At 40.7% G+C, this 288358-nt stretch overlaps 9 protein-coding genes across 16 annotated transcripts in view; 2 read left to right on the top strand and 7 right to left on the bottom strand.

Annotated features, from left to right (window-relative positions):
• plch2a (phospholipase C, eta 2a) overlaps positions 1-57338 on the bottom strand; it is a 236502-nt gene extending 179164 nt beyond the window's left edge. Inside the window, exon 1 of one of the 3 annotated variants that reach the window (XM_042003059.1) lies at positions 57031-57338. In XM_042003059.1, the coding sequence (XP_041858993.1) occupies positions 57031-57184 (154 nt within the window). In that variant the 5' untranslated portion in view covers positions 57185-57338. Of the gene's footprint in view, positions 1-37058; positions 37099-57030 lie in introns of those variants that run through there. The other 2 variants (XM_042003060.1, XM_042003062.1) reach the window with 2 other exon arrangements.
• A 33479-nt stretch (positions 57339-90817) lies between these two features.
• Positions 90818-96773, top strand: pex10 (peroxisomal biogenesis factor 10). 3 transcript variants are annotated; one of them, XM_042003068.1, is made up of 7 exons: positions 90818-90855; positions 91046-91272; positions 91873-91953; positions 92039-92451; positions 94337-94503; positions 94730-94865; positions 96173-96773. In XM_042003068.1, exons 2-7 carry the CDS (start codon positions 91161-91163, stop codon positions 96239-96241), a joined length of 978 nt encoding a protein of 325 aa, XP_041859002.1. In that variant the 5' UTR covers positions 90818-90855; positions 91046-91160; the 3' UTR covers positions 96242-96773. The 3 variants fall into 3 exon arrangements, with proteins under 3 accessions (XP_041859002.1, XP_041859000.1, XP_041859003.1); XM_042003066.1 differs by having other exon boundaries at positions 90843-90903; positions 91023-91272; XM_042003069.1 differs by having other exon boundaries at positions 90846-90903; positions 91049-91272.
• A 9046-nt stretch (positions 96774-105819) lies between these two features.
• On the bottom strand, positions 105820-114923 carry LOC121651005. The gene is made up of 10 exons (XM_042002845.1): positions 114812-114923; positions 114680-114728; positions 114066-114128; positions 113694-113753; positions 113540-113599; positions 113392-113454; positions 112601-113213; positions 112128-112180; positions 107300-107402; positions 105820-106019 (listed from the first exon to the last, which is right to left on the bottom strand). Exons 1-10 carry the CDS (start codon positions 114904-114906, stop codon positions 105820-105822), a joined length of 1359 nt encoding a protein of 452 aa, XP_041858779.1. The 5' UTR covers positions 114907-114923.
• Positions 114924-115217: 294 nt separating this feature from the next.
• On the top strand, positions 115218-117842 carry LOC121651004. Its single transcript, XM_042002844.1, has 5 exons — positions 115218-115254; positions 115565-115786; positions 116739-116902; positions 117328-117505; positions 117622-117842. Exons 1-5 carry the CDS (start codon positions 115218-115220, stop codon positions 117840-117842), a joined length of 822 nt encoding a protein of 273 aa, XP_041858778.1.
• Positions 117843-141354: 23512 nt separating this feature from the next.
• stk38a (serine/threonine kinase 38a) lies at positions 141355-164107 on the bottom strand. 3 transcript variants are annotated; one of them, XM_042002859.1, is made up of 14 exons: positions 164033-164107; positions 161870-162007; positions 158817-158868; positions 158475-158597; positions 156806-156889; positions 156608-156731; positions 155118-155272; positions 151477-151588; positions 150072-150133; positions 147201-147318; positions 146988-147111; positions 146780-146875; positions 143642-143736; positions 141355-143547 (listed from the first exon to the last, which is right to left on the bottom strand). In XM_042002859.1, the coding sequence occupies exons 2-14, from the start codon at positions 161998-162000 to the stop codon at positions 143411-143413; spliced, it is 1413 nt and encodes a 470-aa protein (XP_041858793.1). In that variant the 5' UTR covers positions 162001-162007; positions 164033-164107; the 3' UTR covers positions 141355-143410. The 3 variants fall into 3 exon arrangements, with proteins under 3 accessions (XP_041858793.1, XP_041858795.1, XP_041858794.1); XM_042002861.1 differs by having other exon boundaries at positions 151486-151588; XM_042002860.1 differs by lacking the exon at positions 164033-164107 and adding an exon at positions 163541-163563.
• A 4951-nt stretch (positions 164108-169058) lies between these two features.
• dennd2da (DENN/MADD domain containing 2Da) lies at positions 169059-212167 on the bottom strand. Of its 2 annotated transcripts, XM_042002857.1 has the most exons (17): positions 211941-212167; positions 199889-199955; positions 199706-199792; positions 197481-197558; positions 186761-186808; positions 186328-186420; positions 183026-183201; positions 181099-181211; positions 180943-181012; positions 180763-180840; positions 178408-178548; positions 174662-174810; positions 172576-172747; positions 171434-171484; positions 171277-171358; positions 170959-171204; positions 169059-169388 (listed from the first exon to the last, which is right to left on the bottom strand). In XM_042002857.1, the coding sequence occupies exons 1-17, from the start codon at positions 211965-211967 to the stop codon at positions 169321-169323; spliced, it is 1746 nt and encodes a 581-aa protein (XP_041858791.1). In that variant the 5' UTR covers positions 211968-212167; the 3' UTR covers positions 169059-169320. The 2 variants fall into 2 exon arrangements, with proteins under 2 accessions (XP_041858791.1, XP_041858792.1); XM_042002858.1 differs by lacking the exons at positions 197481-197558; positions 199706-199792; positions 199889-199955; positions 211941-212167 and adding an exon at positions 192309-192477.
• A 32955-nt stretch (positions 212168-245122) lies between these two features.
• Positions 245123-254261, bottom strand: igf3 (insulin-like growth factor 3). Its single transcript, XM_042003743.1, has 4 exons — positions 253252-254261; positions 250125-250269; positions 246054-246241; positions 245123-245966 (listed from the first exon to the last, which is right to left on the bottom strand). Exons 1-4 carry the CDS (start codon positions 253294-253296, stop codon positions 245778-245780), a joined length of 567 nt encoding a protein of 188 aa, XP_041859677.1. The 5' UTR covers positions 253297-254261; the 3' UTR covers positions 245123-245777.
• A 638-nt stretch (positions 254262-254899) lies between these two features.
• si:dkeyp-110g5.4 (uncharacterized protein LOC561637 homolog) lies at positions 254900-267864 on the bottom strand. The gene is made up of 3 exons (XM_042003742.1): positions 267765-267864; positions 261218-261755; positions 254900-255672 (listed from the first exon to the last, which is right to left on the bottom strand). The coding sequence occupies exons 2-3, from the start codon at positions 261740-261742 to the stop codon at positions 255187-255189; spliced, it is 1011 nt and encodes a 336-aa protein (XP_041859676.1). The 5' UTR covers positions 261743-261755; positions 267765-267864; the 3' UTR covers positions 254900-255186.
• Positions 267865-273500: 5636 nt separating this feature from the next.
• Positions 273501-287122, bottom strand: lrif1 (ligand dependent nuclear receptor interacting factor 1). Its single transcript, XM_042003106.1, has 4 exons — positions 286873-287122; positions 286602-286771; positions 282140-283652; positions 273501-275766 (listed from the first exon to the last, which is right to left on the bottom strand). Exons 2-4 carry the CDS (start codon positions 286616-286618, stop codon positions 274876-274878), a joined length of 2421 nt encoding a protein of 806 aa, XP_041859040.1. The 5' UTR covers positions 286619-286771; positions 286873-287122; the 3' UTR covers positions 273501-274875.
• Positions 287123-288358: the final 1236 nt, after the last annotated feature.

Here is a 288358-nt window from a genome sequence, read left to right as displayed (position 1 = left end):
ATGTTCGATGTATGCACACGGACGAGGTACAGTCCGTTGCGACAAAGCAAAGCTGCAAGACAGTGCTGGGGGCTCGCATCAGTCTGCATAAATACATATTTCTCTCTCTCTCTTTTTGGTGTGTTTTTGTTTTAAATATTTTTTTCACGTTAACGTGCTTTATAAATAGACAAACACCAAACGGAAAGGCCTTACTTATCTTAAGAGGGAGAGAAACAGAGGTTTAAGTTACTAACAATTACATTTACAGTTTTTCTCTATTGCCAAAACACAAAACCCAGTACTCTAAACCAAATGACCAGTTGCCTAAACACATTTAGTAAAACTCCCCCCCTTTTGCCACAACCACAAACACAATTCACCTGTAGACACTGTTCACAAAACCCATCCCCTTTTTCTCAAAACTCAAAACAAAATTTGCCGTGCTAAAACACATTTTGCATATAACTCTGCTCCAATATGCATTGTGAAGCTCATGTGATGCAAAATGCTACCCACAATCAGCAAAACTTGAACACAATGAACATACCTGGTGTCAATCAGTAAACACAACGACTCATAATTGAAAACACCTATTGCAAATGATGTGACCACACCTATATAAGTCAGTGCAGTTTGCTGAAAGTTCAAAAACAAAAATGGATGATGAAGACAGAAGAAGAGGAGTTTGTGTCAGAGGAGGGAGAGGAGTTTGTGTCAGAGGAGGCAGAGGAGTTCGTGTCAGAGGAGGCAGAGGAGCGGGCCGAGGAGGGAGAGGAGCAGGTCAAGGAGGGAGAGGAGCGGGCCGAGGAGTGGGCCAAAGAGGGCGAGAAGCAGTCCAAAGAGGAGCAGGCCAAGGAGCGAGAGGAGAAGGAGGGCAAGCAAGACAACGCATTTTCATTACAGATGAAATGAGAGCAACAGTCATTGTCCACGGCATGACAATGACCGAAGCGGGACAACGAGTCCAACCAAAACATCACTCTCTGCGCTGCCATGAGTTCTAGAGGGCTTCTCCACCGGCATGCTGAACTTGGTGCCTACAACACTGAGCGTCTCCTCACCTTCCTAGGAGAGCTCAGAGATGTTTTGCATGACAATGACCACCTGAATGCTCGGCCAGCAGATCACCACGACCAGCAGATTCCTGGACCGGCTGATCTTCCCATATACGTCATCCTCTGGGACAATGTTAGCTCCCATCGCAGCATCCAGGTCAGAGAGTGGTTTAACATCAATCAGCAATTCATTAATGTGTGTCTGCCACCCTACTCTCCGTTCCTAAACCCAATAGAGGAGTTCTTCTCAGCATGGCGGTGGAAGGTCTATGACCGCCAACCTTACACTAGAGAGAACCTTCTCAGGGCTATGGACCTGGCCTGTGATGATGTGGCTGTGGAGGCGTTCCAAGGCTGGGTGCGGCATGCCAGGGCATTCTTCCCACGTTGTTTGGCTATGGACAATATTGCCTGTGACGTTGATGAGGTCCTGTGGCCCGACCCAGCCCGACGACGTGATGCCTCTCCATGATTTCGGTGTCAACATACAACATACTGTGTCAATTTTCAACGTACTGTAATAAAAGAAATCGCACCCTGAACATTGTGTTCTCAATTGTTACTGTACAGTATCTATTGTGTGTAATGGATCCTCCATGGAGTTTAGTACTCATTTTTGCATTGAGTTGTGATATTACTGCATTTTCTGCATTATGTAACTATTCCCATGAAATGCACAAATCTATAGAAAATGCCCAAAACATATTTGAGAATAAATAAGGGTTGCTCAAATGCATCCTGGCAGTTGTGAAACTGTAAAAAGAACAGTCTCACACTGTGAAAATTGTGCTTTCAATTTTTTTGGTAATGTGGTTAATGATGCTCAGTAGTGTTTACATTTTTGCAGGCCTTGAGTGGTATTTTGGTGTCAGAGTTTGCTTTTGAGCATATGAGCAACTGTTTTGGTGTGATGGGTTTGCTTTTGAGCATATGAGCAACTGTTTTGGTGTGATGGGTTTGCTTTTGAGCATATGAGCAACTGTTTTGGTGTGATGGGTTTGCTTTTGAGCATATGAGCAACTGTTTTGGTGTGATGGGTTGGTTTTGAAAAGAAACTGTGAGGTTTAGTGTACGTAGCTTTAGAAAAGTGTTTTGTGTTTAGAGTTTTGTGAAAAGTGAGGGCAGTATCGTGAAATGTGTTTAAGCAATAGAGAAAAACTGTAATAAAGCACTGTCTTGCAGCTTTGCTTTGTCGCAACGGACTGTACCTCGTCCGTGTGCATACATCGAACATGCAATGACTCTTAATCTACACATAAAAAGTTAAAAGCATTCATAAAAGCGCATGCCGAAATTAATAAACGTTATTAACAAACAGTATTTTACTTACTTCTCCGACTGCTTCCTAAAATCTCCAACTTCCCATCTGTTTGGACTGAAACTTGGTGTAGCTAACTTCCGGTGGTAAAATCTTAAAAAAAAAAAAAAAAAAAAAAAAAAGACAACTTCCGTTGTGGTTTATTGTGTTGTGTTGCGGTTTATTTTGTAGTGTTGTGGCTTATTGTGTTGTGTTGCGGTTTATTTTGTAGTGTTGTGGTTTATTGTGTTGTGTTGCGGTTTATTTTGTAGTGTTGTGCCTAATTGTGTTGTGTTGCGGTTTATTTTGTAGTGTTGTGGTTTATTGTGTTGTGTTGCGGTTTATTTTGTAGTGTTGTGCCTAATTGTGTTGTGTTGCGGTTTATTTTGTAGTGTTGTGCCTAATTGTGTTGTGTTGCGGTTTATTTTGTAGTGTTGTGGCTTATTGTGTTGTGTTGCGGTTTATTTTGTAGTGTTGTGGTTTATTGTGTTGTGTTGCGGTTTATTTTGTAGTGTTGTGGTTTATTGTGTTGTGTTGCGGTTTATTTTGTAGTGTTGTGGTTTATTGCGTTGTGTTGCGGTTTATTTTGTAGTGTTGTGCCTAATTGTGTTGTGTTGCGGTTTATTTTGTAGTGTTGTGCCTAATTGTGTTGTGTTGCGGTTTATTTTGTAGTGTTGTGGTTTATTGTGTTGTGTTGCGGTTTATTTTGTAGTGTTGTGCCTAATTGTGTTGTGTTGCGGTTTATTTTGTAGTGTTGTGACTTATTTTGTTGTGTTGCGGCTTTTATTTGTAGTGTTGTGACTTATTTTGTTGTGTTGCGGCTTTTATTTGTAGTGTTGTGACTTATTTTGTTGTGTTGCGGCTTTTATTTGCTGTGACACCTCTGGGCCACCGTAGAAAAGAGGTTAAACATTTTTAATCGCTTGTAAGAAATGAAAGCAGATATAATATTACTCCAAGAGACTCATTTATCAAACTCAACAATAGATCTTCTCTCAACAACCCAGTTTCCACACGTGTATTCAGCTTGTTATAATTCTAGGCAGAGAGGAGCAGCAACTCTTATTAATAGAAGGTTAAATTTTGATATAGATAATACAATCATAGATCCAGAAGGCAGATTTATAATAGTTACATTATCTATTAAAAATGTTAAGTTATGTATTGCAAATATATCTGGTCCAACTGTTGATGATCCCTCCTTCTTTCACTCCCTCTTCACCTCTATGGTCACTCAGATAACACACTAATTATAGGAGGTGATTTTAACATTATACTGGACAAACAAAGTACCACAGGAGCTCATCGAGTCTGGAAACCCTCAGAAACTGTTAAACATGAAGGATTTTGGTCTCTGTGATGCTTGGCGCTCTCACCATCCCACACTAAGAGAATACACCTTCTTCTCTTCAGTTCACCATTCCTATTCTAGATTAGATTATTTCTTAACTAGCAGCTCGCTGATGAATGACATGTCAGAAATCAGAATCCATCCTATTAGCATTAGTGATCACGCACCAGTATCATTCACTCTGAGAAGTAAGAGCAATAAACCAGCAACTAGAAACTGGAGATTTAATACGTTGTTACTTAAAGATCCTGAGTTTATCAGCTACTTTAAAAGAGAATGGTCCTTATATCTAGAAAATAACGACTTGCCAGAAACTTCAGCGTGTGTTCTTTGGGAAGCAGGAAAAGCAGTAATGAGAGGGAAAATAATTTCCTTTTCTTCTCATAAGAAAAAGAAGGAAACTTTGAGAATTTCAGAGTTAGAACTCAGAATTAAATCCTTAGAGGAGCTTACCATGTCTCCCCAGAAGAACACACACTAAATGCTATAAGGAAAGCTAAACTTGAACTTAATGAAATGATAGATAAAAAGACACAATTTTTGGTGCAAAGACTTCACTTGGAGAACTTTGAGCATGGCAATAAATCTGAAAGGTTACTGGCTAATCAGTTAAAAACAAACAAGGAGAAATCAACCATCTCCTCTGTCAGAGATCCAGAAGGAAACATCAGCCACGACCCTGACAAGATAAATAACACTTTCAAAGAATTCTATAAAACATTATACACATCACAACTAACTACAACAGATGACAATATTGATAAATTTCTTAGTAACATCAATCTTCCAAAATTAAAACATGAAAATAAAATGGTCTTGGATTCCCCCCTTTCAGTCGGCAAACTCCAAGAAGCTCTCCAGCATATGCCCAACAATAAAGCTCCAGGTCCAGATGGTTACCCAGCAGAATTCTACAAAGAATTCTGGACAATGCTGGCACCCACTTTCTACAATATGATATTAGAAATAAGGGAAAAACAAAAAATACCTTCAAATATGAACTTAGCCAATATTACTCTACTATCAAAACCAGGTAAAGACCCCACACTTCCATCCAGTTACCGTCCAATTTCATTAATAAATGTAGATCTCAAAATAATTAGCAAAGCTTTGGCCAGAAGAATAGAAAAAATAACCCCTCTAATAATACATCCTGGCCAAACAGGCTTAATTAAAGGTAGACATTCTTTTACTATTATTCTACTCTACATATTCTGGAATCCACAGTCGTTTCTTTAGACGCAGAAAAAGCATTTGACCGAGTAAACTGGAAATTTTTATTTGCAACGTTAAACAAATTTGAGTTTGGGTCATCTTTCATAGATTGGATAAAAATATAATATAACAACCCAAATGCATGTGTGAAGACCAATGATCAAACCTCTCCAAGCTTCTGTTTGCAGAGAGGAACCAGACAGGGCTGCTCGCTTTCTCCATCACTCTTTGCTATTTTTATTGAACCCCTAGCTGCTGCCATAAGACATAATAAAGAGATTAAAGGAATCCATGCCAAAAATATAGAACACAAGATAAGTCTTTATGCTGATGATGTATTACTTTTCCTCCAGAACTCACCAACATCTCTCCCCCAGACAATCATTCTTATTAACACAATCTCGTCAATATCTGACTACCCGAGGGTTTTTGGAGGTGTGGTTTGCCTGAACAGACCTACCCAAATTAAATCAACAATAACTCTGTAATTTTTAGGTCAATATACATAAGCGTGGTCTCAATGGATAGGTAAGACCCTATGGAATATAAATCCAGTGTCAGAAACATTGTGAATGATAATATGCCTGTGCAAATTGTCATAAGCCATAGGTAAAAAAAAAAAATATCCAAAATTTCTTATGTTTTTTTGTACACCGATGAAAACATCATGACAGAAGTCATTCTGTGCATAAAGATACCACTGCATGGATTCAGCAACTCCTTGACTACAACTGTACAAGGTTTCATGAGAACAGAACAAAGCTAATAGCTTTTATGCACGTTTTAGTGTGGATGGTACCAGGCGGACTTTCTATTTGGCCACTTGGATACGCAAACTGTGCCAAATTGTGCTGTGTCTGTATTTCTTCCAGAACTTCCAACACGGTGTATTTGGTTCTTTGTAATTTCTTGGACATGTTTATGGCTTTTATCCTTCGTTCTAAATGGATAAAAAGCTATAATGAAGCAAAGAAATGAATGCTGTTCGATATTCGCTCTTTCCGGTGCACCCACGTGCGTAACTGCAGCAAAATGGCAATGATGCTCCTTTGTTTACGCGCAAGTATTTGTACCTGACAGATAAAGTGTCGTTCAAGTGTAAGATATCGTTGGAAAGCTTGTAAGATGTAGAATTTGACCAAACTTTATTTACACTGCCAAGATCCACAACAAGACAACAAAATGTCTGTGAATGGGAGCATATGACATGTTAGCGCATGACGCAGTTTCACCATAATGGATTACTACGCTGTGAGTTTTGGTCGAAGAACAATGTGGATAGACTGAAAATGACCACAAAAAGGTAAGGAAATAAAATATGTGGCTGCTTGTGAGAATAGCTTTGGGATTTGGTGTATTTGGTGATAAACATGCTATCTGATAAGGCTGCTGTGATATGCGACGGTTAGCTTTGTGTTTGTTTTGAGACTGACGTGAGGTGCTTGGTGAATATCTTTTTATGCTTGGTATCATATGAAAGTGCAGCTTTTCTAGTTTCATTTGATACCCAATATGTTTGGGTGGAGTGAACGGATCAGGCGTTGTGTTGCATTTTGTTTCGGGTGTTACTGGTTATGGTGGCGCTGTTGTTTATGGCATACTTATTTTAAAGTTGTTATTAAACATATTCTTTGTTGACCAAATGCACTTGAAGAGTTGATTTAGTGGCATTAAGTATTCTTCTTTAAGACACATTATAAATAAAACATCCTAACATCACTAAAGTAATTTTTTTTACGCACATGAACTTGTGTTTACACCTGTTGGAACCACTGGTGGGTCTGTCGGGCTATTGTTATGCCCATTAACTGTGACTTACAAAACACACCCAATACTACAATACAGTCTGGAAACATTAGATATCTAGGCATAAACATTTCCCCCAGGTTATCAGAACTAACAAAGCTAAATTATGTCCAGCTACTTAAAGCAATAGAAGATGATCTCTCATGGTGGAGGCCCTTACCCATATCACTCATGGGGAGGGTTGCCACAGTTAAAATGATGGTTCTATCTAAAGTAAACTACCTGTTTTCAATGATACCCACTAAACCATCATCCAGCTGGTTTAAGTCACTGGACTCACATATATCTAAATTTTTATGGAAAAATAAGCCATCACATATCAGTCTAAAAACTTTACAACAGACTAAAGATAGAGGCGGATTGGAGCTACCCAACTTTAATCACTTTTTCTTAGCTAACAAGCTGCAGTATATCTCCAAATGGCTTAAACCTAGCAGTCTGGATGAAACATGGTTAGATGTGGAGCAAGCATTGTGTGAGGATCTGGTTATCTCTGACCTGCAATTCCTCAGCTCAACCATCAAAACACATAAGTGTTTTAAAAGCATTAATATCAGTTCCTCTTTAGTGGCTTGGTGGGAATTTCTAAAAAATAACCAAATCCTCACTTTTTCCATGTAAGTTTACACCCCTCTAGAACAACCCTGACATCCTGCAAAACAAAACGCTGATAAATTTCACTCAATGGAAAAATAAAGGAATAAAACAGTTAGAACATATAATAGAAAATGGAAACTTCTTCTCATTTAATGTATTCTCACTTCACAATATGGAATCAGTAAAAATTTTTAGAATATCACCAGCTTAAATCTATTATATGTAAAAAATATACCATTAATCAATTAAACTTAGAGCTACCTATTAGGGTGGCAGAATTCATGACTCTCAATGCCCCAAAGCTATTATCAAAAACATATAGACTAGAAACTAGAAGACTCAATCTGTCTTCCAACTTCAAAGTGGGAGGCTGACTTATCCAGTAACTTTAATAAAGATGAATTAACACAAATATGTTTAAACACCTTTAAAATGACTAAGAATTCAAATATGCAACTAATACAATTCAAATTCTGCATAGAACTCATTATACAGGACAAAGGATGTTCAGGATGGGTCTGTCACAATCAAACATCTGCACACACTGCAATGAAAACACACCTGACAACTATCGCCATGCCTTGTGGTCCTGCACACCTGTCCGCAGGTTCTGGCTTCAGGTATGTGAAGACATGTCAACATGGTTTAAATGTAATATTCCTGCAAACCCCATGCTGTGCCTACTAGGTGACTTGGGTGACATTAATATGGCAATTAACTCTGCACACATGATACGCACAGCATTATGCATCGCAAAGAAAACTATCCTTGTAAACTGGAAAACCAAAAATAATCTGTGTATTCAGCAGTTTAGGAATCTCTTAGTAGACCACATCAGTAGTGATGTCTGCCTCCTTAAAGAACCATGTAGCTGAATCTCATTCCCTCTGGTCCCCTGTGCTTAGCGCCATCACTTAGTGTAGGTGGAGGACTGCTATGGGGGTTTGGGAAATGGCCGGGAGTGACTGGTGGTTGCAGGTTCTTTGTGGGTTCCCGTGGTGCGGGACCGGGCTGCTCTGCGATGGGGGTGGCTCTGGTGCATGCCCTGGTGTCTGGTTGCTGCCCTGGGACCCAGGGTGTGGCCCGGGGGCAGGAGGGGTGTAGGGGTTTGAAGGGGGGCTGAGTGGGATTGGGGGGATAATAGGGGGAGGTGCTGGGGTGTGAGACAGAGATGTTTGTATGTTGTGTGTGTCTATGCTTTGGATGATGTTTGTGTGGGTGTGGGGGTATGTTTATGTGTGTGCGTATGCATGTGCTAGGATGAGTGGGAGTGTGCAAGATCATAGAGTAGGTGGGGTGGGGAGGGATGGCATGACCCTGTGGGGGGGCCTGGATGGCCCTGGGGGTGGTGCGCCGTAAACCTGGGCTCTCCCGCTATTCTCCTTCCGCACCTCTCCTTCCCCCCTGGGTGTCTGGTGGGTGGGTGTCTTCTGGGGTCGGTGGCGGCTCGTTGGCTGCAGTCACTGCGTGGCATGGTCATGGGGGGGTGGCTCCCTCTGGCCTGTCTTTCCCTGGGGGACCTCCTGGGGAACGGGGGTGCCTAGTGCTGCTAGCAGCTCACCATCCTGAGGGAGGTTCTCTTCCCTTCGGACTTACATTCCCGGACCCCTCTTCTTCCCCGCTCTCTCTATCTCTCTTACACACACACGTAGGGATTTGGGAGGCGTGCACGTCATGCGGGGTGTAGCCGGGGGGGCCACCCAAGTGGCTTCCTTAGCTGCACCCTGTGGCAACTCACCTTTCAGTTTAAATTACACTTAGACATCAAAACACCAACACAACACAAACAACTTCTCGGGGCGTGTCATGTGGTGCATGGAGGGCGGGACTACTAGTATGACTTTGCTCCCATTACAATATGGTCACTGTCCCCGAGTTTTACTTGCAAAAAACACACTCACCACAAATAGTCATGAGTGGGGAGGAGAAGGAGGACAATGGGGACTGCTAACACCCCTCTTCCCCAGGGCGCCGCTGGGGGCGGACAGGGGGAAGTGGTTGCCCTGGGGGCTGGAAAACGGGGCGGCTGCGCTGATGAGGGGCTGCTGATCTTGAGGGATGCCCGGTCGGCCACTTGTGAGTGGGAGGTGGTGGGGGGTGGCTGAGGATGGCGGCTTGGGGCTCACTGTCCTCTGGTCCTCCTGGGGTGTCCCCCAGGTCATGGTGGGTGGGTTATGTGTGATATGACTGTGTGATAGTGAGTGCTTGTGGGTAAGGCACAGGGTGTGAGTGTGGGGTTATATTGGGTGCAGATTGGAGTAGGTGGAGGGTGGGGGGAGGGGGTCAATGGCGCCCTGGTTCCTGGGGTGTGCGGCTGGAACATCGGGGTGTGTGCTGGCCAAGGCCGGGTGGTTTTCTGGGGGGTCGTGGTCCTCCTAGGCATGGTGCGGGCCCTCTGCCTTTGGGGGGTGGGGTGGCCGCCTCTGGGCTCCTGGGGCCCTGGGCCCTTTGCTTGGGCTGCCCTTGGTGGCCTGTTCCTGGTGGGGCCGACGGCTGCCAATCTTGGCCCACTGGGACCTGTGCTATTTTCCATCTTTTTCTGTCCCCTCCGGTCAGGTCCAGCAAGATTACATAGATTCCATGATTCAAAGTAAATAAATGGTTTAGATTGTCAAGAGGAGCCTTACCCATAGGCCTCCCCTTGGCAGAGCAAATTTGTTCAGCACGATACAGCCACCAGATTATCATTTTGCTTGGTATGATGCTGGACAGGACAAGTTAAAAAAAAAAAAAAAAAAAAAAACTTTGAAAGAAGCATTTGCATCTGTTTGCACAGCAGGTTCTTCTACACAGAAGAACACTTTACCAGCATATAAGACAATTAGAGGAAGAGTGCTGCTCAGAGATGCTGTAAATACTCCTTTGGATGTCGTTTTTGATCGATTGATAGTTCTTTATTTAAAAAAAAAAAAAAAAAACACAGATTAAAGAAAAAAATAGCAGTTGCTATAGAATCCGAAGAGGAGAAGGATGAAGTAAAAAACATTTATTCCTTTATAATCAAAATTTTATCTTCCTTACAGTTAATATATAATCCCTTTAATTTTCAGTTTTCAGTTTTTTCTTGTTTAAAGAAATAAGAACATGTATATGTGTACACACTTACACAATGCAAAATAAATACACATATTTAACTGTACCAGTTTACAGACGTTCTTTTTCTTTATACTTTTTGAATAACATTTCTTTGGATTTTTTCTTAAACTGGATAATGTTTGGACATTGCTTGAGTTCTTCCTGAAGATTATTCCATAATTTTACACCATACACTGTAAGGCAGATGCTTTTCATAGTCGTTCTCGCACTTAAAATCTTCTGATTTAATTTTCCTCTCAGATTATCTTTTCCTTCTCGGTTTAAGAACATTTTTTCTATGTGGTCGAGTAATGAATTATTTCTAACTTTATACATTAATATTGCTGTTTGTAACTCCACCAAATCACTGAATTTTAGTGCTTTTAACTTCCAAACTAGTAGATTTGTATGTTCCCTATATCGAGCTTTGCAGACAACCCTTATTGCTTTTTACACTGGTGATTTTAAAGCAGAAAAGAAGAACTGGTGCAGCTTTTCCAGGTGAAAGTCACTTAAGAGCAGGAGCAGACTGGCCATCGAGCATACCGGGGCATTTTCCCGGTGAGCTGACCTGGTTTTTGAGCCGGCAGTTTTTTAATTGGTCTGACTTGTCCATAAGACTCAGTAGATCAGCGGCCCAAATAACATCGAGACGACTCGCTCAAATTTTTAAGCACCACCCATTCTTGCCTGAGTAATTCATACATTTAAGCAGCCACACAGAACTTTCTTTCCTACCCACCGGTCCATGAAACATGCTGATCTGCAACCCATTGGTTGTTCACTTAACTGACACCAGGCTGAACCATTGTCATAGAAAAATTTATTAAAGGAAAAATGAACATGGACAAATTACTTGTAAGTAATGAGAGTGGTTGTTCTGACTCGCATGAAGTCAGGAGAGACTCTGCTGGACCAAAGTCAGACAACAGTTTTATACCTTTCTGTTTATCATTGAAGATCATCCTGAACATTCAGTGGGTGCATTTGGGTGCATAAATCTGTAGACTGGTGTCGCAAACAACCTATGTTATCTTTAAAGAGGTAAGCTATGTCCCAGATCTACGTCTGTACCAGTACCAGCCTGCACCCACTATCATAGTTCTAGGGAGATTGGGGGTCACTTTGTCCCTACAGTGAACTTAAAACAGGGTCAGAACAGAACACAATGCACAATGAATAAGTGTAATATGGGAACAATCAGTGTGAATACAATTAATAAATGAAAGAATAAATGTATACTATAAAGGAAGTGATTATAGGTGTGATTATAACATATAGAGCATAATAAGTAAAAATTCTTCCACAACCAATCAGATACTTTAAAAACCTTCTGGTTCTGTACCAGTGGATGGGCTGCATCTACTGGTACAGAACCAGAAGGGGTTTGAAGTATCTGTCAGAAGTGAGGAAAAGAAATGGAGAGGAGGCGCAGAGATACTGTACAATAAAAAAAAAAGAGATGCTTCTAAACGTCCAAAGATGATTGACAGTTTTACCACAGCAGGACCTTCATGAGCTGCCATGGATGATAATGATGGTAGAAGCTGCACTGCTTTCACATTACTGAGTTTCTGTTCTGACTGAAGAAAAACAACTTTTAAACCAGTAAGTCTGATCACTACAAGCCAGTTAGTGGTGAATGCACTAGCATTTAGCAGTGAACATGGTAACAGTTAGCGGTAACTATGGTAGCAGTTAGTGGTGAACATGGTAAGAATTAGCGGTGAGCATGGTAACAGTTAGCGGTGAACATGTTAGCGGTGAACATGGTAGCAGTTAGCGGTGAACATGGTAGCAGTTAGCTGTAAATATGGTAATAGTTAGCGGTGAACATGGTAGCAGTTAGCGGTGAACATGTTAGCGGTGAACATGGTAGCAGTTAGCGGTGAACATGTTAGCGGTGAACATGGTAGCATTTAGCGGTGAACATGGTAACAGTTAGCGGTGAACATGGTAACAGTTAGCAATAAATATGGTAACAGCGGTAAACATGGTAGCAGTTAGTGGTGAACATGGTAACAGTTAGCGGTGAACATGGTTCCAGCGGTAAATATGGGAGCATCCATCCATCCTGTTTCTGCCGCTTATCCAGAGTCGGGTTGTGGGGGCAGCTGCCTAAGCAAGGAAACCCAGACTTCCCTCTCCCCGGCCACATTCACCAGCTCAGCCGGAGGGATCCCGAGGCGTTCCCAGGCCAGCCGAGAGATGTAGTCTGTCCAGCGTGTCCTGGGTCTTCCCCGGGCCTCTTTCCGGTGGGAACACCTCACCAGGGAGGCGTCCAGGCAGCATCCTAACCAGATGCCCGATACCACTTTATCTGGCTCCTCTCGATGTGGAGGAGCAGCGGCTCTACTCTGAGCCCCTCCCGGATCACCAAGCTTCTCACCCTATCTCTAAGGGAGAGCCCGGCCACCCTGCGGAGAAAACTCATTTCGGCCGCTTGTATTCGCAACCTCGTTCTTTCGGTCACTACCCACAGCTCATGACCATAGGTGAGAATAGGAACGTAGATTGACCTGTAAATCGAGAGCTTTGCCTTTTGGCTCAGCTCCCTCTTCACCACGACAGACCGATGACAGAGTCCGCATCACTGCAGACGCCGCACCGATCCGCCTGTCGATCTCCCGCTCCATCCTTCCCTCACTCGTGAACCAGACCCCTGAGATACGTGAACTCCTCCACTTGGGGCAGGACCCTATTGCAGACCCGGAGAGAGCACTCCACCCTTTTCCGGCTGAGGACCATGGTCTCGGACTTGGAGGTGCTGATTCTCATCCCAGCCGCTTCACACTCGGCTCCAAATCGCTCCAGTGAGAGCTGAAGATCACGGCCCGATGAAGCCAAAAGAACCACATCATCCACAAAGAGCAGAGACCCAATCCTGAGGCCACCAAACCGGATCCCCTTGACACCTCGGCTGTGCCTAGAAATTCTGTCCATAAACGTTATGAACAGAATCGGTGACAGAGGGCAACCTTGGCGGAGTCCAACCCGCACTGGAAACGATTCTGATTTACTGCCGGCAATGTGGACCAAGCTCTGACACTGGTCGTACAGGGACCGGACAGCTCGTACAAGCAAGTACGGCACTCCATACTCCCAGAGTACCCCCCACAGGAGTGTCCGGGGAACACGGTCGAATGCCTTCTCCAAATCCACAAAACACATGTAGATTGGTTGGGCAAACTCCCATGCCCCCTCAAAAACCCCGAAGAGGGTGTAGAGCTGGTCCACTGTTCCACGACAGGGACGAAAACCACACTGCTCCTCCTCAATCCGAGGTTCGACTATCCAACGGACCCTCCTCTCCAGCACCCCTGAATAGACCTTACCGGGGAGGCTGAGGAGTGTGATCCCCCTGTAGTTGGAGCACACCCTCTGGTCCCCCTTTTTGAAGAGGGGGACCACCACCCCAGTCTGCCAGTTCAAGGGAACTGTCCCCAATGTTCATGCGATGCTGCAGAGATGTGTCAACCAAGACAGCATCCAGAGCCTTAAGGAACTCTAGGCGGACCTCATCCACCCCCGGGGCCTTGCCAACGAGGAGCTTTTTAACCACCTCAGCGACCTCAGCCCCAGAGATAGGAGAGCCAGCACCAGCTACCCCAGACTCAGCTTCCTCATCAGAAGACGTGTTGGTCGGATTGAGAAGGTCTTCGAAGTATTCCCTCCACCACCTCACAACGTCCCGAGTCGAGGTCAGCAGCCCCCCATCCCCACTGTACACAGTGCTGACGGAGCACCGCTTTCCCCTCCTGAGCCGCCGGATGGTGCACCAGAATCTCCTCGAAGCCGTCCGAAAGTCATTTTCCATGGCCTCTCCAAACTCCTCCCATGTACGAGTTTTGCCTTAGCGACCTCCGAAGCTGCGCTCCGCTTAGCCTGCCGATACCCATCAGCTACCTCTGGAGTCCCACAGGCCAAAAAGGCCTGATAGGACTCCTTCTTCAGCTTGACGGCATCCCTTACTGCCAGTGTCCACCAACGAGTTCGGGGGTTACCGCCACGGCAGGCACCAACGACCTTACGGCCACAGCTGTGGCTGGCCGCCTCGACACTAGAGGCATGGAACACAGCCCATTCGGACTCAATGCCCCCCGCCTCACCTGGGACACGGTTGAAGCTCTGCCGGAGATGGGAGTTGAAACTCTTTCTGACAGGGGACTCTGCCAGACGTTCCCAGCAGACCCTCACAATACGCTTGGGTCTACCTGGCCTGTCCGGCATCCTCCCCCACCAGCTGAGCCAACTCACCACCAGGTAGTGATCAGTTGACAGCTCCGCCCCTCTCTTCCTCCGAGTGTCCAGGACATGCGGCAGCAAGTCCGACGACACGACTACAAAGTCGATTGTGTGCCTAGAGTGTCCTGGTGCCAAGTGCACATGTGGACACTCTTATGTCTGAACAAGGTGTTCGTTATGGACAGTCCATGACGAGCACAGAAGTCCAACAACAAAGCACCACTCGGATTTAGATTAGGGGGGCCATTCCTCCCAATCACGCCCCTCTAGGTCTCGCTGTCATTGCCCACATGAGCATTGAAGTCCCCCAGCAGAACGAGGGAGTCCCCGGAAGGAGTGCATTTGGTGCATAAGCACAAACAACAGTCAGGACCCGTCCCCCTACCTGAAGGCGGAGGAAGGCTACCCTTTCGTCCACCGGGGTAACCCCAACGTACAGGGGCCAAGTCGGGGGGCAATAAGCATGCCCACACCTGCTCGGCGCCTCTCACTGGGAGCAACTCCAGAATGGAAGAGGGTCCAGCCCCTCTCGAGAACAGTGGTTCCAGAGCCCAAGCCGTGCGTCGAGGTGAGTCCAACTATATCTAGCCGGAACCGCTCAACCTCGCGCACCAGCTCAGGCTCCTTCCCCGCCAGACAGGTGACATTCCATGTCCCTAGAGCTGGCTTTTGCAGCCGGGAATCAGACCGCCGGGGTCCCAGCCTCTGGCAGCCGCCCAGCTCACAATGCACCCAACCCCTATGGCCCCTCCTGCAGGTGGTGAGCAGAAGAGAGGAGAGGCCCATGTCACCCTTTTGGGCTGAGCCCAACCAGGCCCCATGGACAAAGGCCCGGCCACCAGGCGCTCGCCTCCGTGCCCCACCTCCAGGCCTGGCTCCAGAGGGGGGCCCCAGTGACCCACGTCCGGGCAAGGGAAACCTTGGTCCTTGTTTTTTCATCATCATATGGGTGATTTGATTTATATGGATGAATGGATGGTTACAACGGTAAATATGGAAGCAGTTAGTGGTGAACATGGTAAAAGTTAGCGGTGAGCATGGTAACAGTTAGCGGTGAATATGGTAGCAGTTAGTGATGAACATGGTAACAGGTGAGCATGGTAACAGTTAGCGGTGAGCATGGAAACAGTTAGCGGTGAGCATGGTAACAGTTAGCGGTGAGCATGGAAACAGTTAGCGGTGAGCATGGAAACAGTTAGCGGTGAGCATGGAAACAGTTAGCGGTGAACACACTAGCTGTTTACAAAGTTAAGTTCCTTGTTTTCTCCATGACTAATTAAGCTCATGGGTGCAACTTGTTGCTAGTGTCTGCCATGATTTCCATCACCAACTTGAGCACTGCATAATTGTTAAAAATAGTTCATGTGAAAAAACAGGAGTTCAATCTTTTCACTAGATTGCTGTGCTACTTAAATCACATTTTCTTTCTTCCATGCAGCACTGATTGTGGAGTATCATGGAAGTCTGCCCACTAGATTTTCAGATTTCCACAGAATGAGAGCAGATGATTCTGTTCCACATTGGTTTGGTGTTTTGACACCAATTTATAAAGACTAATGACATTAAGTGAAAAAGTGATAAAGAATAATTGACTCCTCGAGGAAGCGACATTTTCACTAAAGGCTTTATTTTTAGCTCTTATTCAACTCTAATGTTAGCTTGAGATAATAAGCATAAAGATTTCACCAGAGAATGCACTGTGGGGAAATTTCAGATAAAGCACTGAGTGAAAATAAAAAAAAAAAAATTGTTTAAATACTCCTCTGTAATGCATACTTTCTACTTTATATAAGATTTATAAAGATATATTAGTTACTAATTGAGGTCTAAATAGACACTTTGAATATCATATCATCATAAAATAATTTCTATGCATTTTTTCCAAGACATCTCGTTTAATGACTTCTCTGGTTTTATTTCAGGCAGCACAATTATCAGTGTTAAAACCGGAAGCCATGAAGCTAAAATCCTTTTCTTAGATCAAAATGCAGCTAAATGAATGACTGAAAGGCAAATAAACCAGAAAAGATGGGAAATAACATATTAAAGTAAAAAAATATCCATCTTCAGAGTATTTTGTACATAAAACTCGGATCCCTCATGTCGCTTGCTCATAAACTGGGTCATTACTGAAATTGTTGACTCACAAAGTTTCATTATGCTCGTTCTGGAACAGTGAGTAGAAGAAATGAGGAATTTATTCACTTCTCTGGTTGCTGCTTTCTTTGTCTGTAAATAAACTATAATGGGTAAGAAATCAGTAAAAAGAGCATGATTCGGTTTGGATTTGTGTGTTTTTAGTAATACTTGTGGAAAAGTTTAAATGAAACTGAAGCACAAGCAGTTTAAAGAGGTTTATGGTTTTCTCATTAATGTGGTAGTTTTGTTGTGTTGTTACTTCTGTAGATTGACGTAATCTTATTCTCACATTAACATATAATAAATAGTATTCACTGATACTGATATTAAAAGGTCTGTTTTGGTACATGACATACATAAATAATTATCTCTGCAACTCTAAATTAGCTGTTACACAGTTAAACACCAACTCTTCTTGTGGGTATCTGTAGCTGAATCCTTTTCCTCGGAGGGGCCATTTGAGACATTATTCAGAATTACTCTCTCACACATGTGAAATTTATGACATTCACATTCACATTATACGAAAACCTAATGTATCGCACTGAAATCCTTCACACACTATAGTAAAATTTCTGAAATCACATTTCACTAATATGCATGAAAGAGTGTGTGAGAGACAAATTTCACACGAAAGGAAGTCCTTTCAGTTGAAGCAGAAGTCACATAGTAGAAAAAACAGGAGCACTTTTTCAAAACAAATGGAAGAAGAAGAAGTTGGTAAACACCGTGACAAATGCTTCACCAATACTTTTGCTGTACTAATATCAGCTCATCCGTCTGGAAGTAATCTCAGTGAAGCAGCTGGCAGCAGTGTAGTGTATGAGAGGAGATTTTAGTATATGAGAGGTTTCACTACAACGTGTGAATGATTTCAGTATGATATACAAGAGGCTTTAGTAAAAAGGGTGAATAACTTAAATTTCACAACTGTGAGAGGGTAACTCTGAATAATGTCTGATTATTTTCCCAGCATATTATGAGGAGTTAATGGCTTCTTAAAGGAAAATCTTGAGAACAAAGTTTGCTTGTGACTCATATCAGTATTTCCACATCAGAGCAAACATGTTCTCTGATGGTTTAGATCTGAGATGTCTGCTAGTTTAGATGTCTGTATATCAAAGGACGCAGGAGGTTTTAATTAATTAATTAATCTTCATACTTCAAATGGTTTCTTTGCTGCAAACACCAGACACATGTGTGTAACACATGCAAATTTTCATACTAAACAAAAGGTCCTAAAATACATTTTAAAAAGCCATGTTTTTACTAGGGGTGGGACTTTAACACATTTAATCGCGGTTTGAATTCCAAACAATGCAGAACATTGTCAGTGCACGAGTTCCTGATACACCAATTAGACTGGTGCACAGGTCAGAGCTTGGCTAACTCGCCACTTTTCAGACCCCGCTAGCAACTATTTTTCAGAAATCGACTAGCGACAAATCTAGCAACTTTTTCTGGTGTTACTGAGGACTTTTGGAGACTGACTTGAAAGTATGTATCGTTTACTTCTTCTCAATGAGCCGCTGCAGGTGGTGCTGCAGGTGGTGCTGCAGGCCCCTCCCCCTCCACCTCTACTAGTATGAAGTGAAAACAGGAACTAAAACACGCAAAGCAGGCACTGACTAGTCCCGCCCTGGCTTACCGTCAGATATTAATGTCTATTGATGAGAAGTGTGGACAGAAACATTTTAAAACTCAAACGTCCTGTAACATGTTCCACACTCTTAATCGGAGAACAGTTAAAGTACTTAAAATGACACTTTAATTTTAGGACTGTTCATTTTGGACCAGGGATATTTTCTATTTCTTTTTCTACTGTTTTGAACTAAATTTTCCAGACATTACTAGAGCTTGAGTTTACAATATTAATGTCTATGTCTATCATTTGATTCAGTCATCCACTAAAATCCATTTAAATTAGAAAATTTTGCTTTTGGGGGCAAATATTTTTAAACAGTTAAACTGCAATTACCAAACCAAAGGCTTCATAAGTTTCTTGACTTGACTGCAAAACTTTAAGAAAAACTAACTATCTAACTATGGCCATATTATCCTTGGTTCAGGTAATGGGTGTTTTCCTCTGTCGCAGTACTGCTGGAAATAACACTTGTGTCGCTGCAACTCTGTAGGTCAGTTAAAATGGCAGAAAAAAGGTAAACACGCATCCAGCTACTTTCCATAGCACCAAAATGGTCGAAGTAGCAGCGTGTGTTGAAGCTTCTGCTCTATTTCCTGAGCCACAACAAAGTTTCTGCAGGCTGTTTCACATACAGAGGTCTTCTTTAGTCCCTTCCTTGTTGTTTTCTATAATGTAACTGTTTAAACTGTGTATTAATTATGTATTAAAGAAAGTTTCTGGAAAAAACATGATCAGATCAGTGTAAGAGATTTATATGGAGTTACACCATATCCACATACTTGTACTCTGCTATTTAACACTTCCAGTCTAACCTTGTGTGGTAGATGCATCACCTTTCCCACTTCCACAGAACATGTCCTGCAAGAATCTGCAGGTTAAAAGATCGATTGCAGGTGGAAATTGGACCCTCTCTGGTCTCAGAAAATTGGGCAAACTGAGGATTCTGTGAGGTAACAGTGACAAAAAGAAAGGAAACATGAGGTTGGAAGTGAAAAGGAGGGTGAAAGTGTTAAATGTGCCGTAGCTCTTGTCAGCATTAACGAACATCATGTCGTGGTCTGTGGGTTTTTAGTTTAGTTCTTGTTTTGTTTCTAGTCTTGTCTTATTTCCTCAGTCTGTCACTTCTGTGTTCTAGTTGGCTTTCATTTCTTCTTTCCCTTACTGTACCATCACCTCCTTGTATAAATACTCCTTGGTTTCTTTGGTTTATTGCCAGATCCTTGGTTCTGATGTCTCTGATAATCCAGCTGGGATGTGCTCTCAGCTGAGTTTTGGCTTTCTGTTAGTTTTCTAGTTTAGTTTCTGGGACATCCAGCTTTGCAGTGCATTTTGTTTTAAGAACAGAGTTCCTGTGTCTGCCTGCTTCTTTTTTGCCATCCCAAATTTGGGTCCTTCCTCCTAGAGATGGTGAAATTAAAGCCTTGTGAAGCACTGAATCACTTTGATACGCCATGAAATCAACTCACTGTTTCAAAGCATTGGATGCAGTCAAAGACTGAGATCTGCTGTATGATTCATTTAAGGAGCCACGTTGACATGGCTTCCTCAGTGTTTCATAAAGAATACAAAAACATACACCTTGTTAATATAAATGCTGAAGGAGGCTGTGAGATTACTTAGATTTAGGAACATAAGATGTTGGTGTAACTTTAAAAAAAAGGGGGAAAAAAAGATACCTTTCTGTGGGAAAAGTAGAAGCAAAGGGTGCTGCAGCTGGGATAGTGGCTGTGTTGCTGTAACTATAAAGTTATATTGTAAGGGATTGAAACCACTTTCAAAGCATGGAGACATTGACAAGACCAGACCCATCAAATCCCCACTAAGCAACTCACATGTCTGGTGTAACGCGGCCTTAGTTTGTGTGGTCACGTGACTTTTGTCATACTGAAGCAATGCATTGAAAACTGCACTTGCAGCATGGGCTCGATCAGAGCATCACCTCCTCATCACCTGCCATCCGCTCCTCCTGATGCATCGTTATACTGATTTATCATTAAATGTTCTTAATGCATGTGGAAAAAAATATCTTTTCCTGTACGCTCCTGTACAGAAAGGAAATAACTTAACAGAATATCAAGTGACACAGTTGCATCTAGTTAGGCAGTTTGATGACTATTCTAGCACAGGAAAACCTTTGCACAACCGGAATTAGTTTAGACTGCTCTCAAAAGTAGCTTTAAACAGTTTTAACATTGAAACCCTAAAGGAATAATTTTTGCATCAGTTGCAACAAATCCTGACAATTCTTGCATGTAAAAGTGTCACAAATTGTGTTTTAAACTGAACTATAGCTTTAATCTTCACATATATCACACAAAGTCTTAAGATTTATTTATTAAAAAAAAAAAAAGCACAAAGCTGTTCTGCATTTAGGGTCAGATCTCTGTATCTTTGTGCTTTTCCTGGATATTTATAACCCGAAGTGCTTTTTAAGTTCAGTCTATATCATAATCAAATCTGGTGCAGTCCTGACCTTTTCTTTTCCTTCGTTTTCCAGCTCTTTTACAAAGGCTAAAGGACTTGGAATGCTAACGCCCCATCAATGTAGTCTTAGCAGATCTTTGTGGATACAAGGGTTGGTGGTGGAGGTGGTTCTGGCTCCACGCCTGACCTCCGCTGCTCAGGTTGGTTAAAGCAATTCAAGAGAAGTTTGTCAACAACGATACAACGTGCTTCAGACTCATTTTGAAGTTTGTAGATATTCCCAGGCCTGAATCTGCCCTGGAGCACTGGAGCACTGGAGCTGGTTTTCCATATAGTTTAACTTTATTGTGCTACGCCACACACACCAACAACTTCATTACACCTGCAAGTATGTGTAACAGGATATGCTGTAATCGGATTGTTTTAGTGGGAAAAAACTGTCGGCTCTCCTCCAGTTTTCCTCCATCCACCTCATGAAGAGGATTGAGGAAACTACAGACTACAACTACAAACACCTGATATAGACTAACTTAAGTCGATCAAACACTGGAACCTAAATGTCACCGCGTTATGTAGCCTGGCAACCAATTTAGGTTTAGGTGGGCTAGATACAGGTGAGCTCATGCTGACATCCTAACATCTTATGAAATTGGCTCAGTTGTATAAATATATTGTTTATTTTGGGAAACGAGGCTATAATGGACCAAATCTCCAACATGTTGATGATTACTTCTACAAAGGAAAGTCTTCGACTTTGGTTCTGGTTAAACTGGTGTGAATGCAGGCTGGCTGACCAGAAAGCACCAGCCAGAACCAGAAGGGTGTCTGTCTGAAAGCAGTAATAGCACAGATCCAGATGAGGCCCTGAGGATCATAGCTCTGACGAGACCTCTCAGGACATTTGATTACATTTCCTGTTTAAATATTGAAAAACTGAAAAGACAAAATTCTTCTATAACACCAAAGTTATATATATATATATATATATATATATATATATATATATATATATATATATATATATATATATATATATATATATATATACATATATACATATATAAAAAAATGCCAATAAAAAGTTGAAGGAACATGCATGATTAAATAAATTCACTTACACTTATAATCCAAATTATTTTGCCAGAAAAAATAAAAAGTGACTTGTGCATATTCTGATTGGCTGAAAATTTCAGGAAACTACCAGAAACATTGGCTGCTGATCAAAACAGTTCATGTAGAGTCCTGCAAACGCATATTGTGTTAATGCACACATGGACAATTTTACATGTAAAAATCAGGGATATGCATGATTATTCGATTAATCAATTAGTTGAAGCGCTGCACAAAGTCGACAGCATTTTTTTAAAAGTTAAGAATGGCCGAGCAAGAGAGAGAGAGACAGATTTACAGTGCAGGTAAGAGCAGGGGAACGTCAGAGCAGAGAAAGTTAGCCGTGAGAAACTTCCTGTTTATATGTGAATGTTTTGCAACCAGCTTTCGCAATAAACACCACACAGCTCTGCTAGTTCCAGCAGTGCTTCACCACTGCTGGGTAACGTGAAGGGAGCAAAGCCTGAAGCTAGCTGTTGCTTCAGGCTTAGGAATCACCTCTCCTCCGCCTACCGAGCTCAGTTTGGAGGTGGAAAGTTTCACAGCTGTTTCTGTCTGAGTTTTAACCGATAGTGGAGGCAACAGACCCGAGCAGCACGGCCACTAAACCATCAAAGAAATGTTGCTTCAGAGCAAAAAGACCAGACAGAAAGATGAGGAAAATAACCGGTTCTGTTGTTGCTGAAGGCCCCGTTGTGTTTCGCTGACGTAGCATAGCAGCCACCTCATAAACACAGCCAGCCTAGGTTCAAACCCAACGTCTCCCAGACCCACTTTCTCATCTACCTGCTGAACAATGAAGGACACAAGAGTCCACACAATGTTAAAACTATAAGAAAGTACAAAAACACTCGTGTATGGAACACACACATTAACATCTGATATACGTGTTACAATTTCCATTTGGAAATAAATAACTTTTTTATTTTATTTGACATCATAATGACATCACAACTAAACGATTTTGAAAGGCCTGATTAGTCGACTTCAAAAATCACCTAAAATGCCCATCCCCAGTGAAAAAACTGTTCCAGTCCAGAGTAACATTACTCTGGTTTACAAGATTACAGGGGCCCATATCTCATCTCCGCCCTTGTGCTACCAAGTTTGTACTCTGCCCTGTAAGCTGCCACTTCACGTGTCTCCATCAATGTTTTGATTTGTGACAACAATCCCAAGCCAAAGTTAATCTTAATGGAAACTTTCTTTGGTTTGTTCAGCGTTGTGTTAATACGTCATGAACACGGCAGCTCCTTCAGTTCAGAAAAGAGAAGTTGCCCTTATATGTGTAGCTTAATTGAGGTCAATCCTGTGCAGGAACTTTTTGTTTGTTGGCACTTATCCGTACGGAATATCCTGAAATTGCAGACAGGCTTTCCAATTAAGTTTTCCTCCTCATCTCTCAGGCAGAGCCTAATTTCTCTGAGTAGCAAACGTTAGCCTGAATTCATCTGAGACTTTAGCGAGTCCAGGTGGTGGGTGCATGAATATAGAGGGGGGCAGATAAGTGGAGGTGTGACGTGGGTGGAGGAGGTAGTGACTCTCCAGCGGCTCACCGTTCGTACAGCTCTAACAGAGAAGTCAGACCAAAGCCCGCCATGAATTCAGTCTTGTCAATTTGCAGAGATGTTTGTGTCAGTGTTCATGCTGCAGGTTACAACTCACAAGCTGGCAATTAGGAGTGGAAAAAGATAACAGACGAGGCTATTCCGGGGATTCTGGTCTCGTATCCAGATTATTACTCTCATCATGTATCGTTTGAGCCAATTAACAGTTTCAGCTAAAGTCACGTTAGCTGAACTTCAGTATGTTTGTGAATTTAGTTTAACTTTATTCACATGTAAATAATTAACCAGCAACATTTGTTTTCTTTAAGGCAGCTCAAAGAACTCATGTTACAGCCCAGCAATTTATTACAAACACGGGCAAATTATCCTCCTGCATCAGAGCTGACAGGTGTTGTCTGAAATGACAGTAATTTAGTCAGACATTTCATTCGGAAATGAGAACACATGATTAATTAATTTTGGCTCCACTTAGCACCGCAGTAGAAAGTGGGAGATAAGAACAGTAAGAGCAGCGACTCAGTCTACAGGTGAATGCTGAGGTGGAAGCAGCGAGCTTCAGGTGAGTGATGTAGAAGCAGACTTACAGCTGAAGACTGAGAAGACTGCTGACAGATGAAGTACTGTCATGACACAAATCATTACAGATCCTGTACTGTGCAAAGGTTGAAACCATCCCTCGTTTCTTTATATATCCCTAGGAAATGGAAAAAGCTGCAGTCAGATTCTAAAACGTGAATGGAAATGGAAATACAGTAAATGGAGCAAAAACAATTAACAAACTTGAAAGCAAATATATAGAATATCATTTTATTTATCATCACAGTCTGAACCCCCCCTGTCCGTCACACTGTGCGATCTCTGCTGGTTTCAGAGAATAAACAAAAGAAATGGGAACAAATGATGTGTTTTTGTGACAGCCTGCTGGTAACAACGAGACTCAAGATCCAAAGATTTAAAGACAGTCCTTTGCTAAGTTGACTGTTGTGTGAGTTAGGAGCCATTTTAACGCTTGAATGATTTATAGGTCGGTGTTAAGTTAAAATAAAAACGTTCAGGTACCAGAACTGGACTGAAAAAGAGTGTAAAAGCTAAAAGTCCTTGGGAGAACTATTGATTAAGACCATTGTGAACGATTACAACGTCTGATTCCTTGGAAGAGAGATATAAAGAAATGAGAGTGGTTTAAAACAGACGATAGTGTATGGATGTGAGTGTTTTGGCACATTGCAGGAATACCACAGAAACAGGAAAAAAGCAGAGAGAAAATCCAAACTTTTAAACAAATTCTCTGTTAGCTTACATTAGTAATAATGTATGAATGTACAGCTCTGGCTCTGGAATTACTTCACATACTGTATGCAGTAGCTTTGTTCCTGATCCAGAAGAATCGGCTGGCAGCTGTCCACGTTGCCGTCCTCATGCGTAATTTATGTCACATGAGAGAGAATCAGAGGGAAAATGTGACACTTTCGGGATTTTTAAATATTTAGTCTAAACATGTAATGCAGATACTGTTACTACAGTTTAATATGAGGAAAACTGGACCAGATGGGTCCAAAATCCTGCCCAGATTTTTACTGTAAATGGCCATACAGATTGAGCTTTACCGTGCAAGATATCTTTATGATTTTAATGACATCATTTTGACATGCCGTGTGGATTTTCAATGAGAAGTGGGTTTGCAGGTGAAACTGGGTTGGTGAGGTGGGAGGACAGTGGGTTTCTGTCAGATTGGCTTATTGGGTACACAAATGAACATGTCCATGACAGAAGTGCTGGATTTATATTTTTGTAATTCATATTACAACATCTTGTTTGTTAATTGCTTATTTTCAGTCACATGACTTTTGCAAGTTAATGATCAAAGTGATGATCAAACCAAACAAAATGATAAACGTGCGATGTTGTCAAAGTTTAGACGTTAGTGTCTGGAACTATCCGCTGCTTCAGACCAGAATCTACGTGACCAAACGCAGGAAAACACGGAAAATCTTGGAAGTCTAGCAGTTGGGATTATGACCCTTCATGACATATTCTGCATTGTTTCTGTTCCTGTAAGTGTGCATTAGGGTGTTTTTATAAAGTCGTTTCTAGGTGTTCTTGGTGTGAACAAATCACATTCTGACTTTATCGTGGTCTAGATCAAGGATCAACAACTCTGGTCCTTGAGTGTTGGTGTCCTACAGGTATTAAATGTTTCCCTACTGCAACACCTGATTCACAAAACAGATCTCCAACAGCTTGTTGTCAAGTTCTGCACAATTCTGTTAATGACCCGTTCATCTGAATCAGGTGCGTTGCTGCAGGGAAACATCTAATACCTGCAGCACACCAACACTCAAGGACCGGCGTTGTGGTCCCTGGTCAAGGAGCCCAGTCTACAATTTAGCGCAGGTCCTTTTGATCATTACGAAGGGTTTTTCAAGCTACTTTACTTTCTGACTCTTTCCTTAGCTTGCTGTCCTCTTTTTTATTCATTTATAAGGAACCCTGAAGTAACCTCATCAGTTTCACGATTCGAACAATTAAAACAGCCAGAAACATCACAAATGCAAACAGGGCTCAAATTACACAGAAGCCTTATTAACACGCATGCACAGACACTTAGAAAGCCATGTGGACGTGCACATATGTGTACAGTAGCGTGATCAACAACAGGGTAACTGCCACAAATGTTCTGCTACATCTGTGTGCAGCTCGATCCACCAGAAATATCTCACACAGAGACGTCGTGGATCAGGTGACTCACAGCACACAACAACCAATGCTGCTGCAGGTCACCTGCATCGTTTGGAAATTTTAATTAGATAAATAAATAATCCCACAAAATAGTTTTCATTTTAAGAAACACCATGAACCTCATGACTAAATTAGTTGTAATCTGAATATCCGAGTATCAGTTGAATGTTTTTGGGGGGGCTCCGCTGAGATCCCACATAATTCCATCCATCCACGTGAGACGTTTTCCAACGATTAGGACCACGTACTGCACACATGCTCCAGCACACAGAGCTCAGTTGATCACCACTTCATGTTATGTGCATCTTATAAACTGGATGTGACATCAAATGAATGCCATTAATAAGAGGTGTTAATCGTGATTTTAAGAAATTTGTCTTTGTATTTTTATGAGGATATTTTAATTAATGTCTCTAAATATTTAGAAGCAATGTTCTAATGATGTGCAATGCGCGAAAGACCTGCTTAGCTGTCAGGGCTCAGCCCCAGCTCTGCCCAATCACATGTGAGCATATATGATCATACCATTATATGAAAACAGAGGAGGGGATAGACGGTGCAACACTGCGGGTGAGTAGATTAACCCGACTCCCAGAGAGGAGAAACCGCATCAGCCCATCCAAGATCAGGCATCTTATTTTTCTGAATGCCAACCTGCACTGAGGACATTAATTCTGTTTTCTTGGGTTTGGTTCTTGTTCTGTTTTGTGGTTTTTTGCTGTTTCTTCTCTGTTTGTGCAATTAAAGTTTTGTTGAAATATTAAAAGTAAGTGGTTTTGTATCAGAATAAATGCACAAAAAGAGGCAAATATAAGGCTTCTTGTAAAAATGCTGAACAGAAAAGGGTTTTCAAAACACAAACCATTAATTTTTGAGAAGTTATGGTAAATTACGGAGCTACAAAAGATGCTAAATTAAGAGCCGTTCGGGAGCCAAAAGAGCCGGCTCTCTGAAAAGGGCCAAACATCCCATCACCACATTGTTCTAAGAACCCTGTAAAGCAGCAGCGATCCGAGGAGACTCCTCGTCTCAGCTTTTGTCGCTGTGACTTCTGGTAATGATCGAAGCCGCCTTCCTCCAGTCCTGATTCCACATCATATCAGCAGAACAAAGGGTACATTGTTGGTGATTGAAAGCATGCCCTCATATTTTCCAGGTGCAGTTGGGTCATTGTTACCATGGTTACAACAGAACATGCAGCTTCACTAATTCCAGGCAGCCATTTTTTCATTTATATTTTTGTCTTTGATAAAAGAGAAGATGCTGGAGGTCATGCAGAGAACAGAGCAGAGGTCGCCTCCCATCAGAAAGAATCCAGATGAATTTTTGTTCTTTATTTCATCACCGCTTTGTCATATTAACCTGCGTTGTATGTGTGTGTGTGTGTGTTTGTGTGTGAGAGAGAGAGAGAGAGAGACACACTGACAAGCCAAAAGAGTTATTTTTCGTGTGTGTGTTGTGATGTGGGAAAGATGTGTTGCTGTTTCCCTCCCTGCTGTGTTTCTGCTCTGACTTTTCTCTCCATCTCCCTCATTTTGTCTGACATGTTGACTACAACAGAGACTCCCTCACTTGTGGAACTTCAGTAATAAGAATAATTTGAAAGAAGCTGGAAGTCGATTGGTTTACAGTGAGACTGCTGGAAACAGCTGCAGGCCAGCCTCCGATGAGAAGCATTAACTCTTCAGATGGTATAAAATCCCATCAGTATAACAATGTTCTGCAGCTGCTGACAAGCAGAGATCCCACAGCTGGTCTTCTAGTGAAGCTGCAGTACGTTTGTTGTCAAATCTAAGAGGTTTTCTAATTTCTCAGCACAGTCGTCTTTTTGCATGTGCAAAGCTGCAGGATTTCTTTCATTGTACCTTATTACAGGTGTATCTGGATCCAGAGCTGCAGGCTTATTTTTGCTTTTTCTTCTAACTTTCAGTTTTAAATTGAGCTGAATAATTCTGAGTTTTCTCAGTTCTGTAAGATATTACAATTTTTAGAATAGTGGTTACTTTATGTCGGTTAGTAGCAAAATGAATAATTCAGGTTTCTAATAGTTTCAAAATAGACACTGACTGGTCACTTTATCAAGTCCACCTTCTAGTACCGGGTTGGACCCCTTTTCCCTCCAGAACTGCTTTAATCCTGGTGTGATAGATGAAGCAGGTGGTGGAAACCTTCCTCAGAGGTTTTCTCCATGTTGACATGACAGCATCACACAGTTGCTGCAGGTTTGTCGGCTGCATCCATGATGAGAATCTCCCGTTCCACCACATCCCAAAGCTGCTCTACTGGACTGAGATCTGGTGGCTGTGGAGGCCGTTGGAGTCCAGTGTACTCATCGTCATGTTCTAGAAAGCAGGTGGAGATGATCTGAGCTTTGTGACATGGTGCATTATCCTGCTGGAAGTAGCATCAGAAGATGCTCCACTGTGGTCATAAAGGGATGGACATGGTCAGCAACAATACTCAGGTAGGCTGTGCTGGTTAAACCAGGACACGTTGGTACTAAGGGGCCCAAAGTGGGCCAAGAAAATCTCCCCCCACCATTACACCAGCAGCGTCTTCTGCTGCTGTAGCCCATCTGCTTCCAGGTTGGACGTGTTGTGTGTTCAGAGATGCTGTTCTGCAGACCTTGGTTATAATAAATGTTATATTGGTATAGCAAATAATAGCAAGATCAATCACCCCTGGGTTTTAGTAATATGTTCCATAGTTCGAGGACCCACATGATTATACAGGCCGGAAACAGCAGGATGAAGAACAAAAAATAGCTTTTATCAACCAAAACCAAAAGGACTGCAGACATAGAAATTGTCACAAAGCATTTTGACAATTGACTGCAAGAAGATGGCGGTAAAACAAAATCTGGTAGGATATATATACTACAAGCAAGTCATGACAATACCAGACAGGCATTTTCTGCTAGATAAAGCAGAAAAAAAACTGAAATCTAAAACTAAACATGCAAAGATTTAATATTTTTCTGCACAGATAAAAAATGACTGTAATGTGCATTTCTTTGTAAAACCTGAGAAGAAGTGTGTTTTCAGAGGGAGCAAAAACTGGAGAGGTGGGGGGGGGGGTTCCTTTTTCCCCATCTTCTTGCCTTGTTTCATGTGTCAGTGTCGATGCTGAGTCTAAAATTAATTATTCAAGCCTGACAAAAACAAGTGATACCACAATCAGCACCTCAAAAAGGAAACGAGTCAGGTTCAACACAGTTCATCCATCCTGCAAACAAGAGATCAGCAGAGCTCTGGTTTATATAACAGAAACAAAGACAAGATACAGATTTTTCTGGCGGAGTACCTTTCTTCTTCATTAGACTCTTACAGCTGAGACAAATTCTGAACGAGAGTCTGAGCTTAACATCTGTTGGCTGTTTTCTTATTTTCTCTCGGAACACATGAAGGAGAGCAGGACAATGACCCACAGCTTCTGCTTTCAGGCAGCAGGACTCAGTTACAGAGCATCTGAGGCAAAAATGTGCTGCTGAGAGGAAACCGCTGAAGCTGGTCTCTGCTTGCTGCATGGCTTTTCCCCTCCACACTGCAGCAGAAATAATTCCCCGATGGATCACAGGTCTACCTCTGCATCTATCCCCCAGACATGAGCCTTTGCAAACATCCCTGCAGACATCCCTCCAGACACAGCTTTCCTCACGCAGGGACTTTAGCTCTTAGCCATTTGTTTTTCAAACATTACAACACATGTGAAGGAATTTATTTCCATTTTAAAGGTTTTAAAATGCTTTAGATGATTGTTTAGCAAACCGTCTGGAGGTGATGCAGGAGACACTTCACCGGTTGCCACCTGTGCAGGATTTTGATGGATGTGAACAGAGCTGCAAATCCCAGACTTTAGTGGAAGCTTATGGTGTCCTCCTATCTCTCAGCCAGTATACAGAACCTTGATCTCTGTTTACCAAATTTTCTTAAGAGATGCTGCTGCAAACTGAGAAGCGTTATATTGAGCCAAATCTAACCAAAATACGTAGCAAAAATGTAAGGCTCAGCAGAGGCCTAGATTAGTGTTTTCCCTGTTGTTACACAAAGTGCAGGTTCACTTTTACTCCAGTGTGAACTCAGCAAAACCCACATTTAAAGAGAGTGCAATCCTTTAAGAGGGAGGGGTAAAGGAGAAAAAAGATCATCATGATCAGACCAATGGATGGCGAACATTTCCATCTCACTGCACAGGAAGACTGCTGATAAATGCACATTTAAAATCTTCTCCCCTGCTGTGAAGTCTCACACAGAAGATGAACAACACAGTGAAGAGAGAAAAGGATTGCAACCCAAGCCCTCAAAAAGCAGCCACGGATGGGAAAAGAAGGAAATGGTGGATGATGTGCAAAAGTTTTCTTGGATTACCGAAATGAAGAACAAACTCAACAGATCTTCACTGCTTTGTAACGTGTTACATGACGTGAAATATCGGAGGAGGCATCTTGGTGAAAAGCATCTTAACGTCATCATAAATATTGACTGCTGTTTTCTGTTAGGCAGTGTTCATATTTTGAATAATCAAATATAATAAATTTTATTTGATAATTTCATGTAATAAAAACTGTTTTTAAAAAGCAAATGAAGATGTAATTTTAGAGCTTTGAGTTTGTAGCCACCTTTAAAACATCTTTAAAACATTAGCTTTGTGGATGTAACAATTAAACATTCTCATGTGAGATTTGATGGATCTGAATATGAATTAGCCCTTTTTAAATTAACATAAACAAATTGCTGTACATTACCATTTTAATGCATGATAGATGCTGGATTACCCGTCGATAGGGGGCAAACGTCTGGGTCATTATGGGTTTTCACAGCCTAACGAGTTTGATGCTGAAATATTAAACTGTGAGAGAGGCCTCCACAGGGCATTGTGGTTATTATGATGGACTAAAAGGAGGAAGTGATGTAGTCACAAAACCTTAAAGTTGGCTTAGAGGGGTTTAGGGTTGATGGAGGAATCCATAAAACATTGATGCCTCAACCATGTTATTTTTAAACATGATTGTTCCTTTTCTTCAATAATTTATAGATTATTGTGTTAATGTTCTGCCTCCAGAAGAGGCAGCACTAGGGAAAGGCTTCTGTGGGTCATAACAGAGGGTAGAGATGATTAATTTAATCAATGTTGTCTTATGGTTGGGACCAGATTGCCAGCAGACAGAGAAGGCAGAGCTGTGTTCACTGTGGTGAAAAGGAGAAGTAAAATCTATCATCCTGACTGGCGACTTGTCTACGAGCCCAGACAGAAAGGTCAAAGAGGCAAGGAGACACTAATAAAGCCTGTATAGCTATACTAAGTGTTTGTATGTTATTGTCTAAGTAGTGTAATTCATGGAGTCTGCATGTATGTATGGTACATATTTCAACTTAAGTAGCCTTTTTTTTAAAAAAAAAAAATCAAATTTAAGTTGTCTTGCATTTTGCCATCGAGGCAAAGGGGGGAAATGAGGAGTTTTACAGAAGCTGAACTCAGCTGAAGTCCATGCAACACAATGGACTCAGGAGCTGTCCACTAACAGGTGCTGAAATCCTAAAGCAGATCTGGAACATACTGCGCTTTCATTTATTTAAAAGGAATCAACCAATCACCATACCTTTCTTTGTTTAAACTGGTTTTCCTCTGTCCTGGTCATCAAGACCCACTGCCCTGCCAGACTGTCACCTGGTTCTTTGGAGGCCTGTTGATGAGTCATTTAAACCATCTAAACCTGAGTGATATTTTTGAGGGTGGTTAAACTGTCGAGTAACTTTTACAAAAAGTAACTGAACCAGAAACACACCAGCACAGTGAACTCATTGTGAGCATTACCCTTCTTCTAACCTCAACCACAACCTTGGCCTAACCTCAGTTCACACTTTAACTCCAACCCTAACCAGGACTCCAAAAACCCTGTTCCGCTTCACCATGACTAGGCTACCAGACCAGATTCTACTAAAAAGATCCTGGTCAAGTAAAGAAAACAAGAACATGGACAAAAAAAAGACAATTTCAGAGGTAAATGAAGAAATTATGTCTAATTAAAAATAAGAAAACTAGCATTATTTGAATATACAAATGAGCAAAAATATAATAAAACACCTCAAATCTGAGCTGTTAGTGTGGAAATTTGACTCATTGTTTTGCTTTTGCCTAATTGTGATTTGACTGTGTTGAAAGGTGCTGTGGTGCAAGCAGGATTAAATGCTTATGTATATGGGGTCCTAACTATACTATATGCCATATGAAACTGACCTTAAACATCTAAAAACAATGAGCCCACTTCCTACCATCATGTGATGAGAGTTCTGGCTGCACTGTTTAACTCAACCTGTCAGCTGCTGATGCATGCTGGGAGATTTTTTGAAGGATTACTCAGGGATACACTGGCCAATTATAGGAAACTGTTCCATATCAGATCTGAGATAACTGCATGTTTCCTGCCTATTCGTGGTTTAGCAAGGAGCCACTGAATGAGTTTTATGATTTTAAATAAATGTAAAGTTTGGTCTTATGCAGTGTTCAGTGTTCTGTCATTTTAATAAATGTAGGGAAATATTAGAGAGATAATTAACTCTTTAAATGAGGAGGAACATGTTAAAGATCATAAAGATCACAAAGAGACATTTATCTGTGACAAAGCTTTCTAATGCTTTCTATGGCTAATCTACCTAACCTTGAGTGAAACAATGAAAATATCCATGAAAGAAAAGGAAAAATTATATTAAAAACTTAACTCAGCAGCTAATTTACTAGTTCCATACACCTTATGTATACACATATTTCATCAGATTCCATTCACAATTGTCTTTCAAGATACTCATGATATACTTTTCTTTGGTACCAACCAGAGGGTAGATTAAGACACAGATGGTACACTTACACAGAAGATTAAACTGATATTGCACCAATAATCATCCATGTAAAGCCATCTGACTGTGAGAAGAATGAAGCTTCAGGGTTTTATTAGGGAGAGTGTAGCCTGTGTACAGGTAAGGGCATGCTTACTAAGTCAGACTTGTTCATTGTGGCTGTCAGATTTCACCACCATGTCTCTGCTTCTTTTGTGTCACTTTCTTTGCAGACGATATTGTCCTTCTGTTAGCTTTGTATAAAGTCCTTCAGGGTTCAGGTGATAGTTAGCTGTTGACTGTAATGCAGGTGGAACATTAATAGGCTACTTCCTGGAACGGAAGAGAGATGCTCCAGTCAGATGAAGAGGGAAGAGGAAGGGTTTGTCTCAGATGAAGTGATTCAAGTATCTACAGATCATTGACACAATTCCTCCAATAACTCAGATAACTTAATTATTTGCTTTGATGCTTAATTTAATTTGCACAAATATGTTTTACTAGGTGACCACAATTATCACTGTCAGACAACATGATGACATGCCCCTCTACAGTTATAACAGGCTTTATTCAGTGGTGCAATGCAGGAAAATGGGGAAGAAAATGAAAGAAAAAGATTAAAACTGTCTAGTTTTATACAAGTTTAAACAAAAGAAAAGTGAAAATACTTAGCCAAACATATAAAGCACAACATCAAAGTTGTCTGAGCAGAAAGCAGTGAGTTTACATGTCTAGAGAGTCCTCCAGACCTCAGAGTTTAGCAAACACAAGCTGATGTTTCATGTTAGCTCAACATAAACCAGTTTCTTGTTACTTGTGATGGATGCTAGTAAACAACATATGTTAGTTGTGACTGGAGGCTCAAGTGTTTTCTTCATTTTTGTCTTGTTTTTATTGTTGTTTTCAAGAGAAGCAGCTTGTGTTCATTGTGTTAGAAAAGTCAAACTCTGTGGAAATGTCTACAGAAGTGCCACGCTACTGCAAACACTGTTGTAGTTTCATTATCTCCATCGGTTCATCAGAGCAGCTTCAGCCTGTCAGCTGTTCACGTGAACTAATATTCTCATCTTACATGAAAGTTCAACCATAATCAAAACACAGACTTTAACAACAATGATTTTATCAGATGACTATATACCTTTAAAGCAACACTACATAAAAATTTAACCTTAAAACTCTTGTTTCTGATTCACTGACCTTCATTATGTACATTCCTGAAGCCATCAGTGTCCTGCAGCAACCTGAGAAAAACCACACTTCACAACTTTTCTGTTCAGCCTGGAGCATCATGCGACAGCTGAATTTTGCTTTACAGCTGGACAATCAACACACCGGCCACTTTGAATCATGGCTGATTCAGCAAAGAAAGGCAGAAAGACAAGAGACAACACCAGACTGACTTTTACTGGCTGGAGAGATCTTAGAAACTAGACAGGATGCAAGATGGATGCTAAATTAGCCGTTGTTAGGGGGCACCAAAGTGAAAAACATCCTGCCATAGTTCAATGGTGCTGCTTTAAGAAATCTTATTTTGAGTAACTGTTTTTTAATAAATCTTTGTATTAAATTGAAAATTCCTAAAAGGTTGCTATTGCTCAATAATTAGACAAGAGTATTTCTTATCCAATTAATTGGTTAATCAATAGAATAATTCATAGAATACTCGATTACCTAAATAACTGCCGACTGCTTGCCTGTTTGGAGAAAAAAATGGAGGGCGATGGTGACTGTGGTCTGTCTGCAGCTTTTTCAGATTCAGCTGCTTTAAAATGGAAGTTGAGTCATAAAGCAAAGTTCAGCCACCTTATGAGGACGGAAATGGATCAGATATCTGAAGCATTAGATACGTTCGAAGACTCACATTTTCTCTTGAAATTGAAGTCCTTGGAGGGGGTGTTGGAGAGTACTCCTTCCAGGGACTCCCTCATTCTGCTGGGGGACTTCAATGCTCACGTGGGCAATGACAGCGAGACCTGGACCTATCTACTGATCTGGAGCTATCTACTGATCTGGAACTATCTGCTGATCTCGAGCTATCTACTGATCTGGAGCTATCTACTGATCTGGAACTATCTACGGATCCGGAACTATTTGCTGATCTGGAGCTATCTGCTGATCTGGAACTATCTACTGAGCTGGAGCTATCTACTGATCTGGAACTATCTGCTGATCTCGAGCTATCTGCTGTTCTGGAGCTATCTACTGATCTGGAACTATCTACGGATCCGGAACTATTTGCTGATCTGGAGCTATCTGCTGATCTGGAACTATCTACTGATCTGGAACTATCTGCTGATCTGGAACTATTTGCTGATCTGGAGCTATTTGCTGATCTGGAACTATCTGCTAATATGGAACTATCTGCTGATCTGGAGCTATCTGCTGATCTGTAGCTATCTGCTGATCTGGAACTATCTACTGATCTAGAGCTATTTGCTGATCTGGAACTATCTGCTGATCTGGAACTATTTGCTGATCTGGAGCTATCTGCTGATCTGGAACTATCTGCTGATCTGGAACTATCTGCTGATCTGGAGCTATCTACTGATCTGGAACTATCTGCAGATCCGGAACTATTTGCTTATAAGGAACTATCTGCTGCTTCAGACCAGCATCTACACAGTCAAGATGACAAAAACATGGAAAATCTTGCCAGTCTGGAACTTCTCCATGTGTAAAAAGGGTAAAAGCAGTTGGGATTAAGACCTGCCATGAGAAATCCTTCATCATTTCAGCTCTTGTAAGTACATATTTCAGATGTTTTATAGCATTGTTGCTCCGTTTTACCCAACCACAACTGGTTGTTTTCCTCTGTCATGGCTCAGATTCAGTCTATGTCGCCTTCATCAGAAGGATTGCTAGGACATCCAGGTGAATGCTGGTATATGTTGGTAGGTCTAAGTAGTGATGGAGGAGGGAAACTGACTCAAACCGGCATCCACTTCCATGTCAGTTTTATGTATAATGAATCAATAATTATGTGATGAACGACACGTTCCAGATGTGCATTTTTAATAGAACATTAGTTCATTTAAGGTTTCTACTAAATTCCTAAGTCTATATCTCAGGAAGAGAATAAGATTGGGACAAAAATACACTTTCTACACAAGCAAGGGGTAAAGGGTTAAAGGAACTGAAAGGTACTTAAAAGTACTAAAATTTTATTGCCTAATTTATTTATTTTTCTTTTTTAATTCTTTATCTATGCATCTATGTTTGGACGTTTTATGAACTGCATTTTTCATGGGTATGTTTCTGTAGCTGTACACAAGTGTATTATTCAGTGCACCAGTTTCTTCACGACAACCACTGGAAAGATGGAAATCTTCTTTGCAGCATTTTATCCCATTTTTTAATCTACATAATAGAATTTCAAAGGTTTCCTGCTCAAAGACATATTGTCTCCATCTTTATATTCAGATGAGTCCTCATTCACAGATGGTGAATACAACTTTCTTTCAACCAGATGAAAATCGTTCACACAAGCTCCTGCCTCAACCTCCTTCTGTACAAATAATGCAGAGAAAGAACATGAAATTAATCAGCAGGGTGACAGATTAAACACATAGTACAATGATTTTCTTTTATTTAATGAACCTGAAATTTTCCTTCCAAAAAGCATCTTTCTTATTAATTTAAAAGAATGAAATCAGATACTGAGATATTGGACCTCTCATCAGACATTATCAATGAGTGAACAAATATTATGTAACAAATATTGATGAATGAATGAAACATGCATCCAGCCAAAAATCACCAAGAAAAATCAGCTCCACAAGTTCCATAAATCAGCCAATTAAACATGGAGATCTTCTATAACGAGACATTGCATCCGTTACACAGACCCAACTTTTAAATATTCCCCACAAATCAGTGAACCTACTGCAACCGTTAAAGTCCAGTTTCTTTGATGAGGCATAAAAAGCAGCAACAGCAAACCAACAGCAGCATGAGTGAAAAAGTGGAAGCTTACGTACTGAATGTCTGAGGCTCCATCTCCATGATGCTTGCTGCGGAGTCGCTAAAGCAACTGACACCAAACAGACGAAGAGCAGAGACTACTATCCTTCCAACCACTCTCTACCTACCTCTCTTACTCTCTCTCTCTCTCCTGTCTGCCTGTAGTGGTGAATGTCTCTCTGCCAGGCTGGGGCTAACCCACTTTCTATCCCTTTCTCTCCTCTCTCTTATTTTCCCTGTCTCTAACAAGTCTTCATCACCTCTCTGCACATCTGTGGTTTGTTGCATTGTCTCTCACATCAGCATCAGCTGACATCAACTGTATGTAAAAACCGAATACTACACGGTAAAGTAATAAGAGAAAGATGGTAAAGATGGAAAGATTGGTCAGCCATTATAGTTATGGACAGGAGACATTTACAGCCCACCCCGAGCTCTAATACCAACACTGTCCATTTAAATTAAGCTCTTGACCTGAGGTGACGTGAGAAAGAGTCTCTAATGGCTATTTCCAAATCCAGTGTGGTAGACTATGCTCTGTTTTGCATATAAGGGTGAAATTGGGGGACCATTAAAAGATGGGGACTCGTACTCAGAGGGGATGGGAGTCAGAAACAACATGGTAACGCTAGTCTGGTTTACTACAGAAGCAAATCTGAAGTGATCATTAGAAGAAGTCGCAAAAGAAATGATGAATGAAATGTGTTTAAATGAGCTGTTTTAAAGAAAATGAGTTGAGTTTCATTACTCTTTCACACTGGCTGGGCACCAGCATGATGCCAGTCACAGAAAAAATTTTTAACTTTAGACCGAAAAATAGGGTAGATGGGGGTAAGTGGGGGTGAGTGTGCAGGGAGGATGGGGGGGCGTAGGAAGAAGATGGGGAGGAGTGGTTGATGGTGCCATGGATACCGGGATGTGCGGCTTGAACATTGGGGTGGAACGCAGGGTGGTTGTCCAAGGGTGGACCTGGTCCTCCTGGGCGAGGTGTTGGCCCTCTGCCTTTTTTTTTTTTTTTTTTGGTGGTGGTGGTGGTGTTGATACAACACAGCAGCCAGACCATCATTCTGCTGATATATATATATATATATATTTATAATATTATATATTATATTTATAATACTAAATGCTTCCTCACCGGTGTTGCTATGTAACATCCAAAACAAAGAAAAACAAAGCAATAAAACTGGTAAAATGAACATCACAAATCCAACACCAGATGCCAACTATCTGCCACTTTTACTCAAAGATAAAATAACACAGTATCCTCCAGAACAGGTGTTGTGGTATGAAATGAGACTGTTTCCATGACAGGATGTCACGCAGGCCTGACAACAGAGCTCATTCTTCTGTTTCACTGTTTTCCTGCGTAATTCATTCCCCCGGTGAAGTCGCCCAGAGGGAGCCGCAGAATCCAGAGCACCGCCTAAATCTGAAACCCCATTCGTGTTTCTCATTTAAAATGTGTTTAATTGCAAACGCTGGTTAACACACAACAAGCAGAGAAAAATTTTATAAGCAAAAGTTTAAAAGCTAATTATAATTAATTCACCAAAGCTCAAGGTTTCATCACATTACAGTAGAAATCCAAACAAAATGTTGGTCTCTGGCACTTAGTCAAAGTCCTTGTATTGTCTGACGAGACAAATGGAAGAGCTGATGAACATGTCAAAGAACTCAGTTACTGAACACCTTACATTACTTTAATCTCGGTCTTTGCTTACCTGACTCAGTTATGCAGAATTATGTGCTAGTGTGTCAGTCTGCAAATCCTTTGCAGGTTTACTTATCTAAATCTAATCAGCCTGCTAAGTGAGACTTTAATAACATATGGATTTAATTAATTTAATTTAACATACTAAGGAACAGGACCTCCAGGAGAATAAAATGCATGGTAATATATATATATATATATATATATATATATAAGGAACTTAAACTACACAGTAGGTATACTAATTGTAACACTTGTAGCACCCTTGTGGACAATATGTATGTAAGGAATATGGTAATGCTAGATGGACCAGTAGGTTTGACTACAGGAGCACAGTGGAGGGTTTAAATAACTCTGAGGCAATGGTGTAGCTTTGAACTGATGCCGGCGTTATATAAAATAAAATAATATAAAAATAAACAGTTACAACAAATGAATATTTGTTGGCATCGTGTGCAATGACATCGGAGGTGGTTTCCAACAATCCAGATTGGGCCTGTTATTTCACAAGAAAATCTTCACAGCCTGCAATCAGGATCCCAGCAGAGTTCAGGCGGGTCAGATATAATTTAGTTCCATTCACAACCAACCTTCGTATAATGGAGCAGTTCCTGTGCACCCAGACGATAAACTATGCACCATTGTATGTTTTGTTGTTGCCTCCAGCCCAGGTGATCGTTGCAAATGAGAACTGGTTCTCGGTTAGCCTTTATTTTACCAGGATGGTAAAATAAAGAAAACAGAACATGGAAATACTGTAAGGAAAATAGCCCCTCAATTTAACTGCACACAACACACACTACATAAACAGTCAGGAGCGGGGAGGGAGAGGGTATTGGGGACCTCTCACACCCCTGTTCCCCCTGAGTGTGGCTGGGGGTGGGCAGGGGGGGGTGGTTGCCCTGGGGCCGGGTCCCGGGGTGGCTGCGCTGGTGGGCTGCTGGCTCTGTGGGTGTTGGGTCAAGGGGGGGTGCTTGGGGCTCGCTGTCCTCTGGTCCGACTGGGGTGTCCCCCACGGGGCATGGTGGGTGGGTTGTGTGTGGCGTGACTGTGTGGTGGTGAGTGATTGTGGGTGCAACGCAGGGGAGGGTGTGAGTGTGGGGTTATATGGGGTGCAGATTGGAGTAGGTGAGGAGTGGGGGGAGGGGGCCGATAGCATCCTGGTTCCCGGGGTGTGCGGCTGGAACATCGGGGTCTGTGCTGGCCTACGCCGGGTGGCTGTCTGGGGGGGCCTGGTCCTCCTAGGCATGTTGCGGGCCCTCTGCCTTTGGGGGGGTGGGGCGGCCGCCTCTGGGCTCCTGGGGCCCTGGGCCCTTCGCTTGGGCTGCTAGTTTTTTTCTGTGTGTGTGTTTCTGCTTTTGTAAAAGTTGTAGGAAATTTTCTGGTGTGTTCATGTACAGGTGTAACAGTTTGTTGTCTGGTGATGGTGTGGATTGAAGGGTCGTTGCTTCTGTCTGTGATCTTTTTGTCTCCTTTCTTCTTTCCCTTTTGCTCTTTTTGCTATTTTCCATCTTTTTCTGTCCCCTCCGGTCAGGTCCAGCAAGATTACATAGATTCTGTGATTCAAAGTAAATAAATAAATAAATTAATCACATTATCAAGAGGAGCCTTACCCATAGGCCTCCCCTTGACAGAGCAAATTTGTTCAGCACGATACAGCAACCAGATTATCATTTTGCTGCTATGATGCTGGACAGTTAAAAAAAAAAAAAAAAAAAAAAGAAATAAGGAAAATACAAACTAATCTGTAAAGGAAAACTAAGCAAACAAAACCAGAAGATCTCAAAGCATCAGCAACCACAGACCATGCCAGTGGCTGTGCATATTCTGAACACGTCACCACTCCATCACAGCATTGATAGAGAAACAATGAAAACTTTATTTAAACCCATGATTCCTCACTGTCTACAGCTTGGTGCCCCTAGTTTTACCAAAATAACAACACATCCCCCATAATCTGCCTCATAAATGGATAAACTCACACAAAGTTCTATCATGAAAAGCTTTTCAGTGGCAGGTGAAAATGGAGGCCATGCTTGTTTTTTCCTGAGTTTACCAGTTTGGGGGAGTTTGAACAGTAATGGAAGAGGATGTCTTTGTGTCCCTGCTGGTCTGCTGGACTGACGTGATTCTCGTCATAATCAACACATGCAAGTAAAAACACTGAAGTTTTTTTAAGGATCTTTTCACAAAAACCCAGATAGGCTGAGTCTCGTTAGATCTTCTGATCCCATTAACATGTAATGCAATAAGAACATTGTTTAGAAAAATCTCAGTCATTAGCCACCGGAGTAATGAGATCAATGAATGTAGAAAGTTTTAGTGCGTAATCAAACAGCATATTCACACTTTACAGCAGCTTTTCCTCATCATCTCCTATTTGTTCACAGTGCAGATGGCTGATAACCCAGGACGCCAGCCTCCTGTTTATCTGAATGAGTTGCAGCTGATAACAAATAAAAGGCTGATTTAGCAACTATGCTAAACAACACATACATAAAGCATGGGCTTATCTGTAACAGCAGATGTAGCCTAATGTGTTTTCTATAAAGGACTTTGTGCGGTGGGTATGAGGCTTTCGTGTCATGTGTGGGTTTGTGAAAGTTACACTGATGCCCCATTAGCAATCAGCGATGAATATTTGATATGTTTCCATATTTAACTGTCTCATATCGTAATGTCTTATTCACTGGAGATTTACTTCCCATCCCATTCTGAGCCATACAACAAACTGTGGTCTCTCTTCTACTCACTTTTGACCATTACTTGACATTTACCTGGTCAAGACCAGGACACAATGTCATATTTTCTTGTCTCGGTTTTGTGGCTCTAGATTCATCATTGTTTGCCCATTTCTACTCTGACTAATCTGTCCATGTTTTATTAAGCCAAATTATTTTGGTCACTGTTATAAGAGAGAAAGGGACTAGTAAACATCAAACTGACTCTTACTGATTGGACAGAGCTCAGAGACGAGGCAGGATGAAGATGGATGTTGAAATCGTTAGGACCTCACTGAGAAAAGGTTCAGTAGTGCGGCCTTTAAAGGTCCCATATTATACATTTTTTCAACTATTCCATACAGGTGTCAGAGGTCCAACAACATTGTTCTCAACGTGTATTACCCCTAATTCAGAATTGGTCCTTAATTTCAGACGTTCTAAAAGTAGCTCTAGTGAGCTCCGATGATTGCAGGCTGTTTCTGTGTCTGAACCTTTAAATGTTCATGAGTGGTGGCGTCTACTCTATGACTTTAGAGGGCAGACTCAGGTAACCGATGGGGGGGTCAATGACAGCATCCACTAACGGGTGAAGTGGTTATTTCCCTTCGTGATGTCACAAAGGGAAAGATCTTAGATTTACCCATCTGAGCACACATTCACTAAAAAAGTGGAGCAAGCAAGTGAGGGAGGAGAGAATTTTCTCATTTTTGGGCCTCATACACAGACCATTAGAAAACCTGTAGAAAGTGTTTTTTGCATAATATGGGACCTTTAAGCTTCATCATAAGTTATTTTGTTTCAGTCACTAGGAGACGGCAGAGCAAGGCGACTTTAGTTCTACAGCACACTTCATGTACAAAACAATTCAAGGTGCTTTACGACAAACAAAAGCATTACAGCGGGACGAAGCATTAAAAAGTACCTTAAAAACTAACTTTAAAAAGAAATAAAATGAATTAAATAAAAACAGAAAAAGCTCAAATACAATAGATAAAATGCAATAAATGAAAGTTCCACTGTGAGGAATTGAGGGGTGTTTTGATAAAAGCATAAAAGCTGAACAAAGAACAAGCTAAAAACACAACACCTCTGCTGTTGTGCTGGGTTGAGATGATAATGATGCTCAGCAAGTGTTAGCAAATACTTGTTTATTTTATTTTTATAATTTTATTTTTATTGTTTTATTTTGAAGTGTTTTATTTTCTACTGTGGAGTGTTCTATTTGTTGTTCTATTGTTCAGCACTGCTGATACAACCTAATAAAAAAAAACTTCTTTACATATGACTGGATTGAATAACTGGAACAATAAACTTAAAGAGCTCCAGTTAACTTTGCAAAACAGTTTAATTTAGTTATTGACTTTGTAAGACATACATACAGATGTGGAAATTAAAGTACCCATATTACATTAATTTAGTTAAGTTTTGCCAAAACTCTCCTCTCCACCACCACCTGAATGGAGTCCAGGGGGCAGCCACAGACTGAGCCAGCTCTTTTTACCAGTCTATTGAGTCTGTTCTTGTCCCGCTCAGAACGCCCCCCTCCCCAACTCACCACAGCATAAAAAACCACGGATGCCACCACGGTCTCGTAAAAAGTTATCAGAAGTTGTCTGCTCACGCCGAAGGATCCCAGCCTCCTCAGCGGGTATAGACGACACTGACCCTTCTTATAAAGAGAGTCTGTGTTATCTGTCCAGTCTAGTTTATTATTTAGGTGGACACCCAGGTACTTGTATGTCCTCACTCTCTCGATGTCAAGTCCCTGGATGTTTAACGATGCAGTGGAGGAGGGTTTTCTCTGGAAATCGACCACCATCTCCTTTGTCTTGCTGGCATTTACTAGAAGATGATTCTGCTCACACCAGTCGACAAAGTCCATGATGACCTTCCTGTACTCACTGTCGTTCCCCTCCGACACACATCCCACTATGGCAGTGTCATCGGAGAACTTCTGGAGGGGACAACCGTCCGTGGAATACCTGAAGTCAGATGTGTACAGGGTGAAGAGGAAAGGTGATAGTACTGTCCCCGGATGACCCCTGTGCTGCAGAAAACCACATCCGACACACAGTCCTGCAGCCTCACATACTGGGGTCTGTCAGTAAGGTAGTCAATGACCCATGGCACTGACTGATTTTGTTTCCTCATTTAGTTTTTTTTCCTGATGGAGTGTAGTTTAAAACCTTTTCATGAGGGGGACAGTCCTCTCAGAAGCAGCATCTACGTTTGACCTTAAATAAGCTTTAATGTCAAAACCAAAAAAAAAATGTGGGGACATCGTGCTGATGAGAAGTATTGTGGGACTCTGCCTCACTGTGTTCAGTTCCTAAAGAACAAATTCTTCAAAATAGGGTCAAGCTGCGAGCTATGTAATGTCATCTACTGCTTGTGCATGATGTGACAGGAACTGTGGGCTCATAAATGTGACGATGCAGCTGAGGACAAATCTCTCTGCTCTAGCTGTGGATGCTGCACATCCCCCCCAGCCCTTTAGGAAACACTGCAGATATTTTCTTTACCTCTTTCTTTCTTTGACTATCTTACTTTCTTTTTTGTTGTTTCTGTTTCATAACTCACATCTGACTTTACTCTGCTTCTTAGTCCCACTGAGTCCTTTGGTAGTCTCTCTTCACCCTAAATTTTTGAGTTTTTCATTGCTGTTCTTCCTGTCCTCTTGAATTCTCCCTTCTTCAGTTATTTTCTTTATAATAACAATGTTCACATGAACATTTTTGTCACTCCTTTATAATGTGGCCTAAATTAGTGGAGGACAGGGATTTCTAATGAGGCTGTATACATTTATGAACTGGCTCACAGGCTGTCCATTTGATGGTTGTGTCAGAAAGTGGTGGCTGTAAGTTACAAAAGCAAATCTGGTTTTTTGGGTATTCTCTGAGTGATATGCTACATTTCAGCTGATTAATTAACATTTATACCAAGGTTTCCACTCTGGAATTAAAACCTTTGCAGTAACTGAATCAGAATTTTGACCAAATTCCTCTAATCACCATATCTTCCTGATTCAGGTTCAGTGTACTGTTTTCCATTAATTACTTGGACTGTGGCAGCCAATTTTATTTGCCCAATCTCAATCTCATAACATTAATGAAGATCTCTAATATTGCTTTAGCAAAGCATCATGCTGTCTCTTTTAAATGAGCACCAAAAGCAAACGTTACTTCAGCAAAGCATCAAATGCTTTTCATCAAACACACAAAGAAAGAAATCATTATGAGTTGATAACAATGAATAATGCCAACATGTTTTACATTGAACACATTAAACAAAAACAAAACTGAGGTGATGGTCTTTGGAGCCAAAGAGAAACGATTAAAGGTCACTACAGAACTTCAGTCTATACACCTAAAAACCACCTACCAGCCCAGAAATCTGGACATGTGGAGCATAGAAGCTGAATGCAGCTTCTATGCTCCACATGTCTGGAACAAACTCCCAGAACTCCTAAGAACGGTTGAAACAAATCCAGATTAAAGACCCACCTGTTCTCTGCTGCATTTAAATAGTTTTTATTTAGAGTCCAGATCTGAATCTGGTTCTGTTAGCTGGAATCTTTAAACTTGGTCATGTTTTAATACTGTTTTTCCCCACAGTGGAACTTTTTTCTTGCATTTTATCTGCTATCTTAGCTTTTTCTGTCTGTTTTTATTTATTTTATTTCTTTTAATTTCTTTGTTTTTTTAATGCACTTGTTATTGCTCCCCTCTGTAATGCTTTTAAGGTTTTATGTAAAGCACTTTGAATTGTCTTGTACATGAAATGTGCTATACAAATAAATTTGCCTTGCCTTCATTGTCTAAAGCACGAATCCAACAACTGTTTCCAGTTCAGAGTCCAAGTCCAAACTTGATGATTTAACTCTCCTGCTTAAACCAGTCCAGCAGGTTAGTGAAAAAGCATCATTTGATATCTGCAGTGGAGGTTATTTATGATATTATTTGTGTCATTGCATGTGTGCAAGGAATACCTGGATTCTCAAAATTCAGCTAAAACTGGTTGCAGATTGTGCAGCTTGCATCACAATATGCACCGTTAACTCCTTTGTTAGTCGAGATCATGCTGTGGGTAATTTTGTTGGCAGGACTTTTTACGTGTCTGCGTATAAATATATAAGTCACCAACTGTACGGAGGAATGAAGGCGTCACAACACATTACAGAGGACACTGCTACATAAAATAATTTTTAGGATATGCCACAAGTGGTAATGTTTTCTGTTAGTTACTATGACTTCAGAGTTGGGGCTAGGTCTCCACCTTTGGGCTCCTGGCATGTTGACAGATATCTTTTGTAAACTGTGCTGTGTGGACATGTGTTATGTTCCCAATTATCAAAACTAATAGGGAGTCCAGTTAAGACGGAACATAATTTTAACCTCCAGCTTCAAAAGATGTGAGTTGAGAACATTGACTATATGCCAGACTGATTTTATACCTTCTGTGGTTGAAAACATGTGAACTCCAAGCAGAGGTGGACCAGGTAAAATCTGCCTAAGCTGTTGATGCTGTATGCAACCTGAATCCTCTGTCACCACAGCTTGAGGTTGTCTGACACAGCTAAAGCAGGAATCACGCTTTGTTCAGTCATTAAAATGTATGTTGGCCTGGTTTGTGTATTTATGTTGTGTGAGCTCAGGTTGCCAGGGGACTTGTGATGCACCTGTAAGGCCTGTCAGGATTTGCACTGAGGTGATACTTTCTGTGTCTGTAAGCAGGCTGCTCAAACACCTACTTTAACCCCCAAGCATTTCTTGGACTGACAACCAAAAGCAGACAAGAAGGTTTCTTTTATCACAAGGTTGGGACTTTCAGAGACTAAGACACAGATACACATAATTATTGTTTTGCTAATATTTGAGGCTGACGTTGATCTTTTAGCAAACTCAAGGCATCTGTCATCCAGCTTTAATATAAGGGAACATTTTATTAATCTTAGTGGCTTCAGGGCTGTGAGTCTTTAACTGCTGCAGATCTGCCTCATTGTGCCTCAAATACATGATAAATCATGAGAATCTCAGCAGAGTAGAGAGACTTGATGTAGTTTCAAAGAAACAGAGGATATTATATATACAACAGACAGAGTGGCTGTGGCTTAGGGTCATCCAGCCATTGAAAGGTTGGTAGTTTGAGCCTCTGCTTCTCCCATCCACATTACAAAGTGTGCTTGTAGGAGAAACAGAAGCCCACCTTGTCCCTTGTGTGCTTATTGGTTTAAGTGAGTGGAGAAAAAAGGCTTTAAATCCCTCTATCATTTATACATACTGGAAAGAGAAAGGCATAACGATGTAGAGCTAAAAGGAAAACCAAAAAACAAAAACAAAATGTCAAGGTCAGGGTAATCCTATCACTGCTAACCCTGAGGATTCCTGCTTTCAGTCTATAGACATCTGATGAGAAGAAAAACAAGGTCAAACAACTCAGTCCTTACTAATGTACTTACTGATGTAGTGGCGCTTTGTGACTATTTTGCATGTAGTGTGAAGCTAGCAAGCAACCAGGAGAAGTTAACTGGGGGCTGGAGGCCAATCCCCAGGCAGAGCAAGCAGGTGCTAGCATCTGCTGGCTAAGCTACAGCAACAACAACTAGCCCCAGCTAGCCTCACGCTAAAGGCTTATTTATGCTCGACGCAGAAAACAGATACGAAGACGGGCAAACAGTTTCGTCCATCTCCTGCGTCGGTTACATGCGTAATTTGGTCCATTTTCAGGGAGCTTAGCTATCCGTTGCTTGATGCAGAAGACGGCACAATATCACCGGAGATTGCGGGGCAGGGCTGACCAGAAAAGCTGACATGCAATCAGCGAAAGAAACAAACCAGAGAAGAAGAAGAGGAATGAAGACGAGGACAACTGTAAAAATTGTGTGAGATTTTGAAGAAAGGATATGCGAATGTTTTAAGGCATGTTGGGTGGTATAAAACACAGGAATGTACTCTGAAATTAGCACTGCCCTCTAGTGGAGGAATGGACTTAACAACCATAGCGACGCAAAACACGCATGGAAGTATGAGGACAGTGACGTATGACAACGTTCGAAAATGTTGTAGCTATTTAAGTACATAAGGGAGCATAAATGGGTCTTAAGTTGTTCTTGTAGCGTACTAGCTTCTCATTTCTAGATGAACAAATGTGAAACGTATAGCAAAAACTTCAAAATTCAAAGTTGTTACAAACATTCATTTATTAGTGGAAAAGGTGGGACTTCAAGTCATGGGTTTCAATGTAAAGATTAGCTACTAGCAAAACGCTAAATAAGGGAATATTTCCTAAAGAATCCATTGCCAATAATAATCTTTTTGCTATTTCTTTAACTTTTTTTTAATAATAAAACAATTATCAATTAGCTTTTAAAAGCATGTTTTTAACTCCATATACCATGTAAAGCTAAAGTTTGTCACATTTGTGTTTTCATTTCTGGCTAACAGACACGTTGCACCACCCTGTTACTACCCTGTTGACAGGAGCTAGCTTTGGAATTAGCAGTTCAAGCTTTTCATGTTTACTGCCGCTGTACTAGGGATGTGAAAAGGGTGAAGTTGGATTTAGTAAAGTAAAGTTAGGTGTATTTTGTAGTTTGTGTCACTAGCTGCCACTTCAACCTTCTCAGTTGTCTTTTAATTGGAAATAACACAATAGCAATGCAGGCTACATCACTGGTAAAGTTCTATCATAAGTGTTTAATGAACCACATCTAGACAACTTATTTTTCATGACACGGCAATGACATGATTATTTCTGTAAAATAAGTGGATAACTCTTGAAATTTAAATAGCTTTTGTTGCTTTGATCCCATTTAGACACCTGTAAATACATTCACGTGTTAATGCAGAATGAAGTTTCTCTAGGTTGGAATCTTATCACACCATGCTTTATTTACCACATTGTTCAATTTTCTATGATATCATCTTCATTATCACCTCAGTAGCACCTCACACCTTCCATATTATACACAGACATTTTGTCATTAGACTGTGCTGTTTATTAGCATAATGTGTGGCAGTTGGTAAAAGGCAGCTGCAGCGTTCAAGCAGTACAGAGGTGAAACTGGGGCTAATTGTTTTGGATACATAATGAGAATTAGTGTGAAGAGAGCCATGTTTTGGTAACATAGGTGCATTTAATTGCATGAAAGGACACAGACATATGTTTGTATGTTTGTATGAGCTGTGCAAACTGACAACAGAAACATTACGTACATGTACTGCATGTACAAAATAAGAGCTAAACCAAAAAGACTGTGGTGAAAGCACGGGTTAACTATAATTTATGGGAATGAAATGTATACATACATAAACATACAGTACCAGTCAAAAGTTTGGACACATTTTCCCTTAAAATCCATTGGGGAAACGTGTCTAAACTTTTGACTGGTGGTGTACATATTTGTGGGGCAGGCCTTTCTGGAAAAAACTACCACTTTGTCTACTTTTATGGCACTTTTCTGTGCCAAAATGGTAACATAGACAAGAAGAACAGAGAAGAAGAGTACTGTTCAGAGGGTGATGAGGACAAACATGGAAGCTGAAACAAAGAACTGCTTTGTGTGTGTGTATACATGTGTGTGTGCGCGACTGTGTGAAAGACTTCAATGAGTGTTTTTTATTAATTGTTATGTAATCTATTTTGATGTGTGTAAAGGATTGTTTTACTTTTATTATGCATGAATTGCCTCTTTTTTTATCATGTAAAGCACTTTGTGTTGCTTTTGGCATGAAAAGCACTTTATAAATAAAGTTTGATTTGATTTGAATACACCAAAAGGGCCTAAGATAAAACCTGCACTACAGTGTACAAGTAGTGGCAAATTAGTCTGTTGTCCTGGATGTGCATTAGCACTGGAATGGCTAACTACAACCAAATCCAAAGTGGTGACCCACTGAATCAGACAGCTGGCCAAAAGTTTGGTTAGGTTAGGTATTTGCAGTGGAAGGCAAGACAAGGCAGTTTATTTATACAACACATTTCATGTACAGGACAATTCAAAGTGCTTTACATAAAACAAAAGCATTACAGATATTAAGAAATAGTAAAAGGCATCAACACATAATCACAATAAAATAATAAATTACATTAAAATGATTAAAAGCAAGATAAGTTAAAAAAGTTAACGTGCAGATTTCATGCATAGACATGAGAAAAGAAATGTTTTTAACCTGGATTTAAAAATGTCTACATTTGGTAAAAGTTTAATCTCCACTGACAGTTTGTTCCACTTGTTTGCAGCATAACAGCTAAATGCTGCTTCTCCATGTTTAGTCTGGACTCTGGTCTGGACTCTAGTCTGGACTCTGGTCTGGACTCTGGTCTGGACTAGTTGACCTTTGAGTCTTTGGATCAAAAAACTAGTTTATATTCTCTGAACATACCACAGATGGATTCTGGGAAGTGATGGTAAACCTCTTTGGTTAGCATGCCAAAGCTAGTTGTGGGCATCATAGTTGCAGATTGAATTCACGTTATGAAAAGACAGAAAACAAAAAAACAAACAAAAAAACCCAAAACATTTGTACATGGAAATACTTGATGAATATTTCCATAATTTGTAATTATTTATTCATTCATTCATTGGGGGCGGGTGCTGTTTTTTTGTTTGTTTGTTTGTTTGTTTATTTGTTTGTTTTGTTTTGTTTTTGTGGTTTTTAAAGAGTTTTAAAAAAATTCAAAGATAGATAGTAAACAGTTTATTCAAATTAAATAGTTTTTATTCAAACTGAAGAGCAGCTCAGCCAAATGTGACACATGAACACATTGATGTCAAAAGGTAATGCTTCTGTTATGATGGGGAAATGTAATTCAGTGGTCCAAAACTAATTAAATTAGCATACAGCAGCTGACAGGCACTGAGCAAACATTCAGAATAAAAACAGTCCTGTGCGTTTGATTCGGTCACCACAGAGCTGAGCTGTCATGCTGTGTTTGAGCCAGGTTCAGCCTTTTAATTTGATCTTTTTTTTATTTCTTTTCATTTTTCCCAGAAATGCATTAGAATACTGCCCTCGTTTTTCAAACCAGCTCATTTAACCAAAGACTATAACTTGAATTATTTCCAGACAGACTCATTATCTGCAGGTCATTAGCTCTTTAATCCTGAACACTTCTCAACACCAAATAGAGGAGATGCATGGAAGCATCCTTTGAGACAAAGATCTTCCATTATGAGTCTAAAGATAAGACAATGATTCGGTTAGATCTCAGTTCGTTTTTGTAGCAAATCATATTGAGAATCTCCTTTAAATAAGAAAGCGTTTGGCTGAGGAACTGGGTGTTAAAGGAAGGAAGCTGCACTGCCCCCATCTGGCTGCTTGTGTTTTCACTGAAAGAGCTTCCCAGTATTTCCGGGACTGCCTCTGTTGGTTTGGGACACTTCGAGACAGCTGGATCCAGTTGCTGTGTAGTTACTGGATGACTGGATGATCGCAGCTAGTATCATGTATGATGAATCAGACTAAATCCACCCTCTAACACCCCTATCTGAGAAAACGGGGTAAAATAAATTCATTACTACTGTAGTTGCTGATTTATCTGGCAGGATTTCTGATCATAGTCCCTGCTGATGGGCGTGAAAGATTACTCTGATCATGCTCGTCTACATTTGTCAGATTAGAGCACATCGATGGATTGTTAAGTTATCAGTGTCAGATGCAGCAGAACATGCGCACATCTTCTTTTAGAGCATGGTTTGTTTCTGACTGTGAACATAGATTTTACCCTGATGCTGAGATTTTCATCAGTAACTACATCTCACTGGCATGTTTACAGCAGAAAAACAGCTTCAGAGCTGTTCTGAGAAGACAGGGATGATTAATACCTCACATCCACTTTCAACTTCTCACAATGAGACAATGTTTCAGGAATGCAAAATATTAGGGAAACGTGATATCATTCTTTAATATTGCAGAGACATGACGTGATATATAAACAAAGACCTGAGCATGTTATGATTTTCTGGTGAATTTAAAGGCTGCATTAAACCTCTATAATGTACATGGACATTATTCTCAGTTTAACCACCAATACTTATAAGGCGGAAGAAGGGAGAGGACAGAAGCATTAGTTCACTGATTTCTAAAGAAGAAACTTCAGTTTGAGTCCCATCCCACCCGGTGAAAGAGCAAGGAGTGCAGTGATATGGAGACTGAATCCTCTGTGCTTCTATTCTTGCAATAGGCAAACTGTTGGGGTCCAAGGTGGAGAGCCAACAGGATTTGAGATGTGTCAGGACCAGCTGTCCCAGACACTTCCAGGGTCAGAGAGTGGGGAAGGATGTGTGACTTTGGTGTTGCATTTAAATAATGTCTCGCTTTTTATTTTAATCCTAGTAAGAACAGGACAGATCAATTGTTTAAACTCTGTGTCATCAGTAAAACTATTATTCCCCTGCAATAAAAATGCCAAAAGCAACAATAATACCCCATTAAGGCAACACATTAGTGAGTGTCCTTCACTGCCTGAGACTGGTGCACTGACTAGTAAAATATTCTCTGCTGCTGTCAGGAGACTCGTTATAATGGTAACCTGGAAAAAACAGGAAAGGTTTGTTGCATTGGGGGAGAAATATGCCCTCGAACATGTGGTCAGCCTCATTTAAGGACTGTTTTATAATACAAACTGTGAAGTTTGAGCACCAGAGACAAGTTTGGAGGCTTTACAGCTGAATCTGAATCACTTCTGCTTTATGTTTACACGTTCAACAGTGGAAACGGAGAAACATGGAAATGAGCATTTCTCATAAGCCTGAATTAGCACAATGAGACAAATGTGAAAAAAATTACCCCAACATGCTACATATTGGTATTCATTTCATTTTCTTTAATACTCTTTGTGCTTTGTCAACATTATCCCCCCCAACACACACAAACAGAAAAGTACTTGGATTGACAGCCGGCTAACCACGCTGGGACGTGGCAGATGGATTTTAATTACATCTGAAGGCAGCATCAGTCTACAGCTGAGGCAGAATTGGAGGCTTTGGGCTCAGGGTAAACTCAGCAAATGCTTTCAATCTTACTTCAAACACCTGCAGATGTCTCCTTTATCCATCATTCACACACATTCATTCCTTCCATCTGCTTATTTCTGGCTTCAGTGTGGATTTTCAGTGCAGGATTTCCATGGAATAAATAAATGTAAAAGTTTTGTCCTGGTGTGCGTGACGGGTGACATGCACAAAATGCATCCTTTTTAATTATGAATGCATGCATGACAGTTTAATCTTTTAAATGCATTGAATATGAGGCCTTCAAGGGGAAAGCGAGCAGCTGATTAAACCAGGGTTTTGTTTCTGGTTTCTACACATGCAGGTCAGATCAAAGGTGGGTTATGAATGTAAAGTAACAAACAATATAGCATATTACTTTTGCTTCTTCATACCCCCTGATGGCGGAATTAATCTAAAAAAGGACATGTAGACAAGTGTCATACGGGCATTTGAAAAGGTAGAAAAATTCAGTGTTTCCTTTAACAGAATGTTTACTGCACATAAAAAAATAACTACGTAAACAGTTAACGTTTAAGCAAACTAAATACAGTATTCATCAGTAAGAGATGTAAAAACATGACCTCACGATTTGATTTGGATCCGCCTGCATGCTGATGATGGATGGATGGATGGATGGATGGATGGATGGATGGATGGATGGATGGATGGGTGGGTGGATGGATGGGTGGATGGATGGGTGGATGGATGGATGGATGGATGGGTGGCTGGGTGGATGGATGGGTGGATGGGTGGATGGATGGGTGGATGGATGGATGGATGGATGGATGGATGGATGGATGGATGGGTGGGTGGATGGATGGATGGATGGATGGATGGATGGGTGGGTGGATGGATGGATGGATGGATGGATGGATGGATGGATGGATGGATGGATGGATGGATGGGTGGGTGGATGGATGGGTGGATGGATGGATGGATGGGTGGCTGGGTGGATGGATGGGTGGATGGGTGGATGGATGGGTGGATGGATGGATGGATGGATGGATGGATGGATGGATGGATGGATGGATGGGTGGGTGGGTGGGTGGATGGATGGATGGATGGATGGATGGATGATGGATGGATGGGTGGGTGGATGGATGGATGGATGGATGGGTGGCTGGGTGGATGGGTGGATGGATGGGTGGATGGATGGATGGCTGGATGGATGGATGGGTGGCTGGGTGGGTGGGTGGATGGATGGATGGATGGATGGATGGATGGATGGATGGATGGATGGATGGATGGGTGGGTGGGTGGGTGGATGGATGGATGGATGGATGGATGGATGGGTGGATGGATGGATGGATGGATGGGTGGGTGGGTGGGTGGATGGATGGATGGATGGATGGATGGATGGATGGATGGATGGATGGATGGATTTCTTTTAGCAAAAGGCTAACTCAGATTTAATTTGTTTATTGCTTAACAAAAAAATCACTTAATAAGTTTTAGATTTAAATTGACTTTGTATTGTTTGCAGGAACAAACCTTTTTATTTTTTCTTGTAAGAAGTTGGGTTATATTAAGTCAAACTGCCGTATTCATGCAGCACAACTCTGACTGCTGCTGAGTGGCATTTGTGTCCTTTTGTAGCCATGCAGACAAACAAAGCTGAGCTGAGACAGAGGAAACCAGAAACCTGCTGATAGCCTCTTAACCTTTGCAGTCATCTTATTGGAGTAGCATCCAACTCTGTGGCATGAATATGCATGTTTTCCTTGATTAAACTTTTCAGATAAGTGTTTTGATTTCTTTGAGCCTCATTAGGACACATCTTCAGTCCAGAAGTTATTTTCATTTAAGGAAGCATGGAAATATTAAAGTATCCAGTCATACTTTTTGGGAAATTTCCCAATTGGATTTAATGGGAAAGTGTTTCCAAACTGATGACCAGTAGGGTAATCAAGTTTTAAGAAGGTTGAAACCATCTTCCATACCATATATTGCTCCAATTACAACTCAGGAATATATTTTATTATAGATCTAATTTTAATACAGTCAAGCAATGAACCACATCAAGATGAACACCATATGAATGAAGAAAGCAATGAACAGTGGAGAGGAAGGCTTAAACGTTAAGGAAACAGCAAGATGAGGTACAACTCATTAAACAGCCTGCTCTTGTAGAACATTTTGTATGCATGAGCTAATTACAGTTTTCTACATAAACTATTCAACTGTAATTCTGGCTTTGTCAGATGAGAATTTTCCCTCTTTCTGGAGCTTGTTGAACAACATGACCCCAAAGGACAGACAGAGATATGCAGAGCACACCACAGATCACCTATTGAGATTACATTTTATGGGGAAAGACAACAAATGAAAGCAATTATAAATCAAGATATTTCGACATTTTAATGATCAGTCTGATTTTCAATGTGTTCTTTATCTTGGAAGTTTGATGTCAGAGCTGGAAATAATCAACTTTAAAGGTACAATGTGTAAAAATTACTGACATCTAGTGGTAAAGATAGGTATAGAAATTACTTCTAATGCCAAGTACAGTGTGAATGTACAGTGGCTGTCAATGGCCAAAAATCTTCCAGACATAAAGATGTTTTCATGCGTGAGTGGCTCCAGTGGCCTCAGGTGCAGCGATGACTGCACTACAGGTAGCCATTTCACCAGTGTGTACATGTGTACTGTATTCCTCTGGTCCTTGTCAACGGTGCTCTAGCACCTATCGAAGCAGGTACTGGAGTTTTAAATCTCAGGTGGTTCTCACATCACACACAGGGCTGTTTGTCCATTCACAGACACCGTAGTAAAAATGGTGGCACAAACATGCCAGTCGCCATGTATGTGGACCCACAGCAAGTAGATATAAATGTTTCGTTCAAAGAAAATAAAACAGTAGTTATTTTAATAAAGTGATTAGATACCAGTAGAAACAGGTTTTTTAATGATGTGTTAAGTTTTTCTGTCATTAAACAGCTGTTTAAAGAGACAAAAAAGCAAGGTAACAGTGATATTCATCAGCTATTACTCATGTTTGTGTTTGCGGCAGCCATGTTGGATTTTGAGTTTAGGGCTGCTGAGTTAACACCAACTTTCCAAACGGAAGTTTTAGCATTCCAGTAGAAATTTCCCCCAAGTAACTCTAAAACAAGCGGTCACTGACTCATTTTGCTGTCCCACATAGTAAGAAGCTGGACTGATCAGGGATTATATGAGCTTTACACAAACATGTTAGGATTTCTTTCAGGGGGGAGGTATTGCCATCTTCAAAACTCAGACTCACTTGTTTGGGGCTGCCTGAATTTAAACACATCTCATTAAGTGACTGGTTCAAATCTTGCTGCATTTGATGAACCTCAGAACTGTGAAATTTAAACTCTTTTTCTTGCTGTAGATAACACTAAATTCCCATCAGCAGTTAGGAAATAAATGAGATTATAATAATCTGCAACAATTTTTTTTAATCCAGGCAGGAAAATATACTTCCTACTGCTTTTCTTTTACCTTTCTCCAAGACTGAATATGGGAGAAATGTGATTGGTCATGTATGCACCATCTGCAGTGCAACAATCCTGCATTACAAAAACAAATGCTGGTCAAATTTAGACTATACAAACAGCAGTTCTTATGATTAGTCTCCAAAAATCCTAAAGAAATTACAAAGGAATGGAATGAGAGGGCGGTCCAGGGCTTATCGAGCCAATATGTGATAGAAGAATTATCAGATGACTTTTGACTTGTCTCTTACCACCACCAGCTGGCGCTTACTTTACTTCACTGCTTCTATCTGCAGTTCTGGGTTTCAAAAACCTGGACCAGTTCAGAGCGTATGACTCAGGGAGAGATTAGTACTGATTACTGCAGGAGCCAAACTGTAGACGAGGGAAATGCAAGTGCCAGTATTTTTCTTTCAGTTTGCTGTGTGGTAGTCTGAGCTTGGCTTGCTGTGTGAGCTAGTGTGAGCCTATTTCTGTGAATTTGTTATCTAGATTGATGTTGGCATAGCTGGAAGCTGTAGGACAGGTCTAAACTACGGTACATCCCAAAGAAGAGGGTGATGGAGGGGTGTCATGTTGCTCACTCAAAGCCCTAAAACCCTGTGCTATAATATCATCACTTCAGGCCATCGTCACAAGAGTAAAGACCCTGATGGAGGTCACTCAGAGTCATAGATCACTCATCCCAGAGTAGAGATTAGGTTCAGGATATAATATGAGGAATAATGCGACTTCAATTCAAATTCAGCAAGATGGAGGCGATCCAGTCACAGATATGTCCACACAGTCAGCACATTCCCTAACCGCTACATCATCCAGCAGCTTAAACACAAACATGTTGTCAGGACTTCCGGCATATTTTTCCTTCATCCTTATCTTCCAGATAATCAACATGCCTTCCTTTAAAAAGAAAAAGAAGCTAATTCTACTTTTTTTTGAGCAAACCAACCTGATGCATGAAGTTAAACAGCACTGCAGAGCATAAACTACACGCTGCTCCTTACTTCACACATGCAGGCAGATTCCCGGCACATTGTCTCCACCAGTTAACAAACAAGCACTCATCATGCTGCGCAGGTTGCAGAAACAAGCACTTACCCACAGCAATGATGCTAGCTGACAGGAAGTGGCTGCAGGGAAGGCTGACGGTGCTCACAAAAGAGTCGTCATCAGTCGTCACCGTGGTCCTCGATCGTAGTGACAGGTTGGGGGAGTCGGTCACCATGGCCATTCTAGCTGCCACAGACTCCATGACTGCTGATGGGTGATTGACAAGGCTCCAGTCCCAGGGGGTCAGATGCCGTTATCAGATTTTTACAGAGTAGTTGCCAAGATGCCCTGGAAATGTTGTATCTTCCTGTCAGAAAATTCCTGTAAGTCTGTGATGAAGGAACGAAAGCGGGTTCCTTACAGAGTTTTGTAGTTAATCTCAAAATGACTTAGGTCACAAAAAATTAAGTCTTCAAACAAACAAACAAACTCCACAAAAGGCGTTTGTAGTCCAAATTCCTCCACTGCATGTTTTATTAGCACTGATGCAATATTGAAGCCAAACTGACTTCTTCTTTGTCTTCTGGGAAGAACAGATTATGATAAATGACATCTGTCATCACTTGGGAGTCTCCTGGTCGACCTCCTACAGCAGAGAAACAGACAAAGATGCATATCAGACACATGAAAGATGCTTCTGAGAGCAAGCAACAGCTAATATTAGACATGTGCTGCATATGCTTAGAATATAATTAGCATAAAGCTGCAGGAACCTGTTGATGTATCACATGCTGCAATCTGATATAAAACTATTTAGGTATTTTTTTCACCCAAAGTTCCAAACAAAACAAATGCTTCCCATTAATAAAAAGTAAGAAACAGGAATTATTGTGTATGGTGATTTCTGCTTTGCCAGAAGCACCAAAATCATTAATAAGATCAAGTTAATCCCTACTGCATAATGAAAGTGTGACCTCTTCCAGCCCCTCCGGATGTTTTTCTCTATGAAAATAAGTGTGCAGCAAAGTCTGAAGTGTGTCACTGGACCATTACTCACAAAACTCATTTAAATATTCCATGCTGAATTTGTTGCTTCCTAAATGTCTTTCAATAAAACATCAAGTTAACATCTTGACCATCACAGTGCTGTTTAGATCTGAATAAGTTCCATGCACAGTTGAGTTGGGCTCAGCTAGGCCAGTATACATGCACAGGAGGGTAACCGAGTCATTGAGCCAAGGATGAATAAATGAATGAAACTTTATTTGTCACTGCAACAGTACAAACCCATCCAAGATTAGACAACAACAACATATAAACAAACAGGATCAGGCAGACTGAGGCAGCAGCCGCCGTGCAGCGTGCCATTTTCACAGATGGAAAAGATAACATGAGGGAGAGTGACGGGATGAGGCTAGAAAAAAAGCCGTCTCTACATTGCACCTTGAAGGGCCCAATGTAGAGATACAAAAAGACACACCTCGGTACATGAAAGCACATAATTCAGACATTCACAACATAAGAAAACACATGGCGAGGAGGAGAGGGGTCTCCCATCGCAGCTGAGTGTGGACGCAGCTGACAGCGTTTGACAGCGTTTACTGTAAGAAACAACAGTTCAAGAGCTGAACAGTCGTGGTACGTTTAAATACAGCGGAATTCACTGCATGGACGTTGTCTTTACGTTACTTAAATAGTGATTTTGTTAAATGATGCTGTGGTTATAAAATCAGGATTTAATGTGGGCAAAGTGACATTCTGGAAATGCTTAAAGCCGCCATGAGTTGACAGACTCACTGGGCTGCATGTCAATCAGTTTCTGACTCATTTAGCCGTCTGACAAAAATAAATAAATAAACATGTAAATGAGCAGCTTTATTGGGATTTTGGCTGTATTAACTTTTACGTTTACCTCTTGTAGCAAACTATGTAAATATATATATAAATATAATTTTTGAGCGTTTTTGTTGTGCGTACTCCCATTTGAGTCTAGGTTAGGCTTAAATACAGGAGTACTATCACTGTGTGATGCTGTCATGTCAATATGGCGCAAAACCTCTGAGGAAGGTTTCCACCACCTGGTTCCCTCCATCACACCAGGATTAAAGCAGTTCTAAAGAAAAAAGTGGTCCAATCCAGTACTAGAAGGTGGACCTGACAAAATGCAAATAGTCAGTCATTTAACTTTTATGATGTGTAACAATTACAAACACACCAAACTTCCAACTCTACAAAAACAGTAAATCTTATTAGTACTTGACAAGCTGATGACAGAACACCACGACGTGGACACACAAGGCGACTCCAAAGCTGCTTTAGGCTCCTCAAACCTGCCTGCTGCTCTCATTAGTTATGCTGTTATATTTGGATGTCACACACAGCTCACACATATTAAATGAATTAGATAGCTGTGTAAAGATGACACATGGAGGCAGCAACACGGTGACATGAAACTAGTGGCAGAAAGAAAAGAGAGAATACACAGAGTAAAAATGAAAAGAGGAGTTTTTAAAATACTACAGTAATTTGGTCTAGCTTGAGACAAAATGCCTGAATGCATGCAGCGTGGTAGCTCCCGGCATGTCACACCTCATCTCAGGCTCATTACCTGTATAACTTCCTTTGTTTGCCTACCTTACAGGCTTCCTCCTCACTCACCTTTTCAGAAATCCACCCACGAAAAGATGAAATAAACCTGAACGCAGCCACTTCTCCGTGTGAAAGACTCCTTCAAAACAACTTTTTAAGTTGAAAGCTCTTCTATTGTCTACGTGATCCACTGCCCCATACAGGACTGAACAACGTGTGCGTGTGTGTGTGTGTGTGTGTGTCGGGGGAGCCAGGCAGGGTTAGCTAGATGAGGTGGGCCGGCTGGAGAACATGTTGGGAACTGTCTGAGAAGGGTTGTCCGTCAACCTCACGTCTGGGCATGTTCCCATTACCATCCCACACACAAACACACACACACACACATGTTCCGCTCCACCTGGACAAAAAAAGGTGAGTGTGTGCGACTACAGCAGGATTGTGAGTAAATCTAATGTCAACACTCAGAAATATCTCACTTACTCAGTCATTTTAAATAAAGAAAATTATTGACTAAAACCAGCAGCACTGTGAAATAAAAACATCATCTCAACTTTAATTTAGAAAACGTTTGAGCTCCGAAAGGGAAATTAATCCTTCTACCTCCAGCTGATGGGTTGAATGTGTAATTAATATTTTGAAGAGGATTCATTTACTGATGAGCTGAGAAGGAAGATGTTTACTACACAGTTTCCACCATTTAGTGAATTTTCTGTGATGCAGATCAAAGACATCACCTACAAACATAAGGCAAGGCAAGATTATTTGTCTAGCACATTTCATGTACAGGACAATTGTAAGGTAGTTTTACATAAAACATTAAAAGTAACACAGCAGGGTGCAGGAAGCATAACAAGTACATTAAAAACAAACTGTAAAAGAAATTAAAGAAATTAAATAAAAACAGGGGAAAAAAGCCTAAATAAAATACATAAAATGCCAGAAATAAAGTTCCAGTGTGGGGAATTAACAGTTGTTCTGATGAAAGGCAGCAAATAGAAATGTTTTTAACCCTGATTTAAAACTGCTGAGTCAGCAGAACTGTAGTTTTCTGGGAGTTTGTTCCACATGTGAGGAGCATAAAAGCTGAACGCTGCCTCTCCACGTTTAGTTCTGACTCTGGGAACAGAAAGTAGACCTGACCCTGATGACCTGAGGGATCTGGTTGCTTCATAACCAACCAGAAGATCCTGAATGTAATTTGGTCCTAAACCATTCAGGTCTTTATAAACCAACAGCAGGAAGACAGTTCTTGTCTTATGTCTCAGTTTGAATCAAATCAACCAAATACAGGAAGTGGACTACAACACAGGGCATTGTGGGTAATCCATCCATCCATCTGCATCCCAATCTGGTGGAGTAAAGTGACGTTCTCATGGGAGTTTCATCCAGATCAATATCATTTCACTTAAAATCCTGCAGCCACAAACCATTTCCACATAAACTCTCAGCCCAGGCAGGCCCATAAACAACCATGCATTAATCTTTGAGCTCCATTAAAAGTGAATATGAATATAAGGATTGAATGGAGTGATGCAGCAATGATGCAATCAGGTCCAGAATTATTGGTTTGAAGAGGAAAAGAATCTGAATCATAACACATGGACAAAAAACTGTTTATTTCTGTATATTATCCATAAACAGCTAAAAGGAGCTGCCTCTAAAACAATTAGAGTATTCGACTATCAGTCCACAACTAATAGGCTAATAATGAAAATCAGAAATCTTCTGACTCACTGTTAATGTTGATGAATGATGGTTTGAAATCATTTTCTCACTCAATTTTTAAATAATGATTTATTTCAGGAAGACATTTTAAAATTGTTTGTGTTGTTTAAACCAGTGAAAACAACCAGTCAACCGGTGATTTCAACCAGTTAACCAGTGAATATATTACACACTAGAGGAATGACACAATGACTCCAGTTTCTTAAAGGGTTTATTTGTTTTGAATCACCGTAATGACAAGAAACAGATTTTATTAAATACTGTTACTAACTGTTAGCATCTTCACTGCCAATTGTTAGCGTGTTCACCACTAACTGTGTTCACCACTAACTATTAGCGTGTTCACTGCTAACTGTTAGCGTGTACACCGCTAACTGTTACTGTGTTCACCACTAACTGTTAGCATGTTCACTGCTAACTGTTAGCGTGTTCACTACTAACTGTTAGAGTGTACACCGCTAACTGTTACTGTGTTCACCACTAACTGTTAGCATGTTCACTGCTAACTGTTAGCGTGTTCACTACTAACTGTTAGCGTGTTCACTGCTAACTGTTACTGTGTTCACCACTAACTATTAGCGTGTTCACTGCTAACTGTTAGCGTGTACACCGCTAACTGTTACTGTGTTCACCGCTAACTGTTAGCATGTTCACTGCTAACTGTTAGCGTGTACACCGCTAACTGTTACTGTGTTCACCACTAACTGTTAGCATGTTCACTGCTAACTGTTACTGTGTTCACCGCTAACTGTTACTGTGTTCACTGCTAACTGTTACTGTGTTCACCACTAACTATTAGCGTGTTCACTGCTAACTGTTAGCGTGTACACCGCTAACTGTTACTGTGTTCACCACTAACTGTTAGCATGTTCACTGCTAACTGTTACTGTGTTCACCGCTAACTGTTACTGTGTTCACTGCTAACTGTTACTGTGTTCACCGCTAACTGTTACTGTGTTCACTGCTAACTGTTACTGTGTTCACCGCTAACTGTTACTGTGTTCACCGCTAACTGTTACTGTGTTCACCGCTAACTGGCCTGTATGGATTAAACTTACTGGGTTTAATGGGTCTTTACTCAGAACAGAATCTATGTGAAAGCATTGCAGCTTCTACCATCATCATCATCCATGATGAAAGTCATCATGGATGCTGGTATGCCAGATGAAGGATTCGTCTAGCTGACACTTTGTAAAGCAGGCATCTTTACTTCCGCTCACACAAAGCCCAAACTGGCATTTATGTGCTAGCCACAGTCAGCCAGAAACACATCACCTGGAAACGTTTCTTCTCTGTGGGATATGTTTATCACAACACCGGCTCCATTGCGCTTCCACTGAAATGTTAAAAATATTAAATACTCCTCAGAAATTGTGGAGAAATGCCACGCTGGTAAGAGCTGAAAAACCAGAATGTGGAAAAGCTGAACGCAGGCGGCAGAAAACAAAGCTGCAGGTTCAGTATGAGATCTATAAAGAGAGACTGAGGATGTATAATCTGGAGCTGAAGCAGACCAGCTTTCTTTCTGACATCATTGCTAAGAACAGCAATAAAGCTCGAGCCTTGTTTGTTACTGTTGACAGGCTAACTAATCCGCTTGGGTCAGTAACCCCAGAACTTCTATCCAACCGGACCTGGAATGAGTTTGCTTCTTTCTTTACTGACAAAATTCAGAAAACCAGGCAGTCAGTGCTTCCATGCCAGGGGCAGGACATATGTCCCTGTGTCCACTCAGAGACATGAACACCATGATGCACTTTTCTCCAATCAGTCCTACAAACCTGGATGAGATCATCTGCCATCTGAAAACCTCCACTTGCTGTCTTGACGCCCTGCCAACCGGGTTTTTAAGAATGTTTCAGGATGCATGGCCTTAGATATCTTCCAGATTGTAAACACACCTCTGCATTTAGGCGTCTTCCCTCAGACCCTAAAAACAGCCGTCATCAAGCCACTACTGAAAAAGAAAAACCTGGACTCGTCCCTCATGAGCAGCTACAGGCCGATATCAAACCTCCCCTTTCTTAGTCAGATTCTGACGGTGAAGTCTCATTCAAGTGTAACATATTGCTGGAAAGTTCACGGGATGAAGAATTTGATAAAACTTAATTTACATTTCCAAGACCCACAACAAATCAACAAGATGGCCGTGAATGGTAGCATATGAAACTATTATGGACTAATGCGCGGGGAATTTTGGTCGAAGAACAGTGTGGATGGTCTGAAAATGACCACGAAAAGGTAAGAAAATAAAATATATTGCTTATGGTAAGAATAGTTTTGGGGTTTGGTGACGTGCTTTGTGATAAACATGCAATCTGATGCGCTGGCTGTGAAATCCAAAGGTTGGCTTTGTGTTTTTTTGTTTTTTTTTTGAGACTGACGTGAGGTGGTCGGCTAAGATAAGATTATGCTTGGTATCATATGAAAGTGCAGCTTTTTTAGTTTCATTTGATACCCAATATGTTGGGGTGAAGTGAACAGATCACGCATTGTGTTGCATTTTGTTTCGTATTGATGGCGTTATTTGTTGCATACGCATTTTGACATTGTTATAAAACAAATACTTCGTTGACAAAATGCACTTGAAGGCGTTAGGGATTATTCTTTGAGACACATTAGAAATAAAATATCCTTACATCACTAAAGTAACCTTTTTACACATGAACTTGTGCTTACAGCTGCTGGACCCGGTACCAGGTCCGTTGAGTTTAAAGAGTTAAAGAACTGATGACTCAGCAGGATTTAGAAAAACTGGTCCATGCATTTATCTTTAGTAGACTGGACTACTGTAATGCTGTCCTCACGGGTCGCCCTAAAAAGTTCATCAGACAGCTGCAGTTAGTCCAGAACGCTGATGCTCCAGTCCTCACTAAGACCAGGAAAGTAGATCCTAGAATTCCAGTCCTCACTAAGACCAGGAAAGTAGATCCTAGAACTCCGGTCCTCACTAAGACCAGGAAAGTAGATCCTAGAACTCCGGTCCTCACTAAGACCAGGAAAGTAGATCCTAGAACTCCGGTCCTCACTAAGACCAGGAAAGTAGATACTAGAACTCCGGTCCTCACTAAGACCAGGAAAGTAGATCCTGGAACTCCAGTCCTCACTAAGACCAGGAAAGTAGATCCTAGAACTCCGGTCCTCACTAAGACCAGGAAAGTAGATCCTAGAACTCCAGTCCTCACTAAGACCAGGAAAGTAGATCCTAGAACTCCGGTCCTCACTAAGACCAGGAAAGTAGATCCTGGAACTCTGGTCCTCACTAAGACCAGGAACGTAGATCCTAGAACTCCAGTCCTCACTAAGACCAGGAAAGTAGATCCTAGAACTCCAGTCCTCACTAAGACCAGGAAAGTAGATCCTAGAACTCCGGTCCTAACTAAAAACAGGAAAGTAGATCCTAGAACTCCAGTCCTCACTAAGACCAGGAAAGTAGATCCTAGAACTCCAGTCCTCAGATGTTTACACTGGCTTTCTGTCTGGCAAAGAAGTGACTTCAAAATCCTGCCGTTGATTTACAAAGACCTGAATGGTTTGGGACCAGAATCCAGTCAGGATCTTCTGGTTGGTTATGAAGCAACCAGATCCCTAAGGTCATCAGGGTCAGGTCTACTTTCTGTTCCCAGAGTCAGAACTAAGCGTGGAGAGGCAGCGTTCAGCTTTTATTCTCCTCACGTGTGGCACAAACTCCCAGAAAACTGCAGGTCTGCTGACTCAGCAGTTTTACATCAGAGTTAAAAACTTTTCTATTTGCTGCCTTTTATCAGAACAACTGTTTAATTCCCCACACTGAAACTTTTTGTGCTTTTTATGTTTTTATTTTAGCTTTTTTTTCTTTTTGGGTTGATTTAATTTCTTTTATTTCTTTTAGAGTCTGTTTTTAATGCACTTGTTATTGCTTCCTGCACCTTGCTGTAATGCCTTTAATGTTTTATGTAAAGCACTATGAATTGTCTTGTACATGAAATGTGCTGTTCAAATAAACTTGCCCTGCTTTGCATGATGGTGTGGTGGTTAGCATCGCGGCCTCACAGCAAGGTCACTGGTTCGAGCCTGGCTTGGGGAAGGTCTGAACAGCAGCCTTGCTGTGTGGAGTTTGTATGTTCTCCCCGTGTATGCGTGGGTTCTCTCTGGGTACTCTGGATTCTTCCCACCATCCAAAGACATGTGTGTTAGGTTAATTGGTCCCTCTAGATCCTCCCTATGAGTGAGTCTGAATGGTTGTTTGTTTCTGTGTTGCCCTGCGATGGACTGTTGACCTGTCCAGGTGCACCTGCCTCTTGCCTGCTAATTGCTGGAATAGATTCCAGCTTCCCCTGACCATGAATCAGAATAAGCAATATAAAAAATAATGATGATGATGATAAGGTGTCCCTATAAAGTCTCTGTTGAGTATATAATAGGGCTGTGCATCTTTACTGGTCTCCCGACTCGATTCAATTAGATTCGATTCAGCGATGCATCACTACGTGTTGCATCCTCAGTTTTCTTTATTACTGCACATTTGCTACTTTCTTCATCAATTGATACAAGCAGTCAGATAATTATGAACTCTTTTTATTAGGGTCCGAGCCATACAAAGTATGGCAAGGCCCTATTGTTCCTGAAATGTTTATTATTGTTCTCCTTCTCCTTCTAAGCATTTTGAGCCTAAATATCACCCCCTAAACACCCATGAAAAGTTGTGAAATTTGGCACACACATCAAGCCCGGTGAAAAATTTCATATTCTAAAGTCCGCATTGACTTCAATGCAAAATCGGCTCAACAGCGCCACCTAGAAGTCAACAAAATACCTCATAGAATGGGGTCCGGGAACGTCTATTTTAACGTAGGATGACGAAACTTGGCACACACGTGTAACACCCCGAGTCGAGCAAAAAAGTCAATGAAACACCTGTTGCCATGGAAACGGGGTGCCCGCCATCTTGGCGTGTACGGTCATTTTTTTGCCATTTTTTCCACTTTACACACATCGTATTTGAACGAACTAGTCTGAGGGGATTCGTGCGATTGACTCCAAACTTGGTGGGAAGCTTCCTGACAAGTTGGGGACCAAACGCTCCTCAAATCTCTCTAATAGCAGAAAGCATGTTACCGTGGCAACCTACAGAAAAAGGCCTTCTCGCCATGAAACACGGTTTGCTAATATCTCCATAGAAATACACGGGATCTGCACCAAACTTGACAGGATTCATACCTGTGACACCCCAAGTCCAGCAAAAAAGTCAATCGAACACCTGTTGCCATGGCAACGGGGTGGCCGCCATCTTGGATTTCATTGTCATTTGAACGAACTAGTCTGAGGGGATTCGTGCGACCGACTCCAAACTTGGTGGGGACCTTCCTGACATGTTGGGGACCAAACGCTCCTCAAATCTTTCTAATAGGAAAAAGCCTGTAACCGTGGCAACCGACGGAAAAGCCTTCTCGCCATGAAACACGGTTTGCTCATATCTCCATAGCAATACTTGGGATCTGCACCAAAGTTCACAGTATTCATACCTGTCACACCCCAAGTCCAGCACAGACGTCAATCGAACACCTGTTGCCATGGCAACGGGGTGGCCGCCATCTTGGATTTCATTGCCATTTGAACGATCTAGTCTGAGGGGATTCGTGCGACTGACTCCAAACTTGGTGGGGACCTTCCTGACAAGTTGGGGACCAAACGCTCCTCAAATCTTTCTAATAGGAGGAAGCGTGTTACCGTGGCAACGCACGGAAAAACGCCTTCTCGCCATGAAACACGGTTTGCTTATATCTCCACAGGAATAAATGGGAACTGCACCAAACTTGACAGGATTCATTCACGTTGGGTCCTTAAAGCATTACACCACCTGTTGTCATGGCGACATCGGGTGGCGGGGTCCAGGCAGCTCGGACCCGATGGATGCCGCTTGCGGCTTTAATTTATAATTATTTCAGAAATCAATCTGAATGTCCTGATATCGACAAACATCATAAACTTTAAAAATAAATATTTTCAACTTCATCATTGATCTTTATTGTTCCATTGTCAGAAAATCAAGAAACATCATTACTATACTGTGATATTCTGTTATCAAAAATGGTTAAGCAGCCCTTTAGTGGCGAGATTTCTTACAGGAAAGCAGTGTGTTTTGTCCTTGCAGTCTTTCCGTAGTCAGTTCAGACAGAATGTGGAAGTTAAGATGTTTTTCATGTTCTCCTTTATGGCCACAAAACACTTGCCTGTAAGTATTCTATTCAATTTGTAACTGAACACAGAAAATATTGTTGAGATAAACATTTGTTGATGGACAAAGTTATTTTAATTCCTTTAGCCCATTCACATGATAACTTCTAGCTTGCCAGTGGTATTTTTTATAAACATTAGCCTTAAGCTAACATATGGGTTTTTATACATTTTGATGTGCAATGTTGCGTGAATTCAGTAAAACAATAAATGTATGTCCAGTGAGAAGTAAAGGTTTCCCAACATACTCAGCTTCAGCTCTGCCGAGCTGTTGCAGCAGGCTACAACAGCCAGATACACGCTAGCGGCAGCAGAATATACACACACATTACTTATAATCAGTTATCTTTTCCTGATGCATTGATACAGAATCGTCCACGCTCGCACCATGATGCATCGTAGAAAAAATTTTAACACCCCTAGTATATAAATAAATAATTGCACATTTTAGTACGTGTTAAACTGCCCATATTTTTCAGTCAAATGATGCTGGTGCGAATTATACACAAATCATTAAATGTTCAAGATCCTCCAACTGCAGTGAAATTGACCTTGTTGTGGAATTTATTGTTTTTAACATTTGTTGATTCAAGTTCTGTGTCAGCATTAAGGATGTCGTCTGTGTTCGTTGTCATTGTCAGCTAGTTTAACAGCTTTGTTGTGGTGTGGTACAGACAGCCACACCAGCACATGTTCAGTAAGCTAATATGAAGAGTACTGGCTGTCAGCAGGAACAAAGAGCTCCTGAAGGCAGTAACGTTAAACTGTGGGTTAACACCCTTTTGTTGCTCAATAAGTTTGAGACAAGCTTAAGCATGGTCATGCTCCTAACCTCAGTTTCCCAACAACAGCTCCAAGTAAACGGACTAAATGAGAGAAGTATTTTACATCCATTTTACATGAGAGGAAATGCAGCCTGAGCCGCCTGCAGAAGAAAGATGAGTCCAGCCATAGAAGCTGTTAAGTGTCAGAACATGAGAAGACTCTGGGGAAAATATGACAGCATGAAGGACGTACTGACAGTGTTCCCAGCCAGCTGCAGTGCTCTCCAGACTGTTTCAGCTTGTGGTTTGGATGGTGGAGTTTGGACAGCTTGTTACCCGCTGCTTATGAAAGCAGTGAGTAAGACACACAATGAATGAATCATGCTGGGATTTCTCCATTCAGAAATCTGTAGTCAGAACAAGTGAGTTCATAAAGCTTATTTCTAAAAAATAAAAAAAAACACTGAAGTTTTTCTAAAAAAAAAAAAAAAAAAAAACTAAATCGGTAACGTGTTCAACAGAAAATTGTTTTCCAGATGTTTGGTGATGGAGAAATTTCATTGGATGCGAATTTCATTGGAGGAACGCCATTTTAGTGGAGGATTCCGAAAATTTTTCACCTGTCTCAAATGTGTGACAAACTGCCCCAGGTCTCTTCAAAAAATGTATTTATTTTTATATGTTTACTTTTATTAATGTATTTATTTATTATTTTATTTTATTAATTTAGTTGATATTTAATTGTATTTTAATTCATTCCAGTCTTCTGGGGCTTTTCTTTTAAATTTTTAGGAGCGCAAACAGAAAATTTAGGGGCGCACACTGAAACCGCCTTGCAAAGCAAATATTCACATTTCCTCTCATTTTCACTGTATTAGTGATAAATACTTGAACAATAAATTCAGAAATTACAATGTTTAAAATTCAAATGTTTTGCAGTTGACATAACATTAAAAAAACCATCTTACTGGCTGCACGCATACAAAACAAGTAGAACTTGTCAAATCAAATCAGATCAGATTTGATTTTCACTTTGTAGTCGAAGCAGAGCGGCATCTTTGTCCCCACCATCCCCCATAGGACATGGTATGACTGGTCCATGTAGTTCCTGGCAATAAACAGCTTCAGGGACTGATGCTCCTCTCCAGCCACCGTTTACCCTCCTCAGTAAGAACAGCAGCTATTGGCTGTCCTACAAGTTGCTAATTAGCATCATCAGCCTGGTACATGTAGTTGTAATGGATGCTGCCATAAAGAGGGATGTAGTGGGAAAGGCAAAAATTGATAAAAAGACAACCTAAAAATGTTTAGAACAGCAAAAAATAAATAAATACACAAATAAAACTGTCAATATTTTCTTTCTTTTTTAGTTTAAGTATATTTTGTTTGCATTCACACCACAGCCGAGAAACGCGATTTTAGTGGATGGTTCCAAAAAATTTTTTTACCTGTCGCAAATGGGTGACAAACTGCTCCAGGCCTCTTTAAAAAATGTATTTATTTTTCCATATTTACTTTCATTAATGTTTTATTAATTATTTTATTTTATTACTTTTTGTGTTAATTTAGTTGATATTTAATTGTATTTTAATTCATTTCAGTCTTTTGGGGCTTTTTTTTTCTTAATTGTTTCCTATGTTTATTTAGTTATATATATTTGGAAATAAATTCAGGCGTTAAATGAAAAGATTTGTCCAGACTCCATGAATTATTTCACAATTTACTGCTCTGTAGAGGCTAAAAGACCAGAGTTCTTTACAACCTGTCATTGAGAAATATTTTGTCTCTTTGACGATTCTCTGATGGAGTTTGGGAGAAAGGGATGAGCTATGACTCATCCTGACTTGGAAAGACAAAACCTTTTGTTGATGCTCCTTTTATACCCAGTCTTGACACCCTAACCTGTTACCATTTCATCTGTATAACAACTCTTTTTGAATGTGTTGCTGCATCATATTTTGGATTTATTTACATTTTCTAAACAGGATTAATTTGTTCATTGAAGACTTTCTCTTTTATATCTTTTTGGGGTTTTGGACAAGCTAAGGACACTTAATTAATTTGTATACAGTATTACTAAGAGTAAAGCCAGATTTTGAAGGTCAGTAACAAAAGGCAAACTAACACAAAGATTTTTTTTTCCATATTCCCCACCTACAACCACACAACACATGCACACACAATCAATGCACATCATTTAGAGTCTGCTCAAAGGAGTGATGCTGCTTCATCGTCACATTATCAAAGACCGTAATTGAGGTCAAATGTGTCAAAGTGTTCAGACATTAAACCACTTTAGATGTAAATGTAATTATATGACAGTATGAGCATGATGAGCGCAAAACTAGCTGATTAACCCCTTATCAAGCGGGGTCATTTTGGCAAAAACACCTGTAATATGACCTCCAAATTAGAATTACTGCTGTTATTGAACCCTCTGGATTGTAAGTACAGGCTTGGGCTCTTTGTAAAGGTAACACTCTCTAGCAATCAGAATCCCTGTAAGTATTACTGATAGCTTGTGCTGTGGACCGAATTATTTTACTGGATTATATTCCCTAGGCCTGTACGGACAGAATGAGACCAATCTTGATGGGAAATATTGATGTTTGACCTATAGAGAGCCCTCAAAGGTATGGAAAGTCAACATTTAAACTTTCTGCTTTTCTGTAAAAAAGGCTTTAGTGTTAGCTCTGTGGTTGTTGTGTGTCAAGATGGTTTATATCATCGGAAAGACGAGACTTTGAGCTTTCATTTGATGTGTATATTGTGGGCATTCATGACGGAGGGGCTTGCACACATGGCTGCAGTGTTGTTGATTAGTAGTCATGTACCGGGACCGATACGTCTGCATCGTAAGAGGTTAATAATAAATGTGCTCAGATGGTTAATCTTCCATGATTAGAATCTGGTGACCACCCTGACTCCTAAAACCTTCATGAATTCAGTTCGTTCAGCACACTTTTTGTTCTTATTATTAGAGGAACAAAATTCCTCGTCTTTAACATGGCAAAGATTCAGAAGAATATTCCTCCAGTTTTATGTTGTTTACTCTTCCAAATCTATTTCACAGAAACTCGATACTTTTACTTTTATATCTGGTATCCAAAGAAGTATTTTCTTTCCTTCAGCATTTCGTTCTGCTGAGTAAATCCACACAGATCACCAGCTGCTGCCAGGAAGCAGCTTATATTCCAGGTAAGGTGCTCGGTTTCAGTGCCGTTAAATCTGCACCGACTGAGCTGAAAGCAGCTGAAAACCAACACCATGCTGACCTCCACAAAAGGCCAGAGAATCGGCTTTTCCCATCAAACCACACTGACGATCATCACTGCCAAGGCAGGTTAATACAGTTGGCCAGCGGCATGTCACAGAGAGCACACACACAGCCAGTTACTGATAAAGTTTATCTCAAACAGGTCAAACAGGATAAAGGAAACAGATCAGCATCTTTCAACTTTAATGTTTCACAAATGAAGACATAATAAAATCAGCTGGTGCAGATGTTTCGTTATTTAACAAAAACTAAACATACAGAACGTTGCTGTTGGGCGCAAACCTCTAATGTCCTAAACTGTTATTTTTCAAGAAATGAATAAAACTGTATGGTTTTATAATAATGGACATAATGTCATCAAACTTGGTATTGTGTTTTCCATCATATGTCTTTGGTTACATATTTGTACCAATAGTACTGATTTATGAAGGAAAAAAAATCACAAATTGGACATAGGAGGTTTGTGTTCGACAGCAGCGACCGTGTGTAAAAAAACTAAATCCGCCTCATGATCCAGCAGCTTGTAAAATCAGAAGTAATGGTTTTCTGTACGATGTTATCAGTCACATGGTTGTGGAGGAATTCTGGTCCACTCTCCCATTTGGACCTAAGACCTGTAGACACTAAAAACCTTTCAAAATAAACTCAAGATCCTTTTGTTTAAAAGGTTTTTGATTAATTATGTTTGGTTTTACTTTTTAAAACTTGGGGATGTTTAGAACAGATGGCGCCAAACTGGTCCATTTTGGAGACCTTTCCTAAAATGTTTGTACTAAAACCTTCAGAAATTTCTGTTTTACATATAGTACAAGGACTAGATGGAAGTTTAAAGTTACAACTCAACACGATTAGATAATCATGGAGTGTGTGGAGTTTGCATATTCTCCATATATATATATATATATATATACATATATATATGGGTATATATTTATATATAAACTGCTTTGTTGCAGCAGTATAGGTGCAGTAGCAGAAGCACGCCGGTAATAATAATACGAACACACAATAATAAGTAATAGTAAGTACAGTATATGGTCTGACAGGTATTCAAAAGAAATAAAATTACCAAGTAAAATGTCTTTACACTTGAACAAATATATAAATAAGGCAGCTTAGCCTCCTCCTTTCCTCCCACAGATAACATGGTGACCAAAATAAGATATTTCTATTATATTCCTGCAGTTTTAAAAGGATTCCCTTTATTAAGCAGTAAAGCCTAATTAGCCTGGTTGTAGTTACATGCATCCATAAGTACATCTATTTTATCATGATGTAGTTAAAATGTCACAGAATGTAGTTTTTATAGTATTTTGAAAGATTATACTCTTAAAAACTAACAAGCACTAATTAAAAGTTTTTAAGGAATGCACCGTTGAAAACCATCAACAGTAAATATTATAGTAAACCCTGTAATACTGAAAACGTTCCAGGATCATTCAGATGCTGTCAGATTATGTCTGAAGTGGAACTGAAGGACCGGCCCTCAGCTATGTACCAATAGGTGTCATACCTTTTATAATTAGTACCAGAGCCTTCAATGTACTGGGAGTTGCGACCTCTGTTGACTTTGTTGTAAGAGCGGCCACACGGGTCATGGAGCCTCCAGTAGTTCCAAACAAACCCGAGACGCTAGACTCAACTACGGAACAGACAGCAGCGATCAGGTTACTGAGGGTGGAAACTAAATAAACATATTATTACTGCACAGACACGCTTGTCACTGAATACATTATTATGTTAATGTTGATGTGATGATCAAGTCATGTTTGACAATAGACTAAATAAGTATAACCAGCACAACAATTTCAAACATTTTTGGAGAGAAATATTCATCTCAACCAACAAGCTAGCATTTATTAAAGACCAGACATGATGGACCTCATTAGCCTCTATATTTCTTACTGCTAACCGTCCTTTAGTAAGGTTAAATGATCAGCTTGTTACGGCTTACTTTCATCTAATTATTAAAGCCAGCGTGTGGTAGCATGTAATGTCCCAGCAGTATGGACTTAAAGTCAAAGACACAATGAAGACAACACCAAAGATCCTCTTCAGACAGAACTCTGTCTCTCAGCTGCTTTTCAATGGTTTGTCCAAAGTCCAAAATCTGCACAGTCTCGCTTAAGCTCGAGAAAAAAAAAAACTTGATCATGCTTAGCTTATGTTCTTCCTTTTTGTCTTTTTATTTTAAATTATGCTTCATATATTCTTATGTTTTTAATGTCTTTGTAAAAACCTTTGAATCACCATGTTGTTGAATTGTGCTGTAAAAATAAAGTTGCTTTACTTTGAATGTAAAAGGAAAAGTCTCACTGAGCAACACCTTGGTGTAATTAAAAACTCACCTGACCTACTGGTGGAACCGGGGTGGGACTGACAACAACAGGACAAGAAAACAAGAGAAACCTTTCAAAAAACTAACTTTTTAATGACATAAGACAACAGAACAAGACAATAAAGTAAATAAATCAGTTTCAGTAGCATAATGAAATGAGAAAAATAAACCTTGGGGAAGGAAAAATGAAAAAGTGATGGATGTTCCTACCTGCTGCTCCTGAATAAAGATTTTTTTTTTTAAATTTGACAGTAATGGCTAAATTAGCAACAGAACATAAATGTAGAACATGAGCTAATATCAATGAGTGTTACTAAATCAGGAACAATGCAGTTTTAATAAATATTTAAACAGTTTAAATAAAATTTAATGGAGAAAAGTCAGTAGGCTCTGGATAATTACCTAACAACCACTCAGTGATTTTCTATTATATGTACTGGTCATATATAACATTTTACAGACAAGAAAACAGTCAGTCATGGTGAACTGTGCAGCATTTGGATGCTCCAACCAGACTAAGAGGCTTCCCAATGTATGGATTCCCAAGGGACCCAGAACGGAGGAAGAGGTGGCTTGTAACGGCCGGCAGGAAGGATTTTAATACAGCTGCACGAAGAAGCAACAATAAGAAACTGTGTGAGGTTCGTTATGTTTACTGAGTGACAGAACAATACCTTTTTTATTAATTTTTAATATGTTTCCACTAACCTAAGTCATATTGAACATTGAAACTATATGAATCTATGAATAAGACTTGATCAGTACACTAAAATAAAATAAAAAAGTCTGTGACCACACTTATTCGAACTAAACAAAAAAGCTGGGAGGCCATGAGGTAAAAGGACAATATCTATAACATACAAAAACAAAATATATTTAAACAAAAACTTATCGTATTGAACAGACATAATTATTTTATTGCAGGACGTCTAACAAAATGTACATGCATTTCCGTGACTTATAAGACTGATATTGCATCGACTTCCATCCGAAAATGAATGGAAAGCATTGGTGATGAACGCAGTCTGATCCGGTGTTTGAACTATTGAACGTCTACAGTAACCCGGAAGTACGCCGCAACTTTTTGTACACGGGAGTCGATGAGAGTGTCGCACCTCTGAGTATATCGAAGGCTCTGATTAGTACCATTAGGAACCTAAAAAAAATAAATAAAAAGCTTGGCCTAAGATCACCATTGGCCCACCGGGCCCGATGGCCAGTCCAGCACTGAACCCATGATGTAAAACTTTTACAGTAACAAAACAATCATCTACAATAAGAAACAATAAAATAAACAATAACAGAAAAAATCTGTGAAATAAAAACAGAAAAATTGAGCAGAGGTGAGTCTGCTCAGCAAAGGGCCAGGGTGATTAAGGGGTCTGAAGATGCCTTTTAAAAATGAAGAGGTTTCTCACAGACCACACAGAGAGGGCAAAGGGTTCCACAGCGTGGAAGCCACAACCGCAAAGGCTCCATCTCCTCTGGATTTCATGAGGGATTGAGGAACGTCCCGGACCATCTGGTCAGCTGACCTAAGTGCTCTGGAGGGTTGATGCACCTTAACAAGGTCAGATGAATGAAGCCAGTGAAGTGAGGAAAGTGGTGACGGATCTCACATACAACAAAGCCAAATGGAGATTAAAGAGATCTGCAGTGTCAGATGGTGAAGCATGCTTCAGTATGCAGGGGTTCCGACGGTCCACGCCGCATCTCCTGGTCTGAACACGCCAGCTGGTCAGAGGCAGCAACAGCTGAACGGAGTCCACCGAACAGCTGGCGCTGTCAGAACGCTATCCATCCATCTCTTATCCTCCTCGAGTTCAGGGCTGGGGAAATGTGCCGATTACAGCGACCCACGAACATATCTCAGGAGAGCCTCGAGCCTGACTCGGAGACCCCCGCGTTTACCCCGCCTTCTCCGGCGTCTCTGACGGGCAAGATGGAATGGGGGACACCTAAGGAACGTCTTTCCACGCATTCCCTCGATGATGGAGAAAAGTTCCCCAATGGATCATATTTGAAGTGATTGAAGAGGCTCCAATCTCAAGCAGAGTCTGACAGTCATAGGTGAGGAGAGACAACACCTCATGACAGAACAGGTACATTACTGAAAACAGCAAGCGCAGAGCAGAGCTACAAACTGCCAGCCAAGCACCCTGGCGCCATCTTGGATGCCCACATGTCAGCACTACTGTGATTGGTCAACAGGGATCCAATCACAAAGAGCTTTCATTGTACATGAGAATAGTCTAGAGCAGGGATCTCCAACTCCGATCCTCATGAGCTAATGTCCTACAGGTTTTGGATTCTACCCTGATGCAACACACCTGACTCAAATCACTGGGTGCAGAGGTGTGTTGTAGTAGGAGACATCTAAAACCTGCAGGACAGTAGCTCACGAGGACCACAGTTGGAGACCCCTGGACTAGAGGAGGTACATGGGAAATCTACTTCCTCCATCTCCCCCATCCTCGATCTCATAAAACTTTTCTTCTTCTAATCTAACAAAGATGGCGATTTTCTAAAAATATCTATAAACAATATGATACCAGATGTAAGTAGATGATGTGGGTGGTTTAAGGCATTTTCTTGTTTTTGCCTATCAAGTAGAAATGTTCTTGATTCCAAACAGATTTTAAAGTTTACTGTCTCTAATTTAACCAACCTAAAAAGAAGTTCAATTAAAACTGATTACCGTGCTGAATATTGTCAATAGTTATACAAGTTTCTTTTTTTTTAAAAAAAGGTGATATTGTTGGACAAGTCCACAGCAGGTGGAAATGATCATCTTCTTGAGATCCACAGTATTTCTAACAGCCTGATGAACCAGTAATGGTGAGGTGATAGGATTTCTGATTTCTGGGCAAGCACTTCCAGCCCACAGTGGAGCATCTTCTGATGCTACTTCCAGCAGGATAATGCACCATGTCACAAAGATCAGATCATCTCCACCTGCTTTCTAGAACATGACGCTGAGTTCACTGGACTCCAACGGCCTCCACAGCCACCAGGGGCCTCATTAATAAAACTGTGTGTAACAAAGCAGACTACAGGTGGTGTATGTAGGGAAATAAAGAAATGCGGTGCACAAAAACTTTAGATTTATAAAAGAGTGCGCATGCACATCCCACGCCTGTTTTTGTTTATAAATCAGAATCAATTCTAAAGTTGGAACACGTGAGAGAGCACTTTGCCTCACCCACATGGTGGCTATAAAAGGTCCGGTGAACGCCTATAATAAATATTCATCATATCATTTCCATGATGGCTCAGGAGGGGAAAAGAGAGAAGAAGCTGATTTTTTCTGAATGTGAGACAGAGATCCTGATGGACCACGTTGAAAAACGTAAAAAGGTTTTATTTGGTAGGCACGGCGTGGGCATTACCAGGGTCAGAAAGGCAGAGGTGGCAGATGCTGTCAACGCCGTGTCAGAGAGAAGACACACCAGAGGCATCAGATGGTGTGGCTGGAAATCTCAGTCGGGAGAACATCCGTCTCCTTTGCAGGAGATTGAAGTTCAAATCCCACAGGGGTGAATCAGAACATGTTTTAGTGGTTGAGGTTCTTTATTAATGTCATCTCCCTTTTTCTTGTAAATCCTGTTTTTTGTTGTTTTTTTTTCTGAGAGTGCACTCTTAGGAGAATTAATATTGAATGTGCCTCTTTATTAATTTCTGCAAACAGCTTTAAACATGTGGTGTGAAAGGTAATAGAGGATTGTACACAAATGTTGCGCATTTCCTTGATTTTATTCTGTACCGTTGGTGTTGCAGTTTCCTGTTTATCCAGATTTTGTGCGTATGGGAAGATCAGAGTGGCCGTGGAGGTAGGAACATTTTCTCTCCATGTTTGGTTTTAATAAATCCCAAAAGCTGACTATAATTGGCTTAGGCCGGTTTTTGTACCTATGCCAGCTTTATAAATGAGACCCCAGATCTCCGTCCAGTAGAGCAGCTTTGGGATGTGGTGGAACGGGAGATTCTCATCATGGATGCAGCCGACAAACCTGCAGCAACTGTGTGATGCTGTCATGTCAATATGGAGAAAACCTCTGAGGAAGGTTTCCACCACCTGCTTCCATCTATCACACCAGGAATTAAGGCAGTTCTGAAGGAAAAAGGGGTCCAACTAGCAAGGTGGACCTGATAAAGTGGCTGGTGAGAGTAAAAAGTCATGCCATGTATTGCATGGAGAAGCATGCATTGTGAAGATATTTCAGCACTTTAAAATTCCTTTCACCTTTCCTGTTTACACCAGCAGAGATTTAACTGTCCAAGCTGAAGTCATCGCAGCATCATTTACAATGCAGACAGTTTTTTTTATAGGGTAAACCTGAAAATGTCATGGTTACTCTCACCCAGATGGACTTAATAAAAACAGGGAAACGATTTTGAAGAAAAAAAATGAATCATCTGCATTTCTGAAAAGGTCAGACGTGCGTCTCAAACTTGAGCTGACGTGGTTTATTCTGAGACAGGTTGATTTTCCTGCAATCGCATTTTCAGAAAGAAAATGACCTTGTTCCCGAGTTTAGATGGAATTTTCTCGTGTTAGAACCTGCAGTTACTTTCATCTCCAGCCGCTGCAGTGGTAATTCCACACCTCAGACATGTTAATGGCTGCTGCTCGCGCTTTGTTTAAACTGAGATTGATCGTTTCATGTAATAACTGCTGGGTGGTGTCGCTACATTTTGCCAATGAGCTTGCAGAACTAGTGCTGATGACAGCCAACATCATTAAAAACAGAGCCCTCTAGAAGCATTTCTGTGTGTTGTGGATGAAGCAGAATTTGTGTCATGGCATGTTGAATATGAACCCTCCACACCTAAGTTCTCATAAAGTCCTGTAACCAGACCTCCGGTGAGGAAACAGAACTTATTAGAAATGAGCTTGTGAAAGTTTGATGACACAGTTTCATTTAGGAACATATAGGGTAATATCAGTACAAACCACAGCCAACAGCTGGCCAATATGATTGGCTGGTAATCCAGACTTGAGCCATATCACAGCTGAACCAGTCATGGATTGAGTCATTGAACACTAACAGGTTTTACTTTGCTCCAAACATTAAATAAGTGAATTCTCTGGTCTCCCCTGAGAGCGTGGTCTCGTTTCCACTACATACATGTAACTACGATGTGTTTGAACATACAGGGATGGCTGCAGCCCACACTGACCCCTGGAAAAACCACTGAGAGGGTCACACTGGTGCAATGCACCAAAAGACGAAGATAAACTCGAGAAAGCACGGGAACGAATACGTTCAAGTTGATAGACAAATCTCAGTATGGAAAGTGTTTCTAGCGGAGGGACGAGAGTTTTAGGATTTACTGAAGAATGGAGATGTTCCCAAAGACTGTCGCCAAGATTAAACTCATGGTCCATGAGGACGCGAATCAGCCCGATGGGCTTCTGAAACAATTCTTGGCAAAGATAATGGAATCTTTACACTTTTGCTCATTTTTTTCCCGCTCAAGAACAAATTTCCATTTTATTAAACAAATACCTGCATAAGCCTAAATATCAGCTGTTAAAGAGAGTTAATACAGAGTTTAATGACCTGCTGTAGCTGCTGATTCACAGGAAACATGACCCGAACTGAGAGCCAGTAGTGCAAACAACAAAAGAAGGATTATCAAACTCCTTCAAGAAGGTAATTCAGCTGAGAGTGTGGCAAAAATGTTGGTGGTTCCCAGTCCTTTGGAGCAATACAAACAAACGTGGGAAGGTTGTAAAAAGGAAACATAAAGGTTGACCAAAAAAGAAGTCAAAAGATCTGGACAGAAAACTTAAAGCAATGTGTCTGGAAATAGAAAATGTATTATGTATTATAGCACTTCTATAAAAAGGTTTGTTTTTTTCTGAGGAAAGTATCTTACAGTAACATCTGTGGTGCACAGTCCTCTCAGCACCACACCACTCTGTTTTGCCTCATAAAAATCATGTGATGCAATACCTGCTGTGTGACTTCACCCCGTCTGTGTGCCAAACATGGGAACAAGCCTCGTCTCGCCTTCAGGTAGACTAGTTACATCAAGCCAAGGGCTAAAAGAGATTTACTGTGAGTACAGGTCCTGTCTGCGTGCTGTGATGTATTACTTTCCTGCCTGGAGGTGTTGCACATCAGCAAATCAGGGGTCAAACAGAAAATCACTCAGAATGATTCACATGTTTACTTGAGCACTGGACCACACACCGTTCTAGGATTGTTATCAAATCTGCGCGCTTCAGGTTCACTTCAACAACGTTCAAATCTGTGTGAGAGCAAAGCAGGTTTGATCATTTTAAAGGCCTGGCTGTGGCCTGGCTTATATTAGGACCTTATATGTCAGTTTTATGTTGTGTTGGCCAGATGTTTCTGAACAGATTTTAGTGCAAACACAGAGGCTACGCTAAATGAAAAGGCGGCTAAGAATCTAACAGTACTTTGTGTTGACATATTTGCTCACTGCACAACTGAAAGTCTCCATTTTTTAGCTTCTCCAATTGCTCAGAAACATGGAGTTACTCACAGAAGCAGCCATAGTTTGATTTACCTCCTCCCCCTGCACTTTACTTATTGTGTACGAAACAAAAGAAAAGAAAATATTAGCAACTTGGTGTTAGCCAACAGTGGGGGAGCATTAAGCCCCATCACAAGACATCACATCACTTGAAAGCAGATGTTTTTGTGCCTCAGCTGGCTTGTTAGCACACTTCCAACATCAACAACTAGCACCAGGAATGTACAGAAAAATATAGATAAGATAGATAGATATGGTAAGAGACTGAAAGATATGAAATACTCCACAGTGGAAGGTAATGAGCACATTTACCAAACAGAGATGTACCGCTTTAAACTTGGTCACTATTTGTGGAGCCTGAAACACAAACCACTGGGGTTGAGCTGACGTATGCTGGTAAACATGGCGCATTTGTCAAGTTTTTCCAATATTTAAGTCCTTTTCCCCCATAAATCAGCAAGTCTAAAAGAAATTCCACCAATCAAAGGACACTTGTTTTTGTCAGGAAGATAATTCTCCAAGAAGAACGCTCTCTCTCTTTCTGAAATAATTAAAAATTATTTTGAGTTCTGATGGGCGTAAAGCCAGTCTCAAAGGTACCAGAGATAAAGAACTGAATGAAGAAAAATGATCATGTCAGATCAGCTTCAGAATCTTCAGAGTTCTATTCTATTCTACTCTATTCTACAGTCTTTTAGCAGACGCTTTTATCCAAAGCGACTTACATCTGAGAGTAAGAACAACACAAGCATGAATTTAAACAAGATGGAACATAATTAACATCATAATTAAGTGGTAGTCAGACTGCTGTGAGTCCAGTTGGACCCAGGTGCTGTCATGTAGTGCTAGAGGCAGTGCCTTTCTTTTAATTTATTTTTTCTATTTCCCTCTCTATAATAGTCCTTTGTTTAATTACGAGATCACGATTTCATCACACAACATCATCTTGGGTGTAAGTGCAGCAGCTTGTTCAGCGCTGAGTTGAGCCAAAGAGCTGGACAAATCTTTCTAACTCATTCATTGAGTAGAAGAGTTAAGCTACGTGTGGAAATGCTCCTTAAACAGGTGAGTCTTTAGTTTGCTCTTAAAAGGACTCTGAAATTTAAATTCTCAACAAGTGAAGACAAAAGCTCCGGCTTGGATTCCAGGCATGACCTTCCTCTTACGCTACATGTAAAGCAGATGTTATTTGAGGTCATTCAGGAAGCTTTTTTTCCTTCTGTCTCCTGATCCAGGTGTAACCTCAGTTCCCCTGCTTCCTCCCGGCTATCTTTGTAGGTGAGTGAGTTGTTATCTGTGAGTGTATGACTGTGGGGTTCTTCCAGGATGTCCTTGTAAAAACAACCGACCACCTACGCAGTCTACAAGAGCTCCTGTACTCTCCATTGTTGTTTTGCACAGTGAAGAGTGATGCTGGTTTCTTAAGAGTGGCCAGTGTGAGCTGCAGTACCAGTCAAAACACCATTAAACCCAATGGGAAAGTGTGTCCAAACATTTGACTGGTAGTGTATATGCAAAGTCTTCATGTGATGGGAAAAATTCATATCACAATATTCACACCATCTCTCCAGTACTGTCTGAATTCCTAAAACAAGAACTCTATGATACACCAGAAGGTGAGCTGTTGTAAGACAGTAGCAACAGATACTTTAATGTTCCAGTTTATCATATTTCAGGAGATATGGTGGCTGGAAAAAAAATTAAGTATATTAAAGTAAGTTTATTAAATAATATACAATCTAGGTTTAACTAGGTTTTCTTTTATTCAGAATAATCAATTCCTGCTTCCACAGGAATTAAGGTCAGCAGCAGCCAGGTTCAGGTGTTAAGCCACATTAAAGTCTGCTCATCTATAGAAAGTAGTAGTTTTATCAATTTGCTGGTCATAAGTATTCAGATGTGTTAACACAATGTCAAGGAGGAAAGACATCAACAGTGATCTTAGACAAGCAAATACTGCTGCCCATCAGTCTGGGAAGGGTTAGAAAGTCATTCCCAAACTATCCTGAGTCCGTCATTCTACAGAGAGAAAGATTATTTACAACTGAAAAACTTTTAATAGAGCGGCCTGTTTTTCCAGGAGTAGATGTCCCAGCAAGTTCTGCCCAAAATCAGACTGTGCAAGGCTCACAGAAGCTGAAACGAAAAACCAAAAGGCTACATCTCAGACTCTGAAGGCCTCCTGCTAAATGCTGAAGTTCATCACAGTCCAGTAAGGAAAAGACTGAACCAGTATGCCTTGTTTGGAGAAGGTTGCAGGAGAAAGCCTCTTCTATCTAAAAAGAACATGGCAGCACGGCTTAGGTTGGCAAAGCTGAATCTGAAAAAAACACAAAACGTCTGGAACAAAGTCCTCTGGACAGACCAGACCAGAGTGGCCATGTTTGGTCAGAATGCACAAGGAAACCAAACACCTCATACCAGCTACCAACACAGTAGTGGAGGGATGATGATCTGGGCTTGTTCTGCAGCTACAGGACCTGGACACCTTGCTGTCATTGAGAGGACCATGAACTCCGTCTGCCTGACAGCTAAAGCTTGGCTGAAATGGGGTCCTGCTCCCCAAACACAGCAGCAAATTTTGATCTGAGGTTTCTTTAGCTTGTCTGTAGATCTGCTTTTTTTCTTTTTTTTTTAATCGAAGTGCATAAAACCTTAGAACTGAAAGAGGGTATTACTGTGGATCCAAATACAAAGCAGGTCCTCTTTATATCCCACCATGCTGCACTTTTACGTTATCCTAGAAGGGACAGCACAAACGCGGGCTTCAGACATGGCTTCACAAGATTTTTCCAGCTGTAGTTTTGGGAACATACGTGGTAAAAGGAGGCTGAGTGGTTGCTGGAGCCACTAGCTGATGCTAAACCCTGCACCTGAACCTTTAAGTCTTGAGAGTTATGACTTAAACGTATTCACTTCATTGTTTGAGCTATAATATAAAGTGAAAACATTAAACTGTTGGCTTCAGCACAAGAACACAATACGATCAACAGATTTAACTTCCTACAACATGTTGCTTGACAAATTGAGAGTATATAGAACTGAGAAAAGTTCATTTTAGACAGAAAAAACAACTCCGCTGAAATACAAAGGCTGAGGACTGGAAGCAATGACTGGGATTTTATATAACCGAAACAACTTTGCAGAGTTTGCCTCTGTGATGTTTATCTGTTCCGCCTGCTCCTCTCAGGCATCCAACTCAAACACTGTGACTGCAGCCACACTTCTCCATCAACCTTTATATCTACAAGGAAAACCTCTACCTGATCTGATTTATCTGAGCATCAGCAAAAAGATTTACCTTTCCTTGTCAGATCACAATCCGGTTCTGAAATTTGAGCTCCATATCACAGCAGAAGAACCTTCTAAGTCCTGACACGTTTAAGCTTCAGCCTATTTGCAGTAAACTTTGATGTGAAATGTCTCAAACACACAGCACAGGTAGATGAACAGAAGGAGCCGGCCATGTTTTTGTCTTACCTGTAAAATTCCAGACTCTCCCCGTGCTCTCGTTGGTGGTTTAGTCCAAGCAGCGAAGCACTTCCCACACCTTCCACCTTCTTTCTGCAACAACCCACAAGTAGCTGCCAAGTTAAACGGAGGGAAAGGAAGACCCTTAGCTCCTCCCCTTTCTCTGAGAGCAAAGTTCAGCTTCCTGGTGTGTAGGGTGGCGGGGCAGACTGTCCAAGGGTTGATACAAGTGCAGAGGAAAGTCTCAGTACTGGATAGGAGGGCTTATAATGGGATGATCAGCATGGAGGTTATGATACACCTCGCTGGCTCAGGGAGCAGCACTGAGGAGACAAAGAAACTGGTTCTGCAACTTTCCCGGCAGATCAGAGCCGAGCTGTCTCGGTTGTGAATGAATACATGAATGAATGAACTTAGCCCACTTACACAGGCTGGAGAGTGCTTTTCTGTAACAGGATGTCACTTTAGAGATGCTGCATTCACACGCTGAGTTTGTGGCAGCAGCTCAGGTTTCATTGATTCTTTATTTTTATGTTTCCCTCCTGATCTAAACATGTTAAATCAATACATTGCTTAATACACGGCATGAACAGAACATTCATGACACACCAGATCCACCAAACAGGAATGAACTCATTTCCTAATGATTCAAAACCACAAACGTGTCAGATTATCAGTCTGCTCAGAAACAGATTCAGTGATAGAAAATAATCCCAAACTTCCCAGAGCTGGAAAACAGTGGGCAGCAACAGATTAGACTTGGAGAAGGACATGAAACATGTTTATGCTGGAATAAACAGACACATGTATTAAAGGCTGTCTTCTCTGTTTCTGCAGTTTGCTTGTTGTTGTCATTGTTCATGCTTTGTTTTTATTTGTGTGAAAGAATTTTAACAATTAGAAAAAAAGCAACAGAATAACTGAGACACATTGAAGTTAGTTCATATGCCATGGGTAGGCGGGTTTGGTCCTGGAGAGCTGCAGTCCTGCAGTTTTACATGTTTCCCTGTTTCAACACACCTGATTCTACTGAATAAGTCACTGAGCAGAACTTCATAAACTGTTGGATCCATTTAATTTAAACCAGGTGTATTAGAGCAGGGAAACATGTAAAGCCTGCAGGACTGCAGCTCTTGAAGACCTACCTTGATCTATGCTATGCTATTTACCTTATGGTCCAAATCAGGGTTGTCCAAAGGATTGTCCAGCCCTCAGGTCGTAGAACATTCAAACTGAATAAATCTCTTCAAAAGCAGGTCGATCTGAGGGTTCAGTGGCTGTGACAGGAGGAGTGGCTTGTTTACATCCTGGTAGAAGGACATCCCAGTAGAAGGACATCCCGATAGAAGGACATCCCGATAGTAGGACATTCCAGTAGAAGGACATCCCGATAGAAGGACATTCCAGTAGAAGGACATCCCGATAGAAGGACATCCCAGTAGAAGGACATCCCAGTAGAGGGTAATCCCGATAGTAGGACATTCCAGTAGAAGGACATCCCAGTAGAAGGACATCCCAGTAGAGGGTAATCCCGATAGTAGGACATTCCAGTAGAAGGACATCCCGATAGAAGGACATCCCGATAGTAGGACATTCCAGTAGAAGGACATCCCGATAGAAGGACATTCCAGTAGAAGGACATCCCGATAGAAGGACATCCCAGTAGAAGGACATCCCGATAGAAGGACATTCCAGTAGAGGGACATCCCAATAGAAGGACATCCCAGTAGAGGGACATCCCGATAGTAGGTCATTCCAGTAGAAGGACATCCCAATAGAAGGACATCCCAGTAGAGGGACATCCCGATAGTAGGACATTCCAGTAGAAGGACATCCCAGTAGAAGGACATCCCGATAGAAGGACATTCCAGTAGAAGGACATCCCAATAGAAGGACATCCCAGTAGAGGGACATCCCGATAGTAGGACATTCCAGTAGAAGGACATCCGGATAGAAGGACATCCCAGTAGAGGGACATCCCGATAGAAGGACATTCCGATAGAAGGACATCCCAGTAGAAGGACATCCCGATAGAAGGACATTCCAGTAGAAGGACATCCCGATAGAAGGACATCCCAGTAGAAGGACATCCTGATAGAAGGACATCCCAGTAGAGGGAAATCCCGATAGAAGGACATCCCAGTAAAAGGACATCCCGATAGAAGGACATTCCAGTAGAAGGACATCCCGATAGAAGGACATTCCAGTAGAAGGACATCCCGATAGAAGGACATCCCAGTAGAGGGAAATCCCGATAGAAGGACATCCCAGTAGAGGGACATCCCGATAGAAGGACATCCCAGTAGAAGGACATCCTGATAGAAGGACATCCCAGTAGAAGGACATCCATATAGAAGGACATCCCAGTAGAAGGACATCCAGATAGAAGGACATCCCAGCAGAAGGACATCCAGATAGAAGGACATCCCAGTAGAAGGACATCCCGATAGAAGGACATCCCAGTAGAAGGACATCCCGATAGAAGGACATCCCAGTAGAAGGACATCCAGATAGAAGGACATCCCAGTAGAAGGACATCCAGATAGAAGGACATCCCAGCAGAAGGACATCCCAGTAGAAGGACATCCAGCATCTCTAGTCTGACTGTTTCTCTTTTTGTTTTTCTCCTCACCAGCCTGAAGTCCGGTCTGTTGCAGTCATAAAACCTGCAGCTCCGTCAGCTGTGGTTGACAGAAGGATTTAGAGAGACGTGTCAAGAACATAAACGTGGGTCCTCAGGGAGCTGTGTCCATCCACAGACTGTCCCACCGGGCTGTTCCCCTTACCACTCGTAAAGCAGTGAAGACTCACTTTGTTTTTGTTTCCTTTTGACTGGAAACTGCAGCCAAAGCAGCTCATTGCAGCAGGATTTCTGTAGGAAAAGAAAATCGAGCCACATTGGCCTTCCCTTCTTCGTCTCCTTGTCTTGACAGCAACCGTGACACGTCATCATCCCAGAATAATAATAATAATAATAATAATAATAATAATTATAATAATAATAATAATTATAATAATAATAATAATAATACATTTTATTTAAAGCGCCTTTCAGGGCACCCAAGGACGCTGTACAAACAAATAATAAAACATTAAAAGTACAGGGGAGGCACACATATACAACACAATCTAAAAACCTAAACATAAAGGGCAGAGTGGTGAGGATGTGATTGAAAATAATGTTACAGACAGTATGCTGTTCTGAAAAGATGAGTTTTGAGTTTGGAGATGAAGGTGAGGAGAGAGTCGGTATTGCGGAGGTCAGGAGGAAGTGCGTTCCAGAGCTGGGGAGCAGAGCGACTGAAAGCTCTGCTCCCCATGGTGCTGAGACGGGCAGGAGGGACAGAGAGATGGATAGAAGAGGAGGAGCGAAGACATCTGGAAGGGGTCACTATGTGGAGAAGATCTGAGAGGTAAGGGGGTGAGAGTTTATGTATGGATTTGTATGTATGGAGGAGGATTTTGTATTCTGTCCTGTACTTGATGGGAAGCCAGTGGAGTTCTTGCAGGATGGGGGTGATGTGATGAAAGGAAGGAGTTCGGGTGATGATGCGGGCAGCAGAATTCTGAACCATTTGGAGTTTCTGAAGGGATTTTTGTGAGAGGCCAAAGAGGAGAGAGTTGCAGTAATCCAGACAAGGCTGTGCACTAGGATAGAGGTGGTGTGGGGGGTGAGGGAGGGGTGAAGACGGTTGATATTGCGCAGATGGAAATAGGCTGAGCGGGTGATGTTATTGATGTGTGAGGTGAATGATAAGGTGCTGTCGAGGATGACACCCAGACTCTTGACCTGAGGGGAGGGGGAAACTGAGGCGCTGTTGATGGTGAGGGAGAAACTATTAACTTTGGAAAGGGTGGATTTGGTGCCAATGAGGAGAATGTACATGGTGGCCTCCACGGGTGAACAATTTAGTAAACATTAGATTTTTAAAGCTGCTAGGAGATTGGTTTCAGAAGAAAGGACAATAACAACATAGTAGGACAATGTGCTGATAGTTGGGGTTCTTTTTAAGAATTTAGTTAATGAGCAATAATTTGCAGCAGGTGAGTGTTAGCAGGGAAACATCTAAAACCTGCAGGGTAACAGTCCTCCAGGACTAGTTCTGCACAGCCCTGGTCTAAGAAAAAAAATCCCAAAAGCCTTTTGTTGATGTAACTGAACTTTTTGAGGTTTTAAGATGTTTTGTATCTTTGTTAACTATTTTTCCTGTTTAATTATAAATTTGGGTTCTTTTAGTAACCTAAATATTTTTGCTGCCTGTTGTCTCTGCACATCACTCCTTTTTTTATTTTCCAGTCTAAACATCTTCTATTCCCCTCTCAACTCATGCCTTAGGACCCATTCATGCTTGCTCTGAGATATCTGCTCTGCGCTCACACCCCATGCAGACTGAAGGATTTGGGGTATTTAATGAGACACGGCCATGCATGCAGTACTAGTAACGCGTTACTGTAACGCTGTTGCTTTTGTCAGTAACTAATACTCTAATACAATACTTTTAAAATAAAGCAACTCAGTTACCCTACGGTGCGTTACTCCGTTACCAGCTAAACTACTACATGCTGGCCAGCAGCTGTGAGCTGCAGGACATTGGCGGTGTTACAAAGTCTTGTTTTTCTGTGAAGTCGCTTGTAAAAGTCGTCAGTCGCAGGTTGAGGTCTCCTCTGCTCCCCTTGTGTTTCTCTCACAGCTGTCCACAAAGCAATGACCCCTGGATGCAGAACGGAAACATGAACACAACAGACCTTTTTTCAGGAACTAGTCAAGGATCAAGGATCAAGGATTCTTTATTGTTGTCATTCCACTCACGTACAAAGACGTACAAAGCAGCCCCCCAATAATACACCTAAATCAATGAGGTTGGCCTCAGGACCAACTAAAAGTGTACTAGCGGGCAGCCTCATCCCAGGAGCTCGAGAAGCCGCTGCACTGCTGCGCGCCTCCATCATCCCCGTGTGTCCACAGCTCCGTTACCTGGGTTACCGAGAGCATCCGAACCGGGCACACCCTTACACACACACACATGCACACACACTTCACGTGACAGAGAGACTGAGACAATGCCTCCGGATGACTAAGGAAAGATGTAAATAAAAATATATAATTAAGAGTAGGAGAAAGACGGAGGCTCAACATGCAGCATGGATTTAATGTTCCAGCAGCTGCTTTATTTCTTTTTATTTATTTATTCTTTCAAATAATCTGCTGGCCTGACTTAGTGTGGAAAAATGACTTTGTGTTAGAGTGGGGTTTTTTGTTTGTTAGTTTGTTTGGTTTTTTTTGTTTGTTTGTTTTTTTTTTTTTTGTATTTTGTACAAAACTGTAATTAAGTTGTTAGGATATTAATGGGTGAATTTTTAAGAATGTTCTTATACAAAAGTAACTGAAAGGTTTTAACAGTAACGCATTACTTTTTGGTTTAAGTAATCAACAAAGTAACTTTTTAAATGAAGTAACTAGTAACTGTAACTAGTTTATTTTTCCAGGTGGTGATCAAATGCTGATTGGTTACAAAGAAGCCATTGATTTCATCACAAGACGACAAACCACCAGAGATTATGAAGAGCGATTGAATGTGTGTGCAGCCTGAACAATCTTCATTCTTGTAACACAGAGTTTTACTCCACCGAAAAGCAACTTATGAAGCAGAGCATCATCATACCAACACAACAGCAGCCCTCAAACATCGTTCTACATATGACTGCCCCCACGTGGCAGGAAAATACCACAACATGTAGATGTGTGATCATGAACTCCTGATACAGAAAGGTCCCTCCATCCTGAGATGTGAAGAGAGGACGTGAGAACAGAGTAGAGTGGAGGCAAGGTGCAAGCATGCACATTTCACACTGCAGCTAGATGTAGGCATTAAATCAACCAAAATAGTGCAAAGTGCCATAAAACTCAAGAAGAAGACATTGTCTGCCACATTTGTTGTCATAAGAAGTTAAATATCTTGTTAGATTAACAATGTTTTATCTGCATCAGATATTTTGTCAGCAATTACAGATGTCAAGTCAGGAAAATCCGGTTTACAAGATATTGTAATAGACATATAATACAGAATAAAGCTATTAGACTGTTTACCACAGGTTTTGATTGTATACTGTACTTGGATTCCAGGTCACACGTGTGTAGAAAGCAACAACAAAGATAGGACTACCTGAGAAGCCATCACTAAAATCACAAGTTGCTAACTTGGAAATTGTATTAATAAAATCAGAAGTTAAAACCATCATAAAGGAGCAAATAAAAAACAAACAAAAATGGCAGGAAATAATATTATAAAAACATCTGGATCGTATTAAAGAGAATGTTTCTGTTGGAAGAAAGGAGGGAAATAGTCCCAGAAATAATCATCACCTGTCTTAGACTAAGGCATACATGACCAAACACCCACATGAGAAGATAAGAGCCAACAGGATTGTGTGCACGTTGTAAACCACCTGAGTCTGTCAAGCACGTTGATGAAATGAAGATGAAGATAAATTAAATTAAACATTAAAATTAAACATTACATTTTCATTAGAAAACTTCATTTGAAAAGTACTAAGTTGTGTGGCATAAAAAATGTTTCATGTTTTTTTTATTTGATTCTATCTATCTATCTATCTATCTATCTATCTATCTATCTATCTATCTATCTATCTATCTATCTATCTATCTATCTATCTATCTATCTATCTATCTATCTATCTAGTTTGGGGGGAATGCACATTTAAGCTACTTGCATTTAAACTAACTCCAATTAAATGTGGAGCATGTCAATCAAATGTGATGGAGGAAATTATAAAGATCGGTGAGGACATGAGGAAGTTGCATAAGGCTCTCCTTACTTTATTTAGAGATATGAGTGGGGAAAAAGGAAATGAAGATAACAGTATATATAGTGTTTTTGTTTTTTCTGTAGTACTAAAGCTGAAGTGCTAAAGTAAGTATGAAGTACATACACGCTCCGGTACAGCAGGTGGCGGTATTCCTTTTGTTTGCGATCATATTATTATATCAGAAGAAGAAGAAGACGAAGAAGGAGCAGAAGAAGAAGAAGAAGAAGAAGAAGAAGAAGAAGAAGAAGAAGAAGAAGAAGAAGAAGGTAGTTTATGTTTATCTTAAAGCTTCTGTTTCCGCGCTTTCACTGTGTAGAAGTGTGGAGGCCACACAGCTGATGGGTCAGCTGGTTCTTACTGGCGGACTGTTTCATGTTTCTGACAGGCTCTTGTCGTGTTCCTGGTACTAAGACAACAGGTGCAGGGACCGAAACATCTGCACGGATCTTCTCTAACAGCGTCCACGGGTGGACTTGAGCTGCTCGCTATGAACTGGTGTGGACGTGTCGGATGTTAGCTTACAATGCCTCTGGCTCCGGCTAACCAGGCCCAGCTGATTCGCTCCAGTCAGAAGGACGAGTATTACCGATCCGTCCTGAGAAACAACGCTAACGAAGCTTTTCACACACTTGCTGGTAAGCTTGAGTTCGTCTTCATGTTCTCCGATTTCAGCTTCGATGCTGCTTTTCATTCAGGTGGGAAGGAAAGTGATCAGGTGAGAAATTATTCCAATGTCTGTTGTATAAAAAGAAGCATACCAGAAGAATTTAGTTTTAAATCTGTAAGTGTATGGCTCTCTCAACTCTTTGTCCTCATATTTGTGACTCTTTCTGGCGGCTGCTGCACAGAATTGTGGGACTACATTACCTCATTTCTTTACATAAAGGATGCTGAAGTTTGTCTCTGCGAAACGAGATGAAAAAGAAGCCACGAAGTCTCATTCTCTTTGCCTTTAGAAAATTATCGCATCGCTTATCACAGCTCCCACTTAGAAACTTAGGGCCATTTCACTCAGTCCTGGCTGAGACCCCCTCCCCTTATCATTGATCACCGACTGCTAAACAGTCAGGAACCGAAACATCATCCAGCTCAGCAGCACTTCTCAGATGTTAACCACACTGAGAAGCATCAAATCCTGGGATGATTCATCTTTCCAGGGAATTAAATCTTCAGAAAAAGGGATGGTGTATAGCAGCTGCCAAAGCATGAAATAACAAGAGCCTGTTTTTCTAAAGGATCCAAACGATGGCTGGACTGGAGGAGAGAGATAGAGCTGCTGTCAGATCTGGCATACTACAGTTTAACAACGTTCTCGGGTAATTATCATCCAGTCCCAGATGAACAGTCTTACCTAACTGTACTGCTGATAGAAAGCTACATTTTTCTCATTACACTCTGCAGGTTATCAAACTCTTGGTGAGGAATATGTCAACATCATCCAGGTGGACCCCACTAAACGTCAGATCCCCTCTCGGGCCAGACGTGGCCTCTTTATCCTGTGTCATGCTTACTTTCCATACCTCCTGGAGAAGGTCCTGGTGTGCTTGGAGAACGAGCTGGAAGGCGAACAGGAGAGCCGTGGCGGCGTGAGCCGGCGTCAGGCGGCGACTGGGTGCTGGAGCCTGGAGTGTTGGCTTAGAAGATGGGTGCAGAGGGGGGTGGCGCTGCTCACAGAGCCCCAGAGGAGAGCATGTCTGCCGGCTGTGTTGGTCGTCCAGCAGGGTGTGACGCTCCTGCACCGACTCCACGTGGCTCTGTTCTACATCAGCAGCTCATTCTATCATCTGTCCAAGAGAGCGGCTGGCATCGGCTACGTGAGTCCTCCATAGGCCTCATATGGTAGAACAAACACTGTATGTATGTATGAGAGAGAGGAGGCAGACTTCAGGATTTTTATTTTAAAATAAGTATTTTATTTTATAAATGTATGCGTGTGTCTGTTAATCCAAGCCGTCCTGATAAATGATTGTAAAACTGCCAAGTTGTCATGGTGATCCCCAGCTCCTCAAACCTAATGGGTGCTGTGTTGGCTTTCTGTGACAAATCTAGAAGAATTAACGTGCTAGTCTGCAAACATACAACTAGATTGGGAAGGGAGGGTTTGTTTAATTCAGAGATCCACCAAGTTATGAAGCGCTGATTTTTAGGTGCTCCCTGAACAGATATCAATAGAAATAATAAAAAAAAATGTTGACAATCTTTTAGTTTGCAGTCTTAACATGTTTAAAGCATGTAGCGTGTTTCCATGCAGATGTCTGAATTTACTCAGACTTTAAAGGCAAAATAAGTAGCACTGACACCTAGTGTTTCAAATCAGAACTGCAGTCGAAAGACAAAAACACGGAGAGCGTCCTCCCCCCCCTACCTTGAAGAGTTTCACGTAGGTTGCCGGTTTGTATGAGGACGGTTCTTTTATACAATCTATGAAGGACGGAGAACATAGCGCCAGCAAACATCATGATGAGGAGCGAAGATGATTCACACACATAGTAAGTTACTATGCTTTGCAATGCTAGCGCTAATTTCACTCACTAATTTACGTTAGCATAAAATAGAGTGTAAACAAACGCTACATTAATCAACAAATGCCACGCAGCGATTTCCCTTAGCCTCAGTTAATAAATTAATTTGATAGTAATTTCATGAGTTTATAAGACAAAACACACATTCACTCGGCCCAAAGATCATTACATTTGTTGTAAACTAACAGGCCACCGATTTACTCCACTAATACATCCATACAGTCACACACATTCATTTAAAAAGAGCAGAGAAATAAATTAGACTAAAATCTTAGTAACTCAAGATAAACTTTTCGGTTAATTTAAGCAAAATTCCGGTGCTTACCTGTCGAGGAGAAACTTTCCCAGCTCAGACTTCTCCACCTTTCAAAAGATTCTCCAACACTAATCCTTGTTTTATCCTTTCTTTGGTGGTTTGCTTTTTTAGCAGGATGTTGAGGCTTTTTAGGTTTTTCTGAAACTATTTCTGGTCCGCTTCTTTTTCTAGCTTCCATACCTGCATGCTGCTGCTCTTTTGCCGACATAAAATACCAAACGCTGCCTTGTTGTTGTTTGGCAGCCGTGGAGATTATGATTGGTTAAGAAACCAGGAAGTTGGAAAGAGCTACACGGTGCACCCAAGTTATTCCGGCACGGAACTCTTATTTTGAAGGAGAAAAACTTGGAGGAGGCAGATTGTTAATAGGGAAGCTAGCATCAAGTATCACTCGCAACAAATGAGAACATTTTAAATTATTTTTAAGGAAAAAATCCTAATTATTCAGCCTTTAAAGTCCCGTTTCCATCAACAGGTCTGGCTCTTTATGGCACGAGTCGGTATGCTTTTTCTTTTTTTAAAAAGTGGGCTGGTTCGGGTCAAATATTCTGGTTCCCATCCCAGTTTTTGCCTGTGGAAACACAATAAAATGTAAACCGTACCGGACTTGTTGGAGGAAACGGGGCTCTAAGTTTTAATGGACAGTATTGCTGTGACTACATCAAACATATTACAGTGGAACACAATAGAAACCAGCTGCAGACGGAGTGAAAGAAGCGGTGCATACCCACCACAAAACACACTCTGTAGATGCATCCATCTTACTGGCTGATAGACTGTGTTTGTTTTAAAATGAAACCTATGTCTTCATTGTATCTGAGCGGAGCACTTTTAACATGTAGTGATGTCGTATGTGTGTAGTTGCGTGTGATGGGGCTGGGAGGTGACGACGCCACCATCAGGACCAGCTACAGGCTGCTGGGTGTTGTCTCCCTCCTCCAGCTGCTCGTCACCGTCAGTCTGCAGCTCAACAACTTCAGGCAACGGCAAAGAGCCCGGCAGGAGTGGAAGCTCTACAGGAAGCTCAGGTAGAGAAGCAGAACGTTAAACACGGCTGTCTGGACGCAGCACCGTCTGATCCTTCTGTCAGGACCCACATCAGAACTCCTGATTCTTCTTCCACACGTTCAGATTTCAGGATTGAAGTGGGATTGTTGGTTCTGAATGTTTTCCTTTGACAGTCTGAAGCCTGAAGAAAATTTGTATTTTGAAACTGCTCCAGAAGTCCCACATGAAACACGAGTGTGTTTTCAGTCCTCAGCACAACCTGAGCTCCAACCACAAAGCAGCCCGCTGCATCCTCTGCCTGGAGGCGAGGAGGCACTCCACCTCCACCCCCTGCGGACATCTCTTCTGCTGGGAGTGCATCACGGAGTGGTGCAACACCAAGGTCAGGCCACATCAGAGCAGCCTGTCAAATTTATCATTTGACCATTTTTTTCATGGAAATGGAATAAATTCAATGATGAATATTTAATTTGAATAGTTTTGATAAATTTAAATTATTTTGAATAAATGATTGGAAATTTAATAAATCTAATTATTGAAAAATAGTTGGAATAATTTTAAGAAATTATTCATTTTCCAGATTATTAGAAATATTTAAGTTAATGGATACATTTGTTCCTAAATATATTTAAAACAATCAAAAATTAAATCATTTTAAATGATCCTGAATTTGAATGAAATTATTTAAAATTAATTTGATAAAATTGTATGTAACAAATAATTTAAACAATTTAGAATTTATTGTGACAATGGATAAATACATTCTTAAATAAATATATTTAATATATTAATGTAACATAAATTAATGACAATGATCTTTTTCAAAGAAATTCAATAAACTTAATTATTGAAAATGAGTTTGAATATTTTAGGTCATTTATTAAATTATTCAAATGACTTAAAATTAATTTTAAAGCTAATTAATTGATGAATATATTTAATAAATTAATTTAGAATAAATGAATTAAAAATCTGTTTTAACAGAAATCATGTGTAGTAAAATGCGGCAGCCGCGAGCAGCTTTATTTAGAAACAGCCGTGGAAGTCGCTCACTCAGCATCTCTCAAGATTTCATCTGTTAAAGTACGAAAAGCCAAACGGATAGAAATCTGTGAAACTGTCCAGGTGGCGGTCACACCTGCGTCTGCAGCCGTTTTTATCAGTCATGTCCAGGAAACGTCGTTTATAAAAAAACTCCAAAACTATGTTGGTTAAGTGTGAACATACTGGAAGTGGATCATGTTTTTCCGGATTATTATTACATTATAAAGGAAAAGAGATGTTCAGTTTAGGCTTGTTTTGTGGCCATTCTGTCAGTATAACTGCATCATGGGGGAGGAATCCTGACAGGAAGCTGATTTTAACTAACATGTCCGGCTAACTGCTGACGGTTAGCAGCTGTCTGAGGTGTTAAAAACCCTCTCAACTGTTTGGAGTCACTCTAATTTTCAAGGTTTCGGTTGTTTTTAGATGCTGAAAACGTCTCTGGCTGTTGGCTTCGTGTCACGTTTCCTCCCTGATTCTCCCACTGAGATCTTTCTTCTACAACACTGACTGCACATACACATCAGCGCTACACACACCTGAACGTTCCCACAGAGCTGCATCGATCAGTGTTTTTATATCGGAGCCTCGGATCAGACCAGCTGCTCTCATTTCACACCAGATCCTGTTTGTCCATCTTTTCAGCCGGAGTGTCCTTTGTGTCGGGAGAAGTTCCTGCCTCATCGACTGGTGTACCTGAGGAACTACAGCTAGAACTACACAACCAGATGTTGGACACACAGCAGCTGAACCGGTCTGGAAGCAAACAGCGTTTTCCAGTTTTCCAGATTGCTCCCATATAAACCCAGTTTTCCTTGTGCTTTACATTTCATAAAGAAATCATGTAAATATGAGTAAATCTATTTAATTTAATATTGTAATAGATGATTACAAAATGTTTAAAATGTCTAAATACATGATCTGTACTAAGTTTGTTAAAATTATTAACTGTAAAGACGTGAAGGTCTGTTTTTACCAACCGTCTGCTCTGATTGCTGCACCATAAAAGAGATTACAAGATTTTTCCTAAGAACAGTATTAAGACTCCAGTATTCCCAACACATGGCTCGACTGGGGCAGAACCCAGTTTTGTTTTTTTTTAATAATGAAAATTAATCAGTTTGAGGATGTGTGCGTTGCACAAGAATGGTTTGAAAAGCGTATTTTAATGGGAAAATAACAGAACTATCTTTTGTGAAAACTGATTTTCTGGTTCAGTTGGATCTAATATATTCATTATCTGTCATTTACGTGCTTGTCCTTTATTATTTCTAAACAACACAAGGCTAAATTTGCAAGTGAAAACTACAGGGTCTGATATTAGCTAAGATATAGTGAAGGTTAACGTGTGAGGAACTTAACTGTCTGGTCGCTGTTGTAAACATCAGCTGTTTGAAAAGCCTCGTCTCCTGACTGAGTGTAAAAGTACCGTAACATTCAGAGTTATGACTGACAGGTTGTTGCTTGGCAGCATCAGCCTTGAACTGTGAACAGCAGCAGCACAGGAAAAAATAAAAAAGATGAGACGAAGCTCATTATGAAAGACTGGCGGCCTCAGGCAGCTTGTTCTTCATCTCCAAAAGCTGATGAAAATTCAACATTCATTTCCTTTTTTATCAGCAGGTGATGATGCAAAATGATTGTTGCACCGTTTCAAGTAATCATGATTTTACATCTTTATAACTTTAATCTTTGATCTTCTAAACATGTTTCCTTCATGTTGTGGAGGAAAATTATCTGGTGGGCTGGATTAGAAATACTCAAGCAAACTATAAAAAGCTGTGTATTATTTTATAGTACAGTAATCCACCAGCCACTTTATTAGGTTCATGGTTCAAGTACTTGTCAACACAAATATCCAACCAGCCAATCACATGGCAGCATGTAGTCATGTAGACATGATGGAGACGACTTGCTGAAGTTCAAACTGAGCATCAGAATGAGGAAGAAAGAGGATTTAAGAGACTTTGAACATGGCATGGTTGTTGGTCTGAGTATTTACTGTGATACTCCCCAGGACAAACCCACCACCTTGCCGTGGAGGAGGGGTTTGCGTGTCCTGAAGATCTTAAGAGCAAATGGAAGAAAACATGATGCCCCTGGTAGGGTTAGGGTTTTTCTCAGGGACACCTTGACATGAGCTTGACAGGCCGAGGATCAAACCGCCAACCCTCAGGCTACAAGACGACCGCTCTACCCACTGAGCCACGCTTAGTAAAGTTTTCCTTGCCCGGACGTGGATCACCGAGACCCCCTCTGGAGCCAAGCTTGAAGGTCGGGCACAGAGGTGAGCGCCTGGCCTTTGCCCATGGGGCCCAGTTGGGCTCAGCCTGAAACAGTAGCACAGGCTCCCCTCTGTGGGGACCTTGGCAGTCTGATCCTCGGCTGCAGAAGCTAGCTCAGAGACATAAATGTCACCTCTCTGTCCGACCCTTTAACGGTTAACGGTAACACTTGTCATTATATTATGTACACATCAGCACTTTTCATGATTCACATGAACACACAGAACAGCACAAGCACACATACATCCCTGTCACAACCAGCTGGCCGATACACATGCACGTGGAGAAGCAGTGGGATGCACGCACACACGCTTCAGTAATATGCATATAGCCTCATCTCTGTGGTTGGTTCATGAACGAACTCACATTTGTCACTTGGAATGTGCGTGGAGCTGGCACAAGGGAAAAGAGGTTAAAATTTTTAATTGTTTGTAAGAAATGAAAGCAGATATAATATTACTCCAAGAGACTCATTTATCAAACTCAACAATAGATCTTCTCTCAACAACCCAGTTTCCACACGTGTATTCAGCTTGTTATAATTCTAGGCAGAGAGGAGCAGCAACTCTTATTAATAGAAGGTTAAATTTTGATATAGATAATACAATCATAGATCCAGAAGGCAGATTTATAATAGTTACATTATCTATTAAAAATGTTAAGTTATGTATCGCAAACATATATGGTCCAAGTGTTGATGATCCCTCCTTCTTTCACTCCCTCTTCACCTCTATGGTCACTCAGATAACACACTAATTATAGGAGGTGATTTTAACATTATACTGGAGAAAAAAAGTACCACAGGAGCTCATCGAGTCTGGAAATCCTCATAAACTGTTAAACATGAAGGATTTTGGTCTTTGTGATGCTTGGCGCTCCCACCATCCCACACTAAGAGAATACACCTTCTTCTCTTCAGTTCACCATTCCTATTCTAGATTAGATTATTTCTTAACTAGCAGCTCGCTGATGAATGACATGTCAGAAATCAGAATCCATCCTATTAGCATTAGTGATCACGCACCAGTATCATTCACTCTGAGAAGTAAGAGCAATAAACCAGCAACTAGAAACTGGAGATTTAATACGTTGTTACTTAAAGATCCTGAGTTTATCAGCTACTTTAAAAGAGAATGGTCCTTATATCTAGAAAATAACGACTTGCCAGAAACTTCAGCGTGTGTTCTTTGGGAAGCAGGAAAAGCAGTAATGAGAGGGAAAATAATTTCCTTTTCTTCTCATAAGAAAAAGAAAGAAACTTTGAGAATTTCAGAGTTAGAACTCAGAATTAAATCCTTAGAGGACGCTTACCATGTCTCCCCAGAAGAACACACACTAAATGCTATAAGGAAAGCTAAACTTGGACTTAATGAAATAATAGATAAAAAAAACGCAATTTTTGGTGCAAAGACTTCGCTTGGAGAACTTTGAGCATGGCAACAAATCCGGAAGGTTCCTGGCTAATCAGTTAAAAACAAACAAGGAGAAATCAACCATCTCCTCTGTCAGAGATCCAGAAGGAAACATCAACCATGACCCTGACAAGATAAATAACACTTTCAAAGAATTCTATAAAACATTATATACATCACAACTAACTACAACAGATGACAATATTGATAAATTTCTTAGTAACATCAATCTTCCAAAATTAAAACATGAAAATAAAATGGTCTTGGATTCACCTCTTTCAGTCGGCGAACTCCATTAAGCTCTCCAGCATATGCCCAACAATAAAGCTCCAGGTCCAGATGGTTACCCAGCAGAATTCTACAAAGAATTCTGGACAATGCTGGCACCCACTTTCTACAATATGATATTAGAAATAAAGGAAAAACAAAAAATACCTTCAAATATGAACCTAGCCAATATTACTCTACTAATAAAACCAGGTAAAGACCCGACACTTCCATCCAGTTACCGTCCAATTTCATTAATAAATGTAGATCTCAAAATAATTAGCAAAGCTTTGGCCAGAAGAATAGAAAAAATAACCCCTCTAATAATACATCCTGACCAAACAGGCTTTATTAAAGGTAGACATTCCTCTACTAACATGCGTAGATTAATTAACATCATAGATTATTCTACTCTACATAATCTGGAATCCACAGTCATTTCTTTAGACGCAGAAAAAGCATTTGACCGAGTAAACTGGAAATTTTTATTTGCAACGTTAAACAAATTTGGGTTTGGGTCATCTTACATAGACTGGATAAAAATTTTATATAACAACCCAAATGCATGTGTGAAGACCAAGCTTCTGTTTGCAGAGAGGCACCAGACAGGGCTGCCCGCTTTCTCCATCACTCTTTGCTATTTTTATTGAACCCCTAGCTGCTGCCATAAGACAAAATAAAGAGTTTAAAGGAATCCATGCCAAAAATATAGAACACAAGATATGTCTTTATGCTGATGACGTATTACTTTTCCTCCAGAACTCACCAACATCTCTCCCCCAGACAATCACTCTTATTAACACATTCTCATCAATATCTGACTACTCTATTAACTGGTCTAAGACTATTATTATGCCCATCAACTGTGACTTACAAAACACACCCAATACTACAATACAGTCTGGAAACATTAGATATCTAGGCATAAACATTTCCCCCAGGTTATCAGAACTAACAAAGCTAAATTATGTCCAGCTACTTAAAGCAATAGAGGATGATCTCTCACGGTGGAGGCGCTTACCCATATCACTCATGGGGAGGGTTGCCACAGTTAAAATGATGGTTCTATCTAAAGTAAACTACCTGTTTTCAATGATACCCACTAAACCATCCTCCAGCTGGTTTAAGTCACTGGACTCACATATATCTAAATTTTTATGGAAAAACAAGCCATCACGTATCAGTCTAAAAACTTTACAACAGACTAAAGATAGAGGCGGATTGGAGCTACCCAACTTTAATCATGTTTTCTTAGCTAACAAGCTGCAGTATATCTCCAAATGGCTTAAAGCTAGCAGTCTGGATGAACCATGGTTAGATGTAGAGCAAGCATTGTGTGAGGATCTGGTTATCTCTGACCTGCCATTCATCAGCTCAACCATCAAAACACATAAGTGTTTTAAAAGCATTAATGTCAGTTCCTCTTTAGTGGCTTGGTGGGATTTTCTAAAAAGAACCAAATCCTCACTTTTTCCATGTACGTTTACACCCCTCTAGAACAACCCTGACATCCTGCAAAAACAAAAAGATGAGGCCCCACCTACCCCCTCGACTTCAAGCGGTCGTGGCGGCGAAGGAGAAGAAGGAGAGCACCCTTGGCCTTACTTAGCGTGCATGTTTTCTTATGTTGGAGTGAAGGATAATTCCTATCGAATGAAGTGTTTACTCTGCCTTCCGAAAGAATGTGAAATAATGGCCTTTAAAAATTCCCTGTCTAACTTGAAAAAGCATATCAAGGTAAGCTACAATATATTAAATAAAACGTACCTCTTATACGTACCGCTAATTATTTGTAGCTAGCTTTAGCTGTCAGCAATTCTGGCTACAACGTGGTATGCATGCCCAGACATGCCGCGATGAATGTTACCTTAACATAATTTTATCATAAAGGCTGTGTCTATCTGTGAATACTAGTTTGTTTAGACTTATTATCCCCAATTTTAACTCTATTTTTGTATATGTGTAGCCTAAGCCAGTTTGTAGACCATATTTCTTATCTGAGCTATAAAATGTGGCAAGGAAATGTGCTGATAAAACATAGTATTTCAAGTAGCATAATCTCACTCCCATTTTTCACGATGCAGGGTTGATATTGATTTAACTAATCAACTAACTAATCAATTAATCATCTACTGAGTTTGACAGGCTTATGACAGAAAGGTTAAAGGCGGAGCAGTAATGAAGGATATTTATTTATGGGTTGCTTGCTAAACTCTTTTGATATACAGTGGAATTTTTTACTTAGGTACAATTATGTGGCCATGTCTGATTAAACCCTTGTGCCACTAGTAATTGTTCCACAGTGTCAACCCTGGATCAGAACAGTTATTACACGTAACAATAATGTTGCTTTTTGTAAAATTCTAGTAAAACAAAGTATCTAAGTAAAACTTTTAATTCGCTTTTTTGTTTGTTTCAGAGCAAACATGACTGCCACCTTCAAAGATATGAGGAACTCACCTCAGCCAAGAGAAGAAGGCAGACTGGGGTTCCCTCCACCTCCATCAAGCAGGCCACATTAGTTAGTACTTGGACTATGCCTCAGAGATCCATTGATAAGGCCATTGTTAAGTTTGTGGTCGAAGGACTTCAGCCATTCAACATTGTTGAACAAGAAGCATTCAGAGAATTTGTGGGAGAACTTGTACCAAATTGTAGTTTTAGTGAAGAATAAACAGAAAATTTCTGCATTCTGAAAAATGACTGTGCTTTATGCATACAAGTTGCATACAGAAGGAAGTAAGCTGTGGTGGAAGACGCACAAGATATTTGTTCTGTTTTGTTTACAAAGCTTTAATCTCAGTGTTTAAGGTTCTCTGATCACTTGCTTTGTTGGGTGCCCTTCAGATTTATGAAGATATTCATAAAATAAATGAAGTGATATTCAATTTTTTGAGTGCTTTCTTTAATACCAACATTACATATTAAAACTTCATACCTGTACTTTTACTTTCAATACTTGAGTACGTTTTAAAGACGACAGACTACTTTTAATACTTAAGTACAAAAAATCTTGAATACTTTAATACTTTTACTTGAGTACGGTGCTTAAAGAAGACTTCTACTTCTACTCAAGTCATTTTTTGATAGAGTATCTGTACTTTTACTCAAGTATGGGTCTCTGCTACTTTTTACATCTCTGCTTGGGTGACATTAATATGGCAGTTAACTCTGCACACATGATACGCACAGCATTATGCATCACAAAGAAAACTATCCTTGTGAACTGGAAAAACAAAAATAATCTGTGTATTCAGCAGTTTAGAAATCTCTTAGTTGACCACACAGTAGTGAGACAATGTCTGCCTCCTCAAAGAACTATTTAGCTGAATCTCATTTCCTCTGGTCCCCTGTGCTTAGTTCCATCACTTAGTGTAGGTGGAGGACTCTGACCTCATTGCTGTGGGGGTTTGGGAAATGGCCGGGAGTGACTGGTGGTTGCGGGTTCTTTGTGGTTGCCCGTGGTGCGGGACCTGGCTGCTCTGCGATGGGGGTGGCTCTGGGTCTGGCCCCGTCGGGGGCTGTGGGGGCGGTGGGAGCGCTTGGAGTCGCCTCGTAGCTGGGGGTGAGGCCACTGGTGGGCCTGGGGGTGGTGGGCCGTGGGTCTGCCGCTGTCCCCATCCTCTCATTCCCCGTTAGGGATGTGGGAGGGTGGGTACTTTCTAGGGTTGGTGACGGCTCACTGGCTGTGGTCCCTGAATATCCCGGGCATGGGGGGGCGGCCTCTCCTGGCCTGTCTTGCCCTGGGGGGTCTCCTGGGGAGCGGGGGTGCCTAATGTCACTAGAGGCTCATCATCCAGAGGGAAGTTTGCTGGACGTACATCCCCGGACCCCTCTTACTTCCCGCTCTCTCTGTCTCACACACACACGTAGGGAGTTGGGAGGCGTGGAGTGGAGGAGACCATTCAGTGGTCTCCTTGGATGCACCCCGTGGCGACTGGCCTCTCAGTTTTAATTGCACCGAGACACCAAAACACAAGAATCACAACACACAAACAACACCTGGGGGGCATGGCATGCGATGCATGTCGGGCGGGGCCACTTAGATGGCCCTGCTCCCGGCTCATCGCGGTCACTGCCCCTCAGTTTTAATTGCACACAACACACACTTCATAAACAGTCAGGAGCGGGGAGGGAGAGGGTATTGGGGACCTCTCACACCCCTGTTCCCCCTGAGTGTGGCTGGGGGCGGGCGGGGGGGGTGGTTGCCCTGGGGCCGGGTCCTGGGGTGGCTGCGCTGGTGGGCTGCTGGCTGCTGTGGGTGTTGGGTCAAGGGGGGGTGCTTGGGGCTCGCTGTCCTCTGGTCCGCCTGGGGTGTCCCCCACGGGGAATGGTGGGTGGGTTGTGTGTGGCGTGACTGTGTGGTGGTGAGTGCTTGTGGGTGCGGCGCGGGGGAGGGTGTGAGTGTGGGGTTATATGGGGTGCGGATTGGAGTAGGTGGGGAGTGTGGGGAGGGGGCCGATGGCACCCTGGTTCCCGGGGTGTGCAGCTGGAGTATGGAGTGCCGGACCCGCTTGTACAGGCTGTCCGGTCCCTGTAGAACCGGACGGCAGTAATCGGATTCTTTTCCAGTGAGGACTGGACTCCACCAAGGCTGCCCTTTGTCACCGATTCTGTTCATAACTTTTATGGACAGAATTTGTGGGTGCAGCCGAGGCATTGAGGGGATCCGGTGTGATGACCTTAGGATTGGGTCTCTGCTTTTTGCAGATGATGTGGTGCTGTTGGCTCCATCGGGCCTTGATCTTCAGGTCTCACTGGAGTGATATGCAGTCAAGTATGAAGCAGATGGGATGAGAATCAGCACCTACAAATCTAAAGGTGTACCTTCTGGTCCTTAGCTAGAAAACGGTGGAGTGTTCTCTGCAGGTCGGGAATGAGGTCCTGCCCCTAGTGGAGGAATTCAAGTATCTTGGTGTCTTGTTTACAAGTGAGAGAAGGATGGAGTGGGAGATCCACAGGCGGAACGGTGCGCCGTCTTCCGTGATGCAGACTCAGCATCTGTCTGTTGCAGTGAAAAAAGGAGCAGAGCCAAAACGCATTGCTATCGATTTACCAGTTGATAAATGTTCCTATGGTCACGAGCTGTGGGTAGTGACTAAAAGAACGAGATTGCAAATACAAGCGGCTGAAATGAGTTTTCTCCGCAGGGTGGCCCGGCTCTCACTTAGAGATAGGAAGAGAAGCTTGGTTACCCGGGAGGGGCTCAGAGTAGATTCGCTGCTCTTCTGCATCAAGAGGAGCCAGATGAGGTGGCTCGGGCATCAGACAAGGATGCCCCCTGGACACTTCCCTAATAAGGTGTTCCAGACATGACCCACAGGGAGTAGGCCCCAGGACACACTGGAGGGACTACATCTCTCGGCTGGCCTGGGAACGCTTCGGGATCTCCCCAGAAGAGCTGGCGAATGTGGTCGGGGAGAGGGAAGTCTGGGCTTCCCTGCTTAGGCAGCTACCCCCGCAACCTGACCCGAGATAACTAAAAAAAAAAAAAAACTTCCATCAGGAGTGCTTTCTAGAACATGACAAGTTCACTGGACTCCACAGCCACCAGATCTCAGTCCAGTAGAGCAGTTTTAGGATGTGGTGGAACGGGAGATTCTCATCATGGATGCAGCCAACAAACCTGCAGCAACTGTGTGATGTTGTCATGTTGATATGGAGCAAAACCTCTGAGTGGTTTCCACCATTTTGTTGGATCTATCTCACCCAGAATTAATGCCGTTCTGGAGGGAAAATATGGTTGGTAAATATATTTTCCTTATTTACGTAAACAATCTGGAATTTATGCGATAAATATGAATTAAATAAACCTAATGTGATACCTTAAATTGGCTAATTCAACATTTATAGTCCAGTTCTTCTAGTTTCCATGCCTTACAGCTACATGAAGGAAGTTAAAAATACTGAGAGTAAAAGGGAATATCTCTCTAATTTCAGCAACACACAGCCCATTCTGCACAGATTATAGCAACTGCCCTGAAGTTAAAGCTACACTGAGCTTCCTGCAGTTCAGACCTGCCACCCACTGAATTTTATGAACCAGAAAACACTAAAAAGCTACAAGTTTCTTCTCTGCCTGCATAGTGCAATCCTTCTGCACATCACACAGGAGTGGACAAACATTTGCTGTCACATCTGCAGCTGCACTCTGCAATCAGAAAGAAGCAGAAGATAAGTGATTGCAGGTTAGACCAAAGGGAACATGTGAACAACTCTCAGAACAGATGCTCTTTAATGGAGCATCAGAACCAAACAACAGATTAATGACTTTCTGGAGCTTTCTCTTGGCCCAGACCAACTGCCACCACTCAGAACTGCTTATATCTCAACGTTCACTCCACATTTCCTCATAGTGACGGCCAGCCAACTCGCTCACTCTGCTGTCATTTCGGATAATCCGATTTTTCCTCCGCGGAGGAAACTGCTGACAGAGGAAGCAGATGCAGACTGATGAGCATTGATCCCTAAGCTCACTGAGGATGGATGTGATGATGTGCGCTGCCTCATTAGCAGTCAGGTAGTTCGCTGGAAAAGATGTTTATTTCAACCGTGAAAAGAGGATTCATTTGAAAACATGAAAATGTTTTTGTTACTATGGGGGTAAAACAGAAAACATAGTTTGTCTCTAGGTTAGATCTGATGGACTGATGTTTCCAAACTGCCAGAATCCTGCTAGTTGATCTTTCCCAGCTTTGATGCAATAAATCAGACGAGATATAAAAACAGTGAAATCAGGTTACATAGATTATATAAAATGAGAATAAGGATGTCTCTTCTCTTCAAACCATCCAAATCACTGCAAGGACTGCACTGGAGGTCAGAGAAGATGAGGAGTTTGTTCCCTAAGACCCACCTTCCTTACATGCACATACAGCCACGACTTATTGTCCTTTTCATCCACAGGCTTGTACAGCTTTTATATTGTTGCTTATTTTCTTTTTCCTAATTTTCTGTAAAACTTGATGGTACAAAAACATTTCACAGCCTGCTGTAACTGTGGGACCAATAAAACATTAGAGACCATTTTAACCATGTTCAAACTGTCTTAAAATACTGTTGTGTATAGTTTGACATGTGCCTTCTGCCCCCTACTGGATTTGTTGATGTCCTGCAGTTAAAAACTGTCCTGATTTTCTGGGTCATTTAGATTCACTAATACCTACATAAATACAAACTACCTTTCCCGAGAGCAGCCAATCATTTTTGCAAGACATGGGTTATGTCATAAATTATTTAAGCTGCTCATGTTCATAGAAGGTCAGCAGGGACAGGCCATCTTTAAGTCCAATGATTTTCCAGGCAGTGTGAGTTAAATGCAGCAGAAACTTTGCCAAACCAAGCTGTGGTGCCGCTTCTTACACAACTGTCAGACACCCTGAGAGAATAATAACATGACCTTTTTATTCACATTATGAATTCTGAATATAGATTCTGAATATGTATATATATATATATATATATATATATTTATGTATATATATAATGTGTAAATACTGCACTGTAAACTGGTTCATTTCATCCTCGGTGTGAAGGTGCTGCAGGAATAATGAAATAAAATATATCTATGTAAATAAAGTCACATGAGACTCACACAATGCACTGACCAGGCTTGAAATGTCTACATAAACCACCACATCATGGAATCGTTGCTTCATTATTTCATATAAAAGCAGTTGTACAAGGATTAGTTACAATCGCACACAAAACACACAAAATGACAAGCAGGCATGCTCGGACGCGAGTGTTTGAGGCTGCATGCAAACCACATTTAGAATAAATGGAAGGTGTTGCCTGACTTTGCTTACTGAGGTCACTGGGCAGGCTGTGGTTCAGGTTTTTGTAGAACTCCGTACGATGGGCCCTCTTCAGCCCCGTGCACAAACCGAAGTCAGAAAGCTTCACGTGACCCTGCAAACACAAAAACACGCCATTACAGCTGCTAGAATCACAGCAAATAAGATGGTTTAACACCTCCAATAGTTCATTAAATACAAGAAAGTGGCCATTTGAAATTAAAATATTCTCCTTGGTGTTTACATGGAAATAGTAATTCCGAAATTAGGTGTACATAGAAAACACGTTTAATCGGCTTTAGATCTGGGGGGTGGGAAGGGTTCTGATTGGACAGGGGGCAGACGTTTTTAATAAATTATCTGTTTTTAAGAGAGGAAAAAAAAATCAAATATCGGACTGTGAGATTTTTCCTGAGACAGCAAACACGACGGGCAGCACTCTGAGGGAAGGACGGTCAACTTGGACTCTGGAAAACTTCAATCTCTGGAACGAACACCTATTCCTCTTAGATGTTTCACAACAGGCCCAAGAAAGAGAAGTTCAGACCTTTTTTACAGGTGAAAAACAGAGATGTTCGGGAGTATTCGTCAAACAGTTTGGTCCCATCATTTTCTACAACTGATGATCACATGTGTACTTTACATGTGAGGGAGGGGCTGCAGGTGACCTACGGTGACCTGTGGTCACGGGCTGTGGGTAGTGATGAAAGAACGAGATCGTTAATACAAGCGGCTGAAGTTTCCTCCGCAGGGGAGTTGGGGTTAAATCTGGAAGAAAATTTAGTGTGTCCTGTCCTCCTGTCATGCTCAGACGTTAAGGATTTCAAAAATCCTTATCATAAAACAAACACACTGTGCTGTGTGTCCAAAACTGTCCAACAACGCTGAAAACTGTGTGGTCTGGACTTTCAGGACTTACTGCTTCTTTCATTCAGACACGTTTGATTCTAGCAGATCACATCACAAGCACCAAGAGAAGCCATTTTCTTTCCAGAGATTGTCCTGTAGTACTGTCAGGGCTTAGTGACATGATGAGCAGCTGTTACACAAACTTATTACCAAGTTCTACTTCAAGAAAGCCACATTTGTGAGGTACAACATGGAAGGGAGCTTAAAACAATATCATTTTCAACATGTCTGCAGCTGAACGCAACACCTGAGCTTGTCGCCGCTGCACTTCAAGCACCATGAAAACGGGAAAAAAACACAAGGTGTAGGAAATGTTCAACAGTGTTAATATTTACAAAACACAGTTTCATTAGCAGGGTCATCATGTCTCCTGCACCACAACAGCAGTCATGTTAGTGCCGAGCATGATGGACCAAGTAGACTCTTTTCCACAATAAAAGAAGAAAATCTCCCCCCACCACTACACCAACAGCAGCCTGAAGATGGCTGTGTGGTAAAAATCCCGGCAGATCAGCAGCGTCTCAAATACTCAGACCAACAACCATGCCCGGTTCAGAATCACTTGAGGAGTTAAATACATTTCTTCAGCATGTCTACATGACTAAATTCATTAAGTTGCTAAATGTGATTGGCTGATCAGACGTCTGTTCCCAGGCAGCTGAACAGGTGGAGCTGATAAAATGGTCAGTGAGCTCATAAACAACAATATGAGGTGTACATGTTTTCATTTTGTAGTAGATTTTAATGGAGCCGTACAAATAACTTCCAACCATTGTGAAAATGATTTATCAGACCTACGAAACACGTTAAAACCAATGAAAGAGGTCACACTACTTATTACATGTAAATATTGTTACTCCCTTATTTAGTCCAACTTTTCCCTCCTATGTTTTATTTAACTAAATTTATGCTACGTTTTGGGTCCACTGCTTCTTTAGGTGAAAGTAAAATGTTTTTTACACTCCCCACATTTCTGAATGACTGTCCTAGTACAGACAACACTGTGCAAATTCCAATAATCCAAAAAGTTAAATAGCACCATTCTCAACATTGTAAAAATCTATTTTTATCAACATATACCCCCAACTATGCTGTTTGCATTAAGTGACAGCAGTGTTTCAGTTAACAGACAGGTGCTCGTCATAAAATTAGAATATCATGAAAAAGTTGATTTATTTCGGTAATTCTATTCAAAAAGTGAAACTTGTATAATGTAGACATTCATTCCTCACAGACTGACATATTTCAAATGTTAATTTCTCTTAATTTTGATGATTATAATTGACAACTAATGAAAACCCAAAATTGAGTATCTCAGAAAATTTGAATATTGTGGAAAAATTCAATATTGAAGACACCTGGTGCCACACTCTAATCAGCTAATTAACTCAAAACACCTGCAAAGGCCTTTAAATGGTCTCTCAGTCTAGTTCTGTTGGCTACACAATCATGGGGAAGACTGCTGACCTGACAGTTGTCCAAACCCATATGGAAAAGATATATAAAAATAATGTAAAGTTTGTATCTGTCTTGTGTGAAACTTGTATGTAATGCATACGAGAAAGAAACCATATATAAGATTCATAGAAAAAATGTATAAAATGAAACTTGTATGATTTGTGTTCTTCTAAAAACAATATATGACAATAATTCCACATACAATACCCTTAGAAAAAAATGTAATATCAAACTCATATGAATCATCAGTATCCTAGAAAACACAGGATTTGCTTGTTTTGCCACAAATGAGACATACAACTAAAACACATTACGACAATAAAATTGAAGGGAAAAGTGTGAATTCAGTAAAAGTAGGGTTTTAAAATGTAATAATAAAATTTGGCTAAATTTAGCTTTTTTATTTTTTTCGTAATGCCAGGCATCATATTCCTAACTATTAAATAAGGCTTTTCCTGTTATTGCATTGGTAATAATAATAATGGATTAGATTTATATAGTTCTTTTCAAGGCACCCAAAGCGCTTTACATTGTGAATCCATTATTCATCCACTCCTCACTCATACCTGGTGATGGTAAGCTACGTGCGTAGCCACAGCTGCCCTGGGGCAAGCTGACGGAAACGTGGCTGCCAGTCTGCGCCTACGGCCTCTCCGACCATCACCAAACATTCATCCACACATTCATACACCAGCGATGCCAACACTGGAGGCAAGGAGGGTTAAGTGTCTTGCCCAAGAACACAACGACAGATGACTGCGGGAGCGGGAATCGAACCGCCGACCTTCCGATCATTGGACGACCTGCTCTACCTGAGCCACTGCCGCCCCAATGATACTGGCTGACATTTAAAGAACAAATACAGTACCAGTCAAAAGTTTGGACACACTTTCCCCTTAGATTTGATGAGACGTGTCCAAAATTTTGACTGGTACTTATCCAATAAGTTTGACAAATAATTAAATAAATATAGCAAATATTCAAAATATCTTTCTAATGTATTCAATATTGATTGAAAAGATAGAAAAGACCACTGATTTCATTCTTGTTAACTATTTTTATTTCTGCACAAAATCTGCAATTACACAAATTCCACATAACTAGAGATGTCGAAAAAAAATTTAGATAAATAAAATTCATTATGACAGTGCTTTAAAACTGTTTTGCCACCAATTTCTTGTTCTTTTGAATTAGCATAAAAATACATACATCCTAATAACATGCATTGCAAAATGGTTAATTTGTTGCATCGGTAAGAGTTTAGACTGAAATATTTTCTTTTTCTAGCTCAGAAACCCAAAATCATTTACTCCACCTTCATATTCAGATTTAATCATTTACAATAATGTGTATTCAGTAGCTGACATACAATCGAGCTGGACTGTGGACATTGTATATACATACATGGTCTAACTATCTGAGAAGCATTTATGGCTTTGTGAAAGCCTGTGGGAAAGTGAACAGTTGACATGTAGCTCAGTTGAGTTCTGATAAGAGAACCTCTGGCTAACTTCTGCATTGTGCAATTACCATATTTTCCTATGGCATATAAACACTGATCACCAATGTCAACAAAGTGTGAGACAGCAAAAATACTTCCATCCTTTAAAAGCACAACAGAGTTGTTTCTTTGTTTTGTTTTGCTGTAGGTATGACCATGAACAACGTCTCCATTCACAGCTATTCTCTTGTAGTAACTCACTACAGAGTTTATGGGAACCTCTCTGACTGTGTGGAAAGCAGCTTGGTCACTCAGAGATATTATTCTTACATTTGGTGGACCAAGGGCAGTCACCTCAGTAAACTTTTTATACTTCTTGACATGCTCGTTTCCATGTCTCATTTCACTGCAGAAATCTTTAACTTCTGCAGGCGCATTCATTAAGAACTGCTTTGCTAAACTGGGGAAAGCACGGGATAACGCCACTCGTTTGCATATTTGTTGTGGTACAGCTTGAGTACTTTTTATTTGTTTCAAAAGGTACCCATTGAAATTTTCAAACATAAAGGCTGAGTGAGCCCATAAAGGACCCCACTGCACAACACTTTTACTCAAATGTACCAGTGAATGAACATTGAATGTCATGTGCTCTTTCCCATACAGTGACTGTACACCTCCAACAAAGTACACTAATGCCTCATGTGCATGGTCTATCAGTTCAGTAGTTAATTCAGAACCCAAGAGAATGCTTATGCCCTCTGCCAGTAATGCCCAATGAGAGTGATACTTCTGTGGAAGTATGCCTTTCAGAACTGGCAAGCTATAGTACAAAAGCCAATGCTGCCACTCGTGAGCTTTCCAGAATTTACGTTCTGTTAAAGATCTTGGAACACGAGCAATAATACCTGGAGGTTTAATAGACAAGAGGTGTTTGTCTATGCTTGCCATTTGTGAACCAATATACCATGGCTCAGAAGTGTTTTTAGAGTCTATCCATAAAGCTGCCATGTATCTGCACACACCAAGCAGTACACAGTGCATGTAGTCAGGGACCATCCCATTGATAAGATCAAACACTGGTAAATCTGCAAGAGGAGATGTGCCCTTTATGCCTAATATAGCCTTCCCTTCTCTTGCAGCTATTTGTCCTATTTCTACTGTGGTTTTATGATTTCTGTCACTTGGCTTTTCATCAGGACACGAGTAAACCCTTGTGTTTCCTTTTCCTTTTCTTGTTTGCATTCCCGGGTGAAGGCAAATTCCGCAGCCATACTCACCATTAAACTGCTTAAAATTCTGCAGCAATGGCCTTGCTACTGCATCACACACACAGCACAATGCGTGCACTTTTACATGTCTCAATGACAGATCACTAGGATCTTGCCACTCAAAACCAGCTTGAGAAAGATTTGCACACTCCTCAACAAATGGTTTAAAGAAGCAGGACATGTCTGGCTTTTTGGATCCAAACCATAAAGAACATAAAAGTATATGTTTATCTCTACTCTCAGGTGGTATCTCGTTAACACAGCACAATATTGGCCAAATACTAAATCTGGAGGACTGAAAAACTGGTACACCATCACAGTTGAATGTGAGTGATAGAAAATCCTCTTCACTGTTAGCCTTTATGGTCTGGTACAAGCTGCCATCACACATGTCATTTATTACATGCCTCCCACTGGCATCAGCACAAAAACATAGATCATGCATACCGTGGTTTTCAAGAATATCTTTCAGCTGATCTTTTAATGGTATACTAATAAAAAAACTACCTTCCTCCAAACTGGCTTTCGCAGTTGTGAATAAGGAACATGAGACACATTTAAGTGTTTCTTCTAAAGATTGTGAGGAACCAATGTACTTAGTACAAACTCTACAGTAGTGATGTCGTCCAAACTGCTCTGTAATATCAGCTAATGGTTTTTCCAGAAAATACTTGCTTGTTGGAACTGCAGTAGTCCCACCAGAATGTAACTTGAGCAGTTTCAGCAGGTCCTCCAATAATACACCTGTAGTGTTGTGTCTCAATGCAAATGAGAGAATTGAGATGATGCTTTGCTCTTCTGTTAGTCCATGGGAGGAGTGGACATCACCTCCTTCTTGAGGGAAATTCTCCTAAATGGTTGAAATAGTACTCGGTTATAATTGAGCAGGTTTCACTTGTTTTCAATTGTAACCTTTTTCTCAGACTACGCCTGACAGAGAGCATAAACAGAAGTCATAGCTAAGCTTGTTAGGTTTGTCAATTGATGAATGAATCAATGTTAACATTGTAATCAACTTTAAGTCTCACCTGTACCACTGTGAAAGGTTCAGTTCTTTGCTCCTGCCTTTGGGTGGCAACTTCAATGTAATCCTGAGGAAACAAACGATCCACTTATTAAAAAGAAGTAGAAAAACGGAGGGGGAGCAGATTATGTGATGCTGCAGTTTGGTCTTACCTGTGGAACTCTGAAAGGTTGTGCTCTCTGTTCTATCTGACTATTATCTTCCACGCTTTCCTAAGAATGACATAAAAGAACAACAGATAGTTAATCCAATTTCCCTGTAAGAGTGACGAACAGAAGTAGAGTTTTGTCTGTACTTTTGTCTTACCCATGGCACTGTGCGAGAATCTGCTATCTGCTCGTCTCTCTGGGTGGTATCTTCACTTTCCTGAGAGAGACAAGTCAATATCTGAATAGATAAAAAAATTTAAAGATGGGACTGATATGATCCTATATAGTATTGGGTCAGACGCTAACATAATTCACATTTCTGAATGGTCAACTGTGCTTCTCATTTCTAGATGTGATGGAGTTGTGTAGAAGAGACTTGGTATGCACAGAATAACATGAGAATAAAAGTAAGACGCAAAATTATGGCCTGGTTGTCTGTTTTTTAAAGCCAGTAGTAGGACACAGAAAGAGAAAGAGAATGAGAGACAGAAATGGGTGTGGCTTTTAAAATAATGTAGTTTTGGCTTACCTGTGGAACTCTAAGAGTTTCTGCTCTCAGTTCTTCTCTCTTGCCATCATCTACATCACTTCCCTTAAAAAGATTAAAATGAACTTGTTATTAGACAGATTTCACACAGCTCCCCCGAAAACAATTAAAATGCAGTTTTACTTTTAAAAGTTGTTTTTTTCTCAACTAAATAGAAAGGTAGAGCTTAGCTTATATGTTTAAAAAAAATTACATTTTCTCCTTCTATTCGTCATTTTACAGTTACATAAGTAATGTTTCAGATCACTTTCACTGCAGAAACATTATGAAGTCCAGTCTTGGATCTCAAATAGTTGAGATTTCCTCCATAACTAACGTACACAGAATGCACCATTCAAGTGGCAAACATAATACAATATGTTGCATGCAATACCATGTTAATATGGTAATATGCGCCAATTCACAATTCAAAATACACAATGATAAATGTGTATGGAATTTCATTCACTTAACATTTTAGCCCACATTTGGTACACATATCACACAATAACTGAAGCCAAAGTCAAGGTTATGTGTACCAAATTAGTGATTTCATGTTCCATTTTTAACATCATTGTGCAATTCCATACACTTAATATTAAATAAATTACACTTACGTGTTGCGTGGTGTGCTTCCCGATGTCAGTCAAAGCTCTGTTGATTTTTCTAATAAAGCAATAGAGAGGAACTGCTAGTAACTTTAAAAACAATGACATAACTTATGAGTTGCACAGCATGAGCGGGCATACCTTTTTTTCCATCTGGTCAAAGTACGTGTGGGAACGTTTTTCCGCAGCCAGTCTCTTTCAGTTGTGTCAGATGTAACGAGTTTTCTTTTCGGCATTTCTGTCTCTAAAATTACATTCGTCAGTTCAACCGTCGGATTACTCAATAATCTCTGGAAAAGTTATGCTAGCGCTAAAAACAGAAACAGTACTGGCGTAGCCTATGAAGCTAAACGTTTGATTTAAGCTCTAAGGGCGATGATTGGTTAAGCGCTGGGTCAAATATCGGTATACGCCAATCAAAGATAAAGTGGGGCGGGCTACCTAGCAGCTATCAACGCGAGGGTAACGGATGAATTGCGAGATTTAACTAAGAGCGGCAAGTTGGTCGGTTAATCTCGTCTTTACCATGGATCTGCGACTCCCAAGGATGGAAACTATGCAGACGAAAGCACCTAACGTTCGAGGTAAGTACATTTAGGTTTACCAATTTTGAGGATTTAGTTACAGGTTCGGCATAGATGGTTTGCTAAAACTGGTTAGCTGAATGCTTAAAGGAGTAAAAAATAAATAAATAAATAAAATCAGAAAATTCTCACTTGACAGAATTACGCAAATAAAGTTGCACTAGCTGGAATTTTTTCTAATGTCCTGCATGTAAAATAGAATAGATTTGTGTGAGAAAAGCAATGATTAGCATAAATAGCACGACAGGTGTCATATATCAGTAAAGTTTTCTTTTTTTTTTTTTCAAAAAAAATTTCTCACTCTCTTCAGAACACAAGGAGAGGAAATTTGCAGTGGTGCGGTGGAGTGAAGGCGAGGATTCTGGAAAGTTAAGTGAAGTTAAAACAGATAATATAAGGGGTTATGATGACTTCAAGATGGACCAGCATGGCAATCCCATTTCCACCTATTCAGCCGTTATCGAATGGCGCCATGGGAAGAGACAAAGAGGAGGGTGGCCTCATTACAGGGGCACTGTTGTTTTTGTCTGCGGTAAGTTGTTACTATGGTTTTAATTGACAATTGTGCTCTCTTTACTTGAAAATAGTTCTTTAAGAATAAGTTTAATTTAGCCTGTTTAAACTCATGTGCTTACTTGCCTTGCCAGGTGGTTGAAGACTTTATTACATGATTATTGCTTAATTTGAAATGTTGAAACAGTTTTCCCACCATTTTTTTTATCATAAATAAGCGACTGCTATAGAAAAATCAAATCACACTTTATTTATAAAGCAACTTTCCTGCCACAGGCAACACAAAGTGTTTTACATGGTTAAAAACATGTATGCATATTAAAAACAAAACAAAGTGAAAATACATAATAATAGAAACACTCACCAAAATATTTCACACAGCTGTCTCGAACTGAATGTTATTATAAAATACTAAAAGTGATGAGCATCTGGCCTGATGTTGCTGTGAGGAAACAATATCAGTGTCATGGGGATCCATCCACACCAGGGGCCAGTCCACCTGTGTCTAACAGCGGCGACCACCCCCATCTGGACAGACCGGGGCCCACACCACAGCCAAAAGGCCACAGTGCAGGGCCCAAGCCACCCCGATAAGTGTAATCACCACGACAGCAGCCCCCAGACTGAGCAGGCAAAACCCCCGGCGTGGAGGATCCTCAAGAGGAAAATACTGGAGTTAAAATTAAAATTAAACAGCCTTAAGAAACAATAACAGCTAAGAATTAATGAGTGAATAAGTAAATGAATAAATAAATAAGAAGTAGTACAGTTGAGTAAAATAAGAATAAAGTAACGTGAAATAAAATTATGTAAAATAAATTAAGATCAAATAAAATTTAGTTTGAAGCTAAGCTAAAAAGGTAGACCTTAAGCCTCTTTTTAAAAAACATTGTTATTGTTATGATGTAATTTTTATGTAATTGTAAGATTGTAATTATGTCTCTTTGTTTGTATTCCTCTTTTTTCTCTAGCTACTCGTTTTGAGGCAGCTTGTAAACTTAATGCACTGCTGAAGGAAAATGAACTATCAGATCTGACCAAGAGGGAATCAGTCTACTCTAAAAACAGTCAGGATGAGTCGGATGACTCAGATCCAAATGAGACTCAGATTCTGTCGCAACCGTTGCGAGTCAAGGTGACATTGGTTTACCATGTTTTTCTGTTGTTATCATGTTTAAGTGGTTGACACTACTGTATTATAGCTTTTACTTTTTAGAATTGAAGAAAATACATGAAGATTGTTTATACTAGCTGTGTCCCAAAGCATTGGCTGAAGCCCTCAAAGGATCCAGCCAACAAAGTTTGCAGAAAAATAAACTGATTTTTATTTATTTTTTTTATTTTTTTAATTAATTTTTTTTACTGCATTCAAGGAAGTCTAACATCAGGAACAGGCTTAGTTGCACCTCTTTATTGTATGTGGCTGACAAATCAGCTCTTCAAACTAGACTACACTTTGGGGCAAAGCTTTACACTTTAGATTCTAAACTCCACTTACAGCTTTGTCTTTGTTTTTCATATTGGTTTTTCTTATTTCTCCCTCTCTTTCCATATGTCCAGAAATCAAAGGCTCACACAGGGAAAGACCCTGCAGAGAAATTTCTTGCCATGTACAGTCATTCACCACCTTCAGTCCCTCAGTGTGATAAAAGTCCAAGAAAGACAGTAGTTGATCTAAAGCGAGAGATCCAAGACCTGAAAGAAGAGAATGCTAAACTGAGGGATCTGCTTGTCCAAGGTAGCACTTGCTACCACTCTTAACAATTAAACAGCCAATACACTTTAAAAAGTCACCTTTGCCTGTGTTTAAACAATTAGGGTAACAATTTTTCATTTCTGATTTACCCTGTATAGATGTGCCAGAACTCATGAAGACGATGAAAAATGTGATTCATTTGGCTGAACCTAAGAGATCCAGTTTGCAGCTCTGCCAAAGTTCTCCGCAGTCCAGGCCAGGTTCATCATCTGATGATTCACTCCTGCCCTTTCCCAAAGCTACTCCATCCTTCTTCACATCAGAGTCTGTCATTGCATCATCAAAGGAGTCCCAGTCGTCCAAGGTAAATAATTTTTAAAGAATAAATAAATAAACTGCATACATTGGATTTACTGTTTATCAGGACAAATTCTAATACAGTACCAGTCAAAGGTTTGGACACATTTTCCCATTTGATTTAATGAGAAAATGTGTCTAAACTTTTGACTGGTTCTGTATTTATTAATGTGGCAGATCTAATTTGTTTCTATGCACTGAAGCCCAACTACTGAACTTTGACAGATGTTATTAGAACCCCCCAAAGGTTTGCTTATCCAGCATCATCTTCATCCTGTCTCTTTTCTGAGATCAATCCAGCCAGGATATGTCAGTTTGATGTTGACTTATATTATCTTTTTCCCCTTCTTTTTCTGACAATGTCCTCTTGGGTGTCTTAGCTGAATTATCCATGGTGTGTGTTCAAAACTGTGTTGATATCAGCTTGTGCAGTGCGAGATAGTGATGTCACATTTTAGCACAGGTCACAAGCAATGCACCAGGATGTTGCTTCAGGGCAACATTGGCTTCAGGAATATACATAAATGTCACTGTGCTGTCAAAAATTAGTCAGAAACTGAGTTTTAGGTTTGTTAAAGTTATTTAGTGTTGCTTTATGTCTCTGATGCTGATCAAATTGTACATATCAGTGTCCTAAATGTTTACCATGTCTTTGAACAGGTGGAGATCCATCCTGGGACTGGAGTCATGATAGAGAAATTGGCATGGGCCTATGCTTGTAATGCAAGTTCAGCTACAGTATTTGTGAGGCATCTGCTCACAGCAGTCTTCCCTACGAAGATACTGCTTGTGAGCAATCTTCGGGGGGGAAAACGAGGCAGAGGAGATGCACGTTTACCTCTGGATAAGAATAAACTGGATGCCATCTACAGTAAGTTTTTAACCTAATATGGCATGTGTTTAGGCAATAGTCCATACTTTTTTGTATTTACTGATTACAGACAAAAGACAAATAAAAAATTTCTCATATATTATACCAGTATCTCATGGTGCCAGACTTTAGTGTTAACTTGTGTTGAATTCTCTGAAAAATGTATGGCGAACATATCTACTTGATGTTTCTACATTGTATTATTGTTAGTGAAAAAATGCCTCTGCCAAATGCAGGAACCTAATTTAGAGATCAAATAAAATTTAATTTTATAGTACATTTAAAAAACAACCAAAGTTGGGCTTAACAATTATCAGAAGCAAAAGAAAAACAATAAAATTGGAGTACTGTCTAATCTTTTTATTATATACTGTATTATGTCCTGGTATATTATTGGTCTTCTCATAATATGCTATCATTGGCTACAGATTTCTTTGTTGTTTCAGTACCTCTGGGATGTATTTTGTTTGTTCAGCAGCAAATGAACAAATTTAGGGTAATATGTATATTGTAGTATGAAGTATATTTTTGCGTTTGATACAGTCATTTCTTCATCAAAGGTTGCACTATTATTGTTATATTTAGAATACTTATACTCTGATCCCCCACCTTATTTTTGTACATATATAGGTGCAACTCTTGAGAGGTGGCCTGGGACCCAACCCTCCAGCATTGGTACCACAATCAATGCCAAGATCACAGAGCTCCGAGCCAAAAGTAAAAATGTTTCTGTTACAGAGTCCCCTTAAACTGAGCTTTAATGTCTTGTGTGGCACATATTGTATTATTGTTATGATATGTCATGCCAGGTTTATTCTACTCTAGAGGAACTGTTGTAAGTGGGTAGGTTTTATCCCACCCTGTTTTTGCCTAAGTTCAAACCTAAGCAGAAAAAACTATCCATGTTTAGATTGCTCTTTTACTAAAAGAGCTGGGGTAAGGTTAAATATTTTGATCTAATATCAGTGTTTCATGTTAATATTAGTTCATTCTAAATAAAAATTAATTAAATTTAAAATTTGCCCAGTATTCATGTCTTTTTATCAGTATTACAGATTTGGAAAGACAGCATTTATAAACTGCAGCCCTGTAAATGTCATGTTAGACAGTAATTGTTCTGTTAGCTGACCAGACAGTCTGTGCATTGTTAGTTTATAACTCACATTGATCCAGTTTTAGTAGTACAGGGACAAATGGAAGTTTTGTCACGTTCATTAATTTGTTTAAGATATTAACTTGGGCCTGTATAAAAATGATTAATTAAATGCATGTTTTTTATAATCTGAGATTTAGGAATTCTTACAGGACAAATATAAAAAACATAGTTTACCATTATATTGTTTTGCCTTCACCTGCAGATAAAAAGCATATGTAATGGTACATATTCCTATACATTTTTATTAGATGACATATAATATACCTATAAAAAGCATATAAAAAGGGATAATGGCCCTGCAAACTACATTTACAATTTATACAAAAAAAACTATATTTAAAAACATTTGTTGATATATGTAAAGCATATGTCTTTATGACAGACATATATTAAAAAATTGCAGAAATTATATGGAACAACTATGAAATTTATACTTTGACATATATGTTCCTTATATACCACATACATAGTTTGCACATGATCCTTATGTGATCCTTTTTATTATTATGTATGAAAGAAATGCAAAAGTGGCCACTTTCAGGAATAAATCATATAAGACTTGTATGATCCACAATACATGAAGCCAACTACATGTGACATAAATTTTTTATGAGTTTTTTATATTTCTTTTCCATATGGGAAAGACGACCATTGACATCTTGAACAAGGAGGGAAAACACAAAAGGTCGTTGCTAAAGAGGCTGGCTGTTCACAGAGCTCTGTGTCCAAGCACATTAATAGAGGCGAAGGGAAGGAAAAGATGTGTAGAAAAAAGTGTATAAGCAATAGGGAGAACCGCACCCTGGAGAGGATTGTGGAACGAAACCCATTCAAAAATGTGGGGGAGATTCACAAAGAGTAGACTGCTGCTGGAGTCAGAGCTTCAGGAACCACCAGCACAGATATATCAAGGCATGGTTCCAGCTGTCGCATTCCTGGTGTCAAGCCACTCTGGAACAAGAGACGGATCAGAAGCGTCTCGCCTGGACGACAAAAAGGACTGGACAGCTGCCGAGTGGTCCAGAGTTATGTTCTCTGATGAAAGGAAATGTTGGTGTCCTTTGGAAATCAAGTCTGGAGGAAGAGAGGAGAGGCTCAGAATCCACGTTGCTTGAGGTGGAGAGTAAAGTTTCCAGTCAGTGATGGTTTGGGTGCCATGTCATCTGCTGGTGTTGGTCCACTGTGTTTTCTTAAGTCCACGGTCAACTCACCATCTACCAGGAAGTTTTAGAACACTTCATGCTTCCTGCTGCTGACCAACTTTATGGAGATGCAGATTTCATTTTCCAACAGGACTTGGCACCTGCACACAGAGCCAAAGCTACCAGGACCTGGTTTAAGGACCATGGTATCCCTGTTCTTAACTGGCCAGCAAACTGGCCTGACCTTAACCCCGTAGAACATCTATGGGGTATTGTGAAGAGGAAGATGTGATATGCCAGACCCAACAATGCAGAAGAGCTCCAAGCCACTATCAGAGCAACCTGAGCAGTGCCACAGACTGATGGACCCCATGCCACGACACATGCTGCAGGAATTCAGGCAAAAGTACAGAGTGCTGTACATGCTCATACTTTTCATGTTTATACTTTTCAGTTGGCCAGCATTTCTAGAAATCCTTGTTTTTCATTGTCTTCAGTAACATTCTAATTTTCTGGGATATTGAATTTGGGGTTTTCACTAGTTGTCAGTTACAATCATCAAAATGAAAAGAAATAAACATTTGAAATATGTCAGTCTGTGAGGAATGAATGTCTACATTATAAAGTTTCACTTTTTGAATGGAATTACTGAAATAAATCAACTTTTTCATGATATATAAATTTTATGAGGAGCACCTGTATTTATAGTTTGACAGGGCTTCATTTCTTTTTTTTACCCTGTCCTGTCCAGCATCCTAACATACAGAACGGTGGTCTGTGTGCCATATTTTGCTTGACAGATCTGCTCTACCAAGGGAGACATGTTATATACATGGCTGCCCTTGATATTTTTATTATTTTTATTGTAATCTTATTTTCTTTAGTCTTTATATGTCAGTGCTGAACCTGACAGGGAGATAGAGGAAGATGGGAAAAAAGGGAGAAAAGACAGGATTAAAATGTGTAAATAACAGTTGTCTAGGCTGCCTAAAACACACCACAAAAAAACAATATAAACTACCACAGTACTACATGATACATAAAGAAAAATAGGATAGTGATGTTATGAAAAGTTACAGTAGTCATCAAACGTACCTGCAGAGAAACGTACCAACACACAAACATCAGCTACATCTAATCAGAAGCAGATGGAGAGACGAGCACGTTTGTGAGCGTGCACATGTGAAGGTGCGTGTGTGGCCATGCAACAAGGAAGAAATGTGTGCTTGCATGGGGGGGGGGGGGGGGGGGGGGGGGGGGGGGGGGGGCGTGATCACACCGCACCCCGAAGCATCAGCGGGGGACGGGGGGAGCCCGAGGCCCCAAAGGCCCAGCAGGTCCACAGAGCACCAAGCCCAGGACAGCCGAAGCAGACAGAGCAGTGGCTCACTCAGACCAGAGCAGAGGGGCCCCCAGACTTGAGCCCCCCGGAGCGACAGGGCAGGGGCACCGGGCAGCACAGGGCGGCGGTTAGCAGGCCCAGCGGGCGCCCCAGCGCCATCAAACCTGACAACATAATGCTTGTGAATCACCAGTTACAGCCTTTTAAAGTAAAACTGATCGATTTTGGTTTAGCTGCAAAGAAATCCAAATTGCCAGTGGGAGAGGAGCTTCAGCCTTTTGGTTTCAGGTCTCCAGAGGTCATTTTAGGCCTTCCAGTCGATGAAGGAATTGATATGTGGTCTCTTGCTTGTGTTTTGGCTGAATTGTTTACATGTCAGAATCTGTATTCTACCACTTCTGAATATGAAATTATGAGAACCATTGTGCAGTTGCAAGGAATGCCCCAGAATGAGTTTATTGAGAATGGATTATATGCAGGGAAATATTTTACTCCCTCCCAAGACTCTACTGGTTTTGCTTGGCGGCTAAAGACACCAGAGGAATATTATGCCAACATGGAAAGGGAAGAAAATGATTACAACATTTGCAATTTGATAAGTTCTCTAGATGAGCTGCCAAACTTGCACAAGATATCTGATGACCCTGAGGACACTTTGGCTTTTATTGATCTTCTCAAGAAGATGCTGGAAATAGATCCAAAGAAACGTATCACACCAAGTGATGCCCTTAAGCATAGTTTTATCACAAGGGATCACTTACGTCCTGAATCTAATGACTCATGTGTCCCACCACCACAATCAGACACAAGGAATTCCCAAGTTAATACTGAACAGAGAGAAACAGTAAGTCCATCAGCAGATGTAATTTCATCTCAGCCAAAGGCTGTTTGCTTCCAGACAGAAACTGAATCAAACAGACAAAATGACTCAGTTGCTGCTCTCTGTCAGGAATCGAGTCCTACACAGAACTCAGAGAATTTCTCTTTTGTGAACATAGATCCATGGTGTTGTGCTGAATTGAATTGCAAAGAAATGTTTTTCAAGCCGATTGGCAATTTTTTTTCAAACATTATATCTACAGCATGGGAGTGCTTCCCATGTTGTAGAGCAAACACATGAAAGACACGATGCTTTCTCCCAGCAGACAGCTGACTCACCACTGAAACTTTGCATGGCATTGCAGGCAACTCTGCAGTTGCAAAGACAATAAATATTTTTATATAGAAAGATCCCTCAGAATCCCCGATCCCTAATTAATCAGCAAAGCCTAATATTCAATACAGACAGATATCCACACACAGCTAGAAGCTACCAGACCAGGATTTCTCTCTCCAACTCTCATCAAAAGACTGGATGCAACCATCACAGCAGGACTCCATCATTCATCTCATCATCTCATGGTAATCTGAAACACCACTGTGTCATTTTGTCAGCAAATAATCTAGATGTCACTTTACCATAAATATCATTTGTTAACAGCAATATCTGCTGCAACAGTAAAAACTGTTTTTATTTTTGGGCTGATAAGAGATGAAACATCAAGGCAAGTTTATTTGTTCAGCAACGACAGGACGAGTCAAGGTGCTTTACAGAATACAAGAAGCATAATTTAACAATAAAAGCAAAAGAAAAGGATGAAGAAAGAACATTTGATAAAAAACATCATTAAAACACAAACAAGTTTCAAAATTCAAGCTTAAAAGAAACATTCAGATCTGGACTTAAAGCAAATCAACAAACCACAGCAACATTAACAAGATCATACAACAACTATGACCAGTAGAGCTATGGTACTAAAAGGCCCATTTAGAATTTTTGTATTCCAAGACTGGGTTAGTTCTTTATCGTTTTCCATGAAACACAACATTTAATGCTCACAAAAGCAATATATGATGGAACAATAAGCCTTTATGCTCTGCTGCTCCAGAATCAGCAGTGGCTGCTTGGTCTGAGTCTGACCCAGCAGCAGAGCTTCATCTCCAGCCGTCCAGTGATGTCTTTGAGGGTGAGATGGACACTGGTTGGCTGTTTTGGTTTATTAGTGAACTGCTGTACCATTGATAATTACTAAGACACTGATCAACGCATTAGCTATTTCAATTATATAATCAATAGCAAAATATAGGCTAAATTTATCTATAACACAACTTAAATCGATGTCCTTGTTGTTGACAGAACCAGGCCCATGTCCCCAAACCAAGGCTGCTTCAGATAGGGTCATGGTTTGCTCTGATTGTGTGTTGACTGAGTTTCCAGGTAGGGCTGAGCAGGTTGCCATGGAGACTCAGGGCGGAGTCTGGAGCTACAATTGGAACCACCTGCAGTTCATTGCCCTGCTCGTCACCTTGCTGCTTACAGACAGGCAGGAGCTCCAGTATTCACCAGATTGTCTCTCTTTACTGCGTGATAATCAGGCCAGCTCCAGTCATTTTCTTTTGGCTCTTTGCTAGTAAACTTATCTTGTTATCTCTCCCTCTCAGCACTTTCATTTCCATCCCTTGGAGACTTACAAGCAACTCTGGATCTGGACTTCTCTCTCTGCCAGCCTACCACCTGCTGTTAGTGCCCACCTGCTGTTAGTGCCTGCCTGCTCGCCTTGCCTTCCACCTGAACTCAATCGCTACAATCAGAGTTCTTTCCTCAGCTACCTCCTCCGCCATCGGACTTCCTCTAGGAAGAAGTAGACCACTGATCTTGTGTTCACTACTCAACTTCATCATCTGAAGTTTAAGCTTAAGTTGGATTTCTTACATGTAGTGCCATATTATTTGAATTAATTGATTGTTGTTTATTATGCTTACATTACCAAATAAACAAGTATGGGAAGATTTTATGGAATCAAATCAAATCAAACTTTATTTGTAAAGCACTTTTCATGCTTGGGCAACACAAAGTGCTTTACATGAAAAATCAATTCTTCCATATTAAAACAAAAAGAAACTGCATAACAGGGGAGAAAGAAGAAAGGGGGGGGGGGGGGGGAGCGAAATTACAGTTGCACGCAGGAACATGCATTTATACACACAGCACATACACCCGAACAACCCCAACCCATATTCGGCACACGACTCTTTGATTTCTTTCTCTGTACTAAAAGTAGTATTAAACACTTGAAATGATAACCATCTGGCTTGATGTTGCTGCTGTGAGGAAACAATATCATGGGGATCCATCCACACCAGGAGCCAGTCAACCCATGTCCCACAGAGGCTGCCATCACAACAACCACCTGATCAGGACAGACCGGGGCCCACACCACAGCCATAAGGCTGTAGTATTGGGCCCCAGCCACCCAGACAAGGGCGATCACCGCAGCAACAACCCCAGACTGAGCAGACAGAGCCCCCGGCATGGAGGATCCCCATGAGGAAAACACTGGAGTAAAAATAAATATTAAATAACCTTAAGAAACAATAAGCTAAGAGTAAGTTAATAAATAAACAGATAACTAAAATAAATACAACTGAGTGAAATGACATGAAAATAAAATAAGATAAACAAATTTAAAAGGTTAAGATAAAATAAAAATGAGTTAAAAGCTAAGCTAAAAAGGTAGGTGTTAAGCCTCTTTTAAAAAACATCAACAGTCTCTGCAGCCCTGTGGCTCTTCGGCAGGCCGTTCCACAGACGAGGGCCGTAACAATGGAAAGAGGCCTCACCATATGTCTTGGTCCTCACCCTTGGAACAACTAATAGACCACTAGCAGAGGACCTCAGGGTCCGCGAGGGTTCATAATTTAAAAGCACGTCGGATAAGTAAGAGGGCCCAAGACCATTAAGACATTTATAAACTACTAAGAGAACCTTAAAATCAATCCTGAAACGCACGGGGAGCCAATGCAGCGATTTTAAAACTGGTGTAATGTGTTCCCGCCCTCTGGTCCTCGTTAGCATTCGTGCCGCCGAGTTCTGAAGTAGCTGTAGGTCCAAAAGGGACTTTTTGGGAAGACCAGAGAGCAGGGCATTACAGTAATCTAATCTACTGAAAATAAAAGCATGCATCAGCACCTCCGGGCTGGCAAAAGAGAGAAATGGGAGGACTCTGGCAATGTTTTTAAGATGATAAAATCCTGTCTTTGTGACATTTCTGATGTGTGGAATAAAATCAAGCTCAGTGTCGAAAAGAACACCCAGATTTCTCACACACTGAGAGGGATTAAAATTATGTAATTTTGGTGAAATGATCTCTCTCTTGTCTTCAGGACCGATAATTAAAACTTCAGTTTTGTCCTGATTGAGCTGTAAGAAGTTCTCTGCCATCCATGACTTCATATCTAAAATACAGTTTAAAAGGATGTTAACTGGCTCCAGGTCATCAGGAGACACGGCGATGTAAAGCTGTGTGTCATCAGCATAGCTGTGAAAATCAATGCCGTGTCTCCTGATGATATCCCCAAGAGGTAACATGTACAAATTAAAAAGTATTAGGCCTAAAATTGACCCCTGGGGAACCCTACACTTGACTTCATGGATTTTTGAGGAGCATGTATCCAGTGGCGTCGCCTGGCCTGGGCATTCCCTGCTCTAGCCCCGAACATTTCACATCAAGACCCGAATGTTTTTTCATACCAGAAGGAATAAGTTTACATTCTCTCAGCCGCCTTATGACATTAAAGAAGATGTTTTGTAATTTCCTGGCGTTTGTGAATGCAACACAGGTACGATATGACCAATCACAGAGGAATTTTATGGAAGCGGGAATCCTCCGTGTTGGCTGACAGCCTCTGAACTCTGGTGTTATTTCGAGCGGTCATCATTAGCGGTCAAAAATGGTAATCTGATGATTTTTTATTTAGAGAAGAGAAACAACTCTTCAGTTGTGGTCGCTGCCGATGGGCAGCAAGATTCTGACCAACACACGAAACAGGTAAACCACAAATAATTTAAACCCTGTATGTCTTAAAATTAAATGAACATTAGGCAGATCATTCGTGACAGTACTTAATACTTCGAAGGTTAAGCTAGCTGTACTAAACCGTTAGCTCTGCCCTTTTCTGTTCTACATATTTACATTAAATCCAGTGGTGAAGTCCACGTTTTTCGCTGGTTTACCCACTGCTGTGAGTGTGTGTGTGCGTGCAATCGTACATGCGTTTGTGTTTGTTGGAGCCGGAGTCACACACACAAATGAAGAACGCAACCAAGGTAAGCGCACCTGAGGATGTGTATTTTTGTCGATGAATGGAAAGGATGTGGATTGTGTATTGCAGCCTTATGATCATCGGTACCTTCTGACTGTTTGATTGCCGTTGTGAGTTGGATTACCCAGTGAGCTGATACCGTATGGCTTTTCAAGTGTGGAACATTCTTGAGAGCTATGAACTGTGTGTGTGTGTGTCTCGAAGTTACCGCTGCTGTGGACGTGTGACGTTTTATTTGGATGAATTGTGAGTTGTGGACATTGCGAAAAATGTGCTAAAATGTAAATTAAATGAAAGCTGAAAAATGACTCAAACAAATGCTGGTGTCCAAAGTTCTGAAATGAATAACGGAAAACGAGAAATTAAGCTTACAGCCAAGGCCCTGGCAAATAAAACCGAGAGACTGCATGAAGAACGCAAAATGGTTGTTAATAAAATCAAAACCCTTATTCCAGAAATGAAAAGTCTGATGAAAACAAGAGACAATGTATCTGATGTGCAACACCAGATGGAAAGTTTGATTAATCTTTGGGAAACTGCAACTCTGTCACATAACACACCGATTCCTTTACTTCCTGAAGACGAACAAAATAGGCAAAATGAGTGGTTTGCAAGCATTATGGAATACAGTAATACATTTAAAGAAGCTGTGAAACAGTGGCTAAGTGGACCAGAGGAGTTATTCCAGAATGATAGCCTTGATCCTGCTGCTATAAATGAACAAGCTACTCTTCCTTCATCTTCAGAGACAGTTGAACCTCTAGTGGAAATGCAGGCTCTGTCTTCCATCAAGAAGGATGAGATACAAAATTATGTAAAACCAAGTGACAGTGTCTCAAATATTGGAAGTCAAGTAACCGGAGCACAAACTTCTGCCACTGGGAGAAAGTCTGCTGTTTCATCTACCACTTCTACTCGTCTTAAAGCTGGGGCTGATTTGGCAGCTTTAATAACAAGGCAACGATTATTAAAGGAAAAACATCAACTGCAAGAAGAGGAGGAACAGTTGAGGAAAAGAAAGGAACAGTTTCAACTTGAAGAAGAAATAGCTGCTCATACAGCAAAACTAACTGTATTGCGATCACACAGCTCCATAAGTGGGAGAAATTCCACAACAAGGATCTCTGATGGTATGAACTCTTATTTTGAAAGGGGAAAATCCAAAGCATACATTCTGTCTCCAAATGCAGCTACATTTGTTCCACAAATAACAACACAAAAGGAACAAGGAAAAAGTCATGGAGATCCAACAATAAGGTCTAAAGAAAAGCTTTATAAATGTGTGTGTTCTGAATCTGTGTCTTTAAAGCACCACATGCCTTCACCAAGTTCACCTCAACACAATGTTCAACAGAGAACTCAAGCACAATGTGGAGATACCTTGAATTTCAATTCTGGGCAAAACTATGATGATGGAAGCATGTTTGGTATCATGACAAAACAACACGAAATAACTACACTTCTGTTAAAACAACAATGTCTCTCGTCTTTGCCAAAAAAAGAGATTCCTGTTTTCAATGGTAATCCATTACAGTATCATACATTTTTGAAAGCTTTTGAGAATGGGGTTGAAAGAAATACAGAGAGCTACAGTGACCGACTTTATTTTCTGGAACAGTACACAAGTGGTCATTCAAGAGAGAGCTTGTTCGCAGTTGCCAGCATCTCGATCCTGCAAAAGGATATGTTAAAGCAAAAATGTTGTTAAAAGAACAATTTGGAAATGAGCATAAAATAACACATGCTTATATGGAAAAGGCACTTTCATGGCCCCTTATTGAAAATGGAGGACATAAAAACTCTGCAAGATTATAGTCTTTTTCTCAGAGGGTGTTCTAATGTAAGGGAAGGAGTGCAAGTTATGAAGGAATTAGACCTGCCTTCAAATATGCAGACAGTAATCAAGAAATTACCATACAGACTGAGGGATAAGTGGAGGACTGCAGCATGTGAGCTGCAGGAGAGGCGCTGCCAGAGAGCTACATTTGATGATATTTTTAATTTTATTGAAAAGCAAGTGAAAATTCTGAGTGACCCTGTGTTTGGAAATATTCAAGATGCACCAATATTAACAGCAACTAAAGGTGTAAATAAACGCAGATCACAATCGCATTCCAGATATGGAGGAGCTGCCTTTGCCACTACTGTGGCCCCCTGTGGAAGAGAAAAACAAGCATGTGAATAAAGAAAAGGAATATGTTCACAGTGCAAGGAGGATGTGTCTTTATTGTGGAGGACATACATTGGAGTTGTGTCGGCAGTTGGGAAAAAGGTCTCATAAAGAGAAGATTGGCTTCTTGAAGGACAATGGAGTCTGTTTTGGCTGTTTGTGTATTGGGCACATCAGTAAAAATTGCAAAAGACGGATTTCCGGTGGAAAATGTGGCCTCAAGCATTTAACGTTATTACACATTTCCCCAAAAGAAAAGGACAAACCCTCGGAGCAGATGCAGCAGACACCAGAGGTGATGGTTGATAGCACTCTGATGTCAAGTGGTCTAACAGGGGCTGGCGATCATGACTGTAAACTTCCCATAGTTCCAGTGCAAGTTAAAGCAAAGAAAGGTGTCAAGATCATTTCTACTTATGCTTTCTTGGATCAAGGAAGTACGGCTGTGTTTTGCACTGAGAGCTTGATGCAGAAGCTCGGCCTGACAGGTAAAAGGGCCAACATACTTTTAAGAACTATGGGCCAGGAGAAGGTTATAAGTAGCCATATTGTTTCGGGACTGGAAGTGGCTGGATTAAAAGAGAATAACTTTTGTGAACTTCCCAAAGTTTATACGCAGGAACGTATGCCTGTAAATAAACAAAATATTCCAAGACAAAAGGATCTACAGGGTTGGCCACATTTAAGGGATGTCAAGTTGCCAGAAATTGATGCTGGAATTGAGTTGCTGATTGGGACTAATGTTCCTAGGGCCCTGGAGCCACTGCAGGTCATAAGTAGTGTTGATGGTGGGCCCTGTGCAATCAGGACTATGCTTGGCTGGACTGTGAATGAACCACAAACAGGAGATGGTCAGAATGCAGCAGATTGTGGACAGTCAGCATTAACAGTCAACAGAGTTTCAGTTGTGAATTTGGATGAACTTTGGCAGCAGCAATTCAAGACAGACTTCCCTGAATGTACAGCAGAAGAACAACCTGGACTATCCAGAGAAGATCAGAAATTTATGGATCTAGTCACCAATTCAGTACAAGTGGATGGTCATTATCAGATCAGCTTGCCCTTAAGGGAAAAGGAACTCAGCATGCCAAATAATAGAAAAGTCATTGAGCTGCGTGCTTTACATCTGAAAAGAAAGCTTCAGAGGGACTTGTCTTTTTATACAGATTATGTCACATTCATGAATGATCTTGTCGCCAAAGGTTATGCTGAACAGATTCCCGAAGGTCAGTTGGAGCGTGCTGATGGTAGGATCTGGTACATCCCGCATCATGGTGTTTACCATCCTACAAAACACAAATTAAGAGTCGTGTTTGACTGTGGAGCTAGTTTCCAGGGGATGTCACTGAATGCCCAGGTCCTACAGGGTCCTGATCTTACCAGTTCACTGATCGGAGTGGTGACTAGGTTCAGGAAAGAACCTATGGTTATCATGGCAGATGTTGAATCCATGTTTCATCAAGTCAAAGTGCCAGCTGAGGATGTTGACTTGTTGAGGTTTCTCTGGTGGCCTAATGGAGATTTGAATAAAAACCTTACTGATTTCAGGATGACCGTGCACCTTTTTGGAGCAACATCATCCCCTAGTTGTGCCAACTTTGCCCTTTGGAATTGTGCAGAGGACAATAAAGATCAGTTCAGCCAAGAAGCTGTGGATAAAGTTCTGCATAATTTCTATGTGGATGATTGCTTAGTGTCTACAGCTACAGAAGAGGATGCAATGTCTCTTCAGCATGAACTTGTCTCCATCTGTGCAAATGGTGGTTTTCAGCTGACTAAGTGGATAGGTACTAGACCAAGAGTGTTGCCTGTCATACCGGAAATCCACAGAGCCAAGAATGTGAAGAGGCTAGACATGGACACAGGACATCTATCAGTGGAGAGAGTACTTGGAGTGGAATGGTATATTCAGTCTGATACCTTTAAATTTAAGATAACAATAAAAGACAGGCCACTCACTAGAAGAGGAATTCTCTCAACTGTAAGTTCCATCTATGATCCTCTGGGAATACTGAGTCCTGTTGTGTTGTCTGCAAAGAAAATCTTAAGGGATCTCAGCAGGAGATCATGTGGCTAGGATGACATTGTTCCTGAGTTGGTAGCCAACGAATGGAACAGCTGGTTGCAGCAACTTCACCTGGTGGAAGACTTTAGTACTAAAAGGTGTCCGAAACGCTTGGATTCTTGGAAGAGTTTTTCAAACCTTTCCAGACAGAAGAGGATTTGTGCGTCAGGTACGCATTAAGACAAAGAGCAGCCTTCTGGATCAACCAATTACCAAAGTTTGTCTGATGCAAGAAGCTGAAGCTGAATGAGGAGCAATTCTTGTGCATCATGGGACTTTGACACTAACCTTGATTCAAATTTGACTTTTGATTTACCTGGGTGTGATTTGTTCTGGAATATTGATTTCTAACTCATAGGCTTAGGACTTGATGGAAGAAGATAAGATATTGCTCATAATACATTAAATTGATATTGACTTTTAATTGATTTTAATTTTTATGTCTCCTACTTGTATGAATAAAGTAATTATTATGTAATAACCTAATAATTAGGGGCTGGTGTGTGGGAACCATAAATATTAAGAATGTTAAATGTTGTATTTTCTGTTTATTGGGTTGTTTTGTATTAGTTTATTACAGTGATTATGGTTTAGGTTGGTCACATGGTTATGGGCGGTGGTTCTCTAGTTTAATTAAGACACCTGTGATGTGTGTGTTTTTGGTCTGGTAGAGAGGGGGTGTGTGGGTCGCCTTATTCTTTGTTGACCGCCACCTTAGTTAATCGCTGTGATTTATTTCTTTGCCTTTGGATTAAGTTAGTACACGTTGTATTTAGATAAATTTATTCTTTTGCAATAAAGTTATAAAACGTATAATTTTGGATCTCAGCAGATTTTTTATGTGCGCGTCGGACAAAGAGGAAAGGCCCAACTTCAGCCTCTCGGTGACTTTTTTTTGGTGGTTTTTGAAGTCATCACAGTGTTGTGGTAGATAGAAACTGCTTTCCCAGTGTTGGATGTTTGGTTTCTAGATGCTGCTTTAGTTCAAATATAGATAAATAAAGAACAGCTTTATTATAAATTTATTTACTGATGTTTTTGTTTACCTCCAGGTCACTGGCTGGTCAGTAGTTAAAGAGTTTTAAAGCGTATTTTACGTTGCTCACAATACATTTGGAATACAAAACCAGTCTTTTCATGGTCTCACCTTTGTGTGGGTGTATACTTTATGTATTTATGTATTAATGAGGTTGGTGGTTCTTGTTGCTCCAGGACAGGGATGTTTGAGACTGGGAGGAAAAATCAGAGTATACCACTAGTTTAAACTCAGCTATACTACTGAAAAAGTAGTAATGGTAAAGATGGAAAACAGAAAGTGAAAGAAGGAAAGAAGGGAAATGATGGAAGGAAAACAAATGAACCCTTTAGTTAATCTAACATAAAAACAAGCATGGTAAATAAAGTATAAAATTAGCATGTTTTATGCTAGCAGCTGTATAACACTTGCTAACGTTTATGCTCTAGCTAAACTAGCTTAAAGTAGCAACTTTCCTTTAACTAAACATAGATTTCGAATAAAAAGCTTCCATTTTAAAAATAGTTGGCTTTGTCTTAGAAGCTCTCATTAAATTTGTTAGATTAACCTGTTATTAGTAAGCACAAAATTAAAAATACAATAAGCATGTGTTATGCTAGCAGCTGTTTAGCTAACTGTTCATATACATTTGAAAAAAAAACACTTAAGCTTAAGTTGGATTTCTTACATGTAGTGTCATTCCACGTGAGTTAATGGATTGAGGTTGTTTATTATGCTGAAATTACTAAATAAACAGGTATGGGAAGATTATATACAAGTTCTTATTAAGTTTGTTCACTTAACCTGCTATTAGTAAGCAAAAAAGTATGAACACAATGAGCATGTTTTATGCTAGCAGCTGTTTAGCTAACTGTTCATGTACATTTGTAAGAAAACACTTAAACATGTCGTGCCATTTAAAGTATGTCAATGGATCATGCATGTTTAGTTAATCTAACATAAAAACAAGCATGGTAAATAAAGTATAAAATTAGCATGTTTTATGCTAGCAGCTGTTTAGCTAACTGTTCATGTACATTTGAAAGAAAACACTTAAGCTTAAGTTGGATTTCTTACATGTAGTGTCATTCTACGTGAGTTAATGGATTAAGGTTGTTTATTATGCTGAAATTACTAAATAAACAGGTATGGGAAGATTTTATAGAAGTTCTTATTAAGTTTGTTCACTTAACCTGCTATTAGTGAGCAAAAAAGTATGAACACAATAAGCATGTTTTATGCTAGCAGCTGTTTAGCTAACTGTTCATGTACATTTGTAAGAAAACACTTAAACATGTGGTGCCATTTCAAGTAGGTTAATGGATTATGCATGTTTAGTTATCCATCCATCCATCCATTTTCTTCCGCTTATCCGGAGTCGGGTTGCAGGGGCAGCTGCCTAAGCAGGGTAACCCAGACTTCCCTCTCCCCAGCCACATTCACCAGCTCATCCGAAGGGATCCCGAGGCGTTCCCAGGCCAGCCGAGAGATGTAGTCCGCCCAGCGTGTCCTGGGTCTGGCCTCTTTCCGGTGGGACGTGCCCGGAACACCTCACCAGGGAGGCGTCCAGGAGGCATCCTAACCAGATGCCCGAGCCACCTCATCTGGCTCCTCTCGATGTGGAGGAGGAGCGGCTCTAATCTGAGCCCCTCCCGGATCACCGAGCTTCTCACCCTATCTCTAAGGGAGAGCCCGGCCACCCTGCGGAGGAAACTCATTTAGGCCGCTTGTATTCGAGATCTCGTTCTAGCGGTCATTACCCAGAGCTCATGACCATAGGTGAGGGTAGGAACGTAGATCGACCGGTAAATCGAGAGCTTTGCCTTTTGGCTCAGATCCCTCTTCACCACGACTTGGACTTGGAGGTGCTGATTCTCATCCCAGCCACTTCACACTCGGCTGCGAATCGCTCCAGTGAGAGCTGAAGATTATGTCTTCAGAAGACGTGCTGGTGGGATTGAGGAGGTCTTCGAAGTATTCCCTCCACCGCCTCACAACTTCTCGAGTCGAGGTCAGCAGCCCCCTATCCCCACTGTACACAGAGTTGATGGAGCACTGCTTTCCCCTCCCGAGCCACCGGATGGTGGACCAGAATCTCCTTGAAGCCATCCGGAAGTCATTCTCCATGGCCTCTCCAAACTCCTCCCATGCCCGAGCTTTTCCTTAGCGACCGCCAAAGCTGCGCTCTGCTTAGCCCGCCGATACCCATCAGCTGCCTCTGGAGTCCCACAGGCCAAAAAGGCCCAATAGGACTCCTTCTTCAGCTTGAAGGCATCCCTTACTGCCGGTGTCCACCAACGAGTTCGGGGGTTACCGCCACGACAGGCACCGACGACCTTGCGGCCACAGCTGCAGCTGGCCGCCTCGAAAATAGAGGCACGGAACACAGCCCACTCGGACTCAATGTCCCCCACCTCACCCGGGACATGGTTGAAGCTCTGCCGGCAATTCGCCTGTCTTGACACAGTCTGGACAATGCAGTAAATGTTGGTGTACTCTTATTATAAAAAAAAAAAAAAAAAAAAAAAAAAAAAAAGAATTCTGTACAAGCTGACGAAGATAATGGAAGATCCTTCACACCCTCTACACAACGCCGTGACGAAACAACAGAGTGTGTTCAGTGGGAGGCTTGTTCAAGTCCGATGCAAGACAGAGAGATACAGAAGATCCTTCCTTCCAGCAGCTATCAGGCTGAAGAACAAAGCCCTTAATTAATTAATGTGATTGTTTTACTAAAAAATTACTACTACTACAATATTGAATTTCCCTTTGGGATTAATAAAGTATTTTTCATTCATTCATTCATTCATTGTCGACTCTGTGAAGGAGCTCTCTAAAAGAAAATTGGAACTTCACATTGAATACAAGAAAATCAAGATTAAAATAGCAAAGCTGGAGAAACTGGAGCATGAGAAAAAGGTAACTGGGTGATAAGTTTATATATTTACATTTATTTCTAACCCTTTTCTGACTTGAAACACAGGGCTGGAATTCAAGCCTTGCAGAGATTTCAAGGACCTGAATGAACCAAAATGTGTGCTCCTTTTCAGGAACGGGAGAAAAAGAACAAATGATAAAAAATAAAATAAAATAAAACTAGCACAGCCAAACACACAATATAATAACATCTCTTTTTAACTAAAGAATTGCTGTGTAATGGCTTCTCTTATGACCATCCCTGCAGGATATTCGAGGGTGATGGGGTCCACCACATCAGGGGGGAGGGAGGTCAGTGGGAGGGCTCCTCTCCTTCGTCAGGGCAGCCATGTTGTGTAACACAACACATCAGATATTATCCTGCATGCCCTGTCAGGGGCCACCCTGAGTCCTTTGAGGCTGTGGAACTGGGCATTCAGAAGTCCAAATGTCATCTCTATCCTGACCCTGGTTTTTGCAGGAGCCACATTGAATCTTGTTTGTGGCCCTGCACCAGGGTCAGGATAGGGAGTCATTAAAAAGGGCTGGCAGGCATATCCCCTGTCGCCTACCAATATTCCACTGAACACCCCTGAAGGATGGGGAAAAAAAAGAATTGGTGAGAACCGCAAAATACAGTTTGAGCATGATTTAAAATATAACACGTACAATTGTCATACCCTGCTCCAGTTTATGGGAGAGTGCAGACTTCCTGAAGATCCGAGAGTCGTGTACAGACCCGGGCCACTTTGCCACAAGGTTGGTGACCATCACCTGATGGTCACATGTCATCTGCAGGAGCATCTTATTTCTGGGAGTTTGTTCCAGACATGTGGTGCATAGAAGCTGAATGCAGCTTCTCCATGTCTGGTTCTGACTCTGGGGACTGATAAGAAACTGGATCCAGATGACCTGAGGGTTCTGGTAGGTTCATACTGGGTGAAGAGGTCACTGATGTATGTTGGTCCTAAACCATTCAAGACCTCAGAGCTGGACTGATGTGGTCTACTTTCTTGGTTTTAGTGAGGACTCGAGCAGCAGAGTTCTGGATCAGCTGCAGGTGTCTGATTGATGTTTTAGGTAGAACCTGTAAAAACACGGTTACAATAATCAAGCCGACCATGTAGCCCGCCTTAATCCACAGCCTCCCGAGACTGAAGTCCACGCTACCCACCAGAAGAAATAAGGGCTACAACAGCAAAAAATCTTGAAATAAAATTAAATTCTTCAGTCAATATTTTCTTTGTTTTTTGGTTTAATTTATTAATCTATTCATGGTAATCTATTACCAAGAAATATCCCGAAATTATTCACTGTTCATGATGGAAATTATAATTTAAGGGGGAAGATTAACTTTAATATTCCCTTAATCCGGACAATCAGGAAAGGTCTTTGTGTTCCCGTCATTGGGGTGAGACTATGGAACAGGGTCACTATGGATTAGAAGCAGAGTCCAAACATGAAACAATTTAAGCTGAAATACAAACACACTATTTTCCAGAGAGATGTGTTGAGTAGCACTAAATGTTATGAGGATATTGAGCTTGTGTATATTTTTCTTTATTGGTCACTTCTTCTGGGTACGGGTACGACTATCTATGACTGTGTATGTGAGTGTGTATGTATGTGTATGTTTACACTGAACATGGCTGTAGTATGTGTATATGAAATTTATGTCTTTAAGTCGTTATCTAACTAATACTATCAGGTTAGTTCTAGACAAGCCTAAATCAGGAGGTTATCATGTTTATTATTTAAGGAGAAGGGGTGGGAGTTCATAAGTTATACTTCTTCTCACTCCCTTTCGAACATGTATTTGTATTTTTTTTATATTTGTATGCTTGATTTTTGTTTTATTTTGCTTTTCATGCTTACTCAAAATAAATCATAAAAAAAAAAATAAAAATAAAGTGCAACTCCACCCACTGCCGAATGTGAAAAATGCCTGAAGCTGCAAGGGTTGGGCTGGGAGGTTTGTATGGGCTCAATATTAAGTCATAAAGATTTTGCTGTTGTAAATGAACGTTTGCACATCATGTCAGAGTTTGCATCTGGAAATCCAGCTTGTCACTCTGTAAAACAATCTGCCTAAAAAATTCAAGTTTGCAAATGTGCAGAAAAGGGTTTGCATGGTTGTAAAAAGATTTGTATTTGTGAACATAAAAGTAAAGTTCTTTTGCAAGAACCCTGTTCACAGATGCAAAGCACAAGACTCTGAAGTTGTGGTTAACTGTTAACTCTTAACTGTGTTTGTTGGTGATAGAAATGGTTTTGCTGAGATTCTGGACTTTCTGTGGATACCACACATGTTTATAGTTACATCTACAGACCTGACGCTACACCCGGAAACGAGATGTTAACCCTTAACTCCCGGTAGCGGAGGCTGCAGGTGCAGAGGTGAAGCTAAACAGTCAAGCTAAGAATGAAAGTTTAGAGAATTTATATCCAGAAATGTGGATAATGAAGCAGTGAAGGTGCATGGATGGAAGTTATTGTGCATATTGTGAATATTTCTCTCTCCTCACCATCTAGAAGCTGTGAGATTCTCATCCTGCTTTCTGTCTGTTCACCTGATGCTGATATTCATCACATGTTGTTCCTTCTGTGTTTAGAAGGAAGCAGCTTCACAGCTTTAAACTCATCCTGCTGACTTTTTACCTTTTAGTTAGTAAATCCTGAACATTTCATCCTTTCAGATAAATATTTGATTTTATAAATATATATGAAGAAATATTTTAACTGTTGCTGTTTAAAAAGAAAACTGCTGTTAAACCTGTTTATGTGTTTAGTGCAGGGGTCTGCAGCCTTTCCAATCCAAAGAGACATTTTTCCCTCAGTCAGCTAAATAAAACTCCTTTAGACGCAGATGTTACTAGACTTTTAGAAAAAAGAATTTTTGATAAATATCTGCTATAGGACTGTTTGTCATTTTTGAAGAACCATATTTTTATTTCTACGGGATGTAGATATTTGTGGAAAATTATGTAAAAAATAAATAAATATTACAGGTACTTTTAGTGTCATTATGTTGTAGAAATTAAATGTAATTATTCCATGAAAAACCTGAAAAATTGTTAAAAAACCTGCATGTTATTATATCTAAATTTAAAAACAAAGCTAGCTCTTTAGCATTTTAGCCGTGTATTAAACATCTGCAGCTCATCCAAAACGCTGCTGCTGGAGTTTTAACAAGGACGAAGAGATCTGAACACATCACACCAGTTTTAACATCTTTACACTGGTTTCCAGTTTATACTGGTTTCCTGTCAGTCACAGAATAGATTTTAAACCCTTCTGATTGTTTACATCCCAGAACGGTTTAGGCCCAGAATCCATCTGTTATATGTTCAGAGAATATAAACCTAGCAGAGCTCTTAGATCCAAAGACTCTGGTCAACTAGTCCAAACCAGAGTCCAGACCAGAGTCCAGACTAGAGTCCAGACTAAACATGGAGAAGCAGCATTTAGCTGTCATGCTGCAAACAAATGGAACAAACTGCCAGTGGAGATTAAACTTTCACCAAATGTAGACATTTTTAAATCCAGGTTAAAAACATTTCTTTTCACATGTGCCTATGTATGAAATCTGCATGTTAACTTTAACTTATCTTGCTTTTAATCATTTTAAAGTAATTTATTATTTTATTGTGATTATGTGCTGCTGCCTTTTACTATTCTGAATATCTGTAATGCATTTGTCTTATGTAAAGCACTTTGAATTGTCCTGTACATGAAATGTGCTGAACAAATAAACTGCCTTGTCTATTAAGAGTCACTGTGGAAGGTCCAGAGAGACACTTGCTGCTCCTGGACGTAGCAGATCCTGATTTAGTGCCTGTAAACCAAAATTTACTGCATTTTCTGCATATAGCAGTGCTTCTTCTTTACAAAGAAAAGGACATTTTGCACATATAAAAAATGTAATCGTTGCCCAGCACTAATATATATATTTAGCCATGTAAGCACTTTAAGGACACTTATTACTAAGACTTTAAGGAAGGTGTAAACCAAACTAACGCCGTCCGTTTCATTGTAACTGTTTTATTGTCACTTCTTTCGTTTTGTGTGTAATGTTGAAATTTTGTTAGTGTGATTTTTAATGTGCCGTTTCTTCTGGGGCTGCGGATAGAAGTTAGCATCTTGCTAAATCTGACATATTTATGACAGTACATTCTACGCTCAGTAATATAATTCAATAATATACAACGTCCCTTAAAGCCCCTCAGTGGCTTTAAGTGGAGACTTAACCGCTTCAGTCCAAAACAAATAAAACAGCAGGTATTCATGGGACAGAAACCAGAATAGAAATCATTTTCTTTTCAGTTTATCTGAATTAACAAATTTCCAAGTTCTGTGAGCCGTGGTCTCACCTGCAGGAAGTAGAGACAGTAAAGTAATGTAGTAGTGTACAGTACAAGGCTTTCGCTGTACTGATCCTTTCACCTGCTCCAGGTAAGAAACCTCCGCCCGCCGAGTTTCTGCAGGCTGCAGTTTGAGGACGTGGTCTCAGGAGCCTCATCTTTACCCATGTTTCTGGCCCTTCCAGGTGTCATTTATACACTCTGACAACTGTAGTAACATTTCAATTTATCATGGAAAAATAATGTGGGTTAGGATAAAAGTACTCGGCAGGTCTCAGTACATGGCATAAAGTTTTCATCACGTTCTTCTAATTCGTACTCCTACAAAGTAGTTGTGAAAAAAAAACTGCAGATGAAGACACCTGCTGCTCATCATGGTGGACGTCTGGTTAAAATAGTCTTAAAAAACATGTAGATGAATGAATACGTTCCTATAAGAACCCTGTAGGCGGAGCTTCCTGCACCTCCCCGCTAATAGACTGCAACATGCTGCAAATGAGGACGCGACACTTTAAGTGCAGAACAATTCATGTCAAATAGCAGAAAATACATCAGGCATACGCTACAGAGAACAGTGGTTTAAATAACACACACCCACCTTCCCAAAGCCCCTCCCCTCCCATCAGAGCACACACGTGCTACAAACAGCATGCACACACACCATCGCATCCTCTCACTCACACATGGCATCAGCAAGTTTAAGCCTGCCGTCTGCTGTTTGGTTTAAGAGTGAAACCAGAGCTCATCATTAACAGCAGAGTTTAAAATAAAAATGACTTGTGCCACAGAAGGAAGAAATAAAAGTGGTATAATGTGCTTCATCTACACACTACCTGCACACACTCTATTACACACAAGACATCCCTCAGACGCCGCTGTCAGGGAAGACGTTTCTGCAGGACAGGGATGGAAATTAGAGATAAAAACCAAAGACATCAAAGATAAAACTGAAGCTGTTGCTCACAATTATTATTATAGAGCTGTGAGGACATCAGATTGTCATCGTGAGAGTTTTGTCAATTCTGGGCGTCACTTTGATTCTAAAAGAAAGCTGAAAAAGCAACTTTCCATATTATAAAAAGTAATGATAAAAGCTCCTCATGTCGTCCTGGCAGAAACAGGCTTCCACAGTTACATCCCACCTCATGTGACAGGACAAACATGCATGGTCCAGGCTTCATTTACAGCAACAGCATTTTGAAACTACTGTGGTTAAACAATAAAACACCTTCTCCACACCTGCATAAACTTCATTTACATTCATGTTAAATTACAGCATTTTTGATATTGTGTTCACTGGAAATGGTGGAGCTTTGTGCCTCTAAGTGAAAAAACACACACTGGATCTTGTTTGCTGCTTTGTGAAACTTTAAAAAAAAAAAAAAAAAAAAAAAACACAACCACACATTAACATATTCGGAGCCGACAGCGTGGTGGTAAAAGACGGCTGCACACACTCGGGGATTAAACGCTGTGATGAACCTCGGTGATGCAGCGCTGCGAGCAGGAGGCTGACGCTGCAGCCAGGCCTCCAGGTACATTTCCACGTCTACAATCATGTGCAGGTGGTAAAAAAATTTTTCCCCAAACAGTGTCTGATGATCCTCAATTTATTTCTTTATTCCACCCAGCAGCACCGTTCCTGCTGATCTGAACGATTCAGGGTTAATGTCCGATTCCGGCTGGTTTAAGGTGGGTGCTTTGTTAGGAGACACTAACTGGTCCAGTCTGGTTCCTGTTTGATAGATGGAGAGAAAAAAACTGCAAAAAACAAACCAACAAACTGTTCTGATTGTTATCTAATTAAACTTGCAGGTCAGGACATCATAAAAATGCTCCTAAAGTCAAAACCAAACAGAAGAACAAAAGGTATTTTAATCCTAACTGTAATTTTAAAATAAGAATGTTATCTTTATAGAACTTAGAAATATTTGTTGGTTCAAAGCTTGCAAATTATATATTTTATGTAAAGACTTCATTTAAAGGGATGCTTCCTTTTTTAGTGGGCTTGTGTGAAGTACTTAAAATTAATTAGTAGCCAGATTTCCACTCGTTAGCGAAAGAAACCTGAAGCAGGAAAATAAAGTCAATACCGCTAGCCACCAGAGGGGGCGGTAGAGGTGGCGCTGTTACTGGATTTATTCAGCAGAATAGTTGTTCCACTATTAAATAAAGCTAAATGAATATAAAGCATCAATGGTGGACGTCCACAGCAGGAAAATGGAGAAACTTCATCCTCAGGAATATCTGGGATATTTCATATCCAGTCGGATCAGAAACAGCTGGTGATTCACATCTTTGCCGACGCACCATAAGCCAAAAAGAAACCTTGAACCATTTTCCCCCTCATTCTAAAAACCTGTTTACAGTTTCCGTTCACCTTTTCTTACATCTTCTACAACCTGGCTGCTGTTTTACGTCCAACAGCTGAAGGCCGAAGCAAAATAAAACTGCTGTTCTGAGACCAAGCCCTCAGGAAAGACAGGAACTGGTCATTTTTACTACATAAAAACCCACTTCAAGAAAATAAAAGATCTCTTTAACATGCTGTAGGTTTAAACTGATGCTTGGACAAAAGAAAAAGTAATTTGGGGAATTCACTTTGGACACAGACTCATTTTTCTGGTAAAACTCAGATGAAACGATCATTTAAAAAGCCGTCCGATCAACCCTGAACTCAACAATCTAACCAGCTGGAAGCCTCATCCACATCAGTTAAGGTGCTGAAGCCACTTCAACAAACACGTGTCCTCATGGAAATGTAACAAGACTTGTGTTTGTTCCACAAAATGCTGAATTCTCCTATTTTCACACTCGTAAAGAGCAAATCGTGCAAATTTTAAATGTATAAAAAGTACAAACTCCACGTTAGAAAAAGTTGCGTGATGGAGATGAAGCAGAAACATCTTTCAGTCTTTGGTTCGGTCACCTTAGGAAGCCAGCAGCACTTCAGAGAAGCCTCAGAGGAAACAACAGGAAACATTTGGACAAAGTCCCTGAAGAGCACCTGATTCACGTCAAGTGAAAAACTTAATGCAACGTTTGATCTGAGAAGTCAAAACAAGTCCGAACAGGACAAAGAAAAGCTGTTGTGTTTTGGAAGAAGAGCCCTTGGTAGATCCAACAGACCGGTGCTGGTTTACTGAAAGGGAATGTACATGATGCTGGTTATCAGGAGAGAAGACGTCCGCCTGCATCCACTGGTGAAAAAACCAGCGGAGAGAATCACTGTAGTCCCAGTTCAGTGTCACTGTGTGAGCAGAAAGTGGAGAAGTACCCTCAGAAGAAGTACAGTGAAGGCAGCAGAAACAAAGTTCCTACAGAAAGCAACGGATGAAGATGAACCCCGGGTCAAACGGAGCGCCTCATCGCTCACAGCAGGGACCGGACGCCTCGCTCGGGGTTGCTGCTCATCTCTTCCCTGACTTCATGTAGGACGGTATGGCTCCTCGAGCAGTCAGGCCCTCGAAGCGTTTGTAGGTGTAGTTGATGAAGACCCAGTCCTTGTTCTTCAGATCAGCCTCGGTGTGGTTGGACACCTGGGTGGCTGCAGAAGGAAGCAAAAAGAGGAGCACAATCATTTCAGACGTAACGGAGGAGGAGGAGCAACATAAAGCGACAACCAGAGAGGGGAGATGTACCTGTTGGTGTGAGAATATCAGAATCCGGGAATTCATCAAAGTTGGAGGTGTCGTCGATGCTTTTGATGTTGATGGGAATGGCTGCAGGTCTCTCTCTGCAGAACATATCAGCAAACTAATCAGCATACTAAGCAAGTATGAGTGTAATTCAGACAGGATTTAAGCCCCGTTTACACCACACTGAGACAGTAAAAACACAAAAGTTTTGTTGAGTTTGAGCCTCTTGTTTCCACGGTAACAGATTTACGCCTGTTTAGGAAGTATTATCAGCTCCAGTTGTAGTCTGCTTTTTTCTTTTTCTCTTTTTTATAAAACTGATGCAGTAAATTAAACGTAGATTATAATCTGAGTATCTTGGTGCTACTTGTGGTGGATTCATCTATTATTAGGAAAACAGGACCTTTAGCTCAGCTAAATCTTTCACAGGTGAACCTGTAATAGCTCGGTGTGTTTCTGGCAGACCTTTTCATTCATGTAGCTACCATATCCTGGTGTTTCTAGAAGGATACCCCATCATCAATTTAAAAATATGCATTAGCCACTTCATTTAGTACTGAAACCGTTTGGTGGCATCCATAGAAAACATTAAACTCAGGGCTACGCATTCTTAAACCTCAGTAACTATTCTATAATTACTCTCAACATTAAAATACAACCAAATTAAATGATAACTGCACATAAATGTGTGTTTAACTAACGGCGGCCACAACTTAATGATCTCGTTCCACGACTTAACGTATGACCACGACATAACTGTTCTTCCTATTTTATTTTTCCTGGCTCTGTAGTTTTGTCCTATAAAGCCATAAAGTTTTAAGAAACCTCATTTCTTCTTCAAACTGCAGGTGCGCCTCTGTTTTTCTTACAGCTGCTGAAACGGCATCATGCCGGACGTTAAATCATGCGTTATGTTCAAGTCATGGATATTTTCTGAGCCTGTTAGCCTAAAACTTTTATTTGGGCAGCTTGGTAACGGTACCGGCGCTACGACATCCCTGACACCAGCACCGCTACTAGCGCTCATCTTTTCTTCTGATGTTTTTCCCCTTTTTTTTCCTGTGAGGTTAGATTTGTATTTAAAGGGGTAGTGCACCAAAAAAAACCAAAAATGTGTTTTCTGAGCCGTAAATAACATTGTATTACTTAATTGTGATGAAAACCATCTATACTTTAAAAACTTGGTGCTTCTCTACATCACGACAAAATGTAAAAACCCCAACAGCCCCTCCCTCCAGATGCAGACAGACAGGTCTTCACCTTGCAGGAATAGAAAACCACGCCCACCAATGCATATGAGGGGATGTGAACTTATCTGGTGTAGATCTGCTAGTTTCAGACTTCTACTCTTTCAGAGTTTCTGATGAAATACTCCTGCAATGGGACGGTGTTTTTGAGGGGTGTAAAAGTAACACCGGGCTTTATTCTTTACCTGCTGATCCTCATCTGGTGACAGACGGCAGCTCAAATCGTAGCAGCAGCAACTTCCAGCAGCTGCCACAACCTGCCGCGAGTCTCCACAGCTTTCCAGAGCTGCTGACAGGCAGCTAACAGCGCTAACGGATACGTTCAGGACCACTACGGAAAGTATGAAGCCCTTTCTTCCCCTAACGCGTTTAGTTTCTATTTTAAAGAACCATAAAAAAGGATGTAGGAGCCATATGTCGGGTTATTTATTTCCCCCATATAATGCATGTGTGCACATGCATGGTGGCGTCACCGGTGATTGTGGGTGGCACCGTGGGTGTGTTATCTTCATTAATGGTTACGCTCACCTGTGTCGGTTTTGGGCCTGCAGCATGGAAGCAGGGTGAGCTAGAGGAGAAATTTTCTATTAACCGTCACCGTCATTGTCTATACCATTAAAGTCTAAAAGCACTGTTTTATACATCCTTGCACATCTGGAACAACATCAATGGAAGTAAGTGCCTGCTTCTTAAGATGATGATATGGATAAAGAAAAATAAAACATCGTGACAAGGACGCTGGTTTAGTGTGACGTGTCTTTGATACAAAGCCTCAAGTCTTAGCCTGCAACGGTGTTTGGTTTAAATAAAGTTTGTACGCCGCAAGAAAGGACTTCCTTATGTTTATATGTTCTGACAACTTTTATCTTGACCGATAAATACTGTAAGGTAAATAAAACATGTAAAATGGTTGAAGGGTTTTTAATTTGAAACAGACTATATGGAAATGCGTGCTCATTTGAACTCACTGGGGTGGGCGGTCTTCATGCCAAATCTTTATTTATTTAAGAATCTTTTAATAGAGAATTTACTGCAGTTTTCTTTTGTCTTTGGTTTCATTTTTAATGTCTTTAAAAATGGTCCGTTTACACTAAAGTTAAACAGGAACATGTTTTGCATTTGTTCCCTTACTGCAAAAAGATCCGAACCGTCACCTTCAAACGAAGGTCCTTACTGAGCTGTGATTTCGGCGTATCGTTACACCCCTACCGTGTAGGGTGTGTAGCACAATTCTGCAGTGGTAAAACTGGAGCATGTGAGGCAGAGCAGAACCTTGAAATAAACTCATCAAATCAAACAGAAATTGTTCTGTACTGGTTCCTGAACGCAGCATCTTGTGGTGAGACGACCCTGAACAGAGCACAGCTCCACTACTCGTATCATCTCCCACTGATTCAGTGATCGATGAGTTGCAGCCGTTTTATAAATATGAGAAAAAATAAGTGCTGTGTGTTATCAGCGCCCGTTTACATGCACACCCGTTAGCTGCTTTCTGGTTTTATCAGATCATTCAAGTGGTCATGTACACAGCAAAATCTGATATCAGATTACTGTCAGTGGATTATGAGAAGTTGGAATAACACGCAGATTTCTCAACAATACTCTGACGTCTTCATGCATGTAGCTGCGTATATCTGATTTATTTTGTCTTCACAACATGAGCGGAAACCAAAAGGAAAACACGATGGGGTACAGCAGCGGCGAGAAGTCAAAGTCTGACTTAAACTGTTACACCAACAGTCTGATGTGCTAACAACAAAGACTAAAGACATGCTGGGAGAAAACTACGACCAAACAAATCTTTAAACGCCACATGCTCCTCTTCCTGCCAAAGATAGTAAATAAAACTAAACTAAACTGAAAGTATCCGTTACCCGAGACAAACCGTCCTCACCTGATGTGGTCGTAGTCCACCCCTTCAAAGAAAGGATTGGACTTGATGTCCTCCACCCCTACGGCACCGATCCGGTGTTCCTCCTCACAGCAAAACCTTAAAACAGACAAAATTAAAACCTAAAATTTAATGTTATTCTGGACTGAAAACTTACTTTCAGTCAGTTATGATGACTGCGAGGGATAAATGTGAACAGAGCTGTTCCTGCCTGAGGATGAGTTCTTTGGCCTTCTCTGATATTGGCACTTCTGGAGGAAAAATAAGCGTCTCTCGCCAGTTCATCACTTTCCTGTACGTCTCCTGAGGCGTCTCTGAGCAGAACGGAGGGTAACCTGCAGACCGTGAGGACAGCCAGGGGTTTAGAAAAACCTCTGAAGGTAAATGAGCTGGATGCTGTTTCACCACATCTGCCTGTTATTACCTATCAGCATCTCATACATGATGACACCCAGACTCCACCAATCACAGAGCTTGTTGTATCCAGTTTGCATAAAGACCTCTGGAGCGATGTAGTCTGGTGTTCCCACTGTGGAAAAAGCCTGACAGATGGGGGAAGGGGAGGAGAGGAACAATGGAAAGACAATGAGAAAACACACTTGTCAAACAGAAAGCAGAGGGGAAGTAAATCATAAAGAGAAGTGGCCCCAGGACTGAACCCTGGGGGACACCACTGGCGAGTAGAGATGGTTGTGCTCAACAACTGAGTATAAAAGCTGACAGTCACTGTTTGTAAAAGCCTTTTACAACTTTTACCACTTTCTAAGATGTTTGTTTAATCTCCTGGATTCAGTAGGCTAGTTGCTAAAAGCCCTGTTTCCACACACGAAAACTGGGAAGGGTACCCTAATATCCGACCCAAACCGTCCTACTTTATTCGGAGTCTTCCGTCGGGCACCAATATAACCGACCCGAAAGGATGGAGTTTGACAATCGTCTCAAGTAAGGTTACAGTTGGCTGTGGAAACGCAACAAGATTCCAGCCTACAAACCATATCCACACCCTAACTGTCCCGTCCCACGCCCTTCATGGATTGAGAAAATGCCAAATTCGGATTTTTAAAATGGCACTCATAATAACTTTGTTTCTAGACACCTGGTGATAATCTAAATGTAAGGCTGGAAAACAATCAGAAGCTTCATAAATAAGGAGGATAAATGGCTGGACACATGGGAGGCGACGTGGCTCCTTCTCCATCATTTTATATGAAACTTCCACGATGAGGTGAAAATCGCTGCCCTCCTCCAGCCAAGCGACAGGCGACATTCATGCATGTGAAATGTCGCAGACGGAAAACAGAAAAATGTTCAATTTTTGTGAGTTGGGACTAAATAATCCACCAGCTTCCAGAGACACAGAGAGACAAACGTTATAAACAGAACTTTTTTCTCAATTAACACAGTGAACAACCCGGACTTAAGAAACTCATCAAGACAAGTTGGACAAACGGCATCACGACCATCTCATCTCCATGTTAGTGGAGAGTCTCTTCTGCCTTGGTGAGGGTGGTGTGAAGGACGTGGCTACAGTCCAATGTTTCGCCACCGCTACGGACCTGTGGTCAAGCCGCATCATAGAGCCGGTTATAAATGTCGTGCTACATTTTATTGACGCGGATTTCAACCTGAAAACAAAATGTCTCCAGATTCGTTTTTTCCAGATCACACCGAGCAGAATATAACTGCTGGTCTGAGACAAACAATAGCTACGTGGGACCTGGTGGAACGAAACGGTATTACCACAGATAACACTTCAAATGTCACACTGACACCACCCCCGCCGCACTCTATCTCTGATCATGTTGAATAATCAAGATCTCAATTTCAATCAAAATAATTGTTAATATAATTTTTCCCATAATCAAGCAGCCCTAGAAAAGTGGACCAGTTTGTCTGCTCATTTAAAGCAGGGGTGTGATGCTCACTTCTTACAGTTAATTGTTCCTGGACAAATTTGTGTTATTCATATGATCTTCATAAATTCATGAACCAAAGTCATGGACTAACGTATTTTCCAGAATATAAGTCGCACTGGACTATAAGTCACATTTATTTAGAAATTTACTTAATACAATCCAAGACCAAGAACAAACATTTGATCTAGAAAGGCAAGTTATTCAACTACACAACAGCACACGGAACAACAGGCTAAACAGGAACTAGTCTCCTTCTTAACTTAATGAACAGCTGATTGAGGTGCTAAGAAAGTGGGAAAATGTTTAAATTGAAATAACCAGGTCAGTTGTTCATTGTACATAAAAACACAGACCCCCCCCCCCCCCAAAAACCAGGTGTCATGACTATCAAAATGACACCAACTACATCAACATGGCCATTGTACAATGTTGACGTAGATGGTGTCTACATCAGCAGTATCACACTTCCTGAGTACAGTTTCACTCTGATTTTATTTTGCCGTGACGATGATCATTTATGTAGCAGAAACCCAGAACTTCAGCTTCATGTTAGCATAAAGAACATACCTGGGAGGCTGAACAGGCTAACTTAAGGTAACGAAGTTAAACCAGTGACTCCAACAAGAAGGTTACCCAAGCTCCTGATCTCATTTCACATCACTGATTCCATTGAATTCTTCATCCTCTGCGTCGTTTCTGAACAACTGCACCAACTGCTGCTCCATCATCGTTTTCAGCTGCGTATTTTACTACCTGCAGTTTGGAATCTGCTGTATAAGATTTTCTTTTTGAGGGCATATTGTTTGTGTTCAGTCTTTCTCAGTTGTCTTTAAGTACATTTTTTTTTCAGTAGTACAGGAGCAGCAAGCCTAGAGCGCCCTCTAGTGGCTGTAGACGCTAACGTTTACTCCGTGGTTCATGTCAGCCAGTATGAAATAACATTTAACATGTTAAATTACATATAAGTCACACCTGACTATAAGTCACAGGACCAGCCAAACTATGGGAAAAAAAGTGTGACTTATGATCTGGAAAATACAGCAATCTCCAACCACCACAGCTAATCACTCATGTCCAGGAATGATTTGAACAGTATCTTAAAGAACTGGAGGAGGACATGTCCCGGCTTCTACTGAAAAGTTTACAGCTGTCTTTTGATTTATGCTCATTTCTGTTGTGTGTTTTATACAGTTGATTATTTCATACAGTTGATTTTGTACGGCTTCTGTCTTGGTCAGGTCTCTGTTATAAAAGACATTTTTCATCTAAATGGGACTTCTGGCTTAAATAAAAGTAGAATAAATAAAAATAATAATAATGTAGATTACCAACACAAAAAGACCCTTCCAGAAAAACACAATGTAAATGTTCAGACGTACCAGCTGCCTCCGGTTCCTCTTCCAGGTCTCTGCTTTCCTCTTAGAGTTCATGTTCTGAAAGGCTGTGCAAAAAATAAAGCTTTGTATTAGAGGATGATCTAAAAAGGTTTGAGGCTCAAAGTAAACTTTATATATTTTTATAAAAGCAGCAGGTCACAACAGAAAACACTAAACCAGTCAACATGTCAAAAGATAGAGAAGAAAATTACATTCTTAAATACTATACAATAAACATCATTTTTAAAAACAGACTCATTTTGGAGCATCATTTAGCAAAGCTTCCACAGTAACCGTTCAGCATCCCGTTAACTCTTGTAATCTAAATGGTCTGCATCTCCTCTCTGCTCCGTCTTCAGGATCTGCAAACCTCAAACCTGCTTTAGGAGCCTGGCCAATCACAGGTCTTTTAAGAAGCCGGTCATTCAAATGAAGAAACAAATGAAGATGTGCACCCTGCTTCAGAGGGAGGACTCCCTGATTCAATCCGGTCAAATATCACATTCCTGTCCTTAGACCTGCTCCTCCACTCTGCAGGGATAATGTGTCCAAACAGCCGTGTTGAAGGGCCGTAGTAAAAACAAACTGATCCTCTAACAAAAAAAGGCTAAAAGAAAACTTGTGATTCCATCACAGGCAAGAGCAGCAAACCCTGCAAAGCACTAAAAACAAAAATATGTCCTCTATCAGCCTCCGTAGATCCACTGTCAAGGTTTGTTTGGAGTTTTAGACATAAACTGCAGCTACATTGGTCTAAGTTGGTGTTGAGCTTGCTGTTCTTCTCCTGGACAAGTGACAAACTATTTATTCCAGAAACAACCAAAGAAAGAAAGAAAGAAAAGCTTTGCTGATGTATCTGCCGGCCGTACAGAAACGGCTGCTATACAGACGCCATAACTGTCACCTCGTGAGGATGAATGAATTATTTAGAAAATGATGACAGATTGAAATGAACCTGCAGTAACACTTGAAATGTTTTAAACTACCATTAATGTTTCACTGCAAGCAACACTATCCACACAAAAGAATCTAAATGAATAAATGAATAATCAAAACAAGCTTAAAATGCAATTCAGCAATGAAGCATGAAATGCATGTGTGTAAATACTGCACTGTAAACTGGTTCATTTCATCCTCGGTGTGAAGGTGCTGCAGGAATAATGAAATAAAATATATCTATGTAAATAAAGTCACATGAGACTCACACAATGCACTGACCAGGCTTGAAATGTCAACATAAAACACCACATCATGGAATCGTTGCTTCATTATTTCATATAAAAGCAGTTGTACAAGGATTAGTTACAATCGCACACAAAACACAAAATGACAAGCAGGCATGCTCGGACGCGAGTGTTTGAGGCTGCATGCAAACCACATTTAGAATAAATGGAAGGTGTTGCCTGACTTTGCTTACTGAGGTCACTGGGCAGGCTGTGGTTCAGGTTTTTGTAGAACTCCGTACGATGGGCCCTCTTCAGCCCCGTGCACAAACCGAAGTCAGAAAGCTTCACGTGACCCTGCAAACACAAAAACACGCCATTACAGCTGCTAGAATCACAGCAAATAAGATGGTTTAACACCTCCAATAGTTCATTTTGCGTTTACATGGAAATAGTAATTCTGAATTTAAGTTTACATGGAAAACTTGTTTAATCGGCTTTATATCTGAGGGGTGGGAAGGGATCTGATTGGACAGGGGCAGACGTGACGTATTTACCGTAAGAAAACAAACTCCACTTCCTGCTTCTTTTCGTTCCGTCTACAACATGGAAGACCACATAAAAAGAACCCTTTTCACTCTGATGGTGATTCTAGTTTTGAAGCAGCAGCTCGACACCAGCAGACTGCTTCACGTTGGTCAGCTGAGGAGAAGAAGGGAGGTAGAGGACCATATCGTCATGGCGACAGGACGAGGGAACGAGCATGCTCAGAACGACCGGAGTTCATTTAAAGCAGAACAAACGTTTACATGATCGAGGAATTCTTCAACTCACATTTATAATCAGAATAAACCAACCACTCCATTCAGATTTAAGTTTAACTCAGAATGGCCATTTTCATTCAGAATCAGATGTTAAAGTTATTTTAACGAGGATTTCATTTTTATTCTGGATTAAGGGGAATTAAAACTCATGTAAACGTGGCCAGTGTGATGTAACCACACAGGAGAGGCTGAGTAGTTACAGGTGATGTTTACACAGCTATTCTAGGTGTTTTCAGACATGCATGAGTTCCAGCCCTCAGACATCAGTCACATTTACTAAATTATCTTCATGTCTTCATTCAGACAAACCCAAACCAGTAACAGAGACAGCCACAGCACATCAGGAGTAAAAGTCTGGATAAAATCTACCGTCTGAACTTTCTCACAATAAACTTCTCATACTGTCGTAACATCAGCTGATACCTGCCGTTAAGAAGAACCTGGTAACCTTCAGATGGTGGATTTTAGTTAAAAAATGTCCCAAATACCGACGTCTGGCTTTAGCAGGGGGACCCGTGTGGTCCTGCAGGGTCTGAGTCCCTGGCAGCGTAGTGTGTTACTGATGGTAGCCTTTGGTACTTTGGTCCCAGCTTCTGCAGGTCATTCACTAGGTCCTCCCGTGTGGGAGTTTTGCTCACCGTTTCGTGATCATTCTGACCCCACGGGGTGAGGTCTTGCGTGGAGCCCGAGATGGAGGGAGATTATCAGTGGTCTTGTATGTCTTCCATTTTCTAATAATTGCTCCCACAGTTGATTTCTTCACACCAAGCTGCTCATCTACTGCAGATTCAGTCTTCCCAGCCTGGTGCAGGTCTACCATCTTGTTTCTGGTGTCTTTTAAAAGCTCTTTGGTCTTGGCCATAGTGGAGTTTGGAGTCTGACCGTTTGAGGTTGTGGACAGGTGTCTTTTATACTGGTAACGAGTTCAAACGGGGGCCATTAATACAGGTAACGAGTGGAGGAGAGAGGAGCCTCTGTAAGAAGAAGTTACAGGTCTGTGAGAGCCAGAAATCTTACTTGTTTGTAGGTGACCAAATATTTATTTTACCGAGGAATTTATCAATAAATTCTTTAAAAAAAAAAAATCAGATAATGTGATTTTCTGGATTTTTTTCTCATTTTGTCTCTCATAGTGGAGGGTTACCTATGATGAAAATTACAGGCCTCTCTCATCTTTTTAAGTGGGAGAACTTGCACAATTGGTGGCTGACTAAATACTTTGTTGCCCCACTGTACATCCCAGCCTCTGACCAAAATCTAACATGTTAGATAGTTTAGAGGAGGATTTGTTGTAAGACACCAGCAATGAGAGTGCATTAGACCCGTGAAGGAAAAACACCAGGGCTGGGTGATTAATCCATACAATCAATGAATTGAATTTTCTGCTTGACAATTTATTTTTATGAAAGTCTGGATGTTTTTTTCTCTTTTATAAGCACCACAAACGCTCTCCTTGGGCTTCCATAGTTAGCAGCAGGCTCAGCCCTCCCTCCGCACCAGAACGGTGTTTTTCTGGAGGCTCCAACAGATTTACAGTGAAGTGAGCCGACACTCACGCCTGGAATTTAGCTGCACATGACCGCAGTGAGAAATGCTGCTCGCTACGAGATCCATAAGACAACTTCAGCCCATAAACTCTGGCTAAGAGACGACCAACATCAGGGAATTACTTCCGCAGTGGATCCCGTATGATAAGGATCCAGATGGAAAGAGATCTCGGATGCAGTGATGTTGCATCTCTCTATGCAAGAAGCCGTTCATACGGTGGAAAAGTTATGATGCTTTTTACTTTTCTTGCTGTCATTCATACATAATAAATAAATAAACACATTTTCCTTGCAAAAGCTTTAAGTTTAATATTGTTTTTAATAAGTTTAATATGCTTTTAAGAGAGGAAAAAAATCTATTAAAATCAAATATCGGACTGTGACATTTTTCTGAGACAGCAAACATGACGGGCAGCACTCTGAGGGAAGGACGGTCAACTTGGACTCTGGAAAACTTCAATCTCTGGAACGAACACCTATTCCTCTTAGATGTTTCACAACAGGCCCAAGAAAGAGAAGTTCAGACCTTTTTTACAGGTGAAAAACAGAGATGTTCGGGAGTATTCGTCAAACAGTTTGGTCCCATCATTTTCTACAACTGATGATCACATGTGTACTTTACATGTGAGGGAGGGGCTGCAGGTGACCTACGGTAACCTGTGGTCAGGAGCTGTGGGTAGTGATGAAAGAACGAGATCGTTAATACAAGCGGCTGAAGTTTCCTCCGCAGGGGAGTTGGGGTTAAATCTGGAAGAAAATTTAGTGTGTCCTGTCCTCCTGTCATGCTCAGACGTTAAGGATTTCAAAAATCCCTATCATCAAACAGACACACTGGTGTGGTGGTTAGCACCACACCCTCACAGCAAGAAGGTCGCCGGTTCGAGCCTCGGCTGGGGGGAGGTTAGAACCTGGGGGGCGGTGGCCTTTCTGTGTGGAGTTTGCATGTTCTCCCTGTGTATGCGTGGGTTCTCTCCGGGTACTCCGGCTTCCTCCCACCGTCCAAAGACATGCTGCTTCTTTCATTCAGACACGTTTGATTCTAGCAGATCACATCACAAGCACCAAGAGAAGCCATTTTCTTTCCAGAGATTGTCCTGTAGTACTGTCAGGGCTTAGTGACATGATGTGCAGCTGTTACACAAACTTATTACCAAGTTCTACTTCAAGAAAGCCGCATTTGTGAGGTACAACATGGAAGGGAGCTTAAAACAATATCATTTTCAACATGTCTGCACCTGAACACAACACCTGAGCTTGTCGCCGCTGCACTTCAAGCACCATGAAAACGGGAAAAAAACACAAGGTGTAGGAAATGTTCAACAGTGTTAATATTTACAAAACAGTTTAGACTTTCACCATGTTAAAGGTGACAAAGTCCAACAAAGCAAGACTGCTGTGTGTTACAGAAGAGCTCCAGCGAGCTCATGCAGACACGACACAGACACGACGACTTGCTCTGAAAAACATGCAGGTCAAATAAAAAGCTGATGGAGAAGGTTTAGAGCCATGACCCACCCTGGAGTCCAGCAGCAGGTTGTCCGGTTTGATGTCTCTGTGGATGAAACCCAGCTGGTGGATGGAGTCGATGGCCAGCACCGTCTCTGCTATGTAGAACTGAGTGGCCTCCTCTGTCAAAGTGTCCTTCTTCATTAGCAGGGTCATCATGTCTCCTGCACCACAACAGCAGTCATGTTAGCGCCGAGCATGATGGACCAAGTAGACTCTTTTTCACAATAAAACACTGGAAGTGGTAATAAAACCAAACATTAAAAGTTAGAAGCAAATTCAAGAAAGTAAAACGCAACAAACCCTCTATGGTGACGATAACGGACCTGCAGCTGTTTCTACGTGTTCCACAAAAACAAGACAGACCAGCAAAATCAGGAAATTAACAGCAAAGAATATTTGTGTTAAAAGAAAGGGAGAAAGAAAAAATAAGAGTAAATGTCTAATACGAAATGTTGCTTTGATCACTGAAACTCATCTTCATTTCTATTTAATCCAATAAAAAACCCCTATATTAAAACTTTACTTACACATTTAAAAACAACAAAAAATCACAGTGTTCTTTCCTCTTTTGAAAAAGCTGCATCATTTTTTCTTTACTAAAGAAACCCACATTAAGATGCCTTGAATAAGTTATTATGTAAACACTGGTAATTTCTATATCAGCCACTTTATCAGGTGTGGGTTGGACCTCCTTTTCCCTCCAGAACTGCCTCAATTCCTGGTGGTGGAAACCTTCCTCTGAGGTTTTCTCCATATTAACATGACAGCATCACACAGCTGCTGCAGGTTTGTCGGCTGCATCCATGATGAGAATCTCCCGTTCCACCACATCCCAAAGCTGCTCTACTGGACTGAGATCTGGTGGCTGTGGAGGACGTTGGAGTCCAGTGGACTCATTGAAGCGCTAATCCAAGGCAGGGTGGATCCATGTTTTCATGATGTTTCCATTCAATTCTGATCCTACCATCTGAATTGTAGCCTCAGTTTGGACTTTATCAAGTCGTCTTCACCATCTCTACATGACTAAACGTACTGAGTTGCTGCCATGTGATTGGCTGATCAGATATTTGTGTTAAAAAGTAGTTGAAGAGGTGTAGCTAATGAAGCGAGCAGTGTTGTTATATTCAAAAGACTCACAATGTCTTTTGTTTTCATAATATTAGAAAATAAGAAAAAAAAAACCATCATTAAACTCGGAGCCACTGTTGTTAAAGTCACAGGGCATTATGCGTAACAGTAAAGGACCCTATAGTGGGGATTATATTTCAGCTTTACCTTGTTCAGACAAAGAAGTATAGAAGATGTTACTAGAAATTTACACCAGGACGAAAAAATAAATAAAAATGGGACAGAGCTAGTGGAGCAAAGTGTTTGTGCCCTGTGGTGCTAACAGAGGATCTCCACCGTCTGTCACGAGTGACTAGAGATAAAAAATAGCAAGAAGAGGTGAGCAGTGAAGGACAGTTTCAAGATGTACCTCCCTTAGAAGGTCTTACCTCCTGGAAGAAACTCCATAATGAGGTAGAGGTTCATCTTATCCTGGAAGCTGTAGAACATTTTGACGACCCACAGGCTGTCAGCTTCAACCAGGATGTCCCGCTCAGCTCTGATATGGCCGACCTGCAGGGACAGACAGGCTTAAAGATGTCCACCAACTGAAAGTGTGTCTGAAGACGTGCTTTTTGTTGCTTCACCTGCTCCTTCTCCAGCATGTCAGCTTTACGGAGGATTTTCATGGCGTAGACATGACCAGTGTCTTTCTTCTGCACCAGACGAACCTACAAAAAAAAAAAAAAAACAGCTTTCATATTAACTCCAACAAAGGCTGCCAAAGGACAATGATCAAATCATTCATCTCAACATTCTGCCTTTCAAGACGTCACATTGTGATGAGTCGATCATGACTTTACGTTATGCTACGTGCAGGGCGCAGCGACAACATAAACACATGGTGGCACCAAGAAGTGGCGAGCCAGTAGGAGCAGCAGTGATTATCAGAGTGGTTGAGGAATGAAGAAAATACTTTATTCTGTAGTTTATAGTGTGTTTTAGATAGTTTTACCAGGGTTTTCAGTAGAAAGTTCAGCAGCTTAGCATAGTTTGTTTTAGCACATCAGTAGTTTTTAGCTTAGTTTACATTAGTGTAGGTTAGATGAGTCACAGCATCGTTCCCTGTTTTTTCCTGCACATCTGGAGTCGATGGCACTGAGGAAATACTCGGCGGAGGAGATGAGGGAGTGGTTGTCAACTTACTGTACATACAGTATTTACACAATAAACCCGTGCGTAAAACATAGCTTCAAGAATAAAAAATCTATTTCAAACAACTATTATTATTTTTATTATTATTATTATCATCATCTGCATTTATAATTGTTTAATATTTTTGTATATTAAGTAACACTAACCCCAACTAGTTTCATGAAAAAGGAAAACATCTGAATGTAAGTTTATATTTCAATGCTCCGTAACTTTTTTGTTTCCATTATACATATTATATGGATATAAAGCATTACAAATACTCCATCAAATGACACCACAGTGGAGAAAAAATGCTGATGTATATATTTCAGTTGCTTTGTAGCTGAAATTAATGAATCAATAAAAACACTGTTTTACTTCTAAAAGTCTCAAAAACAAAAAAGAGAAACTGTTGCAGTAACTCGTACAGAGTAAAAAAATCTGTTTCTTTGTTTTGTACATGTAGAAAGTTTTGTGTATTTATTTTGCAAAATGTGATTTAAAAAAAAAAGGTCAGATTTGTGTATTTTTTATATTTATGGCATAATTTCAACACTTTTATAAGTTATTATTTCTTACTGACTTTCATAATCTTTTAGCTGGAGTTTCACAGATCAAGAAATATGAAAAACTTGAGTATATTCCGGAAAATGACTCCACTAAGGAATAAAAATAACAGCGTAGCCACAGGAGGCCCATTTCTATGACAGATTTTAAAGGGTTAATAGTGCCTGTGTATTCAGATATCACAGAGTATGCAAATGTTTAGGCTCCCCCTGGGAAACGGTATTTTACTCTGAAGAGAAACAAAGTGAAAAATCCCAGATTTTACATGTTGGTACAGCACTAAATAAAATGTCTGAAACAGAAGAATACTGAATGGAAAATGAAGCGTTTGTCAAAGCATGTGAAAGGAATCTCAGATATTTGCTTTTTCCATCTGAATCACTTTAAGTTCTGAGATATTTTCAGGCAGACTCATGCACTTTTTCATTTCCTGCACCCGGGATTATCCTTCCTTAAATGGTGTACAATAATGTTTCCGTTAAATAAAAGATTAGTGTCTTTGAATGAATGACTAAAGAAAACTACATTCCCAGGAATGATGTGACGGGTTTTTACCTCTCCAAAGGCTCCTCGGCCAATCACCTTCAGCGACTCGAAGTCCTCCAGCCCCAGTCGAGTGCGTTTTAAACGCAGAAACTCTGTCTCTTTCCTCGCATGCTCGGAACGCCGGATACGTTTCTGTAGGGTACAGACGGCATTTACTTAATGTTCAAACAGCAGCTGTCTTCTACTCTTAAAAATACCAACTCAAAAGAGCTGCACCACAATACATTCATCTGCAGAATCTCTCAAAGAAAATCCTGAATTAGATGAAGATATGATGACGATTTGTCTATTTTCTGCACGTCCTGTGAGATCTAAGATTCCATCAGAGACAGGATTCTCCCGGTCGCTCACCTCTTCGTCTGCCAGTCCCTCCTGATCCATCACTTTCTCCAACTTTTGCTGTCTGTAAACATAATATGATCATTAGTGTTGCTATATAGCTCCAGCAAAGCCAAATACATCCCATAAAGCTCATTATGTGTTCAGAAAGTGTGATTCAACTGTTCAGCCTATTAACTGCTGCAAATAGGACATTTTATGCTGGAGGTTTGTGTGAGTTTTAGCTGAATCTGTAGCTTATCAGCCTCCATCTTCTCAGCCAGGATACGTACCACAGTTAAGCATGAAGTCAAATTAACACCAGTGTGTGTGAAGTATGTCTAATCTTCAACAATACAGCTTTCACCAGATTATCATCATCATCATCAACAACATTGATGATTATTGTTTGTTTATTTTATTGTCGTTTGAGGTTTTATTTTGTATTATTTTACCTGTGCAGCACTTTGGGTACCTCTTGGTATGTGACCGCATTTATTATTGTTATTACTACCACCATTACAGTAGTTGTTGTTATTGTTGTGATTATTATTATCATACTTTTTTTTTTTTTATTAACGACATGATAGTAAATGTGATGGCTGCGATAGTAGCTGCAGTCAAAGTGGAAACACTTGTGGTTATTATTAACATTATGGTTATTATTAATCTCCCCCTTTTCTTGCTTCATTTACACTTTCTTATATGAAATATCCCCCATATGAGCTGAGCTACTCATGTAAAAAAAATTATTTCTATGCCCTTGTACAAAACAGTTATGTCTTATTTGTGTTGTCCTCTATATGCTGTAAATCAAAACAAAATTCATCATCCTTACCAGACATAAAAGGCTCAGGCAAAAGTCCCATTTTCTCATAAAGACAACCAAGCATAGACTAATTAGCATATAAATAAATATGCTTTTTCTCAATTTACATGTGCACTAACAAAAAAATGTGCTCATGAATGAATTCACAGACAGTGCGGTTACATGTACGGGTTAGTCAAGCTACGGTTACCACTCGATCAACTCACTGGAGCAACACCAGTATACATGTACAAGAGTATTTCCGACACGCTGATGGTGTTGACCGTGTGAGGAAATGTTCGACATTCTGCTGCTTCTTCCTTACCGTGCAGTAAATGCGTGAAAATTCAAGGCACGGATCAGAAACGATGTGTTTGTCAGATAATATTGTGATGATAAAAATCCATATTTCCTGAGAACAAAGTTTTAACGGACTAAGTTTTACTCAGTTTATAACGTGTTTAGTCATCTGATAAAACAAAGAGATAATGTGAATAAGAGCAGCTGTGTTAACAATTCAGCTGCATTAAAATCCATTTCACAGATTTAATAAAAGATACAAAATGATGGAACAGTGGTGCATGAGTGGAGCGCCAAGACCCGTGTCTAGTATGGTGCATTCAAATTTAATCAAACTCTAAACTGCAGTATTCAAGTGTTTTCATCTGGTTTGAGGACTTTAATTTCATTCAGACTAGTACAGTATCTCACAGAAGTGAGTACACCCCTCGCATTTTTGCAAATATTTAATTATATCTTTTCATGGGACAACATGATAGAAATGAAACTTTGGCATACAGGACACCAAACTATAAAAACTAAACTTTGATATTCTGTATGTCAGAGTTTAATTTCTCTAGTTTTGTCCCATGAAAAGATATAATAAATATTAGCAAAAGTGTGAGGATGAGATACTGTATATATGAAAAAAAAAAGTCTGCTTGGTACAGCCTTTTTTTCTCCTAATGTCATGAAAATGTGCTCACTGAACCAGAGATTGAGCCCAAAGCAATCTGTGTCACACGGCCAGCATAAGCAAAGATCATTTTCCTAACCGATAATCTATGAACCACAAACTACAAACCTTTATTATTAACCTCTACTCATGTAGCACACACTTTTAAGTCCCAGGTGAGGCTCTTTACACAGAAACTCTGTTTCAAGCTGCCAGAGTTTCAAAGACATAAACACCTTTCTTTAAATGTTGATGTCATTAACAACATAACTGTATCCTGGTGCCTTTTTTTAATCCTCAAAACAAACACGCACAGATTTAGTGCACCCTAATCGTTTTATCAACATCATCTGGAATTTGCAGTTAAAAAGAGGGGAAATGAACTTATATGAACATTGAACCATTAAAAATGCACTATTGAACTTGGGCAGATTTTCTCAGTGAAATGCCCCTTAAGAACTGCTAATTTGGCATCCATCTTGCATCCTACTTGTACTCTGGGATCTGTCAAGGCGGTAAAAGTCAGTCTGATGTTGACTCTTGGCTTATCTTTTGCTCTGTCCCTTTCTTTCTTTTCCTTTCTTCCTCTGATAATATCTTCTTGTGTTTCTTTGCTGAATCAGCCAGGGAGCACGTTCAAAATGGCCCATTTGTTTATATCCGGTTGCTGCTGTGGTGCATAAAGCTGGAAAGGACGTTTTCTCAGAACCGGGATGCTGCTAGACAGCAACAGCTCCAGAAATGTGCATAATAGATGTCACTCTGCCATTAAACGAGCCAGGAAAGACAGGCCAGTTTTAAGGTGGGAAAGTTGCATAGTGTGTCTTTAAGGATAGTGACGAGTATACTGTGATGCAACTTGTCAAAACAGGAAGTGGCCTGGCCTTAACTTAATGATGACATAAGCCACATCCTGATGAAAAGCATACTCATGGGTGTGTCCGTTTCTGTGGTGGCTTGTTTTAGCTCATGTGAAATCTTTGTTTCATGTCCTGTATTCTTGTTTTATTTCCCCCATTTGTTCCCTTGTTCTCAGTTAATTCTGCTTTCTGCTCAAGCTGCACACCTGCATTCGGTTAGCCAAATACCACAAACTGCTCTGTGTTAATGATTAGCTTCTTCACTATAAATTCTCAATGGTTTTCTTTGTTTAGTGCCAGAACCTGCCGACCTCCCACCTGTTTGTCCTACGTTTTGGTCCGTGTCTTGCCTTCATGAACTGTGACATTAGCAGCTTATAGAAAAAAGCAACAATAATTTTCCAGATCCAGCTCTGTTAATACAATATATAACAAAACTAGTGCTGAAACTTGTGGATTTTACCTCATCTCTCTCTCCTCATGCTGGGCAATGAGGTTACTGTAGAAGTTCTCCAGGGTCACTTTGGCCATGGTGACCCGCTCCTTGGTATGGTTACTCATAGAGGAGCATGAGCTCTGGCCAGTCATCGCCATACTTTGCCTGGAAAGATGCAAAGACTGAAGTAAGCAGAGGAATCTTTGGAACCTACACATTAAAGTAATACCTAAATACATTTAAGTATGAGGTTACATGCAGTGGGCAGAATTTATTTGAACATAGTGCTTAGTGCCGCTAACACTGCAGGACAAAATGAGCCATCTTAAATGGCACCGACTCTGATTATATAGCTGCAGAAGCTGCTGAGGTTAATTTCCTCAGCTACATAACCTGCGTGATCTAAAGCAACAAACATTTTGTGTCAGACTTGTTTCCATTACTAAAATACTTTGTTGCAGAGGTAGCTTTATTTTGTCTGGTGTTTACTTTCAGCCACACAGGAGAACACTGGAAATGTACAACAGCAAGCAGCTAATCCAGTTCATTTCCTACATTAAATAAGCAAGTGATCATCTGTTCATCTATGAGATGTTAAATTAATCTTTAAAATCAATCTTAAGGATGATAACAGATAAGAAAAAAAGGACCAGTTTAATTTCCAGGAAAGTCTGGGAGGATGGTGCAAAAAAAGTTAAAAATCATGATAATTGGTTTGAGTCAAAAATGAAAACACTGAACAGTGTCTTAAAAATTAGAACTGTGAAATGAGGTGACTGCTACCCAACAAAAAAGGAAGGAAAACGGCTGTCTGAACACAGCATTGTTGCAAACAATATGAACACCATTACAGAGGCATTAAGAAATATGACTTACACAAGCACTGACACCAAAATCCTCTTTGAGAGATAAATTGGGTTCAGATGCAACCTGGCCTTCCAAATATTTCTAGACTTCAATCAGAAACATGCTTATGAAACACAGTCTTACAAATTAATTGCAGCGTCTGCTAATATTATATTTGTTATTTGCACAAAGTGAACAGGCAATGCCCTTCATACCTGTGAAGTAAATTTGACATTTGGAGGGCTGGTTAGTGGAATAATAGTTGACCAGTTACAGCTATTTCACTGCTCAGACACTATGAAGGCTAAAATGCAGAATATGGCAACATAAAGTACTATAAACACAGCTGATCCTGCAAACCTTTCAGTAGTTCTCCTGTAAATTTTAACAATACTATAGTTGAAAGTTATATATGGAAAACATAACATACTTGGGCAATAGTTCCCATCAGTTAAATGTCAGATAAGCCACAAAAAAAAAATAAAAAAATAAAAAATCTTGAACTGGCCTAAAACTTTAGTAAAGTAATTTTTCTAATACGAAGGCCGGAACATTAACGTAATACGAAACTTGGAACTTGTTAAAATGACGCATGGTTATGTACAAAGTGTTATGTATAAAGTTCAATTAACTTGGGAAGAGACCTGTTTAGTTTTTTTTATTTTTATTTTTTTTTATTCAGCCAGTTTTACTCATCGCTAAAACTGAACCAGCTAGTCCGAAAAACACGTAGCTAGTTTCTGTCTCAACGTAATCATACGTGCCCCAAACACTTTTCTAAAAAGTACATCAGTTTACACAAATATCGATTTTAGCAACCATTTGTGGCATTTTAGCATGATCCCATCTTACTTATAGATGAAATTTTTAGATTTCCGCAGTTTCCACTGACTTTACAACATCGTAAACAAATACCTTAACCTGCTAACATCAGTTAGCTAGCTAGTTAGCTATTAAAGTTCCTGGCTGCGTCAAGTAGGATAATGGAAGATTATATAAGTACCGGAAAGTGTCTCCAAAATAAAATAAACTTGATTAGGAAAGGTCCTCTCTCTTATCGTATTCGGAAGTAACACATTATTTTCATAGCACATACCGGAAGTTTTCGGTTTTCATCACCGCTACCTCCACAACTTGAAGTTCTTCAAGCAAATAGCTAAGCGAAAGTTAGCTAGTAACCGTTAGCTACTTGTTTGTAGCTTAAGCCGTTTGTTTAAAAATAGCACTATGAAGTGGAGAGCAGTCCCATCTCACCACATTCAACACTTAACAAGCGAAGAGGTTTGACATATTAATTTTTAGTTCTTAGTTTGGTCTTGTTTTAGTTAGTCTTTGTTCGCTTACCTTGATCGAAGGTGCGGTGTCTGTCCGTCTCTTGCTCTACTTTACTGTGGGCGTTGCATCACCATGGTTATGACCTCAGCAGACACCTAGTGGCTCAGATCGGCCCCATCATGAATTTAAAAGGACAAAGTCTTATTTATTTATTTACGTAACCGAACATTTTGCTGTGGAAAATATGGCTAAAAATAAGCGAAATTGTTGTTCAGTTAAAAAAATCACATCAAGCTATTTAAGGAAAGTAGATTCCGAAATCAGTGCGTGAATGTGATGTATGATGTAAAGCGCTTTGGGTACAATAAAAACGCTGTAAATACAGACCATTTACCATAGACAGACAAATGATTGTGGCAAAAGATGTTGTTGCTCCCAGGCAGCTGTGTCTAAAAACAAAAATCGGAAGGTTTTGGGGTGTCGGTGCAGGGTCGACCAAGTAAGACCGACAAAAACTCAAAAAGTCTGATATAACAGAAAATGATCAACAAAAGTAGTTAAAGCAAACTAAAAGAAACTGGAGTCAAAAATTTGAGTTAACTAGAAGAATGGACTGTAGACGATAGTTATTCAGTGATGAATCATCAATCAGGATTGGACAAGGAGATGATGCTGGATCTTTGGCTTGATTCTGGCGCAGTGGAGCATAAAATGTCAGAAGAAAACAAACACATGACATGGGGTTAATGTCAGGTTATGGATAAGAGGAGGCACCCAGATGGACATTGATTCCCCCTCCCCTCCCTATTTCTAACTCCATCAATCAAAAGGAGGTTCGGTGATGCTGAGCTAGTTTTTCAGGATGATGCATCACAGAACAAAGAGCATTCAAAGACAGATCAACTCCTAGACAAGGCTCAGGCTCTCAATACATGTCTGTCAGTCTGAGTTTAGATTTATGGAGAGAACTATTTATGAAGAACATTTTTTTCTTTTTTATTAGTTACGTTTCATAAACACCAAAGCAGCTACAACAAAGAAGAAAGTTAATGCAATTCTTTTTTTTTATTCCACAGTGTTTCCTCTAAAAAAAGGGGAATGTTAACTAAAAGTTATTTACAGTAGATTTTATTTATTTATTTATTTATTACAAAGTAAGAAAGTTCAGCTTTTTAATGAAATGACTTTTTGTTACATCTGATTTTTTTTAAATTAAAAATAAAACCACTGAAAAATCATTCTCAATAAACTGTGTTTGTGGCGCTGTGGCTAGTTCCATTTAATTAACTATTAGCAAGTTAACCATTTTATTTGACTGCAACAGAGTAGTTCAGAAATATAAAGAATGTAGCATTAATACAAATATTTAAAGTAGATTAAGTCAGCTAAAATGCATGGTTAATATCTTATAAGGTAATTAAACAGGCTGCTTGTGAGAGCCAATGATATTGATAGTTGTGGTACTCAAATATTTATCTGTGAACATTTAAAAAATGAAATGTGCTTTTCGTTTGTAGTTTTTAAGCACCCATGCCTGTTTCTTTGAGGAATGAGAAATGTTCAGGTAAAATGAGCCAGGTTATTCTTACCGTCTCCCACCCACTGTTGATTTCTCTGATGAACTTCTGGTTATGCTCAAATCAAAGCTCAGGTAATATGATGGTATGATATGATTCAATAATATCTGTCACATTTTAGCTGTTGGTCCACGTCACCTGACATCGTCCCAACCACAGGGCTGATGATGTGTTACGCTGCTCTGTGACTCTGTTTATACAGCCACATAAATAAATTAAAAGGGAAAGTAAAAGAGAAATATTTTATTTATCCCGTGAGGGAGATTATAATGTGGACAGTGGTCCGCGAGGGACGCAGTCCTGCAAGTTTTAGATTTTTTCCTGATCCAGCACATCTGATTCAAATGAAATGAATCCAACAACTTGTTAAGTTCTACACAATGAAACATTAATTTGAGTCAGTTGTGTTGAAGCAGGGAAACATCTAAAACTCGTAAAACAATGGCCCTCAAGAACCGGCATTGAATAGCTCTGTAGTAGGGCTTTCCTTTATTCATTTATTTGTATTAGTACTAATTAATCCAAACTCAGATCTTGTTCCGGAGGATGATGGCAGGAACTATCTCCTGTATCTTTCTGTCTTGTAACATATTTGTAGAGCCTCTAACTGAACACACTGTTATTTCCTCACTTTGTTATGTAGGGCAGGAATCTTCAATCCTGGTCTTTCAGAACCAGTGTTCTCCAGGTTTTAGAAGTTTCCCTGCTGCAACACACCTGATTCAGACTCACACTTGTGCAGAGCTTGACATTGCAGCCTGCAAAAGTCTGTTAGTTACCCACTGATTTGAGTCGTGTGTGTTGCAGCAGAGAAACTTCTAAAACCTGCAGGTCACCAGATGTCAAGGACAAAGATTGAAGATTCCTGGTATAGAGGATGTGAAGAATAATCCATTATGCTCAGCAGCATGTGCAGATTTCTTTTCTGGACAATCGGCTTCAGCAGCTCCAGTTATCCCCAGCACAGAACCAGAACCAGAGTTATTCCCAGCACAGAATCAGAACCAGAGCTATCCCCAGGACAGAACCAGATCCAGAGTTATCCCCAGCACAGAACCAGAACCAGAGTTATTCCCAGCACAGAATCAGAACCAGAGCTATCCCCAGGACAGAACCAGATCCAGAGTTATCTCCAGCACAGAATCAGAACCAGAGTTATCCCCAGCACAGAACCAGATCCAGAGTTATCTCCAGCACAGAATCAGAACCAGAGTTATCCCCAGCACAGAACCAGAACCAGAGTTATCCCCAGCACAGAACCAGAACCAGAGTTATTCCCAGCACAGAATCAGAACCAGAGCTATCCCCAGGACAGAACCAGATCCAGAGTTATCCCCAGCACAGAACCAGAACCAGAGTTATCCCCAGCACAGAACCAGAACCAGAGCTATCCCCTGCACAGAACCAGAACCAGAGCTTTCCCCAGCGCAGAACCAGATCCAGATCCAGAGTTTTCTCCAGCAGAGAAATAGGATCAGAGTTATCCCCAGCACAGAACCAGAACCAGAGTTATCCCCAGCGGAGAACCAGAGTTATCCCCAGCGCAGAACCAGATCCAGAGTTTTCTCCAGCAGAGAAATAGGATCAGAGTTATCCCCAGCACAGAACCAGAACCAGAGCTTTCCGCAGCGCAGAACCAGATCCAGTTATCCTCAGCACAGAACCAGAACTGGAGCTATCCCCAGCACAGAACCAGAACCAGAGTTATCCCCAGCACAGAACCAGAACCAGAGCTATCCCCAGCACAGAACCAGATTCAGAGTTATCCGCAGCGCAGAACCAGAAACAGATCCAGTTATCCTCAACACAGAACCAGAACTGGAGCTATCCCCAGCGCCGAACCAGCCTTCTTGATCAGTTTGTTTAGTCGTTTTTAGTCTCTGCAGAGGCTGCAAAGCTGATTCTACTTTCCACAACAGACTTAAAGAAGACATGAAACATATTGCTGAAGACATTGAAGGATCTCAGCTTTCTTAAGAAGTAGAGTCTGCTCTTCTTCAAGATGCTTCTGTGTTGGATTTCCGGTCCAGTCTGTTGTCTAGCTGAACTCTGAGGTACACGTATTCCTTCCCTAATTCCACTTCTTCTCCCAGGATGTAAACAGGGTTTTATTTACTCCTGTTCTTCCTGACGTTAACAGCCTTTTCTTTTGTTTGTGTTCAAGATGAGCTGATTGTCTCTGCTTCATCTCACAAACTGACTGACCAGTTCTCTATACTCAGCTTCTTATCCATCACTGATATTCCCCACAAATGTAGAGTAAGCAGAGTATTTCTGTCTGACAGGACTCAAAGTTGTCCAGATTCAAGATTCAAACAACTTTATTTATCCCAAAGGGCAAGTCCCTGAGGTTGTCCCCTCTTAGCAATTGCCTTGTGTTTTTATTGAACCTGAGGGTGGAGTCAAATAATGTTCACAAGTACTTATAAGTATTTCCATGATTTCCACATTATCTCCACTGGCATCTGGGTCAGTACTGGATGTCTGAGATTTTCAGCGTGATCAGAAATGGTGAGAGTACAGTACCTTTGGCGCTCCAGTCCATTAGACAAACACAAATTAACAACTTTGACAGAAATCTGCATTAAAATAGATTTAGGGTTTGATCGCACAACACACTGCAGTCCATACATCATGTCAGCAGAGGCCGCTGTGCTCACACCTCAGAGTGTCAAAGGAACACTGCAAAGAAAAAGACCTGGTAGATTTTTTATTACCAACTATTTTTTAGTCCCAACTAGGACTGCATCAATAAAATTGGAAAGACACAAAGTCCAATTGTTTTCCAACATCTGGAGTCCTCATATTAGGATTCATATTTGTTTCAGGGAAAATCAACAAGACAACCCATTAAAACTGTAGTATCAAGACCTTGGTTAAGTCTAAACATTCATTGACAGAGCTGAGACACAAACTGTTGTCATTATTCTCCTTCCCTGGTACAAATGTTTAGTGTCTAAACTGTGAGACAGTTGTAAAAAATGAGTTTATTATCATAAAAAACTTCTGAAATTGGCAAACGTGCATTTAATTAGCTGGGACCAGGCGGGGTTCGAAACCTTTTGTTAAAAGATATAAATGATTAAATTTACTGCTGATTATCTGACAAATGAGGATTTATGTAAGTTGAGGAGCTGGAAAAAAACTGACTGAACCGGATTAAGCAGGTTCTGAAAATGGATGGATGGATGGATGGACGGATAACAAGAGTCAGCATGGCCCTGAAACTACTTTTCACCCTGCCTGTAGAAGGTGCAACCTACACAGATGCAGACAATTGCATTTGTATTCTATCTGTTTGCATTTAGCCGTGTTTAGTAATAAATCACACATGACATAGTCATGTGACTATAGACTATGACATGACATAGTCATGTCAGATTTTACATGAACAACTCTGCTACGATCCATGTTTCTGTTCATGTTTAAATAAAAAGGTTTCAGGTCTTAAACAAAGAATGAAACCAAAGTACACACGTCCCACAGTAGAGGCCTAAAAACCACAACCTGAAGCCACATTAACTTAAAAAACTAGTCTTTATTAGAACAGATTTTCCTGCTCCTCAGCAGCTCGACTGTGGCCGCAGGCTGAGAACCAACACAGAGGTCGCTCAGGAAGACAGTGTCTCACACCGAGCAGCAGCGACACAACCGTACAGTAATTCACACATCGTACATAATTATTTAAAACTAGACTGACAGGACACAAAACACACAGAGCAACATTCACATCCATTCCTATGTACTCATATATGTACACCCAGAGTCCCACACCGACAGCTAGTGCTTCTTCGGCTTGTCCTTTTTCTTCTTCTCCTGATATTCAAGGATCTTTTTGTGAAAAATTCCTGCAAGAAAAAAAGAAAACATCTGATTAATGGGGTTTTCCCACCTTGATATTTTATAGTAAGCATAGAAACACATTTCTCAATAGCAAAATATATTTTTAAAACTAAACAATTTGGTTGGTTCAATGCTTCTCTGGCACAGCCTCAAAACTTTTGTGTTGCATTCATTGTCCTTTAGACCAGTGATCCCCAGCCCTGGTCCTCAAGGCCCACTATCCTGCAGGTGTTGACATGTTGACCTGCTGCAACACATCTGATTCAAATTAAATGGATCTCTGACAAGCTCTGCACAAGTTTGCTGTTTTTCTTTCTTTTTTTTTTTGGTATGATTATTGTCAAAGAAATAATCCTGATTATACTGCATTTATTAACTTCATGACACTATAAATCTGTAACACCATATCAACACTCTTTATAAGTCTTTAAGTTTTATTTATTTCTATAATTTGATGCAAACATAAACTAATATAGAAACAATGTAAAGTAACCAAGAAGTCTCATTCCAGCTAAATCTCCTCTCCTGTGTGCAGAATAAATAAATCCTACACATTAACTCTGGATTTCTCTCAGAGAAAACAGATGCTACAGGACCTCCACCTTCTTTCTGGAAACTACATTCTCAAAAAGCTTGTGAACATTTTTTTTGATCTGCCAATATTATGCAAACATAATCGTTGATATAACACAACGGTATTGAGGAATCTTTACAGTTAACTAATTGTGGTGTTTAATACTACAATTGATTGTAAAGTAACCATGATAACAGCCTGCCTGAGGCTGCCATGACTGCAGAGACTACTGGTGTTTTTAAAAAGAGGCTCAAGATCTACCTTTGTAGCTTATTTAATTTATTCACTTTTTAATTAATCAATTTTACCTCTAACTTAGTTACCAAAGATTGTATTTTATTAATTTACTTATTTATTTAATTCTGCTTCACTTTTCCCACTCCAGTGTTTTCCTTATAGGGGTTCTCTGCATTGGCAGCTATGCCTTCTCCGGCCGCGTGGTCGTTGCCATGGGGACACAGGATTTGTCGGGGTAGACTGGGCCCTGCACTGCAGCCTTATGGTCGTGGTGTGGATCCTCTGATAATTTCTTCTAGCGTTTCTTTGCTGAATTAGCCACGGTGCGCATTCAAAAAGGTTGGAGTTTGCTATGTGGAAAAACTGCGTTACTTTGTCATTTCCGGCAAAAGTTCCTCAGAATTCCGAGTTCTGAGGACAGCCGGAACGCACGATCAGCCTCGGGACGCTGCTGGACAGTGATGACTCCTGATGTCACTGTGTCATCAAACCGGAACGCAGTTTTAAGGTCAGAAAGTTACGTAATGTGGCTCCATACATAAATACGTATTCAAAGCCTGACTAGAGCTGCTGTTAAACATGGATTTCATTATGTTTCAATCTTCACCAGAGAGGCGACAATTTCATCTAAATGTGATTAATGATTTGATGAATTAATTATTTAACTGAATCCTAGATTCATATTTCCACCATTGGATTTCTAAACTCCGTGCAGCTTAGGAGGCCAGTTTTCCTGCAGGGATCTAGGACCCGGATCAGCTCACCTTGCTGTGGTCCAGGATGCTGCTGCTCCACCTCCTGAATAAACAGATCGAACATCTGCGTCTGGATGAAATTCTTGACGAAGTGTCGAGTCGTCTTGGACTCGATGGCCTTGTAGAAACTCCTCTTCTCAAACACACCGCGCTCTCCTGAGCGATCATATTTGATATGCGAGGCATAATGGCCGACTGTTTTCACAAAGAAATGCAGGAAGGCTTGTGACACCACCCGGTTCAGCTCCTCCACCCCTGAAAGAGAGAAGCAGAAAGGTAGGTGCTACTCTGAGCCAATACATCTGTGTTTCAGTTCACTTTGCTGACCTGATGCTTTTTGTCTGCTACTTAGTTCTTCCAGTATTTCTGCTTGGAGCTTTGGGGGCAGAATGGAGTCTTCGTCACCAATCTGGAGTGGAAGATTTTACACTTTAAACAAATGTTCCCTGTATAGATTTTAAACGAAAACCAGTACAGCCCTTACTGAAACAATGAAGGTCTTCTTTTTACCCTCAGACAGATCGACCACCAGCAGCTGTAACATGAAGAAAAGAGCAGAGTTAAAGTGTTACAGAAGTCTCTGTAAAATACTGCAGCGCAGCACTAAACAACCTGCAAAAACTTCAAGCTATTCAGAAAAACCTCATGTTTCAACCCCAGGAAAAAAAAATTAAATAAAAATCATATGAGAGCTTAAATTGGTTGTTTTAATTACAAACCATTATTACTTGTTTCTTATTACCTCTGCCAAGGTGGAGGTCATGTATTCGAGGGCGTTGGTTTGTCTGTCTGTCTTTAAGCAACATAACTCAAAAAGTTACAGATGGATGTTAATGAAATCCCAGAAATGGAATAACGAACAACTGATTAGATTCTGGGGGTGATCTGGATCATCGCCTTGATACAGGAATTTTTTTAAAAGTATTCTTTACTATGGGGATAATTTTACCATTAAAAGCTTCTAACTCAAAAATAATGCCCATGATCACTGGGTAAAGAAAAAAAAAAAATATATATATATACATATATATATATACATATATATATATATACATATATATATATATATATATATATATATATATATATATATATATATATATATATATATATATATATATATAAGTATATATAAACACACATGAACCACTGCTCTATATTACTGTTCTTGTTATGTATATTAATGTTTTATTCTATTTTTTAGCCTAAGGCTCCTCTTCTGATTTGTATCTGAGGTGGCTTTTATGTTCTTATTTATTTTGTAGAGTATAAATTATTAGCAGGCAGTTTTGTGGAATATATATATATTTTTGTGATAAGTGTTTTATTCACATCTTTAAGTCTGCATCCAGTTATTTATTTAGATCTTAAATTACAGCCTACGGATTCTTTGGAATTATTCTGATGCTGCATCCTCTCATATGAAAACTATATTTTTCAGTTATATTTCCATCCTTGTGTGTATATTTGTGCTCTTATTAACAGGTGTAACATATCAGATCCTAATGGATTGTGGGTATTTCAGATGGTAGAACAGTTGATCCTCTGCAGGTGTTTTTCTCCTGTCTGTAATTTATCTGAACCAACTCTGAGTCCCTGGACTGTTGGATGTGTGTGATAACTCACATCTCCCTGGTCGGTGACCTGGTCCAGCAGTCGCTTCTGGACCCCCAGCAGGTAGGGGGTGGGTGCCATCACTACATCGATCAGGATTTCTGGAACAATGGAGATGAAGGTGTGCTGCCAGGTGAAAGGATAAAGGAGGGCTGCGACTGCATGTAGGACCTGAGATAAGGTGCTGCAGAAAGACAAGAAAGAAACCATTAATATTAAATCTGGACATCAGTTTCAACCTGTCTCAACATTAATTTACTACTTCTTCCCCTGTAAAGAAAACAGCACCTTATTCCTGCAAACAGAGGGGTCCAGCCCCACAAGAGGGCTACAGAGGGGAAAGCAAAACTGGGTCATCTAAAACTCCACTACAGTTTGGCCATTTTCTGCCCTCTGGCTCCCTCTGCTGTTGTAGGATGGACCACCACAGCTGTAAAATCTGCTCATGGAGGCCAAACTAATTTATGAACTTGGTGAAGAAGCAGTGAACACATCAACAGCAAGCACCAAACATATGGGGTAACAAGGTCAAATGTCTTCTCCTAAAAGCTGTTTGCTTTTTCTTAATTCTGTATCTGAAACATTTAAATGAGACATTTCTACAAAATCAGTAAATAAATACAAAAGATCCCTCAGGACGGCTCTAAATGTCCAAACAGATCAAACCTGTGAAGCAGAGACCAGAACCATAAGATTATATCCTACATGAGGCTAAATCACAAGCTGGGTCATAATATAGCAATTCAGCAGATTATGAAACAACAAATTATGATTTCTATCTGATTCAGGACCCAGTGATGTAACACAATCCTTTCCATTCATATCAAATCACAAAACAAGTAAAACCTAATGCAGTTTGAATGTAATTTAATCTTAACGTAATTTTCTTCCTGAACTCAATCAGACATTTAACACTCTGATGCATAAACTGCTAATAAAAGCACAACCTCTTTTTGCACATTTAACTGGTATAGACATGTGCAGTGATGCTTTTCTTTATTTATATTATTTGACTTTTTGGTTCATTTATTTTGATCTTTCCTAAAGATCATACATGATCCACTGCAGGAATAATTCCCCTGATGAAGGTTGTCTCTTAACTAGTGTTTGTGGGTTAAGCTGACTTCTGCATCTCGTAGAGAGCAGCATTTCTAACTGCTGTTATACACACAGCTAAATCCCAGGCATGAGTGAAGGCCCACTTCACTGAAAATCTGTCAGACAAACACCGTTCTGGTGTGGAGGGAGGGCGAAGTCTGCTGCTAACTAACTATGGAAAAAAATCCAGATTTTTCATGAAAATAAATCTCCAGAAATGGAAAATTCGATTTATCGATTTTACCGATTAATCGCCCAGCCCTAATATATATATATATATATATATATATGTGTGTGTGTGTGTGTGTGTGTGTGTGTATCCTTGCAGATTAATGAACTGTTACCCACCTAATATCTTATGTTTAATTTTCTAACAGATAAAAAAACAGGGATGAACTCACTGTTGTTTTTAGCTGTGATACAGAGCACTAAAGATAAAAGTCAGTTTGTCTGAATTCACAAGATTTTTTTTCCAAGTTCTGCGATTATGATCAAGGACGTCCATCATGATGATTAGGAGGCATCTGCAGTGCCTGAGACTGTAGCATCAGGACCCCAATAATCATCCTCTAAGACGTCAAATAGACCTTTTTTCTTATTATTCTGTCTGTATTTAGATGGTCACAGAACATTGAAGTATCTCATGAATTCAGAAAAACTAAACAGATTTTATTTTTAAGTTTTTAATCATCTTTTTATTCAGAAATAAACAGCTTTTTATTTTTATTTTCAGTGGTTTTAATACAAAAATCCTCCCAGCTTCAGTCCTGACTGGATCGTAACCTGAGCAGACACAGAAAATCATGATCGTATTCTTTTCATGATTATAAACATGAACATTCAGGAATGTTCATAACAAAGGCTGGAGTTCTTCAAAACGAGTCAGAAATACGTACATGCTCACACACTTTTCTAGTGTTGCTTGAAAATAATAAAAACTGTAACATTCCTCCTTTTGCAGCAGTTTTAGCATGAATGAGTGCGTGAGGGTGCAGCATACCCCAGTTCTTCTGCAATGAAAACGATCCGTCTCTCCAGCACGGCGGCTGCAAACACCAGCAACACCTCCCTGTCTGTCAGGCAGCCGAACAGAGTGGCGAAGTTGACGTGCTCCAGCCAAGAATCCAGCGGCCGGGTCAGACTGATGATCTGGTGGAGCGTCACAAATAATATATTAAAATAAAATAAAATAAAATAAAATAAAATAAAATAAAATTAGGGCTGTCAAAAATGACACGTTAACAGCGTTAATTTATGTAATTTATTGCGTTAAAATTTGCTTTTAGGACAGAAATTATCACCATGGAGACGGTTGGTGAGGTGATGGTGTATGAATTCTGAATTATGATCTAGAACATGGTAGAGATGGTTTAGAACAACATTTAGAAGTACATTACATGCTGCATTCACTGACCATTGGACATAGGATGTTTACCCAAGGGAAAGTCAGTTAACAGTAAATATTTGCAGCATCGGCTCGTTCTGTTGATACAATACAGTAAAAACAGGCAGATTTCAGGCAGCGTCGCGAATGATGATTAATATAATGATTTTCCTATTTGTTGTTGCCATTTACAACTTTTTAATGTATTCTTTGTACCATCTGTGATGCTTTTAATATTTTATATAAAGCACTGTAAATTGTCTTGTATGTGCTGTTCAAATACACTGGCCTTTCCATTAAATGTAAGTTTTTTTACTGGTCTGGTGTACTTACGTATGTGGCTCCTGGACTAAAATGAGTTTGACACCTCTGGTTTAGGGGGTCCTGGGCTGAAAAATGATTCCACGGGGGGTGAAATGTTTGAGAACTACTACTCTAAAGTGATGCAGGTTAGTTTTAGTCATGATTTATTTCCTCCACTCTGTTAAATATTTAGAGCAGCGTCTACACAGCCGACATGAATCCAAGTGTTTTTGAAGCCACAGAAGCGTGTCGTCGTCCTCTTGTCATGCTGAGGCTGCTCACGGTAACCAGCAGAAAACAAGGACCAGCCTGAGCGAACGCTTCGGATGACTGCGAGCTGTTCAAACATGGTCAGAGGCATGATGGGAGTGTTAAGTTTCTGCTCAGAGGGGAAGGTTGGATAAGTAAGGACAGGTTCAGACAACTCCACACAAACACGCCCAGGAGGAACTGATCGTGTAAAGTCCGTTTGTACTCCAGCTGTTCTGCTGTCCCAGAGTAAGAAGTGGCACATCTGCATTTATGTGCTGTAGTTGTAAAAAAGACCAAAAAACACCACTTCCTCAGAGCTGAACAATGATCCTGTTAAACGTTTCCTCTTGTGTCACTGACTGAATGTTGGGACATTTCCCTCCTGCATCCTCATCTCAGGCCTTTGAGTAGGCCTACTTATCTACTCAGTAGATGAGTAGAAAGATGAATTCTATTTGTTTACTGCCCTTAAACCATTTATGATGGTTCATCTCTGAGAGAAATCCCAGATAGCAGACACGTTCGGGCTACTTTTGGTAGCTATGGGTCAGTTACAGCACTAGCAGGTGTTGTGTGGACCAGATGTCGGTTCTTGGCTTGGACGTGGGATACGGGAAGTGTCTTGTGGGCCAGACATGGTCAAAGCATGAGGAGCCGATCTGGACAGAAAGTTTCCATGTGGATCACATCTGGGTGGCTCAGTTTTGGCTGCCAGACCCTCATGGGGTCAGCACCGTAATCAAGGCTAAATATAGGCCTAACTGCAGAAGTGGGCCATATCCGGGCCAAACCTTTTCTGCTATCTGGGATTTGTGTTATGAAATAATTTACTCTGATTCAAAGGCGACGTATTTTGGATGTTTCTGGAGCTCAAAAACCACACAAGTGATACAAGCACAATGTGTATTTTACAGCCTCCTAATCTTCTTCTTCACCCAACTTCAGCTTCACATCATCCTGAAATGACTGTGTCAGGAGTGGGAAGATGAAACTCTTTTAATTTAGTTTTACTATCAGCAGAAAATCCTCATCAGCAGCTGCACTGTTGACTTTACTCAAGAAAGAAATGGGACATTCCTCTTCACCAATCCTGTTTAACGTTCTGCATTCAGTCTGGGAATCCAGCCTGAAGTTCCTTTCAGGAAATTCCAAGAAATTCTGATTTAACAGTAGCTACTAAAACGTGTTTGTGTGACACTTTGACCAAAACACGTAATTTCATTAAGACTTTAAACAATGTTGTTACCATGTGAAAACAAAGCTTTTCCTATTAGCTTTTGTGGAACTGGTCATTAGTGGAAATATTTCACCTCCAGAAATGATGTTGATTATTAACAAATGCTTTGATTAAACCAAATTTCAGTAAAATTAAACACAAATCTGTGTATGAGTGCAAATCTGACTGACATCAAAAGAAAAAAAAATCTATAAAAAAATATAATAAACACACCAGCGGCCGCTTTATTAGGCCCACCTGTTCACCTTAATACAAATATCTAATAAGCCAATCACGTGGCAGCAACTCGGTGCATTTACAGTATCCCACGAAAGTGAGTACACCCCTCACATTTCTGCAGATATTTACTCATTTCATGGGACAGCACTGAAGAGATGACACAGAGCTTTGTTCTTGTTCTTGAGGACATCTTGCTGCTTGTTCTCGAGCAGAACTTTCTTCTCGTGGGGCTCTGAGAAGTGACTGGTCGGACATTTGAGGTGGGTGTGGTTAACACGGAAAAGTGTGAAGCAGAAAGTTGTCACTTCTACATTTCGGTTGATGTGAGGGATCGTTTTAATGAACAGCTGATCGAAGTGGTGAGAAAGTACAAAAATAAAGACGCGGACACCGCTGCGTGTTTAACGCCGCCCTTGACCTTTTTAACATGGGAGTCTGTGGAGATTTGCTCTGTTTTGGAGCCCCTGGTGGATGAGGGGTGAACTGCAATTTTTTGCACTTCTGCATAGGCCTCACATTTTACCGCCGGAGGTTGCCGCTTGGTTCCTACCAAGGTCTGCAGAACATCATCTCTGAACACACAACACGTCCAGCCTTGAAGCAGATGGGCTCCAGCAGCAGAAGACACACCAGGTGCCTCCTGCCAGCTAAGAACAGGAAACTGAGGCTACAATTCACACAGACTGTGTCTAAAACCTTCAATTACACAGAGAATTAAGGTGGTCCTGAAAGTAAAAGAGGGTCTGACCCGGTTCTAGAAGGTGGACCTGATAAAATGGTTGATGAGTAGCATTTCTGAACCACCTTGATGCAAATTTAGCCACATTTTGCTCATTTTGCTCCTCTGTGTTAGAGATTCCAGGAAAATATCAGGGTAAAATGTAAAAAGTCCCACAGCTTCCAGAGAGGATGATTTGTACTTTAACCACTCGGCACAAACTTTTGTTTTCCATCTGTCTGAAATGAAGTGAAAGTAGAAATGAAAGAATAAGAGCAGAGAGTGGCTCTGTCATGATGGATGTTTTCTGGGTTCAGTTTCATTTTCTCTTCCAGATATGTGGACCTGTTTGTTTCTGACCTGCCTGATTATCTGAACTTCTTTTGTGTGACGGATGTTTCTGCTTATCTCAGAAATGACTTTTACAGAACAATGTTATCTGGATAAATAATAATGAAACTTCAGTTGAACCTGTAATCAGCAAAAACTGAGATAAGCTTCCTTGAGTATTATGTTGAGATGTCCCATAAAAACTGAAAGTTGTGTGACTGGTTCTTTAGAAATCTGAATAACCCAATTCTAAGTGGTGTGTTAGAGCAGGGGGCAGCGTTGGGGGAGGGGTTCTGCTCTGACCTCAGTGCCCGACTCAGGAATGAAGCTCTTAATCTCCACTGTGTGTCCGGGAGCTGGGAATGAAGCCTCTCTCAGCTTCTGCATGAATGGGTAGATCATGGCCATGGAGATCTGCCGCCGCTTCTCCACCTCATCAAATATCTGCACACATGGAAGAACACACTCACAATACAGCTGCATGACTACATTTACAGAGCCAAAACTGGCATTTCAGATACGTAGATGGAGCCATGTTCAAGATTTCTAGCTGGTACATGTGTTTTCTGACTTATGTCAACATACCTGAATGTGTGAAAACACGAAAAAATGGATAAAACCTGCAAGAACAAGTCAAGTCTAACAGTTTTTATCCATTTTACAACTTACAACGGATTAAATTTCTAACAACAAATAAAACCTGTAAGTACAGGTCATCTTCACAAGAACTAATCAAATCTTCAAGTGCAGATAAAATTTACAAGCCCAAATAAAATCCTTCCGTAAGGACAGAATTTACGTGACAAACAGGGTTGGAAGAAAGACTTCCTTTCCTATAAAAACAAATGCACCAACACATCTAAACTGGTGGCCAGGTCCAAAAGAAGAATCTTCCCAAATGGACAAAAATGTTAATGATGCGCAATGTTTAATCCTGAACCCCCTAAAGCCTGAATTTATTTACAATTTAAAAAGAGAAAATCTAAATAAATACAGGGGAAAAAAACAAAACGGAAAAAAGACTGGAACAAAATAAAGTGCAATTCAATATTAAATAAAAAAATAAAGATTAAATAATAAATGAATAATACAGAAATAAATGGTAAATGGATGTACTTATACAACACTTTTCTTCTCACATGTTGACCAGTCAAAGCATTTCATGTCATATCCACCCATTTATTGTTATAAACCAGTGTTTCCCAAACTATTTCTGCAGGTCCCCCTTTTCATCGGCAACAATAATGTCAATATTTCATTTAGCCTTGCTAAATGCTGCCCCTAGTGGTGACCTTCAGTATTGAACGTTGTACTTGTTTGTTTGCTGCAAGTATTCAGAAACGTAGCCAAACTTTGACGTGTACGCTTGCCTTCACAGCAAGTATATCCCAACCCTAACTAGAAAGAAACTAAAACTGAGTTTTTAATATTATTAAATAAAATCATCTTGTATCAAGCAAAACCCGTGAATGAGAAAAGACATTCAACTTGACAAGTGATTGTACAATAGCTTAAAATTGTAGCCATAATAAAAATAAACCAACCTTTAAAACTAGGCATCTAAAAGAAATTTATAATGCAGCAGTTTATCACATTAAAAGCAATGAAAACACACATATTCAAGATAAACTCACTCAAAGTTGGAATGTTGGTCTCTTCATTGAGCTCATTTTAGGAAATGACATCTTAATCTGGGATTAATAATTAGTAAACAAGACATTAAAATAAATTTCTCGCTTTCAGGATTTTAATTTTTTTTCTTTAACCAGCTTTATTAAAACTGGTTACTGGACCATTTTTAAGGTTCACTTTCTCTGGTCCTAAAGACCAAAAGCTGGAAGTGTTATTGATGCAGAACGAACCTGAGACGTCGGGCTGGGTCTCACCACGAACAGACTGATTACATTAAATCCCACACATCGATTTTTGTGTAACAAAATTTTCTAGAATATAAGACATTCTCAAATAACCCTTTTTTATAAAACATGTGGATTTATTGACTTTTTTGTAATTAAATAGATTTTAAACCCAGTTCTACACGGATGTGGCAGATTTCTCTATGAAACATATATTTGGACCACGTGAAGCCTCATCCCATGAACCCGTCTTGTTTATTGGTTATTTTATTGTGATTTTCTCTGGTGTATCAAAATTATTTTAATCTGAAAAAAGCCTAAATGTGCTGATCTAGAAGATATTTTATGGAGGGCCGCAGGCAGGGGGGCAGCGTGTTACTGGCTCATTTCTGCTTAAAATTAGTTGGCATACACTACCGTTCAAAAGTTTGTGGTCACTTCCCTATTGAATCCCATGGCAAAGCGACCCCAAACTTTTGAACGGTAGTGTATCTCATTAAGACAAAGTTAGAAGCATTTTCTTAAAATTGGATCATTTTTAATGCACATACTTTATAATATTTATCTTCTTTATGGACAAAAATAAGATTTAAAACAAGAATTGGTTAAAACTTCTCTTTTGCTTGTATAAATGACCTGAAACAAAGTTTTCCACTTCCACATGTTCAGATGGAGATCAGCAGCAAAGTCAGGAAGTGGTACGACGTTACCGGTTTTCAAGCTGAAATGCTAAAACACGGCTTGGTCGGCATTTAGAGTCAAACCGTATCAGGAAATGTGTTAAAAGAAACTTGTTCCTCACCTTAGAGAAGAGGCCGAAACAAGCCAGGCTGCTGATGATGCAGTACGCCTCCGGTGGTCGAGCTCCTTTCCCGCCTGGCTGAGGGTTGCAAATTCAAAGGAAATGTTGTTTTCTTTTTTCTTTTTTAATGAAAATTAAAGATTTTCTTCTCATGATGGAGATTTTATTCCACACACTGACCAGCAACCTCCTGCAGTATCCGTTTCTTCTGCTGCCATCGATTTCAGTCAGAACGAAAGAGAAAGTCTCGCTGGAAATGAGCAGAATGAAACTCAGAAAAATAAAAGTGAAGCAGAACGACTGGTCTAAGACGGCCAGGTTGGTGGCTCCCGGTACCTGTGGTATTCTGTCAAAGGAGCCCAGTTGATGCCCTCTGGAAAACAAAAGAGAGTGATCGCCTTGAGGGTCTTCTCCTCCTCCTCCTTTTGAAATTTCGCCATCCCATCTCTCTGAAAGTAAACACACACAGATCTGTTATCAAAAGCACTTTTTTTATTTCAGACGCACCCACGAGCACTTATTTAGTTTTACAGTAACCAGCTCTTCCAATTCCCTGCAGTTTGAGTGCATTAAATTTAACTTAAACTCAGATGATCGACTTGTTTTTAGACTGAATTGTGCATGTTTACATCAGGAAATCAGTGATACTTTGGTACATGATCACCAGTAAATCACAAGTCTGACTGTGATACAATATTATGTTGATTCAGTGGATAATAATATCACACATTCAGCCAAAATATTGTGACATTAAAAATAAAAATAGTGATCAGTAAGAGCCAATATTACATCCTGATAAATAGTGAAAAATCACTGATTTTAGACTTTTGTAAACAGAACCTAAGATGAACAACATATGAAAGAAAACACTGTCATTATTTATTTTATCAAAATGCCGACGCAGCATGTAAAAGAAAATTTTTACTGCTTCCACTGGAATTAAAAGGGTCTGCAGCAGCCAGGTGTTGCTCATCAAAACACTTAATTAATTAATCATCAGCAGTGTGATCACCTTTGTGAAAGCAGTTTGTCGCTCTGCTGCTTTCAGGTGTGTGTTAACATAATCTGGGAAGGATTGTTAGGTAATTTCCAAACTCTCAGGAGTCCATGATTCAAGTGAAAGACATTCAGAAAGCTGGCAACCTTCCCAGGAGTGGATGGCCCAGCAAGTTCAGCCCAAGATCTGCCCGTGTAACGTTCAGAGAACTATAAAACCCAAGCTCTCCATCTCAGACTCTCCAGGCCTCAGTTAGCATGTTAAATGCTAAAGTTCATGACAGCCCAGTTAGAAAAAGACTGAACCAGTACGGCATGCTTGGAAGGGTTGCAGGAGAAAGCCTCTTCTCTTTAAGGGTGCATTCACACCAGGAGAGTCGGGGGGACTCAGGTCGACTGGATGGGTACTTCCCAAAAATTTAAAAAAAAATTGTGTTTGCTTTCACTCTGCTTTTACTCCAGCAGATTAAACCGCTTGAAACTGCTCGTTAGGGGGCGATATTCCCCCAAAACAATCACTGACCAACAAGACACAAGAAGAAAACCTGGCAAACCGATTGACCAGCGTGGAAAACGGATTGTTCGCGTCAAGTAAACGATGAAGCAGCGATATATTAATGCAGTCTGGTTTCTGCTTTTACTTTGGTGTTCAAACCTAATCTGTCAGGAGAAGCAGCGATCTATCCAGCATGCAGCGCTACGACGCGTCCTACATCACTTCCTACATCACTTCCTCACTGTGGCTCACTGGATGCCCAGTTGGCTTTCACACTGTAAGCAAACTGAGACCACCAGTTTTTAAGTGGATCAGGGTTCGCTTTTTTGGTTGGTACCAGTGTGTAACACTGCTCCAAACGAACAGTAGTATCCATGGAAACGCACCAGGGTTTCTTTAACACGGACCAAACAGGGCTAGTGTACATGTGCCCTTAAAAGAACATGGGTTAGGTTTGCTGCATCAGGACAAACCACCAGACTTCTGGAACCATGTCCTTTAGACAAACAAGACCAAAATGGACATGTTTGGTCAGAATGCAGCAAACCAAACACAGCATATCAGCACGGTGGTGGAGGGATGGTGATCTGGGCTTGTTCTAAGTGGCTCATGAACTCCTCTGGTCAACAAAGTATTCTAGAGTCAGATGTGGTCCATCTGTCCCACAGCTAACGCTTGGCTGAAACTGTCTCATGCAGCAGGACAAAGATCCCAAACACAGCAGCAGATCTACAATAGAATAACAAACCTGATGGTGTTTTACAGACTGACCTTAGGAAACTGGTAGGAGATCTGAGGTTCGTAGCTTTTGCAGTCTTTGGTCTTCTTGAGGCTCACCACCACCAGATACTCGAAGAAGTACTGCCCACTGGCGTAGCGCTGCTGCCTGGACGTGTTGTCTGCTGCTGATGAGCTCAGCGGTGCTTCAGGTTCAGCATCTTTAGCTTCTACATAAAAACACACAATGACACGGTGCTTCAGTGTGCATATGGCTCATATTAATGCTCATTATGAAATGCACAAGGCCTGATGTGCAGACTGGAAATATTATCAACATTAAAATACTGAGACTGTAAGACACTGATTTGCCTGACTTTGATTCTTCTTTGAAATAAACTTGTTCAATTTCTTTTTACATTTCTATTCAGCAGAGATGTGCAGCCAAGGCTGGCTGAACCCTGCAGGAGGCCGACGGTCTCGCTTCGACCAAAGTTCAAACATACACCTTCCAAAACCACTTAAGAATATTGGAATATTGGAATATTCACAGCATTAGTGCCAAAGCCACTCTAGTTCAAATTTGATAAAAACAACAATAACAAAAAAAAAGTGTTTTTTTCTTTTTAGTTGTCAGAAATATCGCCCTCTTTGCCAGTTTCCTCCTCAGACTTGACGGCTTCATGCCTCCACTGCGCTTTGAAGAGCAGATTTACTTTTGATATCAGTGTGACACTTTTTACCCACTGAAACTAAAAAAAAATATCCAGGACGAAGTTTCTGTGTCTGATACACAAGTAAACAGGAAACAGGCTGCAGCCTTTTTCTTTGTGTAGGGTTTTCTAGTCGGGGATTTAAAGTTTTAAGGACGCCATCTTCAGATTTTCTTTTCTTTTTTATTGCATCAGTCGTCATGCAGCTCATTTCCAGCAGGCTCAGCGTGCACTGAAGAGCTTCTCCTGAAGAGAGACGGCCATTTGAAGCTAAGAAGGCTAGCTGTACTGAAACCAAACTGATAAGAGAGAATATGTGAGATATCAGACACAGATGTTATCTCTGTAGAAACAAACTGAAGGAACTATTTTTATGCTAAAAGTTGCACAGAAAAAGATCAGTCAATGGATGACCGGGAGGTTCTGTAGCGTTGATATTTGCTGTGATCGAATCCTTCAGAAACATCTACTGAATGAAAAACACTGAAGCACTGCTGTGAGCATGCACCTTAAACAAAGAGCTGCTGGACACACATGTAGGGATGCTTGAAGAATGGTAAATTCCAGCAGCAGCAGACTTCAGCTCCTGCATCAGACAAACTGTCACAACTGTCTACATTTCATGATCTTCGGACATCTTTTCACGTCAAGTTAGCTTGATGCTGCAGGGCACTTCTCCACCACAGCATCTGCATGTTAACCCACTTCTGACAGCAGTCCTACTTTATCCTCAGTTCACAGCCTGTTTGCAAATAAAAGCTCTGAAATGATTTTGCCTTGCAGGTTTTTCAGCTTCTGATTCGTGTATAAAAACAATTTTCATTTTAGTCGTTCAGCTTTTTGGTTTGTGAGTTTTCACTGTGTTTGCCAAGACTTTTAAACATGCTTACACAGGAAAACTATTCTTCCTGAAGCTTCCACAGTTTAAATGTTAAAGCATCGTGGACAACATACTGAACTGAGAGCTCTACATCTTTCTCTCAGATACAAACAAGGCCATTGGTGTTGTTTATGTCTTCTTCTTCCAAGTCTTGTTTCTTGTGAACAACTTTTACCCTGTTTATAGCAGCTATGTGGGACAGAAAGTTTACTTTAAAATTGCTTCCCAAATGGATGTAAACACAGCTACTGTGGATCAGAACTTTAACTTTCTGTTGTTTGATGTCTGCAGGAAACACTTGCAGGATGACTTTGATGGTGAAGAGAACAGATCAGGTGTTCTGTAGGTAAACAGGGTGCTAATTTCTGTGTGTTAACTTCTGTTTTTGGACCATTTCCATGTACAGAAGTCCTGATCTAGCCCACGTTTCTTTACATTTCTCTTCCAAACAGCTAGACTTTGTTGTAATATTCTAAAGTGGTCTTGAGCAAAAGATTTCCAAACTTTCTGAAAGTATTTCACAGTTTTTCTGTAGACATTGGCTTCATATTCACTCAAGGAGGAAAGTTTTTTGTTCAACCACCTCACACATAAAAAAGGCTCCAACAGATTAACCAGTGTTGTGTCAATATGTAACAGACAACCGCAAAGAACCAGTTTTAAACTGGATTTTTAGGCTCTTCCAATGAAAAATACAAAAGATCAGACAGAAAACAGGATTCCAGCAGCAACGAGGTGATTCATAAACAGCTGGTAGCTGGAAACTCAGCTTATCTCAGCATGGAGGCAGAAACTGGACACGTGGAGGACAAAAGAAGAAGAATTAGGAGCCCTGAGCCATCTATCTTTCTATCTTTCTATCTTTCTATCCATCCAAACGTGGCTGGCAAGAAGCTGTTCTTAAGGAAGGGAAACAGGGAGAAAAGGCTGAGGTAGGTCACATGACACAAGAAGTGGGCTGAAAATCAGTGGGAACAGGTCTGATGGATCCTCCCTGGAACCCAGACCTCAACATAACTCAAGCAGTGTTGGATCATCTGGACAGAGAACGGAACAAAAGGCAGAAACAAGAGCTTTGAAAAGACCTTCAAGGACCCTGGAGAACTATCCCAGAAGAAAACTTAACGAAATTAACCTTTTTGCCTCAAATCCCATTTTCATATTTATATTTGCACATTTTAATATCTGGCTCATAACTTTCTGTTTTCCTGGCAACACATAGAAGCGCAGCTCAACGCTCTCACAGCACTGTGCCTGTAGCTTTTACCCCTCCCCACCCGTCCTCAACCCCCTGGGATGATGCACATCACATTTAAACCCGTTAACATCTGAATATATTTACAATGACATAAAAGTAAAATAAATGCATAAAAAAATAAAGGAAATAAAGGAATAAAACATAACAAAATTAGGTATGAATAAATAAACAATAAAAAATAAATGTATAAAAAAGTAAATAAATATAAACAGATGAATAAAATTAATTAATTAGATAAAAAAACAAAAAAAACAAACAAACAAAAAAAAAAACAGAAGCATTTTGTTGTGAATGTGCATTACTAGGCATCCATGGGTTAAAACTTGGACCAATCAGACGTAAAGTTGCTCCTTCTCACTGAGCTGTGAGGAGGAAACGGCAACTCGTCCCAGTCGTGCACCAGTCGTGTGCAGCTAATCACTGGTTATGTAATCCATGATCACAACATGACCCAACACCCAGCTCCACCTTCCTCAACAGCTATTTTTCATCAGAGAGCACTCACTGTCTTTTCTCCCTCTGCGGAAGGAGGACCACATGACAGTGAACCTCTTGAGGGCCCCTTGATGTCCGTCATCTTCACCTGATGGAGCTGCACCTGCCAGAGGAAAAAAAACAAAACAGCTTCTCAGTACTGAAACCACGAAGCAGCGTCGGCTTCCCCACACTTCCTCTGCTAGCTTAAAAACCAGCGTATGCAAGTGTCTGCAACTAACTGCCTGATGAAACCTCTGCTCAGGCTGGAGTCACATGACACAAAACACTCAGATTTCCAACATTGCAACAGATTTCCGACCCTGAATGGATCATTTTCTTGTTCTACCATAATTCATTGATACTGCTGTAATTTATCTCCAATCACTCATATTAAGATTTTAATGGTGTATTTATTTGAAGCTGTCTGGACAGCATGACTGAGGATATCCACGTGTACTTACTGCGTTTCCCAGAAACATCAGGTAACAGGCTGTGTTTGGGCTGCTCACCTGGAACAAACAAAGATTGAAGCACTTAGTGTCCACTTTTCTTACCTAGTTCCAGTTATAGTTTACATTACAGCTCAGCTAAATGACACACTTCATTATCATCTTTAATTTTAGAAGATAAATTGGCTGGTTGGTTAATAAATCAGTTGATTGGTTGCCATTGGTGATAACCGAATGTCACATGTGCTCTCACAGGGTGCTGCAGAGGAACTTTTTCTATAATCTGACTGATTAATTTGTTCAAACTGACATGAAGCTACGTCTGAAAACTAACCTGACCAGGATCAGGCTTTTCTGATGGATTTTGTTTCCATGGTAACTGTATAAATGAATGAAGTCGGGCCTCTGAAGCATCTGTCAGGTTAAAAAATAATAACATGTACTGACCACTTCATCACCAAATGCACCAGGAACAGCAGTGAAAGCAGGTTTCTGCAGGAAAAAACATGAACTCTGCTGAACTCTTGCACACTGATAACGCCTGAACTGCATGATGATGCATATCAGCATCTCTTCCAAGCTGCCTGTGTGCGCAAACAAGCATCGTAATCAACATTTCCCTGTTGCCCAGCAACAAAGCTACGCAGCTCCTTACAACTAATCATCTGTGTGTACTGGAGTGCTAGCAGTCTGCTGAGTCATCTGTTTACTTCTGACTCAGAAGAAAGAATTTTCATACTTGTGTTGCATTAAGGTGACATGAGAGATAAAACAGCTTTTATTTGAAACTGCAGCTTGTCCTCGTGCTGTGTGAGCCAAGGTAAAAAGCAGCTAACAGACGGTCTTCCAAAGCTGGCTTTGTAGCTTCTCACAGACTAGCACTGGCATGCAGCGATGCCGTGAAGGCTGCCAGACGTGTGTTACCTTCAGGGACCATCTGCAGGAGCTGCACCTGTGTTTTGTAAAGTAGTATAAACAGATCAACCTAACTAAGACACAGCTTTCAGTGTCCTTTAGATTCCAGTCATATTCTCTACACCAGTGCTGGTTTTATACTAAAAATAACCTATCTGAACAGATTTTTAAAATAACCCTAAAATAAGCTGTTGAAATCCTTTTCCTTTGACACAGGAAGCATGTTTACTTTATTTTCTATGCATTCAGAACTAGTTCAGAATTGTCACTACCTCTAATAAAACACAGAAAAACAAAAGTTATAAATGAGGTTATTTCACAAAACAAAGGTGCAGCTGCTCTTACAGAGTAGAGGGTTGCATGGATTTATGGGCGTATCTTCAACCCCACACTGAAATTATGTTTTCATGTTGTGTACATGTGCAGCGTAGGCGGGACGTCTCGACAGGTAGGATGAAATGTTAGAAGTCCGGCTCCAGTCAGCATTAACACAACACCCAGAGTGCACTCGCCAATTTGAAGAGGCTGCTTGGCAAAAGTGGGTGAAGCTTTTATTTTTTCTTTACGGAAACACATGACTTCCAACCGTAACTTCTCACATGGATGTTCTGAAACGAACCAAAGCAACACAAGAACAAAAGACGGATTCTTTACCCATCGAGAAGAATCTTTAAGTTCTCTGAAAAAATAATTACCATCTCAGAAAGAGATGATACTGTAGGGTGTAAATCTCTCGATTGTCAACTACAGGCTTTTGTCCTCTTGGAGGTGTTGGTAGTTCTTGAACATAAAGGTCCCGTCCACACATGCACAGCATTGTGACATTTATAGTGTCTTGCAAAAGAATCCCCCCCAGCTGTATTTTTCATCCAGGTTGCCTCACAACCTGGAATCAAAACAGATTATTTGAGGTTTAGAGTCATTTAATCTACCAAAGATTCCTACAACTTTAAAGATGGGATATTTTTTTTATTGTGAAACAAACAACAAATAGGACAAAATAACAGAAAACATCAACTATTCACCCCCATTAAGTTTTGCTGCGATCACACCTGTAAGTTGTTTTTGATGAGTCTCTATAAGTTAGCAACATCTTGCCACTGGGATTTTTTCTTATTCCTCAAGGGAAAGCTGCTCTGGCTCCTGCAGGTTTGATGCCTTGAGCTTGTGAACAGCAATCTTTAAGTCTGACCACAGATCCTTAGCTGGACTGAGGTCTGGGCTTTGACCCGGCCATTCCAACATACATGTTTCTCCTTAAACCACGCAAGTGTTGCTTTAGCAGTATGCTCATTTTCCTGGTGAAAGGTGAACCTCCGTCCAAGTCTCAAATCAGCTACAGACTGGTTTTGAATTTCCCTGTATTTAGAATCATCCATCTTTCCCTCGTCTTAGACCAGTTTCCCAGTCCCCGCTGCTGAAAACATCCCCACGGCATGATGCTGCCACCACCCTGTTTCACCGTGGGGAAGTTGTCCTGTGCGTTTCGTTGATGACCGAAGATCAACTTTAGTCTCATCTGACCAGAACACCTTCCTCCAGACATTCTGGGAGTCTCCTACATGGCTTTCTGCAAACTCAAAGTGTGCCTACTTATTTTTAGCTGAACGTTATGTTTTTCTTCTGGCCACTGATCCCTAATGCCCAGATCTGTGAGGACAGATATTCCAGCTTCTGCTGCTGAGCTCTGCAGCCCCTCTAGGGTTACCTTTGCTCTCTGATTTACTCTCTGATCCTGGCTCTGCTCCATGAGGTTTTGGTGGCCGGCCCCCTCTTGGCAGGTTTGCTGTGGTGCCATGTTCTTTCGGTTTCATTATGATGGATGTGAAGGTGCTCCCGAGAGTCATGAAAGATGTGGATATTATAACCCAACCCTGACTTGTTTGGAGGCTTTCTTGTTTAGGTGTTGCAGTTTCTGGGGTCTTTCAGAAAAGGTGTGTTTACAGATCATGTGACACTGAGATTGCACACAGGTGGACTTCATGTCACTAATTATGTGACTTCTGAACTAGTTGCACCAAAGTGTTTTAGGGGCTTCATAAAAGGGGATGGATACATATGGACATGCCAATTTTCAGTTTTTTATTTTTAAAAATTATTGTTAACTATTATTATTAATTATTAATATTAGGGGAGGACATGAATAAAAAATTAATCTGATTAATTAGAGGCCTTGATAATAATTAATCTCAATTAATCGCATAACAATATTTGCCCCAAAAAGCATAATTATTTTATTTAAATGTATGTTAGTGGACAACTGAATCAAATAACAGACAGACATTAATACCGTAAACTCAAGCTCGAGTAATGTCAATTCAAAACAGTAAAAAAAACAAAAAAACATCACTGACACCAAATGAACAGACATAAAGTTAAAGTGTCATTTTAAGTCCTTTAACCAGGAGTTCCACTTGTTCTCTGATCTGATTCTCTGACCTGTGCATCGGTGTAACTGGTGTATCAGAAACCGTGCACTGACAAACGCGTTGTTTGGACGATTAAATATGTTAATTTCTTTAACGCATTATAGTATTTTGTAAATATTAATCATAATTAACTACCTACAGTCACACTCCTAATTATTAGATATTTCTCATTTCACTTCAACTTAAGACTATTTTCTTCAGTTCAATCAAATAATATTCAAATAAAAAATGTATTAAATTAGAGGTGGTCATGTAGCTAAACAGATAAGGGGGTGAATTCTTTTTCAAGGCACGGTAAATGCCTTGCAGGGCGAAGCGTTTTGGATAATCAGCCTTCTGTGTGGACATAATAACCAAGATTCTGCCAAGACTACAGATGTTAATCTTTGATCACAGGACTGTTTGCATATGAAGATATACTTTCTCAGCTGCAGTGGTTTTTCAATTCGCTGGAAGCTTTTATGTTCAGCCTTCTCATGGGCCATCATGGTTTCAGAAGCGGGTTGGAACACATCTCAGAGTTGTGAGGCAGTGGGAAAGGATTTGATGGGCTTCTTTTTGCAGGTGCAACCAGGTTTAACAAAGGCATCCTTTCGGACCTCTATCAGACTACAGCTCTTTCCACAGTGAGAGTAATTTAGCATTTGAGCCCTTCCCCGTCATTTTCTAACCAGGTGGATGCCAACATGAGCAGGGAAATTAATACATGTTCCAAATAATGTTCATATAAGAGCAAATTTGTTAGTGCAAGTAATATTTTTTTTTTATATGAAATAAACCACAGTATGCATCGACCACTATATTTAGAGCTGGTTCTCAGAACAGCGCAAAAGATCACTGAGAGCAAATATGAGTTGAGCATGCTGGTAGAAAAAGTTGGTGGTAGTTTGAGCTGAACGCTGCTGGTAAAGCAAAACTCTTCACCACAAACTGCATGCTTGCTGGTTTGTGGTCGTTACTGCAACCTGTGATAAATCACATCGATCACACACTTAGATATTCCAAGTTTATTATGACAAAGCTGAGCGAGCTCAAGCAAGAGTGATTGTGTCCTGGGGAAATTACAGCTGGAGCATGAAGGGAAGAAAAAAATCCTCCTGGATGGTTTCCAGGTTTTACTTTCAGCCTGACTAACCCCTCTGGTTCCTGACAACAGCCGTCTCTGAATCTACACAATCCCTGGCAGAACAAGGTGTTTGCTCTCTGTCAACAGCGATCGCAGTTCTTCTCCCCACCCAGCCAGTTCCTTTTAGTTGCACAACTGTGCATTAACAACAGGAAAACAAGAAACAACTTCTCTTAAATTTGGTTATAGGTGTTCTTTCTCTCTTTAACACCACAGCAGGGCTCTGTTGGCCCTCATGCTGTTGCAGACTTCTGCTACTACTTGCAGCATTGATGCAGGAGGGTGTTAATAACAGTCCTGGGTAGCAGCTTCACGGCCTGAGGCTGCTGTGCATGTTAGAACAACATGCTGTCAGGTCACCAAGCAGAGCAGGGAGTCAACACAGCTTTATGAAATGGCTTAAATCCACTCTTCTTCCTCATCTTACAACATATAGTCTGGAGGTTAAATCCAAATCTCTGCATAAAACTGTTTAGAAATATGTGTAGGTATAAAAAAATTAATAATAATAAAACTTTTAAGGCTCACTGATTCTGTGTCAACCGCCACCTTTCAGATTTAATGCTCACCAAACACCACACATGGTTAAAGCTTTTAAACAAGAGCAAAACAGACTTTTCTCCCTGTTAATAGTATTTTGAACGTTGATTTAAAAGGAAGTCCATAAAAACAGCTATTAAAATAGCTCAGATATGATGGACTCATTGTTTAAACTTATAGGGAAGTTCAATTACAGCCCGAAAATCTGAATTTGTTTAATGCAGTAAACCACGACCTCCTTTGTCCTGGGAGGGAAAAGTAAATATCGTGATGGAAGAAAGGGGCAAAGTTTAACTGATTAATGTCGTAGTGATAAAACTATTGAGCGACGCTCGTATCCGGATAAACGACCTGTTATTTACCTGTTCCAGGTAAATAAGACGGCACTGCCAGGTACACCGGAGGGTGAATCGGAAAAGAGCCATAAAACGGTCGGCAGCCGTTTTAATGTCATTTTGCGGGAGTTGCTGGTTAAACTGGTTCCGTTCATGTAAAGTCAGATAGTGGCAGAGAGCGCGCTCATGTAGTCCCGTCTGGGAAAAGTACTCACTCCATCTGTTCCTCAACTTCTTCAGTCTTCCTCCGCCTCCTCTCCTCGTTACCGCTTCACTCATTGCTGCTGAACGCCACCGACACTCCGCGACTCTCTCAGCGGCACTTCATCGTCCCCATCCCCGAACAAACACCCAGCCCCGCGGACTGAAGGCGCTCCGGCACACCGCGCATGTCCCGTGCTGCGTTCACAGTGTGCGGGAAAAAGTTAACAGAGCTTCAGGGACTTCCGTGTAAATCCACTGCTTTGGTTAACTTTATATAAAGTTTATATATTTATAAATTCACCAGAACCAACTTGAATGATGATGATGTCGGAATGAAGATGCACTTTATTTATTTATTTATTTATTTATTTATTTATTTATTTATTTATATTGCCCTGCGACAGACTGGTGACCTGTCCAGGGTGTACCCTGCCTCTCACCTGTTAAAATGCTGGGATAGGCTCCAGCTCACCCGCGACCCGAAATGGAATAAGCGGTCAAGATGATGGATGGATGGATGGATTTATTTATATTAAATATTATTTATTATTAGAAAGAAAAATTGTGCCCTTGCATTTCTGATGCGTGGCCACAAGATATTATTCCGACATATGTGGCCACGGATTAGTAATGCATTGGAACAAAATAACTAAGTTTTGGGCACAAATTACTAATCCAGGGGAATAAGATAATTAAGTAAGCTTGATTACAATATTATAATTCATCCCAACATTAAAACAGAATTCAATTAAATCATATTTGACCATAAATATGTGTATAACTAGTGAGGACTGGTATGTAAACAAAATTTCCCATTAGGGACGATAAAAAATACTTGACCATATACTGAAAAGATCTTGTTCCCTTGCGTTAGTAATCCATGGCCACAACTTATCTAGTTCCCACAATTTAGTTTTAATAATTTACATGGCTACAATTTAATTTCTTTTATTTTAATGTCACCAGAGGGCTCCATAATTTTGTGATTGGTATGGTTGTAATTTTATGGAGGAAACACGAGTACTGCATTATAGCAATGAGAGAGAAAGGATGCAAAGGAGGGGATAAATTTACATTTTTCTGAAATGTAAGAGGACAATGTCAGAACATATTGCTCGCCCAGCCATGTAATTTTTAACAGTAGTAGTCAGACACTAGCTGCTCCACCATTTTTTTTCACATCATCATTTCTGTTTATTGTATACTTTTGTTTTCAGTGATGCACTATATCCTGTTATACCTGAGATAATAATACACCAATCCTTATTTATAGAGCACTTTTTCAAAGAAATGTGCTTTACAGATCATTAAAATAACACATTAAAATAAATCAATGGCAATAAAGTTACATATGAAAGTATTAACCACCAACTGTATGTCAATAAAAAGCTCTGATAAAAAATAGTTTTCAAATAACTCTTAAAAGATGACACTGAGTCCACTGACCTGATTTCCTCTGGCAAGTTATTTCAGAGTTTTGGGGCCGGATCAAAAAAGCTTGGTCACCCTTTGTTTTCTGCTGAGTAATCAGAACACATAAAATATCTCTGCCCACTTGCAGGTACACCCAGTGTAAGTCCAAAAGGTAGGTAGGTAAATAAAAATATATATAAACAAAAGTGTGTCTGAATTCTGACATCACCCAAGTTAGTTCTGGCAAATAATTATTCAGACTCATTTCTGCCAATATGCTTTTAAATTAAGTTAATGAAAAATGACTTGCTTTTTGTCAGGCATGCAGCTTATTTACTGTGGCCCTTCAGTGATATTTTAGCACTTAAAAGGTTTGAATCTTAAAGTTAAATTTTAGAGTCAAGATTTCAAATTAAACTAGATAAATATGTATTTTTGATGTGAGCTAAAACTCTTAAATATTAAAAATAAAGGTCCATCCGTGCATGTCCTGTATGATACACCACAGATACACCTGTGTAGCTGGTACATCACAGGTTTCCTCTGTGCAACAGTTTACACCAGGTGCGTGTGCACCAACGTCCCACTGCGCCAGGCTTCGTTCAGACCTCCGTGGCGCGTCAATCCACGCAGGGAGGGTGGATCTCTGAGAAACTCTGTACAAGTCTGCCAATATGATGCCATTAATATGAGTCTGGTGTGTTGCAGCAGGGAAACATGGAAAGTCTGCAGGACAATGGGCCATGAGGACTGGAGATGGGATCCCTCTATACTGTAAACAACTACATCTAAAATAATACAAATCTAAAAAATCGGCCCCCCTGTAGTTTTAACAGAGTGGTGAGCTCTTCTTCATATTAACTCCTAAGACCCTCGGTCTGTGATGCTCCTTTTATATCCAGGTGTGTTACTGACTCATTGGCATTACACCAGCAGGTGTTCCTTTTAACATTTCACAACTTTTACAGTCTCTTTGCCTTTTCCCCAAGATTTTGCAGCCTGTTGGCAACATTTTTGCTTTAGTTTATATTTTATATGACTTCCCCACATTATTTGGAGGCAGGTCTACATAAACATGTTAACAGAGGTTAAACTGGAGGAGGTCCTTCTCTGTAACACTCAAGCATAACACAGGCGATGACTCAGACTCTGAGTAAGTGCAGACTGGAATACTGGAATACCTCTCGTGGGGAAGCTGTTCAATCTCCGACCTATTTACTCAAACATTTCGGCTCATGTATCTAGAATTTTCCACCAAAATGTTGGTTCTTGGTTAGACTTGTGGAAAGATAAGTAAGTTACTCAGAGTTATATCACAACTCCTAAGCAAAAGCAGAGAAAACTGAAACTAACTGTGTTTTACTGTTTAAAGCCTCTTGTCTCTGACAGCCACACAGCAGTCAGCAGAAAAACAGTGGAGACAGTAAACATCTGACAAGAAAGATGTTTTTAGTCACACTTATTAATGTAAATCCATTGTATTGTTGTTGTTTTTAAACATATTTAAACATATTTCTATCATATTTCTATCCCTGAGCCCAAATTTCCCTGAGGGCTCTCTGAAGGGATTAATGAAGTATTTCTATTCTATTCTATTCTATACTGAGTCCTGCAGACTGATTTTAGTTGAGACTCAGATGCACTCTGTTATGTGAACAATGATGACACAGGAAATACCTGAGGCAATAAGTTTTACTTTCCTCATGTCTGACAGCTGGAACAGGCAACACTTATTGTAATGAAAGCTGATCATAAACTCACACACTGGCCCTAGTCTGACAACAAAATGAGCATGACAGGTCTTTAATGATAAATTGTAGATTATCATCAGGGGAAGTATAACTAATGGATTTGGTCCAACAAATTAGCAAAACTCAGAACCAGCACTAAATGATTTACTGGTTCTTACTGAAAACCGGTTTTATATTCTTGTGAAATGAATTTGCCTTACACTTTTGTTTAAGTAACCATGACATCACTGGGAACGTGGCACAGCAGGAAATTGTTTCAGGGGGACCCTTTTCACTGCTGCACCACTAAACATGCAGCAGAGCAGCTGTGTTCCTGGAAATGCCAAAAAGTGATGCTGTAGCAGATGATGGTATAGAAAAATAGAGCCGTATCTGTTGCCTGGTGATAGTTTTAAAAGTTTGGACATAGGCCAAACAACTAGAGGCTGAAGATACTGTTTTTAAAGATACTGTGATTAAAGAGACATTGTGTAAGAATTCCTGCCATCTAGCTTTGGAATTGTGTATCATGCTAATGTAAAGCGCATTCTAGCGTCTCACTTTCTCAAACACATATTGCAACAGCGGCCACCGTGTCTCAAAAAGCCTCGACAACACCGATAAAAAAACACGCCATCCATCATGGAGTGTTCACTCAGGTGAAGAAATTCATGATTTCATAAATATTGCAAACCGCATCCCACCAAGCTGTCAGATATGGTTCCTCTGTGTTTAGAAGGAAAAATGGTTCTCACAGGGGACTGAAACCATGGAAACATACACTTCTGTACCAACCAGGCTGGTGTATTTTAGAAGGATCCATTGTCATGCTGCTCGTGGTAACCATGGTAACGAGCAACAATCCCTGCGTTGGCTCACATTGAAAACTTGTGGTTATTCTACATTTAAAATATGCAAATCCAAATCTAATGGTGTATACCAACATGTTTAATGCTGATAACAAAGTCTCCTGGTATATGTGAAAACCTTTTTTCTTTTCTTGTTTGCACGTCAATAAAAACATGAAACAGAGTTATTCTGAACTGGTGCTATATGTCCCTTGCTGGCGGCTGTAATTTCAGGATGGCAGACTGTCATGGTGCTGCGCCACTGGCTTACCCATCATATGTATGAACAAATCTAAAATTCTTTGTTTACAGTCAGCTCATTGGCGGAGGTCATAATCCACCCCTGATAACCCATACATATGTGCAGACATGCGCTGATCCTGGAGGCTGCAGCATGAGCGATCTGCTGCACCACCTAAACCCAAAGATTCTTAAAAGAACAAAGAATGTATGAAACAAAGACCAGAGCCATCCACACCAGCTTTTATAAAACTGAAAAAGCTCATTCATCATCATCAAGACCATGACCAAAAATTAATTAATTAAAGAAAGCAAGCAGTGGATGGATCCCTACAGCCAAAGACCTGGTTCTGATAAGTTCTGAAAAGATTTGACGGCTTCAGGGATGTTATCAAGACATTGTGGACATTAAAATTTTTATTATTTGCAATAATAAATTCTCATGAAATATTAAAGATGTAATAATTTGCCCATCTACTGCAGCAATTCTTCAATAGTGAAATATGGCTTTCAAAGCCATTCTGTTTCTAGTTGGCACAGTTCAGTCTCCTAGATGGTCCTTCAGGCTCCAGTGATTAAAGAAAGATGCTGACATTCATGTCTGAATAACCTGTTTCCCCAAAGTCAAATTCTTGTACTACAAAATAATTCTGAGACAGGAAACATCTGATATTTACCAGCATTCTTTTTTTCAGACATGTAAGTGTTCACCACTGAAGTTGGAAGTTGGATGGAGGGAGTCAGTGCTCCATACAGCACTCATCACACTTAAATGAAATTAAATAAAATGAAAATACTTAAAAAAAATCATGTCAAAAAACCTTAAAAGAATAAATAAATAATACTTTACTGATCAGTAGAAATAAAAAAAATCTATATAATAAAAATCGTGCAGGTTAGAAATATCAGTTCTGGTAAAGTTCTGATGAGTAAAGAAATGTTTTCATGTTACCTTCAGGCAGCTCTAATTTCTTCAGCTGGTCTCGAACACGATGGAGCTCTGAAGCGAAATCTTCATCTGCGATCGACACTGAGGGAGGAAGAACATCAGGTGTAGAGGTCACACATCATTTCCATGTAAACTGCTCTTTACGCCACCTAATGGGCATGAAACCACATAAGTTTCCAGAGTGGCCTCAACAAGAAAGAAGACCTTTTCATTGTGGAGGAGCTCAAATGCTTCCTTTATGATCTCTTTTAGCAAAGGACACATCCTTTCTTTCTTAACAATGATCCCTGACAATATGGTAGCATTTTATACTTCAGTATATCAACATGATTCAGAGTCATCAGCCACTTTATCAGGTCCGCCTTCTAGTTCCGGGTTTGACCCCCTTTTCCTTGAGAACTGCTTTAACTCTTGGTGTGTTAGATAGAACAAGGTGGTGGAAACCTTCCTCAGAGGTTTTCTCCATATTGACATGACAGCATCACACAGTTGCTGCAGGTTTGTCGACTGCATCCATGATGAGAATCTCCCGTTCCACCACATCCCAAAGCTGCTCTGTTGGATAGAAACCTGGGGCCTCATTTATAAAGCTGCTGTAGGAACAAAATCCAAACTTGACGGTAAAATGTTCCTACCTCCACACAACTCTGACCATGGCTTACGCACATAACCTGGGAAAACGGGAAACGGCGACATCAACGGCAAAGAATAAAATCAAGGAAATGATGTGAAATGTGAGACATTTGCGCACGATCCACTATTACCTTTCACACCTCATGTTAGATATTAAAGCTGTTTGTAGAAATGAATAAAGACGTACATTCAATATAAATTCTTTTTAAGAGAGCACGCTCGGAAAAAAAACAGGATTTCCAGGAAAAAGGGAGGTCTAGAAGTAATGCTACGCTAATGAAACACACAAGAGGAGGATTTCTTTTTATTTATTCATTCTTACACAATGCTTTTTTTTTTATTGTTGTCCTAATTTCTGTGACTAAATTACCAGCAGACGCTCCAAAGCGATTCACCCCTGTGGGATTTGAACTTCGATCTTCTGCATGACAGACGGATGCTCTACAGACTGAGATATCCAATCGCACCACCTCTGGTGTGTCTTGACTTCTGACACTGCGTTGACAGGATCTGCCACCTTTTATTTAATCTGAAGTTGAAGTGTGCCACATTTCCTTTTTTGTGCCGCAGATGCCAACTATAGTTAGCTTAGCTATGCACAGTTTGATATATGAGGCCCCTGGTGGCTGTGGAGGACAGCAGCCTGAAGCGTTGATCCAAGGCAGGATGGATCCATGTTTTCATGATGTTTCCAGCAGATTCTGAGCCGAGCATCTGAATGTGGAGCTGAAATGGAGACTCATCAGACCAGCAACGTTTCTCCATCTTCTATTGTCCAGTGTTGGTGAGTGTGTGTGAATTGTAGACTCAGTTTCCTGTTCTTAGCTGGCAGGAGGACCCGGTGTGCCTTCTGCTGCATCCTGGTCCAGACAACTGCTGCTCGCTGGATATTTTCTCTTCTTCAGACCATTCTCTGGAAACCCTGGAGATGCTTGTGTGTGAAAATCCCAGTAAACACTCAGACTAACAACCATGCCACGTTCAAAGTCACCTAAATCCCCTTTCTTCCTCATTCTGATGCTCAGTTTGAAGTTCAGCAAGTCGTCTTCACCACGTCTACGTGACTACATGCTGCCGTGTGATTGGTTGATCGGATATTTGTATTAAACAGGTGGAGCTGATGAAGTGGCTGCTGAGTCTGAGTCATTGTGATTTGACTCTACTGAATTAACATGAACTTCTTTCTCTAAAATGTCTTTAACATGCTGCAGAACTACGTCACAGCTTTGTGTTTGAGTTCTTGTTGCAGCACAGTCGTCTTTTCCTGAGTCCTTCTAAACTCCACCTTTCCTTCACACTGGTGTTTTTCAACAAGTCAAGGAAAAGGACTTAGAAAGTGTTTTTGATTATTCAGCTGTACATTTTGTCATCGCTTCATCTGTTAAAGTTTTCTCTTTTACTTAAAGATTTTGGTTTGAATCCGTCTTACTTAGGTCTGCACCACAATCTACCAGTTTCTTCCTGTTCTGAAATTCAGCCTAAAGCTAAAATAATTTTCCCCAACAAGCAAACATGTGAATATTTGTCTAAATTACTAAGATGTTATTAAGATCAGAGAAGTTGACTGACTGGAAAAAAAATAAAATCTGAAAGACCTTTTCTTGGTGCCTCTCGGGTCGATGAAAAAGACCGTAACACTCTCCTCCGTTCAAATGCATTCTCTTCTGCACTGTGGTTTCTTTCTGTGGAAATTCACATTCAGATAATGAAAAAAACAAAAAAACAGAATCACATTGATTAAATTAATAAATGGGAATTTGCATGATTGACTGTTTTACTTTTGATACGAAGAGATGAGAAGGCAAAACTCTTCCGTGTCTTTGGAGACAGCTGGTGGTCCACATCCTGAAAGGGAAAAGATAAATGTTCAACCAAAGCTGCAAATATGAATCAGTAAATGAAGAGTAAAGTAAAAGTAAATATTACATAGTATGTTCACACGTCAGCTAATTTGATGACTTTACAACATACATGAGAAAAAATTTAACATTTAAATAATTATGTAGATAGTTAATCAACAAAAACCACGTCCCACCCTGATAAGCTTGCGATCAGCTGGCTTTTAGAAGGACTCCTGCTGTCTACCGAGAGTCTCACATGCACTGCTTTGAACAAACCTGTTCCTGTATCTTAGGCCTACATGCTGACACATGCATGTTCAACTCAAAGAAATGAGCAACTGACGGGAAACTTGTTTTTAATTCACAAAAATCCACAAACAAGCTCCACAAACAGTGATCCAACAAGTCATGACTAGCAAGATGGCTGCTAAACCCATTTTTAAAAGAATTTCCTGCTTCACATAATTTAAAAGTAAGTTTTATCTGAAAAACATCATTTAAAGTCATAACTTTACTTAAGTTCTTCAGGGTCAACAACAAGTTAATCTTACAGTTTTTTATAAATCTTTGAGTCAAACTATATTAGCATACTGAAATGTTCCTGTTATGGTTTTATTTTGCTCTTTTGCTGCTGTTTTTAGTGTCAGGGCTGTTTTCTGGATTGTAATCTAACTCACATTAGTTCTGTTTCATTGTGGATCTCCATGTTTACCAGTGCATTTGTCTATATTTCCAAAGGTCCCCAGCCAGCATGTCCATGTGGGGTCCATCAGGGTTAAATTTGGGCTGCAGAAAAGGATCCCAAGTGGGTTTGTCCCCAGTTTCCCCAGTAGCCTCACCTGTGTTTGCCCATGTGGGTTTCAAGTTGGTTCTGATTTGGTTTCAGCTGGGGCCCAACTTGGTGAGTGCCCATGTGGGGCCCATATATCTACCTATTTATGCACATGCCCACTTAGCCCACCTACATCCCTTATGGCAGTGGTTCCCAATCTATTTTCCTTCATGCAACAACTAAAAAGCCTTGGACCACCTGCCTCACCCCGGGCTGAGACCATGGTTGGTTTTGTGCTTTCAAAAGTGAGTATTCTGGCTGAATCCTACCCTTCCATTGTGAGTCGGGTGTTAGGCTGGGGGTCCATTTTTACACCTAAATTTGTGATGCTGGACTTTTCGTGTGTTGCCAGAGAGTAAAATCAAAACTAGGGGTACAGCTGGAGCCGGTGAATTTAAACAGCATGACTTCTGCTGCTTTTTTTCATTAAAACTGAGGAAATTCAGAGCCATTTCCCTTTAAAGAGAAATAGACTTGACAGTCATCAGCGTACTAGTGAAATGGTATGCCATGCTTCCTAAATATAGCACCACACGGCAGCAAATAAAGAGAGAACAAGAGAGGACTGAGAATGGAGCCCTGTGGCACCCCCCAGTGGAGGGCAGCAGAAGCAGAGGTAAAACTACCCATCATGACACACAAACTCCGATCAGAGAGGCAGGACTTGAACCATTGCAGAGCTGAGCAAGTGATGTCCACCCACTGCTCCAGCCTGAAGAGGAGAATGTCATGGTCCACTATGTCGAAAGCACAAGTAAAACACAGCCCCAAGAATCCATCATTAAAATTAAAAACCCTTAAAAGCTGATTCAGTGCTGTGGTACATTTTAAACCCAGAATGGAAAATTTCCTAAATGTTGTATTCATCCAGGAAGGTCTTCGGCTGGGTATAGACAATTGTTTCCAAGATTTTGGACAAAAACGGTAACTTGGAGATTGGCCTAAAATTAGTCAAAGCAGAAGGGTTGAGACCGGATTTCTTCAGCAGAGGTTGCACCACAGCATGTATAAAATTACACTAGAGGTCAAACTACTGTTAATAATATTAAGAATAGAGGGACCAACGGTAGGAAAAAGAAGATGTGGAGGAACAACCTCACAAGGAGATCCAGATGGCTTCATACTGGTAACCAGCTTCTCTAACATGGAAAGGAAAATAGGATGAAAGTGATCCAGGACAGCAGGGCAGGGGACGGACATGGGACGGAGGAGAAATACAGACCCTATTCCAAAAGGAAATTAAGAAGTTTATCACAGACGTCTCTGGAAGCTTCCAGATGGACAGGTTCATGAGAAAGTTTGATTGATTGATTGATAATAATACACAAGGTGTAATGTTCTCAGAGTTCCACATTCAGATCAGTATCAGCACCTGTATCCCCCAAATCACTGCAAAATGAGAAAGTACCTGTCCTGTTTACTTGTCCTGTCCAGTATCATAGCAGCAGAATGATAATCTGGTTGCTGTATTGTGCTCAACAAATTTGCTCTGCCAAGGGGAGGCCTAAGAGTATAAGGCTCCTCTTGATAATCCAATTCATTTATTTAATTTTTTATTTTGAATCATGGAATCTATGTAATCTTGCTGGACCTGACCAGAGGGGACAGAAATAGAAGGAAGACAGCAAAAAGAAGCAAAAGGGAAAGAAGAAAGAAGAAAGAGGAGACAAAAACACCACAGACAGAAGCAACAACCCTTCAATCCACACCATCACCAGACAACAAACTGTTTCTACATACACACTCCAGAAAGTTTCCTACAACCTTTATTTAAAAACAGAGCTGCTAGTCATTAAGAGTTCTTAAATAATAACCAAATCAAAAAGACATAACACAAAAGTAGCACAACAACAACCAGATACTAACTCACAGGAAAAAAAAAGAAGAAGAGAAGTGATCTCTTAGTATATAAACCCACTGGACAACTCAATGACTGTCAGCATGCAGAGGAAGAGGAATGAAGAGTGATCAGTGATGAAGAGTGGTGAGTGAGATCGTGCAACTGTGACCACGCCTCTACAGAGGCTAGAGGCAGACCGGGCCAGCCCAGAGACCCGGGCCCTCAGCAGCAGCCCAACAGCAATAACCCAAGCTACACCACCCTGAAGACAACTCCAGCCCCACCTGAAGGGCGGCAGAGGAGAGCCCCAGCAAGAAACCCCCGCGGTCTTGGGGCACAGGTCCCAGTGGGCCAAGATCGGAGGCTGCCGGCCCCGCCAGGGACCGGCCATCCAGGGCAGCCTGAGCAAAGGGTCCAGGGTAACAATGTTACCAACGATTAAATAAATATATAAGATAAATAAAATTTGTATACCATCATAATAAATCATAACCCTTCTGACTTTTATTGTGTCATTGAACATGTCAGAACCTCAGAAAACCCAGACTTGTCAATCAAAGTGAACGATGACGCGTCACATTTAAGATCTGTGGTTCGCTGGCAGTTAAGGGGGCGGTTAGGTAAATGTTTTTCTATTTGTGTGTGGAAAGATGATGGAGAAGGCTGTACAGAGCTGATGTTACAGCTGTTAGAGGGGCGGGTCGTTTTTAGCATGGTTAGAGCCAACAACAGCCTACACACTTCCCTATACAGAAGGCTACAATATTCACAACTTTAAATAGCCTATGCCATTATTATAACTGTGATCAATCATTAGCCTTGTTTTTTTGGTGCCCCCCCTGGTACTTTGTGCCCTACATGCAGTGTGATGCGAGTGGTGGGAGGTGGTAGGAGCTTTATTAGGAGTGGTTTCCCTTGTGTATTATGTTTAGCTTTACCTCATGTTGTTGTTTCACACCAGGTTTCAGTTGCTGATTCCCACACCTGTGTTACATTAAGGCTCTAAATCAGGGCTACGCAATTCAGTCCAATGAGGGCCGCAGCCCTGCAGACTTTCAGTGTGTCCTCGCTCCAACACACCTGACTCAGATTAAATGGATCCATCAGCCCTAGAAGTTCTGCACAATGACTCACTGATTTGAGTCAGGTGTGTTGGAGCAGGGACACGTTTAAAACCTGCAGGCCCTGCTCTACATAAACACCCACCAGCCTACCAAATGTGGGTTAAAATCATTTAGGCACGTAATAGTGATAATTTACTGTACAGTCTTTACAGGTGATGAATGAAGCAAATCATTTCAGCTGTGTTTCCTGGCAGTGACATCACAGTGCAAGTGTGATTTATGAGCAAACTGCAGCTAAATGAAGAGTGAAAATGAAGTGAGTGACGTGTAGAGGGAAAACAAAAATGTGGCGGTGGTTGGACGGTGTTAGCAACGAGGCTGGTTACAAGAAAAGAAAAGAGGTAGTAGAGGATGTTGACATTAAAAGAGGAGGTGAAAGCAGAGATGCTGCATGCCAACAGACAAGGTAGGTAAGTAAATGTTTAGAGCCATGAGCCAGAAGGGATGACCATCTTCACCACAAAGCTGTGACAGTGTGAAGAGTTCGTCATGACAGTGGTCAGCTGGAGCAGAACTCGCTGATGAGGCCCGCCTACGTCTCTGGCTCATAAAGAAAGTGACAATGCATCTAATGCAAACCAACAAATGAGAGTGGGTGTACATCAGATTAAGAGAAGTTATCTGTGTGATGGTGAGAAAAGAAAAAAAAAAAAGAAACATGAAAAACACCCCGTTGTAATACAGAAGCCAAATAAGCTCAGAGCATCGCAGTCTGTCCTCATGTTGAGTTCTGGGTGTCATGAGGCTGAAAATAAACACAAAACTTGGACAATGCTCTTTCTTTAGTTATAACATGAAGGTTGTGTCCCCCCCAGCTAAACTGCTAAGCTAACAATGACAGTTTATTAAATTTATAGGCAATAAATTTGGATAATGGTACTAAAGTGCATGGAAGGAAGTTATAGTCTAGTGTAAGTGGTGTTACTCCATCCATCCATTTTCTTTTCTGCTTAGTCCCATTCAGAGTTGTGGGAAAGCTGGAGCCTATCCCAGCAATTAGCAGGCGAGAGGCAGGTACATCCTGGACCGATTGCCAGAGTGGTGTTAATATTTAGTCTTATTTTCCATATGTGTAGGCTTCATGCTTCTGAAAACTGTATATATTTATCTACCTGTTGTATTATGCTGTAAATGTCACCCTAAAGCAGGGGTAGCCAACGTCGGTCCTCGAGGGCACCAATCCGGCAGGTTTTCCAGATTTCCCTGCTCCAGCACACCTGACTCAAATTGATTAGATCCAACAGCCTATAAGGATCTTCACAATGACTCGTTAGTTTAAGTCAGGTGTGTTGGAGCACGGAAATCTGGAAAACCTGCTGGATTGGTGCCCTCGAGGACCAACGTTGGCTACCCCTGCCCTAAAGAGTCATAATGTTTCAGAACATAGTTTAACTTTCTCTACTGGAACCGTTAAATTATATTGTCCCTGTAAAATTAAATTAAAATTGTAAATAATAAAGTAGAAATAAGTTCAGTTGGGTAAAAGTTTTGACTAATAACATTCAAAAGATGCATTTAAGGAATTTAATAAGATAACAGCAAAGCCCTTCAGGATGAAGTTACTAATATGTTAGTAAATGAAGGTGATGAACGCTGATTGCTGGGGCCTCCTGGACTCTAGAAATGCCTCTGAGTGAAAGATCTGCCATGCAGATAGTTTGTGGGTTATGTCCAGAGTTTGTGTGCAAACCCAAACATCGAACTAAGGAAAGTAAGAATATCCAGAGTCACAGATTCAGATGCATCACTGAAGACATTTCATCATGTTTCAGTTCAATAAAGAGTTCACTTTTTATTTATGATGAATGTTTTTTATTCACTTCTGTTTAAACAGAAAAAATTCTTCTTGTTTTTTAAGTAATTTTGTTTAGGGTTAAATTTTATCCCTTTAATGTTGTATCATATTTAATTCATATAGTTTCTGAGACATATTGCATCATTCTCTGGTATAAACAGCTTAAAACCCTGTTGTTTACATCCTTATACTCCTTTTTATTAAAAGACTAAAGTCTCATATTATTTATCTTATTTACACGACAGCATGTCATTTCTGCTCTGTTTCCTATGGTCAGTGTTACGTCCTGATGTTCACACACTGCAGCCAGCAAACATCGGGAAATATTAAAAAAGGTCTGTGTTTTTGTATTCAGGTTTTTTTTTGTACAACTTGTTTTTCAGTCCTGTACAAACAGCCAGTTGTGAAGGTCTTGTGCAAATTTTCATGCACAGAAATGCCGCAGATGCAATGGCAGAGGGTCTCCTTCCCGTATTTAGCCAGATTAATTTTTACCATACTTATATGCAAATCATTTATTTATTTTACATTTGGTAAAACGTATAACTTTGATGTATATTTAAGCTCTTAAAAGAATGATTAAAAAAAAACTATTTTCCTAAACTTGTAATACTTGTTGCAATAACTGAGATTTTGAACATGTTTCTGTCAGGTCACATTACAATTTCCACAGTTTTTATTATCTTGATAATGACATGACTGTATTACATGATCCTGTTCTGTCGGGTTGTTTTGTGATCTTTTCTGGCGAGTCTCCAGAATAAAGGTAAAACACTTTATATTTCATCTCAAATAGCTAATGGTTATTCAGATTTTTATAGCTTTGTGCTATTTGAAGAAACGGCGTATTAGCCTGAGCCCATCAGTCTCAGTCTAAGGAACCACTCTTTTGTTACCAGATTGTTAAAGCTTTAGTTTACTGCAGCAGCTTTCATACTTAGCTGAACTCAGAAAACCATGTTTAACTAACTGGAGGCTCATGCTACATGTATTGTGTATGAGCATTATTGGGCCTGGATGGGAAGATGCAACTCTATTTATAGCAGAGCAAAATGACAGGCCATGTCATTGTCCTATGGGAAAACTCCCCTGCAAATAAACCACATGTGTGCAAGTGGAATGCACAAGGCAGGGTTAGTGGAACAAAGCAAACAGAAAAGTATCTGCAACATTAGTCCGTTATTATAAAAACATGGTTGTTTTCCTGCATTCAGGCATATTTTCCTGTAAGACCTTGAAGATTTGCTGTTTAGTCAGCCATTGATTGTTCCTGGGAAAAATCCTCTCAGACAGGAAGTGATGAGTTTAATGTTACTTGGGAGGGTGGGGGGTGGCAGTGAGCATGAGCAGTGAAGGAAGTCCGTTGCAGTGCACCACCTTCATCAAGTCAAAGGTCTTAAGAGGAAATAGGAAGGCAAAGTAAACCAGCTGAAACATTAAATACAAAGAGCTTCAGGACGGTTACCACTTAAAGATAGAAAGCAACACGTTTTTGAATGAAACCATAAACCCAGGCGGCTCAGATCTCACTGATCCACCCAGTTGAGATAGTTGTTACTGTATTTAGCTATCTTTATTTAAGGTGATTTATTGTTTTATGTTATGGTTTTATCCAAAGTCCAATAATACACCTACAAACAGCTCTAAGGGTCTGTTCACATCCATCTAGAGCAACCTTGTAAGGCTCAGAATGAGAAAGCTGGTTGATGTAAAATTACCAGCACAGAGTAGATTCCCCCCCTTAAATGTCCTAAAATATGCTCTTCTTCAGGTTAACATGTGATCCTACAGAGATAAGATGCATAAAACTAAAACGCAGAGTGTGTGTGCACATTCCTCTCTCCACATTTATAAAACAGTGCATATGTATGGATTTATAAAATGTGAAACTCCGCACAGATGCATAAATCTGCTTTCCAGTACTATTGATAGCATGAATGGAGGATTTTCCTCTTAATCCAGAGTCTGCATAGAAAAAATATTGTTTTTTGCCAACTAAATATCTTGGGAATGACAATGAAGCAACAAATGAGAAGAAGCACATGTTTTTCTTTAATGTAAAACACTCTCAGCTCTGGGATCACAAACAGAACAAAAACTGATGAATGGAAATAAGTGCATCATGTATTAAACACTGATTTAGTTTGTCTCGATTTAAGGATTTTGTAATGAAGACTGTATTGTTAGTATTGTAGATAAGCAGCATCTTGTCCTAAAAAACATCAAAGAATCTCTAAAACAAAGAAAGAAATCCAGGTGGATACCTCCACCACCTGGATTTATGACTACCTAACAAACAGACCACAGTCTGAGACGGTGGTCAGCAGCATTGGAGCACCACTGTACTCTCACCATTTCTCTTCACACTGTACGCCTCAGGCGTCATCTGCAGAAGTACTTTTTACATAAAAAGAGAAATAGAAAATAAAGGACAAAGGTTCTTCAGAGGTAGTCTAAACTTCAACCAGACAATAAATCCCACCCCTAATTTACAGGTTAGCTGTAGGACAATAGTTTTTCTTTTTTAGGTTTTCATCTAACATGTATAGAAAAAGAAATTAGTTACTAAAATTAACTGTCCTTTTAAAACTACCCCAGAATTAGTGTCTCTGGATGTATATATGTGAAAACACTGTGGTGGTATCAGACACCCTTTGGTTATATAAAATGTTGAGGATTTGAATTAAATCATATTATTTTTTTAGCTTCAACTGAGAACAAAGAACAAGTCTGCAGACATTGCCCTGCTTATCATTCATGTCTAAAAACAGACGGCTTCGTGAAGCCACAGTGACCACGCTAGTGAGCTCACAATACACAGTGTGGTTGTTCAGAGTTTCACACAAGCATTTTATAAAAACTGCAACATCTCTGCTGAGCTTCAGTGAAGTAGTCACACATTCCTCACTGAACTCCCTCTTCATATGTTGGATAAATTAGACCATCATGCATTGCATCCTGCAGCTAGCATGAAGCCGACAGCATGCTAGTACTAACACAGCTGATGTTAGCTCCATTACCGCATTACCTTCTGAGAATTCAAGAAATAAAGAAGCTTTTTTTTTTTTTTAGCAAACCCCCAAAACACAATAGTAGTGCAATAGTAGAACATCTAAAAAGGGAATCAGCAGAGGTGGAGGGCCGTTAGGCAACTAAAGACGGGTTTAAACTGAAGGCAGGAGGGAAACTAAGTGATGTTCACAAGAAAGAATTTTACAATTAAACAAGAGCTAATAAAATATAAACCATGCAAATACAAAGGACAAGGTTGAAACCCAAGAACCAATATACGGTGATCATGACAAGGCCCACAGACCATGACCAAACCTGTAAACCGTGACACAATCCAGAAGGCATGACATAATCAATCAGAAACTCAAAGACCATGAAGCCATGACCAGTTCTACATTCTACAGAATGTGAAGGACACTTCGGTGGAATTACTTTCATAATCGACTGAACAAAGAACTAGGACAATGTTCTTCCTCTTTTCTAATCTGTTTGTAAATTGTTAACTTCTTTCATCCAATCAGACGGCGAGCAGTTTGTAGGCCCCCATTTTACTGGGTTCTGTTGCACTTTTCAGACAATAACATGTCAAGTAATATCAACCTGTTTGCTTCTGGAGTCTCAACTGTGTGTGATGATAAATGACTAAAATGATCCTAATCGCATCTGAAATTGTATTTTGATATTTAACGTTTTAAGTTTCTACTAACTATACTTATGGTGGCTGCAGCACTGGACACTTCTGGGTCACTTCATCCAGTCTGGAACCTTCCTGAGCAAAAATAGACGATTTGGCCCCATTTCACAGAACCACCTGTGGTCATGTATTTTGTTAGAGGAAATATTGGTTCTAATCCCTGCTTTAAAAATGGCTGCTGTATTCTGTAGGACTACCATAGAAAACGTAGCTTGCTAATTACAAAGTAACCAAATGCAAACTGTGGCCACAGGATAATGGGCAGCCTCCTTCAGAGCTACAGCACATGTCACATGAATAATTTAGATTTTGTTTTAATCTTGGGTTCACCTAACTGAACATTTTAGTTCTTGAAAGAATTCCTTTGACCAGACAAAGAGTTTTTTGAGGAGTTTTAATTTCACCTTGACATGTTTCCACAGAAACCTCAGTCCTCTTTAGAAACATCATCCAACGTGTGTCATGATGTGTCTTTATCAGCTGATGGTATCCTGGAGGAGTGACAGCCTGGCAATCTGACAGATTTTTGCCCGTCAGGTCCCTCCCTCCTGCCGCCCGGTGGTCTTTGCAGGACACAAGCCCATGTGTGGGACAGAATGAAAGCCCCTCGTCGTGGTTGATGGTCTTCTTGGCTCGCCTCCTGATTTCTATGGCCTCCTTGATCAAGCGTTTGAATTTGTTGGTCTCCGATCCGATGATTTTTGCATTGTCCCAGTCCATGATATGTTTTTTTATTTTTTTGCATGTGTTTGATATGGCTGATTTTACGTTTACCTGTTCGGGTTGGGGGAACGGGTCCTGACTGTTTACCTGAAGAAGACTGAAGTTCCAGTCGAAACATGTCAAGGTAAAATTACAACTCCTTAGAAAACTTTTTGTCTGATCAAAAGAATTCTTACAACTACAGTTGAAATCGACTAAATGAAACTAGTCACTCATCTGAACCTTCTTCTTCACAACAAGTGGAGATGGGACACCTGGGCTCTGTTCCAGAAAGCAAGTTCAACAAGGTCCAGCATCCAATTCAACAGTATCCGGTTCCAGAACAGCTGCTTTGAGTTGGTTCAATCAACTCTGGGTGTCTTAGGAACCACAATAAAAAAACCATCATCAGCAGGGCTCTGATACCTGTAGTCACCATGACAAGGCTGAGGAGCTGGTCCTGAGTCAAAACTGTGGCCTCATTTTATGAGGAATGGTTAAATTTGCAAAAGAAAAAACAAACATCACAGACCAACACACAAAACTTGCTTGATGTATGACCTGAAAATGGCACCAAGATATTTGAGTGTCTGTAATGCAAACGGCATCATTCGATGACATCGTCAGGAGATTATATTGCATCTATTTGAGGCCTAAAAGTCCTGTTTTAACGTAAAGCATTGTATATCAATTAAGGCTATTAATCAATGGGAGGACATAAGCTTGGACAACCCATGTCTCACAGCTGCTTCAGGTCAGTCACAGAGTTAGTTACCATGGTAACAGACTCAGGGTTTAACTTTCTCTTTCTGGAATATAAAACCCTGAATTTCTCTCAACCCAGAGTATACTCAGAGTTTTCACTTAACCAGTTTCTGGAATGCTCTCCAGGTCCATCATTCACCTGCAGCTCTGTAAAGTTGCATCCTACTCAAAAACCCAGAATATGTAAGAACTCAGCTGTAACAATGATATCCTGAGGTCCTTTTTTGTGACCAAACACCGTGTCTTAATTAGTAGGAGATGCTTGATTCAGGTGCTGAAGGCACATGGTTTGAAACTGAAACGATATCCGGACATTGGGCAAGTCATGGATGTTTTGCTAACGTTGGCCATGACTTAATTATCTCATTCTGACACATTAGTGATCCGTGACCATAACCTATACAAAAATGTTGCCAAGAAATATCATCTTATTGTAATGCATTGCTTAGCCATGGAACAAAATATGTTGTCTTCTAGTGGCTCCACAGGGGCTCCGCGTCGTAATTTTAATATAAAACATGATGTTAAAATGGTGAAGAATGGACTTTTCATTCAGGTATTGTCTCTCAGTCTTTTGTTACAGGAAATATATCAAGATGTGATCAGATAAATATCATGAAGTATTCAAGCAGTGTAGAAAACTCAAACATACATCTGTGGCATGCTGATAACAGTTGAGTAAAGTCTGTTTACCTAACATTGATGCACCACATAATGGGCATTTCCAGTTTCCAGCTTAAACTTTATTTTGGAGGACGTTAAGATAAAAAAGTTTAATTATCATTGACGCTGTGGTGATGCAGGTGTGCAGGATCCCATAAAGCTTTCATGGCAAGTGATATTAATAAACTATAGTGTTATTTAATGTCTTTCCACGTCTCAGATAAAAACTCCCTGTGCTTTGGTAATTTTTACCACAGGAAGTTAAAGTTAAGATCAATGTTCTGTATTCTGCCAGTCATGTGATAGTGGCAGGAAATGTAAGCATTTCAGATGTTTTCCTAATACCAACTTTGAATTTTTTTTTTTTTTTTTTTTTTTTGTTATGTTTAACAAATAGAACCAACCTGGACTGGAACATTTCACCATAAATCCCCAATGTTGTAATATTTATCCAATCTTTTGTAAACTCAGTAAAACCATGAGTTACAGATCAGAATAATGATGCAAGAGAAGCCACTTCGAGCTGAAAACACAGACATAATGGCAGGAGAACACTCATTACCTGAGCATTTGGTGATGTCTTGTCCATTTGCCTTGGCTGTGCAGAGGAGACAAATACGTCCACTGGATCCGGTGCTGCTACTATGCCTCTGGCATCAGTTTAAGTTTGACTTTTCATTAACAAGCAGGAGTGCGAGCATGCAGCTGTGTGTCTTACGGTAATGAAACGGCAAGTGCACATGTATGAGGAAGTGCTGTCGTTGAAATGTGTGGTTGATGGACTTCAGTCTCAGGCTAAGATTTCCTCTTTTGAGCTCAAACCAAAGTACACTGACAAACGGCACAACGTGGGTGTGTTGTGTTGAGCTCTCCGTTGGGTGAATCCTGCTCAGCAGGTTTTGAAACAAGTTAGTCCAAAGATTTGTTTAACGAATAATATTATGTATTCACACGCCTGAGGCTGCTTTTGTTAGTAGGCGAGTAGACGGGATTAGGATCTATGATTTATTACTGCACAGTCATTTTAAGGCTGCTTGGTTTAACCTGCAGAGACACAGTTGAGGTGTTTTAAGGTTGTGACAACCTTTAGTTCTTGTATCTGTTGGAGGCAGTTCCCTTTCTTTTTTGCGTCCAAGATTTCAAAGTATGAGCAGGCAATGTTCTATGTATAACAACTCCACAGTTCATGCAGTCAATAATAACATAAAAGGACATTTAAAGAATATGTAATCTCTAGTGCTTATGTAACTGGTGAACGTCTGCATTGTGCTGGTTGTGGTTGCCATGATAGCGTGATCTCCTGGAGAAACAAACTCCATATTAAAAAAAAAAAAAAAAAAAAACACAGCATAAAGCTAAAATACCTCTTCTGCAGGAGAAATATACAAAAATAGAGGCAATAAGATTTTAAAAGGGAGATCCTGAAAAACAGAAGCCAAAAAAGAGGAGGGGGTGGGAGTTTCACATAAAGCGAAACTCTCACACGGTGGTTTTAGAAATGCTGACATATTTGATAATCAAGTTGTCTTGGTTACACATGTGAGTAACTACTTGCAAAGTAAAAAGAATGTCATACATCACGGTGGCTGGGCCACAAAAACAGAGAATGATTTTCTGTCTGGATCAGGGTCTTATTCCTAACATTGTTTAGACCCTTTTGTCTTGTTGACTCAGAGTAACCCAGGAAGGAAAAAAAAAGCAAAACAAAACAAAACAAACAAACAAAAAAAAAGCAGATGTTATTTCTTATTTTTTTTTTTTTTTTTTTTTTTTTGCATCCTATATTTCTGTTGCAAGATTTCAAAACAAAAGTCATCTTAATTTACTTTAAAGAGAAAGTAAGGAAGTCTTGGGAAAGACAGTTACCTGGATTAACTGTTTCCTACCGGATACTCTTTGGTTTAATGTTTGACTTTTATTTTTCCCTTTTGACCCACATTTAGGGCCAAATGTTCCTTGCTATCTGGGCTGAGGGAGTATGAGGGGACAGGACCTGACACAAAACACAATGCTTCACGGTTTTACATTTGTAAACCTAATTTTACAGCCAAAGTGATGCCATTAAGATGTATTAATGCAGTAGCAGAGCTAGACGTTCATGCTGCAGGGACTACATCTCTTGGCTGGTCTGAAAACACCTTGAGATCCTGCTGGACGAGCTGGCAAATGTGACCAGTGAGAGGGAAGCCTGGGCGTCCCTGCTCAGGCAGCTGCCCCAGCAACCCGACCTGGATAAGTGGCAAGAAAAAGGATGGATGGATGGTTGGGTGGGTGGATGGATGGATATTTTTCCAGTTGACATCCCTTGCATTTCTTGTTATTAGTCTGCTTCTTGGTTTTGGTTGCTGGCCTTGGTATTTAGTTATCCTGCCTGTGCAGTACTTTGTTAAACATCATCTCCTATGCCCACTTGCCTCCTGCATTTCGATCCTGTCCCACACACCATGACAAAAAGTCTTAAATATCTCCCTTTCTCTTTATTTTTATATCTTACACAAACTCAGTCTGGTTACAGGATATATTCACATTTTCATGACAGCTAACAGCCTTGCTAGCCTCCTGTTTAAATAAAACTGGATCATGTAGCGCTTAGTCAGCGCTAACATGGACTCTCTTCAGGCATTTTTATAATTTACTTTCAGCTCTGTGAAAATCTTGATTAACTGAGTTGGTACGTAGCCCCTAAATACACTCACTGAAAATCAAATATGACATGGTTTTCCCACATTATCTTAAAAAAAATCTAGTGCTAGCATATAGCTATATTAGCACTGCTATGTAGCTTCATGCTAACATCAGGTTAACAGCACATTTGTAGCTGTACTTGCATAGGGAAATAATCTCTACTATAAACATGCAGCCTAATGTCAATATTTATCAAGGATTATTGATTCAGTCCAGTCAGGTTTCAGAGATGGCCAGGACCACCTAAGACCCCTCTAGGTCAGCTCAGACTCAACAGTGTCTTCCTATTCGAGGATCAACTTTGGATAACAAAACATTTAATAAAAATCTGTCTATATATTATATTATTTGCTGTTTCTTTATCACTTATTTAAAGTTTTATTTAATTTTTATTTTTATGTGTCATAGCTGCATCCTTTCTATTAGTACAATGTGCTGCATCAAGGAAGATTGGCTGTATTTTAATTTATAAAAGACAGATTTCACTAGCTTCCAATCCTGAGCTTGAATGCTCTGTTTTCACTTTGTAACCCAGAGCCAGCAGGAGTGTTTTGCATCATTTGTATATTATAAAACTGTTTTGCTGAATATTTTCAGTCAGGTTTGTGGTCTTTAGATTAGATCTGTTGGTAGAGCAAAGGACCTTATGCAAAAAAGTGATGAACAGGGTGTGTTTGTCAAGGTGCCCATCTTCAGTGACAACAAGTAGCTTAAACTGGACAGAAAACATGTTGAGCATGGACAGCAGGCAGAACGGAGCAGCAGGTTTGGCTGTGGTGTAGATTGGTAAACCGAAGCGGAAGCTGTGAGCTACTGGTGGGCAATGGACCAGCAGACAGCAGGCCACGGGAGAGAAAAGCTATGGAGGTCTGGCCTCCACAGGAGAGGTGGCAATGGAGAAGAAAGAACAAGGGAAACCTTTTGTTTAAATCATCAAGTTTTTTGTCTCCAGGTTGAAGAAGTTTCTCTGCATTTCACTCAGGGCTCAAAGGTTCTCAGGGTTGAAAGTTGTTACAGGAACATTCCTAACTTCCAGTTTTAACCGCACAAGAAGAGCAAATGTGGATTTTCTGCAAGAGCTTGAACCTGCTGATCAAAAACCTCGGCTGAGGTGAGTTTCTCATGTGAGACTTTTTATTGTGTGAAGCTGACAAACCATGTTTTTCAAGCACATCACATCATCACAGAGTCTGTTACCAACCATGACTTGGAAGCCCCCATGCAAGAAGGCTGATGAAAAATGGGGCCCCCTGCTGGCTTAATCTGGAACTGTCCCTTCATCCTTGTTAGGCCAGAGAAAAGTGCATGGAATGTGATGAACAAAGTAAGAATATAGATGACTTTACTTTGTGGAAAACATTCTGTAAAATAAAATTCTGTTTTTCCTTTCCTAATTATACTGAGATCCTATCCTATTCTATCCTAGCAGTTACTAAGCGAGAGGCAGGTAACACCCTGGACAGGTCGCCAGTCTATCGCAGAGCCAACGTAGAGAGAGAAACGAGTCACACTCACTCCTAGGGAGTAACCTGTTAACCTAACATGCATGTCTTTGAACTGCGGCAGGAAGCCAGACCACCTGGAAAGAACCCACGCATTTGTGGGGAGATTATGCACACTCCATAGAGAAATGTAGCTGTTTTAACCCCTCGCGTTGTTACTTTACCCTCATGCACGCCGGCAGCTTAAAAAGTTTCCTGCAGGTCCTGTGATGAAAGTTTGGGATTTCCTCAGGCTGAACAGGGTCAGCTCTGGGTAAACATTTGCAAAATTTTGAACTCTGCTACCTGTAAATGATTTTCCTTATAGTGGAACGACTCATTTCACATATTAAGGAGTCTTGTAGGCATCCACTACATTTTTACTTTTACACCTCAGCACTAAAATACCACAAACACAAGACCCAAGATGTTTTACCTACTTGAGAGTTCAGGAACAATGACTTTCCACATGGTGGAGTCCAACTGTCTGGTTGATGTCCAGATTGGCAGAAAAGTCATTGAATTAGACCGCAAATATATATATATATATATATATATATATATATATATATATATATATATATATACACGTTTTCATGTTTACCTCCACAAAGCAACCAAAAAAACTCCTTCTTCCCCCTTTTCTTTTCTTTCTATGTCTCGATGGTTCTGTGAAAACAAATACTTTCTTCTTACTTTTTAATCTTCATTATTTTCTTTGCTTACACTTCTGTCCTTTCTGCCTCTTTTATCTTGATTTTAACCAGGAATATTTCACAGAAGAACAAGGTGGAGGGTTGAACAACACTCACAGGCCTTTTTGAACTCATCGTCATGTTCTAGAAAGCAGCTGGAGATGATCTGAGCTTTGTGACATGGTGCATTATCCTGCTGGAAGTAGCATCAGAAGATGCTCCACTGTGGTCATAAAGGGATGGACATGGTCAGCAACAATACTCAGGTAGGCTGTGCTGGTTAAACCAGGTCACGTTGGTACTAAGGGGCCCAAAGTGGACCAAGAAAATCTCCCCCCACCATTACACCAGCAGCAGCCTGAAGCGTTGATCCAAGGCAGGATGGATCCATGTTTTCATGATGTTTCCAGCAGATTCTGAGCCGAGCATCTGAATGTGGAGCTGAAATGGAGACTCATCAGACCAGCAACGTTTCTCCATCTTCTATTGTCCAGTGTTGGTGAGTGTGTGTGAGTTTGTAGCCTCAGTTTCCTGTTCTTAGCTGGCAGGAGGCACCTGGTGTATCTTCTGCTGCTGGAGCCCATCTGCTTCAAGGCTGGACGTGTTGTGTGATCAGACATGCTGTTCTGCAGACCTTGGTTAACCAGTGCAGGTTGGACTTCCTGTTGTCTTTCTATCATCTCCAACCAGTCTGTCCATTCTCCTCTGACCTCTGACATCAACAAGATTTCTTCATTCTGATGCTCAGTTTGTCTTCAGCAAGTCTTCACTGTTACTCTACAAGTAATTGAACAGGTAAATCTGATAAAGAGGATGGTGAGTGTGTGTGTTTATGCCAACTGTTGCTCTTATTTGTTTTGATTCTGTTTTTTTTTTTCTTTTTTTCCCCCCCTGTTCTTTAGCTTTAATCTGCTGTGGAAAATACTTTTCCAGTGATAAAATAATCACTTGTACTTTCAGCATTCAACCTGCATTATAATCCCTGAGGACTGTGTCCAGGTGCGCATGCATCCGTCCACTTTAGGAAATAAATACACACATAATTCGCTTTTTAAATCTACATTAAATCAAGACTTTCAATTTTTTCACCTTCTGATACAGAAAAAACTTTTCAGCCCTCTGAAGGAGCAGATGATGTTAGTAAGTTGTGTAATGTTGGTGATAATGATGCGTTATCCCTCCTTAGACTGATGAGTTTCCGTCCATCAGATGTGATAAGGGACCGACTGCATGGAGATGTCAGTCAGAGCCACACAGTCTGTATGTCTCAGAGAAACGGGTCACAGACAAGAACTAATCACAGAGTCCTTGTTCCACATGTTAGAGCTTCATTATGTCTCCATCTCCAAGCAGTAAGATAAATCTTTTACATAATGCGTGTCCAAGTTAAAAGATGAGATCATATCAGACAGAAGAGGCCTTTGTTATCCTTTTACATCACTGCTGTTTGTTTTTCTGACAAGCTAAGAAATGTTTGTTTTCAGTCTCCAGTATCTCAGATTTGCTGTAGAACCTTCTGTAAGAAGTCCCAAACATATCCTGATTGGCAGTATGCATTTTTTTAATACACAGTGTAAATACACAAACACATAAGTATACAAACATACACGTGTACATACATATTTCCCATATTTCACTATACCGGTGAATAAAGGCTAAAAACTCTCATTTAATCATTTTTAACAGCAGTGATGCTGTTTTAGACAATGATAAAGGGGTTTTTATGAGTGAAAACTGGGACAGCAATGGCTTAGGCGGTAGAGCGGGTCGTCCAATAAAGGTCGGTGGTCGGAAGGTCAGAAGGTCGGCGGTTTGATTCCCACTCCCCCAGTCATCTGCCGTTGTGTCCTTGAGCAAGACACTTCACCCTCCTTGCCTCCAGTGGTGAATGGGTGTATGTTTAATGGTGGTCGGAGAGGCCGTAGGCCGCCAAGTTTCCGTCAGTCTGTCTGAGGGCAGCTGTTTACCATCACCAGGTATGAGTGAGGAGTGAATGAATAATGGATGACGGCTATTTGGGTGCCCTGAAAAAGCGCTATGTAAATCTAAGCCATTATTAGTGTTTGTCACAGCAGCTGTCATACAGAAACTGGAAGGCAGCATGATGGCCCATGAAAACATTGTCATGAAATGGTACTGCTAATATTGATGGTTATTATTAACCTGCTAATATTGATGGTTATTATTAACCTGCTAATATTGATGGTTATTATTAACCTGCTAATTTGAAGTTATTTTAGTTGTTTATAAATGTCTTCTTTTTTTTTTCCTAACCTGCTTTTAAAACGTGAGCCCTCATGGACCCTGAGATCCTCTGATACTGGCCTTTTAGTTGTTCTAAAAGTGAGAAGTAAAACATATGGCGAGGCCTTGTTCCACCACCACCTTCCCCATCTGTGGAACATCCTGCCAGAGAACCTCAGGGCTTAAGACCTGTTTAGCTTTGCTTTTCATTGAACTGTTATTTTGTTTTATTATTTTTTTATCTATTTAATTTACTTAATTATATAATCATGTATTTATTCATTCAATGCCATTATAACAGTAGCCTCACTAAAAAAACAGCAGGGTTGGAGGAAGGAAAACCTACCAGGGCCTCTCGCTAGCTGCCTGACACCAGTTTCCTTTTGCCCTCTTTTCCTCCAGTGTTACTTGGCCAGCAATCATCGACACCTGTTACCACTCATCAGATAAGTTTAGCACAGGAGGAAAAAGATGGAGGTTGTCCCAAAAGTTCAAACACAGCCTCAGAAAGCCTTTGGTACTAATATTTATGTTGTGATGGGCTCCTTTTCCTCAACACTGTCAAACGTAAAATTACTGCTGGGCAACAACTACGTTTTTAAATTTAGTTGCATGTCATTTTTGCAATTAAAATAATCTTGATTAATCACATTGTTACTTGAAAAATGTCCTTTTCCTTTAAAAGTACTGTTATATGAGGAAATGAACAGCTTTTAGCATCAGTTTTCTCTTCACGCAGTAACAGCTCAAATATTTTGTGTAAATCTCATAAATATTAGAGTAATTAAATCATATATTTATGAGAAAGAAGGATGAAATGTTCAGGATTTACTAACTAAAAGGTAAAAAGTCAGCAGGAGGAATTTAAAGCTGTGAAGCTGCTTCCTTCTAAACACAGAAGGAACAATATGTGATGAATATCAGCATCAGGTGAGCAGACAGAAAGCAGGATGAGAATCTCACAGCTTCTAGATGGTGAGGAGAGAGAAATATTCACAATATGCACAAAAACTTCCATCCATGCACCTTCACTGCTTCATTATCCAGATTTCTGGCCTATAAATTCTCTAAACTTTGCATTCTTAGCTTGACTGTCTTGAGCCCATGAGTCCCGATGACCGTCAGCTTTGGTTTCTTGCAGGTGGTTTTCTATTAACTACAAATTAGAGGTAATTCGTTGAATGAAACTTTTACTGTGGCAGATTTGTAATAGCTGAAATTACCCAGCACTTTTTGAAAGTAACTTTTTGTCTTTTTTTTATTTATTTGGTTGATCAAATTTTCAAATGACACAGTGGGTAAAAATGAGAAATAAACTGTCTCCATTTTCTATAAGTACACTCTTAGTAGTAAGGGTTCCAAAAGGGTTCTCCGTGAAGGGCAGAGGTTTTTAGGGGTTTGCCTCTGGCAGTTAGCCTGCAATTTAGCTGCACTCTTAGCCCAGATTTTAGCCTACCTACCTACCTACCTAACTACCTAACTACCTAACTACCTACCTAGCTGTGAGGCTCCCAGGAAGCGTTAAGAGTTTCTAAACCCTTCATGCACTAGTAAACTGATCTGTGTGAAATGCAGTTTTGTCCATGTGTACCAGGTGATTTGTGAACATGTATTAACCGTGTTTAATTTGACTGTGTAGGATCCTTTTTGAACATGTAACATTTTAAAAATTGTGTAGGATTTTAATCTTTGCACGTTTTCATAATTTGTGCATGTATACATTTTTTTGTGTGTAATTTCTAGATATTTGTGTGTGCATTTTAACCCTTTGATGCATAGTGTCCACTACAGAGGACATATATTTAAAGGCTGTTTTTAAATGTATGCATGGGTGTAGATCGTTCATTAGCAACTTCATTGGACATTAGTGAGTCACCAATACTCTGCCACGTATGAAGAATAACTACATTTGATATAGTATATATACATACATTATAATTACCAAGTTTTGCCTCAGTGATAAACAGGACAAGAAAATGATCCAGGTGTTTTTGTAGAAAATTTATATTATATTAATATGACAAGATATTAGTTTATAAATATTTTCATAGATCAAATAGAAAAATCAACACACTGAGTGAAAGTTAAAATAAGATTAAAATACAGAAAAGCATCAATGTGCATGTTTGTAGAAGTAATATATTTATTTTAAAAATATGTGGTACTGTTTTGTAATAATTAATGCACCAGAGGGTTTAACATACCCAATGTACCCAAAGTCACACACAAAAGTTTGAGTCGATTTTCTCTCCATCTCATCCATTCTGCATGTTAGACCATGCATGCACACATATGTAACCGCTTTTATTGACATGAACCTTTTGAACACAAAATATTACTTCTGTGAAATTGAGGGTGAAAATATGTGAATCTGAAGTTTACACGTTGAGATGAAAATGACAAAATTATAAATCATGTAGTACGTGTTAGTAACTGATGAGACAAATTTTTATGGAAACACACACACACACACACACACAGGAACTGGTGTTTACACTACTGCAGGCTTCATGTGACGACAGCAAAGCTGAGCAGTTGGTTGGAGGCCGGTTTTCTCCCACTGCCGAATCAGACACTACAGAGGGAGTCAGGTGATGATTGCTCCTTACTGAGGAAGCTTATTTATTTTCTTGAACAATAAATGAATGGAATAAAACCATAAAAATGGTTATTTCAATCTTAGAATGTATTTGCATTATTAAAAGCTTTTTAAATTACCTCTTGAAGATTTAAAGTAAAGTCCTACCAATGTTTCTCTGTTTTAAGGGCCAGTCTGTGGCAGCACACGGGGCGACCTATGCGCAGGTGGCTGATTTGCCTGCTTAGTGTGATCAGCCGAAGATTTGCATGTGCAAAATGTCCCAACATCACATCCAGACTAGCTATGTGTCTTTCAATGTGGTTTCATAGAAACACTTGAAAATGCAACTTCTGTGACATCATTATGACAGTGGAACTGTTTGTAAAGGTGAAACAGGTCAGAATGAGGTGAAATCCAAACCCAGGAGGTCCACAGGGAGACAAAAACACAGAGCACAGGTGTGGAGTAGTCAGCTTAACCTGAAACTGGAGTAAAACCAAAAGATCAGACCCAAAACAAACAAAGTTACAAGTAAATAGAAAACCAGCATGTTTACTCTGAGCAAAATGCTAAATAAATGGTTTTTAATTAATTGCAAACAAAGTGCATGTAAATTCTGGAATCACTGAAGTTTTATTTATATTCAGTTGATTTTCCTTCCAGTTTTGTGTGACTTTGCAAAGTTCAGAGCTGGTAAACTGGTAAACTCTTTGTTTGTAACCAGAGCCTCTGTTGGGATAAGTAACGCCTTAAAAGCACCATAGAAGAAGAGACAATGTTAAAGTAGTTACCTGTAGTGCAGTCACTGCTGCACCTGAGCCCACTGGATCCACTCACACATGAAAACATCTTTATTTCAGGAAGAAACCCAGTCCACCAAACAGGACCCCCCTTAATGCCTCGGCTGCACCTACAAATTCTGTTCATAAAAGTTATAAACAGAATCAGAGACAAAGGGTGGCCTTGGTGGAGTCCAACCCTCACTGGAAACGATTCTGAATTACTGCCGGCAATGCCGACCCGAGACCGGACAGCTTGTACAAGAGGGTCTGGCACTCCATACTCCCTGTTGAACGCCTTATCCAAGTCCACAAAGCACATAGACTGGTTGAGCAAACGCCAATGCTCCCTCCAAGACCCTGAAGAGAGTATAGAGCTGGTCCAGTTGGGTTTTTGTCTCATGACCGGGACAAAAACCACACTGCTCCTCCTCAATCCAAGGCTCGACTATCAAATGGACCCTCCTCTCTTGCACCTCTGAATAGACCTTAACAAGGGAGGCTGAGGAGTGTAATCCCTCCTGTAGTTTGAGCACACCTTCTGGTCCCCCTTTTTGAAGAAGGGGACCACCACCTCAGTCTGCCAGTCCAGGGGAACTGTCCCCGATGTCCACGCGATGCTGCAGAGGCGTGTCACCCAGGACATGGTTAAAGCTCTGCCGGTGATGGGAGTTGAAACTCTTTCTGACAGGGGACTCCGCCAGACGTTCCCAGCAGACCCTTACAATGCGCTTGGGTCTGCCTCCCCCACCACCTGAGCCAACTCACGAGGTGGTGATCAGTCCACAGCTCCACTCAACCAGCTCTAGAGCTAGCTTCTGCAGCCGAGGAACAGTCCGCCAGGGTCCCCGCCTTTAGCCACTGCCCAGCTCACACTGCACATGACCCCTATGCCTCCTGCTGCAGGTGTTGACCCCACTGTACCCAGTGACAAATGTCACCCTTTTGAGCTGAGCCCGACCAAGCCCCATGGGTAAAGGCCCAGTCACCATGCCCCACCTCCAGGCCTGGCTCCAGAGGGGGGCAAGAGAAACCTGGGTCCATAGTTTTTCGTTATCATTGGGTGCTTAGAGCAGCACTTCGTCTGGTCCCTCCCCTAGACACCTGGTTGCCATGGGTGACCCTACCAGGGGCATAAAGTCCCCAGCAACATCGCTACTAGGATGGCGGTTCAGGGAAGAGATTTTAAACAACTTTTAAGAAGATATAAACTGCATTTATATGTGATAAAATAAATGTGGGGGTTAATTAATGTGTTAAAGGGCTAATAATGTGTCAACATGCCCAGCTACATTTTAAATAATCTGCAGTGTTACAATAAAAGAATCTTTACGGCTAATAGGGCAGACAGCCAGGGGCAGCTTTGCATATGCGCATTTAATTTGTAGTCTGGATGCGGCTCGGAGGTAAACATCTCTTGCTCTGACCTTGAAGGATGTCGTCAAATTTCTCATTAGTTGCTTAAAAAAAGGTCGCTAGAGGGGTCTGATTACTTCCAAACTATAGCGACAGAATCACAAAGTCGGCAAGATTGTAAGCTACCATCTTTTTCCAAACTTGCACAGATGCACGTGCAATAAAAAAGTGCACTGCTCCAATTTTATGTGCACAAACTTGCACATGCACGTGGTATTTCAAGCCCTGATGGGTACATCTACGTCAAACTTTGTCAAACGACACTCCCTACATGCTCACACACAGTGCTCGAATAACACAGGGGTTTTCTTCTTTGGGCGTGCACTGTGTCACATGCACACTCATGTATATTAGTGCACGCCGCGCGGTGACGAGTAGGGTTACTGCAAAAAGAAAAAAAAACTTTATGCTTCCTCTGTATGCTTCATTCTTCATTTCAGATGCATTGGTCCATATCAACAATAATAAAACAACAACATTAAAATACACACTTCATAAAAATTTATAACAATCTTTGTACAGACACCTGTTCCAGTGCCTCCAAAAACAGGAGGCAAACACAGTCAAAACCATTATAATTATGTATAATGAGTCCATTAATTAACACATGAATTTATACATAAGATTCCCCGGTTCGACATGAAAGGTAGGAACCTTACCTGATACAAGCAGGTGGCTGCACGTGTCCATCTTGGAAGTAAAACTGTTCTCTGATGCATAATGAAACGTCCCCTGAAGCTTTTTCATATCAGCCTAACAATAATTGCACCACAAATAAGCAGAATATAAAGGAATGCAGTAAAAGGACTATTTTCACATCATCTGTACACATATAAAACCTGTGTGCTAGCATATTTGCTTGTGCACTGACGGTGGACATCATCATCATCATCATCACATAAATCACTTCTGATCATATGACCTAAATATTTTACTTTGTTCACAACATTGAACACCTGGTCCACGAAACAAAATGAAGGAAGTTTTAACTTCCGGTCCTCCTTCGCTCTAGCAGTCATGACAGGATTATATATGATGTCATACTGCACAACATAACTTGCACAGCAACATAACTTAAACCAGCTCTAGACCATCCCCCACGTTACATCCAATTTTACGTTCATTTAACTTCATAGAGAGATCATGTATGTATCATGAGATACCTGCATGTTGTAGAGGTAAACCTGCTTGACACATCTGAATGAAACAAATGGCTCAAATGGCTGGAAAGGCTCATCTCTGATTTAAAAACTGTGTAATGCTGTGTGTACATGCCAGCAGAGGGTCTGTTTGTACTGCTTCTGGTCTGATGGGAGACGCTGAACTCTTGTGCTTTAAAAAAAAACTAAAACAGGTATTGTTGAGGAATATTTCATGGCCAGACATTACAGCTGATAATGAGGTCATATTTGAGGCTAAAGGCAGAGATGACTTCAACTTTTTGGATTTGAAAAATTTAAATAAACATTATAAAATCTTATTATCGTTAGGTTGATTCACCCCAGTGTGGAATAAGCTCAGCCAGGAACTAAAGCAATGTTCAAGTATGAGTCTGTTTATAAAAACATAGACTGTTGATTTGCAGCAAGTATATGGGGGACAACGCGAGGTGAACTGAAGTAATTTAGATGGTATATATTGACAGATAAACAGGAGTAATTAGGGACATGATTGTAAAAATTTGGATGGGTGTGTATAAAAGGATAGTCACAGCAACATGGGTGTATTAGAATTATTAGGTTCGAGTCTTGATGTGGCATTCTGGGTAATTGTGGTTGGGGCTGGAATGACTACAATAAGACTTCAATTTTCTTGACATGATGCAGTGTGGATGTAGGTTTTGTGTGGAAGTATGGATGTACTTGTGTGTATGTATGTATATATATTTATAAATATGATTGATGTAACTGTGTAGGCATGTATGTGCATGTAGGTGTATGTATGTTAAGGGATGTTTGGGTATGTATGGGGGCATGTATGAATGTATGTGGATATAGATATGTGTATATATGTGGATAGAGGAATGACTATGTACATCTGGTAGGGAGGGATATCTGAATGTGAACTTATGAATATGTACATGTATGCATGGGTTTGGGGTATGTATATGTATGTAGGTGTGGGTACATATGGGTGTATAGGTATGTATTTATGGATATATGTACATATGCAAAATTTCTCCTTCTAAAAAAACACGTTTTTAGGACAAGTTTTCAGGATGATTGTATAAGGTAACAATTAATTTTTTGGGTGAGGGGTAGGAGTAAATAAGTTTTACTTCTTCCTACCCCTTTTCGGACATGTCGATTGGTATAAATATACTGCTAGATGGCTTTGTATGTTGTTGGTAAAGAAGTGACCGGTCTGAAATAAACTGAACTGAACTGAACAGACATTAAAAGAGATGGTTTTTCTACATCCTTGGAGCGCTTTGCCTCTTTAATTGTCAGCCACGGGTTTCTGAGTATGTAGACTCAGAAATTTATTCTCAAATCATAAAAATATTTACTTACTTTTTTTTTATTATACTAGTCTTCACTAGTTTACTGATAGAAAACAGAGGTAAAAATGGTCAAATTTCCATTCAACCTCTCTGATTTTCTGCTGAAATCAATCATTTGCTTCCAGGTTGCTCTGCACTCAATCCTTAAGTGAATTATGAAACTTCTTTGCCTCATAGTTGTGCTATTCAGGGAGATAAAAAGGAAAAAAAATCACATTTTCCCACATGTCTGCACAATTCCACAGCTGGCCGGACCACAGAGGAACAGATCACTTGGTTTGCTGGCCTAAACAGGAGAAAAGATGGTGGGCCAATGAGTTTAAATCATTTCCCAACTGTCTGCAGCAGTGGTGTAACCCTGCTGAGACCTGAGCAGGCGGACCCGGTCACAGCAGCTGTAAATGTGTTAAAATCAAATAAAAAACAAATTCTTTTATACTAAAACCACTCTAAATGCTGAGATAGTAAGAATATCTCACTGTACCAGCCTCATAAAGGCTTCCAGCTGAACTGCAGGGGTTTTATTCTTAGATTTCCAGACTAACTCCATCTAATGTCAGGCTGTGGGGGTCTGGAGCCTCTTCTAGGTGCCATTGGACGAAATAAGGGTAAAACACCTTGGACAGGTCTCCAGTCCATCATGGGGTCAAACAAAACAAAGAACCATGCATGTTAACACTTAGTTTAGAATCATTAGTTATCAACTTGCATGTTTTTGGACTAAGTGAACACGGAGAAGGATTTACATCCTTACAGAAAAGCTCCAGCAACGATTCGGACTGCCTGACTTCTTGCTATGAGGCAGCCATGGTAACCACAACACCACCAGGTGGTGGCCTGCAGAGGTTTCAACTTTAAAATATTAAAAGAGATTTTTATTATGTTAGTTATGAACTCAGAGTTCCTGAGATATCCCCCTCCTCTTGTTGTCTGTCTGCCCAGCTGTTTGACTGCTTCCAGATGAAGTGTTGTGGTCCAGGCTGAGTGCCGTCTTGTGTTTGCAGCTGCTCTGCTGCAGATGCGACCCTGCTGATATGGCAAGGGGGAAGGGAGGGCATCCAGATCCTACAGCAGCCTTGGCAGATAGATACGGAACCCAGTGGGGGTGGAGTGTGAGTTAGATGCAGGTGGACCTACTGACACAAAACAAATCTGCAGCAAAAATGTCTGTGGGACTGTAAAGCCAACACTGTTTCAGACGGCTGATGATAAAGTAGGTGAGATAGTGATACTTGAAGTGGACAGTAGTCAGGAGAGGTTAGTGCTCTGCAGCTTCAGGAAACACATTTCTACAAATTAGGGAAATATCTACAAGGATTTTCCAACATTTTCAACTCCGTTACACAAGCAAACTCGCTTGGCTAACGCCCACTTTTTCCATTTCACAACATAAGCAAGAAATATTGTTCAAATACTGCTGTTGTCCATCTGCAGATATCATATTTTTTCAAACTTACTGTTTCACATACTGTTTTTTTTTTTTTTTAGTTAACCCAAGGGGAAATATTTTTTCTTATGAGGGAAATAATCACTGGTATATATATATATACTTTTAGTGAGAATTATTGTGAAAAATTGGTCATAATTTTAATTTGGCTTGAGTTTTCATTGAAGTAATTCTATAAGGTAGCTCCATATCCCCATGCTTTGACACTGATATCACTATTTTACAAAAAATACTTTGTGGCACAACAAAAACTAAGCAGGCTACAATTAACTTTCATGCAAAATTACTTTACTCACTTTGCACTTTGCTCACTGGCTGTGGTCCCTGAGTGGCCCGGTCATGGGGGGCGGCCTCTCCTGGCCTGTCTTGCCCTGGGGGGCCTCCTGGGGAGCAGGGGTGCTTAAGGCCACTAGAAGCTCATCGTACATCCCCGGACCCCTCTTACTTCCCACTCTCTCTGTCTCACACACACACACGTAGGGAGTTGGGAGGCGTGGAGCCATGAGGGGTGGAATGGAGGAGACCATTCAGTGGTCTCCTTGGATGCACCCCGTGGCGACTCGCCTCTCAGTTTTAATTGCACCAAGACACCAAAACACAAAAAACACAACACACAAACAATAGCTGGGGGGCATGGCATGCGGTGCATGTCGGGCGGGGCCACTTAGGTGGCGGGGGGAGGTGGCTGCCCCGGGGCCGGGTCCCAGGGTGGCTGCGCTGGTGGGCTGCTGGCTCTGTGGGTGTTGGGTCAAGGGGGGGTGCTTGGGGCTCGCTGTCCTCTGGTCCGCCTGGGGTGTCCCGCACGGGGCATGGTGGGTGGGTTGTGTGTGGCGTGACTGTGTGGTGGTGAGTGATTGTGGGTACGGCATGGGGGATGGTGTGAGTGTGGGGTTATATGGGGTGCAGATTGAAGTAGGTGGGGAGTGGGGGGAGGGGGCTGACAGCACCCTGGTTCCCGGGGTGTGCGGCTGGAACATCGGGGTGTGTGCTGGCCTGCACCGTTGGCTGTCTGGGAGGGCCTGGTCCTCCTTGGCATGTTGAGGGCCGTCTGTCTTTGGGGGGTGGGGCGGCCGCCTCTGGGCTCCTGGGGCCCTGGGCCCTTCGCTTGGACTGCCCTGGGTAGCCGGTCCCTGGCGGGGCCGGTGGCTGCTGATCTTGGCCCACTGGGACCTGTGTCCCCGGACCGTGGGGGGCTCTTGCTGGGGCTCTCCTCTGCCGCCCTTCGGGTGGGGCTTGAGTCATCTTCGTGGTGGGGTGGCTTGGGTTGGTGCTCCGGGTCTGCTGCTGAGGGCCCGGGCCTCTGGCCCTGGTCTGCCTCTGGCCTCCATGGAGGCGTGGTCGCATTTGCATGATCTCACTCACCACTTTTCATCACTGATCACTCCTTGTTTCTCATGCTCTGCATGCTGACACAGTCACTGAGTTGTCCAGTAGGTTTTAATACTAAGCGATAATTATTATTTTTTTATTTTTCCTGTGAGTTAGTATCTGGTCGCTGTTATGTCTTTTTGATTTGGTTATTATTTAAAAACTCTTAATGACTAGTTTTTTTCTGTGTGTATGTTTCTGAAATGTTCTGGTGTGTTCATGTACAGGTGTAACAGTTTGTTGTCTGGTGATGGTGTGGATTGAAGGGTCGTTGCCTTCTGTCTGTGATCTTTTTGTCTCCTTTCTTCTTTCCCTTTTGCTCTTTTTGCTATTTTCCATCTTTTTCTGTCCCCTCCGGTCAGGTCCAGCAAGATTACATAGATTCAGTGATTCAAAGTAAATAAATAAATAAATGAATCACATTACTAAGAGGAGCCTTACCCATAGGCCTCCCCTTGGCAGAGCAAATTTGTTCAGCACGATACAGCAACCAGATTATCATTTTGCTTGCTATGATGCTGGACAGGACAAGTTAAAAAAAAACAACAACAAAAAAAAAAACATAACTTTACTCCAGCATTTTCCACACGAAAAAAATTTGTTATGCAAAAACTTATAATATATGTACAGTACCAGTCAAAAGTTTGGACATATTTTCCATTAAATTCAGAGATTCAGAGAGATACTAGATTAAAAAAATACAGGACAAATACAAATACAGTAAAATGATTAAATAAAATAAACCTGAGTAACATGGATACAAATTTTAGTAAATGTTTAGGATAAATCTCACAGTATTTGTTTCTTATCAATACTTTTCACCTATAGATGCATTCACATGAATGGAGCGTGTTGGACATCAGACCCCCAAGATGGCACACAGATGTCATGTGATGGCAGCGTGGATAGTTTGTGTATAAAAAGAATGGCTTGCAAACAAATGGCTCAAAACTGTGACCCGCTTCTCATTGTTCATTTAAAGAGCCATTCAAAAGAATCCATTCATTTATGAACGTCTCATCTCTACTAAGTATCGTTGTTGTCTTAACTCTTTAAAGCCTGATGCAAGAAAAAATGAGGAGAAAATTCAAATTTTTTAAATCTGAAGTTATTTGGCCAAAAAAAAAAAAAAAAAAAATTACTGTTTCTTACCAAATGATATGTCAAAATTATTGTATTATTGTTATATCCACCAGTAGACAGAAGACAACTATCAGACTGTGTTCAACGGGGTTTTGAGCAAAGTTTTTATTATAAAATGATGCTAAAAGTTTCAGAAACTGTATCTATAAAATACGGTACACATGGCATCAAAGGGTTAAAGCAGATGTAGACACATTAGAGGCCAGAATATGTTCCTGCAGCCTTGGCTCATTGAAACACATAATACTGCTTTCTCTGCATTCCTTCTGTGTCCTTGTTAGCACTTCTAGTTAATCCATTTTGTTAGCAAGCCTCCCATTTCCCATTTTAATTTCCTCCTCTTTTTTCCCATTTTGTTCCTGTCCAACACCCTCTTCATCTCTGCTTCACCTCATGTGGGATTTGGAGTGTTATTTAGCTCATTAATTGGTTTTGGTGAGCTTAATCAGTTGATCTCACTGGTAAACTATTTTTATTTTCCCCTGTAGATCCATTATAGCAAGTCTTCAAAGAGTCCAACATACGAGGAGAACTCGTGAGCGGCTCAGCCTCTGAACCAGCGTACAAAAGTCTCTTTAGAAAAATGATGATGCTGGCTTCTCTTTAAAAAAGTCAACTGCAAACAATAAAATTAAAAATTAATAGGTTAATCAGACCTAGTACAACTGCTGCTACCTGGTGCCACATTCTAGATTGTAAATATTTTAATTTAGCTGTATAGTTATTGTAGTTTATATGTATGTTTATTGGACTTGTTCTGGCTAATTCCTATTGTTCTTTTTGCCTTTTTTTAAAAAAGTTTTTACTAATATGATAATCGCTGTGTGATGAGTCATCATCAAAGTCACTGCATAATGCCAATATCATTTAAACGGAGCATAAATAAAATCATGAGATGCTCCTTCAAACCAAGAGCAATAAAACAATGTAGACTGAGGGAAATAAAAAAATAATAAAAGAAACTAAAAGTAGTCAAACAAAATGGTTACCGCACATGAAAGTGTCATAAAAATCTCAAACTTAAATATTTTTTTGCACTTTTCTCACATCAGATCTTCTCAACAACTTTAGATCTAAGCATATATATAGTTTATTTTAATATGTTTTTATATATTTTGGGTTTCTTGCCCTTTATGTCATAAGAAAACCTTCATTTTTTTCAATGGAAAAAACCCAAAAATGCATTTTTTTTCCAAAAATAAGGTGCAAACTGGAATTTTAGATATCAGATCAGATCTTTCCAATAACGTCAGATCTAAGCATATACATAGTTTTTGTATTATATTTTTAGAATTTATTATGTTTTTATGCCCATTTGTCATAATAACCCCTGATTATTTCAATGAGAAAAATATGCATTTTCCCTAAAATATAATGCAAACTGGAATATTTGATATGAGGTTAGTACAGCCTTGACTAGATCCATAACTGATGAGAACACTGATTTTTAGGCATTATAACCTTTGAAGGTAAGAGCATTTTTTTTTAAAAAAGCTGGCCTTTTTGCATTTAGGTGCCAAAACAGTAACCGTCATAAAAGTGTTAAAAAAATGTCAAATATAATTTGTTTTTCACATCAGATCTCTTGAACAACTTTGGACCTAATAATGAGTATTACAGAAGAAACAACACACTGGTCGTGGGTGAAAGCAAACAGAGGAAAGCACCTCTCTGTATTTGAGGTTTAGGATCTGTTGGGGCAGTTCAGCTTTGTTTGACCTGACTGTCCCCACATGGGCCATCCTCCTCTTCTGTAACTCCTCAGCAAGGGGAAAGGAGGTGAAGAAAATATTAGTGGTGACAGTGTGGCCCTCTAGCAAGGCCAGGTTCATCTCAGAAAACCACCTTTGTGACATGGTCGCAGGAACAAATGCTTGCCCCATCTCATTGTCCCACACGCCCTTGGTCGACTCATGCCTCCCAGAGTTAGCAGCCCCTTGTAGCCCTGCAGCTCCTTCTGACTCACATCCTTCCAATCCTTCACTGACCTCTTTCCCTCCAGGTTTGTAAAATACAACATTAGCGGCAGGATGTCCTCATTCAGAAACAGGTCAAAGGCAGTCTCAGGACTGTTGTTCCTGGCAAGCGTATGGTCCAGAGGTCAAGACAGGTAGAGGGAAAAATGGTAGGGTTCCTCTTAATCACTCTCAGAAGAGTCCTCCACATCAAGACCATTTTCATGATTTTCAGTTTTATACTGCCATGCATTTTGTAAGGTAGAAAAAAAAAAACAGGCCTCCATTGAAACACTATGTAATTGACCTGGAGGCTTGGGGGAGGGGGCATCTGACCTAAAACATGTTTTCCCTGTATTTTGAAGTTAAAAGTGTAGATTTATTAGTTATTTTTGAGAAAAGCATCATCACATGTCAAGGTAACTGTATATCCAAAATATGTGTTTATAATGGGAGTCTATGGGACCAAATCAGTACTGAACGCGAAGAACGTTTGTCTTGTATATATCTCCTGCTATACATTTAGAAAGAAAAGTAACCATGGGATTATAAACATAAGAATATAAGAAATATTCTTGCCAAGTTTGATACAATTAGCATTTAACTTGAATGAGATATTTAACTGAATATTCTAAAAGTACACGTTTGATCCCCAAAGGTGTCCTGAGGGTTAAACAATCCAAATAAAAAATAAAAACAAATGCACCAAAGTGGCATTACAGTTCATACACAATCAAAACACGATGGAGAAAAGCTTCACCTAAATTGAAAGTGAAAGAGGATTTATAATTCCTAATTACTTCTAACATAAAAAAATTCATATGTGTTAAATAAAATTTACACGTAGATGAAAGAGAGATTGGCCGGCTTCTGGTGTGTCTGCAGTTTACACCATTCCTTTTCGTAGCTCAGTTAGTATCACTTAAACACTACAATATAAACTTTAGTGTTGGCAAGAGTATAAGTGCCCAGTGAAAGTTCAACAGATATCAGGCATGTTGGAAGACAGCCACCGTGGCCTGGTTTAACCACCACAGCCTACCTGAGTATTGTTGCTGACCATGTCCATCCCTTTATGAGCACAGTGGAGCATCTTCTGATGCTACTTCCAGCAGGATAATGCACCATGTCACAAAGCTCAGATCATCTCCACCTGGACTCTAATGGCATGTCATGTCAATATGGAGCAAAACTGCTGAAGAAACTTTCCAACACCTGGTTCCATCTATCACACCAAGAATTAAGACAATTCTGGAGGACAAAAAGGTTTAGCCTGATACCAGAAGGTGGACCCTTTTTCAACTTACTACCTTGTTCTTCCATGAAATGTTCCTGGTTAAAATTGAAATAAAGAGGCAGTGAGGTGATCCTCTTTCTTTTATAGACCTATGCAATGCTGAGGATCAGACACAGCAGAAAGGACAAAGATGTAAGCAAAAAAGTAGTGAACAAGTAAGAAGAGAAAAGGAAAGTGTTTTTCGTTTAAAGAGTCATCAAAACATTGAAAGAAAAGATAGAAAAACAAAGTTGGAGTTTTTTTGTTTTTTTTTCTGGCACTCTGGACATCAACGAGACAGGTGGACTCACTGCAGTGCTAGCTACCACACTACCGCGCAGCCGCAGGTGGACTCCACCATGTGGAAAGTCATTGTTCCCAGAGGGACTGAACTCTCGTGTAGGTAAAACATCTTGTGTCTGGTGTTTGTGGTATTTCAGTGCTGAGGTGTAAAAGTAAAAATGTAGTGGATGCCTACAAGACTCCTTAATGTTTAAATGAGTCGTTCCACTATAAGGAAAATCATTTACAAGTAGTTCAGAATTTTGCAAATGTTTACCCAGAACTGATTCTGTTCAGAAATCCCAAACTTTCATCACAGGACCTGCAGGAAACTCTTTAAGCTGCCGGCATGCATGAGGGTAAAGTAACAACACGGGAGGGAGATGGAGGTACATGGTGGAAATCTGATTTCTGACTGCTGCAAACTAACAACTCCACAGATTAAAGTTACTTTTCCATCACAGGTTTGCTGATATTGTCAAAATAATTTGTGTTCAAAATGTTACCAGTGAATGCCTCTGGACAGACAACCATGGCGAATTCATGGCCATGAGAATCAAACGTAAGTGTGGGCTTTTTTAGAAAAGCTGCATGGGAAGAGTTGGGAGTAAATATCGCTATCTGGAGTGATGCAAGCTGACGCAAGCAGAAAGCTCTCCCTCTGCACCTTATCAAGCCGGCTGTGAGCTGTGAACAGTTCTCTCTGTCCTCACAGAATTTCAAATGGATCACTGCTTTTATTCAGCTTGATTTCCTAAAGAAATACATCTCAGAGTTTTTACTTCAACAGAGCAGAGGAAGAAAAAAATATATCCAGCAAACCAGAGAGCAAAAACTGTCAGAAATGAGCCTCAACAGACATGTTTGACCAATGTCTGTTTGTGCTTTAAAGTCATAAATTCTGCACACAAGTGAAAAGCTTTGTGGTTTTTACAGCTCTGGATCAGTTTCTGAGTGCGCCCAGAGTAACTAAATCATGATCAACAGAAAGAAAAGGCAGATGGAAACTCTGGTTATCACGTAGCCTTCACCTGTTGAAGACAACATGCAGCTGTGTGCATTCGTTTAACTGAGGTGGAATGGAAACTCAGCTCATCCTCTGGTATTAAAATATTACTTTTGGAATTGAAGCTGCGGCTCCAGGAAAGCAGTTAAATAAATCACTCGTGATCGTCTAAAGTTTCTGGTTTACAGTTATTTAAAACAGAAGAAAAACTTTGGAGTTTGGATTTTGTTTCATGTTGAAATTGTCTGGGTCTCGTGTTTAATGTTTGGATTATTCTCACCATTCTTCGTCTTGCAAATTACAGCTTGCCTCAAAATAACTGGTGCTCAGGGAGCTACGCTAATGATGGTGATGATGATGATGATGACCTGGATGAAATGCTCTGAGAGGTGCCTGATCTATGGAATCTCTATCAACTGCATGCAGACTGTTCCTGTCTTTGAACACATCCACCCTTTTGTCATATCACCTCTTTAATATCACCACCCGACCCCTGAAGAACTTGTGAAAATGTCTATAGTATATGTTGAAAAGAATTTTGTGAACCTCCCGATATTTACTGTTACTGTTACTGCCCAAGTTTCCATTTAAAAAACAGGAAGAGCATCAAGGCCAAGTATGGTACAACTATCGTAAATGCTACAGAAACTACTTTGAAATAAAACAGAGAGCACTGCTTTGTTCTTCTTCTTCCAGGCTTAGAGCTCATTTATGCTCCCTTACGTACATGAATCGGTACTTCCGTTTTAAACGTCATACATTGCTGTCCTCATACTTCCATGTGTCTTTTACATTGCCATAGTTGTTCAGTCATTCATCCGAGCAGTGCTGAGTTCAGAGTTCACTCCTGCGTTCTGACGTCGGTTTCAAACGCAGGTTGGTGGCGGTAATGCTCTGCTATTACGCACTCAGCCTTTCTTCAAAAGCTCTTGCCATCTGTACAGTTGCTATCCTCATCGTCCTCTTCTTCTTCTTCCTCCTGTTCCTTTTCTTCTCTGGTTTGTTCCTTTCGCTGATTCATGTCAGCTAATCTGCTCAGCACTGCCCCTGCGTTTTTCGGTGGTATTGTTCCGTTTGCTGTGTCAAGCGACGGATCCTCAAGGCCCCCGAAAACAGACAAAATTACCTGCATAAACAGGAAATGGATGAAAGTGTCCGGCTGTGTATCCATCTTTTGTGTCAAGCATAAATGGGCCTTTAAAGGTAGAGTAGGAGATGGTTTTCAGGAGCATTTTTTACAATACTGCCTAAAATCCCCTTCACACCCCAGTTAGAGCCAATTAATTAAATGCTCTAACACTAAAATATTTTTTTTAAAAAATGTCACCTGTGAAACGGACAGGACTGAAACGACACCATCCAATCATTATTACCGGCCTCTTCTAAACCATTTGTTGGTGATATGTCTGTTAAACTCAACTGCCATTTGTCCCACAGAGGGGTTGAGGGAGCATGAATCACATGCACTCAGAGACCTGGAGCACTTGTAGAGACAACGAAGTGAAAGCCAGAGCTTTGCTCATTTACTACATCAAATAAACGTGAGAGACATTTTGGCAGAAAAGGTGTCTATATCGAGTCTGAAAAGCAAAATGTTTTAGAGAAGGCCACTTCCAAGAAAAAAACTAAAGCAGAGCGAAGCAAAAGCTCTACTACTTGATAGGTAAGATAACATTATGTCTTTATGATTTCAGGAGAATAATTATTGATTTCTGGCATTATGTTGTCATTTCAACAAGTATCCAGTCAGAGGATAAAAGGAACTGGACGAGCTGCAATGTTAGTAATACTGTACCGTTTGTTTTTACTGGGGTAAGTTTGCTGAGTGAAAACAGCTGGGGACACACTGCAAGGCTTTTTGCCAAATTTTCCCCTCGATTTTACAGTTGTGCGTAGTCGGCAGTAGTTGGCGCTAGTTGCAGGCTGTTGGGATGACAAGTTGGCTCAGATATCTGTTAGAGTGTGATGGGGTTCGGACTCAAACTGGTGAATGTGTGAGGCGAACAGACCCCGCCCGACTGCAGTCGCAGTATTTCAAACGTGTTTGAATTTTTCAGGATGAATCTGGTAGTGCGTGTGGGTTACCGACTAGCCTAAAATACACATATCACCCTCCGCGGGCATGCGCAGTACTGAAAACTTTAGTCCAAGCCCACCTGCTGTGTGGGCCCCAGCTTGGCCTCAAGTATAAATTAGGACAAGCCCAGACAATCGACTACCAAAAAACAGCTTTTTCATCAGCTGTTCAGAGGCTCTGCATCAGGGCGAGACTGGAAAGTGAAACAGCTGCTGCTGTGAAAAACCCCACAATGTCCAAAAGGTCCAAACATGAGTTAAGTGGAGAGAGGGTACCATCTCCAAATGCCAGCAGGCAGATGGAGATGCCTGTATTCACTCCAGTAAAACACCCAGGACAGAATGGCTCAGAGAGAAGCCGGAGACATCCCGCAGATAAAAAAAAATTAAAGAACATGATGAGAACCATGACGCTGCATTACAAATTTCCTCCACTGACATTCCCCCATGCAGGGCTGTGGAGGATCCACAGTCATGGATCCCCCTGGTGGAATGAGCTCTGAGACTCTCTGGAGGATCCGATCCAGAGGAGACATAAGCCTGGGAGATGGCTTCACGTAGCCAGTGTGACAACCGCTGAGCAGACGGGCTGACCCTAAGAACCCCCTCCATAGTCAGCAAACAGATGTTGAGAGCAACGGAATGCAGCTGTGCAAGTAGCAAGACAGCATGCGCACAGATTTCGCTTCCTCCTCTGACCCGTGAGGAGAAGGATAAAAGCCATTCAGTGTGATCACTCTGGATCTGAAAGAACTGGTGATGTTTTTAGGAGTGAACGCTGGGTTAGGACGCAGTACAGCTGAACTGCCATCATCCTGGACCCTGAGGCAGGAAGGAGCCACAGTGAGGGCCGATAAATCACTGACTCTCTTAGCAGACGTCAGAGCCAGCAGCAGGGCTGTTTTCATGAACAGAAATTTCAGTGGGACTTTTGTTAAAGGCTCAAATGGAGCTTTAATAAGCGCGCCTAAAACCAGCGGTAAATTCCACTGAGGCGTTAGAGCGCATGCCACAGGTCTGTGTCTGCGCACTCCTTTCAGGAAGCATTTGATCAGAGGATGACTGAAAAGGTATCTGTTCCCAAACCCTTCATGACAGGATGAGATGGCTGCAGCATACATTGTAATGGTGCTGAAAGCCAAATTCCTTTCCAACAGCAATTGGAGGAAGGAGAGCACACAGGGCAGCGTGCATGCTGTGGGATTAAATCCTCTCTCCAGACACCAGCGCTGAAAAGCTGATCACTTGGCTGAGTAAGACTCTCATAGAAGTGGCTCTCACATTTTGGATTGTGCTCACCACTTCTGAGGAGAGCCCAAGCCTTTCTACATGCTCCCGCTGAGCAGCCAGGCCCAGAGACGCTGGCCTATCACCGGGTAACTTCTGATTGTTGCCCCTGCCTGAGAGAGCGCGCCAGTGCCCCACAGAAGTTGCCACGGACAGCCAGACAGTAGTTGTTGTAGGCACGGGAAGCACGGAGTGCCTGAGCGCTCCGGAGTGATCAGAGTGACCGATAGCCACTCCTCTCGAATCCAGTCTAGGAGAGGAGAGATCAGCAGGATAGGAGGGAAGATGTACAGCAGCATCTGGGGCCACAGACGGTGCACGAATGCATCCACCCCAGAGGGGGTGAATCCAGGTGGCTCAGCGAGAACCAGACAACAGGTCCACCTAAATCTGCCCCAAATCTGAGAAACCAGATTGGGGTGAAAATTCTAGTCGCCTTGACGTGATGTCTGCTCCTCTGTTTGTACACCGCTCTGATGGAGAGCAGGTGTGTGTGAGCCCAGTGCAGCAGCTGTCTGTTTCTTGGGCCTCCTCTGCACCTGAAGAGGGTCGGTCCAGGAACAGGCCAGCTGTTGGTCCCTGTGTTGCCGTGGAGCACCTCTGTTTCTGCCTGTGGTCCAGGCTGCCACGCCAGTGACCAGAAGGGCGACTGGGATGTGTATCAGGTGGTGGATGTGCTACATGTCTTCTGAACTTTTCAGGTTCCCTGAAGTTCTTTGCATATGTTCTAGGAGGAACTTAAAATGAGGTTCAAACAGTCCATCTGAGCTGATAGGACCTCCAGAAGCTCTTTTTTGACTTCCTCCGGGACAGAGGATGACAGGTGTAGCCAGATGTTTCACAACAAACATGGTGATAGTGGAGGAGATCGTGGTCACGATGGTGGTGTGTCTGGCCATGGTTACACATGAGCTATGTTAGACAACATTACCCCCACGATATCTGGGGGTTCTCATCCGTTTGCTTTCTGAAAATGTGCTGAAATTTGTTATGTGTGATACTACTGATTTTCTTTCCAATACCAGATTTGGTAATTATTTGGAAAATAATTGTCAAAGCAAGCAACACTGAGGAGAAAGGAACTAATAATTACATGTTTATAGAATATTTTATGACTCCAACTGAAATTACCAGTAAAATGCAGAAAGAAATACATAAATGACACAATAATCACATATGTTTGTTATAAAAAAACTATCAATCTCTCTACCCTCTCTATTAAATATGTTTAGGATGTTTTTTCTTTTATTTTTTAAAACCCTACAACGGCTGTTTTACTGAATATTTAATGACATGCAGCCTCTGCATCATCCTTACAGGCTGAATCTAGGCCTGATGAACTGATGTGAGTTGATCTCAGAGATAGAAATAACTCCAAGCTGAACTCATACAGATAGTTATTGTAACATTTACTTATTTCACAACAATTGTTAATACTGTACATAACAAAGCAGGATGTGTTCGTCTTAAGAACGAGGGGAACTCCTGTTGTCAACACAAAAACCTAAACCTAGCAGACAAATCAAATCAAATCAAATCAAATTTTTATAGAACTTTTCAGACAAAAGTAATTCAGATTGCCTAAAACAAAGCAATCAGTTGCAAACATACATACAATGAGCCATTTAAAAATAATGATAAAAGCACAACACGATGCATAAATAGCAGCTTCTCCAAGCAGGACGATGAATAATGGAAGGTGCATAAAAACCACAAGCAGCTTCTCCATGTTTCTCTGGGAATGGATGAAAATCACTTTCCCAAAATTCAGCATCACTGGTAGACAGCTCCACATTTTCAAACTGCTCCATTTGTTGTGTCAGGTTACACATCCATTACAACTGTGGAAATGGGCCAAATTACGCACCTAAAGGATGCACATAATGGACACAAGGCTCCGTATCCGTCTTTAGCATAGAGCATAAAAGGGCCTTTAGCGTTATGGTGCTTGTTGACCCTCCTTTCCTGTCCTCTCCACCCACAACCTGTCCAGTCAGATGGCTGAGCTTCTGTAGGAGGTTTTCCTCTCCACTGTCACCTGTCCAGCTCAGACTGATTGAACTGAAGAGATTTGATCTGATGGTTTTCTTTACTAGTTAATTATTTTTTATGAATTTGCCTGTATGTATTTGTTGATAAATTGTATTAATGTGCAGGGTTACTTTACCTGCAACCTGTATAAAAACAAAGCAGGAATGGTTTCTTGTTTAGAGCAACATATTTTCTTTTTGTTGATTAAATCTCCATTTAAAATGGCATCAAGAAACACAGCCAGGTACCGAGAGACAAAAGTGGCTTTCTCATTCTCTGTTTCCATAAGTTTCTGCCATGACACCAGATTTATTTCCATCCAGTGTTGCATTAATTGTTTTTTTTACCAAGATCTTGTATTGATGGTGGAGAGTCCATCCACTGCACAAAGCCTTCTCCCTCACATCCCAAAGATTCTCAGTGGGGTTCAGGTCTTGACTCTGGTGGCCAATCCATGTGTGGAAATGATGTCTCCTGTTCCCTGAACCACTGTTTCACAATCTGAGCCCCTCACTCAGTCCCTTGAGTTCCTTCACATTGTTCATGTGAAAATGTTCTAACTTTCACTATTAAACATGGTCCTGAGTTCTACTGCTGTTTTTCTTCCATCTGGTTCCACCAAACATTTAAGTAATCACCGATCACCAACATTTAGGATGTTTTTCTGAACACATTTCTTCCTGTAAGATGATGGTTCCCCACCATCTTTCCAGTTTTTAATAATGTATTGGACAGTAACCCAGTTTTAGTAGTTTCGCCTTCTCTTTAGATGTTTTCTTTGCCTGATCTGACCCTTCTGAAACAGACTAACATCATGCTTGTTTTAGAAATGAGAAGCTGCTCATTTTATCTGTTGGTGTTAAATAACTATTTGCAGGTGAAAGATGATCACCCTGCAAGAATCATTCAATAGGAAGCCCCTACCTATTTGAAATCCAGGTAGTGACTTTTACTTTGGCCAGGCAGTGAATGTGCACATGCTCAACCGAAACAAGCCTGTCACAAGCATATCCTTCTCCATAGGAGTTCACAATTTAAACCTGATTCTATTATTGAACTTTATCATCATTTGACACTCTTAAATTAAAATGGATCTAAGAAGAATTTGTGACTAATTAACAGGTCAGTGCAGACTCATAAAACACACCCAGGTCCACTAATATCCATATTGTTTTATCTCATCAATTTCATATCTATGGGTATTTATCAGAAATGTCACCTGCTCTGTGTAAAAGAACGGGGATTTGAAACCACTCATCATCTTTGGCCTTTTATGGAACTGACTGAAGAATGTACTGTGCCATCACTCTCCTGCTGTGTCTCCTTAAGTCCAACCAATATCCTGTCCTAAATCTGCCCTGCACCAACACAACTCTCCCTGGCTTTGGACTGCTGGCTGGAAGTGCTGCAACATTCCAGCTGGGAGTTAACAGCTCAAATCAGATAACAGCAAAAATACCTCTGAAATCAGGTTCCCTCTAAAAATTCAATAAGTTTGTGCTGAGAATGAGGTTCAAAATTATTTCTGATTCAGCGCCTCACCTCGAAATCAGTGAGTGCTTTTGGTCACAGAAGATATCGGCTGCTATGTTTGCTGAGACGACATTTTCACCAGATTTTATGTTTATGTTATGCTGTTCTGTCACAAGCTGAAATATAGGAATAACTGCCAGGGGCAGTGTCGGGACAGATTTGACCAGATGTAACACATGAGGATTGACAGCGGTAGAAATGATGGGACAGGACACGCCATGCTTGGTTAAGGTCCATACTATCTACAATACCTGCCATGATTTCAAAGTTAAATAGTTTATCAGATGCTAACCTCTATAATCACCACATTTATTGCTTTGTTTACTCCGTTTAAATCTGTCACCCCTGTCCATTACTGAGCCGCCCTGGAATCTTTTGGTAACAAGCGTAGTACCTGTATGTGCATAATTATGCTACGACGAAAGGGTACATGAATGTGAGGCCTTATACTGGTTCTGTCTAAGCTAACAGTGCTACCACCAGTTACAGCTGTGATAGTCCCCAAAGATTCCAAAAAAGGTGTGCTCAGTACTGTTCAGCTCTACGATATGTATTCAAATCCGGTTTGCTCACTAACGAGAAACACAAAATTACCCAGCTGTTAGACCCTACAGTCGTTTTTCTTCACTTCCTTTAAGCATTTTAATGAGAGTTTAGTTCTAAATGCCTTATTAAAAAGGGAAGTTACATGATGTCATGGATCCTACCACGTTATCCTGTAAAGATTTAATCTCTGAATCAAAGAAACACCCATCAGTTCAGTTCCCAACATCTGGAGCTATCTGCTGCCTCAGAGCTTCTACACAACCAAGCAGATAAAAACATGGAGAATCTTGGAAGTCTAGAACTTATTGTTGTGCGGATGAATGAAAGCAGTTGGGATTAAGACGCTCCAGGAGACGTCCTGCATTGTTTCTGCTGTAAGTCTGACTTTTGCTATTTTTATAGCGGAGCTGTAACAAACCGTGACCAGCATGGCCTAGATTCCTCATAGGAGCATCGTCTATAGCTGCGTTTACATGGAGCACTTCTGATCCGATCAAACGTCCGATCAGAATAAAAATGCATCATGTAAACACTTCGCGAGAGGTGGTTTAAAACTTTTCACGATCAGATCAGCAGGAAAAAATAAGCATGTCTACCCTCATTCTGATGGTTTCTTTGGTGGGTGTTGCCTCTGCTCATGCTTGAACCATGTAGAGGTTACATGACGTACGAAGTTTCAGGGGAAGACTTGAAAAATGGCGGCAGCAACTCAGAAAGGACTGTAGTGGATCCGTTTTTGATAGAAACTGAACGAGTTAAGGATTTCTGAGCATCGAGATGGTTAAAAGGTTCAAAATGAAATAAAATGAAAATTTTCTTTATTTTCTTCTAAATCATTCAACAGTGCGCATGTCAAAAGCGTTCCAATCACAGTAAATCTTTCCGTCATGTAAACACAAACGGATCGGATCACTTTATCCAGCATCCATGTAAACATGTCAACTGGAATCTTTGATCAGACTGAATTTAGTCGGATAGAGGATAACCATTTAATGTAGCTCGTCAACTTTATCAGAAAGATTGCTAGTACATCCCAGAGGATGAAGCTAAAACATTTGCTCAAGTTAGAATTAGCTCACCTCATGTGTTATTGTCTTTCTGCTTCTAATTTAGCCACAACATATCAGAAGCTAACAGGACTCTAACCAACTGAAGTGGTTTACAGACCTTTAGCGACGTTGACTCAGCTCATTTTTCCAATCAAAGCTTTTCTTAATGCTACTTTTCTTAATATCTTTTTATAAAATTTCATGAGGAGCCCTGAAGCAACTCGATAAGTTTCATGATTTGAACAATAGAAACATGAGGCCTTGTTCATCAATCAAAGACTAATTTGCTCCACACACACTGGTCTGCCATGCGCTAGGTTCACCACCACTTCATGGTACGCTCAGCTAATTAGGCCGGGACGTCACGTGAATACCAACAATAAGATGTCTCTACGGTGGCTGAGAGGTGCAAAACACATTTACATTTCAAACAACACATAAAACAAATTTGAAAACAAATTCACATTTTAGGACACAAATTTACAAAATATTGAAGTCTTGTACACAAGCCGAGACAAATCTGTAAAAGACAAAACAGTGTTGGAAAAGAACGTCCCACAAACTGGAAGTGAAGCGGCAATGACTTCATCTTGTAGTTCAAACAAATGATTTGTAGTTTAGCGGCGTGTTTGATAAAGTTTTTGATAGTTGTTTGACCTTTTTGCAGTTGGTTTACTGGCCAAGTTCACTCCTAAACTCATCTGAACCACATTCATCATCGTCTGTATTAATAAGGTTTTTTTCTTTCTCTCTTTTAGTTTTTCTGTTAAGTTTAATCTTACAGTTTTGTGCTTTTGTCCAAGGCAGATATTTCTTGGAGGCCATCCACAGAGGTTGACATCAGACAGCGTCCTTCACACCGAGCAGTGGGAGATTTCAGTTTCTGAATCAAGTCTGAAGCATTTAGTTTAGTTTCTTAATGCCAGAATATATTAGTAGCACGTTTTCTAAAGACAGTCAGCGGATGTAATTGGTGATGTTATAGCTCCTTTTACATGCAATAATTAAAGCTTTCTATTAATCTTTAGTTGGGCACTGATATCCTGCATGCCTTCTTATCTTTGCAAAGACTTTGATAAAATTCTAAACTGATAAGGTTGTAATGTGCACAAAACCAGGATTATAAAATCACAGGTGTCAGATAACCACTTCTAAGGCTTGAATTTTCAGTCTTTCTGAGATTCAGCATCTGTTTGTTGTTGTTTATAAGAGGAAGCACTGCACATGCTTAGAGGTAATTAGTGATATTTTTAATTATATGGGGAGAACCGGCCCCCTTCCTTGAGTTTGAGACCTTAGTTTTACATCAAGTTGCTGTTATCTCTCCATAAAGGCAATATAATTACAAAAAGTCAGAAATTAAATTAGATCTATTTTCCTGTCAAAGAGAAACTAGTTTAATTTTACCCACTAATCTCTGCATAATGCCGGTCAAGCACCAATCTGCTGCTGCTGTCAGGCTGCTCCACACAGACGGTGAGATGGCCTTCAGAGCTCTTCGGTAGATACAAGAAGTTCAGCCGTGTCAAAGTACAACGAAGCAGCTGTTTATGATCGCGCTCAATGTCATGTCAAGTTGTGTTCAATGTGTTATGACATTTAAACAAGTCTGATAGCTCAAACATCACATGACAATTACAAATATAAATTTAACTGTATTTATTTTAGTTGCAAGGTGACATTGTGAAATAAATAAACATGTGGATGAAACATTTCTAACATAAAACATGTCCACATATGAAACCTCCCTCACACGCCTCATTCAATCAGTATAAAAACATCTGTGCGTTAGCGAAACGCAAAACTACATACTGTCATTTAGTCAAAAGTGCGAAAATACATAAGGAAAGATGTGTTGTAGTCCACAAACGTTTAAGATGAGTCAGAAACTTTATATATATGTACGTTTAAAACAGAAATAAACTCAATAGAAATATTAAGTGAAATGGGTTACACAACATGGTAGAGACATTATCTGCAGAAATCTAACTAAACTCTCAATTTATTATCCTTTCAGGTCATTCCAGGACAAAGAAGTCCTCTCCTAAAAACTGCTATAAAACATTACAGAATAATATGTTTGCTCAACTCATTCAATCAACTTCAGTCCAAATCAAAACTACCAAATATGTAATTATCAAAATTATTGTAACCCTTTAAATACCAGTTTAATTAATGTCACTGATATCCAGAAAAAAAAGATCCAAAAAATGAGTTATTTTCCTACAATGCATGGGAGGTTTTTTCTTCTTTCATCAGTCTTAAATGTACTCTTTATGTACTTATTTCCATCTTTAAATAAGACCCTCAACCACCTGACAAATTATATGGAAAACAACAGATTTTATGTTGTTTTTTTTCCCATAAAAACAGTGACATTATATAATCAAACCTGACCTTTGAGAGAAATTTAAATATGAGTTTCAAAGACCTTAAGAGAAACACTTACAAAAAAAATGTTGGCCAAAAACTGAGGGAAAAATGACCTTAAAGGACAATAAAAGTCTATAATTACTCACAACGTGCAAACACGCTGTGCTCAGCAGCAAACAGCAGCCAGACATGCAGCTGGAGACAGAATACCGACACCAAACTACACAAACAGAAATCCACAGAAATGCCAACGTTGCTGTACAGCTGCTAAATATGTAAATGGGTTTAAAATGCATTGAACTGGAAACCAAAACCTCATCACGGGGTGTCTCTGGTTACCATGGTACTGCACAGAAGAGCCAACAGAGCGGAAGAGGAACCAGAACTACCAGTTTGTGCTGCATGATGTAAACACTGGTCTGACAGCTACTCAGTGGTCAGTTTGTTTCTGGAACTGAGGACCTCAAATATGGCTGCCAATCCAGGCGTCAGACCAGATCAGCTGGACTTTTTGTTGACCGTGGTAATTACGGACCACTGGGATCCCTACTTGTTTTGGTCGGCATCATCTTTCAGACTTAGTGGGTCTAGTGCAAGAACAATAAATATTAAGCGTTTCATGAAGTTCAGATCTTGTACTTCTTTAAAGGGGACTCGTGGACACCGAAGGAGCCCTGCTGGTTGTGCTCTGAGTGCTCATCCTTCTACGTGACGATGAGGCTTTGCTTTTCCATTGCGGTGACGGCTGCGCTTTCTTTCTGTAAGCTTCCCTCTTTGGACTGTTTGGAGCCCCCATGTGCTCTAAGAGCCTCTTCTGAATAACTGCTTGGAACTGAAAGACAGAGAAGGCGAAGAGGAGTTTAGACACGGATGTAAAGATGAAGATAAAGCAAGACATTTGAAAGGATCTCAGTCCTACCATGTCGAGCTTCGTGGTGGTGTGCGGTGCTGTGACGGTGGTTGTGGTTGGGGAAGTTGTGGTTTGCTCCTTGCTCTTTGGTTTGGCACAGTACATCTCCAGTTGCTGAAGGTCACATCCAGATGATTTACAACACTGGTCCACTATCCCCTTCCCTCTGGGCCGTGCTCCATATCGAGATGGTCTTCCTTAATTTAAAAAAGACAAAACCGACCAGTTTAACTTTGCTTGCAAGCTCACTTGAGGTAATTTTGAGTCCAGTCTCTGTATGAATATTCATCACACTATTTGCAGAACCAGTGGCTAACTTAGAATCACTTCTTTCTACTGGACTGCCAAAGTACTGACTCCAATACGGGTTTCCTATCAAAGCAGTACCAGTGCTAGAGCCAGTTCCACGTTGGTTCTAGCTAAGAACTGGTTTGGGTCTGACCAGCCAGAAAAACACAACAAAACCATACACTATGCCACTTTAAAAGTCTCTTTCTGTAAAGTGAACCTCTGTGGCGGACCTTGGTGCAGGGAAACGGTTTATCTCCACAGAAACATCCAATCACAGCACCAGGAGCGTTCATGGACACAGCTGATAATTAGAAAACATTCAGGAAAAATAAAAAAAAAAAACTCTGAGAAGCTCATGATCTTCATCACTTCACATCCTTGTTTAAGTTATATCCTGGCTTCAAACCAGCTGTCAGAAGAACCAAATTTTGGCTAGAAATAATGTGCATAGAGGGCGTGGGGATACAAACAAAAAAAACAAACAAGAAACAAACTACTGCAGTCGGATTTAAAAACAGGGTGAAGTCTAGTCTTCTTCATCACACAGAGAAAAATCACAACAGCTTGAACATGAACCGAAAAAAGTTTTGCTAGTCTTTTTTTTATTGGTTTATTGGTTTCAAATCTGCCTGCAGTAGTTATTAGCATCCTTCTTTATTCATCAGAACTGGACATTACAGAGTTTTGGCATTTAAAAAAAATTCTGGCCATAAACTTCCTTCATCTCTTTTCATTTATCAGTGAACAGGTCCAATAAATGATCCATATCTTGGCTTTCTGTGAAATGTGGAGCTAGCACAAACTACAGTAAGCTAGCCAGGGCAGAGCCGTGTTAGCTAGCAGCTGCTCACTGAAGAACAGGGGTGTCCAAAGTCGATGCTCGAGGGCTTCTGTCCTACAGGTTTTGGATGTTTCCTGCCACAGCATCTGAAGCAGACTGAGGGGTCTACATTTCATTTGAATCAGGTGTGTTGGATCAGGGAGACATCTAAAACCTGCAGGATTGCGGCCCTGGAGGACCGGAGCTGGACATCTCTGACATCACCTCACAAATCTCCAGCCATTGATGGCTGATTATGTTCCTGATGTGTCTTTTAACACACATGGACATGTTAGCCAAAAACCTCGAGTTTTAGCAAAGATGGCTACTTAACATCAGCAGCTAGTGTTTGTGATTGATCTGTAAGACGTTGCTCTGAACAGCATCACATTTCTAAAATCACCTGTTGGTAGATCCAGCTAAAAACTGTGAATGAATGAATGAATGAATGAATGAATGAATGAATGAATGAATGGTCATTGCACAACAATTACATCAGCAATCATTGACAGTGAAATTCTTAGATCCCAGGTTCTCCTAACAAAGCTAAAAAGAATATAAACCTCAATAAAAATAGTCAAACACAAAAAGCAAGAATACTGCAAATAAGTTATACAGTAAAATATATAATAAGCAATAAGAAGATGTTATTTAAAGGGGGCGTTGCTGCTAACAGCATTTAGAAGTCTTATGTCCTGCGGTATGAAGCTGTCCCTGAGCTGGTGGGACGGACTTGAATGCTGCAACTCGATTGGACGAACCACTGCTGAATGGTCTGCGTCACTGGTCCGTGACACTTCAATTTCTGTCTATAGGAAGGCAGCAGCAGAACTGAGGCATTATCAGATTTCCAAAAAGGAGATCGAGGGAGATCGTGTTTGTGTAAGGGGTGTAAACATGATGGAGTGTGTTCTTGCCAGCGTAGAACAGCTGATGTGTTGGTGGTATCTCGGCAGGACTTTCCTCAGGTGTGTGCAAGCTCCAGCTGTAGCAACATTTATTTAGTATGCTGGTCAGTATTGCAATAACACATTTATAAACACTGCTTGCATTTATACAGCTAATGATATTCATTCTTTGGTTTGCAGTTATAGGATAAAGCAATGTTTTTATTTACAATAAGACTGCTCCAGTAAAGCCATTTTCACACAAACACACAGAACTTGTGGAGAAAATTAAGTTTACTGGACTTTGCACATCCAGATGTCTGGAGAAAAAAAGGAAGCTGACAGCAGTTCTTTGTTCTGCGGATTAAAAAGGAGTAACTATGTGAAAGTGGCATCATTTCTCAGCTGCAGCTTCTCCTGTTTTTCACCTTTTTCTTTGTTATTAGAGAGAAAGCTGAGCTGCTGTGAGATAACGCTATCACACAGTGAGGCACAGTGTTCTGCTGAGGACGCTGCCGTTTTGGTGGACTGCCATCAGGCTGATAGCAGATGCAGAAAGTGGCCTTGATCAGAGCAGGACCAAAGGTAACCAGGTGAAAGGGCTTATGGGTAATTGTGGTGGGAGAGTTTATATAAAACTAGCAGAATAACACTAGAATAATAACAGCACAGAACAGGAAAAAAATCCACCACAAGGTCTGGTTGTGTTGCAGCTGTTTTTGCTCCATCAACAACCAGGATGTGTTGTTGTTGTTTATTGTTGTTGTTGTTGGGCTGAAAACTCTTTTCATGATGACCATGTCTGTGTTATAAAACCCTGTAATTTCTCAGTAGCTGGGACATCAGTAAAATAAAGTGAGTAAACAGGAAAAAATCAATGTTAAAATTGTAGTTATAATAACGAAAGAGTTTATACTTTTTGTGTTTCCTTTCAGCTTTTTAATGTTTGGTGAAAGTTGTTAGTATGTATAATTAAAATAACTTATAAATAGAGATGAGGGCTGTATTTTACCTCTCGGACAGCACCATATGTATTTATGTGACTACACAACAGTCTGAATAAATTCACAGAAAAATAGAGTATTACCTGTTTAAACTTGAATTTAGGTGTTTAAATTTAAACTGCATTTTAGTAAAATTATGACAAAATGAAAAAAAATGTATTATGAAAGTCTGTGAAATGAAATTTCATTTTCCTTTTTCAGTTACATGTTTTTTATATTTTACATTAGACATGTAAATTTTCAGTGTATTTCTGTAATCTTATTGGTTTTCCACTCTAAAAATACAGTAAAAAAAACTGAAATAACACAGAAAAACTAATATTACAGATTTCTTTGTACGGTTATGGTGTGAAATTGAGTGATGAATAACCTTCACAGCATTTAGATTCAGTATTTAGAAATTCATCTAAATCAACAAAATTAAACTGTATTTCTGCTGCTACAAGAAAGAAACTTAAACATTTAAGGTCTATTTTTATTTTTGACTGATGTCACCAGATGATGTCTGTCGAACACGGGTTAAAACACGCCAGGCTCTCTGCACACACGTGTTTAAAAAAATCTAGTTCTCTGCAGGTCTTGAAAAATCTTATATTCAGCTTCCATTAAAAGGGGATTCAAAGATTACTTCAACTTCATCTACAAACATCTTTAGTCGACATGCTGCTTCTCTGAAATAAAAAATAAATCAATTAGAGTTCAGAACTCACATCCTGAAGCACTGGTTCCCAACCTGGAGTCCAGGACCCACCAAGGGGGTCCCCCAAAGAGCACAGGGGGTGCCATTAATGTCCACAAATTGTCCCTATTTTAAGGATTTAACTTTGGTTTTATGGAAGGATGGGACTCAGCCAGAATACAGTATTTATGGTGAGAATCTCACTTTTAAAAACATGAAACCAGCACAGTTTCAGTCCGGGTGGGGCAGGGGGTCCGTGTCTTTTTAGTGTTTGCATGAAGGGGGTTCTCAAGAAAAATAGGTTGGGGACCACTGACCGATAGAATGAATCCTAAAGATGACTGCAACAACAGAGCCACAGAAAACGGAAACGGGTGGGAAACAAAGAGGAAGACTCACCTAAATGGATTCCACGATCCCCGCAGACAAACATGAGGTCACTGAGGAGTTCGGCACCACAGCGGGGTTTGGCTGCCTCGGAGGATAGCGACCAGCCCGCCAGACACATGCTGGAGTAGAACATGCAGATCTGAACACACAACACCTGAAAGCGTGGGAAAAAGAAGCTTCATCTGGTTGAAAACACAGGCAGCTGCTTGTTCTCCTGCAATTTCAGCTTCCTGTTAGCAGGAAAGCAGTGGAAAGTGAAAAGGAAGATGATGTTGGGGGGAGTCTGTGAATTATTTTTTTTTATATATACTGCCACAATCATAGGTTTCTCCCATTTCATTTCCATAAATATGTGGCATGAGAAAGCATTGGTCACAACAAAGTTCAGAGCATCACCAAATACAACATGAATGTCTCACTAGCCGTTTTGTAACCTGCAAACATTGATTAAACAGTTTAGAGGAAAAACTTCAGATATTTAATTAAGCTAATCTCTGTATTGTGTATAGAAACACAACTTTATGGACATTAGAGTAAATATCAGTTCAGTGTGTTACTGGTGAAGAGTAAATGAATATGGCACATAGCACAAATGAAAAAACTTCCTGGCTTGCCTAACCTGAATCTACCTTTGGAATGATACAGCTGTAGCTCTAATTCTCTATCAGACCACAGAACAAAACTTCAATATTAACTCTGCAAAGGCCACAATTAGAGAGGTTTTAGTACAGGCAGTTCAGATGAGGTCTCCAAACGTTTAGCACCATCGGTTCTCAACGTCCTCCAGTTTGGGGACCTGAGGCTTTAAAAGGTCGAGTCGTTAACAGCGCCAACTCCAAAGCAATGAGCACATTGTTGGAGTTTGGTGTTCAAACCGATTCCCAGCTTCAGGAAAACAGATCGGTCATCATCTGCTTTCACTTCTAGCAGCGAGTTGTTGCTAATAGCAACACAATCTGCAAAGACTTCCCCAGAGAGAATGATGGGACTTTACCAAAACACGCTAGAAAATGGACCCTATTTGAAGCCTTTTAGCACAGGTAAACTTAGCAGTAGAAACAACTTTAAAAGTTTAAACATCTGGCAGAAAGTTTGACTTTTCCTTACACAATCTGTATTTCAGTGTCTTTATTGTTTGTATACAATCACAGTTTAGCTTTTATGATTTTACAGAGTCATTTGTAATTTTGTAAATTGTAATTTCTCTCTGGGATTAATAAAGGATTTTTCTTTTCATTTTCATTTCTTAGATTATTCTGCAGAATATTAAGACTTTATTTTTATTTAAGTTGTTCTAAATGTCTCCTCTCTATATAAAATTAATCCATAAAACAGAGATTTTTGTCATCTTTTCACTGATTTGAACGTTATTTCAACAAGCCTTAGAGTTTTTTGTCAAGTGCTCCATGTTTGTGCGTCAAAAGTTTGGCTTTATATTTGGAGGTGAGGCGTCTGCTTATCAACACGATAAACTGTAAATTAATAACAGTACTTAAAATACATCTAGTTGTCCTGCACACAATTCTGCTACTGAATTTTCAAGAATTGTGTAAATATGACTTATAATTTTGACACAGCGGGTGTTTATTTGTTTACTGTTGCTAGTCTGTTTCTGTTGGTACTGTGTGCAGCCAGGAAAAAGCGGGAATCACCATAGCAACCACTGACTCAGCAGCCCTTTTCTGTCAGCGTAATATTCCACCATGGCTGTCCTCACAGGCCTGCATGAATCTCAGACGTGTCTGATGAGAACTTATCAGACAGAATGCTGAGAGGTGACTTATTACATAACTATGAGCTTTCTTTCTTTTGTTGTAGATGTGTGAAATTAATGAAGCAACAACCTTTTTAAAAATCTGTTTGCAAGTTACTAAAAATGAAGAGACAAGAATGAATTTCAGACTTTGGAAGAGGAACTCCAGAGCCTCTGATAGCTTCAGTAGTTTTAGGCCAAAAGCATAAATTAAAAATGTGATTTGTGGCCAGAACTAAATATCTTGGGCTATCTCTGTGGGCTTTGAAACTAGCAGCTGTGAAGGGAGGAAGGAAGGAGGGAAAATATTTCACTAGAAGATGGAAAAAGAAAAGTAAAAATGACGTAAGAGATCAATGTGACTATGCCTTCTCTTATCTCTGATGTCATCGTACAGCCAGATGCAACCCACAGCGCAGATGATCGATGACAAACCTGAGTAGCCTGTGGTAAAGAGTGCTGTAAATAACTGCAGTTTCTTATCAGTGAATGCAACACTGTCTATTTTTCCACCAGATTTTCTCCCCTGTGATCATGATGTGGTTACAAAGCTTCCATCCAACAAAGTTTCAGGAGTTCAGATTGAGGATGATCTTGTTTTTAAACCTTGGAAAAAGAAATCTCAGTGGATTAAATCTGGACCCATAAAGAATATTCCATTCACCAAAACTACACCGAGAAATGAAAGTCCAAGGAAACAGGCTTTTTAGGGGACCTATTTCACTTATTTTCTACATTTTTATTCTACCAGCTATTGATTTTAAGAACTACTTTTCTTAATTCAACACCCAGGTCTTTTTTAAGTTTAAAAGTATTTATTTTCTTGTTTATTAGAAATTTTCTTCTTAAAAATTAATTGGTCGTCATTTGAATAAAATAGCAGTTTTAGTTGGTGAGTTTGTGGCTCAGTTTATTTTGCGGTAACCTCTGTGCAGGTCAGGGAGGCAGCTGCAGCCTGGAATGCACAGCGTCTAATAGAGAAAACTGATTTATGATCTGAATAGTTAAGTCTCTGGATGCCTTTCCTAAGAAAATCCTCCCCCTTTAACTGAGTCTGGAAGCAGCACTGGTTTGTGAATCTTGCTGAGCTGCACTGTCAGATGCAAATCACAGCAAAATTTAAAATGAAGCATTTTCTCATTGATGGAAACTTTAACATGCAGTACAGGGGTTAATTGTGCATTTTTGCTTTTTTTTTTTTTTTTTTTTTTTTTTTTGCAATAACCTGAGCGACTGTGCAGCATAAGCCAACTATATCAATATAGAGGTACCGGAGGAGACAGTGAAGAGCAGAACATCCTCATCAAGACGTTTTAACATCATTTCTACTTTACAGTAAGACACATCAGTTGTGAGACCCTGCAGAGTGAAGCACAGTCTTACCTTGAGTGCGAGTGGTCTGGCACGGCGGCTGCATGAGGGGTGCATCCTGTCCGAGTGGACGGGCTTCAGGAGACCTGCAGTCTTATAGTGAGGCAGCAGGAGGGAGGTCCGCAGCAGCAAGGCTTCCTCCCACCTCTCTTTGCATTGTTTCCAGCTCAAATCTCACCCAAAACTAGTATCAGATTATTCAGTGCTGTGTTGTGTCCTTACAGAGTCACAACATGATTGGAACTTCTAATAAGAACATACGGCGGCCCGTCAGCTCCACCCAGCTGAAGCTAACACAGTGAACAAACTGTCAGAAAGGTGCAACATGACGTCTGTCTGGATGCTGCAGATTATGCTGACGGGGTTTCTGTCAACTCTTTGCTATAAAACTAACACTTCTCAACCGAACATAGTCTGAATAACAAACTCAGCTTTCAATCATCCTAGCAAAGTTACAGTCTATTACAAAAAGACTAAAGTGTGTGTCTTTATATCTGGGTAATAAACTAAGTCGGAGGTGGGACATGTGGACACAGCCTCAACAACTGAAGAGAAGTGGCAACCATTATGGTCTGGATGAGATATACCAATTACAAGACTTGTGAACATAAGGAAGGAAGAATCATGAAATGTTTTCCCTTTAACCTCAAGATGAAGGTAATAATGGTTACTGGGATTTAACTAGAGTTTGTCATGTCTGAATGTGCTCACTGCTTTAGTACAGTCCACCCTGTGAGACTGGCCTTGATTAAAAACGTCATTAGATATCACAGATTCGCTGTGCGGTTATTCAGCACCGCTACTGCCCTCTGCTGTGGCTTTACTGGCGATGAGAACACCTGGAATATAAAATCTTTTGAGATATGATGCAGGGGAGGGTATGAGGATTGTTGTTAACACCTTGGAGAGCTTCCTGGACAGACACAGAAACCCTGCATGCTGTTTGTTTATTGTTTGTTTTTTTTTTTGTTTTTTTTAACTGTCCAGCATCATAGCAGCAAAATGATAATCTGGTTGCTGTATTGTACTGAACAAATTTGCTCTGTCAAGGGGAGGCCTATGGGTAAGGCTTCTCTTGATAATGTGATTAATTTATTTATTTATTTACTTTGAATCACGGAATCTATGTAATCTTGCTGGACCTGACCGGAGGGGACAGAAAAAGATGGAAAATAGCAAAAAGAGCAAAAGAGAAAGAAGAAAGGAGACAAAAAGGGCCCTCAGCAGCAGACCTGGAGCACCAACCCAAGCCACCCCACCACGAAGATGACTCCAGCCCCACCCGAAGGGCGGCAGAGGAGAGCCCCAGCAAGAGCCCCCCACGGTCCCGGGGCACAGGTCCCAGTGGGCCAAGATCAGCAGCCGCCGACCCCGCCAGGGACCGGCTACCCAGGGCAGCCCAAGCGAAGGGCCCAGGGCCCCAGGAGCCCAGAGGCGGCCGCCCCACCCCCCCAAAGGCAGAGGGCCCGCAACATGCCTAGGAGGACCAGGCCCCCCCAGACAGCCACCCGGCGTAGGCCAGCACAGACCCCGATGTTCCAGCCGCACACCCCGAACAATCCTCCCGAACATGTCAGGCACCACATCACCACACCTGTGTCCAAACTTCTGGCTCCTTGTTGGGTTTTTTGCATTTTGGCTGAGAAAACTGTGCACTGAATGAGTGAATCCGCCACATTTATTTATGTTTTTTCTCCTCATTTTCCAAACCAGACAAAGAATGAATTATTTAAATTAATTTTAAAATACGAGTCAGATCTCTATGAGGGAACGGACATGTGGATGTGATGATGAAGAATGTGTATAAAAAAAAATTGTGCAAAAGTTAATAGAAAACAAAGAAGTGCTTGATTTTTTTTAAAAAATAGACAGAAAAAGAGAAAAATTTCTAACTAAATGTGAAATGAGTCTTTGGCTTCGTTCTTCACCCTCACTGAATGATAACCATTAAGATAGCATGTTTTTAAGAGCTGCTTCACTCTGCATGAATCTAGCCTTCATCTGAGCGATCTTCTCCTCTTGTTCCAGCTCATTAAAGTCAAAGCCCATCTGTAACGATGTGGAGGCAGTGGCTGGACCCAGAGACTCGCTCATGGTCCACATGTGGCTGCTGCTTTGGTCATCGTTCCTGGCGGAGGCGGCTTCTTCAGTGTCTACGTCTTGCATCTCATGTTCGCCACCGACACCGCCGTCCACGGCTTTCTGCTCCTCCTGAGGCTGCAGAGCTGCTTCCTCTGAGGTGTGCTCTCTTCCAGCAGCCGTAGCACACTGGTTGTCCTCTTTATGCTCAGCATCAGAGGGTCTAGGGGAAGAATTTCCAGCCTTCACTGAAACTTTTGCACTTTTTCTCTTAAGCATAACATCCTTCTTCTGACGGTGCTTTGCTTTACATGTGGCGCGTTCCACACCTGGTCTGCTGTCATGCAGAAGCCCCTGAATGACACACAGAACAGAATAAAGTAAATGTCACATTCTTTTTATGAGAGCTGCCATCTTCATTCAGTGTGTAGAAGGAAACTTTTCAGATGACTGAAAGCTGCAGGTGGTGCAACATTTCAGGTTGTCAGGATGAGAGATGAGGACAGTGTGAAGCTACGTGCACTGTTGCTTAAGTCAAACATTTTAAGAATTAATCCACACAGATTCCAACATTAATGTCTGACTGCAGGGTCGGAGAAACTTCTTCTCCAAATTGGCAACAAATTACAAGGAAAAAAGCTCTGATTTGAGTCTTATGCCATTAAGCAGAAAAGGGCGAGACTGTGAGCCAACAGCTGTAAATTTCCTGTAAATCTGAATTAAACCAACCTTTTACTGATGGTAGCGACCTTTTTCACTGAAAAGGTCGCTACCATCAGTAACCAATTGACTGAGCCTGACCAACTCAGCCTTACCAAACCAGCTACTGGTGCCTCACTCTGCTCCTTCTGCTCTCTAAATGAGGACGAAGTCTCACTGCTTCCCTTCATGTCTAAACTACTAGAGCGTGCCGTCTTCAATCAGGTCTCACAGTTCCTCCAAGATAACAACCTGTTAGATCCATATCAGTCTGGCTATAGGCAAAGCCGCTCTACTGAACCTGCTCTCCTGTCAGTTACTGATTCCCTACGGGTTGCCAGATCCACTGGTCAATCCTCAGTCCTTATACTGCTGGACCTATCTGCTGCCTTTGACACGGTCAACCATCATATACTGTTCTCCACACTCTCGGAGCTTGGCATCTCAGGATCTGTCCGCTCGTGGTTTATGTCCTACCTCACAAGAGGATCCTTCAAAGTATCTTGGCAGGGGGGAGTGTCCAGATCACATGGGCTGACAACAGGGGTTCCTCAGGGCTCGGTGCTTGGCTTTCTTCTCTTTTCACTATACACCTCCTCACTCGGTGCAGTCATTAGCTCTCATGGTTTCTCCTACCACTGCTATGCAGATGACACTCAGCTTTTCCTTTCTTTCCCACCTGACGACACAACCGTCTCAATGCGAATATCAGCATGTTGCTGATATCTCCGCATGGATGAAGGATCGCCACCTTCAGCTAAATCTGTCCAAGACTGAGCTTATTGTCTTTCCAGCCAGTCCTTCTTTACCACCACAAATAAGCCTGCAGCTTGACTCTATCACACTAGTGCCTACATCTTCTACCATTGAATCTTGGTGTCATGGTAGACAACCAGCTGACCTTTAAGGACCATGTTGCCTAGGTTGCCTCGGTCTTGCCGATTTGCTCTCTACAACATCAGGAGGATCAGACCCTACCTGACTGAACACACGACCCAGCTCCTGGTCCAGGAATTGGTCATTTCACGCATTGACTACTGCAACTCCTTACTGGCTGGCCTGCCTGCATGCTCAGTTAAACCTCTGCAGATGATCCAGAACGCAGCCGCACGTCTGGTCTTCAACCAGCCCAAAAGAGCTCATGTCACTCCGCTGCTTCATTCCTTCACTCCTTAATCCAGAGCTACACTCCCTCTTGACAGTTACACTCTGCCAGTGAAAGACGCCTAGTGCTCCCACCACAATGTGGCGCCACATCAGTAGCTAGACTCTTCTCCTCTGTTGTTGCCCGGTGGTGGAACGATCTACCAAACTCCATCCGATTCGCAGAGTCCGTATCCACTTTTAAACGCAAGCTAAAGACTCAGTTGTTTAAGGAGCATTTCCACACTTAGCTTAACTCTTCTACTCAGAATGAGGTAGAAAGATTTGTCCAGCTCTTTGGCTCAACCAAGTTCTGAAGAAGCTGCGTGAACTATGCCCAAGATGATGTTGTGTGATGAAATCGTGATCTTGTATTTAAACAAAATGACTTAAAAAAAAGAAAAAAAAAAGAAAAAAAACTTGAAATTTGAAGTCATCTTAGTGTTGCTCTTTCTCTCAAATGTAAGTTGCTTTGGATAAAAGCGTCTGCTAAATGACTGTAGAATAGTAGAACCGATCAGTTTTGTATTGTGCATTCTCTCCTCCATCATGGCGGTTATGTAGCTGGTTTGCTTTCTTGTCTGGTTATTTGCAGGATTATTTATGAACATATCAACAGCTGGAATGAAAAGTTCACCAGAGTTCATAGATTTTAGCTTTTGTTGATCCAAATCTGGATCTGGATCTGTAAAATTTTTATTATTCTTGCTCAGCCTTGGCCGAGGTACACATTCCTGACTTCTTTTACTTGAGTTGTAAAACATACGCTTGTGTTTGTTCTGCTTTTCCTGTAAAAGCCATTTCTGTATGAAATAATATGAATTAATCACTGAGTTTGGTACGTGGTGGGAGGCATCACTGACAGGAACACTAGGAAGGGTATGGGGTCATATGGACAGACAGATGAGCACTACTCCATGAGACAGGTAAACAAACCATTGGTCACTATGAATGAGATGCACAGTCCCTCTGTGAGAGGGAACAACCTGTTAAAGCTATCTACAGCATGACAGAGGAACCCTGACAGGCGGCTGGGTGTTTATCAGAAGGCACCTGGATGACATTTAGACCATGAGAGGAAAATACTCTTATCCGATGAAATAAAGTTGGAATTGTTTGGTCACATTTTCCAACATGTAGCATCTGTGAGCATCACCTAGCAGCATCCTTTCAGTCAAACACGGCATGGCAGCATCATTCTGCAGGGACTCGTCAGGTTAGAGGAAAATATGGAGACAGAAAAAATGTGAAGCCTCTTGGTGCTTTGTGAAAACTCCAAACAGAAATGATCCACTACGCTCACATGTTATAAAAACACACCAGTCTGTTGATCACAGGGATAAATCACTTCATCTTACAATTACTTGGAGTATTAAATCCATCAATATCGTCACTTTTCAGGGAAGATTTTTGTCCGAGCCTTACCGGCAGTTCAGCGTAACTCAAAGCAACAACATCCGTGTGTTTCCGCTTGTGTTGCTTTGTTTTCGCTCTGTCCCATTCGCAGAAGAGGCGTGTTAGAGTGGGAAAGTACGACAGACGAGGGGGTAGTCCCTCCAGTCAAAAGGATTAAGTCATTCTTGTCTATTTTCTTTGGTTACAGAAGAAAAAATATCAGCAAGTGTTGTTGTGGAGGACAGCTCGCCAGCCTGTAAAGCATGGCATAAAAGGGTTGCAGAGAAAGGAGGAAACACATTAAATATGTTCATGTACTGTATCACAAAGTAAAGGTAAATGTTAAGTGACTGGGTTAAATGATGTTAATGTTTATCTAACGTAACATTGAAAAGAAATGTTAAAAGTCAGGGTAATGTTTAAAACTCCAGAGCGTTTGAACTAAAGATAGAACAATAAAAAAAAAAACTGAGCTCCAGCATGAAGCAACTCAGGATTTCTTTTTCCAATTAAATGTTTTCTATCGTTAGTCATGTCTGTGAACCCTGCCCAATGTGCCGCATCAAGCTGTGCCGCTCCGCCGGGTGTTTGCATGGCCATACAGCTCTACAGGAAATCCTTTGGAAACATCACTCACACACCAACAGAGTTTTAAAACAAAACTGGTCACATTCCAACGCTGTGATCTGTTATTGCCGACTCTCTGCAACTCTTTGCAGGAACCCACTTTAAATCTGGTTCTAGATCGGGCTCTGAACCAGCACTGGAACCCGCTTTAAAACTGGCTCTAGATCTGGCTCTGAACCAGCACTGGAACCCACTGACTCTAGATCTGGCTCTGAACCAGCACTGGAACCCGCTTTAGAACTGACTCTAGATCTGGCTCTGAATCAGCACTGGAACCCGCTTTAGAACTGACTCTAGATCTGGCTCTGAACCAGCACTGGAACCCACTTTAGAACTGACTCTAGATCTGGCTCTGAACCAGCACTGGAACCCGCTTTAGAACTGGAACCCATTTTAAATCTGGCTCTAAACAAGCACTGGAACCCACTTTAGAACTGGCTCTGAACCAGCACTGGAACCCACTTTAGAACTGACTCTAGATCTGGCTCTGAACCAGCACTGGAACCCGCTTTAGAACTGACTCTAGATCTGGCTCTGAACCAGCACTGGAACCCGCTTTAGAACTGGAACCCATTTTAAATCTGGCTCTAAACAAGCACTGGAACCCACTTTAGAACTGGCTCTGAACCAGCACTGGAACCCGCTTTAGAACTGACTCTAGATCTGGCTCTGAACCAGCACTGGAACCCGCTTTAGAACTGACTCTAGATCTGGCTCTGAATCAGCACTGGAACCCGCTTTAGAACTGACTCTAGATCTGGCTCTGAACCAGCACTGGAACCCACTTTAGAACTGACTCTAGATCTGGCTCTGAACCAGCACTGGAATCCGCTTTAGAACTGGAACCCATTTTAAATCTGGCTCTAAACAAGCACTGGAATCCACTTTAGAACTGGCTCTGAACCAGCACTGGAACCCACTTTAGAACTGACTCTAGATCTGGCTCTGAACCAGCACTGGAACCCGCTTTAGAACTGACTCTAGATCTGGCTCTGAATCAGCACTGGAACCCGCTTTAGAACTGACTCTAGATCTGGCTCTGAACCAGCACTGGAACCCACTTTAGAACTGACTCTAGATCTGGCTCTGAACCAGCACTGGAACCCGCTTTAGAACTGACTCTAGATCTGGCTCTGAACCAGCACTGGAACCCATTTTAAATCTGGCTCTGATTTCTCTCAGATGGAAAAGGCTACAGGACCTCTGCCTGGATGTGGGAGGCTTCTTTTGTAAACATGTTTGTACAGCAAAACTATCCATCACAAAAGACCCATTTAGTTTCTTTTTCTCATCTGTATAACGTAACGTTCAGTGAACGCATCACGTTACACTGTACGACCCACCCGAGCCGGACACAATGACAAAACAGCAAATGACACGATACAATTTCACTTCAATGTTACGTTAGATAAATGTTAAAGTAACTTATCAAAAACTACTGTGTGTTTACATTTACTGTAGCATAAAAATCTGCTGGTCATCCAGGTGGTGAAATGTATTGGATGCATTTCCTTCTTTCTCTGCAAATTCTAATGTCCCGTTTTACAGACTGGTGAACCGTCCTCCACAGTGACACCTCGGTCTGCCATAGTGTCCCATTCAGGCAGCCTCTTCTGCAACTCTCACGGAAAAAAAATAAAACAACACAAGTGGAAACAGGTGAAGCGGTGGAAAGTTGTTTTCGTTCCATGCGGAAGATGCGCTGATCCGCTAACATAATTTATACATAATATTTCATATACAGTGACGATTTTGAGGGATCTTTACGATTAATTAATCGTAGCATTTGATACCACTATTAATTGTGAGATTAAGTAATTGAAACATCCCTAGAGGGGGTCGCGAACACCAATGTATGTTACCTTGGGGGTCATAAGTCAAAGAGTTTGGGAACCACTGGTCTAACCGTACGATGGGGATATTAAAGGGTATTGTCAGTAAACAACCAACCAGGTGTAGCCCAGCTGCTTTAGCTGCTAGCATGCCTGCAGATGGTTTCTTCTGTTTCTTGCTATGATATCAGAAATCTTTTTACCTTCTTGGGGCTTTCAGATGCCAACTTTGATGTTGAAGGAACGGTAGAGCTGGAAGCTGGCTTCTTCTGACCCCGGCTCCTGATGCACAGGTAAACACGTCCACAGTAGATGACAACAGCGTTCTGGTTGGATGGCGTCACAGAGCCCTGAGGAAACGGCTGGGTGTTCGACGTTCGTTTTCCAGGTGAAATACCCTTCAGCACCTCCCAAGCGGCACGGTTGGAGGAGACGAAAGACATTTGCAGGGAATCTGGCCTATCCCGAAACTTTGTGCCCAGCAAGGAGCGTGCGTTTTCTGCTGCAGCGCTTCCTCTACGTGAGGCTGATCCCTGACCTTTCCTCCCAATGACTGTTGGACAAATCCATATGACTTGTTGAGAATCTGCAGATTTTCTGGGGGCATCAGAGTCAGAGAGGGGGAGACCCATTCTTCTGAGAACAGAGCTGGGTAAACTTTGCAGGGGGATGCTTTTCACCTCCGCCTCCACTGGGATGTAGATCTCCAATTCATTCCGGTCATCCATGCTGTATGTTCACCTGCACACATTTAAAAGATGTTTAGTTCAAACTGAAGTTGACTGGAAGGTAGTTTAATACAGACTTCAGTTGATAAGATAACGGCAAAATATCAAAAAGGACAAAAAGATGGAACCAATGCAAAGCAAAGCAACATAGGCTAACACATGCTGCCCTCAGCAGGAGTTCATGCCACTCTGAAGGCTTTTCTGAACACATGACAGCTCCTTGGTGGGGGATGTGTTATGTTTATGTTACTCAGTCCCGCTCTGCTCCTTTCAGATGATATCATGTTATGACAACATGTCAAAGACCAGTGCGTACTTTGTCATTACTTTGTGTCTCAGTCACAACACAAATCTAAAGATAAATAATCTAATCTGACACAATGAGCTTTTTATCAAATCACTACAGATTGTTTTACATAATTCAGTGATGATAACAGTTCCAAATATTTTCTCAACCATCAATATTTACTCTCCCTGGCCACTTTATCAGATCCACCAGTTCAACTGTGTGCAAACACAAATATCTAATCAGCCAATCACATGACAGAAACTCAGTAGATGTAGTCATGTAGACGTGGTGAAGACGACTTGCTGAAGTTCAAACTGAGCATCATAATGAGGAAGAATGATGATTTAAGTGGCTTTGAAAGTAGCATGGTTGTTGGTCTGAGTATTTACTGGGATTTTCACACACAACCATCTCCAGAGTTTACAGAGAACGGTCTGAAGAAGAGAAAATATCCAGTGAGCAGCAGTTTGTCTGGACCAAGATGTCTGGTTGATGTCAGAGGTCAGAGGAGAATGGACAGACTGGTTGGAGAAGATAGAAAGACAACAGGAAGTCCAATCAGCACTGGTTCCAACCAAGATCTGCAGAACAGCATCTCTGAACACACAACACGTCCAATCTTGAAGCAGATGGGCTACAGCAGCAGAAGACACACCGGGTGCCTCCTGCCAGCTAAGAACAGGAAACTGAGGCTACAATTCACACACACTCACCAACACTGGACAATAGAAGATGGAGACACGTTGCTGGTCTGATGAGTCTCCATTTCAGCTCCACATTCAGATGCTAGGCTCAGAATCTGCTGGAAACATCATGAAAACATGGATCCATCCTGCCTTGGATCAATGCTTCAGGCTGCTGCTGGTGTAATGGTGGGGGAAGATTTTCTTGGCCCATTTTAGGCCCCTTGCTGCAACTCTCCTTACTCAAACTAGTGGGTCATTAAGAGGCTTATGCAGAACTTGACAAGCTGCTGTGTTGCAGCATGTGAAGTGTTACAGCAGGGAAACATCTAAAAACTGCGGGATGGTATCCCTTGAGGACCGGAGTTGGTGACTCCTGCTCTATAATTAAATCCACAATGAGTGATCCATGATAACACCATTATTCATATACTTTCACAATGAAAAACAATGGCCATCACTACTATGTTGCTAATTAAAGTTCAGTTCAATTTAGGTTTATTTGTACAGCACTAATTCAGAACAAAGCCATCACGGGGCACTTTACAGATATAATCAATTTAAGCCAATTCATTGTGATCCACACACAAAACAAATCCACATTGGTCCAATTTAGGATAACTGTGAACATACAAGCAGATTCATAAAAAAATGAGAAGATTTCTGAAGAAATTCTGATAGTGCCAATGCAGCTACTGCCCGCTCTGATATATCTGTTGGCTAAGAAATGAATCGCGGAGGCAGCCCTGATGGAAAATGTCTGAAAGAGGCAGCTGTGTACCTGGTTGATATAATGATATGCAGACAGACATATAGACACACCAATAGCTTTATGTATAGAGTGAGTGTGTGAGCGAGAATGGAAAAGCTGCGTGCTGAAGTGTGCACGTGTACATAGACACTGAATCACTGACGTACATTATAAACCAACAAAGACTGTGGCTTATTCATTAGATGCATCCTGTTGCTGTCGAATCACTACAGACAATTCTGACATCACATTATTAGTTTACGCCGCCACGTTGGGTGGCAAAAAGCTAGCTGGGACCCCACTCCCGCTACAGTGACTATTAACTGTTTCTCATCAGGGATGTCGTTGGCAAATTACGTAAACACTGTCGGAGTTTTGCACACCGAAAGTCATAGCACACTATTCCTAATAGTGTGCATGTGTTTGATATAACTTTTGTGGGTGTAGAGTCGAAGCCACGGGTGGAGTTAGACAAAGCGATAGTAATATGTGTGCCTTAATGGCTTCAGCATTGGTGCCCATAAAAATTGCCTTTCTAGGGAAAATATACCTCTATTTTGACCCAAAAATGATGAAGCCATTTCCTATCAAACTGTCCACCAATCAAAGAGCTTAAATTGACAGTAATGTCCAATCCGGAGCAGCTAAAGATCAACAAATGAGCAGAAAGTTCTCTGGCTAAAGAGAAGGAAAATAATGCTCCTCTATGGCCTCGTTATCACCAACAGGTGAGGTGGGAGGAGACGGTAAGGGGCGGATATGGTTTGTGAACTGTAATCTTGTTATGTTCTCTCAGTGAACAGTAACCTTACGTGAGTTGCGGACAGACAGAAGCATTTTGTATAGAAAATAGTTTAATCAACTCCTCTCCATTTCCTGCTAACTCACATGAGCCTGTTATCGCATTAAAAAAAATAAGCCATGTAATGTCAAGACGACAACAGAATTAACCTGTTGTAACAGATAACCGAGTGTCATTATCTCAATATCGTGACACAGTTGCAGTCAGCTTGGTTTGATCTCCTTTGGCTTCCATAAAGAAAATAGTCAGTTGATATTGTACGAGCTAAATAAACAGTCTTCTTCTGTCTTAACTGCAACATCATTGCTGCTTTTTTTCTTAGCTGTCCATTTATTCCACACATTCTCCTTTGAATAAAGTGTCAGGAAGCTGGTTTATTTATGCAGAAGAAATGGCAGGTGATGTTCGTATCATTACAGAGTCTGAAGAGGACAGCCTTAGCTAGAGTATGATAATATTCTGAGGTTTTGTTGTGTCAAAAAGATAAAAGGCTGCAACTGTTAAGCGTCCTTTGTAGGTCACAGACAGATACAAGTTTTCTTCCTCCGGGGGTGATGGTCGAGATAGCAGCAGGACTATATCAGATACAGCTACCAAATAAAATATCGAGGGGGGTTCAGGTCTTATTTGGTGGATAGAACCATGTGTGTCAGTGTAGCTGGCTTTGAGTCTGTTACGGTTCTGTTGTCCTACGAGGTTCAGTTTTGGGGCCCCTCTTTTTTTTCCCCTATTTCTGCTTCCTTTAGGGTCCATCCTGAGAAAACATGGCGTATCTTTCCATTTATATGCCGATGATAGCCAGATATATCTACCCCTCTGTGACATCAATGAGTTGATGGCCCTGACTTTCCTGAATGTTAGAGAAAAAAATGGAAGCTATAGTGTTTGGGCCGAAAGGCTCCAGTGTTCCCTCCCCAGTTGATCTGGGCCCCTTGTCTAGCTTTTTAAAACCAACTGAACTAATTTGGGTTTTAAATTAGACAGTGATTTTAAACTAGATCGCCAGATTAAATCTGTGGTAAAGTCCAGCTTTTTTAACCTTCGTCAATGCGCTAAGGCAAAGTTATTTTTAACTGCTCCGCACTTTGAGACAGTAATTCATGCCTTTATTAATTCCCGGCTGGATTACTGTAACACACTTTATCTAGCAGTCAGCCGGTCGTCTCGCTCGCATCTCCAATTCGTACACAATGCCACTGCTCGTCTTCTGGTTAGAGCGCGTAAGAGAGACCACATTACGCCTGTTTTAGCATCGTTATGCATTTTAGAGTTCATTTTATGATTCTTTTTTGTTGTTGTTTTTAAATTCTTAAATAGTCTGGCCCTGCTGTACTTCTCTGAGCTTTATCCGCCAGCCTGCAGCCTCACATCAGCTGACCAGCTTCTTTTGGCGGTACCGAGGTCCACGCAGAAGCTCAGAGGGGATAGAGCCTTTGCATTTTATTTTACTTTAAAAAATTTTGCTTCTATCCTGCGTTGAGCACTTTGTTCAACTGACGTTGTGTTAAAGTGCTCTATAAATAAAGTTAAGTAGACAAAAGACTGGAAAACATATACAGCTCATGCTAACTAAAACAAACAGACAAATCTCCTCCAGTAAGAAATGCATGAATAAATAAAAAATAAACCAAACCAAATAAAATGACAGATTTCAGGTTTCCTTCAGGGCAGCTCCTAGAGGGCCATGTAAAAATGTATTTAATACAGAATTAGACTTTTAACCTCACACAGTAACAGTCATGTATGTGGAAATCAACAACCAGTGTAACTGTGAACACTTTGAAGCTATCTTAATACTGAATAATGGGGCGGCGTGGCTCAGTAGGGTAGCGGGGTTGTCTTGTAGCCTGAGGGTTGCCGGTTCGATCCTCCATCCGCCCGCCATCAGTGTGTGAATGTGTGTGTGAATGTGTAAATGTGATGTGTAATGTAAAGCACTTTGGGGATTATTCCAGGTACAGTAAAGCGCTATATAAATACAGACCATTTACCATTTGAACAAGCAGCCAAAAACACCTCAGAGCTTTAAGTTATTCTTATAAACATGATGAGTATAAAACCACCTACTTTTCACAAAGAACAGCAAACATATTGAGTGCTGTGGAAAACAAATATTTTTGAAGAGATGGAAACTGGGGATAAAATTCAGATGAGATAAAGGCGACTGCAGCTGCACTCCATTCACCATAAAACTTAAGGACACAATGGGACGCAATTTAAAATGAACTGACCTAAATCTAAGATCCTCGTCTTCACCAATGAGAGGCAACATGGCACTGACATGCAGTGTTCTCAGAACAGGGCTAGTCATTTTAGCTTTCTTTTTTTTCCAGCATTAAATTAAAGGAGATTTGGATGCATGTCTTTTAAAAAAAAAAAAAAAAAAAAAAAAAAAAAAGCAGATTGAAAGAGTAATGAGAAGGGATGGACATATCAATACAATGGAATCAATACTTCCATATCTGCTGGTCAAAATATAAGACTCAACACTTTATTAATATCGCAATGCCACTGAGTTAACACAAAAAACAACATCTGTGCTCCTTTCTAAGAGTTTTAGGCAATAAAATTACAGATGGAAACCAGCACTGGTGATGATTATTGCAGCATATCAGATTCCAGGATGAGGATGATGATGACGATGCTAGTGTTGGTGATGATGATGTTGTGTTTGAATGTTATATTTTAAATTCAACAAATTTTTTATTAATTTATAGTCTTTTATGCTTTTATCATTTTTTAAATATTTATTTTCAACTTGCTTGTAATAAATTAAATTATTAATATATTTAACTATTATTTTGGAAGCATTTCTGTCAAATATTTCGTTCATTAGGTTTATTCAAATTCATATTTCCCTTTGTAATAAAGATATTAATACACATTTAATTTTCTTTTACTTTAGGTAGCAAAAGGGATCGGAATTGATGAAAAAGTACCACATACTATGGCATCTAACAAAAGGTAAATTGCTGGTATTGCCCATCATTACGGAGCTGAATAAACCGGATATGAACGTTTATGACTTCCGGTGGAAGTGTCTTAGGAAACCGGATTGATTGTGGCTTGTTTGCGAAGCAGCTGTAGACTGTTCTGAGCAGCTGTGTGAGATTAAATTAATACTGAACAAAATATATAATAAAAATAATTATGTAAGAAAGGTCTGATATTCATTTTATAACATATTATTACAGAAGAGTTAAACAGGTTTGAGGACATTGTCGTAGTTCGTCATTAAGCTAACGCCAAAACGTAAAAGCCCCTGCTGACTGTCTTTATGAAACATAAACTCGTTAAACATTAAACATCGAGGACAGACTGGCTGCGGGAGAAGTTTAGATGCTCGTCAGCAATTAAAACACAATCGACACTAAGAGAAACCAATTATCAGGTAAACTGAAATAAATGTTGGTGCTTTTCATAAAGACAAACATCCATTAGCACATAATTAAATATGATCACATATAGTTATTTTTACATACTTAAATGCTTCGTACCTGAATGTCTGAGTCCTTTAGCTTCGGCTAAACACACACTCCTCCGGCTTCTGTTAGCTTAAGATTTAACTTCTGTGGGAAACCAGACGTCCGGTTTTTCTTTCAAAATAAAATACATTTTGTATAGTGTCAATTCACAAGAAAGTCACTTTTAAACATTTTTTACAGACCAATTCAGTCCAATTCATTGTTGTCCAGTTATAATCCAAATAAAATAAATCAATTATAAAAATAATCCACACATTTGTCCAATTTACTTTAACTGGGTTAATGTAAGTCAATGCATGACAAAAACTTGCCCACATGCTAATGTAAAAAAGTAAAGCGAAACACAAAGTACAAAAATGTCATATATTTATACATGGACTGTAAAGAGTAAAGAGAGAAAAGTCCAGGGAAGAGCTGAATACATTATGGGACGTCCTCCTGCAGTAGCAGCATAAATAAAAGTTCACCTAGGCAGTTCTTACGAGGAGATTTATCAAAATGGAAAGTTTTAAGCCTAATCTTTAAGGTAGAGGGTGACTCCTTCCTGAACCCAAACTGGGAGCTGGTTCCACAGAGTGAGGTCTGATTACTTAAAGTTGTGCCTCCTATTTTACTTTAAGATTCAATGGAGCTTGGTCACTACAAGCTTTATGATACAGTTATTTTAAGCTTGTTGAACAGTACAGAAACCTCTCATGGTCCTGTAGCTGATTATTTCTTAAAGTGGTGCCAGGAGTCATTTTTAACCTTAAATGTAGCCAAGACAAAAGACATGTGCATCGATTTCAGACGAACGCGTCCCTCTCCTGTTGGCACAGTCGTGGATGGTCAAGAGGTAGAAATTGTGGAGTCATATAAGTATTTAGGGACCACAATAGACAGTAAATTGACATTTGAGAGCAACACTGACACGATCTATAAGAAATGTCAGCAGCGTATATTTTGTCTGAGGAAACTCGCAAAATTCCAGGTGGACTCCTCCCTGATGACCATGTTTTACCGTACTTTTATTGAGTCTGTCATGACTTTCTCTTTTATTTGTTGGTTTTCATCTTTGAGTGTAAAACAGAAAAATGTTCTCAGTAAGGTTGTTCATGTCTGTGGAAAAATATCTGGAAGTGCTCAAGAAACTTTGCAGAATCTGTATAACAGACAGCTGCTTAAGAAAGCAGAATCTATCCTGTCTGACAGCTCACATCCATTACATCATCAGTTTCAGTTTCTTCCATCTGGCTCATTGCTTAGACTTCCATTAGCAAAGACTAACAGATATAAACATCTATCCTCAATTCCAGGAGGAAAAGGTAGCTGCCTAGAGTCTTGAATGAATGAAATTTTTATTGTTTTTATTGATTATACTCGTTTTTAACTTTCTTATATATGTTATTTGTGTTGCTTCTCTGCTGTACAACCAATTGCCTCCTCGGGGGACAAATAAAGTGATTGATTGATTGATTGATTTATATGTGAGGAGAAGATGTTTGCAATTCTTAACAGGGAGTAAATTAAGAGAAAATAAAATTGGAGAAATATGACCTGTGCTGATAATTCTCATCAGGATTCTTGCTGCAGCATTTTGGATCAGCTGGAATTTCAGCGCATTTTTCAGACAGGAATAAGGCAGAGGAGGAAAATAAGAAAACCACATCTGTTGGGTATATTTGTGCTCCAAGCCAAAGTAGCTTTAAAAATCCTGAATGGAATTTATCCAACCACTCCTTTAAACATTAACCTGCGTGTGAATTTTGGACAATACTTTAAAAGTTGGATTCAGCCTTATGAGGCTAAATGTGATGTAGAAAGCAGGTTTACCTAAAAGAGAAAAATCTAGATTTTCAAATAAACACTTGATTGTTGGCTAATCATTGTAAAAATTGCTATAAATAAGGTTGTTGTGAAAGGTTGTTAATCTATTTTTATTTAAAAGTTCTGACCCAGTTTTCAGGTAAATATGTCCCCGTTCCTGCAGAAGCTGGTTGCTATTTCAGACATGGTTAATAGTTTATTGAATCATTTCCTCTGAACTCATTGGGCAGGGTGAATGTATTTTAATTTTATTTTAATTTAAATATTTAATATTTAATTTAAATATTCCTAAAACAAGACACGTTTGGGTGTGAAAAGGAGGTATAACACCAGACTCCTGACAAATTATTTCATAAATATGCTTAAACAAGGCCAAATACAGGTTAATTAAAAAAAACCCTCATATCACTTCTTAAATACAAATATTTCCAATAATAGGGAAATTTCTAAAATACAGAAGACAGATAAAGCTGAATTGTGTTAAGTTTTAGCTTTTATTTAACAGACACAAACAAATAATGACTTCCAGTGCATTTACAGGCCTGCTTCATAATATCTAGAAAACATAGACAAGTGAATTATTTGCATCAACACACTAAAAAACTGTTGGAAAAATGGCAAAAAAAGAGAAAAATTGCTGGAAGAAAACACAATCAGGAGATTAACGGGTGAACGATGAGGTAGAATCATCAAGTGATGAAACAAACAGAAACATCTACAGAATTTGGTGAACAGGTTCAGGAAGTGTGAGGAAAGTGTGCAATGAGCCACACAGCCATCGAGCCTTCAGGCAGCTGCGGGACAAACCATCGTCACACCTGATCAATACAGACAGGTGGACTCAGGAGGACCTCGGTGTCCCTAAAACCTGTCCACTGCTGCATCCACAACTACATCCCGACTTCCTGAAGCAAGTCAACTCTGTTCAGAGTTCTGTGAAGAACTGAAAAACAATCAGTATCTTAATCACCAATGTTTAAAAAAAGCCTGTTTAAAGGGAATTAATATACAAACCTGATAAAAGTCAGGGCGCTGTGTAAAATAAACAATGATTTCCACATCTATCAACCAAACTGTTACTACGAGAACATAAAAATCATGAGATGTTAAAAAAAGTACATTTTACTTCATCATGATAAAAGAAAATATATTAATAATCAAGAAACACATTAGAAAATATTTAAAGCTGTTTGTGACAGAATGGTAAACATGCCTCTGTCCAAACATCTGAGTGATGACAGATTTCTTTGGACTTTCGTTTTTACTGCATTGATACCTTTTCTAAACTTTTTTTTTTGGAAATAGGGGACCCAGAATTCTGGTTCTGGTGAGTTCTCCAGTTAATGTGATTAACACTGCAGTGAGGAGGATTACTGAAAGATAATACAGTACAGTCGAATTATTGTATATTGATGCAATATAATAAGGAAAACCACATCAGATATGTCAGAACTGTGATGCATTATGATATTACTAACTATAAAGGTGTGATAGAACAAATAGAGAAAAATGTGAGGATTGATAGAGGTATCAGAAAAAAGGCGGTAAAAAGGCAGAAACTCTGACTGGACAGAAGATCCAAGTCCCTTTCCTGGAGTAACACTCTGTAATAAACATGTTATAACAACACCAGTAAAATAATAGCATAATATAAATGTGGTCAGTTTGAGTTAAACCAACTCATTTAGATGCTTTACAGTATTACTGGACGGTAGAACACATGTTATTACCAAACAGCCGGGATGCACCACTCGTGGGATTCAGACCAACCATTTTACCCCACCTATCCCAGCTTGTATAAGATGAGAGGCGGAGTACACCATGCACAGCTCGCATGCCCATCACAGGACCAACAGCCGAGCTCTCTCCACACAGGACGCAGGACGGACACCCAGCCAGGCTTCATTAGGGCCAAAGTGAGAACATATTTCAGTAGTGTTGCTTTGAAAGATGGTTTGTGAAGAAGAGTGAGCGTCCTAACCCTGACTATGTTCCAGTGTTTGCTGTATGACGATGACTAAAGTTAACACAGTTAGAGCTCTTTAATTCCAACTAAAACAACTAGAACCATTAACAGATGATGAACTCCCAAAAGCTGGGATGCTGTGTAAAATATAAATGAAACTAGAATGCATTTATTTGCAAATCTCGTCAACCCATATTTTATTAGCAGTAGATCATTAACATATTAGATATTGAAACAGACATTTTACCATTTCATGGAAAATATGAGCTCATTTGGAATCTGATGGCAGCAACACATCTGTAAAAAGTTGGAACTGCAGCAACAAAAGGCTGAAAAAATAACTGGTATAAACCAAAAATCACTGGAGGGACATCTGACAACTAATTATGTTAATTGGCAACAGGTCAGTAACATGACCGGGAATAAAAGATACATAAAAGATGGGCAACGGTTCACAAATCTGAGACAAACCGTGTCTAAAAATTGTGGAGTAATTTCAGAAAAATGCTCCTCAATATAAAACCGTGATGACTTTTAAGATCCCACCATCTACAAGTGTATCATTTCATCAAAAGATTCAGAGAATCACGGGGAATCTCTGTGTGCATGGGGCAGGGAAGGCCCTGCTGAACCACATCCTGCATCCATCACAGCAGCATGGCTTCACAGGAGAAGAGTCCAGCTGCTGAACTGGCCTGCCTGCAGTCCAGACCTTTCACCAACACACAACATCTGAGCATCATGGAAGCAGAAATCCAGCAACCAAGATCCAGGACTGCAGAGCAGCTAGAATCCTCCATCAGACCAGAATGGGACAACATTCCTCTCCTAAAACTCCAGCAACTGGTCTCCTCACTTCCCAGATGTTTCCAGACAGTTGTTAGAGGAAGAGATGCTACACCATGCTGAACACCACCCTGGAACTACTTTTTGCACCATGCCGAACATCATCCTGGAACTACTTTTTACACCATGCCAAACATCATCCTGGAACTACTTTTTACACCATGCTGAACATCACCCTGGAACTACTTTTTACACCATGCTGAACATCACCCTGGAACTACTTCTTACACCGTTCATCCTGGAACTACTTCTTACACCATGCTGAACATCATCCTGGAACTACTTTTTACACCGTTCATCCTGGAACTACTTCTTACACCATGCTGAACATCACCCTGGAACTACTTTTTACACCGTGCCGAACATCACCCTGGAACTGCTTTTTTCACCGTTCCGAACATCACCCTGGAACTACTTTTTACACCGTTCCGAACATCACCCTGGAACTACTTTTTACACCGTGCCGAACATCACCCTGGAACTACTTTTTACACCATGCCGAACATCACCCTGGAACTACTTTTTACACCGTTCCGAACATCACCCTGGAACTACTTTTTACACCATGCCGAACATCACCCTGGAACTACTTTTTACACCATGCCGAACATCACCCTGGAACTACTTTTTACACCGTGCCGAACATCACCCTGGAACTACTTTTTACACCGTGCCGAACATCACTCTGGAACTACTTTTTACACGTGCCGATCATCCCTCTGGAACTACTTTTTACACGTGCCGATCATCCCTCTGGAACTACTTTTTACACGTGCCGATCATCCCTCTGGAACTACTTTTTACACGTGCCGATCATCCCTCTGGAACTACTTTTTACACGTGCCGATCATCCCTCTGGAACTACTTTTTACAGATGTGTTGCTGCCATCAGTTTCACTATCAGCTCATACTGCTAAAATAAAAAAGGGAACACATAATCATTAGCATGAAACTCAAAGTCAGTCCCACTTCTGGGATATCAATCAGTTAGGATTAGCCCTAATCAGTTAGGAAGTAAAACTGATCATGAATCAGTTTCAGCTGCTGTTGTACAAATGGAACAGACAAAAGAGGCCAAGACACCCCCTATAAAGGAAGGATCCTGCAGGTGGAGGCCTCAGACCATTTTCCCATCTTCATCCCCCTCCCTTTGCATTCTGCCACTGCCCTCACCAACAGAGGTAAGATGAGGTGTGTGCAACCCACAGAAGATGCTCAGGTAGTGCAGCTCATCCAGGATGTCACATCAATGTGGCAAGGTTTGCGGCATCTCCCAGTACAATGTGGAGGAGACACCAGGAGATAGACCAGTATACCAGGAGACGTGGAGGTGGCTGTAGGACAACAGCCCAGCAGCAGACCCGCTATCTGCTCCTCTGAGCATGAGGACCAGGAGGAGCTCTACAGTCCTACAAAATTACCTCCAGTAGCCACTAATGTTCATGTGTCTGCTTAAACTGTCAGAAACAGACTCCATGAGGCTGGTATGAGGGTCCCACATCTACAAGTGGAGCCTGTGCTCACAGCCCAACACTCTGCAGCCTGACTGGCCATTATCAGAGAACACCAGGATTGGCAGATTGGCCATTGGCGCCCTGTGGTCCTCACGTATGAGAGCAGGTTAACATGGAGCACATGTGACAAATGTGAGAGAGTCTGGAGACGCTGTGGAGAACGTTCTGCTGCCTGCAACATCCTCCAGCATGACCGGTTTGGCAGTGGGTCAGTGATGGTCTGGGGGGGCAAGTCCTTGGAGGGCAGCGCAGACATTAGGTACCAGGATGAGATCCTCAGACCCACTGTCAGACCATATGCTGCTGAACTGGGACATGGGCTCCTTCTGACAGGCCTGCCTGTTTACCAGACCTGAATCTAGTCCAGCACCTCTGGGACATCATGTCTTGTTCCATCCACCACCACCATGCCCACCACAGACTGTCCAGGGGTTGACTTGAGTTTCCACAGAAGCTGGTCCAGCCTGGGATCTGAACTTTCCACTTTTGAGTCGGATTGTGAATCCCAACCTCCATGGGTTCATTTTTTTTTTTGTTTTGTTCTCAACACATTCCACTGTGTAATTTTCAACCACAACATTTTATTTATCAGGATCAAATATGTGTCAAGTCTTCCCTTTGTTGTTTCAGAGCAGTATGAACCATGAAATGGTTAAATGTCTCAGTTTCAACATCTGATATGTTCTTTATGTTCTACGTGGAATAAAATATGGATTTATTGGACTTGCATATCATTTTATTTTATTTACATCTTAAACAGCACTTCAATAATTTTTTTTATTTAGGATTGTAAAAATAACCCAATTAGCTTAAATTTAAAGTTAAATGTTAACACATGAAGAAAATAAGGTTCTTTTCTCCTCTGTGGAGTGTTTTGCCCAAAACCCAACATAAAGCAGCTAATCTTAATTTCCACTTTAAAAAGTATTTAAAAAACAACCAAATGAAGGCACATAAATGAATAAATGCTTCTCTTTTTATCATCTTTGTCTCAGCTTATATGATTCATCTTTTGTGCCTCTTCCTCACTCAGAAGATCTTTGAGTCTTTCCCCCTTTTCATGTCTTTTTAGCTCACATGTGGATGTTGTGGACAAAGCTTCATGCGTCTTACAGTTGTGCTTGTTTTTAGCTTCCAGACAGCTGATCCTTCCAGATGTTTTTCCATCTTTTCTTGGAGCCCTTCGTCCTGTTTTTTTACTCGTCTGCTCGGTGGTTAGGGTCTCCGGTTCTTCTAACCTGGAGCTGGACTTCACGGCGGGGTGCAGAGCAGTGGGGATGCAGCATGGACACATGGTACGCTTCCTTGTCCGTCCCATTCTCCTTGTGTTGGTGTTCATATCCACATACGGCTGCGGATAGCTGGGTGAGCTCTGTAACGTGGGCATGTCATTTTCATCTGGGAAATCCTCATCTATTGGCTCCACGTAGCCAAGAACTGCATCGGGTTCAGCGTGACAAACTCTGTTGTGTGAACTCTGACCAGAACAGCAGCTCTCCTTCAAACCAGAGGCAGGTTCTGAGTTCAGTTTGAAGTGTGAACTTTTGAGAGGAGTCACTCTTGTGTGAAGAGATGCTGACAGTTCCTGTTCACTCTGCATTTTCACACTGATGCAAACATCCCGGTCTTCTGCACTGCACATGTCTTGTGGAATGAGATCCTTCTGTTTCAAGCTGCTTATTGGTTTCTCATCCTCCACAGACCTCATGGACCCTTGGTGGAGGTCTGCAGAGACACACCCAGGTGATGCTTCATCAATCTTTTGTAGGCTAATTTTCACATCAGCTGTAATTCCAAACATCTTCCTCAGCAGGCTGTCGGACCTCTGACAGAGCCGTGGTACCAGCAGAGATGTCGACTCGGGTCTGGGATGTTTACAGCTCTGCAAGTAGAAAAAACAAATATAAACTAAATATAAAAACACATAAATAAGTTGAACATGTGCAGCAGACCGAAGCACATTAATGATTCCTGTCTGTAGAGACAAACTTATGTTATCTAAAATAAATAAATAAAAAAATCAGGAAATTTGGTTTTCATGTTTACATTAATCCCTTTAACAGCACCCTTTATCTAACAAAAGGTGAAAATTAGACAAATAAGCATCCGTTTACGAAGAACGTCAGAAACCACAGCTAGTCATTGAGATCAGTGTAAATGAGACAGGGTGACACCACACCAGCATGTTGGATGGTTTTAGATGAGCTGCTACCTTCAGGGTGATGAACTTATACCTAGAAACACAAATTCTGCTGTTTTACTACAAAAGAAAATCATAGAAATATTAACTAATAAACCTTATCATGAACCAGTTATTTATTTAGTCAATCACACGTACTCAAATTTAGAAAACCGGTTGATTATAAATTTATTAAAAATTGTCCTGATAATCTTAAAATGTCAGATGAGATTAGACTAAAGCTGAATTAGGGCTCAGCAATATATCGAGATTTTCAAATATATCGAGACTTTATCAGACGCAGTATAGAAGGAGGGAATATCGTTTATATTGAGATACCCTGTTTTTGAGTTAAATGCATCTTTTGCATTTTGCACAGCTGCATCTTTGTCATTGAAAGGGATTTTTAATTTATTTTGTTTTAGGAGCATTTAATTTAATATGAAGGTACTTAAATTTCAGTCAGCTGTTTTAATGCACATGTGCTGCTGAGCCTTAATAAAAATATATTTAGCACTGAAGGCTGTAAATTAGAACTGTCTCTTTGGTTACTTGACAAAGATATAGAGATATATATCGTATATCGTGATTCAGGCAAAAAAAATATGGAGATATAAGTCAGTTAATAAGGCTTTGTGATCACATCAGGGTGTTTAACATCTACAGTCTCCATGTTCATCTTTCAGACTACCTGGTAGCCCTGAACGTTAACGGATGTCAGGTTGTCTCCAACCAGCAGCATCATCTGCAGACCTGATTAACACAAATCATGTCTGAAGTCCCAGAAGAACAAAGTTGAGCCAACCTTCAGTACGTTTTACCAGCCTTTTATTGACACTTTACAAAAATAACTCGCATTTATACAACATTAATATTACATACAGATAAACAATATACAGATGAATGTTTTTGAATACGTGTAAAATCTGCATCAGGACTAACACCAGTTGTTTATGTTGTGGTAAAACCACCACTGCTACTAGATTTAGTTAGAGATGAAGGACTTACCATCACGATTCTACAGAAACATCCCACAATCATGAGATCAGTAGCATGAACTCGAACTATAGAAACTAAATCCAGCAGCATGGTGGGTAAACCACAACATAACTAGTCATGTGTTAGTGTGGTCTGGGTCGCATGTCTAAATGTGAAGGGGATGATGAAGAGGACTGTTTAGATACCAACGGTCACTGAACCAGAACATTTAGTCCATTCATGGTTCAGACTCTACTTTTGGTGTTTTGTGGTGAATCATCTTGTTAGAAAACAGCATGTTGAGCAACAAAAACTTAGATATTGAACCGCTGTGCATTTAAAGTGGATTGTAGGTTCATTCTGACATCATACAGGTAAACTCTGCTTAACTTCATGTGAGTAGTGTGGATGTGATGTTATTTCCTGCAGGACGGAATCTGAGGACGACACGGATCTGATTTATTTTATCTTCTATGATCCAACACCCAGATGTGGAGGAGATGATAAAGAGTCTGATCCCTGATGTTTCAGCACAGTCTGATCAGCCAGACAAGCTGGAAGTGATTACGTGTCCAGGTTCAATCCAGGACTGGTCTGAACCTGGTGGATCCAGCTCCTGCATCAGGGAACTGCAGACCCAGAGCAGGACGTAGGAGGACAGGACCACTGGGATACTTTGGGCCAGAAAGCTCCAGCAGCAGCTACCAGACCTCCTGCAGGTCTGGAACAACTCAAGTCACTTACTGTTTACTAGAAAATGATCCACATTTCTATCACTTCCATCTGCTCCTATCCTCCATCTGCTGTGGTTAAATAAAAAAAGAGCTATTAAAGGCAGAGCTGCTGGGTCTGTTGGTAAATGAAACCGTTCTGTTTCTAATCTGGTTCATTTAAAATAAAACTTTGCTCTGAATATTCAGCTGTTTGTTCTCACAGTTAGAAAATCAGTTTTACAAGAACTGAACTACAATAAACAGGGAATTTTACAATATTCTGTTAACTATATTTGTACTGCAGTGATAAATGATAGAACATGTACATGCTTCAGCTTCAGACCCGGTCCACCTCCGCCTACTGGATCCAGACCAGATCAGCTTCAGCTTCAGACCCGGTCCACCTCCGCCTACTGGATTCAGACCAGATCAGCTTCAGCTTCAGACCCGGTCCACCTCCGCCTACTGGATCCAGACCAGATCAGCTTCAGCTTCAGACCCGGTCCACCTCCGCCTACTGGATCCAGACCAGATCAGCTTCAGCTTCAGACCCGGTCCACCTCCGCCTACTGGATCCAGACCAGATCAGCTTCAGCTTCAGACCCAGTCCACCTCCGCCTACTGGATCCAGACCAGATCAGCTCCAGGTTCAGACCCGGTCCACCTCCGCCTACTGGATCCAGACCAGATCAGCTTCAGGTTCAGACCCGGTCCACCTCCGCCTACTGGATCCAGACCAGATCAGCTTCAGGTTCAGACCCGGTCCACCTCCGCCTACTGGATCCAGACCAGATCAGCTTCAGCTTCAGCTTCAGACCCGGTCCACCTCCTCCTACTGGATCCAGACCAGATCAGCTCCAGGTTCAGACCCGGCCCACCTCCTCCTACTGGATCCAGACCAGATCAGCTCCAGGTTCAGACCCGGCCCACCTCATCCTACTGGATCCAGACCAGATCAGCTCCAGCTTCAGACCCGGTCCACCTCCTCCTACTGGATCCAGACCAGATCAGCTCCAGGTTCAGACCCGGTCCACCTCCTCCTACTGGATCCAGACCAGATCAGTTTCAGGTTCAGCCCGGTCCACCTCCTCCTACTGAATCCATACCAGATCAGCTCCAGGTTCAGACCCGGTCCACCTCCTCCTACTGGATCCACACCAGATCAGCTTCAGCTTCAGACCCGGTCCACCTCCTCCTACTGGATCCAGACCAGACCAGATCAGCTCCAGGTTCAGACCCGGTCCACCTCCGCCTACTGGATCCAGACCAGATCAGCTTCAGCTTCAGACCCGGTCCACCTCCGCCTACTGGATCCAGACCAGATCAGCTTCAGCTTCAGACCCGGTCCACCTCCGCCTACTGGATCCAGACCAGATCAGCTTCAGCTTCAGACCCAGTCCACCTCCGCCTACTGGATCCAGACCAGATCAGCTTCAGGTTCAGACCCGGTCCACCTCCGCCTACTGGATCCAGACCAGATCAGCTTCAGCTTCAGCTTCAGACCCGGTCCACCTCCTCCTACTGGATCCAGACCAGATCAGCTCCAGGTTCAGACCCGGCCCACCTCCTCCTACTGGATCCAGACCAGATCAGCTCCAGGTTCAGACCCGGCCCACCTCATCCTACTGGATCCAGACCAGATCAGCTTCAGACCCGGTCCACCTCCTTCTACTGGATCAAGACCAGATCAGCTCCAGGTTCAGACCCGGTCCACCTCCTCCTACTGGATCCAGACCAGATCAGCTTCAGGTTCAGACCCGGTCCACCTCCTCCTACTGGATCCAGACCAGATCAGCTTCAGGTTCAGACCCGGTCCACCTCCTCCTACTGGATCCAGACCAGATCAGCTTCAGCTTCAGACCCGGTCCACCTCCTCCTACTGGATCCAGACCAGACCCGATCAGCTCCAGGTTCAGACCCGGTCCACCTCCTTCTACTGGATCCAGACCAGATCAGCTTCAGCTTCAGACCCGGTCCACCTCCTCCTACTGGATCCAGACCAGACCAGATCAGCTCCAGGTTCAGACCTGGTCGTGCTCGTCGTTGGAAGCTGGTGAAGTCTTTGTGGATCCTTTATAAATAGAAACTAGTAAAGGACGGGGAACACTGGGAAGAAAATAATGTCATGATTCCTGCTACATTCATCCATCCTGCCTGTGGTATCCGTCGGACGTTCTCAGGCTCTGTAAACATCTTTATTTCCACGAAGGCACCTGTGAAATGAAAAGTGATGACATTTGTGTGCATTATTGGCATATTTTGTCATGACTAAAGAAATATATTTTACATTTCATCTATGTTATTACTTTTATACATGACAATTAAAAACAACAATAACTGCTACACATGTGCTGTTATTGTGATCACAGGTCCTCATGTAGACATCTCTGAGCTAAAAAAAAAAGAGAACATGTCCAGGTGAGAGAGGAGGTCTGGTCACCCTGTAACCCAGTGATCCCCAACCCTGGTCATCAAGGCCACTATCCTGCAGGTATTACATGATTCCCTGCTGCAGCACACCAGGTTCAAGTTAAATGGATGTCGGACAAGCTCTGAATAAGTCTGCTATTGAGCCATTAATTTGATTCGGGTGTGTTGAAGACGGGAAACATGGAAAGTCTTCAGGACAGTGGGCCTTGAGGACTGGAGTTGGGGGTCCCTGTTATAACCCAGTATCAGATGTGTTTACACAACGTTTGCATAGCATTTCACTTCCACACTGCTTCTCATTATAAACTCTCACAGCTGGCGTCACATCTCAGGTTCATTAGTGTTGTTGAAAAAGTTCTGGTTTCTGCAGCTAACTAGCAGCTACATGCTAAACAATGTGACTCAACAAAACAAGCTGAACTTTACTGTTATTAGCTTCAAAGGAGGATTAGCTTCATGATACCACTGTTTTTGTATTAAACTACAGTATAAAGATGTTTGATGGCTGATAACATGTAAACGTTGCATATAGGCTAAGCTACACTCAAAGCAATAATGCAGGTGTTCTTTAAGAACTAGATACAAACACACACACACATCAGTAAATATCAGACTAACCTTTCACCAACAAAGTCTTGAAGTCTTCATGCTCAAACGTCTTCAGGACCAGCTTTTCGGGGTCTAACTCTGGTTCCAGAAGGTCCTGTTCCTGTCTGGGGTTTTCCTCCATTACGCTAAAATCAGCTGTTTCAACGCAGAGATGCTAAGCTGCGTCAATCGCCTCAGCAAAGGCCCACATCCAGGAAGACGGTGTGACGTGATGGGTGGAACCAGCGGCTGCTCAGCACCATTATGCTGGTATGCTGAAGCATTCAGAGCTAATTTCACTAGAACTGAGGGGTCAAGCCCAGCACCTAAAGAACAACCCCAAACCATAATCCCCCCTCCTCCAAACTTTACACTTGGCACAGCGCAGTCAGACCAATACCGTTGTCCTGCCAACCGCCAGGAAAAAGTGGAAAAAAAGTGAAATGCCAAGTTGTGGCACTTTACATTATAGGGGCTGGTCTAATGTGGTCTAGGTTCCCAAGAATTCAGTGGAATTACCCTTTACACATATGCTCAGCGTTGTTTATTTACGTGTTGACAGCAATTGAGAGAAGTTCTTTCTGACATTAGCTCTGTTGTCGGCTGGAAACTGACCAATCAGAGGATAAGACAGGTCAACCTGTCTCTACTTCAGGAGTGTAAAAACTCGAGTGAGCGAGGACTGTTTAGCTGAGCGTACAGTGACAGAATTGAGAGGAGCCTCCTCATGATGTGTGTTTTCACTACTAGTTTACTCGTTCATATCACGTACACATGCCCAGTGTTTACCATGTGCGTACTCCGCTTTCATGCATGCAGTCGGTTTTCAAGCGCGCCCCTTTTAGAAACGCTGTATCGGAACATCTTTTCAGCCTAAAGCAGCTTATCTGCAGCTACCTTTCCTCTCAACGGACTCCACAACGTACTGCGTTCACGTGCAGAGCAGATGTCTGACAGCAGGGTCGCTACTGCTGCTGCGCTGTGGAGGCAGCAACGCCAGTTCAAATAAAAAAAGATTATGTTGTCCATGTGAAACAATTTAATTCTCAGCATGTTGAAGGCGTGGCATTTACAATATCCACAATGGCTGAGTCCATGTAATGGATATACTGGTAACATTGGTGGTATTCCCCAACCCTCTCACATGTAAACAAAGCAGTTTATGTGGATAAATATGATGGGAACTTTTGCTTTTTACTCTGATGTACGCCATTTTGTGAAACCTTTACTAATTCTCATCAGTAAAGATGACAAAGTCAGCAGGAGCCAAACATTCACCACAGAAACGCTGAAACAAACCTGCGTTATTAAATATTTCTACTAAACTACAAACTAATAGGATGGTGAAGCAGTAGAAATTCTCTCACCTCCTTGCTCTGAGAACTCTCCTCAGTTTCAGGATGTTCTCCTGAGCTGCTGTGGTCTGCTGGACTCTCTTCATCCACCTCCATGTTGTCCAGCTGCTGGATGGAGAACATGCTGAGACTCTTCAGGGTTGAACCAGCATCATGTGACTCCTGTCCAACAGAGATATTCTGGCCAGGTTCTACCCCCCTCTGAGCAGAAACACCAGCTCTGCTGTTGGAGCCGCTTGACGCCGTCCAGTCCGTTTGCTTTATGATCCCTGCTTGTGTTTTTGGCATCGACTGAGATTTGGGTGGAATATAGGACACAAATATCACATTGTCTTCATCGGGATGAGAGGCGGAGGGCGTGTTGGATGAAGAGGCCTGTGGAATTAAGTCTTGCTGAGAATCATCATCATCATCACAGAGATCGATCACTTCACTCGACTCTCCTGGAGCTCTGAGGCTCGGCTTTGTTTGGGGTGTAGCTAACTCATGAGGCTGCTGCTGAGGAGGAGGAGGAGGAGGAGGAGGAATGGTGCTTTTGCTGATATTTGGGCTTTGTGTCGCTGCTGTGGATTTAAACGAAGAGCTGCACTTGTTGGCCACAAAAAACACCTTCCCGTTGCAAACCACCAAAGCATTTTCTTGTCCTTGTCCATCATTCCTCGGACCTGGTTGAGGGACCGTTAGTTTGCTTTTGTTTTCCCTCTCAGCTACAGACTGAATGATTTCTGACGTGACTGACGGAGAAAGAGGATGTCTCCGATTCTCGGCCGTGGAGCTGTCCACCTCTTCAATCACCCACCTTATGGGGCTGTTGGGCCTTTGGGAAACTTTGGGAATGAGTTTTAGATGTGGTTTGGCTCCGCTTGGAGAAGCTGTATTTGTTGCCTGGGAAAGCAGCCTGAGTGTGTGAGACGCAGAGCCGCTCGATTCGGGAGGACCTTGATTCACAGTGGTGACAGGAGACACGTAGACCACACTGTTCGATCCCGAGCCAGCGGGAGAGCCTGAGGATGAAGTAAAGATCTGCTCCTTGACACGGGGAGGGAGCTGGGATGCTGGGACTCTCTGGACTTGAGCAGTGGGGAGAATCTGTAGGCACTGTCCTCTGGGGAGGGCTGGAGATTTCACCATCACTGGAAGCTGAAATGGAAGTCTCGCTGAGTTCACCATATTTGTAGAAGTTGCTGCCATCTGAGGGACTTTCTCGTTTAATTTAACAGCCTGCTGATTTACTGGATTGCTCAGCGCTGGCTCCACCTGACCTGGTAAAAATTTCCCAAGTGAAACCTGCTTCTTGGATGGCTGCTGAGAGGAAAACGGATTCAACGACTCTTTTCTAGCAATTTCAACAAGTGCTGAAGCAGCACTAAAGGTGACTTCTTTCTGCGGAGTTGGGTTGGTTTTGGGTTTGCTTATCTGCGTTTGGACAAACCGTCCGTTGACCATTTGGACAGGAATCAGTTTCATTATGTTCTTTCCATTGGCTCCAATAGCAGGCATTGCCTGGTAGAAGACACCAGTCCCACTGAGACAAAAAAAGACAGAAACATTAGGAAAGAAGAGGCAAGATTACAGAGAGAATACAGACTTCAATTTTATAAATTTATTCGTATGAAAAATACAGCTACTGGCTGCGGATCAGGAGGTAGAGTGGTCGTCAGCCCATCAGTGGTCAGGGATGGGCCGATACTAGCACTGGAAATATTCATCAATCCTACCAAAAATAAGGGGATCGGTATCTGCGAGTACTTCTGTCTAAACATCTGATACCACGGAAACAGAATCATATTTCTTTGCTTCCTGCCCAACACGACCACACACTGACACAGAAGTTACGGAGTCTGGTGTGGCCGTTGTTTTGAGTTGGTAGGCGGAGAAGCAGCTGTATGTAAGTCACTGTTGTGCCAACATTTAGCATTAGTGATATGTTAGTAATTTGCTGTCATTACTTATTAGAAAATCTTGCAAGCAAAACAGTGACATGCCCAATGTGCAGGGCCAGAATGCTGCCAGATTCACCACCTGCGAGTTTATAAAGCATTGTGGTTGAAATCACGTAAAAGAGCGAGTTTGTTGCTTTAAAGGAAATGCACAACAAACCACACCAATAACAAATGTTGGCAATGCTTTTAAAAAACATCAGGAATTTGCAGAAGAAATCCAGAAAGCCACCGTAATAACAGACGTCTTAGAATTTATTGTCCTGGATTAACAGCCCGTGTTCTTTGTGGAAAACGTTCATTGTACGTCCAGTTTCAAGACAGGTTTTAATATAAGTTCTTTTATCTGAGTTTATTTACTCAATAATTAAACAGTTCTGTGGCCATCATGGACTTCACGTGTTAATAAAACATGAATTATATAAATAAATATTAAGGCTGTTAATACAGCGTTAACAGCAGTAACTAATTTATGTAATTAATTGTGTTAATTTTTTAACCCGGAACTAACACTCCCTCATCCCCAACACTTTTCCCAATGAGAGGGTTCAACACCCGCACTCTTTCATTTAAAGAAAAAAGTGTTTCCTGCAGTTCTGTGCTAATATGCTTCTCCTCCTCCTCCTCCTCTTCCTCCTCTCTCTCCTGTTGTTCTGTGACCGGCTGTCGGTGATCAGCTGATCGGCTTCTCTGGTGCTAGCACCGTCTTCCTTGTTGCACTTGTTTATTATTCATCTGACTAGCAAACTAGCGGTTTGTGGCTCATCTTATCTTTAACCCAAAGTATTGTTAATGGATGCACTAGCAAAAGTTTATTAGTTTCGTGTCAATCAGATCTGTCACGTGAAGCTGAAGAATGAAATCGAATTTATAGACCTCTTAATAAAATAACTCTGGTATCGGATCCGTACTTGGTATCAGCAGATACCTAAACCCCAGGTATTGGCATTGGTATCGGATAGAGAAAATGGCATCGGAACATCCCTATCGGTGGTAAGCTCTCCTGAGTGACACTTAAAGTATTATTCTCATGGTGAACTTTCCAAATGCTGCAGGTCTGGATTTACAGATCTCAGTCCTAAAAGGAACGGTTTGGCATATTTTAAAATAACAGATTAGTGCTGCACAATATATCAGAAGTGTCTCATTATTACAAAATCAACATGCACTGTAACCAATATGGAGACATTCAGGCTGTAGTAGGACAACACAGGTGCATTTATGAGGGTTAGCTTGTACTTAGATGAAGTGTTTTATGGATGTTCTAACCAGCATGCAGAGGTGCAGAAGTAGAATTCAGTCCTCATTAATAACGTGAGATGATGAAGATGACCTGACATGATGAGATAATGGGAGTAAATTCTGTTCTACTGCGTAGTTGTTCTTAGACGTCTAACATCAGTATTCCTAAAACTAATGCTGACCTTTACAAATCAAGGAAGCTGATGGTTGATAAAGATGTAAAGACTATTCACACTTTTTTTTAAATGTTTTTTTCTACTTAACATGTATGCATCAAATAAACATTTTTCTAAACCTCATTACTGTTCACAATAACTTTAATAACCATCAAGGTCTATGTGTGATGATCAAAAGATGATCCTTAACCCCATAATGCTATATTATTATGCTTGACACAAACGGTTTCTGAGACTTCTTGCGTGACTTTGTGTGGTGGATGCAAAAATAATACAATGATGCATTGCAATAATTTTGATTAATCACACAGTAATAAATGGCTCATCAGACTTGAGCACATTTTCTCAAGTTTTGGGAAGGCTGCTTTTTTTTTTTTTTCCTTTTTTTGTAGGCAAATTGTAGCCTGACAGAAAAGGCTTCAGTCTTACAATCGTACATCTATACATATGGAAAATTATTTAAAATGGTCTAAATTAGAAATAAATGGCGGAATCGGAACTAAATTTGTTGTTGAATATCAGAAAATAAATGATAAATACACTAAAACCTACAAACAATATTAAAAAAATAAATTACATCCACAAACATTTATACTCAAAACAGAGTCTGCTGGTGTTGCTTATACAATGAACATTTAGCTGCAGTGAGTGTTATTACTTTGGGATAGAAGCTGTATTTTAATCTGTTTGTCTGGTCTTTCATTGTCCTGAACCGTCTCTCTAAAGGCGGCTGTTCAAAGTGTCCAAGGTGTGAGGGCTCTTTAAATTGATTTATTTGAGGCATCGAGAACTGTAAAAATCTTGTGTACAACTTATACTTATCCAATTAACTTTAAAACCTTTTAAGCATACAGAATTACTAAATAAGTGATTTAATCTAGGTTCAAACATGTACCTACTTTGCAACAGTAAAATAGCTCAAAGCTCAAAGGAGCTCAATTCCAGGAAGAAACTCACCGCTGATACTGTTCAGATTTAATTTAAGTTTGGAACCAAAACCTACTAAATAAATAAAACGCATAATTTTTGTTCGAACATTTCAATACACACAGCACTTCTCCAAACATTAATTCACAACGCGTTGTAACACTTATATCAGATCTAGTTGTACAGTACCTTTGAACTGGATCCATTTCGTCTCGTGTGCAACGCTGAGCAGCTGACACCGTTCTACCGCAGAGGTAACGAAGATCCCACGGGGGACAGGATAATTCCTGGCGTGGTTTTACTTGACACCCATAGATACAAGACTTTAACGTGAAGGCGCGATACCTGCGTTTCCGCCCCTAAAGCATCAACAACGAGTCGTTAACCCTCCCATTCCCGCTACTTTCTGAATAAAATACCATTTTATTTGAAAGGAAAATTAACATTTGTTTTGCGTTACATTTTCCCTCCGGTTGATCTCATCAACGGATGTGGTGCATTCTCATCGCGGCTTCCGTTGTAACTTCCGGCTTGTTACACGCGAAGGATTCGATGCAGCAATCCAGATTCAGTCTTACTTTTTACTTGCAGACCGAGACAAGCAGTTGAATTTTAAAGCAATATTTCAACTGGGCTCAGTGTATTTCTACTGTCTTACTCTAATGCCAAAATAAAGGGTATAGAAAAACGTTGACAAACAGTAGCAGCTGCTAAATTTACCCTCTTTGCTAACTTCCGGTCTAACGTTACAGGTTCCGGTTCCGCTTTGCTGTGTGATTTATGTAGTATGAAAAATTTAAATAATTGACATAAATACTAAATTAATATAGAGTTGAAACGCAATACATATTTAAATAAACTAATATGTAAATGAATACATACATAGCCACACATACATACAACTACTATTAAATATAACTATTGAGGCACTCTTAAGGTAGCTAATGTTTAGTTTTATGTGACACTCGGGATAGCCGCAGTCGATCGACGTGTTGGTTGCACCCTCGTTGTAAACAACTGTTCATCGTCTTTGCTGCATTATAATCTTTGATAAAATAGGCTCGTGTTGCGTGAAAGACTGCCATAAACGATATCACACGATATTTATCACGCAATAAAAAAAACCATCTCCCATGCGCGTTTGCTCTCTGCATTTTCATAAAGGCAAGTAGGAGAGTTTTTGTTGTTTTTATTGTGTAAGTAATGTTAATGAATATACTTTGGCTTTTTAAAGTCACTATATTCACATTGGCTAACTTCACTTGTAAATTAAAGGCAAAGAGGGAGGAAAATAGAAAAGGGTTCATCTGTTTGTGTTTGATCAGTTTTTATTTTATTTAATCATTTTATATAAAAACATCACAAAGGGAAGGATTTTAAAGATACAGGTAAATACCAAGAGTGCTCTGTGAGATCTGATGGGATGTTAACTGGTTGGATTAAGTGGTTAAGATTGTGAAATGTAATGGAAGCATCCAGTGTTAACTAGTTTTTTAATAACACCAAAAATGTGATTGCAGGTCAACCAGCTTAAGAAATGATGGAGGCTGGATTAGATTGTGCACCATCCCTGCTTCTAGGACACACATCAGCTACACCCACAAACGCTGCACGCTCTGCAAGATGAAGAAGACGGATCAGCTGAGGAAAGAGACGCTGCAAGCAGCAGAGATGGAGTCCACCAGGATGCAGACCCTGGAGAGCTACAGACCATGAAGAGAACACCTGATGCTGGAGAAGATGGTGATCAGCTGATCAGCTGATAAGACACATGATGACGATGATGAAGATGATGTGTGTGTACAGTCAGACAGGTGGAAGTTTTTTTATATTATTTGTGCAGCAAAAATGTGCTTTTTTGTTTTTGTACATGGCTTAAACATGAATAATAAAGTGTGTCAAAGGCATTTTTAAAGTATTTTGACTTTTAGTTGCCTCGTAAGCAC

The sequence above is a fragment of the Melanotaenia boesemani genome, chromosome 13 (assembly GCF_017639745.1).
Source record: "Melanotaenia boesemani isolate fMelBoe1 chromosome 13, fMelBoe1.pri, whole genome shotgun sequence".
NCBI classification, from domain to species: Eukaryota; Metazoa; Chordata; class Actinopteri; order Atheriniformes; family Melanotaeniidae; genus Melanotaenia; species Melanotaenia boesemani.
The sequence above is the reverse complement of the archived record's forward strand: the minus strand, read 5'-3'. Positions and strand labels throughout refer to the sequence as shown.

Bases quoted from the DNA above. Each gene is read 5' to 3' on its own strand.
- stk38a (XM_042002859.1), bottom strand. From the start codon at position 162,000: ATGGCGATGACTGGCCAGAGCTCATGCTCCTCTATGAGTAACCATACC. The intron at 151,589-155,117 runs GTGGGTCATGGC...TTGTGTTTGCAG, and splicing joins ACCTGCTGCTGGACTCCAGG to GGTCACGTGAAGCTTTCTGA. The intron at 150,134-151,476 runs GTCAGGCAACAC...TTTTTTGCACAG, and splicing joins CAGTGACCTCAGTAAGCAAA to CCTTTCAGAACATGAACTCT.
- igf3 (XM_042003743.1), bottom strand. From the start codon at position 253,296: ATGCACCCCTCATGCAGCCGCCGTGCCAGACCACTCGCACTCAAG. The intron at 246,242-250,124 runs GTGAGTCTTCCT...TTTTAAATTAAG, and splicing joins GGATCGTGGAATCCATTTAG to GAAGACCATCTCGATATGGA. The intron at 245,967-246,053 runs GTAGGACTGAGA...TCTGTCTTTCAG, and splicing joins CCACCACGAAGCTCGACATG to TTCCAAGCAGTTATTCAGAA.
- LOC121651005 (XM_042002845.1), bottom strand. From the start codon at position 114,906: ATGCCGAAAAGAAAACTCGTTACATCTGACACAACTGAAAGAGACTGG. The intron at 114,129-114,679 runs GTAAGTGTAATT...AATCTTTTTAAG, and splicing joins GGAAGCACACCACGCAACAC to GGAAGTGATGTAGATGATGG. The intron at 112,181-112,600 runs GTAGAGATAAAC...CTCCTCTTGCAG, and splicing joins TAACGAGATACCACCTGAGA to ATTTACCAGTGTTTGATCTT.
- lrif1 (XM_042003106.1), bottom strand. The intron at 275,767-282,139 runs GTGAGAGAATTT...TTCTACTTGCAG, and splicing joins AGAGTTCTCAGAGCAAGGAG to AGCTGTAAACATCCCAGACC.
- si:dkeyp-110g5.4 (XM_042003742.1), bottom strand. From the start codon at position 261,742: ATGGATGACCGGAATGAATTGGAGATCTACATCCCAGTGGAGGCGGAG. The intron at 255,673-261,217 runs GTAAAAAGATTT...TGTGTCATTCAG, and splicing joins CATCTGAAAGCCCCAAGAAG to GGGCTTCTGCATGACAGCAG.
- pex10 (XM_042003068.1), top strand. From the start codon at position 91,161: ATGCCTCTGGCTCCGGCTAACCAGGCCCAGCTGATTCGCTCCAGTCAG. The intron at 91,954-92,038 runs GTAATTATCATC...TACACTCTGCAG, and splicing joins CAGTTTAACAACGTTCTCGG to GTTATCAAACTCTTGGTGAG. The intron at 94,866-96,172 runs GTCAGGCCACAT...CCATCTTTTCAG, and splicing joins CGGAGTGGTGCAACACCAAG to CCGGAGTGTCCTTTGTGTCG.
- LOC121651004 (XM_042002844.1), top strand. From the start codon at position 115,218: ATGGAAACTATGCAGACGAAAGCACCTAACGTTCGAG. The intron at 115,255-115,564 runs GTAAGTACATTT...CACTCTCTTCAG, and splicing joins GAAAGCACCTAACGTTCGAG to AACACAAGGAGAGGAAATTT. The intron at 117,506-117,621 runs GTAGCACTTGCT...TACCCTGTATAG, and splicing joins GAGGGATCTGCTTGTCCAAG to ATGTGCCAGAACTCATGAAG.
- dennd2da (XM_042002857.1), bottom strand. From the start codon at position 211,967: ATGGACAAGACATCACCAAATGCTCAG. The intron at 199,793-199,888 runs GTAAAACAGTCA...GAATTTCCACAG, and splicing joins CTCATCTCTTCGTATCAAAA to AAAGAAACCACAGTGCAGAA. The intron at 197,559-199,705 runs GTCTTTCAGATT...TTCCTCCCTCAG, and splicing joins CCGAGAGGCACCAAGAAAAG to TGTCGATCGCAGATGAAGAT.